This window comes from Mixophyes fleayi, chromosome 4, assembly GCF_038048845.1.
Source record: "Mixophyes fleayi isolate aMixFle1 chromosome 4, aMixFle1.hap1, whole genome shotgun sequence".
Lineage (NCBI taxonomy): Eukaryota > Metazoa > Chordata > Amphibia > Anura > Limnodynastidae > Mixophyes > Mixophyes fleayi.
Window position 1 is genome coordinate 76,799,908 of NC_134405.1, and position 288,358 is coordinate 77,088,265.

General features: G+C 41.6%; 3 protein-coding genes across 4 annotated transcripts; 1 reads left to right on the top strand and 2 right to left on the bottom strand.

The window, feature by feature from the left end:
- The first annotated feature begins 36,827 nt into the window (after positions 1 to 36,827).
- Positions 36,828 to 165,559, top strand: ADGRA2 (adhesion G protein-coupled receptor A2). Of its 2 annotated transcripts, none has more exons than XM_075207482.1 (19): positions 36,828 to 37,364; positions 109,543 to 109,614; positions 130,925 to 130,996; positions 132,062 to 132,133; positions 135,385 to 135,456; positions 135,539 to 135,702; positions 135,897 to 136,110; positions 146,079 to 146,243; positions 151,196 to 151,394; positions 152,233 to 152,382; positions 152,533 to 152,694; positions 153,825 to 154,043; positions 155,254 to 155,443; positions 156,030 to 156,238; positions 157,034 to 157,161; positions 157,606 to 157,729; positions 159,565 to 159,710; positions 160,058 to 160,147; positions 160,245 to 165,559. In XM_075207482.1, exons 1-19 carry the CDS (start codon positions 37,123 to 37,125, stop codon positions 161,464 to 161,466), a joined length of 3,912 nt encoding a protein of 1,303 aa, XP_075063583.1. In that variant the 5' UTR covers positions 36,828 to 37,122; the 3' UTR covers positions 161,467 to 165,559. The 2 variants fall into 2 exon arrangements, with proteins under 2 accessions (XP_075063583.1, XP_075063584.1); XM_075207483.1 differs by lacking the exon at positions 36,828 to 37,364 and adding an exon at positions 106,629 to 106,813.
- BRF2 (BRF2 general transcription factor IIIB subunit) lies at positions 165,556 to 174,589 on the bottom strand. The gene is made up of 4 exons (XM_075207484.1): positions 174,327 to 174,589; positions 171,668 to 171,727; positions 169,825 to 170,146; positions 165,556 to 166,891 (listed from the first exon to the last, which is right to left on the bottom strand). Exons 1-4 carry the CDS (start codon positions 174,478 to 174,480, stop codon positions 166,240 to 166,242), a joined length of 1,188 nt encoding a protein of 395 aa, XP_075063585.1. The 5' UTR covers positions 174,481 to 174,589; the 3' UTR covers positions 165,556 to 166,239.
- Positions 174,590 to 184,598: 10,009 nt separating this feature from the next.
- On the bottom strand, positions 184,599 to 214,326 carry RAB11FIP1 (RAB11 family interacting protein 1). Its single transcript, XM_075207485.1, has 6 exons — positions 213,837 to 214,326; positions 197,253 to 197,692; positions 195,588 to 196,308; positions 191,162 to 192,574; positions 188,516 to 188,618; positions 184,599 to 186,559 (listed from the first exon to the last, which is right to left on the bottom strand). Exons 1-6 carry the CDS (start codon positions 214,184 to 214,186, stop codon positions 186,344 to 186,346), a joined length of 3,243 nt encoding a protein of 1,080 aa, XP_075063586.1. The 5' UTR covers positions 214,187 to 214,326; the 3' UTR covers positions 184,599 to 186,343.
- Between the last annotated feature and the right edge of the window lie 74,032 nt (positions 214,327 to 288,358).

Consider the following 288,358-nt stretch of genomic DNA (forward strand, 5'->3'; position numbering starts at 1 on the left):
TGAATGAGCAGGTGGTACGGTGGCAATCCGAATTTTTTTTTAGCAGACAATGAGGACCTTTTTAAGGAGGATTGAACTTTACTCCAAATTACTTTCAGATCAGCAGCTGTGGAACGAATGTCCGGGATACCAGCAGATTTGAGAGAATATAGAGAATTAGACCTGGGATGAAAACCGAAATTACAGTAGAACGGGGAAGTTTGAGTAGATGAGTGAGATGAGTTATTGAAGGCAAACTCTGCCCAGGGCAGCAAAGAGGACCAGTTGTCATGGAATTCTGAAGTATAACATCGTAGGAACTGTTCAAGAGACTGGTTAACCCTTTCAGTTTGCCCGTTAGACTGAGGGTGGTATGCAGATGACAGACTGATCCTGATTCCGAGAAGGGTGCAGAAGGATTTCCAGAATTGTGCTATGAATTGTGAACCATGATCAGAAACGATATCAGAAGGAAGTCCATGGAGACGGAAAATATGTTGGATGAAGAGAATGGCCAGATCTCGGGCGGTAGGAAACCTGGTTAGAGGAATGAAATGTGCCATTTTACTGAAGCGGTCTACCACGACCCAAATAGTATTGTGTCCTGCAGAAGGTGGCAAATCAACAATAAAGTCCATGGACAAATGTGTCCAAGGTTTTGCAGGAATGGCCAATGGAACCAACTGACCTACCGGGCGAGTCCTGGGAATTTTGTTCCTGGCACAATTCTCACAAGAGAGGACATGACTCTTGACGTCAGCAGACATAGATGGCCACCATACAGTGCGGGAAAGGATTTCCAATGTTTTGAAAACTCCAGGATGTCCAGCAGTCTGATTATCGTGTGCTTCAGCAAGGACCGCCTTCCTTAGATGAACTGGGACAAACAAGCATCCCACTGGAGTATTATCAGGAGCTAACCTCTGAAACCTTTGTAGTGTACAGCTCAGGTCTTGAGTTAACCCAGCATGAATCATAGACAAGGGAACAATAGGCTCTGGACTAGTAACCGGAGCATGGTGTGCCAGGAAGCTTCTGGACAGGGCGTCTGGCCGGACATTTTTAGAACCTGGACGGTAGGTGATTACAAAATTAAAACGGGTGAAAAACAGCGACCAACGAACCTGCCGGGGGTTCAGTCGTTTGGCCGACTGTATATACTGCAGATTCTTATAATCCGTTATAACAGAGATCTGGTGTGCAGCGCCTTCTAACCAATGTCGCCATTCCTCAAAGGCCCATTTGATTGCCAACAGCTCCCGGTTTCCCACATCATAGTTGGTTTCAGCTGAGGAGAACTGACGGGAAAATTAGGCACATGGATGTAAGCGGTGAGTATGGAAATCTTTCTGTGACAAGATGGCACCAGCACCGACGTCAGAGGCATCAACTTCAAGAATAAACGGTACCTTAGGATCCGGATGTCTAAGGACCTGAGCAGACACGAAGGCTTTCTTCAGGGTTTCAAATGCAGTTATTGCCTGAGGTGACCAATTAGCTGGGTCGCTTCCCTTGCGAGTCAAGGTGACAATAGGAGCCACAATATCAGCAAAGCCACCAATAAATCTTCTATAATAATTGGCGAATTTCAAGAATCTCTGGACCGCCTTGAGGTTATTTGGTTGTACCTAGTCCAGGATTGCTTGGACCTTGGTTTGGTCCATGGAGAATCCTTCCAAGGAGATTATATAACCTAGAAAGGATACCTTCTGAACCTCAAATTCGCATTTTTCGAGTTTAGCATAGAGATGGTGTTCTCGCAATTTTTGTTAGACTTGTCTGACATGACCTTGGTGTACTTATAATGACTCCGAATATATGAGGATGTCGTCCAAGTAGACAACAACGAAATGTCCCAGGAACTCACGTAGCACCTCATTAATCAAGTCCTGAATACTGCAGAAGTGACGTCCCGGTCGTCATGTTGACGGCCAGGACGCTGGAGCGGACAGGAAGCGAGCCGCGGCGGCTGTGAGTACCGCTGCGGCTCGTGACAGCAGGGCATGATTAGTATCATGATTAGTGTGGTCGTCCTCCATCCTGAGGGTCTGCGCATGCGCAGCCCTTTCAAACCCTTCAGTACCTGTTCCTTTAACTTAATTGGCAGATCAGGCAACACTCCCTATATTAAGCACCTGTGGTCAATACCACGTTGCTTGATCTTGGATTCTCATTCCCATGAGCCTCTGAAGGTGTTTCCTCGTGTATTCAGCGCTGCTGATTCCTGTGGTTTCCAAACCACTTCTACCCCTGTGGTTTCCAGACCACTTCCACTCCTGTGGTTTCCTAACCACTTCAACCCTCCTGTGTATCATCGTGACTGTTAGCTGATTCCTATCCGCTGCCTCTGTGCACTACAGTCTTCAAGCCACTTCAACTCTGCTATGTATCATCGTGACTGTTAGCTGATTCCTATCCGCTGCCTCCGTGCACTACAGTCTTCAAGCCACTTCAACTCTGCTATGTATCATCGTGACTGTTAGCTGATTCCTATCCGCTGCCTCCGTGCACTACAGTCTTCAATCTACTTCAACTCACCTGTGTGCCATCATGACTGTTAGCTGATTCCTATCCGCTGCCTCCGTGCACTACAGTCTTCAATCTACTTCAACTCGCCTGTGTTTCATCGTGACTGTTTGGCTGATTCCTATCCGCTGCCTCCGTGCGCTTCAGTCTTCAGCTCATCTCATCTCTCCCGTGTTTCCTCGAGACTGCTACAACTGATTCCTATCCGCTACTCTCCGTGCTCAACAGTTCCAGCTCAGCTCTGCTCTCCCGTGTTTCATCGTTGCTGCACCTGCTGGTTGCCATCCGCTACCTCCGAGTATCTGCAGAGTCCTGCTGCTGCTACTTCTCAGTTCTACTCGTCCTACAACAGCTGACCCGCTCTCCGTGCTTCTCCGTGTTCCCGCTGGTCTCTACTCGCCAGTCTGCATCAGATCTGCGCCTCACTGTTTTCATCTCATCTAGATCATCGCTACTCTTCAGGGTCCTCCAGGAGTCCAGTCCTACATACTACTGCTTCCTGAGTATTTGTTCCCCTGCTGGTCTACCTACCTGTGCGCTGCACCTACTTGATTACCGCTTCACCCCTCCAGGCTCTTCGCATCCTGCCGGCCTCCAGCCGTTCAGGTATCTCTGCACTCCTGTCTGACAGCCTGCTTCTGAACCACGGTATGCATACTTCTCATTGACTGTGCTGGTGTATTGCATATCTTGCTGGACTGAGTTTGTTCTCCTCTGGAGTTTACTATCCGCTGAGACTATTGCCATCATTGACTGTGTTATCTTGTGCCGGATTACCTCAAGTGACTTTCTATTATTGCAGTGCTGTTCAGTCATTAATATATTGTGCATGTTATTGTGGATCAAGTTTAAGGTGCCCGTGTATCCCCTGTATTGCAGTCTCTCCCCGTGCTCCTCCTCACATATATATTCAGTGGTACAACTTGCTAGAGGCAGACCACTGATCCCTGTTTCCTGTGTCACCTGTTCCAGTATCCTCTCACATAGCAGTGGTACAACTTGCTAACGCAGACCACTGACTCCCCGGATCCCTCCACGTGGATTCCATTCCTTCACTCAGACAGCGGTACAACTTGCTATCCGCAGACCGCTGACTCTCATCACCTCCTCGTTTCTGTTGGACATTCCTCCTCACTATAGCAGTGGTACAACTTGCTACCGCAGACCACTGACTACCTTCACGTGTCCTTTGTCCATACAGTTCCTCGTGTATTTCTACATCCATATTACCAGTGCTGCTAGTCATAGACTTTCCTGAGCATCTCCATCATCTGCTATTTCCTGTTCCGTGATCACCCTGCTACCAGAGTACCATATTACCATCTATACTGCTCTGGTAAGCCTATCACCTGGTGATCCCTGGGTAAAGACTCCTAGTGCCCGTGACAATTAGTATGTATTCCAAAGCTTGCCATCTCCTACAAGAGGTAGATAGATCCGATAATAGGGTCTAAAAAATAAATCTAGATCAAAACTGCGGGACGTGAGAATGGAGACCTCTAGAACACGTGTGTAGCCTCTATAAACATGTCTGAGAAGAAGCGGAAGGCATTTAGAACAACAATGAATTCTCTTAATCTATAGGGAAGTGACTATTTTTGGCTCAGAGAAATCTACAGTTATGCAGTTCCTTCGGCTGTGGATTTGAAGCAGGAAGTTTGCGCCTATAGAACAGTGATTAGCATCCTGATACACTGACGGTGCGGCCCTCTGGCCTTCAAAAGGGCCACGCATCACTCGTACTTTCAGTAATAAGTAAAACAATACATTTAATCAAAGAGACACCAATGTGTAAGAACATATCAGTAGGCATTGTAAACAAGTGTTACAAGCTATAACAAATCGTTGTGACAACAAAACATGAAGGAGGTGGGGGCTGTTGCCCATCACTGCTATACAGTGAAGGTGGATGCTTCTGCTCCTACAGATGTTTTAGTTTAGTGACCTATACTGTACTTGCACCGCTGCACAGTTGCAGTTAGGCAGAAGTCTGTGACGGATGTGTGACCAAGGTGATTACATAAGAGATATGTGAGTAGGGGGATGGGGGGGTTAAATCAGCCATGTTTAGAATACAAGACAGCATCAATTAAATCACAGTCTGTACAGCCAATCTGAGTGATTACTTTCAGTGCCAGCCTGTCAATGGTGTAGACCAAAGTAATTAACGTCTCACAATAACAAACGGTATAAGAACTTCCTGGGACACAGAAAGTGTGTCTTTTCAGAATATTTAGATTTTTACCAAAATGTCAAGCTTCTGACTTATCATTTGCCTGTAATTAAATATATTCATTTTAACATGTTGTATATATTGCACCATATATTCTGGCTGAGAATCTAAAATTAGCTGTGGATTCTGTGGGGGAACCTGTCAACATGACAGCCCAATTCCACAGTCAGCAGTGTGCCAGTGGAAAGTGTATTAGGCCTCATTTAGTTTCACGTGTGTTCATTTTTGTGCAGTAAATATACACATTTCTGTACTGCGCACTAATACCAATGTGTCTGTATTTAGATGTGTGCATATTTTAGACTTGCTGTCCCTTAGGGCTGGAGAGATGGAATGCAGGCGGCTAAGCTTTATTTGAGTACAGTGAGGGCGTGTAAACAAACATCTAGAATGCTCCCCTGGACATGTGACCTAATTTGAATGCTCATCTGGACATGTGATCTCATTAGAATGCTCCCCTGGACATGTGACCTCATTAGATGCATATCCTTCTTTTGCAGGCCCTGGAGGGAGTGCAGAGATTTGTGCTGATGATGCTAGTAGCTACCGCTGGCATAATGACCTTTCCAGCTGATTGTACTTTATTCATTACATCACAGTTATATTTGTGTACATGACGCTTCATTACATTATTGTGTATGAATATGGCAACGTAACTTTCACAGTTACTGCTAACACTGTCAAGCCGCATCACTATGCTATAGTTGGTTACAAGTATATAGCATTTGTGTGCCTAACACAGATATACTGCCGTGTTTTAAGTTGGATTCACGCTGAGATACGTGTGACTTAACATACACTTTTAAGTCCTCAATTTTCAGAAAATAGTTTTTCGGTGTACTCCAGGGTGCAAAATGCGGCAAATAAATTTTTCTTTCTATGTACAGTGTAAACACTGCCGATATGTTCATACTCACAACCATCATCTTAAACTATCAGTAGTCACATTAGGCCTGATTCATTAAGGGAAATAAGGCAAAAAAAATGAGTACGTTTTCCCCAGGACAAAACCATGTTACAATGCAAGAGGTGTAAATTAGTTTATTATTTTGCACATAAGATAAATACTGGCTGTTTTTTTCAGATAGCACACAAATATTTGATAGCATTATTTGTACTCTGAAATTTAAAGTTGATCTTGTAAATGCTCCTATCCCAACTATACATCTGTCCCCGTATTTTAAATTTACCTCCCCCTCCATTGCAGCACGATTTTGTCAAAATGCAAAGTTACTCATTTTTTTTGCTTTACTTTCCTTAATAAAACAGGCCCATAGAATGTAATTAACCTCATTAGTACTTATCATCATCATCATCATCTCCTTTTGTCTCTATGCTTTTTCCTGTGCTTGCCTGTATGTGTATAAGTGTGAGCCTACCCAACAGAAAATGATTTTACAATTTGCACTGTTTAAAGATCATTGACTGTAGAATTGACTTTGCTATGACTAATCCACTCAGCCAATAACTGCTATAACAAACAAAAAGGAGAGTAAAAATAGTCAGATCACAATCTGCAACCACAAATCCTGGTCCTGTAGCCTATCGCTAAACCCTCTAATACTTCAAAGCCTTAGGCATATGTAAATAATCTGGATTTAATTCATGAAACCAGCAACCGCAAAATGTGAATTAACTATAATGTCCTTAATAGGTGAGTAATCATTTTAATGTGAACATATAACCTTTTATTAAACAACACCCTTGCACGTAGAATTTTGCAGGCATGTGAAGTTGCAGTAATACAATCTTCAAGTTCTACTTTTGCTTCACCACATTTGTTGAGAGCAGCTTAAATAAAAATAATGCTTGTGTTTGTATCCTTGCTTATTCTGTTTGAAAAGCTGATGGCAACCAAGTGGCTACGAGAGGTATTGCAGTTACATCCAACTTAGCTTGCACCTTAATAACAAGGGGCCTGATTCATTAAGGAAAGTAAAGGCAAATAAATGAGTAAGTTATCTCCTGGACAAACCATGTTATAATACAAGGGGTGCAAATTAGTTTATTATTCTGCACATAAGTTAAATATTGGCTGTTTTTTAATGTAGCACACAAATACATTATAGCTTTAGTTTTACACTGAAATTTAAAGTTGATCTAGGACATGTCCTATCCCAACTTTAAATCTGCCATCACATTTTAAAATTACATCCCCCTCCAATGCAAAATGGTTTTGCCCAGGTGCAAAGTTATTCTTTTTTTTTTTTTTTTTGCTTTCCTATTCTTAATGAATCGATCGGGCCCAGGGTTATTTACCTTTTTGTGGTATTGTATAACATAAGCCACTCAGTAACTCTAGCCATTATACTTTTGCAATGTGTCAAGTTATTGGGTTTAATATATGAACATTTGGCACTGGAGGACAGATGCTCCCTTATATACATAATTCTTGCTGGGGATTATAATACCTTTACTCTTAAAAAAATACAATGTGGTCCTAAATTCACTGCTGTTGCATTTATGGGTTTGCCTTTGAATCTCACAGATCCTAAAGGTCTCATTCTCTGCAAGAAGTGGAGAAATAAATTAATAAATTACATATCTAGATATTAACAAAAGTGATTTGTCCTCTGTCACGCTAGCATAGATTATACTGCATGAGCCAATGCTGTGCGTGTGCAGGGAATTGCCGTAAGAAGAGTGTGTCATTCATTGTTTGGTTTGCAGTGTCATTACCTATCAGCTGTTGTCAAAGTACATCATTTCCACTCAGGAGGGTTTGCTGCACATAAAATCTACAAAACACCTGTATAGGGTTCTCCTATGTCCCATTATTTACATGCAGAGGCCATTTTTTATAGCAGTTTTCAAAATGGAATGTCAGAGATGTATAACTGAATTCCAGACTTGGGTACTTGGCTTCATGGAACGCCAGAGCCTAACATGGAATATTAGACCTTGGTAGTATATAGCATGGAATAGAAGACCAGGGTATTTTGTAGCAAACCAGAACTTATTAGTGTATAACATAGAATAGTACAGCTTAGTACTTTGTATCATGCAATGCCAGAGCCTGATAGTGTGTGTCATGGAAGTCAATAGCTTAGAAGAGTATAACATGGACTGCTAGACCTTTGTAGTATATAGTGTGAAATGCCAGACCAAGGTAGTTTGTATCATAGAATGCCAGATCTTATAAGTCTATAGCATGGAATGCCAGACCTCTGTTACTTATTAAAATTAGATGCTAGGCCTTGATAGTATATAACATGGAATACCAGAACAGCATAGTCTGTATCATGGAATTCCATAGCTTAGAAGTGTATAGCATGGAATGGCAGACGACCTTGGTAGTATATAACATGGAATACCAGACCAGGGTAGTTTGGCTCATGGAATCATGGAATGCCAGAGCTTATAAGTGTATAACATGGAATACTAGAGCTTAGTAGTGTGTATCATGGAATACCAGTTCTGCATAACTCAGTGATGTCATCTCCAGAGTTGACATCAGTAGAGTTGTCTGATCACTTTATGCTGTCAATATTTTTAAAGTGACATAAACCCCTTAGAGAGATATGTGGGTATTATGGTGTAAATTTGGACCTCCTTCAAGAATATACCATAAGACACACTTTTAGGAATGTATTTCAGGATTCGGTGTTCTTAATGGAAATTTGCAGCAGTGAGTTGCAAAGGTGGGAGCACAGTAAAAATTGGATGCTCAAGTTCTTCCAAGACCTTCAGTTCTTCTGAAAAAGGAAACAGGACCTACCAATCTCTTAGATGGAGAAATGTGGGGTATTGTGTCAAAATCTCTAGTATAAAGAGCCTACTGACATAATATCAGTGCAGTAGGAGTTCTCCTTGGGTTCTAAAGAGGGATGGTGGATCTACTACTCCCCTGATCCCTTTCAGAACTGTTAGAAGTCTGTGGCCTGCAAGTTGATACCTGGGCTTGTTAAATGAATGTAAACTGTAAAGATCTTTTTGTTGTCCTCCTGTCAGCAGTGAATGGTGTTTCCTCCACACTCTTAAACATCCAGGAAGTCCTGGAACAATGGAGATGGGTAAGTATTTTTTGTATTGGTTCAGTTCAAAGCTTTTAATAGGGTTAACCATGAGACTATCTGGGCTATCCTTGGAAGATATGGCCTCCCAGAGCAATTTGTTGACTGGTTTAAAGTTTTTCAGAGAGGTTGGATGGGATCTGGAGTAGACTCAGGAATGAGTTGCCTCTTGAACCCTTGCTGTATGGGTTTGCCTCTGATGTTTTAATAAGTGGGTTAGATGGCAGATTCGCAGCGGTGACTCTGGGCCCCGAGAAAAGCCCTGAAGGTGGTTGTCTATATAGATATTTTTTTTCTTAAGTACAATTTAGTAAAAACTTCCTGTCTTTGTTGGGTATTTATTTATACTTTTTTTTTTATTTGATATTGTGTATGTTTTACTTTGTAACACATATAATACATCTGCTAATCAGCAAATCCCATCCCCTTTGCTTATCTTAAGAAATAGACATCTGCTTTCTTTGTGAAATCCATAAATTGTAATACCCAATCTACTACTGATCTCAAGTACTTGGTAGCCGGATGTTTTAAGTCCTTTCCAGTCTTGCAACAAAACTAAGCACCTAACACTTGATGTTTAAAATAATTCATAGTGTAAAAATACTAGGGATGTGCACCGGCGACTTTTGAGGTCTCGTGTTTTGTGTTTTGGATCCGGATTTTCGTTATTTTTGGGGTTCGGATTTGTCTCGCAAAACACTTGACGAAAGGTCTCGGTTCGGATTTAAGGTTTTGGATTCGGATTTTTTTTGAAAAAAACATAAAAAGTTTAAAAATCAAGTTTTTGGGCTTATTTTCACTCCTAGGCTATTATTAACCTCAATAACATTCAATAACAAGCATTTCCACTAATTTACAGTGTATTCTGAACACCTCACAATATAGTTATTAGTCCAAAACGTTGCAACAAGGTATCTTTCTGGACTGCGTAGAGGAGTGGGTCACCACAATATATATTAAAAACCCTGAACTTTTATGATTCGCACCAATAAATGTACCTGGACTGCGTAGAGGAGTGGGTCACCACAATATATATTAAAAACCCTGAACTTTTATGAATCGCACCAATAAATGTACCTGGACTGCGTAGAGGAGTGGGTCACCACAATATATATAATAAGAAAACCATCAACTTGTTTGATTCGCACCAATAAATGTACCTGGACTGCGTAGAGGAGTGGGTCACCACAATATATTAAAAACCCTGAACTTTTATGAATCGCACCAATAAATGTACCTGGACTGCGTAGAGGAGTTGGTCACCACAATATATTAAAAACCCTGAACTTTTATGAATCGCACCAATAAATGTACCTGGACTGCGTAGAGGAGTGGGTCACCACAATATATATAATAAGAAAACCATCAACTTGTTTGATTTGCACCAATAAATGTACCTGGACTGCGTAGAGGAGTGGGTCACCACAATATATTAAAAACCCTGAACTTTTATGAATCGCACCAATAAATGTACCTGGACTGCGTAGAGGAGTGGGTCACCACAATATATTAAAAACCCTGAACTTTTATGAATCGCACCAATAAATGTACCTGGACTGCGTAGAGGAGTGGGTCACCACAATATATATAATAAGAAAACCATCAACTTGTTTGATTCGCACCAATAAATGTACCTGGACTGCGTAGAGGAGTGGGTCACCACAATGTATTAAAAACCCTGAACTTTTATGAATCGCACCAATAAATGTACCTGGACTGCGTAGAGGAGTGGGTCACCACAATATATTAAAAACCCTGAACTTTTATGAATCGCACCAATAAATGTACCTGGACTGCGTAGAGGAGTGGGTCACCACAATATATATAATAAGAAAACCATCAACTTGTTTGATTCGCACCAATAAATGTACCTGGACTGCGTAGAGGAGTGGGTCACCACAATATATTAAAAACCCTGAACTTTTATGAATCGCACCAATAAATGTACCTGGACTGCGTAGAGGAGTGGGTCACCACAATATATATAATAAGAAAACCATCAACTTGTTTGATTCGCACCAATAAATGTACCTGGCCTGCGTAGAGGAGTGGGTCACCACAATATATTAAAAACCCTGAACTTTTATGAATCGCACCAATAAATGTACCTGGACTGCGTAGAGGAGTGGGTCACCACAATATATTAAAAACCCTGAACTTTTATGAATCGCACCAATAAATGTACCTGGACTGCGTAGAGGAGTGGGTCACCACAATATATTAAAAACCCTGAACTTTTATGAATCGCACCAATAAATGTACCTGGACTGCGTAGAGGAGTGGGTCACCACAATATATATAATAAGAAAACCATCAACTTGTTTGATTCGCACCAATAAATGTACCTGGACTGCGTAGAGGAGTGGGTCACCACAATATATTAAAAACCCTGAACTTTTATGAATCGCACCAATAAATGTACCTGGACTGCGTAGAGGAGTGGGTCACCACAATATATTAAAAACCCTGAACTTTTATGAATCGCACCAATAAATGTACCTGGACTGCGTAGAGGAGTGGGTCACCACAATATATATAATAACAAAACCATCAACTTGTTTGATTCGCACCAATAAATGTACCTGGACTGCGTAGAGGAGTGGGTCACCACAATATATTAAAAACCCTGAACTTTTATGAATCGCACCAATAAATGTACCTGGACTGCGTAGAGGAGTGGGTCACCACAATATATATAATAAGAAAACCATCAACTTGTTTGATTCGCACCAATAAATGTACCTGGCCTGCGTAGAGGAGTGGGTCACCACAATATATTAAAAACCCTGAACTTTTATGAATCGCACCAATAAATGTACCTGGACTGCGTAGAGGAGTGGGTCACCACAATATATTAAAAACCCTGAACTTTTATGAATCGCACCAATAAATGTACCTGGACTGCGTAGAGGAGTGGGTCACCACAATATATTAAAAACCCTGAACTTTTATGAATCGCACCAATAAATGTACCTGGACTGCGTAGAGGAGTGGGTCACCACAATATATTAAAAACCCTGAACTTTTATGAATCGCACCAATAAATGTACCTGGACTGCGTAGAGGAGTGGGTCACCACAATATATTAAAAACCCTGAACTTTTATGAATCGCACCAATAAATGTACCTGGACTGCCTAGAGGAGTGGGCACTGGGCACCACAATAAAATATATAAAAAACCTTCAACAGGTCTGCATTACACTACACATACGGCTGCTCCTCCATCCTCTCCATCATATACATGTTGGAGTTTTAGCGTGTGACAACCTCTTGTTTTTGATAATGTCAGTGCATTTTGAATATTTTTCAATTTGCCCCACACCACTGAATGTACTTTATCTATGATACGCATCTATCTATCTTGACTGCGTAGTGTGGTGGCCCCGGTACACAATTTGGTACCGAGGCCACAATATAATTAAAAAACCCTCCACGTGTCAGAATTCCACCAAACAAGTATCTGGACTGCGTAGTGGGGTGGCCCCGGTACCCAATTTGATACCGGGGCCACAATAAAATAAATACACCCTCCACGTGTCAGAATTCCACCAAACAAGTATCTGGACTGCGTAGTGGGGTGGCCCCGGTACCCAATTTGATACCGGGGCCACAATACCTCCTCCAAACATGGTACAGACAATTCGTCATTGAGATCCCATCAAGTATGTTAAAGACAGACAGGGTCGAAGTGTTATTGGTTGACTTTGTAAACGAAAAAACTGTCCCTGTTGCACATAGTCGTGCAATGAAGACTGACTTTTTCATTTAAAGGCACCATCTTTCAAGTGTAGTGTTTGTAAGTCTAAGTCATATTATACTTTTGGTAAAATTGGTTTATTTTGTTCCTCTTTATGGTAACTACTAATAGAATTAAAGTATTAAATAGAAGCGGCAGTTCCTCTTTATGGTAATTAGTAATAGAATTAAAGTATTAAATAGAATTAAAGTATGAAATAGAATTAAAGTATTAAATAGAATTAAAGTATGAAATAGAATTAAAGTATTAAATAGAATTAAAGTATTAAATAGAGTGGTATAGAGTTGTAGTGTGGTATAGATAGAGTGGTCCCCACAATATAATAATAAAACCCTCAACTGGTCTGAATTCCACCAAACAAGTATCTGGACTGCGTAGTGTGGTGGCCCCGGTACACAATTTGGTACCGAGGCCACAATATAATTAAAAAATTGGGCATCAACTGTCACCGTTGTTTAATATCTGATACACCTAAATATGGACTGCACAGTGGAGTGGCCCCGGTAGTAAATTTGGTGCCGGGGCCACAATACCTCCTCCAACTTCCAAGTGTAGTGTTTATAAAGACAGACAGCGTCGAAGTGTTATTAGTTGACTTTCTTAACCCTAAAATTGTCCCTGTTGCAAATATTCGTGCAATGGACAGCTACTTTTTTATTGAAAGACTCAAGCTTTCAAGTGTAGTGTTTATAAAATATAAACAACAATACAGTAGTTTTAGAGCATGTCAATACTTCTTGTTTTAAATTATGACACGGCATTTTACTTTTGGTTTAATTTCTTGAATTTTTTTAAATTTGGTTTTACTTTTTGAACATGGCAAACGACTGTTGATTGGTCATATAATGCAAAAAAAAAAGTTCCAAGATGGAATTGTCCTTGGGCCCTCACACCCACCCTTATGTTGTTGAAATAGGACATGCACACTTTAACAAACCAATCATTTCAGCGACAGGGCCTACCAAACAACTTTGGCTGAAATGATTGGTTTGTTTGGGCCCCCACACCAAAAAAGCTATTCATCTCTCCCTGTACAGACTAAACAGGCTCTACTGAGGCAAGATGTCGTCCTCATCCTCAACCTCTGATTCCTCTCCCCCTACAGTGTGTACTTCCTCCTCATCACACATTATCAATTCGTCCCCGCTGGACTCCACAACCACAGGTCCCTCTGTAGTATCTGGAGGGCAGTGCTGTACTTCATTGAGGAATTGATTATTCATTTTTATAAACATCATTTTTTCAACGTTGTGAGGAAGCAACCTCCTTCGCCGCTCACTGACCAGGTTCCCCGCTGCACTAAAAACTCTTTCCGAGTACACACTGGAGGGGGGACAACTCAGGTAAAATAGAGCCAGTTTGTACAGGGGCTTCCAAACTGCCTTTTTTTCCTGCCAGTAACAATATGGACTGTCTGACATGTCTACTTGGATGGTGTCAGCAAAGTAATCATCCACAATTTTTTCTATTGTGACAGCATCCAATGCAGCGAGAGTAGACATGTCTGCAATGGTTGGCAGGTCCTTCAGTCCGGACCAGATGTTATCAGCATCCCCGCCAGTGCCTCTTTTGGGAAAACTGAGCTTTTTCCTCGCAGCCATAGATGTGGAAGAAAATGAGGGTGGAGCTGTTGGCATGTCACGGTCCTCTTCAGAGGACAATCTCCTGACCAGCAGGTCTTTGCACCGCTGTAGACTTGTGTCTGCCGGAAACAGAGACACAACATACGCTTTAAACCGAGGATCGAGCACGGTGGCCAGAATGTATTCCTCTGACTTTAAAAGAGTGACCACCCTCGGATCCTGGCAAAGCGTACGAAGGGCTACATCCACAAGAGCTACATGCTTGGTGTAATCGCAATGGCTTACCAGCTCCTCCCTCACTTTCTCCAGCTGCTTCTGCAACAGCCTGATCAGGGGAATGACCTGACTCAAGCTGGCAGTGTCGGAACTGACTTCTCGTGTGGCAAGTTCAAATGGCTGCAGAACCTTGCACAACACGGAAATCAGTCTCCACTGCGCTTGACTGAGGCGCATCCCCACTCCTTTGCCTATGTCGTAGGTGGCTGTGTAGGCCTGAATGGCCTTTTGCTGCTCCTCCATCCTCTGCAGCATATAGAGGGTGGAGTTCCAGCGCGTCACAACCTCTTGTTTGAGGTGATGGCAGGGCAGGTTCATGCTTTTTTTATGTGCCTCTAGTCTGCGGTAGGCACTGGCTGAATGCCGAAAGTGTCCAGCAATTTTGCGCGCCACCGCAAGCATCTCCTGCACACCCCTGTCACTCTTGAGGTAATGCTGCACCACCAAATTAATGGTGTGGGCAAAACATGGGACGTGCTGGAAATTGCCCATATTTAATGCCCGCACAATGTTACTAGCATTGTCTGACACCACAAATCCCCATGAGAGTCTAAGTGGGGTAAGCCACTGGGAGATAATTTCCCTCATTTTCTCTAATATGTTGTCAGCGTTGTGCCTCTTATTAAAGCCTGTAATACACAATGTTGCCTGCCTTTGCACGAGCCGCAATTTTGTAGTTGCTGCTACTGATGCAGCTGTTGCTGCGGAAGGGGATGCATCTACCCAGTGGGCTGTCACAGTCATATAGTCCTTCGTTTGCCCAGAACCACTTGTCCACATGTCCGTGGTTAAGTGGACAGTGGGTACAACCGCATTTTTAAGAGCACTGAGGACACTTGATCGTACTTCTCTGTACATTTTTGGTATCGCCTGCCTAGTGAAGTGGAATCTCGAGGGGATTTGGTACCGGGGACACAATACCTCCATCAACCCTCTAAATCCCACTCCACTGATGGCGGACACCGGGCGCACGTCTAACACCAACATTGCAGTTACAGCCGCAGTTATACGCTTTGCAATAGGGTGACTACTATCGTATTTTGTGGTCATGGCAAACGACTGTTGGACGGTCAATTGTTTTGTGAAAGACTTAGCGGTCTTACGACTTCCCCTCTGGGAAGATGAACCGACTAACAGCAGCAACAGCAGCAGTGGCAGTAGTAGGCGTACCGCTGCAGGATTCCTCGGATGAATCCCGTATTGAGGAGGACTCAGTCTGGCTGCTGACTTGGGCTGCAGGACTGAATCTGATGGAGATTGTGGAGGAAGTTGACGAGGAGGGTGTTGCTGGTGTGTATCCAACTGGACCACGGGATTTAGGTGTCCCTGTACCGATGAGGGTCCTAGCCCCAGTTCCTGAACTAACCACTGAACTATGAAGGTTATTCAGGTGACGTATAAGGGAGGATGTTCCTAGGTGGGCAAGATCCTTACCCCTGCTTATTTGAGCTTTACATAAGCTACATATGGCCATACATTGGTTGTCTGGATTTGGATAAAAATAACTCCAGACCGAAGAGGTGCATTTTTTGGTCTTCTGACCAGGCATGACGATGGGCTTTTTCATCCCATGGACATCAGCTGTTTCCCCCCCTGGTGCCTCATTTACAATAACCACATCACCATCCTCATCATCAAGTTCCTCCACAGCGCCAGCTACATCATCAATAGCCTCCTCCCGAGCCACCTCTTCCCGTACAGTGATGGGAAGGTCAGGCTTGACAACCACCAACATCCTTGGACTCGCCTTGTGGATTTGTGATAATTTCTCTTTAGAAGGCAGAGTTGTTTGCTGTTTTGTTGCTGACAGCATAACTCTTTTCAATTTTTTGTAGGGGGGGGGAGGAGGAGGAGGGCTAAGATCCGTGGGTGAAGCTGAACCACTAGTCATGAACACGGGCCAGGGCCTAAGCCGTTCCTTGCCACTCCGTGTCGTAAATGGCATATTGGCAACTTTACGTTTCTCCTCAGATGATTTTAAGTTTCTCTTTTTGCTACTTTTTCTTAACTTGGGCTTTTTGGATTTTACATGCCCGGTACTACGAGATTGGGCATCGGGCTTGGAAGACGACGTTGATGGCATTTCATCGTCTATGTCATGACTAGTGGCAGCAGCTTCAGCATTAGGAGGAAGTGGGTCTTGATCTTTCCCTACTTTATCCTCCAAATTTTTGGTCTCCATTATATGTAGCACAAGATACTGCAGAATGTGTGAACTTGGTAATATTGCAGTACCAATGGACTTATACTGCTGGATTGGTTTTGCAAATTTGGTTATAATTATTATATTTTTTTTCTTTTTTTAAATTTTTTATTTTTTTTTACTTTTTTTTTATTTTAAAAAAACTTGGGAATAATGGGGAAATAACTATGCCCTTAGAAGCACAGAGCACAGGACACAGCACCACTGGACTGAACAGGACACGGCACAGGACCCAGCAGCACTACGGAACTCAGCAGGACAGAGCACAGGACACAGCACCACTGGACTGATACTGCAGAATGTGTGAACTTTGTAATATTGCAGTACCAATGGACTTATACTGCTGGATTGGTTTTGCAAATTTGGTTATAATTATTATATATTTTTTATTTTTTTTAAATTTTTTATTTTTTTTTACTTTTTTTTTATTTTTTAAAAACTTGGGAATAATGGGGAAATAACTATGCCCTTAGAAGCACAGAGCACAGGACACAGCACCACTGGACTGAACAGGACACGGCACAGGACCCAGCAGCACTACGGAACTCAGCAGGACAGAGCACAGGACACAGCAGTACCACTGGACTGATACTGCAGAATGTGTGAACTTTGTAATATTGCAGTACCAATGGACTTATACTGCTGGATTGGTTTTGCAAATTTGGTTATAATTATATATATTTTTTTTTTAATTTTTAATTGTAATTTTTTTTTTACTTTTTTTTTATTTTTTAAAAACTTGGGAATAATGGGGAAATAACTATGCCCTTAGAAGCACAGAGCACAGGACACAGCACCACTGGACTGAACAGGACACGGCACAGGACCCAGCAGCACTACGGAACTCAGCAGGACAGAGCACAGGACACAGCACCACTGGACTGATACTGCAGAATGTGTAAACTTTGTAATATTGCAGTACCACTGGACTTTTACTGCTGAATGTGTGAACTTGGTAATATTGCAGTACCAATGGGCTTATACTGCAGGATTGGTTGTGCAAATTTTGTGGTAATTAAAAAAAATTAAAGTAGTTTTTGTTATTTTTTTAAAAAACTTTTTTTTATTTTTTTAAACACAGGGGAATATTGGGGAAATAACTATGCCCTTAGAAGCACAGAGCACAGGACACAGCACCACTGGACTGAACAGGACACAGCACAGGACCAGCAGCACCACTGACCTCAGAAGGACAGAGCACAGCACACAGCACCACTGGACTGATACTGCAGAACACAGCACAGCACAGCACAGCACAGCACAGAACTAAACAGCACAGCACAGAACTAAACAGCACAGCACGAGATCTTCCAGGACAGAGGACCACCTAACACACCCTCCCTCTACCCTGATCAATGCCCGAGTGAAGATGGCGGCGACTAGCGGGGAATTTATAGGATCCGAGTATCGCGAGATCCGACAACGGGATTATGAGTCAGAGCCTCAGTTTCAGATTTGAATTTGGCGCCAATACCCGGATCTGTCTCGGATCCGACTCGGATCCGCAACGTTCGGGTGGGCTCGGATTTCATAAATCCGAGTGCGCTCATCCCTAAAAAATACTGCACTATAAATTATACTTATTTTCTATCACTGCAGAAAATGTATATTCATTATGAACCACTAATGCCATGTAAGCAATCTTTGTGTTTTTGTTTCCTGTTAAACCTTAATCTGTGCATTTGTGTTTCCTGCTGATTTTAACATTTCCTCTGTTCAAGCTGTACTTGTGTCTTGTTACAAATAATAAATTGTTAGTTTTCTGAGTTGCTGTGTGATATATTTATATATTTACTAAACTGTGGGTTTGAAAAAGTGGAGATGTTGCCTATAGCAACAGATTTTAGCTGTCATTTTGTAGATTGTACTAAATAAATAACTTATTATTATTATTATTATTATTATTAATTTTTATTTATAGGGCGCCACTAGGTGTCCGTAGCGCTGTACAGGGACAAACAAAATTACAATACGAGGTGAGACAGCACAGTACAGTAAACAATAAGCACAGTAACTCAGTGAGCTCAAAGCACAGCTAGGGTAGGGGGAGGGGAGAGGGGAGGGTCCGCATACGACGGCGACCAAGAGGGAGGGCACGGATGACAGGGAAACTCCCAGAGGGGAGAGGAGGGAGCGAGAAGGGACGGGGGGAAGAGGGTCCTCGAGGAGGAGGGCTAGGTAGCTAGAGAGCAGAGTTAAAAGTGGTGAAGACAGGAGGAGAGATGACCCTGCTCAAAGGAGCGTACAATCTAAGGGCTGGGGTAGACAGACAGAGAGACACAGGGGAGAGAGGGAGAGAAGGAGGAACGGAGGATAACGGGAAGGGAAGGGGAATGAAGGGGAAGAGGCAGAAGAAAAGGTAGGAAGTTAAGTGGGAGACTGAAAGGCTTTAAGAAAATGGTGGGTTTTTAAAGCCCCTTTGAAACTGGACAGATTAGGTCAAGTTCTGATGGAGGGGGGGAGCTTGTTCCAGTGGAGGGGGCAGCATGGGCGAAGTCTTGGATACGCGCATGGGAGGAGGTGATCAGGGGGGAAGAGAGGCGACGGTCATTGGCAGATCGGAGGGGATGGGATGGAGCATGAATAGAGAGGAGGGTGGAGATGTAGGGTGCAGTGAAGTTGGCGAGGGCCTCTTATGTAAGAGTGAGGAGCTTGAAGAGGATTCTGTAGGGGAAGGGGAGCCAGTGAAGTAATTGGTAGAGGGGGGAGACAGACGAGGAGTGGCGAGAAAGGAAGATAAGCCTAGCGGCTGCGTTAAGTACAGAACGAAGGGGAGCGAGATGAGATTGGGGGAGGCCAGTGAGGAGGAGGTTACAGTAGTCCAAGCGGGAGATGATCAGAGAGTGAATAAGACATTTGGTGGCATCTTGGGAGAGGAAGGGCCGGATGCGAGCGATGTTACGCAGCTGGAAGCGGCAGGATTTAGCAAGAGAGAGAATGTGGGGGCCAAAGGAGAGAGAGGAGTCGAGGATAACATAGAAGCAGCGAAGTTGGGGGACAGGGGAGATAAAGGTGTTGTCAACAGTGATAGAGAGGTCAGAAGGGGGCAAGGTGTGAGGGGGAGGAAAGACTATGAGTTCAGTTTTGGCGAGGTTAAGTTTGAGGAATTGAGAGGACATCCAGGAGGAGATGGCAGAGAGGCAGGCAGACACTCTAGAGAGGAGGGAGGGAGAGAGATCAGGAGAGGAGAGGTATAGTTGAGTGTCGTCGGCGTAGAGGTGGTAGTTGAGGCCGTAGGAGCTGATGAGTTCACCCAGGGAAGTGGTGTATAGAGAGAAGAGTAAGGGTCCCAGAACAGAGCCCTGAGGGACCCCAACTGGAAGGGTGGACGGGAAGGAGAGAGACCCAGAGGTGGTGACGGAGAAGGAACGGTCAGCAAGGTAAGAGGTGAACCAGGACAAGACTGGACCGGAGAGGCCTGGAGGGTGTGGAGGAGGAGGGGGTGGTCGACGGTGTCGAAGGTGGCAGAGAGATCAAGGAGGATGAGAAGGGAGAAGTGGCCCCTGGCTTTAGCAGAGAGGAGGTCATTGGTGACTTTAGCCAGGGCAGTTTCAGTGGAGGGAAGGGGGCGGAAACCAGACTGGAGAGGATCAAGGAGGGAATGTTCAGAAAGGTAGGAGGAGAGACGGCTGCAGATGAGCCTTTCGAGAATTTTGGAGGCAAAGGGGAGGAGAGATATGGGGCGATAGTTGGAGGGAGAAGTGGGGTCAAGATTAGGTTTCTTAAGAATGGGGGATACGAGAGCATGTTTGAAGGTGGACGGAGTGGGCAGGGGCAACCGCATCCAGAGCAGAGGTGAGGGTGAGGTTGTAGAGGGAGACCGCCTGGTTGGGGCAGGCCAGGGAGGAAAAGGGAGAACGGAGGGTATCGAGAGAGGAGGACAGAGAGACCGGGTTAAGAGCGTCGAGGTTGCGTATGGACAGAGTTGGTTTGGGCAGGGGGAGGGGAGCAGGAGAAGAGGAGAGGGAGAAGGAGAAGAGATGATGATCAGATAGAGGAAATGGAGAGATGGAGAAGTCAGAGAGACTACATAGGTAGGAGAAGACAAGATCAAGGGAGTGACCAAGGCAGTGGGTAGAGGAGGAGGTCCATTGGGTAAGACCAAGGGAGGAAGAAAGGGTGGGCAGTTTGCTGGAAGCAGGGTCAGTTGGATTGTCCATGGGGAAGTTAAAGTCGCAGAGGATGATGGAGGGGAGGTCGGAGGAGAGGTGGTGAGGAAGCCAGGCAGCAAAGTTTTCAAGGAAGCGGGAGGTAGGGCCAGGGGGCGGTAGACTACAGTGACACGGAGATGGATGGGGTAGAAGAGGCGGATGGAGTGGGCTTCAAAGGAGGAGAAGGAGAGGGAGGGTTCAGGGGGAATGACACGAAAATTACAGGTGGAGGATAGGAGGAAGCCCACCCCCCCACCTGGACAGGCACCAGGTCTGGCGGAGTGGGTGAAGGAGAAGCCACCATAGGAGAGGGCAGCGGAGGAGGCGGTGTCAGAATCGGAGAGCCAGGTTTCAGTAATGGCAAGAAGGTTAAGGGAGTTGGATAAAAAGAGGTCGTGGTTAGCAGTCAGTTTGTTGCGGACTGATCTAGCATACCAGAGGGCACATGAGAAAGGGGGAGAGGAGAGGGGGGAGATGGGGATGAGGTTAGCAAGACGGGGGCGGGGAGGAGTGGGAGAGGTAAGGCGGGGGGCGAGTATGGGTATGGAACGAGAGCGGGGAGGCATAGTAGGGAGAGAGAGGGGGGTGACAGAAGGGAGGAGGGAGGGCAGAAAAAGAGGGTGGAGGGAGGAGGAGGGGAGACCAAGTGCGAAAGCAGGGCCGGACTGGGACTAAAAATCAGCCCTGGCATTTAAAGCACACAGGCCCACGTGTTGTGGGCTCCATGCACTATATTGTTGCACACTGATGCTGGCGCAGTACAACATGATGTAGTATGAGTGTGTGTGGTGTGTGTGGGGAAGGGGGGTATTTATTTCTCCTAATGACCCTCAACATTACATTATTAGCACCCCAATTACATCAATAAATACCATGACAATACATTATTAGTACCCAAATTACAGCAATAAATAACTCCTCAAACACACTCATACTACATCAATCACCCCCACATTACAGCAACCGGCATTACCCCCCACATTACAGCGTCCAGCATCACTCCCCACATTACAGCGTCCAGCATCACTCCCCACATTACAGCGTCCAGCATCACCCCCCCATTACAGCGTCCAGCATCACCCCCCACATTACAGCAATACCCTCTCCTACTTATTAGCAATACTAAGCACCAAACACACTACAACATTGCCACCACCACGCCACCCCATACTACAGCAATACCACCAATTATACAGACGCCACTGTAGGAAACAATGTTTTGCTTTTTTCAAATCTCCCACAAAATAGCAACAACGAACAGAGTACTTACACACACATAGAGGTAACAGGTACCCTTTTCCCTCAATTAAATAGTAATGGCAGAATTTTCATGAATCATTCCACATGAAATAAAACTAACATATATCTAAAAAAACATAACTATTGAATGATCAGTTGAACCCACACGGCCGCATTAAAAGTATTTCCATCTACAGCAAAAGAGAAAAATATTTTTGATTTACTACAGTAATTGGATATGCGTCTTTTCTATTCATTTTAAATAACATAGTATGTAAATTAAGGGGGATAGAGGAGGTGGGTGAGAAATAATTGGATGTGATCCATAGGTTTGATTAGATAGGAAACATTTAGATTATTTACCTGGAGACGTCTACCCCCTTGACTCACAGGCAGGGCTGACAAGAGGAATTTTGGGCCCCGATATAGCAACTTCTTTGGGCTCCCATCATATTCAACAATGAAAGACTTGCCTTTGGCAGAAGTTCATATGATGCCACACCGTAGTGTGCCCAGTTCATATTATGCCACATCGTAGTGCCCCAAGGTCATAATATGCCACATAGTATTACCCTCAATTCATATTTGGTCATGCAGAAGTGCCCACAAATCATATTATGGCATAGTAGTGCCCCCAAAACATATACCATACAGTAGTGCCCACAACTCATATTATGTCACAACAGTGCCTCCAAATCATATTATGCCACAATAGTGACCCCAAATAACATTATGATATAGTAGTTCCCCAAATCATTAGTAGAGCTCATTCACAAATAAAAATTGGTACAACATATCAGATACTGAGTGTGAGTCCCAAGAGCAGCTTAATACATCATTTACAATGCAAACAAAAATAGATATATTGACACAATTACAGATAAAATTTATGACAAGCAATGTTTTTTCCTCTTAATTAAAAATCTCTGTACAGATAAATATGCAAAAAACATTACAGCGCAATAATGAGCAATACATAGTGTTAAACATTATTGGATACGCTGTAGTGTCCCCAGTTCAAGAAAGGATGGTTAAAAACATATTGCACACGAGAAAATATATGAACTTACCTGATTATGGCATCCTGTGTTCTGTTCTCCTACTGGGCGCGCTGGGCGAGGAGGGATCAGCAGCTGTGAGCTCACACAGGCAGTCGGGAGCAGGAATAGAGGGCAGTGGTCGAAGCAGAAATTTAGGAGTGGGGGTATAGAAAATATAAGTGAATGGAGTATGAAGGCTTGATTTTTTATTTTTTTTAACACTTGTCCCCTCTGTGCATTTCCATTCTTCATTACTACTTGTGTTTTAAGATAGCTGAATCCCTGACATTCGAATTCTTAAGATGTCTCTCCCTTTACACTTTCTTTTACCTATGCACCTGCACCATCTTCTCCTTTGTCCCTCTCACTTAACCCCCTGCACCACCTTCTCCGCTGGCTCTCACACATCTTCCTGTACCACCTACTCCCCTGGCTCTCTCACACGTCTTCCTGCACCCTCTAACCCCCGGCTCTCTCACTCCTCCTCTTCCTGCACCCCCTACCACCCTGGCTCTCTCACCTCCTCTCCCAGCGCCCCCTTCCCCCTGGCTCTCTCACCCCTCTCCCAGCGCCCCCTTCCCCTTTGGCTCTCTCACCCCTTCTCCCAGCACCCCCTTCCCCTTTGGCTCTCTCACCCCCTCTCCCAGCGCCCCCTTTCCCTTTGTCTCTCTCACCCCCTCTCCCAGCGCCCCTTCACCTTTGGCTCTCTCACCCCCTCTCCCAGCACCCCCTTCCACTTTGGCTCTCTCACCCCCTCTCCCAGCACCCCCTTCGGCTCTCTCACCCCCTCTCCCAGCACCCCCTTCGGCTCTCTCACCCCCTTTCCCAGCACCCCCTTTGGCTCTTTCACCCCCTCTCCCAGCACCCCCTGGCTCTCACCCCCTCTCCCAGCACCCCCTGGCTCTCTCACCCCTCTCACAGCACCTCTTCCCCTTTGGCTCTCTCACCCTCTTTCCCAGCACCCCCTTCGGCTCTCTCACCCCCTTTCCCAGCACCCTTTTCGGCTCTCTCACCCCCTCTCCCAGCACCCCCTGGCTCTCTCACCCCCTCTCCCAGCACCCCCTGGCTCTTCCACACTCTGGACCCCCCCCTGTGCGAGAATGAGGGCACCCACGTGACCCCCCCCCCCCGAAAATCGCGGCACCCCCGTGACCCCCCCCAAAAAAAAATCGCGGCACCCCCCCCCCCCCCTCTTCAGTAAAAAAAAAAAAAAAGAGGAAACTCACCAGTGCACAGCATAACGGGGGAGGTAGCTGAGGGGCTCGCAGCAGAGGTGGCTGGTTCCTGGGGAGGAACCAGCCACCAAGAAGACGGGAGGAGTCGGGCCGGCCCATCCAGCCATCGGCCCTTCTGGCATTTGCCAGAAGAGCCAGATGGCCAGTCCGGCCCTGAGCGAAAGGGATGAGGTCGGCTCGAGAGGCCAGGTATGACAGAGCTGAAGATAAGGCAAGGAGGGCTAGGAAGACAAAAAGAGAAAATGAGGCAGAATCTGATTGGTTGCTATAGGCAACATCTCCACTTTTTCAAATTCACAGTTTAGTAAATATACCCTTTGGTATCATTTCCTCAACTCTCCAATCCCAGGCATGTCTTAGTAGTATGAGGATATCTCTTCACCATGTTCGTTGTACCCCTTGTCCCTCCCCTCTGTCCCCCATTGCAGTAAAATAGGGAGATTAAGAGAGTGGTAGAGGAATACTATAAGCTTGTCTGAAGAGGTGGGTTTTCAGAGAACACTTGAAGGTTTTAAGACTAGAGAAAAGTTGTGGTGCGAGGGAGTGAATTCCATAAAGTGGGTGCAGCTCGAAAAAAGTCCTGTAACCGAGAATGGGATGAAGTGATGAGAGTAGAAGAGAGACGCAGATCATGTGCAGAACGGAGGTGTCTAGTTGGGAGATATTTTGAGACAAGTGAGGAGAAGTATGTTGGTGCAATTTCGTTGATGGCCTTGTATGTTAGTAGAAGAATTTTATATTGGATTCGTTGAAAAACAGGCAACCAATGTAGAGACTGATAGAGTGACTCAGCAGATGTAAAATGATTTGCAAGGAAAATCAATCTAGCTGTTGTGTGCGAAATAGATTGTAGGGATTCAAGTCTGATTTTGGGAAGACCAGTAAGGAGGGAATTACAATAGTCAATGCGGGAGATGCTGAGTGCATGAATTTAAGTTTTTGCAGTGTCTTTTGTGAGATATGTACGTATTCTGGAAATGTTATTTTAGATGTATGCAGCATGATGTAAATATAGAGTTGATGTGGGGAACAAAGGATAGTTGCGAGTCAAGGATTACATCTAGGCAGTGAGCTTGCGGGGTGGGATTTATGGCCATGTTGTCAACAGAAATACAAATGTCAGGCAGTAAGCTTCTATTGCTGGGTGGGGATATTATTAATTCTGGTTTTGAAAGACTGAGTTTGAGTTGGCGAGAGGACATCCAAGATAAAATGGCAAAAAGAGAGTCAGTAGTGCGAGACAACACAGATGGTGAGAGATCAGGAGAGATGATACTGAAATCCAAAGGAGCTTATTAGTTTTCCAAGAGAAGTGGTGTAGATAGAGAATAGCAGAGGACCTAGGACAGAGCCTTGTGTTACTCCAACTGACAAAGGAAGCGGAGTGGAGGTTGTTCCAGAGACATTAACACTGAAAAAGCGATTAGATAGGTAGGATGAGAACCAGGATAGAATAGTGCCTTCAAGACCTAGGGATTGTAGCGTTTGTATGAGGAGAGAGTGGTCAACAGTGTCAAATGCAGCAGAGAGATCCAGGAGAATTAGAAGAGAGTAATGGTTATTATTTTTTGCTGTGATCAAATCATTGACAACCTTGGTCAGTGCAGTCTCTGGAGTGTTGAGAGCAAAAACCTGACTGAAGAGGATCCAACAGGTTATTTGCTGTAAGAAAGTGTGTGAGGCGAGTGTAGGCAATTCTCTCGAGAAGCTAGGAGGGGCATGGGAGATGGGGCGGTAATTTATGAGAGAGTTAGGGTCAGAATTCTGTTTTTTTAAAATGGGAGTAATCACTGCATGCTTGAATAGTGATGGAAAAATACCAGTAGAAAGAGAGAGATTAGAGTCAGGATCAGCAGGAAGCACCTCTAGATAAAGGCCACCATTCTACACCAGCCTGGCTTTAGTTCCAGCACTGCCCTTAGCACATTCCCGCGTGTGACTCAGAAGAGGAATATGAAGCCATACATGGAGGACTGAGGGAGACTCGAGTAGATGCTCATTGGGAATTACTCTTCCTGCTGGTCGTTCACTAGTGCAGAGAAGGAAGGAAAATGGGACTCATCTACGTGTGCTCAGAAGAGCCTGTTGGCTTTTGTGTTGGTATGTACTTGCTGAAAGTGTAGTGACGCCTGGGCAGGACTGCTTTCAATGGAGCAGGAAGGAGTAGAAGTACCAGAGAAATAGTAGATCATCAATGATAGCTCAACAGGTGTTCCCGGGGATGGCTTTCTGCGGTTGATTTGTGTTCTCTCTCCTTTATTGTATGTAGTGCACCGCACAGTATGGTTTGGTTGTTTTATTGCTTAAACTAATCATAGCTTTCTTGTGGTGATTTTGTTAGCACTAAAGCTTTATTCTTTACTACAGTTATATGCCTAGGTGTGAAATACCCATGTAAGTACAGCGGCCAAGGGAATAAGGCTGTAGCTTAGCCCAGTAAAACTGGTTTAGAGTAGTACTTGGTAGTAACTGGGGGCACTTGCCAGTCAGCAAGGGTAATTACTCAAGGTTTCCCCAGTATTGTGACTCAGCAAAATGGGATTTCAGCCATACTCAGAAAGCAGCATGAGAATGTTTGTGACTTCCTTATCTGAATCGCCTCTTAAGGCAACAAAAACAAACATAAACTTGGAGGATATTCTATAGAATATACTATTCAATGCATGGTTAACCCAGTTCCTGGTTATCCAAGAGCCTCATAGGTTTAAATAAGCAATACACATGGGTGAGTATTTTCTGGATAAGCAAGTAAAGGCCTGTCAACCAGTGGTAGCAGAATAATCAATTTTCTTACCGGTATATTGTCCAGGTCAAAGAAACTCAAACAGCAAAGCTGGCCTTATGAGCAGGTCATCTCCTGATGGGGCGGTATTCTCAGACAAGTGACGGTACCAGGGACTTACTTCACCTGTATCTTTATAGAAGGGTCTGCATCAGGCAGGTAGATGACCAATCCTGGCTTGAGAGAGAGTTGAAATGACAAACACGCTTTGGAGGTCTGAATGGGATTTCACAGACGATTTAACTTCAGATCTGTGCTCTGTCATAACCATCAGCTGAACAGATCATGACTGCACACACTTTAGATATCTGCCTACACTGCTGGTCGTGAGTGTAACCATTTTCCCGAAATCGTTCCTTCATTGATGGTGATTTTTAGGAAGTTTAAAAAGCCAAATCAACAGATGCGCTGTGTTTTGGTACGATAAAACATGATCATGGGAGTGTGCACACTGTTGCTGTATCTGAACAAATGGTCACAAATCCTGTGATCTGCACGATAATTCCATAGATGTGTACCCAGCTTTACTTAGTACCAGTTACCGTGAGGAGTATACAGATATGTACATTCAGTTTGATAGGTTAAGAGTTTAATGGGCAAAACAACTTTTCTTGGTGATCTATGTTTACTGTAGTTAAACACTAGCAGTAATTCTAAACATTAGTAAAGAGAATATGGCTCCTGAAGACTGCTCTGAACAAATATGTTATATGCTTGTCTCTTTCACCTGTCTGCCCGTCCCTAAGTCACTATCAGATTACTGTGTTCCTAAGCAGAATGTCTAAATTATTTAGCAAAGATGATGATGAGCTAAACAAGCAAATGTGATGTTTGCTTTTACATAGAAAAATATGTGTTTGTAGATATTCTCTTTTGCGACCACTGTGTTTGTTTTCTGTGTCTATTGTTTGTTTATTTTTGCACCTCACCATGTTTTCCAGTGGATTGTATATGCTGTATGTCAGTTTATCTGGGTGGGAAATTGATGTTTTTATAGCTTTGTTGTGTAACTTGTATTCCATACTATTCCCCGGCACAATGTAATCGCGACTTTGATGTGAATATTTCCCCACATGTATACACATGTAAAGGGCCCATGGTTTTAATGCACATGGCTGATATTTACAGAAAATACCACATGTTTAACTGACAATATAACTGTAAATACAATGATGTCACGAGCCGCGGCAGTACTCACAGCCGCCGCGGCTCGCTTCCTGTCGGTCCCAACGTCCTGGCCGTCACCATGACGACCGGGACGTCATTTCCTTCCAACTCCGGACCGTTGCCAAGGCAACGGTCGGACACTTCCTCAGCGCCGTGTCCTGGCAGCCAGGCGCGCATGCGCTCTAGGGACAATCAGGCAGATTTAGCCTGTGGCTGAATTAGCAGGCATTAGCCTGCAGGTGTGGATTTCAGGGCTAAGCCCTGATTGGTCTTGCTAGGTGCTGGCAATTAGCCTACAAGTGTGGCCATGTCTAGGGGCAGGTTCTGATTGGTTGTGGGTTGTATTTAAGGCAATGAGGTCTGCTGCCTCATTGCCGGTTATAGCTTCTGTGCTCCAGTCTGCTGACCTGCTTGTTCCAGTTCCTGTTTCCTGTATCTACGTTTTGATTTCCCGTGTATGACCCTTGGCTTCGTATTTGACTTCGCTTGTGTTTCCTGTGACCCTGATCCTTGGCTCATTTACCCGTTCTGCTACTTTGCCTGTGACCTCTGACCTCAGCTTGTTCATTGTTACTGTTACCTGCTGCCGACCTTTGACCTCTGCATAGACCTGACTCTTCTTGCCTGGGTTCTCCCCAGCCGGTACACAATTCACGACCCTCTGTCAGTCTGCAGCCCAGTCTGTCCCCACCATCAGGGGCTCCAGTGAACACCTGACTGGCAGAGTAGACTCCGGGTTGTGTTGTGCCGGCTGGAGGGGTTCCTAACATTATAACCGGCCCACTCACGGAGACGAGGTTGGAATGGATGCAAGTGGATCCTCACCGTCTCCGGCACAAGCCCTAGCAGCCCATGTTGAGTCCTTATATCAGATGATCCAGGGATTGGCTGAGCGTCTGTCTGTTCAAGAAGAAGCCGCAAAAGTGTCACAACCCACTCCAAGTTCCGTCTGTGAACCTAAGATGAACTTGCCGGATCGCTTCTCTGGAAATAGGTCCCTGTTTCGGAATTTCAGGGAGAGCTGCAAGCTCTATTTCCGATTGAGACCCCGCTCCTCTGGGTCAGAGCATCAAAGAGTCGGGATTATCATTTCCCTACAGGGTGACCCCCAGTCCTGGGCGTTTTCCCTGCCGCAGACCAGTCCTGCCATGCAGTCAGTAGACGCTTTCTTCGAGGCGTTAGGTCTATTATATGACGACCCGGACCGTATTGCCTCCGCTGAAGCTCATCTACGGGCCTTAAAACAAGGCCGGCGCTCGGCAGAGGAATACTGCGCTGAATTCCGTAGATGGTCACCTGATAGTGGATGGAATGATCCTGCCTTGCGGAGTCAGTTCCGTCTTGGCCTGTCGGAACAGGTCAAAGACTCTTTGGTGCAGTACCCATCTCCTACCTCTCTGGAGGATCTGATGCACCTCTCCATTAAAATCGACAGGAGATTTAAAGAACGGAAAACCGAAAAGGAGACATCATCACATCTATCCGGCTTCATTCCTGTTCCCACGGATGGTGAGGAACCCATGCAATTGGGAGCGTATCGTCTCTCCCCTGAGGAAGGAGACAAGAGAAGATCACAGGGCTTATGTCTCTATTGCGGCACAAAAGGCCACTTCTCCCGTTCCTGCCCGAATAAGCCGGGAAAAGAGCATGCCTAGGGAACGAGGGGAAAGTTCACCTAGGTCTACAGATTGTCACCCCGAAAAACGCCTTATTGATCCCTGCACAACTCACGTTTAGTGCTCGTTCAATGGACCTGTCCGCCTTCGTTGATAGTGGAGCTGCAGGCAACTTCCTGGACATCGGGTTCGCCCGCGCTGCTAAAATTCCGATGGTAGAACTCAAGTCCGCTATTACTGTCTGTGGCTTAGATGGAGGTCCGTTGCCTGGTGGCAAGATTTCCTGGGAGACCTCGCCACTACAATTAAAAATCGGAGCTCTCCATTCAGAGTCAATAACCTTCCTCCTTATCGATTGTTCATCAGTTCCCTTGATCTTGGGCCACCCATGGCTTTCCCGTCATAACCCTGTCATGGACTGGGTAAAAGGAGAAATTGTCCAGTGGAGCTCTTACTGTACACAGTCCTGCTTGTCACTGCCCCTGCGGGTGATTCAGTCTATTCCGGAGCAGCTTCCCTCACAATATCATGAGTTCTGGGATGTGTTCTCCAAGAAAGCTGCTGACACCTTACCACCTCACCGTGACTTCGACTGTGCCATCGAGCTTATTCCTGGTTCCAAGTTGCCTAAGGGTCGCCTGTACTCTCTCTCTGTTCCCGAGACCAAATCCATGCAGGAATACATCGATGAAAATCTGGAGAAAGGCTTTATCAGGCCATCTAAATCTCCCGTAGGAGCAGGATGCTTCTTTGTATCCAAAAAGGATGGAGGGCTAAGACCCTGTATAGATTACCGGGGATTGAATCTTATCACAATTAAGAACACCTATCCTCTCCCGCTCATTTCCGTACTTTTTGATCAATTGAGAGGGGCTACGGTCTTCACAAAAATCGACCTTCGTGGAGCGTATAATCTCATCCGTATCAAGGAAGGAGATGAGTGGAAGACGGCATTCAATTCGCACTCTGGCCACTACGAGTATCTGGTCATGCCGTTTGGCCTTAGCAATGCACCTGCAGTGTTCCAGGACTTGATCAATGAAGTTCTTCGGGAATTCCTTGGTTATTTCGTGGTCGTCTATTTAGATGATATCCTCATCTATTCCAGATCTTTGCCCGCCCATCAGACTCACATCAAACAAGTTCTACAGAAATTACGAGAGAACCACCTGTACGCTAAGCTGGAAAAGTGTGAGTTCGAGGTGCAGAGGGTATCCTTTTTAGGCTATGTAATCTCTTCTGAGGGATTCTCCATGGATCCAGCTAAGGTCCAGGCTATTTTGGATTGGGTGCAACCCAACAATCTTAAGGCGGTGCAGAGGTTCCTGGGCTTCTCCAATTATTATAGGAGATTCATTCACAACTTTGCTGACATTGTGGCTCCCATTGTCGCTCTGACCCGTGAAGGAATGGATCCAACTAATTGGTTGTCCCAAGCAGTAGCCTCATTCGAAAGCCTGAAAAAGGCCTTTGTCTCCGCTCAGGTCCTTAGACATCCGGATCCAGCTAGGACATTTGTTCTTGAGGTCGACGCCTCTGACATCGGTGCCGGTGCCATCCTATCGCAGAAGGATCCTCATACTAATCGTCTGCACCCATGTGCTTATTTCTCCCGTCAGTTCTCTTCAGCGGAGGCCAACTATGATGTCGGTAATAGAGAACTATTGGCAATCAAATGGGCCTTCGAGGAGTGGCGGCATTGGTTGGAGGGTGCTTCACATCAGATCTCTGTCATTACCGATCACAAGAATTTACAATATATACAGTCAGCCAAACGTTTAAATCCCAGACAGGCCCGGTGGGCATTATTCTTTACCCGGTTTAACTTCCTGATCACCTACCGACCAGGCTCCAAAAATGTCCGGGCAGATGCCCTTTCCAGAAGTTTCTCGGCACACCACATTCCAGTCACTATCCCAGAGCCGATTATTCCTCCTTCTGTAATCCATGCCGGGTTGACCCAAGATCTGAGTATCACACTTCAGAGATTCCAGAAATTAGCCTCTGATACTACTCCGGAGCGACGTCTCTTTGTTCCAGTCCATCTAAGGAAGGCGGTTATTGCAGAGGCGCATAACAGTAGGGTTGCGGGGCATCCTGGAATTTTCAAGACGTTAGAAATCCTTTCCCGTACAGTCTGGTGGCCATCTATGTCTGCTGACGTCAAGAGTCATGTCCTCTCATGTGAGGTTTGTGCCAGAAACAAAGTTCCTAGGATCCGCCCAATAGGCCAGTTAGTTCCTTTGGCACCACCTGCAAAACCATGGACCCACTTGTCCATGGATTTTATAGTGGATCTACCACCTTCTGCAGGTCACAATACCATTTGGGTCGTGGTAGACCGGTTCAGCAAGATGTCACATTTCGTTCCCTTACCCAGACTGCCTACAGCTCGGGATTTGGCCGTCTTATTCATTCAACATATTTTCCGGCTCCATGGACTCCCTACTGACATAGTTTCCGATCGGGGTTCTCAGTTCATAGCGCAATTCTGGAGATCTTTCTGTACCCTTCTCGGAATCAAGGTTAGTTTATCATCCGCATATCACCCTCAGTCAAATGGGCAAACCGAAAGAGTTAACCAGTCCTTAGAAAAGTTTTTACGATGCTACACATCAGAGTTCCATGATAATTCCTTGTTACCCTGGGCGGAATTTGCCTGTAACAATTCCTGTCATTCATCTACTAAAACTTCTCCGTTTTTCTGCAATTATGGTTTTCACCCCAGATCTAGCTCCTTGTATTCGCTTAACCCAGTTGGTGTCCAGGAGATCCGTTCCACTGCAAGAGATCTCAGAGTTATCTGGAGGAAAGTACAGGCATCTCTGAAACAAGCTTCATTTGTCGCAAAAAAAAAATCGGATCGCCACCGTACCATCTGCTCCTTCAAGGTGGGCCAGAGAGTGTGGCTGTCTACAAAAAACATTAAACTCAGACAGCCTTGCAAAAAGTTGGGCCCCAAGTTCATCGGCCCGTTCCTTATCATCAAGCAGGTGAATTCTGTCGCATTTAGGTTAAGAATTCCGGGCTCGTTGAGAATTCCCAACACATTTCACTGTTCTCTATTGAAGCCGGTATTATATCCTACTCAAATCCAGTCTTCAAATTTGCCTGAGAGAAAATCAAACAGATCACCAAGATACGTTGTTCAGAAGATCTTGGATTCCAAAAAAGTGCAAGGTCAGGTGCACTTCCTAGTGTAGTGGAGAAATCGTGGGTTAGAAGAACGGTCTTGGATCCCACGGAGACAACTCGATGCTCCTAAACAGTTGGAGTTCTTCAGAAAATTTCCAAGGAAACCGGGATGTAGGGGTTCCTTAACCCCTCCTCAAGGGGGGGTACTGTCACGAGCCGCGGCGGTACTCACAGCCGCCGCGGCTCGCTTTCTGTCGGTCCCAACGTCCCGGCCGTCACCATGACGACCGGGACGTCATTTCCTTCCAACTCCCGACGGACGCTTTCTCAGCGCCGTGTCCTGGCAGCCAGGCGCGCATGCGCTCTAGGGACAATCAGGCAGATTTAGCCTGTGGCTGAATTAGCAGGCATTAGCCTGCAGGTGTGGATTTCAGGGCTAAGCCCTGATTGGTCTTGCTAGGTGCTGGCAATTAGCCTACAAGTGTGGCCATGTCTAGGGGCAGGTTCTGATTGGTTGTGGGTTGTATTTAAGGCAATGAGGTCTGCTGCCTCATTGCCGGTTATAGCTTCTGTGTTCCAGTCTGCTGACCTGCTTGTTCCAGTTCCGGTTTCCTGTATCTACGTTTTGATTTCCCGTGTATGACCCTTGGCTTCGTATTTGACTTCGCTTGTGTTTCCTGTGACCCTGATCCTTGGCTCGTTTACCCGTTCTGCTACTTTGCCTGTGACCTCTGACCTCAGCTTGTTCATTGTTACTGTTACCTGCTGCCGACCTTTGACCTCTGCATAGACCTGACTCTTCTTGCCTGGGTTCTCCCCAGCCGGTACACACTTCACGACCCTCTGTCAGTCTGCAGCCCAGTCTGTCCCCACCATCAGGGGCTCCAGTGAACACCTGACTGGCAGAGTAGACTCCGGGTTGTGTTGTGCCGGCTGGAGGGGTTCCTAACAAATGAGAAATATAATAATAGTAACAACAATAAAATTGGTATAGTGCCACAGAGCATATGTGTGCTATACATGATAAATACAATATATCATATATATATATATATATATATATATATATATATATATATATCATTATGGTAGAATGGTGTTCTTGTAGTCTATTGAATATGTATTGAATATGTCAACCTGTACACTTGTGCCATTGGGAGCCACGTCATTCCTTCCTTGCTTAGTATTTTTCTCAGTCCATACACTAATACTTTAGAGTTGGTTACTTCTGATTACTAATTTAATAGAAACTCTCCCGGTGGACTGCCATTTCTTCTCTTACCCCCATGGTGGGTCTCAATTGAAAAATTAACCTGTTTCCCTGAATTCAAAATGTATTACTATGGTTGCACTATCAAGATAGGCAATAATGTGCCCAATCCTCTTACATTTGATATTGGGATAGGATTATAGGTAAATTTGCCTCCCCCTTGTTTTTCTATACTCCAGCTGCCCTGACCTTTTGACCCCAGATGTTCCTCCAAAGAGGGTGGCCTTGACGTTACACTGGTAGGGGCTTGTACAAATTTGGCGACAAACTGACCAGTATTTCAGAGATTTATTTTAAAGTGACACCTGCAATATGGATATTTCCGCCTCATCCAAATGCTCCACCTCATATCTTCTCTTCTACCAAAAACAATAGAACCACTACAACTTTTTTCCGCATCGAGAACACATTAGGCAAAGGGATAATCTCCACATTCTACAATAACTCTTTCTTACCTTCACGTAAACTTCCATATGTGATCGGAGAGGAACAAGATATGGGTGGGGAGAGAAAGATGAGAGGAGAAATATTTGGATATCTATAGCCAAGTCAGGACTATCTTGCTGGAGACAGGATGTAAACTACACTTGGGGCCTGATTTTGAGTTAGGAGCAAAGCAAAGAAAAGGAGCAACTTTGCACCTGGACAAACCATGTTACAATGCAAGGGGTAGAAATTGATTTATTTTTTGCACGCAAGGAAAATACTGGCTATTTTTTCATGTAGCACACAAATACTTGCTAACTTTATTTTTACACTGAAATTAAAATTGATTTATGACATGCCGTATCCCAACTATAAATCTGTCCCTACATTTTAAATTTACTTCCCCCTCTAATGCAACATGGTTTTGGCCAGGTGCAAAGTTACTCATTTTCTATGCTTGGCTCCTATCTCAAAATCAGGCTCTTGATGTGCTTCAGTCTTCTCTCCAGAATGGCAGGATGTTTTTGCCTCAGTCTCACACCTATATCTAAGAGTATATGGAAATGAGGGAGATATATACCATATATAATAGAGAAGCCTAAAAGTCAAGAGATTTTGGTTACCCTGGTCTAAACATCCTGGGAAACATTACTCAACAGAAAGATCCTTTGGGATTATGGCCCAACTTGCAAGCTGTTTCAATTTATATTCTTGCCAGTTAGAGTGGTAATTGCCACATCCTCTACCTTTGAAATTCACCTAGTTAAATGCAAATTCAATTGGATCATGATAGATGAGAAAATGTCCAGCATATTCTTAGACAATTATAGTCTTTTGACAAGATTTGGGCCTTATCTGTGTGGAGTTTGTATGTTCTCCCTGTTTTTGCATGGGTTTCCTCTAGGTACTTCGGTTTCGTCCCACACTCCAAAAACATACTGGTAGGTTTATTGGCTGCTATCAAAATTGACCCTAGGCTCTTCCTCTCTGTCTGTCTGTTTCCCTCTCTGTCTGTCTGTGTGAGTGTGTGTCTATATTAGGGAATTTAGACTGTAAGCTCCAAGGCGGCAGGGACTAATGTGAATGAATTCCCTGTACAGCGCTACGGCATTAGTGGCGCTATATAAATAAATGATGATGATGATTTGGGAGCCTAGGTACTCCTGAAGTCCACTGACCTTCATATGATCTGTTTATACCAGTGTTGGCAAACCTGTGACTCTCCAAGTGTTGTAAAACTACAAGTCCCAGCATGCTTTGCCAATATATATCAGATTATTGCTGAAAAGGTATGCTGGGACTTGTAGTTTCACAACACCTGAAGTGTCACAGGTTACCCAACGCCAGTTTATACCGACACTCTGCTAGTGGGGCTAAGCACCATCCTTTAACTACAGTAACTTCTTAACCCTTCTCCTCTTATCCCCTCTCCTTTTCCTGCTTGTTTCTGTGTCCTTACCCAGAACTGAATCTGGCACTATTCACTATTTATTTTAATTTTCAAGACTTGGCTTGGTGTTTTAAATATTTACCATAAGTCAAGTTTTGTTTGTTTTTCTTGTGATATTTTAACGCAAGTGTGTCATGAAATAATATAAAATATTTTAAGGTAGAACAACTGCATTACTGTGGGTGAGGTTGACTAAGAGGAAGGAAAAAGCCCTCTGCTCTGCATACATGCCAGTAATAGACTTCTTAAAATTGCATTGCCTGCTCCCAAAAAAAGTTATTAATCCTCACATAAGGAATTTGGTGGAGACATGAAAATAACTCCTTTGAAGAATAACAATGTAAGAGATTTCAGCTCACTGTTACAAAGGTTTATTAAAGATGGTTTTTTTTTAAGTTCCCACCCACCTAAAAACACCCCAAAAAAATCGGGAGAGTTTTGTGCAATTACTTCCTGGACATCTGCACATTTTCATATACTCTGTTCCTACACATGATATTTTTACAAGAACACAGTTCCGTCCGTTTCCTTGATTTCCACTGCTGTACTGTGCATCCTTCCTAGTTGTTCTGGTGTTGTGCATTGTATGCCTGGCTGTGTATCTGTGTAGTATTATAGGCTGTGTGAGTAGGGTCACCTCCTAGACCTCAGTGAGGGTGTAGCTGCAGGCTCTAGGACCAGGCGGAGGGTGTGTGCGGTGGGAGGAGGTGCAGGGGCTCCAGTAATAGGAGAGAACTTCTAGTATTTGGAGGCTGGATACAATCCGTTATATCCCATCATATAGGCAGGGTGCGCTTATCTAGTACTACCTCTCTCTATGGGATCACCGGGAAACACTTCATATGACCAGCCTCCTATCACAGCATGCAGCCTGACTGTATTAGGAGTGGAGTTTACTGAAGAATCCTGAATAAGGAGACAGGCTGCTTATTACCTGGATCTTGGTGCTTTGCAGGACCCTCGGTGTTGGCCACTACTTGTGGCATGTGTATTGGAACTGGCACTACACTTACAGCTGTATAGGATGGGCTGATTAGGACATGTTACCAATGATGCTTGGCTTAAGGGCACCTAGCTGCCCCTTGGTTATGTTATTCCTCCTCTCCCTCATACCATGGACTCAGAGTTGTCCTGTACTGATCCACAGCTGCAAATGTGTAGTGGAGCGCTCCAAACCCGGAGTGGGTTCTGCCAGTACCCCAAGGAAGAAAGTGGTCTGTACCAACGAGGATCTTCTCGAGGTTCCTGACCCTGCTCTGCTGCCCAACAAGACCATGACCCTGTAAGTAATGGATGTGGTATAGAAATGGATGGACGTGTAGGATTGTGGGGAGACAGCTCCTCTTCTTAATATGACTTATTTAATGCCAGAGTTGAGCGGTTTAAGTCATCATTTAAAGGGGTTACAATTTCACTGACACAAAATATGTGTTTGTGTTCCAGAAGTGTGCTAATAATGTATATATACAAAACTTAACCCCAGTCAGTGGAAATACAGCTCTCTGGTTACTAATGCAAATACTTAAGTATGTAACATTCAGGTGTTTGTATGACTGTTACACTGTAATAACACACAGTAGTTTATGAAAAATGCTAATACTGAATGTTTGTACTTTAATGGCAAATGCAGGTACAGTGATGTCTGGAAAGCAGATGATCAGTAATATGTAAGTGGCAATGTTGTTGAATGCAATATTTAAATAATTATGGAGTACCACCCTAGGGCTGCTGTATAAATATATATATATATATATATATATATATATATATATATATATATATATATATATAATATACCTTGAGCTACAGTATTAGTCAACCAACATTTCTGTCTACATTAGATCTCCATAAGAATATAGCTAGTGGGCTTATTATGGTTTGCGGATATCAGTATTTAACTGAGCCTGGTACTGGATACCCAATGCATTTGTGTGTATATACCTGACATTTTTATTTACGCTTGTTTTAGTGCTGCTAAGATACTGATGGTGACTATTCAATATACATTTTTTGAGCAATGCCCACCGCAGGATATTGGACTTAGTTTAAAGTTTTAGTTGTAAAATTTTAGGTAAAGAATCACCCCACACCCCATTCCAGCATCTTACATTGATGTGTTATCTGGGAACAGGTATTGGACATTGCATATGTTTGTGAGATTCTGTAGAAGATTCCTTGACAAGTTACCACTTTTTTCTTTTTATTATATGGGATATTATTCAATATACATTGACATATGTTCCATTGAATCCAAAAACATACTAGTAGGTTAATTGGCTGCTCTTAATATTGACCCTAGTCTCTGTCTGTGTGTGTGTATATTAGGGAATTTAGACTGTAAGCTCCAATGGGGCAGGGACTGATGTGAGTGAGTTTTCTGTACAGCACTGCAGAATTAGTGGTGCTGTATAAATAGCTGATGATGATGATATGTTCTGTGCCTCTATCTCAGAGTGTGGAGTGAAAGCGGTACACTGCTCAATGACCACAATGCATTGCGCTGGAATTGGTCATTCTTGTAGGCTTGTCATATTGTCATACCAATTGAAATATTGGCTCTGACAAATTGTTATTAAATTATTTAATATTAAATCTGGTGAATTGTTTTGAAGTTGAATTGTGATAATAAGGATGTATCTTCTGTTTGGATGTTGTTGTGTTGAGAGTTAATCATAATAGAGGAGTAATAGTCATTGTTGTGACTGTGCACTTTGTTACTGGAAGAGCTATGAACCTAATCTAGGCTCTGAGTGCTTCATTGAGAATATGCTGTTTAGTATAACCCCACACAATGGATTTTTCCTAACAAGTTATAGTTTCATGCTACGTACTGTTATCTATCGGATGGATAAGAGATACTGAGAGCAACAAAGCTATTTTTTGCACTATGATTTAAATTTTTAATGTTGCAGAATTGTTTGGCTATTTAAAAACCAAACACATGTCTACGTTAAATGCTGTGTACCTGTCAGACTAGCAATTTTGTGGCTCACCCGTAGAGTAAAGTATTGCTATAAAAAGTATGTGTTCTGCTCCATAATTGCTGCTATTACCTTTCATATATGATCACAGCTATTTCTGTCACACTCAGCCCGAAAAAAAAGCTGAATTGCAGTGATTTTAAGGAAGAGGAACTTGTGATGTGATGTAGAGTAATTTCCTCCTTACAATACATAAATTAGAAGATAATAATCAATGTTTAAAACATACTATTAATTTATTATCTATAAACCACTTTCAGAATTTTGTGGCGCAGGTAACATGCATTGTGACATTTCCCTAAGTGTTAAAGTGGTACAGATGAAACCACTTAAGTTCTGTGATATGTACATGATTGGCTACATTTACTAAACTGCGGGTTTGAAAAAGTGGAGATGTTGCCTATAGCAACCAATCAGATTCTAGCTGTCATTTTGTAGAATGCACTAAATAAATGACAGCTAGAATCTGATTGGTTGCTATAGGCAACATCTCCACTTTTCCAAACCTGCAGTTTAGTAAATATATCCCCATGTATGTAAAGCAGGCTGCGACAATGTCTGCTCCATCAGAATGTGTGGGAGCTGCTGTTCTGCAATAGATCAGAAGCTTAAAGGGTAGGTTATAGATACAGCTAGGTACAAAACTAGGGCTAGTGCTTTCTATAGGACGGGATGTGTTGACATTTTGAAATATTAATGCTCTTATTTAAGACTAAACAAGTGTAGGGAAATATAGAAACAAAGTTTCCAAAATGTTAATGTCTTGTCAGGGGCATTTAAACTATTCCCATGCGTTGCTGTCTAAGCAGGTCTTGGTGCACTACAATACCCATCATGTCATGCTTGCTAAACAAAGTCATAATTATTCAATATGAGCGGTCAATACATACTAGGTTATAAAGTCCAGTGAGTGAGAACAGATAGTAACATTCGATACCCATAAAATAAAAATTGTACTGTAGAGCTGCTCAGTATTAAAAAAAATAGGGACATTTTCAGACACAACTTCCAGGGATAATCTATAAAACCTATTTCTATTCCTTCAAATGAAACAGCTGATAACTATGTATAAATATTTTGCTCAATTTACATAATTATCATTTTGTTTCTTTAGTAATGCAGCATTATATCCATCTGACATGTGTTTATGCTGATATAGCTAACACTTTTAATTCAATAGTGGTTTTAAGAAGCCACACGTGGATTTTTACTAGCAACTATACTTGCTAAATAAAGCGTTATATCCAAAGACACAAGAGCTGCAAACTTACTCCGGGCTTGTTTCCAGTTCATAGGATCCTGCACCAAGAATTTTTGGGTAGTGACAAGCAAATGTCACTTCTTCACTTGTGCTACTGTAATAACTCTATGTAGATACACTAACCTTGTCAATCATAGAAGCATAGATACAAGTAAAGGTGCCGAGCCGTAATTATAGTCCACTGCTTTCATCTTGCTAAATGTTTTTGTTAATTTTATGCTAATGCTAATTAGTTAAAGCATAATAATATAATCCACTGATGCCTGATCGGCCATGGCTCAAATAATTATTTTCTTACCTGGGTCACTGGTGCTTAAAGTCAGCAGTTACTGCAGTATCTCCAACGAATAATATAAAGGGACTCTAAAGATCAGTTATGAAAGTGCCAAAGGTTTGCCTACGAATTTGTGTGCCCAGGTGGCAGAATCTGAGGGGCTGTCCCTTGCTGAGTGTGGGCCACATGCCTGACTGTCCCCTATTCCTGCACCCACACACAAAAAATAGTTGTCCTTTTTTTGGTAGACATGATTATTTATGTGATTTGTGAGGGGCGTTCCCTGTTTATGGAGAGTCGCAGAGCCCTGTTCTCCCTGCAAATAAACCTGTCCTGGGGTGCTGAAAATCAGACCTCAGCCTATACTTTCAACGGGAAGCCTTATGCATATTCCAGTTGTGACAAAGGACTATCCCAATGTCCCTTCACTCTCGTGATTAATTTAATACACAAATGAGGCTGAACCAAGAGGAATTTTAGGAGAAAAAAATGAAAATAGAGGAGGCGGTGGCCCTAGGGTGACAGTAGATGGACATTACAGTGACATTTGATACGCATCTCCAGTCAGACCAGCAGTCGTAGACGCAGACTGATTTTCTCTTCCTAACATTGGGATGGGGGCGTGCGGCTATGAATGGGCTAAGTGGAAAAATAGCCTGATCTGAGTACATAGAACAGCTCTGCATGCCCCCATGTTTTGTATGTTTGTAAATAAATGTTTCCCACGTTACCGTACACTTATATCGCTTGCAGATTAAAGAAAACACTCACTGTTTTCATATTTCATTAAATACAATTACTCAGGCTTAAGACTTGGGGTAAAATGTAAGGTAGAAACTCCTCTTAGCTTAACAATGTTACAAGTTACGTGAATGAAGAAGAATAAAGTCTGTGAAGCCATCATCATCATCATTTATATATTTATATTTATAAAACGCCACCAATCCTATTTATGATATATAACAGGATGAACATTTAATCAAGATATGGCCTGACCCCCCCCCCCCTCCCCCCCACACACACTTTTCTCTCCCCCCTTTCTCCCTCTTCTTTCTATCCTCTATCCAATATAGTAATTAAACCATCACACCAAGCACACCAGGGTTCATTCGCTAATATTCCATACAGTTCAGCTTGCCGGACTTTCCTCCCAATCTTCCCAGTTTGATGAATGAACCACTTCGATGGTGGAGCAAAATGCTTGAATGTTGTTATTTTACATACAGCCTACCACACTATTCTATTGTGTTTATCCTGCTATATGTATACGCTGTTGTATTTTCAATAAAGAAAGATAAGAAAATTAATAAATATAAATAATCAAGATATGACTCTACTGCACCGAGGGGCCCATTGATTAATCAATGGGATTTTGCTCCATTGTTATCTGTCATCACAATAATGAGAGATGATTTTTGGTAAGCATCCATTAAAAAATCATCCCGGGACAGCACATCCGGTAGGATGCTTTCCTGGAGATGACGTCACTTACCTTAAAACTCCAGTTGTCTGTCATTCCTCTCCAGTCTCTATCGCAAAGGTCACGCAGGAACAGAGATATCTTGCAATAGTAACTGGAGGGTGAGGTGTCTGAAGATTCCTCTACCGCAATGCTCTCCTCATAGGATTCAATGGCTAACATGGTTAAGGGCTTCATAAATAGCCCCCCTAGTACCTGCAATGTGCATAGTTCCCAGGTTACCATTACATCAAGGAAGCCTCATGTTTCAGTAAAGTTTGCAGGATGCTGTCCTGGGTATAATTATACTATAGCGCTGGGGTTCTGAGCTTGTAGGTTGGCCCATAAACATGGACCACCTTGCCATTTAGGGTGAGTACTCTTTGCAAACCTATTGTGTACTAACTACCCACTAACTACTAATTATTAGTCATGTCTTATATTTATATAGTACTATATATTGTAAATGTATTGTTGTATTTTTTTTAGCTACTATAATTTTACTTAATTTAAACTACTTAACGCTTACATAACAAAAAAGTACATTATTAGTTCAGTAGAAATCTTGGATTGCAAAGCTAATTCATACTTATAACTTGCTCCCTGGATAGAAAAAAATTAAGAACCCCTGTGTCTTCTGTATGTTTCTCGTTATATATTGTTGCTCTTTGTATATTTTAAAGCACATTTTTATTTTAATAAGTATTATTCTGAAAAAATGCATGCTGCCCGGCTGCACTGGCCGTCACTAAGGTCTTTACAATGAATTTTGTAACTGGGGGAAAAACTTGGACTAATGTAGTCACATACGTACCAATCTATAATCATTGGCTAAATATATCTTTATCTGGTCTTTGCGAAAAGCCAGGAATATAGTCTGGATTGTTGTGCAATAGCAATGTTGTGTTTCTTTATCATACTCTTCCTTTCCATGATAACGATGGAGCTATTTCTTCATTGTTATCTGTTGGGACTTTCATGCTGTTCTTACTCTTGTCAACATTCATTAGAACATTTGTGAGTTCCGTTTAGAGAATATAACTCCTTTATCTTTTTCCACATGATGATTATCACGTAAATTGGCAATACATAGATTTAACCATTCACATAGATACACATGCGTGACCAAATATAAAAATTGCAGCCATTTGTCCTCCTGAAAGGGCACCATTACAGTGGTCATCGTATGACTGGATTTACCATTCATCCTGATGGACATCTGATAAGTCCCAATCAGATGTTGATTATTATTTGCAGTCTTTTTGAACCCATTAATTCTGAAATTTGTGGCCAATTAGGTCTAAAACTGTCTAATTGGCCTCATACTACATATGGAATCTGTACTACACCTCTCCAAATTATGGTTGCCCAAACAGTTCAACTACTGTATTGTGAGTGGGGCGATTAACTATTGCAATACCCAATCAAATCCGATTATATTAGATTGAATTTAATCAGATATGGGTTGAATATTGAAAGACTGCTTTAAATGTAATTTAATGTATTAAACAAATGCATTATGAATCCAAGGTGATGGGTTAAGGAACGGTTCAACCTAAATACAAGTTGACTCATATAAATAAGATGCTAGTAAAAAATCTCAAATATAAATAAAAAAGTTCTATGAACATTTCGGACCTTAAGGCATTGATATAAAGCTGTGATTGGGAGGGAGGAGGCGGGGGGGCATTTTTCTCTATACAATGCAAACTCTCTGGTTTTACAACTTTTGGAAGACGTAGACAGTGGGCCTCTCATTCTGAAATAATATAAATGTCAAACATCTTAAGTCTCTTCATGGTATGGGACCTTTTACGTATGTACGTTTGTTTTCATATGGTATCAACTAGTAAGTTAACATTAGTGTCTTGCTAGCGCAATATCTGCTTCCGCCAGTCACATGACCATCTGCTCATCCATGTGTATTTAATATAAGTGCTTGTCCCTGTGCATGACATAATTCACTGTGGAAATCTGTTTTGTATAGAATGCATATGTGAAGACCATTAGATAGAATTTGTCCAAAATACATGTGAATATATGTGTACATCTTGAAGATCATACTTGATGAGGTAACTTTACTATAACTTTACTGCTGTATATTATTTGCATCTGACTTTACACGTAAATCAGTACAGATTAAATCTGTACCTGTCACACAGATCTGAATAATATAATTTTAATAGTAAAGCCTGATTGAAGTATACAGTTTTTTTAGACACATATACCCATCTAGAGAAATTCTGCAGCAAAACTGTGCATTTCTGCTCTATTGGAGGCCTTCATCCATATTGTGTTAGGCATATTGTAAGTAGATGTTGGTGGTGGCTGTCCTTTGGGCTAAAGGACCAATGACAAATTTAAACGTGAACAAGGAATGTACAGTACAGACACGGGAGCCTGGGTGGGTACATTTTCATTACCAGATAGTATGTTCCTATTATATCAGTATAATGAATTACTTCAGTTAATGGAACATCCTGAAAGGGGAGGGGGGGGCAGCCTATAAGATAGACACTAAAAGCACTAATAGCCAGGATGAGAAAACTGTATATGTCAATCTGTCAATCCATGAAGGATGTAATGTATTGTCTTACGATGCATTGTACATTATACTACAGGCAGATATATGTTCCTACAGTTATACCTTTCAGCGCATTGTGGGATATGTATACAGGTTGTGGAAGAAAGGAATACACATTTCTATTGATTAATGATACCTAGAGCCACTTGCAATATCGATGTGTATTTCGGTAATGTGTATATTTTACATAAGTGCAGATGTAAGCAAGTTATGCACCAGACTACAGTTGTTACTATTATTAATATTATTATTATCCTACACCAGCTGGCCAGTACCATTGTAATGGATGGCCCCCAATCAAACTGCTATAAAAACAGCTATAGAAATTCATATTTCCCCAATGATGTTACTTTACACTTTTAACCAATCAGATTTGAGGATATTCCCAAATGTAAATCCTTAGTATCCCCACCGGTTAGTCTGTTGGATCTGAATTCCATGTAGTGCAGATATAGAGATTTGTGCATTTTATTAGCGTTTTTGATGAAATTTGTGCTTTAAACTTCAACCTCCTCTGACTACACAGCTTCTCTTTTAGCTGGGTTGAGCTCAGCAGATAGGTGCAGTTAGACTTTGTGTGACATAGACTCACAAGAACTCAAGTGATTCCAGATGTTGGAGAACAGTCCTCCAATGTGCCTTGTGTGAGCCCAGTGAAATTCTATACCATGGGGGGAGAATGTCTCATTATAGAAATATAAACTTTGTATCAGTCTTTCTTCATGCTGTAGACATGTACAGAGTCACATTTGTAACAGAAATATCAAAACCGACTTCCCTGACGTGATCCAGTGTTTCGGTTACAGGTATTGTGGAGCCGCATGTGTGTAAATAGTCTGACCAAGCTTATAAATGTCCAGAACTGCCTGAGAGTTTCATAGAGACTGAAGCACAGTGGTTACAAGATAATAGAACACTGATAACAGAGAACAGTATAATATAACAGAGTGGTGTGTGCACTGCAAGTCAGCTTTCAAGAGACATCTATGACCCAGAGTAGTCAAATATAAAACAAACAGAAATTCGATGCTTGCTCGTATAAGAGTCTAACGAAAAATATTCATTCTATATTTCCTCACCCATTATTCTTTCGCTATTTATTTATATTTCTTTCTTAAATATTTTACATTTTGCTGCACCCTTGAGTTATGTTAGCATGATGTGTAGACTTTGGAAGCAGAAGAATAGGGGGGGATGGAGGGGTGAGGGATCAGTAAGAGAGAACACAAACAAAGCTTTAATGTAAGAAACATATAGGGGGGTATTCAATTGTTAGCGAGTTCGCTGAAATACTCGCGCTCCCAAAAATATTACCGTTAATACAGTAATATCTCGCTGAATTTCAGCTCGCAGCTCCCTGAGAAATCCAGCGAGTAAATTACCGCATTAACGGTATTTACGCGCAGGATTACCGTATTAACGGTAATATTTTTGGAGCGCGAGTATTTCAGCGATCTCGCTAACAATTGAATACCCCCCATAGACTGTTTCTGATAGCATGCTCTAGAGATCTGCCTACATTGCTGGTCCTGAGTGCATACACACTGCTTCATTACATCGTTTATAAAGATTTTTGGTCTGGTTATAAAATCAAATGAAATGATACAATGTGCTTTGGTATAATAACACATGATCGTAGGAGTGTACACACTAATGCAATATCTGACCTAACAGTCGTTTATCGTGTGATTGGCACAATAATCGGGTGAAAAACCTGTACTGTGTACCCAGCTTTAGATTGTGTGGAGTTGTGCTGTATGGTTCAGTTTCTGTTGTCAAACATTTGGCCATATTAAAAGATATAGTCTGGATGTAAAACTAATAGTTTACCATCCATTTACTGCATATATACCTACCTCCAACTGTGCTGATTTGTGGGACACTTGTAAGGTATGTGTATAACACATAGTCAGTGGGAATAAACATTAGAGACACCAAGAGTAACCTGCAATAATGCACATCATTCATCACACCAGAGACCTTCCAACGGTCCCGATTTAGGTGGGACATTCCCGATTAGAGGGGTCTGTCCTGTTTATCAGCACATTTGTCCCGATTTGGAGACAGTTGGGCGATATGTCCCCAAATGATGCCCCCTCAAGGTGGTATCAGCGCCAAGTGCACAAGTCATTGAGGGTATGTTATTATGGTAGGGGCTGGGGGCAGCCCAGTATTTCAGTAGCACTGGACATGCCCCCAGGGGGGACATAACACCCCACCTCCAATGTGACATGGCATGTCCCTGTTAAGTGTGGCCATGCCCCTTCTTATGCGGTGGTGTAAGCACTCTGTCCCGACTTCAAATTCATACATGTTGGGAGACATGCTGATATACAGTGGAGGCAGCCATTTGTGGTCTGAACAAATATTCATGAGAATGCAGCCTATCAAAAACTACCTTGCGATTTCAATGGTTCCCAGTGAATTATTAGGCTTCATTTACATATATAGATATTTAGAATGTTGGGGGCACTTCATAATTAAATGTGTTGACTGACATACTCTGTGTAAGGACATGCTGATGTTAGGTACCAGACAATATGCAGCTTTCTTGTTCTTTTCTGATGTAGAAATCCAGCATGTACCCATTAGCTTATTTGTATTGAATCCTCGGTCATCACAGCTGCTCTTGCCTCCAAAACACACTAGTTTTGTGTCCCAGTGTTTTGGAATAATGAGTTTTCCTTATGACGCTCTACAAACTAACTTGAATATTTTTCTAAACAACTCAAGCCAAATAAAAGTATAGAATTAAGAAGATTGGGATCTTAATGCGCTTTACAAATAGTTTATTGCTTCCGGGTCAAGGGTTAGGTCTGAGTGGTTGAAACAGTAAAGCATGTGCAGCTGTTGTAATGGAATCCCAGGAGTGAAAATGTCTGAGGGTTAGAAGCAGCAATACATCATTACATGAAAGTGACCAGCAGGAGGGAACATGTACTCTCCAAGGTGGACATAAGGTGATTTCTTCATCCACCATGCAGTATTTTCCGCTGGGGAGCTTTGACTGCATGCTATTTGCCCTGTCTCTCTTCCTCCCTTCAGACTGGCGGAAGAGCAGACTGTTTTCACCTTGTTATTGTATGTTTGTTTTCTCCTGAGCCCTAAGAAGGACCCTGGGATTGTGGACTGTGGAAATGACTTTTCCAGTCCTCATCTCCAAGATGTTTTCTCCAACAGGACATAAAATATAGACTTAAGGATACCTAAGAATAAAAGAGCAGAAAATGTAATTCTATATATGCATATATACATATAGTACAGACATCACATGTGTATGGGGTGCTGCGGTTCTGTAACATGATTGACAGGGTGGGAACACTGAATTTAACCAATAATGTATTTTCAGTGACTAGACAGATTCTAAAGGCTAAAAATGTCAGTGATACCTAGCTGTGCCTGCAGCAATTCTTCCAGCACTTAACTACATGAACATATATGTGGTTAGCACTTCTGCCTCACAGCGCTGGGGTCATGAGTTCAAATCCCGACCATGGCCTTATCTGTGTGGAGTTTGTATGTTTTCCCTGTGCCTGCGTGGGTTTCCTCCGAGTGCTCTGGCTTCCTCCCACACTCCAAAAAACATACCAGTAGGTTAATTGGCTGCTATCAAAAAGTGACCCTAGATTCTCCCTCTCTCTCTGTATCTCTGTCTGTCTGTGTGTGTGTGTGTGTGTGTGTGTGTGTGTGTGTGTGTGTGTGTGTGTGTGTGTGTGTGTGTGTGTGTGTGTGTGTGTGTGTGTGTGTGTGTTAGGCAATTTAGACTGTAAGCTCCACTGGGGCAGGGACTTATGTGAGTGAGTTCTCTGTACAGCGCTGAGAAATCAGTGGCGCTATATAAATAAATGATGATGATGATATGTGTCATTCACCGATAGCGTGTGTAAATTAACCCACATGCCCATTATGTAGCAGTCAATGTAAAACTTTCGTTTCAAACAATCCTGCTCCATGCTAACTCAGATTACTGCTGTCAATCTAGTGGTCCTTTCTGAAGACCCCCATTTTAAAAACATACAAGTTGATGCAGAAGGACTCTGTGCATCTTGCAACCCTGTTGTCTATTGGACCCATTTTAAGAAATGGGCTATAAAATATTAATCTCTAATTTGTACCATGCAAAAGTACATTTTTGTATTTGTTATGAAATATGTGTATAATCTAGTTTTGGCATACAGTTGTAAGTTTTCCTCCAGTGTCACACCAATATTTGTCAAAGGTTCATTAACTGACCCTATTATGATTGCTGTTATCATTACCTAACAAATTAAGATTGCTAAATTGTATCCTTATGATCTAATTCTGAATTAAGTTGCATTTAGCAAGCTCACAGGGCTGCCTGCTTCTAGACACACTTGTAGAAGTAGAACGATTTTATTACTTTGGTGTTTTTTTCTCTTCTCTGTGCTAAAAATCATACAATGGGCCTGAGCAGTTCCATCATGGAATATTTAACACGGAATGCAATGTATCAATGATTACCTTTCTGCTATATTAATATACCTACCAGAAGGATCAAATTAGGTATTTTTATAAAAATGAGTACGGTAAGTTTTCTCCTGGACAAAACCATGTTACACTGCAAGGGGTGCAAATTAGTTTTTTATTTTGCACATAAGTTAAATACTGGCTGTTTTGTCATGTAGCACACAAATACTTGTTAGCTTTATTTTTACACTGAAATTTAAAGTTGATCTAGGACATGCCCTACCCCAACTATTAATCTGTCCCCACATTTTAAATTTACATCCCCTCTGCAATGCAATATGGTTTTTCCAAGGTGCAAAGCAACTCATTGTATTTGCTTTACTATCCTTAATGAATCAGACACATTTTGTTCAATATGAAATCTATTACACTATTTAAATCAAGTCAGAATTGCAAAAATCACAGACATTTGTAGTCTCTCAGGTTGTTTGATACCCAGCCCTTCACAATGACCCCTGATTAATGCATGACCTAAGGATCCTAAAATATCATATTTGGGCACCATCAATGATATGAGCTTTTTTCCAACAGTTTACAATTAACAAATTACCGCATTTGCAGCAGCACCACCTGCAATCAATGTGGCTGTCGCCAGGAGCTTTATTTGTTTATTTATTTAGTTTAAGACAACTTTTTGTAAAAGAAACAATAAGGAGGTTGAGGGTACAAAAACTATAAGAAGGTACAGGAGGGAGCTGGGGGGGTTAACAGTGCACATAAGCTAAATACAAGACAGGAGTGTTAACAGCATATGATCCCCTAAACAAATTGAAACCTTAAGACAAAAAGAGAGCACAATTGTGATACTTAGGGGGTCTACCAATTAACAGAGTGCGGTGAATCAATATTCATCAATTCTCTGTTTTCTCTGGCGTTAACCCTTTGTAAATAGCAGATAGCGTTGAACAAGCCAATTTTCTGGCATTTAATTAGACCCCAAAATTCCCTCCCTATTAATGAAAAAGCTAGAGCACATACTAGAGGGGAGAGGACAGGGTCAGTGTGTCCTCCCGGTCTCCAGAAGCCAGTGCTGAGCCAGAGGTAGGCCAGGGGACAGTGAGAGGAAGGCCTAACATAACTGAGTCAGGGAGACCAAACTGCAGACAATTTAGCGCTCTCAGTTATGACAGAGAGTGATGGGGGGTCATCTTTTTCCCAGCTACAAGCTGTCTGGCATTTCGTAGCATTTAGAATATTAGCCATTGTGTGTTTTTGGGAACATCAGAATACGTCTGATCAAGATGGAATATGATAACGACTTTGCATTTGAACCTGTGTGATTTTATAAATAAGAAGATGACCCTCGCTCTATATAAGAGTAAACCTCGGACGTCCCGCCATATGTGGGACATGGGGTTCTCCTCTCCACACTGTCACCAACAAAGATTAATCACATCTGAGAATATAGAGCCATCTTTTTTTGGGGCAGCACGGTGGCTAAGTGGTTAGCACTTCTGCCTCACAGCACTGGGGTCTTGAGTTCAATTCCCGACAATGGTCTTATCTGTGAGGAGTTTGTATGTTCTCCCCGTGTTTGCGTGGGTTTCCTCCGGGTGCTCCAGTTTCCTCCCACACTCCAAAAACATACCTGTAAGTTAATTGGCTGCTATCAAATTGACCCTAGTCTGTGTGTCTGTCTGTGTGTGTGTGTTAGGGAATTTAGACTGTAAGTCCCAATGGGGCAAGGACTGATGTGAGTGAGTTCTCTGTACAGCACTGCGGAATTAGTGGCGCTATATAAATAAATGGTAATCATAATAATAATGGTAATACTTTAAGTGACTTTATTTAAAACACGTGTAACCATAACTTCTATTCCCATATCACAGACAATAATATCTGCTCACAGCACAGTATACCATTATTTTTTTGTCTGTTGTCTTCTCTCTTCCCTTATAGACAATTTCCTCTCTTAGTATTTTGCTTCCCTTGTCCAGCATTATTCTCCATCTCTTGTTATCTGTCCTCCCCACTTATCCAGCTCACTAACTCTTTCCTCTAATTGTATTGTTTGTGCTCTTTTTGTTTCTTTCAAATAATCTGGTCCTGGACCCTTCTGGCATTGAAATGGTTTATTAAATATCTGCGTGGGGGAGTGAGAGATCCACAGGCTGTGTGAAATGATCTCCGTAAAAACAACAGACGCTTAGACGCTCCCGGAAAGGTACAGAACGGAAAATGTCTTTAAATGAGAGCTGTTTATTTTCATTTCTCTGTGCCTGGGCATAGTTTGCTATTCCAGGCTGTAACAGGAGCCCCTGCTTCCTACAGCCTGCAAAAAATGTAGAAATGTTTTGATTTTTTTTTGGTGAGAATGTTCAATGCAATAAGGAAAACATTGTTCATATTTTTGCACAAAACTTTTTTCATATTTTTTATAAAGATTGCAGTAGTGTAGCTGCTGGTAGTGTTGTTGGATAGTCAAAATAACGGAATGTGATAATGGTCGTGTGCAACCCAGCAGAGGGTAAATGTCTATATATAGTTACTCTTTTAATCAAAATCTGCTCCACTCACCAATCACATTATAACAGAATCCCAGGCAGTATAGTATACTTAAAAAAGGAACCTTAAGACTAATTGGATTACTCATTTTTACATAGCACCTGTACAACACACCAATGAGTGCTTCAATTGGGACCTTCCCCAGACTTCCCATTGTCAACTGACTGCAGACACTGGTTGGCTGGGGAGCTTTGATCTTGCTCCAGCTAATCAGTCTGCAAGGATTGGAGGTGTGTTGTGGAAGTGACACCTGATTGGATTGGCTACATCTCCTGTTCAATCAGATGCTGCATTGGCGATCCTACTCCAGCCAGGCAGGCGTAAACTACTACATGCTGGTGGTCACACCAGGGGTGGATCTAGACGTTCTCTTTTGGGGCGTCTTCACTGTGATTTATGTGCCCCGCTCCCTCCTTCCCTCCAGCAGGGGCCACTATGTACATGCGCTTGGCGGCCGAGAGGCAAACAGAGGTTGCTGTCCTGCCGCATCTATTGTGTTTAAAACACAGTCGGAGCTGACAGGCAGGATTCTCTGCCTTCCTCTCGGCCACCAGGCACATGTACATAGTCTGCAGCCACAAGCAGCCCACCACCTCTGGATCCGCCACTGGGTCACACTCCTCCTTGTATGTCTGCCATATATTGGCATTATATAAATAATGCATAATAATAATAATAATAATAATAATAATAATAATAAAAAAGCCTTTCATGTAAAAAATAACATTGGTTTCAGGTAAATATGCTACAAAACTCCCAATACATAGAGGATTGTATTATAATGTATCTACTATTCACAAAAAATAGACAAAAAGTTCCACAAAATAAATTGTCCTTCTGAAAAGGGACAATTCCTCTTGGAGGGTGTTTATATGTCATTTAGGTTAATAGATTACCCTCAGGATGATTTTCTCCTTCCATCTCAAAACAATATACCAATCATCAACTCAAGATTTATATAAAGTAACATTTTTTTAGACTTTCAGAGTATAAAAATTATGCACTTCTTTATATAGGTTAAATTAACTTCTTATCTTTGAAAGAAATTGAAGCGTTAACTTCAATTGTAATAAATAAAAAGATTTTTCAAGATTATTTTTTTAAAACATTTTGTTAGGGGTGTGAGCGTGTGTTGCATTTGTCTATTGAAGCAATTGTGAAGTTGGGTTGCTATTTGGGCACCAAATCAGCCATTGGGCATGACATACATACCATTGTCCTGATGAGTACAATGCTTTCTTTTGCTGCTTTGCTTTTTGTTTATTTTATTTTCTCTATTTATTTTCCTTAATGTTTATTTAGTTTCTAATTCCCTTTACAATGTCTCTGTTCCACATATGTGATCATTTCTGGGTTAATGTTGGAATATGCAGAAAATATGTTAGGCTATTTATTCCCATTTCATTGATCAGTGGTTACTCCGTGAGTACTGATCAGACAAGAGAGAACCTCAAAACCAGACAGGTTACCAGGAAACATTACAGATGGCCAACCTGGGCTTTTAGGTGTGATAAGAAGAAAAAATTCATATCAGGCACAAGAAATCCAATTTGTTTTGCAGATCCACTACAAGTGGAAGTGTCTGCAGATGTGTTGTTGATAGTAATTATGTGTATCCCACATATTTATTACTGCTTTTTGTTATTTCATTGTAATGTCATTATAGTTTTAGTCTCCTCCATATTTTGTTGATCCGTTCCTCCACCTTTCCTTTCAACTGCAGGGAGAAGTGAGCAGGGCAGGAGAGCTGTTTAATCCAGGCAGGGGTCAAGCTCATTTGGTGTGCAGGGAGCAATATCTGGAGAGAACAAGGCAAGGCTTACACACTTCACCCCAACGCAGGGGTTCAAAAGGGGATTAGTGTGAAATGACATTTCTATTTGCCCTTGAAAGAGGGAGCCTCCCTCAATCCAAACAACATGAATGGAAACTGAATAGGATTACGGCCATGATTAAGAGACCATTACAGGCTCAGACGCAAGGAATTTACAATGTAGGCTGCACGCTGATATTAACCCCTGTACTGGCACAGGGCCGGTAACACAATTACAAAGTTGGGTTGCCATCCACTAATTTGTTAAGATGCCTTGAATGTCTTCCAACATTGCAGTTGGCCAAGGTTTAAAGTGACACATTTTTGCTTTGTTAATAGGCACAAGTATTCTTTTTCCTGACTTTTGGATAGAAATGAACTTCTTTTTTTTTTTTACAATGAACATAGTTGACTTTATAAAGTGACAAACACAGCAAAGCAATACAACATGAAATAATGCACAGCGTGTGTAATATACAAAGCATGAAACAGGTGCTGCACAGTGAAGAACCAGGTCTGGGCTGTTAAATAGCTGCCCATTTGTGGCAGATTCAAAACAAGTAATCCGCCGGCAGTTTAGTCAAAATCATCAGCAAAACTTGACTTGAATGAATTATAGTGGCACATATAGGGGGTCATGTTGAGTTGTAAGCAAATTGCGTTTTCAGTGTATTATATGTGTTTTTATTTCTACTTTACTTTTTTTTTACTAATTTTGGTACTTTTGTAAAAAAAAAAAAAAAAAGCGTATTTTATGCCAAAAATGCAATTTGCCTACATTTTGTATTAATTTTGACTCGGCAATGGACCTCTATTGCTAGTGGGCAGTTGATGCTCCATTTGTATAGAATTTGTCTCCTTTGTTTCTATCTCAACCATTTTCAGATTGTGGAATTAAGAACCAATGACTGCTATTTTAAATCCTTATTTCAAGTTCTATTCCCGGGAGTAAACTCTTTTTTAACCTCCCAATCCACCCTCTTGTTTTATTGTTGTCCCCAGATATCTCCTCTCTGGCAGATGATGGTTATTTATCACCTGTAACAGTAACCTTTGACCTCCCAAGTAACTAATCTGTGGTTTGACCAAACTCTGGTAATGTGTTAAGCAGATGCACTCAGATTGTGCTTGACTGAGAGAAGAGATAAACTGTTCAGGGAGAGGCCTACAGGAGACCAGTCAGAGAACACAGAGAAGGAATTTGATGACTAGAAGTAGGGAACATTTTTTAAACAAATATAATATAAACTTTATGTTCTGAGCCAGTGTTCACCACAATGCCAATGCAATTAATTTAGAATGCTGGGCATAGCATGCTGCACTATGCCATAAGAAGATATACTGCATGCAAATGGAAAATGGACATACGTACTGCATTATGCATAGAGCAGCACACACAACTGCACACATATTGTTAGGTGTAAACCCAGCTACAAGGTGTAAATGTGCACGCATAGTTGGGAGGAGGGGAAGTGTCCTATCTCAACTCTAAATCGCAGTGTAAAAGTAAAACTGGACAGTATTGTTCCAAAATGCAAAAAAAAATTGCCCCATGGGATTGCAACATGGTTTGTACGGGTGAAAATTTGCACAATTTAGATGGATTTGGTCCTAACGCTGAATAAAGTCTTCAGTGTTCTCAGTAAAAAAAAAAAAAAAAGTAAATATTATGCATGAGAACCAGTCCATTCTAATCACATACAACCATAATGCTCATCATATACAGCTCAATATCCAGCAATTGTAGACCCATTCCAACCATTTATAGTACTTATGCCCATCATATACAGCTCATTGTCCAGCACATGCATGCCAATTCCAATTATATAGAATCCCAACGCCCATCATATACAGCTCAATGTCCAGCACATTCATACTAATTCCAATTATAACCACTAACTTATTGGCAAAATGAGATTCCAGTTATTTAAACTAGGGGTCTCATCTTTTGGGTTTAATGGGATAAGCACAGGGGCGGATTGGGAACTTAAAGTGGCCCTGGAAAAAAGTCTGAAAGTGGCCTCATGTGGGCGAGGCCAAATAAATGGTAGGCGGGGCCCAGTATGCGTGTGTACCCACTGTGTCTGTCCCCGTATGTGTGTGCGCTCACTGTGTCTGTGCGCCTACTGTATGTACCAGAGTATGTGTGTCCTGTTCTTGTCGCTTTCCCTACCTGTGGCTGCTGGTGTCTTTAGCTTAGTTGTTGCTCGTCTGGATCCTGGAATGTTGAGAGTAATATCTGGAAAAAAAATGGGTACATTAAATTAAGAAAACTCCAATGAGCTCCGGCGTTAAATCAATAGCACACACGTTTAATAATTACTGGTAGGCCTCCCTCTAGCTCCATTAAAATAAAAGCATTCACATTTGATCAATAGATCTATTTCCCTTCAACCAACCCAAACATTAAATTAATAGTATCCGCATTTAATAAATTAACCTATTTCCCTACGTCCAAACAGGACCAGCAATAAATAGCATTTACGTTTAATAAATATAACCATTTCCCAAAATCATCCCTTGCCTTAATTTATTCACATTTAATAAATGACCCTCCTCCCCAAAATGAGCCCCACATTGAATTAATAGCCCCAAACTAGCATTAAATTAAAAGTCCTGCCTCCTCATCTTAAATTGTTAGGCCCCCCCACTATTAAACTAAATTGCCCCACCATCACCCATTAGTCACCACCTAACTCACACCCCCATTTCATTGCCATAAGCCCCCCTGCCCTCACCCCCATTGCATTGTCATATGCCCTCATGCCCTCACCCCATTTCATTGTCATAAGAACCCCTGCCCACACACTTCACTGACATAAGCCCCCCGCCCTCACCCCCATTACAGTGACATAAATCCCCCTGCACACACACTATAGTGACATAAGCCCTCCTGCCTACACACACTATATTGACATTAGCCCCCCTGCCCAAACACACTATACTGACATTAGCCCCCCTGCCCACACACACTATACTGACATTAGCCCCCTGCCCACACACAATATACTGACATTAGCCCCCCTGCCCACACACAATATACTGACATTAGCCCCCCTGCCCACACACAATATACTGACATTAGCCCCCCTGCGCACACACAATATACTGACATTAGCCCCCTGCCCACACACAATATACTGACATTAGCCCCCTGCCCACACACAATATACTGACATTAGCCCCCTGCCCACACACAATATACTGACATTAGCCCCCCTGCCCACACACAATATACTGACATTAGCCCCCCTGCCCACACACGATATACTGACATTAGCCCCCCTGCCCACACACAATATACTGACATTAGCCCCCCTGCCCACACACAATATACTGACATTAGCCCTCTGCCCACACACAATATACTGACATTAGCCCCCTGCCCACACACACTACATTAACACACACTACATTGACATAACATTTCCATAACACTAGCACACGCTACATTGACATAAAACACCCTCACACATACCTTGGTGCGCGTCCCATGTGACCTTTGTTTATTACTGGATAGGACAAGGACGCGGCCACGCATGGGGGCGGGGTTTATGATGAGTTCCGCGGCCACAACAATGCTCCCCTGCTGGCACCTCTGATTCAGGGGGCCTCCGCTGCCCCCTCTCTCCCCCCCAATCCGTCCCCATATTAGGCTGGAATTGATTGTCGGCCGGCATCCATGATAAAAATAAAAAAAAAAAAGATTAAAAAATAACATGTAATAAAACAAGCAGCCGACCGTCGGCCTCATCAGATCCCCGGCCTACCGGTAAAATTCCCGGTAAGCCCAATGGCCAATCCGCCCCTGGATAAGCACCTTTTAGATTCAGTCTCGATTCATTTTACATTACTTGAAACTGCAGCCACTGTCCTTGTGGTTCCTGGACAAATGCCCATTTCACCCATTTGTAAACATGTAACCCCCATATGGGTCAGTTATAGCCTGGGCCCACTTGATGCCTACCACTGCTTTGTAGGGTGGTTTTTGGTGAAGATTTAGGTGTTGTTACGACGTGTATATTGTGTACAGGATTTTTACTATAGTGACCACACAAGTTAGGTTGTGTTTTGTTTTGTACAATTAAGGTAATTTGAGGTGTTCTCAGCATATCTGATACAAAGATCTTGTTTTACTGACTGCATATACTCAGTGTAAGGTCATCTTCTGTTGTTTTTGTGCACTATATACAAAGTCATTCTACACATCATATGCATCCTGTTAATTTACTACACCATATATAAGGTAACTTCTGTGATGACCATGCACACTCTATAGAAGGTAATTGCTCTGCTGACAGTGCACATTTTTAAAGGTCATTGCTCTGTGAATTGTGAATACTCTATTCAAGGTCATCGCTGCACAGTCTATATAAGGTCATTTGTTTGTTAACAAATTTATGATCATCATTGTAATCACCTTAATTAAGGTCACACTGTAGTTACATGGTCTATTCTACAAATGGTCATTGGTGCAATGAATAAGCACACTCTATACAAGGTCATCACTGTGCCTGCCCAGGACACTTTATACAAGAGCCTTGCTGTGCTGATTTATAAGGTCACTGCTGCTCTGACTTTGCACACTCTACATAAGGTTATTGCTGTGCTGCCTCTACAATCGCTGTACAAGGTCACCTCTGTGCTGACTCTGCACTCTCGGTTGGGTCATTACAGCTCTCAGCTCTCCTGGGGTGACTCGGAATCTGAGTCACATTCCACAGCAGACCCGCATGCGTGTTTGAAACAGGTCCAGGATTTTTTTTCACATAACTCTTCAACTGATTTCTTCTCCTTCTGCACAGAGCAAAACACAAACATCTCTGAAATCTAACAGAATAACATATAATATATAATACATAGCTGTTATTATAATTGACGGACCTTACACCTTATGTCTCTGAAAGATGGATATGGTTAATGGATAATTGTGAGTTGGCGATTATATACTTTGTCCATTTGATATTTAAGTTCCAACTCCTAGGAAGCTATTTTCTTCCTGTCATCTAGAGTGTGTTTTTAGTTGAAAATAAATGTCTCTTTTTACAAACTGGTATACATTTGGATTTACTTTTTGTTCTACAATGTTTATGCAACATCTGTCTTTCTCTATAATATTGTGGAAGAATGTATACATTCTTGGATTCTTCTTCTGACTTGAAACACACAAATGAGCTAGAACCAGTCCGGTGTCATGCGCTGGAGTCCGGCGTGCATACCATTCTCCTCCTTGTGGTGTCTCCAGGACATCTTCTCCACCATTCCAGGGCTCCATGTTGGACATTCCTTTGCTTCGGCTCCATACTCCTATAGACTCAGTCACATAATACCTCGCACCTCCTCCCTGCCCTCTGCAGGTTATGGCGCACTGTTTAAACTTGATCTGTGCCCCTCTAGAATTCCAGAAAGTGTATCTCTGGCTGTGTATTCTACAGTGATGCCTGGCTCCCGTGCTACATATTCCTGGTGCTGCGTAATCCTACTGCCACATATTCATAACATCACTGGCGGATCCAGAGGGGGGCATTTGGGGCAATCCCCCCAGAAGCAATCTTCATACCTTAAAATTGCTGCTGATAGGTTCGATCATCGGGAAGGAAGGGGGTGGGACCAATCAATCAGCGTGAATAAGGGGCATGACAATGCGAAATCTCCCCCCCTCCCCAAAAAAAGTCTAGGTCTGCCCCTGCGATGCATATCATAGTGCTGCAAATTCCTGTTGCTGCATAATCTTGGTGCTGTATATTCCACTGTGCCTGCATTGCTGGTTGGATTGTCTGCAGTGTATTCTGCACTCCATTGCATTCTATATATTCAGTGCTGATTTCCATACTGATCACTATGCTTAAGATCATCTAGGGCCCACGACCTGCGCAGCTAAGCACATACCTCCTTGCCGAGGTCCGTGGTGAACACCAATGCCACGTTGGACTCCACACCCTGGGCGTGGTTAGCGCAAATTTGAACTACTTTAGGATCTCTCTCTTTCTTGGTGTGCTCCTGATACCACCTATTTTATTAGCTGTAAAGTTAATTGAGCCCCGCGGGTACTGGTCTCCACACCGCTTCCTTTCCTCTGCAGGGCACACTGAGGAATGTGTATATACACCGTGCTAAGGTCTCTGTTCATCCCAGGTTAGTCACATTTGCCATTGGAGGTAATACAACATTGTTTACCCAAGTGACCTGATCGTGTGGATGGCCATCGTTTGACTGCACAAATTAGATATACTGTACATTACTTTGTATCCAAAGAACAAAAGGGTCACAGCAGAAAGGATCTGTTAATCCTGTAGACCACAGTTCAAACACATTCTATTCTCCCTGACAGAGATATTAGCGATTCTCTACATTATAATTCTGCCTGAAGGTAAACTAAAGGTTTGGAGTTGCGCACACTAATTTATACAAAGAGGATAATAAAAAAAATATTATAATTAAAATGTATCCTTTCTGCTGTGACTGTTTTGTTCTTTGTATACAAAGTAATCTACAGTATATCTAATTGTCAGGCTATTTAATACACACTTATACTTTGTAGCTGACAAGGAACTGATACAACACACTAACCAGTAAGGGAGGCACTTATTCAGAGATAAAGACACATACTCAGCAATTTTTACTTCAATTTATTTATTTTTTTATCACTTTTCACATAATCACTTTTCTGCACATATTTTGCTGGGTTTTAAATTATATTGCAATTTTAAATTGATTATAATAAAGGTTAAATTTTAACATATAGACAGGGAATTTTCATACAACATGGATAATGATAATTCTGGGACTTAGTGTGCCCCACTGAGACTAGCACTTACTTTCTTTCTGGATGATATTTGTACTTCAGCTGGGTGGCAGCACCTTAAATAATTTGGTGATGGAGATAGGTATTAGTGTCTGAAAATAGGGGTCTGATTCATTAAGGATCTTAACTTAAGAAACTTCTTATCTAAGTCTCCAGGACAAAACCATGTTACAATGCAAGGGGTGCAAATTAGTATTCTGTTTTGCACATAAGTTAAATACTGACTGTTTTTTCATGTAGCACACAAATATCAACTTAAAATTTCAGTGTACAAATAAGCTATCAAGTATTTGTGTGCTACATGAAAAAACAGTCAGTATTTAACTTATGTGCAAAACAGAAAACTAATTTGCACCCCTTGCATTGTAACATGGTTTTGTGCAGGAGACTTAAATAAGAAGTTTCTTAAGTTAAGATCTTTAATGAATCAGACCCAAGATCTATCAATAATCAAGTCCCACAATTTATACTAGTGCGACAATAATATTTCTGTAATATCTATGGGCACCATCAGTTAAGACTGAAGGGTATATTTATGAAAGGATGGAATCCTTCTGTAACCCTGCCTGCAATGAGTATATATGGCCTTAACTGGTACCGACTTATCTGTGCCTTCACATGGGGAAGCCTATTTATCAAACGTTGTAGCTGTGCTTGTACCCGTTTTGTTACTACTATCTCAAGATGGTCTTAGCAAAAAGAGAAAACTGAAAAAATTTTGATGAAATAAATGATTGATCTATATAATCGAGCTTCCAGTTCCGTGCATGCGCTTACCTGCCACAGCCATAAAAGAATGTTAAATTGCAGCAATGACTTATTTTGTTATCGCCAAAAGAAGTATTACTATGATAAATAGACTCTATAAATCTTAATCTTACAGTTTGTAACTCTTTTCATGACAGTTTTACACTGGGCAGTGGCTTGGCGACTAATGTTAGGATTCTGTATATTCAATGGAAGATTGTATCAAATTATTCATCTAGATGTATGTAATATCCTTTAATATTGGCTTTTTGTTTTACTTAGTATGCAGTGTTTATTCTACTTTAAGTGTGTGTAATATTTTCTGCTTAACATCTGTTAGTGATTTCAGAGAAAAAAAAGTAAATATTAATTCATACATGTAGACTATAAAATGAAAACATTAAATATTCTTTCTACAGTTTTATTAGCAGTGCTCACTTCAATAAATGTATCCATTGTAAATCTTATCAGGCATTATACAAAGCAGAGTCAACGCCTCTCATATACTGCTTTGCATGCAACATCTTAATTCGGCAGACACATTGATGATGCTTTTGCATTTTTAACAATAGTAAAAATGCTAAAGAACATATATAATAAACGCCAATGGGTATGAACTCTAAGCTATTTAATTATACCAACATTGTGTTATGGAACTGTGGGTGAATATTTTACTCTTGATATATATATTTTTTTCTTTTACTTTGCTGAATTTTTAGATATGATTTTTTGTATAGTGATCTATTATGATAATGACAATCATTTTATGTGCAAACCTGTCCATTGTATCTGGAATGAATGTAAACTATGTTTGGGTACATGTTTTCCTTTTGTGTTCAAGTTGAAAGTCTTTGTATGTATAATCTGCATCAGCAGTTCAAGAGCCCAAGTATGCCCAGATGAAAAAAGGTTGAAATAAAGAGCGAGTCCAGTATTTGATCATCGTCATCATCACCATTTATTTATATAGCGCCACTAATTCCGCAGCGCTGTACAGAGAACTCACTCAGATCAGTCCCTGCCCCATTGGGGCTTACAGTCTAAATTCCCTAACACACACAGACACAGACAGAGAGAGAGACTAGGGTCAATTTGTTAGCAGCCAATTAACCTACCAGTATGTTTTTTGAAGTGTGGGAGGAAACCGGAGCACCTGGAGGAAACCCACGCAAACATGGGGAGAACATACAAACTCCACACATATAAGGCCATGAATTGAACTCATAACCCCAGTGCTGTACGGCAGAAGTGCTAACCACTACGCCACCGTGCTTCCCCCAGTATTTGCAGTAAAACGGGAACTGCCAATTGATTATAAGATGATTTGCAAATTAATTGTTATGAATGTGTCTGCTGCCTCTGTGTAGAGCAAATAGCATATATTAAAGGTGTAGTAAACATTCTACTTATGACCAGGTGAGTTCAGCTGACATGTATAAGTTCTGTTTGAAAATATAGTAGTCTCACAATTTCCACCCTGTCTCTTTTCTCTGCAATTAACACTGGTCCAGCAGCCAAGATTACTGCTATTGAGCTAGGTACACGCTACCGAAAATTTCTCCCAATGCGATATCTTTAATGAATTTACCAATGACCGGTCGTCTGAAAAGATTGTGACTCTGTAAACTCTATGGAGATCTGCCTACACTGCTGGTCGTGAGTGTATATATACTTCAGAATTTGCCCGACATTGTTCCAATGTTTATAGATATTTTTAGTCCAGTTATAAAATCAAATGAAATAATACGATGTGCTTTCGTACGATAAACCATATGGTTTAGTATTGTGGGAACTTACACACTAATGGGATTTCAGACCCAACAGTCGTTTATCGCGTGTTTGGCGGGATAATCGGGTGAAAAACCTGTAGTGTGTACCCAGCTTTAGTCTTTTATGTTGCTTCAACAATGTTAGAGTTCTTTGCAAAACAGTTTATCCTTAATGGAGCATAGAACATGGTCAATTTATTCCATGTATTCTGCTATAAGGCTATATGACTGCTATAGTTAAAATCTTCTTTTAAGATGTGTTTCTAATGCAGGCTAAGCGTATGTAAATGGCTCTAAAAAGAAAAATCATTGTATCAAACAACTTGGTCCATAATTACATGTTTACATGCTTTTAGCTTGTGCTGTGCTGCATTGAGTTTCTATGAACGCTTCGTGCTTCATATCTTGGCGTCTGATGGGCTTCAACACAGTTGAAAACATCTCAATGGGAATGCATTGTAAATGCCTTGCAGGTAACAAGTATTACATACGTGTTTCCACATTGTATGTAGTAATTTACTGCTTTGTCGTGGTCCTGTTAAATAATGCAGATTGAAGGGCTCATGTAGAGTTGGACCCTAATAGCACTTTCAGCGCTCAATACGCTTTTATACCTCTGCTCATGCCCACAAAGCACTAGATACGGTGGCTGCCATAAGTAGACTGAGTGGTATCTTGCGATTATGGCCGCTTGCAGTCCCGTTCGATTGAAGAGCCAGATTGTAAGCTTGTGAGCAGGGCCCTCTTACCTCTCTGTCTGTATGTATTACCCAGTATTGACTTATAAATGTTTGTTCCCAATGGTAAAGCGCTACGGAATTTACTGGCGCTATATAAATAAATGATGATGATGATGATGATGAATAGGGGAATGAGGGGGCGTTTAAGAGCGTTTTGGAGCAAATGCAACTTATGTAGACTGAGACTCAGATGCACATACGCCTGTCAGGTGACAGGAAACTTGTGCATGCTGTATTACTAGTGAAAGATACGAACTGATAGAGATGACATGATCGAGATGACAGTCAGATTATATGTGTCTGGCTCAACATACCTGTGTAAGATGTGTCTTTCTTTTGGATGCAATTTTCAATTTACATTTTAGGCTAAAATTGCATCCAGCACTGCATGGGGTTCTGAATGTGTTTGTAAACGCATTTAAATACACACGTGTCAGTGGTCGAAGTGGAAATTTAGAAGTGGCGGTAAGGACAATGTAATGGGAATGTATGTGAATGGAATGTGATAGTGTTACAATGAAGGCAGTAGGAGAATTTCATACATAAATGCAATGCACTTTATGGGGCATATGCAATTCTTTGAATTCCCCGCCGCGTTAAAACTTCTACCGTTATTACGGTAATAGTTAGCTGGATTTCAGCTCGCGGCTCAGGGAGCTGCGAGCTGAAATCCAGCCAGGAAACTACCGTAATATCGGTTTTTACGCGCACTACTACCGTAACAATGCTAATAGTGCGCGGAGCGCGAGATTTTCGCCGTTTTCGCCGACAATTGAATATACCCCTATATGTGTTCTTACTTGCGTTTTAGCATGCGATAATGGAATCGGTTAAAGAGTTTGCTTCCAAAAACTAAGCAAATATGATTTACTCATGTAACCATGGATTCATCGCCTTCTAGCCTCACGGAGTCACCGAGAGGTAGGGCAAGCGATAGTGAGTTTGAGGGAGAGGTATACTGGAATATACGCTGGACTGCTCAAACTTGCAAAGGAGTATAAACATTGCCTCTTTGATGTATGTCTTTATTCCCTTTGTTTTAATACTACCACGGCTATTTGCGCTCCTTTTCTATTTTATTCTTGCCTTTAATATAGGAGCTGCAGTACTATTAGAGAGAGCACTCACCTGCAACATTGTATATGATTTACTCATGTGCCCCATAATTAGCACACTTCTATTCAGCATGGCTCCATTGCCAATATTGTATGTAGATGAAAATTGTGCATTAAACCTCAGTAACCCATTATACATTTACTTTCATTACCCAGCTGGCACTAGACAGATACAAGCTAATTGCTGATTGGTTGCTGTGGTTTTGGGAAACTTTGCATTTCAGTGCTCGGCTAGTAAATAAACCATGTTGTCTAACAATTGTGGGATGTGTCTTTTTGTAATAGAAAGTCAGAATAAGGATGAGAATTGCATTTTACTATCAAAATCCCTATTCTTTTGTGTTTAATCATCCCTTATGGAAGAAGTGTCTCTGGATGGTTGGTTGTGATGTACGGTTGGTTGTATGTGATTGTGAACATTCCATGTTCTTTATGGCTTCTCATAAGTGACTTGATTTAGGCAGCCAGTCTGCTAACTGCTCCTAATCAGGACTGTCTAAGCTTTTTATGGAAGGAGCCACCTCTATCTTACATCTTACCCCCTGCTGGCCGGAAGCTGTTATAAAAGTTGCATCATATAATAAAGGTTCTAGAGTTTTACAGATGCTTTTAAAAGCCTAATTCCAGCCATACTTTGCTGCTCTACATTTACTGACAAATGATTCCGTGTGTAGCACTTAATAACCGTAGCCAAGCCCTGTAATATACTAGGAGAATTGGCTAATATAATTCATTAGTAAATGTAATTCTATTTATTCATGTAAAGCAAATATTTTAATACCCAGTCTTACTGTAACTGATCCCAAACAAATGATTTGGGGTGGACATATAGCCTATGCTCCAGTATTGGAGCCCTATGAGACAGGAACTGGGACTATTGATACATTTAATCAGCTGTCTAAAAATGAAAAGTGGAGATGTTGCCCATAGCAACCTGTCAGATTGTAGCTATCATTTATCTAGTACATTCTAGAAAATGCTAGCTAGAATCTGATTGGTTGCTATAGGCAACATCTCCACTTTTACTTTTTTAGAGGATTTAGCAGATCTACTCTTATGTGTCCAAAGGTATATGTACCCTTCTCTTTCAGGGTTTGTCATGAAAAAGTGTCTGCTGGTTCTAATATAAAGACTAAAAGGGGAATTCAGTTGGCCACGATGTGCCGCCAATCATCACTGCACTTTTCGGTTGCACGCCTTTCTAAGTGCTATGGTACCCTAGCATTGCAGATTTTCCTGTGCACCTCTGTGGTGTGTGAAGACAACTCTGCATTGTTACATTGCTGTGGATGGCCATTATAACCAATCCGGAGGCACTCCTGTCTGCACACCACCTATAGATCAGGTGTAATAATTGAGCCTGCTTTGCACTTGAACGGTTTTGCAGCCCATTACAAACATAATGGACCACCTCTAAGTTTGCCAGGTTATCTCCATTTCAGTTAATTGTATGCATTTTATTGGGAGCGTAGCATGCATGTAGCTACCTATGTTCATGCCCACAGAGTGCCCCAATTCTTCAATAGTCCAAGAGAATTCCATGCTTACCTACTTCACAAGCATGATTGGATCAGAAAAGCTGATCTCGGGTACAAAAGCAGTTGTAGTGACATCACTAATGTACAAAGCTGACTTGTGATCACTTGTTACAAATGACCCCCACATTTGACTTAAATACTTTAAAATCATATGACACTAACCACATTATATACTGTATATCTTGTTACACTGAAGTCTAGTATAATAGGACATAGATTATTATTATTATTACCATTTATTTATATAGCGCCACTAACTCTGCAGCGCTGTACAGGGAGAACTCATGCCCATCAGTCCCTGCCCCATTTGGGCTTACATTCTAAATTCCCTAACATAGACACACAGACAGACACACACAGACTAGGGTCAATTTGTTAGCAGCCAATTAACCTACCAGTATGATATTGGAGTGTGGGAGGAAACCGGAGCACCCGGAGGAAACCCACGCCAACACGGGCAGAACATACAAACTCCTAACAGATAAGGCCATGGTCGGGAATTGAACTCATGACCCAAGTGCTGTAAGGCAGAAGTGCTAACCACTTAGCCACCGTGCTTAATGTACTGCAGGTGGTAGTGCACACTCCTTTACTTGGAAATGAAACTGGGCTGTCGCTGGTAGTCACTAGTTCCAGAACTGTATCTAGGAACCCTTAGCTGGAAAAAAGTTAAATAAATAAATAAAATAGTGATATTAAATAAAATTAATCATTAACTAATCCAGTAATTGAAAACATTTTAGAAATGATCCCTGTACTCTCCCTTTCCTAGTACAAGATCATGTCACTCATACTGTGTGAATCTGATGGATTGTGTATGGACGTCACACATGATTAAGGTTGCCAACTGATCCCTTTGCTGAGTGTCTCATATAAACTACGCAAGTTCTGTTGCTGGCTGATTGTGAAATGAGGATTTTATCATTGTCTCTCCAATAGCGTTAGAGGGCGTGGCCACGCACGATGTGTGCTAGGCCACACCCCTGGGGTCATGTCTAGCGCTTTTGATGTGCTAGGCTGCCCTGTTATCTTCCCCCCTCCCATCCACACCTGTTAATTACCAAGTGCACGGCACACATTCACTGCTGCTCTGCTATGCACAGCAGTAGTGGATAGATTCTCTCCCAACTTTCCCACCGATCGGGATAAGGCTGTCCCGATCGGCTTGGCGGGACAGAGTCTTCAAATCGGGACTCTCCCACCTAAATCGGGATGTTTGGGAGGTGTACTTTATTTAGGCAACATCTCACAGAAACTATGCAACTCATATATCCCTGTATTGCATACTTGCCAACATTTAATTATTCTCCTCCGCGAGATCCCAGAGCAGAGGTCTGGTGGGGAGGGGGTGTGGTGACACCAGAGCTCTCCGCCCCTGCTGTGCAATGCCGAGATTCTGCAAATCGCACAAAGGGAACAGGGCCATGATGACACAATTGTATCATTAAGTCTCTGGGAGGGTGTTTGGTCTTCCAGGAGTCCGGGAGGACTCCCCGAACATTCCAGGAATTCAGAGAAGTGTGCTGTATTGTCAGATAGACACAGAATTGATAATGCCTTTAGGGAAAATAAACTAATAAAACTTAAGTGTAAATCATTGTTTTGAAAAGTTTAATCTCTTAATGACTATAAATCAGGATAATAGTCGCCTTCTGCACATTAACGGCCTAATTTAGAGTTGGGCACTCCATTTGCACCACGTTAAAATGTGACTTGGGTTAAGTTGTTGCACTGCGCATGCACACAGCTTGCAATCGTATTTTGAGTTGAGTGTATCGTAATACTTGCGCCCACTTGCGCTTGGAGAGGTGGATCAGGGGCAGTAACTTGTAAGTTCAGTACACTCAGGGTTTGGAGACTAAAGTATACAATTTTGACTTACACACATCTTTAGGATTCATCAAAGTGTATCTTTGCGAGTCGCATAGGCCTGGTAAAAGCCTCCAATTTGATCATTATAACAGCCGTAAATGTAAGATGCTATTTTGTGTGTACATAAAGGTCGCAATTTTATATTTCAATGTAAATCAGGTCTTACATTTTCATCCATAGAATGTTCTGTCAGGAAAAATTAATCTGTGATTACTTTTGCTTTGAAGTATGTCCTTTGGGAAGAGTTTTCTAGTGCGTTGGCTAATAAACCAATTCATTTAGATAATATTTACACTTCACATAATGAACACTTATTAGTGGCAGATCCAAGCATAGTAAGATGACTGGCGACAGTGAGAGGATAGCTTGCGGCTACTAAATCCTTAAAATGATTTTTCTCATGTTATGATTGGTTGAACCCTGAATCTTTGTCTCCAGTACGCCATCACCGCTCAGTCACCACATATATGGAGAGGGAGAAAAAAACATTGCTCCCTTCATTTTGGTAGGAGGTGTCTGCTATCGAACATATGGCTCCTTTAACAAGTCTGCACTGTTTTATCAGCAAGCCAAAACCTCTTGGGAAATGAGGAAAAAAAAGATTCCTAACCAAATAAATACAAAAGCTTCTTAACAGGAAACAGGCTGGAAAGAGTCAGAGAGACAGCAGTAAAAGGTTCTCTTTCACACAGGCCTCTTGGCTTCCCATTAGGGCTGATTTGAATAAACATTGGCCTGTTTAGGAGACTGAGTTCTTCTGAAACTCATTTTGCTGTTGAGAAGGGTCGCTTGTCTTCTTTGTGTGTACTGGCTTAGGGACGGAGCCGTCACCCCTGCTCACTTCACCGTTTAGTGGGAAGATGAAGGGATTCTTGTGTCTGAGTGTTTTTTATCCAGGAGTGTAATCCCAAACCGTCATGCACAGCTCCTTGCAAACTCAATTTCCTTTCTGCTTTGGCTGTCTCTTTCCATAATTCATACCATGCCGCTATCTTCCAGACTCTGTATCACACGCAGCCCCCTCTGCACCAATCAGCTGCTCCCTGTACTCAGAGCATATATAACTGCTAGATCAACATATAGTGCTTGTATTTAAGGGTTCAATGATATACCCCTGCCTTTAACCTGTCTCACCAATTACCCTCTTACCCCTCATGTCCACTTGTTCTTTTGTGCAGTGATTTTATGAGTTAAGTTTATTATACAAGGATCAGTGAGCTAGTTTACATACTGGTGGTTATTACGTGTTTAATATCTTCTACTCTAGTCATTACATGCATTTTCCAAATTAAATGTATATATGACTGTCCCACATGCCTTTGGAGAGTACCTCATGTCATCATACATACTAACCTTACATAATACTGACCACTACCACTGCAGGCTCTGTACGCTTACCACAACCTGATTGTTAGCTTATATGCTTTCCGAGATAGCAATATCAGGGGACCCAGGGAAACCAGAATCCAGGTTATAGATTGTAATCATTAAAGCTTGCAGCCATTACCCATGAATATGGCATGCCAAGCATCAACCTTCGTGCACCCTTCTTGCACGCTCCTGAGGCATTCCTACCACTCTAGAGGCAGGCGGTCAACACTCCCAAATATAGCCTCCTGCCATTTTCAGAAAAAACTTTTTAAAATAAAGTAATTAGCATTAAGATCAGGTTGTCCCTGGCACCAAGCCTACCTTAAGCCACAATCCTGAGCAATCCCTCAAAATTCCAAAATCTACGTCTGACCTTTGTCCCAAACCCTGAATGAAACCTTGACCCTAGCCCTCTTGGGTGGTAGAAAGGCATCTTGGGTAAATGGGAAGCCAGGAGAGCTCTCGCAATGGGATGCCCTGAATGCCATCTTACATGTACCACTGGCACAAGCAAGGCCTGTGATGTGCGCCTGCACTAGATTTCGGTTACAACGTAAGTATGGCTGATTTTTATTATTCAAGTAACATACTGTCTAATGAGGGGTGGGGAGTTAAAATATAAGGTGTATAATCCCTTTACATGTTGGTGTAATGATTAAGTAGCTCATGTTAACTTAGCTTTTATGATTGATCAGCCAAAATAATGCAGACAGTTTAGTGTATTCATTGTGATGCGTTCTATACCATCACATGTCCTTAAGACTAGTGTAGAAAGTCAATAATCAAATGTGAAAAATACAAGTATGGAACATATTATACAGAATGCTTAGGACTTATGGCCTACCAGCTGAACTTTTCCCATAATTTTGGAACACCTTGTTTAAAATGTACTAAATAACATTTAAAACTTCGGTTTTTCCAAGCTGTCCCTGGCATTCCCCTTTTATTAAATAGTTAAGTAGTGCTCGCCACAGTCACTATAGAGGAAAACAGTCTGTGGTCATGTCTGTCATTTTTGAGCTTCTGTATTCTTATTCTTAGGAACCGTTTCTGACAGACAGTTTAGGGAATCCTGTCGCACCAAATCATACTTGTCTACTTTACAAACCTCCTCTCTGAGAGAACTCTGAGCTCCAAAGGGGAAGTGCAGGGGGACCTGACGACGTGATTCCTATAATCATGGTCCTACGATCACGTCATTGTGCAGCCGTGATCACGTCAGTGTGCAGGGTCATTGTGGGACCCTCCCAATCAAGCTTGATGACGCAAATCGTGTCAGTAAGGCTCCATCTGTCCTCCTTACCAGAAAGAGAGGTGGGATCTGGGAGGGTGGGCTGCTGTCCCAGAAGTCCATGAGAGTTCCCCAAAATTCGTGAGTCTCCCAGATGCTCTGCGAGAGTAGGCAACTTAATTTTTTTTAACACACTCATAACAGTTCACTGAAGCTTATTTTTTCACGTCTTGCCAGTTTTTTTTAAACTTTCTCTGAACTTTTCCCATAGATGTGGAATGCATATTTCATTGTTTAAACAAGTCTGTTTTTATACTTGTTTGAGTCATTTGTAACTATCCCGAGTGTAATGTAGACAAGTCTTGTTATTGGGGTCAGGATCTGGCTGCTGCTTAAGGGAAGAAGATGTTCCAGGACATTTCTATGTTTACTGTGATACCACCTTTAGGGACCACCATGGGAGTCTGAGTCTGTTATAGTTACATTTTAATTGTTGGAGCTTCCCAACAGTCACCTGTCTCCTTTGTAGGTGTAGACAGTGACACATGGTCATTACCCTATAAACACTGAAATAATGAGGGATAAAATGACATCAAAAGAACGATTGTAAAAGCATTTGTGGCTGATGAGTTTACATTGTGAGCAGATGCATGATGAGTTTACAGTGCGACTAGATAAATAACACAAAGCAGTTAGGTTTACACATTGAGTCTTCAAGAAACAAATATGTAAATGATTATTGGGCGCTGTTTTGTCTACATAATTAGCCATAAACCTGCACTCAATTGGTTGCTGTGCCACAAAATAAATCTCTGCTATCAATTAATCTTATAACACAGGGGTAGGAGGTAGGAAAATAAGTGGTGGGCAGGGCTTGATGTTGCTCGCATCACCAACTGGGGGAATTAATGGAGGACACCTCATTGACCCACTTACTTTAACTTGCAATGAACACAAGTGAGTAGAGCAGGTTTCATCCCCGTACCTATTTACATGCTTTTACCAGCGTTAAAAAACTTTAGTGAAAACTTGCTTTTTGTATTGCTAGCTTGTACCTGGCCTTCGTTTGGTTGGACCGCCTATGCCACCGTTCCCTTTCGTTATCCCAAATGCGCCCTCTAACCGCAGTAGGAGGAGCTTACAAATGCTGCCACCACTGAACTCCTTACCGGCGTCCAGTACCGGGTTTCTTCTGACACTGCTGGTGTACCCCATTACTGGTGTACCTGGGCTGGTACCCCTGACCTCTTCCTATGGATCAGGGTTGCTGTGGATGGATCTCCCCCTGGTCTATAACACTGGCCAGAGCTGCTAGGTAGCGGGTAGAGTGGTGGTGCTGGATAGCTGGGTCCAAACCTCAGACAGCCGGAAATGGATTAGATTTTGAGTCTAATCTGTAGGTCACAGGATTTTCAGCATGAAAGATGTTTTCAAGCAAGTCTTTGAAGCAAGTGATGTTTATTTGCAGTCACACTGATTGAAGGTACCAGTGATCAGGTCAGATGGAACAAGAATGATGATACCTTTCAGTGTACAACAGTGGCGCACGCAGGGGGGGTTTCTGGGTCTCCAGAACCCCCCCCTCCGCTAACTAAGTGCCTACCATAGCGGCACTGTACTATACAGCAGCCGCGGCGCTGTAAAAAAAGCGTCCGCTTCTTTGACAGCGCCGCGGCTGCTTTATAGTACAGTGCTGCCGAAACGGAGCTGTGTTTTGGTTTTTTGGGGTTTTTTTTGGTCAGGGGGGAACCCCCCCCTGACAATCCTGCGTGCGCCCCTGTACAAGGTATCTCTTTTTATACAGTTTGGACACATTCTCACAGGGTAAGCCAGTCCCCTGAGGTCTGAGATATTTTTAGTATCAGGATACGATATATGTTTCCCAAACATGGATTTACATGCAATGCAAAACTAACAATATTTACACTACTCTGTTATGTACTAAAACTTGATACTTGCATTATCTGAGATGCAGCCACGCCAGACAGCCAGGCAGAGGCCCCCTGCTGGTTATACAGGCTAAACAGGTGTTTGTCACTTCACATAAAGACTTACTTAGCATTTCCTGCTATCATCAAACAGACTTCCTCTAGCAAAGTTATAAACCCAAATAATGACACTTCCATACGAAACACATCCCAGTGTAACACGATAAGTGAATTTCAAATTATACATTGGTGCCTGCACCTCTTATTGAAATACATTTCTACAATAAATTATTTCTACATGATCCAGCCACAAATAAGTTATTTATAAGTGATCCAGTCACAGATTGATTGACATATCATTTGCGCAAAACCTATTTTGAGGAATATTCTAGCTATTCTGTAGACTAAATCCATTATGTAATATTCTATAATAATTTGATGTACAAAAATATTTTTGGGATGGTGTATGGCATAAACTATCAACAAATATTGATTTCATATGCCACTAATCCACAAGTAGCAAACAACTTTTTTTGGGGATAAAACTTCATTTGTAGACACAAAGTATTTTATTATATTGCCAAATCAATTTTGTATTGCAAAACAATTCTTAATGTTTGAATGTTAAGTGGGAAACAGCTGCTGAGATGTGTGACTTTATAACATACTTGCCAACTCTCCCGGATTGTCCGGGAGACTCCCGCATTTTGCGAGAGTCTCCCGGACGAGTGTGGCAATCTCCCTGATAGGAAGGGGGAAAAATTTAGTTTAAACGCCGCGATTCACCCGGAATCGTGGCGTTTAGCCCCGCCCCCACTGTAAAATGACGCGATTTGCGTCATTCCGTCACGGGGGCGGGGCCAAAATGACGCGATTTCGCAGCCCCGCCCCCTGCACGCCCACGTCCCAGCCAGCATCTCCCGGAAACAGAAAAAAAAATGTTGGCAAGTATGCTTTATAAGTAGGAAGCAGAGACACTTCTAGCGGGGGCCTTCAGACTGGAACCTCATACTTTGTGCACATATGTGGAAGTTTCAGAGCAAGTTCACGAAACCGCTGAGATGACGGTCACTGGCTGCCATTTCCTATTTAAAGCAAGAAGGGTGACTTTGCAATAAGAAAGACCAAGGGCTAGATTTACTAAGCTGCGGGTCTGAAAAAGTGGGGATGTTGCCTATAGCAACCAATCAGATTCTAGCTCTCATTTTGTAGAAAGTACTAAATAAATGAAAGCTAGAATCTGATTGGTTGCTATAGGCAACATCTCCACTTTTCAAACCCGCAGCTTAGTAAATCCAGCCCCAAGTGTAATGAGGCTTTGGTGGTATATGTGGGTCTGTGCAATAGGGCGGCATCTATGCAGCTTTGTGAGACTCAACACAAGTAAAAAAAACAAACAAAGAAGCCCACATTTGGTATCAAAACCAGAGTATAACTGAGTTAAACAATGTATGTAAAAATAACATAAGTGTTTTTACTTGGCTATATCTATTCCATATGTAATGTGTCCCATTATCTTGACATATCTAAACAGTTGTGTAATGGGGTGTTGATTATAATAGTCCAACTCTTGCATCAGGATAATAAGTTTGTTTTAATCCATTAGCATCGTTCTGTAATATTTACACCAGGGGTTGTCCTACTTTGGCTAATTTATACTGACCTTTGGGATCTTGTATGACACAGAGTGGTTTTTGTATTTGTAGGAGATAGGATCGCTTTTGTTCTTGTGTGAGACAGAATGGTTTCTGTACCCATGTGAGACACAATGGTTTCTGTACCCGTATGAGACACAATGGTTTCTGTACCCGTATGAGACACAATGGTTTCTGTACCTGTGTGAGACACAATGATTTCTGTATCTGTATGAGACACAATGGTTTCTGTACCTGTGTGAGACACAATGATTTCTGTACCTGTATAAGACACAATGATTTCTGTACCTGTATGAGACACAATGGTTTCTGTACCTGTGTGAGACACAATGATTTCTGCACCTGTATAAGACACAATGATTTCTGTACCTGTATGAGACACAATGGTTTCTGTACCTGTGTGAGACACAATGGTTTCTGTACCTGTATGAGACACAATGGTTTCTGTACCTGTATGAGACACAATGGTTTCTGTACCTTTATGAGACACAATGGTTTCTGTAGCTGTATGAGACACAATGGTTTCTGTACCTGTATGAGACACAATGGTTTCTGTACCTGTATGAGACACAATGGTTTCTGTACCTCAATTTTATCAAACTGTTAAAGCAATAGTATGTGTGGGGGTAAAAACAAATCAATACAATCGAAGCTATATGATCAAATTGCCCAGCAATTAATTTGGTCACTTACATAGGTCAATTTAATTGGAAACAAAATAATTCATGTATATGGCCAGGACTACTGTACACTGACATTACACTGGCTACATTGTGTTCTAATAAGCATAGTCCATATATACCATTTACTTTCCAGATACACTCATATTAGTTTAATAAATTATATATAGAGTAATAAGCTAATGTTTTCTGGATGAGTTGGGAATTATAGTAGTGTTTTTGCAAGTTGGATGGGTTGCCTCATAACTGCTAAATTTATACTTTAAGTAATATGTAATTTAGACTTTAACTTTACATATGGACCAGTGTATATGTGCACTTTGGTGGGAGTGTTAGATGGAAGCAAGCTATACATGACATCACTAAGTAGAAATGCTCAATGTCAGCTACTTGTTTTTGTATATGTGATCAATCTGTGGGCACCTGTCCATACTATACACTATAGGGATTATCAGAGTCAGTGCATTTTATGTCAAATTATGTGTACACCAAACGTGATGGGTCATCTCACAAATACCGAGAGACTCCAGCTGTTGTCTGAGAGCCGGAAACTGGACATCCTCTCCCCCAGGCCAAGACTCATTACCACCTCACCCCCTCTGTCTCTGCATCTGTCCCTACTTCCCTTAGTACTGACAGATCTGTCCTTCTGTACAAATACACTCCTTAGTGGGATGAGTGTGTTATATTGGAAACTTAATGGGCCTGATTCATTAAGGAAAAGAAAGCAAAAAAAATGAGTAACTTTGAACCTTGGCAAAACCATGTTGCAATGCAAGGGTTCCAAGTTAGTTTATTATTTTGCACATAAGATAAATTCTGGCTGTTTTTTCATGTAGGACGCACATACTTGATAGCTTTATTTTTACACTGACATTAAATGTTGATCTAGGACATGACTTACCCCAATTATAAATCTGTCCTCATGTTTTACATTTACATCTCCTTCCAATGCAACATGGTTTTGCCAAGGTTCAAAGTTACTCATTTTTTTTTTTGCTTTACTTCCCTTAATGAATCAGGCCCAATGTGTACAGATTTATATACCCACACTTAATTAATAGAGCGCATCAGACATTCAATAGGTGCACAGTACCGATGCTCTTGTTCTGTATGCTAGATGCAAATGTTATCATCTGATTATATTCCTTAGAATTGAAGTAACATCATGTCCAATAGTTATGTTGTATATTGTGTGTGTAGGGTCCTATTTCCACTGAAATGAGTTTCCTGCCATCATATGACTTTAATTTACTGGTGACTTCCTGCAACTTTTACCGAAAAAAGTACATATATGTCCGTATGCAGATTTTGGCGCACCTTACACTTACGACTTCTTACACTTGGAGAGGCGGAACAGGGGAGCGAAGGGGCGGCCAAGAGTTGGACGAGTACACTAAGGGCATGTTCATTTAATTTTGACTCAAGTAGACCTGGATGCAGATACAGGCATTTCTCAGGCCGGTTGGTGATAATTGCCATTGCAAAAGCATAGATGACTGAAACTCACGCAAGAGAGCTAAGAGGAAAAAGCAATATATATAGTACAAGTAGCAGGAAGGTGTGTAGAAGCCAATAAATGAATGTATTCCAAGAAGGATAACCCCTTTAAAGTGTACTTATTAGACTTCACTTAAATACTCCTGTCCAACTCTATTTTTTTTGTCAAATGAAATTGTAATACTGCATTTGTTATAAAAATGTCAGGAGTGTGCTATTATCTATAGAAGCCACCATCATTCATGTCCACCCATCTATCGGTAGCAGAGGTACATAGTTCTGCTCGTGCAATCTTTGACTTCTGATTTGTGCAGAACAGAATTTCGTGTTGTATTTGTATATATGCATTTTTCTGGTCTATAAATAGGACCGGGTTGAAGATGGATTACTCAGTCTGATGTGTAGTGCGGTTGGCTCAGGAATGGGAAAACTTAAGGCCATTTTCTGCCAGCGAAACATGTGAACTTTTACGGCAAAATGCCAGTTGAGGCGAATATTCGGCAGAACGGTTTTAAGCATTTCGCTCAACTTGGGGCGTTTTGTATACTTAGTCAAGATATCTGGATCAGCTTCCCACGATCCCTACAGACAGAGCTAACTCTTTTTCTCCTCTAACCACTCCGCAGAAACTCCTTCTTGGGTTTCCACTGATGTGTGTGTCTTATAAGGCTCTGCGGGTCTTTTTAGTCAGTGAAACAGACTAGCAATTAAAGGGGCGACTCACTTGTACCACTGTTCTTCAATGTTTAAGTAATCAGGACCCTAACAAAGACCAGATGGATTCATATAAACTGTTGCTTAACCTCTTGTTGGCTAGAGGTGAGCTGTGCGTTCATAGAATAAGCACCTCCCGTAGGGGCCCAGACGGCCATTTCCTTGTCTAGGCATCAGTGAGTTGAATTTAGCTGTGATTACATACCGCTACAGTATTAAAGAGACAGTAACAGCAAAAACAATAGACTTATTGATAACTTATAATAGTTGAGGGCTCTTGTTATTCTGGTTGTTAGATCGGTGTTGCATTACTTTAAATCTTCCAGCAAACAGGTTTGAAGTGCTGCATGTAGGCCGAGTGTGCTGAACGCACAACTTAATAAATAATTAACAAATAAATAATGAATTGAACTTAATAAAAGATATAATTGCACATAGAGAACAATGTGGAAAAGCTCTACCGTGTGGGAAATATAAGTTACAAGAACCGTTGCTAGCTATGCTGTTATTAGTAATGTAAAGACAATGGCTAGTTAAGGTGGACCTATCACTTCCATATTAGGTACAAATTACGTATCCAAACAGCATATAAACATTCCGGGCAGATGTGTGGCAGTGGGTATATTTAATGTCCATGCTATAATGAGGTATATTATACATTGTTCCAGGACTCCCTGGTGTGTACATTTTGCCCTTCTGGCGAACCTGCCATGCAGCGTGGAGCTACGCATTATGAAAGATATAGACATTGCGTTTTTGTCCGGTCAACTACAATTTATTATATAAAGGAGTTTCACGGTAGAAAAGGAGATACATAAGAGTGTATCTGGACAGCACTTCAATGCTCGTCATCACAGTGAACCATACACAGCACCCGCAGGACTGTAGTGGGAGTGATTTTCCCAAAGAGCAGTGGTGGGGCAGAAACACCCCAAGCCGATGAGCTGGTGGTAATATTTATAAGAAATTTCTATTTTGACTTATATGCGGGTATAATGGATTTGCTTTACAATATAATAACATATATTATAGTTGCCTACTCTCCTGGAATGTCAGGGAGACTCCCGAATGTCTGAGAGTCCTCCCAGACTTCCGGGAGAGCGAGGCAACCTCCTGGATTCTTTTTGCCATAATAGTAAAGTGGTAGCGGGGGGGGGCTTAGGACGCAAATAGCCCTACCCCCAAAACGCCCACCTTCCCCTGATCTGAGGAGTCCTTGAGAATGTAGGCAAGTATGACGTATATACTGCTGCTGAATGAACAGGATTAAACATCATAAAATGCATAGTGTTGACTACCCTTCAATGCATACCCCTTTTGTTTAAACAAACCCACATATACAACCATAAAATAAAGACACGGACACCGACTTAAGTTTGGAATAAAAAAGGTCCTTTTATTACATTATTATTTGTTTTTAAATTATTTTTATTTTATTTTATTTATCTTTATTTTATTTTATCTATCAATACTATCAAAAGCTATAAACAATTTGGACCTTTTTCTTTATAGAGGTGGCGAAGAGCAAGGGCAGCCAGCTAAAAAACCAACACAAGCCAATACGGTGGAAGATCGCCTCCTTTCCACCAACCCAGGTTAACACCTTATCTATTGGCCGGTACTATACACTATAGATTAACTCAATACCCCCTGAACTCAAACTGGTCAAGCCCTTTCTAGGCAAAACCTGATACTCCTTACTAGAGTATCAACGAGTCTAATAACATTGAGGGAACCAAGGCTATATCGCCAACACATTAAGTACCGTATGTTTAACAACCTTATGACTGCCATGCTCTCCTGCCAATCAAAAACCTCACTCCTCATGACGAGGAAATATAACCATATAAACTGAAACCAGGGAGGGTGGGTGGGTCTCCGGATCCAGGAAACAGGAAGCTCTCTCCTTCTCACACTGCTTGATGTATTCTTTCCACGACACTCCCACATCCTTCCTATTGGCTGATTCCAGCACTGACTTAAAACCCCCACCCAGTGGTAAGTAACATTATTAGTTTCACACCACATGATTTTAAACTCCCTCGGCTAATGGCCTCTCTCATAATAAAATGCATAGTGTTGACTACCCTTCAATGTAAACCCCTTTTGTTTAAACAAACCCACATATACAACCATAAAATAAAGACACGGACACCGACTTAAGTTTGGAATAAAAAAGGTCCTTTTATTACATTATTATTTGTTTTTAAATTATTTTTATTTTATTTTATTTTATTTATCTTTATTTTATTTTATCTATCAATACTATCAAAAGCTATAAACAATTTGGACCTTTTTCTTTATAGAGGTGGCGAAGAGCAAGGGCAGCCAGCTAAAAAACCAACACAAGCCAATACGGTGGAAGATCGCCTCCTTTCCACCAACCCATGTTAACACCTTATCTATTGGCTGGTACTATACACTATAGATTAACTCAATACCCTCTGAACTCAAACTGGTCAAGCCCTTTCTAGGCAAAACCTGATACTCCTTACTAGAGTATCAACAAGTCTAATAACATTGAGGGAACCAAGGCTATATCGCCAACACATTAAGTACCGTATGTTTAACAACCTTATGACTGCCATGCTCTCCTGCCAAAGCCGAGTGCCCTACGGACCACACGGCCCGCCACCTAAAGAAAGAACTAAACCCTTGAGCTCTGAAAAAATCCTCTCTATGAACAAAACCGTTCCTTCTGGCGACAAATGAACCCCATCTGCTCTAAAAAGATGCCTCTTGTCCACTGTTAACCCAGGATGACTAATGACAACCCCCTTTAAGCCCCTAATGTTCTGCCTTGCGTATCCGTTTACCTTTTTAACCACCTTTATCAATGTGGCCGGGGGAATAGATGACCTCCAGGACAACCTAGGTATTATGTTAGACCAACAAATCTTCATTGAAGGCCAACGGGCATGTATTTGTGCAAGATCTTCCCGAATGTTAATGATTAAATCAAGGGATTTGCCCTTTCCTACATCATTACCTCCCAAATGAACGACCACTATATCCGGGGTACCGTGCTCTTTTATTTCTTCCCCTAACATGGGAATCAAAGCCGCCCATACCATGCCCCTTTTACCCAACCAGCGGATGTCAACTGGGTGTGTGAAACCGGACCACCTCTCCGCTATCCTGTGTTTCGCAGCCCAAAAGATAAATGAATGACCCACGACCCATATCCTTGTCTTCTTCACCGAAAAACCTAAAACAAAATGAATAGTCTCATCAATCATAACCGTATCTGAGAAATGATCCACCAAACAACCGTGTTAAAAAACAGAACTATATTATTATTTTATTTTTATTTTTATTTCAATTTTAACACTTCGCTGAGGTATCCCCTCCCTACCAGAGGGGCCACCCCAACTAAATTCGAATATTGGAAAGGGAAAAAAGATCCTATCTTTAGCTCTAAAAGCAATTGATTTTATCTATTTTGTCTCGTTATTGACTGATTTATTTATTTATTTTTCATCTATTTTGTCTCGCTAAGCTGAAATTATCTTTATTCTTTAATTCTTAACAAAATGAAATGGAAAATTGGTAACCCATATGAAGGTAAAAACCCCTTGTAAACCCCGGGAGGCACACACACTAATCAGGCCTTGCCAAGGAAAACAAGAGGAAAAATCCCTCCATGCCCCCGTTTAACACAGCGAGCAGCATAACCCTGGGTCACCAAGTGATAGATGAGAAAAGAAGAGATGAAAGCGATAAAGAACCATGAGAGACATAAGGAGAGAACATGACCATATATATATAAGAGCCCTTACAAGGCTCATTTATCCGGCCGGATATATTTCTTATAGGCCTGTGACTTCCATCTCCCTAGCGCTTGAATCTCATTGACAGATGCCCCTCTGGCTGCAGCGGCGGTGGCCGCCCCTATTCTGAAAGAATGCGTGCCATATTCAACAGGGTTAAGGCCAACCTCCCCAAGGGCCCGTTTTAACAAAGCGCTAAACTGAAATTTAGTTACTGGCGTATTGTCCGAATGACTTAACCACAAACCTTCCCCTGGGGGGCGAATTTTAGCGAATTGATTGGCCAGCTTGACCGGGCATATGAATGTTTCCTGCTGCTCCGTAATCGCTAACCAATGACCTCTGCCTAACTGATCCGTTTTGGACTTGACTATCTTACAACGTATCACATTAGTTTGTAAAATAACATTTCTAAACAACAAAGCTCCCCCTATGTCGTTCTTAGATCTGGATACCAACTCACTAACCCTAAAGGCTCCGTGATACGCCCTTGAAAAAGCCAGCCCGAATAGCAAAGCCTCATAGTCATCTGTAGCTAAATTACGCAACACCGCAATCAATCTGGCTAAAATTTGCCCGTCAATCGGCCGGCGTGTGTCACTAGTTATAGGCTGAATCCTGGACCAACCCTTCAGTGCTTTAGTTATGATAAATGACTTTGTGGGATCCTGCGCGCTGTTCAACTTAGCCGTGAATGAAATACCAGCCAAAAGGGACCCCATCTTTGCTCTAGAAACCCCTTCGTTATAACACTTCCACATAAAACCCGTAATGGAGGGAATCTGACCTGAAGTGTCGCTGTTGCAAGATGCGCAGTAACTCAACCAACGTTCCCATGCCCCTTGATAACATTTTCTAGTTGCCGGAGCCAAGGACGCTTCTGCTAGCCACCTTATCCCTAAAGGACCATCTGCCAAACATAAGGAGGACACTGTAAGCCGGTTAAATTTGCATGTGGAGCCAGAGATCTGAAACGCTGCCATTCAAAACGAGAAAGGGCATCAGCTATTTGGTTATCCACGCCAGGAACATGACGTGCCCGAAAGGTAATGTCAGACTCTAAACACCTCAACACCAGGACACAGAGCAAATTAATCGCCGTGCGTGAGGAGGCGCTTTGCTTGTTAATAGCCTGCACCACACCTAAGTTGTCGCACCAAAAAACCACGCTCCTGCCGCGCAACCGGACAGCCCACAGCTCCAAAGCCACAACGATGGGAAACAACTCTAACGTTAAAAGATTTCCCACCAGGCCTTCGGATCTCCATGACTGCGGCCAGGGTGCCGCGCACCATTCCCCTTGGAAAAAGGCACCAAAACCTTTCGAGCCTGATGCGTCTGTATGCAAATCCAACGATGTACTAGCTACTGCGGGTGCTGGCCATACTCTTACACCGTTAAAAACCACTAGAAAACGACTCCATATGCCTAGATCCTCCCTAATCTCTGTCGACAAACGCACCTGGGAATGGGGACTACGCAAGCCTGACGTTGCTAGCTGAAGCTTCCTACAAAATACTCGGCCCATGGGTATTACTCGGCAGGCAAAGTTGAAAGAGCCTAGCAACGATTGAACTTTACGCAACGTGCAAGATGGAACAGCCAAGACCTCTCGTATCAGGGATTGTAACTTAGCCACTTTATCAGATGGTAAACGACAACAACCTTCCAATGTGTCAATTTCGATACCTAAAAACCTCAGGCATGTGGCCGGGCCCTCCGTTTTGTCTGCAGCTACTGGCACCCCCATCACATGAAATAACGCTTGCGCAGCATATAGTGTTTCATTACAACTAGGGGAATTAGCCGGACCTATAAACAGGAAGTCATCCAGATAATGCGCAATGCCGCGATGTCCCGTCCCTGCCCTGATACACCAATGGAGGAATGAACTAAACGCCTCAAAATATGCGCATGATACTGAACAGCCCATTGGCAGGCACCGATCCACATAGTAATGGTTCTGAATTCTAAAACCCATAAATTTAAAGGACTCTGGATGCAACGGGAGGAGGCGAAAAGCCGATTCTATGTCCAACTTAGCCATAAGCGCACCATTGCCAAATTCTCTCACTAGTGCTAACGCATCATCAAAGGACTGGTACACCACTGAGCTAATTTGGGGGTCAATTGCATCATTAGCTGACTTACCCGCCGGGTAAGATAAATGCTGGATTAACCTAAATTTTCCTGGGGCCTTCTTAGGTACTATTCCCACCGGGGAAATGACTAAGTCTTGAATGGGAGGGGATGAAAAAGGACCCACCATGCGACCAAGGCCTATCTCTTTACCTACTTTTTCCGCTAGGATGTTGGGGTGTACATACGCTGAGCGAAGGTTTCTGGCGGCAGTACCCGCCACCCCACTATTTATGGGAAGACGAAAACCAAGGCGAAAACCCTCCCTAAGAAAAGAGGCCTGCGCCGCATCTGGGTAAAGGGACAGCCATTTGCAGAGGATAGGGAATATAATGGGGGAGTCCGCTTTAGACAGTACCCCCCGCCCCTCCCCGTCCCCTACCGACTCCGACGGAGCCCCTAGGGCATTCTTTAAGGGGATGACTTCCTCTACAATTGGTGCAGACGTGTCTATACCGGCACGAATCCCCCCTCCCGCATGAGGAATTGTTAAAGGCGAAGCAACGGTTTTTGGAAGACTGGGGAGCACCTCGTCTCCCCCCATACGGAAACCTGGCTAACTGAGGGGGACCGTACCCCATGCTCACCTCCCACACCTGGGCTCTATTTAATCTTAACCAGATCTCAACATCCTTAAAAGCCAGGGGCATATAAAGCTGACCGTGCACCTTCTCGCGGAACAGCTTATCGTACAACCTCCAGGTACCTGGGCGTTCACAACTATGCATCTCATTAATAAGGTGAAGGTATTTCCATACGTCTATAAGTGCATCAGGTCTAGTTTCCAAATAACAAGCTGAGAAAACGCAATACCCTGTCAGCCAGTTCGAAAAGTTTCTGTAAGCATCCTCCCCGACTCCCCCTCGCATGCACGCAGCCGCCAACTCCTTTTGAGCGACCTTCGTCAGTTCAAATATATCCACATAATGACCTTTCTTGATCTTGTGCCTCATGCTGCGCCTAACTCCTATCAACAATGCCGTGTTTTCACATCTAACCAGGGGACCTCCAGCCGGAGTGGGAGACGCTGCCTCCCGCCGATCTACGCTCTTCCTCTTAGTTCCCCCGAAGTGGGTGTTAAGAATTTTAATGAGCTTGCGCTGACCCTGCCTAGGAGAAGATGGGGCTGACTCATCACTGGTGGTAGCTATGCTTGAACTGGACATGTAGGTGTTGCTTACAGTAGAACCATCATACTCACCGACCGCTCCCTGCGCCTCCTGCAGATCCAATCTCGCTCCGCCCTCGCCTTCAGAAACGACTTGGTGCGACCCCTGCTGCCCTGTCGAAGTCCCCGCTGCCTCTTCCTGGTGCAGCTGCGACCCTGCTCCGTCCATGCCCGTCCGCCCTGCCACTGAAGATGGCTGCATCTGTGAAACTGGATAAGAAGACATGTTAGCACGTGGGGGAGACAGGTTGTGCAACTGTTGAGTAGGAACCCCATCCGGGGTAGACACCGGGGGGGAACCATGAGATGACCTAGGAAACCCGCTTGAGGGGGAACCCCTTGATCCCTACTTCCTTGTTGTCTAACCAGAGAAAACGAATCCGTACCAGAAACGCTAGGCCTATTAAACAAGGAGGGTTGAGGATAAGAATGCACGTACTGACCCGCTAAGGCTGGATAAAGGGCAGACCACAAATTCCCCGCTTCCACTACAGACCCATAACCTCTAGGGGGGTACAGCAGTGACCAAGAGGGGGCGGGTCCCTCCACCCTGTGTTGTTGGCCGACATGTTGCTGCAACGGCCACATCACGGCTGTGTCAGAGGCCAGTGATTGATTAGCAGCCGAACAAACAGAAGGGGACTGCTGATGGGCCGAAACCCCGATCCCTGGGGGGAAACCAACCGGGGCTGGGCCCAGCAAACCAGGGGCCCTGTTGGATGATATCCCCACCCCAGCCTGATACAAGGAGTCCATGGAAAAAAGGAGGGGGGAGGAGGAGGGAGGAGGGGGGGGGGGGGCCTGTTGAGACGAATTATAAAGGGTATGGGGCTGAAGCCCAGGGAACTGTTGCCCGAAAGGAGACAAGGGTGGGGGCCCCTAAAACAACCGCCCCCAGCCCTCGTGACCCAGGAGAACCAACAGGATCAACAATAACGGGCCCCAGGCCTCTATAAGGGGACCCCTGGCCCTGCTCCACCGCAGGCTGGCCCAGGACCCCAATACCAGCGCCATGACCAGGAGGAATAGCGGGGGAGTCAGGAGACCCGCCAGAGAAGGGGGGGGACTAAAGATGGCAGGGACACAGAGGGAGCCCCAGGCGCGGGGGAAGGAGATCCCCTGCCTCGGGTTCTGGCAGCCTGCCTAATGCGGTAAACGGCTCCGGACACGAGCGGCCTCACCGCCCGCTCCGGAGCCCTGGACCTACGTGAGCGACCCGGCCCCGCCCTGCGAGAAACACTCGCGGCGGCCGAGTCACGTGGGCGGCGGGCGGCTGCCCTTACCGACAGACTAATGCCTCCGCCGGGAGGACCCGGGGGGCATACAGGTAACTGGGCAGTGCGAGGGGGGGAAACAGAGGGAACAGCTTGGGATAAAGTTGCAGACAGCGACGACGGGGGGGAGGGGACCCCGCAAACCTGGCGGGAATGGACCGGGACCTTCTAGGGCGGGATGATGCCATACCAGGGAAGGGTGGACAAAATTAAGAAAAAGGGGAGAAAAATAGACAGGAGAAGCAGACAAAAGGCAGAGGAGAGAACAGAGAGAGAGAGGTAGAGAAAGGAAAACAAACCACAATAGATCAAAACTACAAATACAGGGGAGCCAGATACTAAGCCTGATGCTGCAGCTTCTCCGGATCCAGGAAACAGGAAGCTCTCTCCTTCTCACACTGCTTGATGTATTCTTTCCACGACACTCCCACATCCTTCCTATTGGCTGATTCCAGCACTGACTTAAAACCCCCACCCAGTGGTAAGTAACATTATCAGTTTCACACCACATGATTTTAAACTCCCTCGGCTAATGGCCTCTCTCATAATAGTTTGTATGTTCTCCCCGTGTTTCCGTGGATTTCCTTCAGGTGCTCCGCTTTCCTCCCGCACTTCAAAAACATACTAGTAGTATTAATTGGCTGCTATTAAATTGACCTTAGTCTCTCTCGGTCTGTGTGTGTATGTTAGGGAATTTAGACTGTAAGCTCCAATGGGGCAGGGCCTGATGTGAATGAGGTCTCTGTACATCGCTGCGGAATTAGTGGCGCTACATAAATAACTGATGATGATGATGATTGTGTATCACATAGCATAACATTGCTAATCAACGGATGGATACAGCATATTTTGTGGAGACTCGTATTATTTATACTATGGGCCTGATGCTGAGATTGCATAGAGTAAATTGTGCAAATTCACACTGCACATGCCAACAAAGAGAATGGATATGTATGCACCAATGCAGACTTGTATCTGACACTAGCGCATTACTATGATTAGAGAGACGGAACGGGGAGGCAAGGGGTGTTCTAAGGCAGGCCGAGTACAGTAAGGGTGTGTTCATAAATATGTGACTCAGGAGACCTACAGAAACACATATATACCTGTTAGGAGGAGTATCTTTTGCATCTGCTACAGAGCAGGTGCAAATACACGCGTATGATAATGACTGTATGCAGAGCCTGATTAAGGTTTCTGGCAGCCCTAGGCTAATACACTCCTAGAGACCCCAATGTATATATGCTCCTGAATATGGATATTCCGGGGTACTCTCCAACATTCAAATTTATAAAGATTGTGCCGTTGTCTCTGTTCTTGCTCTTCTCTCTTCACAATATGTGATGATTGTTTAGGGGTTGGGGCCAAATGACGTGATCAGATTAATAATTATATACTGCAACTAAGCTTTACTCAGGATGTACTATTAAGATTAATTCTGTCCTCATATGTCCCACTCTGATTAGCCCCTATATGTATAAAATATTTCCTATAAGCTTTGTGTGGTGTTAAAACACTAAAACAGACATTTTGTCCAAAATAGGTTCAGCATTATAAAAGGGTTTTTTTATACACAGATTGGGGGCATAACAAACACCTGGAGATGATTTTGTTGTCTTTGCCAATGGCTTAGCGACTGGGGATTGTTGGTACAGCCCACTGCAGGGCAGGGAGCGGACGGCTGTGTTACAACAATCCCCCTTTATTTTGGATGTAAAAGTGAGTGCACCTTTAATGGATCTACGATGAAGGGTGCAATTAAGGCCGGTTTGCATTTTCTTTTCCAAGCATTCCCTTTAATTAGGAGCTATAAATCAGGCTGTCAGATAATTAGAGCACTGCATAACTGGGCTGGTCAGTTAGTTGAATGTTTTTCTTTGGCGTTTAGTCTACAGGCAGTTTTAAATATATATGAGCCAGGGGTGAACTCCAGTGGGACACAGTCTCAGCTTACCCCAAGTGCTATAGGGAGATAGAGACATAGCTACAGTGCCCACTGCCCCTAGATTACGGAGACCGTCTCGGCTTTTAATGATTTTTACATTTAAATGTTTGTCCCTGGACACTAACCGGTTTCAGTGTTGACCAGCAGCACAATAAAACGTATATTATAGTGTAGTATAAAAGTGAAGTAATAGGATAGGAAATAACGCTACAAATCAGCATTGCATGTGGCGTGCTTAGACCATACATGCCAACTTTTAAAATTTCTCCCCTGGGATGTCACAAGGGAGTAGGAGGGTGCGTGGTGTCGCGTCACCATAACCCCGCCCCCACTATAAAATGCTGAAATTCACGCCATTGAATAGCGAGGGCCGGGCTTAATGACGCTATTAATCCCCACCCCCGCCATTCATTGCTGTGAATTTCGGTGAAAAGGGAGGTATGTCTACTCTTCTGGGAGTCCAGGGGGACTCCCCAAAATTTGGGAGCCTCCCGGAAATTCTTGGAGAGCGAGCAATTATGGCTTAGACTCCTGGAAATGGAGATCAAAGAGTTGGGAACTATAATTACCTTTTGTCCTGACACACACATAGACATTATATTAAAGGTGTCTTGACATAATGCAGTATGATATGTTACATACATGTGATGTCTGAATGTGATCACATTAGTTAATACCATACTTGCTCCAACTCCCAAATTACAGGTAAGTCAGGCAATTCTCCCTCAGTTTCTCGGGGAATCGCGTCATTTTGGCCCCACCCTGCGGAAATGACGTGATTCACGGCGCTTCATCCCCCCTCCAGGAGTTTAGAAAGTTGACAAGTATTGTTAATACTCCAATGCTGTACAGTACAACACACAGCAGGAATCATCATCATATTGTATGTTATAACATGATAATATAGTAGCATGTAACTTAGTGCTGCTAAAGAGGATATACTCAGTATGGCATATATTATGATAAAAATAAATTATTAGTGTATGTGTTATGGAAGAAAGTAAATGATAATAGTAATAACAATTGTCCAGCAATCTAATGCCCGGAGCTGAAAGACAGTCTAATGCCCATCTCATACAGCCCCATGTACAGCATAACAACGTTATACACACCGTAATCACATACAGTCCCAATCTCAGCTGTAACTTAAAATTTTAGCGTCTCAGGCGAGAAGGAAAACTGCCACCCCCTAGCCCTCAATTTTAACCAAATTAACCTAAAATATTCATAAACTGTGCCCCCCATTCGTTGTGGCACCCTGAGTGGTCGGCCCTCTCACACAACCCTAGTTATGGCCCTGCCCAATCCCCATCATATACAGTTCCTTGTCTATTATGATGGCCCCTTACACACAGACAGACTTGCCAACATTCACGGGGATCCCGGAGGTTTGATGAAGTGCAACTAAGAAGGGGGGACAGGGTGCCACAAATTTTTGGGGTGGGGCCACATTGATGTCATTTGTGACTAATCACGTCTTGGAGGTCCCCATTTCGCCCACTTCAGTAGAAAGTGGTCTGGATACGGGAGAATGACCCCTCTGCCAGGAGTCTTACCCAGAATTCAGGAGTCAGGAAAGTGCCCACAATGAACAGCCTCTCATAGCCACAACAGAACCATTATATCAGTATATAATACCTGAAACTAACACACCTCCCCCATGCCACAGCTAGCAAATACAGACACATGTCATCAGTCCCATGTCCATGCCCTTCTTTATTAAGTTTCTTCCAGCTCATAAATAGCCAAAACTAAAAAGTATGGTGCTTGGATAGTTTATTATGTATATGTAGCAAGTAAATGCAATCTGTGCTAAAGGAGCTGTATCACTGTTTTGAAAAATATGTATTTTGAAAGGCTATTGACATAGATTAAAATAAGGGAGCAAACGCTGTAATGCATCATTTCACAGTTATCAACACTTATATAAATAATGTACTTTAAAATGTGCAGTGATTGGATAAATTATATAGTATAAGATGTGCAGTGATTGGATAAATTATATAGTGTAAGATGTGCAGTGATAGGATAAATTATATAGTGTAAGATGTGCAGTGATAGGATAAATTATATAGTGTAAGATGTGCAGTGATAGGATAAATTATATAGTGTAAGATGCACAGTAGAAGGATAAATTATATAGTGTAAGATGTGCAGTGATAGGATAAATTATATAGTGTAAGATGTGCAGTGATAGGATAAATTATATAGTGTAAGATGTGCAGTGATAGGATAAATTATATAGTGTATGATGTGCAGTGATAGGATAAATTATATAGTGTAAGATGTGCAGTGATAGGATAAATTATATAGTGTAAGATGTGCAGTGATAGGATAAATTATATAGTGTAAGATGTGCAGTGATAGGTTAAATTATATAGTGTAAGATGTGCAATAGTAGGATAAATTATATAGTATAAGATGTGCAGTGATAGGATAAATTATATAGTGTAAGATGTGCAGTAGTAGGATAAATTATATAGTGTAAGATGTGCAGTAGTAGGATAAATTATATAGTGTAAGATGTGCAGTAGTAGGATAAATTATATAGTGTAAGATGTGCAGTGATAGGATAAATTATATAGTGTAAGATGTGCAGTGATAGGATAAATTATATAGTGTAAGATGTGCAGTAGTAGGATAAATTATAAAGTGTAAGATGTGCAGTGATAGGATAAATTATATAGTGTAAGATGTGCAGTGATAGGATAAATTATATAGTGTAAGATGTGCAGTAGTAGGATCAATTATATAGTGTAAGATGTGCAGTGATAGGATAAATTATATAGTGTAAGATGTGCAGTGATAGGATAAATTATATAGTGTAAGATGTGCAATGATAGGATAAATTATATAGTGTAAGAGCTACAGTAAAAGTATAAATGATGCAGTATAAAATGTGCAGCAAGTAAGATAACTTATGCAATGTAAGATGTGCAGTAGTAGGATAATGCATACTTACCTACTTTCTGTACTCTGATTCCGGGAGATGGGCGTGACTGGAGGGCGGGAGGGGGCAGGGTAAGACAAATTGCGTCATTTTAGCCCCGCCCCCGCGACGGAAATGACGTTTTGTCACGGGGGCGGGGCCAAAATGCCGCGATTCTGACTGAATCGTGTCATTTAGCGGTGGCTGCAGCGGGAGGCGGGAGATTTGCCAGCTCTCCCGGGAGCCTGGGAGATTGACTCGAATTTCGGGAGTCTCCCGGACATTCCGGGAGAGTTGGCAAGTATGGGATAATGATACAGTGAATGTTGTAGTAGTAGGATAGAAAATGCAGTGTGGTGGAGATACAATGTTGACTGCAATCTAGTTGCACATTATATCCGCTGCTATGAATTGTTCAAGTATTGACATGTGCTGAAGAGGAACTGACCTATTCGGCAGAGTTAATGGGGCGTATGCTGAAGAGTGGTGGGGGGGAACCTCTTACACCACACTCCACTCACTGTCACCCCTACCTCTGTACTTTCATTTTCCTCTGGGCACCATAGAAGACCCCGTGGGAATGAGGTTATTAAGGTGTGAATTTTGAATTAGTCTTCATAACTACAGATTGTATGCACATAGATCATACTTGCCAACATTTGTTTTTGGGCTTCCGGGAGATGCCGGCTGGGAGGTGGGCGTGCAGGGGGCAGGGCGCCGAAACTGCGTCATTTTGGGTGAATCGCGGCGTTTGAACCGAATTCTGCCAACTTCACTAGGATGTGGGCAGATCAGGGAGATATTTTTTTATTACAATAGTATAAATGTCACGTTTTCAGATACTTTGTTTGTGCAAAGTATATGTGAGCAACTCCCCTAGTGAGGGCAAAGCCCCCAAACTGGAGGAAGGACCATAAAAAGTAAGAAAGAAAACATGTAAATATCAGCCTTCCTTCTAATGTATTCAATCACCTCACTTATACCTTCTCGCGTTGAATCATTTTATCGCCCTCTAAAGTTTCCATGTAAATGTATGTTGCAACCAATCACTAATTAATATACTGTAGTTCAGGCCTGGCCAACCTGTGGCTCTCCAGGTTTTGTGAAACTACAGGTCCTAGCATGCTTTTCAGTAGATAGCCAGTTGATAGCTGGCAGGGCATGCTGGGACTTGTAGTTTCACAACAGCTGTAGAGCCACAGGTTGGCCAGGCTTGCTGTAGTTCATTGAATTTTCTCCAGGCTAACACCACCCATAGCCAGTGATTTCCATACATCTATCATCTTTCTTCAGTCATTACTCATGCTATCCCAGATCTCTCATAACCTCCATCTAACATGACAGTTCTGTCATCTTTTACATTTTGCACATGTTCGTTTTTTATTCACTTTAACCAATCCATCATACCACATTACACATCTTAAGCTGGTCCCTTGCTGCCATATCAGCAGTGTTAGGATGCAGGTGGCAGAATATTACATTGTGTTTGGTTCCGAAATGTGTGAGATACATGACAATAATGCTATTGAAATCGGTAGTCTGAATATTACTGATATCAGCCTGCATGCGCTGTCATTGGTCGCTGAACGGCAAGATCTTTGACAAATTGGACAATTGTTTGAACCATTCTTCCAGCAGTAAAGCCAATTATTTTATTAGACAGTGTCCAGTTATTATACACTTGAAAAGAGTATGGCGTCCTGGGCCAAAAAGGTTGGCATATATAAGGATAGATGAGTATGACGGTCATTCATGTACTGTTCACTCAAACATACCCAACTTCTTTCAAATGTCTGAGATCATTTTTATCTCTGGGAACTGGTCCAATGCCTTCAGTACATTTTGTTATGCTACATGTTGTATTGCTCATACTTGCCAACTTTTGGCAAGTGTATTCCGGGAGAGGGGCGTTACTCGAGGGCGGGTGGGGACGAGGCGTGGAAAATCCGTCATTTTGGCCACGCCCTCGTGCCGGAAATGCCGTTTTGTTGCGCGTGGGGACGGGGCCAAAATGATACAATTCACCACGAATCGCGTCATTTAGGCTAGGCAGTTGCCGGATGCGGGAGACTTGCCTGCTCTCCCGGGAGTCCGTGAGACCGACCCGAATTTCGGGAGTCTCCTGGACATTCCGGGAGAGTTGGAAAGTATGGTTGCTGTTGTTATTAATGTTGAAGACTTTTCACTGTCCTGTAAAATTACAGTCTCTAGGACAGGGTTTTCCAACCCGCGGCCCGCGGGCCGCATGCGGCCCAGCACGTCTGTAAATGTGGCCCAGAAGGAGTTTTGGTTGTGGCAAGGGGGCAGCACTGTTAATGGAAAAAAAAAGAAAAGAAAATACTTACCTTGCGGTCACGGCGGTACTCCGGCTCCCTCCCTTGTCTCCTCCTCCGTGCGGTGCTCACAGTGAATGTCGGGCGTGATGTCATCACGCCCAACATCCATTGCGGAGCGCAGCACAGAGGAGTCACCCGCGCGAGAAGAACAATCAGCAGCACAGAATTGGAGAAAAGAAGAGAAGAGGACAGGAGAACAAGCCGATTAAAAGGTAAGTTAAGGGGGATTTTTTTTATTATTTCAAGGGACGCTGACCAGTGAATAAAAGTCACCTGGTCCTGGAGCATCATGGACCTTATCTCCCTGCTACATACTTCTACTTGTAATACTAATGGGGCATTATATATTATTCTCTTTGGCCCATTATAAGTTGTTATCCCTTAACTAACATAGTGGTGTAATTAGCAAAACAGGTCACAATTTGGGGTCACAGTGGTGTATATGTCAGGTACCGCAGGCCTGGTCAGGGCACCCTGATATACAATGCCTGGCTTAAATGCACTTTATTGATATTGCATCGAAACAATACAAAAAGTGATTATAGTATAATAACTAGAGAGGATTTTTTGAACAGGGCGATTGAAAGGTAAGTATAGGGGGATTTGAAAAAAAAGTGATATATATATATATATATATATATCACTTTTTTTCTCATATATATATGTTAACTATGTTTTCTATGGTTTTTTGGATGATCAGCTATTGTTACTGTTCGTGTATCTTATGTGCGGCCCAAACCAACTCGTCGTCTTGCAATGTGGCCCAGGGAAGCTAAAAGGTTGGACACCCCTGCTCTAGGAGGTTAGATATCATCATTCAATTGTGCACTGAGGACAACACTAGGCCATTTTAGTACTAAGCTGCTCGCAGACTTTAGGGAAATTTAGGATAGTTCATTGTAGAACTGTTATCCAATGATTCATTAATACAGTATTCATTTTAATATCTCCTAGATATGTATATTAAAAAATAATTTTTTGTTCATAGGTAATATAACAATTTTGGGTAATTTCCAACGTAGACACATGAAGGCCCACATACGTTCTTGGCAGGTGGCTCTTTATACAGTCGCTCAGTGTCGTAGTTCCTGGTCTCTCTAACAGTGCTCTGACTGGTAAAATAGAAAAATGTGTGGTGCAGCTGTAGGACGGGCCACGTGTTAGTCCCACGCACCCAAATTACTTTATTCAGCCTATTTGTCATCGCTGTTCAGGCCAGAATTTATATGCATTCTGTAATTAAAATCTGCTTTATTGCCAGGGAGGTTTGTACACATGGAGTATAGTGACAGTGCATCCAGATTTATCTAGGGGGCACGTATTCAAGACCTTATTTATTTCATCAGACAATACAACTTTTTAAACATTTTTTAGATTTGTAAATACTTTGCTAGAATAAATATTAATTTATAAGGCCTAGAGAACGTATAGTAAGAATGGCATCTAACATACAGGAAAAGAGTAATGATATTGTGCAGTTGGTTATTATTGAATAATAGGGACATTTACAGGCACAAATCATTAAAACATGGGAGGGACTTTCCTGGAAATTAGGGACACTGGGCATGACTATGTTAAAATATGCAACGGGGAACATATTTACCTATATTGAATGTCTAAATATTCACCCTGTTCATTCTGATATCTTGTTCCTATTAGTTGTGTGGACTACTCAAGCTTTGTTTCAATTTTGGAATCTTACTAATCTTGTCTTTTCCCTAATATATAGTTTGCCCCTTTATAAGTACAACCGTTACTTGGCTGCCAGACAAGTGTCTGATTTCAGTTTAATTATCTCCGTATTATAGGTTTTATATGTTTGTGACTTTGAAGAGTAAGCTGAGTTTATGTTAATTTGTGTCTTAAAGTCGTACTTTTTCAAACCGTAGGATCTCCCTCCGATAGATCCCAGAGGGGAGATCTGTTGCCGAGTGCGTGGTGTGTGGCCAAGTGGATCACATCATTAGGCCCGGCCCCCGATGCTCGAATGCTGCGATTTGCGGGAGAATCCGGGAGCAGGGCTAGGAGGACGCAATTCGCTGTGAATCACGTCATTAGACCCCAACCCTACCCACTTCACAAGAGAAGTGGGCAGATGCGGGAGGGAGGTAGCAGTGCTCTCCCGGGAGACGGGAGAACTGGGGGCAGATTTTGCACCCAGTAGGTGGATTTGCTTCAGACTGTATACCAGCCCTATTATCTTTTCACTGCCTTGTGGCTTCTCTGTCATTTGGTTAATACATGACATTAAGCCATATGAAGACATGAAGGACCAGCAATGTTCCAATTAATCACAGATCACAATTACTTGCATTTACTGATACTACTTTTATTTGTCATTGAAAAAAAGTGTTTTTTTTAACTATTACTCCATACTTGTCTACTTTTGAAGGCAGCTGTCGGGGAGGGGGTCCGTCGAGGGGGGGCGTGGACACGCGTGGTGCACGGTTAGGCTCCGCCCCTGTCAATCTTAGGGACTTTTAGACAATCGCAGCAGGGGGCATGGCCACGATGGCACGTTTAGCCCCGCCCCCACCATCTTCAACAACAGCGACAGCTGGATCCGGGATTTCTGCCTGCTCTCTCGGGAGTCCGGGAGAACTCCCAAAAATTAGGGAGTCTCCCGGAGTAGGCAACTATGTATTACACATTGCACAACTTAAGGGGATGCAATCAAGTTCAGTCATAAGTTAGGAATTGATTTAAAATATCCCTGCAACTTAGCAGTTAGAGAAAGAAGTGATTGTGTATCTATATAGTAAAAGATATGCCTTGGTGTGCATTATAATGCATATCGTATACTATATATTAGGGGGTAGATTTACTAAAATGAAAAAAGTGTAGGTGTTGCCCATAGCAACCAATCAGATTGTAGCTATCATATATCTAGTATAAATAAGCGCCACAGTTCTGGCAAATAAAAGTTAAAAGTGACATAAACTGTTCCGACTGGCTGGTACAGCTCAAGTTAATTCTTCTATCAGCTTTATCATCCTTTTTGTGGGCCTCTTATCTGCCGCTGACGGCCAGAATACTGCACAGATGAACTTCCCCCATCCACATCTCTCCTGGCTGCTCAGACATATGGCTGTGCACAGCGGGCTCATGCTGGAATTCTCCTTATCTCCTCTGTCTGCAGCTGCTCAATACAAAGCAGATGTGCATTGCCCGTCGCATACGGTTCTAATCCAGTCGCAATATGGCCGCTGAAAATCTTCTCTGAGGCAAACTGGGACAACCTAAGTCCTGTTGGAGTCGCAGCCAATCATCAGCCATCTGGGGACAAATGCAATTTAGAACACTGTGGTGTATTGAAAGTGGCATATTTTCCCTCAATGCAATGCTTTGGTCTACATTTTATACATGTTTGAGAGCTGCGTTATCAGTCTGCCCATATCCTCTACAAAGTTTTTCTGTTACTCAGTCTCTGTGTTGCACATATGTATGGTCATTTTATTTTGTTCAGTATAATATAACTCTTATTTGAAGTTAAAGTATAACTTCACTATTTACAACCTTTTAATAAAGTATTCCCTAACTCACACATCTAATGGACCCTTCCCCCAAGCCCTCACTCTACTCATAGTTAACTGCCATTGAGTTTCAGGGACATTATAGAATATAAAGAGTTGTATTATGGCAATATCCAGTGGTCAGGTCATGTTAGGTTGGGAGAGGGAAGGGGTAGGGTCCAATATCTGTGTAGAGTGTAATAGAATTTTGTTATGATCACGTCCAGTGGTCAGGTCATATTGGGTGGGTGTAGTGTTCTATGTCTATATACAGTGTCCTAGAATTATATTATGATCATGTCCAGCGGTCAGGTCCTGTTGGGTGGGTGTAGTGTTCTATGTCTATATACAGTGTCCTAGAATTATATTATGATCATGTCCAGTGGTCAGGTCATGTTGGTTGGTGTGTTCTATGTCTATGTTAACAACATATCCAGTAGTGAGGTTGGGGTGGTGGTATAGAGTCCTGTCTCTGTGTAGAGTGTACTAGGATTGTGTTATTATCATGTCATGTAATCAGGTCTTGTTAGATATGTATAGTGATCTATGCCTGTTTAGGGTACAATATATGAGTGTTCTGAATACAGCTATAAACAGATGTGAAAAACATTCTTATCTTTTCCAACCTTTGACGTCACTATTCACTAAGTCACTAAAATGGTCATGTAAGTGTAATAACATAATAGCATATACATTAAACAATAAAATCACTAGAAAAAGAATATAGGAGGGGATCACTGACCTGAAGAGCTAACAAACTCCTGGCTTATTTATGGAGAGTAGTAAGTAGCAAGTTATAATTTAATGTACAACATATATTGCTTGAGGGTTATTTGGACGCTTTAATGTATCATTTTACATCAGCTGGAAGAGTGAAATTAGAGAACTGTTATTAAATCTAACATTAGTAATTTTGTAAAGTCAATCTCAAATTATAATGATACATTTTAAGATTCTTCTTATTTAAAATCACTTAATTGGACTGACTCTTCATCATGCCATATTGCCACCCATGCACTAACAAAAAAAGAGATTGTGAAACTGTCTGAAGAGTCCAGTGTAAATCTGAAGGTGCTATATTTACAGCTGCCACAAGAAACTGTCTTCCTGTCCTGCAAGCTGGGCAGATGTGTTTATCTTGTGTAATGTACCCCGGCCACTTTATAGCAGAGAGACCACTGTAGAGTTGCGCAGATGGACAGACTGTTGACAGTTACACTAACTGAGAGCTATTTATAACATGTTTAGGTCCACTCCAAGCAGCCTATTCCCGCTTGTCACAGGTTTCTATTGTTTTTGACACAGAACATATGTCCCTTCTACTCTCTAGCCCATAGAACTCTGCTTTTTGGTTCATTCTTTTATTTATCTTTAAGTTTTTACCAGGTACGTTAAGATAAATATATCGTTTGCAAGCTTGCCCTGGGCTGCAGGAGACATTAAACAGATTTGTCTAGGGTTCTTTTACAGGCAATGTGGTAAGACATACATATAATTTTTACATAACTGCCTTCACGTGCATTTATAGTAGTGCAGTAAAAACAGACACATAGATCTAGGGGTCTAATTATTTTAAAAACCTAAAAATCTCTGACTTCTCCGGCGTTAACCCCCTGTTAAATAAGAAACAATGGTTAAAGAGCCATTTACCAGTGTTTACGCTAGCATTTTGGATTTTAAATAGATAACTTAACCTATTTACTGGTACTTACCGCGGTCCCCATGGACCTCTATGACGACAGTGGTATTAGCTCATTTATTAAGCTGCGAAAAGCGCTAATAATGTCATTTCAGATGGCGTTACTTGATTTTACATGAGATCCAGCTGAATCCCTCAAGGATCAGATAGCTATGCGCATGTGCCGATGTTAGGAAATAATTATCATGGAGGAGGGGTCCCCGGCATGGTAAATAGTGGCGGTACTTCATTGGCCCAATGATGAATCGACCCCTAAGTATGCTGTTCCTGTGAATAATTTATGACCTGAGTGGCTTCTTTCTGCTTACCCGTATGTAGACTAAGCTAGATATTTGCAACGTAGTAGATGCCCAATTTCATTGTCTGTCTCTGCCGTTTTACAACTAATGACACAAAGGCTCCAGCACTTTTTGACATCACCAAATGTTGGTTTAGTAAACCGCCATGTTTAATTAGCCTGGTCTTATTTCTATATCATGTATTTATAGGTTTAACCTGTACATCAGACTGTAAAAGAATGATTTGGCTGGACTAGTGTCTACACACTGTCTTTATTATTTGCTGGATGTCAGCCACGGTTTCAGCCACGGCCTTCCTGTTGGCTGTGAACCCCGTTTATGTGTCAGTATCACGTGTGTCTCTGATTATATGCCTTTGTTCTTCCATGGATAGAAAAATACACTTGATGGGTATTGTCTAAAACACTGTCTGATTATACAGTCTATCACCCATGATATTATCAGTGACATGAAATGAATGATGAAGTCCAGAGGTTCACAGCCTGTGGTTGGGGAACTTCCAAATGTCTGACATACAATACATTGTAATGAGAGATCCACCTTTTGGATCTCAGGACCAGGGTACACTGACAATTGGGCTTTTAGCTGAACAGAGGTTGAGCACCAATACTGTACACTAGTGCTCTACCCGAATATTGGAGGTATATCTACATATGACAGGCTCGCTCCCCCCTCCCTACTACCTGCCCCCTTCTCTTTTATTTCTGTCTAGACACAATCTGGAACCACTTCAGAGGCTAGCCTATGTGCTTGAATCTGCTATTATAGAGATCCATAATGTGTTCTATTCACAAGCAGTGTTAGAATCTGGCTTTTCCAGGCCATACATATGAGCCGGCGAGCGGAGGTGTCACTCTAAATCAGTCAGTATTGCAGGTCAGATCCTCAGATCAGATGGAATTCATTTCCTCTACGCTGGACACTCGTTTAATGCCAGCTATTAGGTAAAGACCGGGGCTCGGCTTGTAATAGTTCTGCAATGACGCAGAACTATGTTATGTATTGATAATAATATAATGGCTACCATCTGTAATACATATGGCTACAAACAAAGTCTTATAAAACTTAAGTGGTATACAACTTCTCCAGAGCTAATGAGCATCATTTTCTGTGTGATATCAATGCAGATGTCCCTTGTATAGGAAACAATGATATTTTATTATATTTTGTAAAAACTTTGCAGTTATTATGAAATTGTAGGTCAAGGGTTTTCTCCAATCGCGCACCATAAGATGTCCACGCAACCACACCTCTGGACCGCCAGCCACGCCTACCGTTTACAGAGGTCACGCCCCTAATTTTCTAAGTCCCACATGTTTTCGGTACCGCAAATCTTGACTATTAGACTCTTCCTAGAGCAGTGTTGGCTAACCTGTGACACTCCAGGTGTTGTGAAACTACAACTCCCAGCATACCCTTCCAGCAATAAGCTGCTATATATTGGCAAAGCATGCTGGGACTTGTAGATTCACAACATCTGGGGGTAAATGTATCAATCTCCGGTTTTGACAACACCGGAGATTGATACATTTACCCCCTGGAGTGTCACAGGTTAGCCAACAGTGTCCTAGAGTGTAATTATACGTAGCCCAATCCAACATGAAGGAAATGTAGTCAGTCACAGCGCACCGAACATATTTTTGAAAAATCTGTGCTAGAGCTCAACTGAAAAGGAACATGCAGTGTTTCATATGACCGGAACTTTTTATTTTTTCCCGTTTCATTTAAAATGTACTTGTCATTATTGGCAGTGTTCTAATTCAACACAATTCAATGCAACTAAAAAGAAGGGCAGAGATTCAGCTGGTATTCTAGTAGTTTTAAAAAGATGTCTAGTTATTTAGCTAGACGGAAGAACAAAAATTAATATCTAGTTCCTGCTGTATAAGTGTAGCTCTTATACTTCCATTAAGTTATATAATATGGAAAAACATGTATTTTCTGTAATACATTTCTGCAGGCTTGGGACAGCAAGCCATAGAACGTCGCAAACTCCTAAAGCTGCTTTTGGAGAAATGTTTTCTTTCTTCATGTACAAATATACTGTGCTTCAACATTTTATACTTTTGGCGGTGAGCAATATTGGGGTTCTGTCCTGTGTTGTTGCCCACAGGAGTATCTCTGTACCTTGGTTATGGCTGTATCTATCCATTCAGCTCCCTTGACAAATGACAACTCTCCATTGAATCCAGTTTAAATGACATTGTCTCCTAGCTGTCATCTAGAAATCGTTAGAGGCGCTGACGGACAGAGTAACTGGTAAACTCCTCCGATCCCCCAACATGTGCCAAGTGGGGGGAGATGAGGGCTGACAAAAGTGTTTCATGTGGATGGAATTTTTTTTTTAAATAAAGCCCTGCATAGTTATTAGTATAAAGATGTGTAATTAGTACATAATATATTATGACAATTTATTTTGGTGTAAGTTCAACTGAACTAGACAAATCAAAACTTGCAAACTTACAAGTCCGTGTAACAAATTGCCGATAACAGGATATTTATTCACTTATAGCCTGTAGATTGTATACTCTTGTGAACAGGAAATGTGAATATATTTGTTAATCATTGTGGGCCTGATTTACGTCTGAACGCAACTTGCAAACAAGTTGCGTTTTAAAAATGAGCGCAGAAGCGTAGTTCCCACCGTAATCAAGTCATAGCTGTTCTCAAGATGCATTTCAGTATGAATCTAGGTGTACATATGTTCTACCTAAATGTAACGTGTCTTATGTAGACAGAAGAAGAGATTGTAGTACACACGCATGCATATGTGCAATATAAGGCATACTTGCCAACTCTCCTAGAATGTCTAGGAGACTTTCGAATTCTGGGTAGGACTCCTGCAGAGCTGTAACTTAAAATTTTAGCGCCTGGGTCGAGAAGGAAAACTGCCTCCCCCTTAGCCCTCAATTTTAACAAAATGAACCTAAAATCTTCATAAACTGTGTCCCCCTTCAGCATTGTTCCCTGGGACCCTCTCGCACAGCCCTAGTTATGGCACTGGTCTCCTGGACTGCCGGAAGAGCAGGCAAGTCTCCCGCATCCTGCCCACAGGGAGCCAAAATTACGCAATTCGCACCGCCCCACCCTCTTCTGCCCTTCCACCACACCCCTCCCTGGGATCTCCTAGATGCCAACAACACAAAGTACACAAGTATGTTTTAAGGTCACATCAGAACGCATAAAAATCTGTATATACTATAAAATACATGAACAGCTCTTAATAGTATAATCATTAATAAAAATATGGATTTAAAATAAAATTATGTATTTTTTTTTTTACATTAGATACATAAAGATTATTTTAATGTGTACTGTACATACAATACTTTTTCTGGTCTATCTTACTTGCATTCACATGTTCTGTGTTATTTAGTGACACGCATATTTGTAATTTTTAAAGCCAAGCTGATGCCCTGTCAGTCACCACTACTAGTTGTCACTTACACCTGCCCTGTAGCTTGTGGCTGAAACCAAGCACATTTATGAGAAACCCACCACTTGAGTCGACTGCATATGCACCGTTACTGTACATTACCATCCCAACATGCATCAGGCCCTATATGTCCAGTTTTTTGCTATCCCAGTTGTAGAACAAAAATAGCACAATTCACCTTCCTCTACAACATATCCAATAGTTGTTGCTGTGTTTTTCCAAATTAATGTATTTTAAACCAAATATTTATATAAATTGTATTTTTTCTTTTAATGCCATTGCCAGCATTGCAGGTCAATGTAGCTGACAATGGTGTGGAAGTAAGAAAAATGTCATTTATACCTTGAACAGTTTCTGTTCCTTAACGTCACAAACCTCATTGTGGCCAAATCTCCTGGCTAAATTACTTTTATGTTTATAGCTTAAAATTGCTGTCAAAAGAAATATTGTATTTTCCTATGGAATAGGTAATGGCATTTCCTAAGTGTTTACAGCATAAACGTTCTTAGACTAATTAAAAAAATATGTGCTGAAGTCATACATTATGTAAAGAATGGCTAATGCCCAATTGAAAGCATATTTTGGTTATACAAATGTGTTTCTGGAGTAAGGGGAACGAAAGGAATTGTCCACTTTTGGACAACTCCCCTCCTTAATTTAACCCCCCCCCCCCCCCTCTAGTCCAGATGCTGGATCGTTCTTTAAGGCACTTACTTCACTATGTATAATAATCCATCCATATAGCTCTAATAAAGAATAATGGACAGATTCAGTATCTTTCAGCCTTGTAAGAGGAGTGTTCTCCAGCATCCTAGTTTCAGGTAAAGGGGATCCTGGGGTGGAATCCCCTCTTTGAAATTGAAGTAAAGGCAGCACAGTGGCTTAGTGGTTAGCACTTCTGCCTCACAGCACTGGGGTCATGAGTTAAATTTCTGACCATGGCCTTATCTGTGTGGAGTTTTTATATCCTCCCTGTGTTGTGAGTGGGTTTACTCCAGGTGCTCTGGTTTCCTCCCACACTCCAAAAACATACTACAGTAGTAGGTTAATTGGCTGCTATCAAATTGACCCTAGTCTGTATGTGTGTATGTTAGGGAATTTAGACTGGAGAGGGACTGATGTGAGGGAGTTCTCTGTACAGCGCTGCTGAATTAGTGGCACTATATAAATAAATAAACAATGAAGATGATGAAGGGAATATTTTTGTTCCACATCTTTAATAACCTGTAAAAGTCACAAAATTATGTTACTTCAGAGATGCAAGATCTCTGTGAGGCTGTTGACTTGAATGAATTACACCACATTCACCTCTCTATTCTAGTGGCGAAAGACAGAGAAACACCCTCCTTTCCTAATGAACATGTCAGCTTTTTATAAGGGGATGGGACAGATAGAATTCTGGACAGGTGCTTTTCCTTGGCAGACATTGACACAGCCGGTCCTATTGTGTGACGTCAGTGCACGTTGAGCATCCAGTCTGAATGCTCGTGTGTAGTTTCGGTGTGTTCTACATTTTATTAAACCCTATGTACAGAGTTGGTTGAGCTGCGTTCACCAAGCAGTAAAGCACAGCCCAGGTTGAATATACCATGGGCACAGGGGAAGTGTCCTCTTATAAACATTCCAGTTACTTTAGGTGCATTATTTAGCTCATTAATGCGCAACCTGTGATTTCAATTGGTGTCATATTCATTTCCTAACAAATTTACAGATTTCATGAATTGGGTTTCCATGGCTGAGCACACATAAGCTTTATATCAACATGCGCAATGCCAAATGCCGACTGGAGTGGCATTCTCCAGAGTGACAACTTCCGCTTCACCATTTGGTAGTCTGACGAATGAATCTAAATGTGATGGAAGCCAGAACGATTCCTACAGCATACAATGACATTCTACAGTATAGTGAGCTCCCAAACCTGTGACAACAGTCTATAACTTTCCTGCTACAGCATGACAATGCCCCTATTCATAAACCCTGGTCCATCAAGAAGTGGGGTCCTAAGTTTGGTGTGAAAGAACTTGACTGGCCTGCCCAGAGCCCTGACATCAACGCCCACGGAACACCTTTGGGATGAATTGGCACAACGAATTATAGCCAGGTCTCATCACCCAACATAACCGACCTCACTAATGCTCTTGTGGCTGAATAAATGCGAATCCTGGAGGGCATGTACCAATACCTAGTGGAAAACTTTCCCAGAAGAGTGGAGGCTGTTATAGCAGCAACTCCATATTAATGCCCATGGTTTAGAAGGAAGCAAATATGGATGTTATGTTCAGGTGCCCACATACTTTTGGCCATGTAGTGTACATTTTCATACCCATTATAACCATATATAGTCATAAATTGCCCATTATGTGCAGTTCCATTCCTACTATACGAACCCAAAGCACACAAGGAAAACCTTAGCTAGCACCAACATTAGCATATCTATGAACACGAAGGGTATATTCTTAATAGTCCTTCTAAAACCAAACTGCAAAGTGTGAAGTAGTAATGATTTATATTCATGTTCACTGTCGTGCTAATGAAGTACCACCGCTTTGTTAATTTCAATATATTCAATTAAGTTAATTCAACCATACTGGACAACTTTGGCAAGTTGCAATGCGGGAGATCGGGGCGAGGTGGGCGTGTGGGGGAGGGGTTCGATGATTTGCGTCATCATGGCCCAATCCCTTAACTTGTTATAATCTTTCTAAGCCTATAACAGCAGGAGGCGGGGCCACGATTATGCAAAATTCGCGTCATAAGGCCCACCCCCCGCCACTTATTTAAAGACATGGCCAGTAACTGGGAGGTTCGCCTGCACTCCCGGGAGTCCGGGAGAACTCCCAGGAATTCGGGAGTCTCCCGGACATTCCGGGAGAGAAGGCAATTATGAATTTAACTTGTACTGATGGAAAATAAATCATAACATGACTTTAATACCATTATTAACCTCTACTCATATAATAAATATTATTAGTGTTATATACTATCAGATAATTTTACACAAGCAAATCAGGCTCTGCCTCAGTAAAACTCACAGTCTAATTTCCCTACCAGGCACATAACACATACTCATAAGGTGCAATTTAGTAAAAAGTCAATATATCATAATATATTTTTAGAGTTTTCCTCTATTATTTCCTGTGCTCCGTGGAGGAAAAAAATAAAATGTAGTTGCTGATACAGGACAGAATTTCAGTATCCTGCATCTTGTGACACGCGTGTTCCGTGTAGATGTGTTTTCTGCTGCGGAGAACCTCGCACCTCTGTTATCTTGCTCCCCTGAACCACATCACGTCTGCTGCCCAAACTTTCCACACACAAAAAAAATAATAAAATCAAAAACAGAACTGTGATCCTGATGAAACAAAGTTGTTTTTTTTTCTCCTCTTGGCCAAACTGTTAGAAAATTGGTCCATTATTTTTATAAAACCAGATGTTTGGATGTTTTGTGTTGAGATTGCTTCGTTAACCCCTCCTGGGGGAAAATGTAGCTCTGGGCAAAGCATTGTCCTGTGACAAAAGAGTTTCCTGCAAAGAGTTAACCTGTGTTCTGATAGTCAGATATTCAAGGAGCTTCCTGTGAAGATGTTAGGTCAAGAACACTCAGACATAGCTGCTGCACACTGATTCACTAATATTATCCTAACACGCCTGCCTCGTTTTCTACATATATTGCTAAGAAATATTTCCACTTACTTTATAAAGAAAAATAACATGGAACTTCTATGACTACCAGGCTTTGTGGGCATAGATATGATTAACAATCTGCATCGCAATCTGTGCCCTAGCTAGCATATCAGAGGTTAAAAAAAGGAATGCGCCCAGGCCCGGAGCAGTCAGGGAACCAACACATAAAGACAGAGAAGTAGATGGGCGTCTTGACCCCATTAGCTTGTGTCCCCATCCGCAAGCACTAATTGCTCATTAAAAAAGCTTTAATGAACTTGTGCATGAATGCCTGGGCCCTTGAACCTGTTGCTGGCTTCTGCCTCCCCTTGTGTTGCAGAGAGATGGTTTGTTAGACTGGAGATAGAAAAGAGGACTCAAGTACACAGGATACACAGATGATCTGCTCATTGAAGTATGGTCATTAATGTGAATTTAGCTGCTAAAACTTTGACGTGTAGTCCACAGTTCTGTGTAGGGGGCGCTGTAGGAAAGAATAACTTTGTGTTTTGCCTATTCTGTTGTGTAATTATAAACTGCAGCTAGACTGTGTGTATAGATATATATACGAGATATATTGTTGTGGGTAGGGCGACCGACGCCAGCCAGTGGCCGGTGACAATTGAGAGGACTGTGTGTCTAGCTAGCAGCAGGGCCGCATGTAATTGTAGATACTTTTGTTTGAATTGCTGGAGCAACAAGAGTCGCTCTCTGTACCATCCTGATACCTCTGAATAAAACTACAGCAAAGTGGTTCAGCGAACCCGTAACAGCAGCATTTGTTTGGTGTGCCTTTTACAATAAATAAAATATATATATACATACACACACACACACATACAGTGGTTGAAGTGGAAATTTAAAGTTAAAAATATGATGAGAATGTAAGTGAATCGAATATTTTTTCAATGAAAGCAGTAGGGGAATGGCATATCACAGTATATATACACCTCCAGTTTGACCACTGTGTGTGTATGTATGTATATATATATATATATATATATATATATATATATATATATATATATATATATATATGTAAATATATATAACAGAATTTATTATCGCACACTGTCTTAATTTAAAGTCTGATATGGTCCCCATACAGTTTGGATTCAATCCCTTTTTCTGTGCCATGCATTGTTTTTTCCTTTCCACTTTTCCACTGTTATTTTAAAAGGCTGCTGCCCTCCTGAATTCCATCTGAATGTTCCGGGACCCCTGACCCAGCATTGTGATTCTCTGTAATGACAGGAAGTGGGATAAGTGCCGACACTTGTAAAACTCCACCCACCTTGAGTGCAACTTCCTGTAATAAAGGGCCATTGATTGTATGTCTGGACAAACTCTGTACTGAACTTGAGAGAGAATTCTTCCACTTTAATAATGATGTCTTTCACCACCAACTGTTATGCATAAGGGCTGAAAGAATAGCTGAGTGATAATGTCAGTCACTGGTGGTGGGTGAGGCAGTTTGAAACTCGGTTGCATTCTTTATGAACGGAAATGTAATTGTCAGCTCTGCTGGGAGGTGAATACTGTGCCAGTAAAGCTTTCTCTCTCTCTATCTCTCTCTCTATCCCTCTCTTCTTCTCTCCCTCCAGGACGATTGGCACCACAATACTGATATAAATAATTAACAAGTGCTATGATGTATGTAGAGATGTGCCAACTTGTTCAGGAATGTTCGGAGTTTGTACGAATATTGTTGATTTGCAGTCTCATAGTAGATCGGACAATGTGAGCAACAATGCTCATTGCGTTTCGTTGGCATAACTCTCTGAGCTCTGTCTGCACTGTGACAGCCTCCTTCTCCCTCCCTTTCCCCTCTGTGTCACAAGACTTGCTGAGAGCTGTAAGCCTGTGTCTGTGTATCAGACTGTGTCTGTGTCTGGCAGCCATTTTTTGCTCCAAAAAATCTTCTGTCTGGAATTGCCTCTTTAAATTGACCTGAACTCTGCCTTTTCCAACCGCTTGCGTTTACCGCAAGTGAGCACATTGGGAAAGTCACAGATTTGTAGTACTAAGTTGTAATAACATGTAGAAATGTGGTATAGTTTCCATTTCTGTTTGCTGATTAGGCGGTGTATCTATTCATGACTAAATTGCAGCACCTAGGGCTATGTTCAAGCGCACCCTCAATAAATTCAATGAAAATACATAACATCTAGAGAATAAAGACTTCATACCACTCATTTACCGTGCATTTTCAATAAACCACAAATTGATTAATAATGACATTCAACAAATATTAAAACCATCACCTTAAAAGTTCTTAAAATTCCCAACAACTCACTTTAATCAAACACCATCAATTTGAAGCAGGCCACCCAAATGTAATTGGGTGACACGCTCCTGAAACAAACTCCAACAACAAATAGAAAGGGTGGGAATCTGAGGGGGAGGACTACACTGAAGAGCTGAGCGGGAATGGAGCTCAGCGATATAAATAAGATGCCGTATGTGCTGCGCTGCTGAATGTACCAATTAGCTGTCTGCGCTGCACTTCTAGCAATCTCGCCAGCAACACGAGCTGCTCTCGCCAGCAGCACGAGCTGCCTATTTTAGGACCTCTATATGAACCTGTATTTAAACAAAAAAAGTAAGAAAAGGTTATTTAAACAGATGGGAATTTACAATGAGTTCCATGGGGCCCCTCTTCTCTTCTTGTGACTCTGACAATATACAATGTATAACTGCATATAAGGCATAAAAGAACTCTGTCCACAAGACAAAGTCAAACATAAGAAAAATACATACAGTGACAACATACAGAAATGATTGCTAGTGTTTGCTTTGTGTGATTCGGGGGTTAATAATGCTGCTCTATGTGTCTCATAAAACAAATGAGAAATTTGGCTGCTCAGAGATAGTGTGAGTTCAGTCCTTTAAAATGTGATTGCAAATCATGAGCCAAGCGCTCAATAGCTCTGTTTCCAGCCAACTCTAAGCATTAAACATGTTCAGAAAGTCTATTTCTCATGTCTGTGAATTTTGAAGTTTGTAAATTGATTATACATTACTCAGTAGGTTTTCTGTCATTGGTGGATCTGGAATGCAGCAAGTGTGTTATTAACCAGTGAAACCAGATCAGCTGGTACTATGGCTGGCTGTTTGGTCTCTGCCATGTATGATTTGGCCATTTGCTATACTGTGCCTTCTGGTTAAAATGCACATTCCCATTATATGATACGAGCTGTGCAACCTTTGTGTTAGGACTCTAATTGGGGTACCTAATTGGGGTAAAAACCCACCTTTTCCTTAAAGCCCTCCAGTCCCCCACCTAATTGTCCTCCTCCCAGTCTCCGCCTACCCCCCTCCCACTCCTGCCCTCCCTCCTGTCCCCCTCTTACCTCCCTCCTTTTCTTTCTCCTCTCCCCCCCTCTCCGTCTCAGCCTCCGTTCTCCCCATTCCATCCTCCTACCTTTGCGTCTATGTCCGTCCTACCCTCCCCTTAGATTGTACGCTCCTTCGAGCAGGGCCTCCTTTCCCTCTGTTCTCCACCACCTTAACTCTGCTCTCCAGCTCCTTGTCTCTTCCGTGAGGTCCTCCTGCCCTTCTACTCCACTGGGGGCTCTCACTCTCATCTAAATGTACATTGAGCTTCTGAGTTACTGTGCTTTTTGTTAACTGTACCGTGCTGTCTCACCCTGTATCGTGTTTCTGTCTGTCCCTGTACGGCGCTACGGATACCTAGTGGCGCCCTATAAATAAAAATTAATAATAATAATAATAATAATAATAATAAGTACCAGAACATTTGATTGTAGTATATTCTATTGGGAGCTTTCTCTTTTTGGGGACCCAGACAATGGAGTTCTAATACTGGGGGTCTAGGATAATAGTACACTTGTAATACCAGCTAAAATAAATCTCTGCATCACCTGGTTATACTGTATAGTGTATGTAATATTATATAATACTAATATATATCATTATATCATTATATTATGTTGTATCCACTGTAATATTATAGCCAATGTCAATAGTGTGCTCACTGGTTATAATGTATTCTTTATTAGAATCCAGAAAAGACGTCTATCCTTATGCTTAGTTAGAGTAAACAACTACATCAAACCCACAATCACGTGCCACAAGGATGTGTAGTGCAAATTCACAGATAGTTTCTAAAGTGTGGAAAGGACAATAATGGGAACATAGACCTTGTAAACACGGGCAATTGTGACCTTTCCACAAACCTAGGACAGTTGTTTCTAAAATATTTTACAGTGAACTAATAGGTGTCATTTCTTTTCACAGGATTCTCAGCAATAACAAGATAACTGTATTGAAGAATGGCTCGTTTTATGGACTTCAGGAACTGGAGAAGTTGTAAGTAGCAGGTTTACTAATTTTTAAGGACAGTTAATGTCTCTGGAGGAGATGCTGGCATAATACTGTTTTATGATGCCATGTGCCTATCGTTGTTTAAGTGCCCTCTATTTTACAGGAAAGCACATAAACTGGAGGACTAACATGGTGCTTCTCAGGGGTGCAAAATTGTGAATATTCTGATGGCCAGTGTTTGGAAGAACCTTGCTAATGTGTGTCAGGCATACTCATGCTCTTCATAACATTTAGAGAAGGGGGAGTTTTTTACTTTTATGTATTTTCTGGGTAATGGATATATATATATATATCGCGTCGTTTGGCCCCGCCCTCCGCTGTCAAATGACGCGTTTGCGTCATTACGTCACAGGGGCGGGTTGCACATTTTGGAGCCTCCCGCCCCCATCACGCCCACCTCCCCCGGCAGGCTCCCGGAAACCAACTTTCTAAAGTTGCTAAGTATGATATATATATATATATATATATATCACAGTCAAAGCTGTTAATCTTAAATATAAACCTACCGACTCTGTATACCCTAACCATTTAATTTGTAACTCAAGTTTTTACAGTTGACCCCAGTTATTCAGGGAATTATAACTCGTGGCCATTAACAGTGCTTTGCCTGCGGGAAACCAGATCCAGGTCTGTAAGCAAACATTATAAATGATGGAAAGATCAAGAAGGACATTTGGGTCTTGAGAAAGGGCTGTACTACGCTTGACATGTTGCCAATATTTATTCCATTTTCTGCACGACAGAGACACTGTTCCAAAAAAGCTATGAAACTGGACTACATAAATCTCCCTCCATCCATAAACACCATGATGGGGTCTTGTTTAAAATACCCTTATTTTTCCTGAAACCTTTGAGAAAGTTTAAGAAAGTAGACAGGCTTTTATGAACATTGGTCTAGGCTGATGCTGATTGCAGTTCTATAATGTGGATTATTCACAACAGTGTTCTTTTAACTCTTCCTCTGAGGGGAAGCGGTTGGTAACACTGAACTATTCATTCAGCCTGTAAATGTGGCTTCTTATAGGGAAGCTGAGAACATGTTGGAGGATCTGCATGATGGTGCACAGCGTTCTGGAATCTCCACACACGGAGTTAATTGTTTGTATCATCACTGAGTGCCCTCTGCTGCATGCTGAGGTTCCAGAACAGAGCTCTCTTATCTGCCAGCAATAGGAATCTTTATAGCCCGGTCAGCTTGTAATGAGCCTGAGATTTATTGCAGAGCTGCGGGTTAGATGTAGGTATGCAGAAATTGGGGAAAGCAGAAGGCTTATTTTGTCCCTCAGACCCAGAGGGAGCCTGGTTACAGCTTCCAGCTGTGAAATCAGGGGGGGTGAGAGGGTAATTTCGTTTGATGTATGAAGTGAAGTGTCTATGGGGTAACATGCCAACAGTCATACACAGGCGTAAGCACACAGAGCTACAAACTTTCCTGCAATGGTTTTAAAAATATATATACTTTTTCACATTGACAAAAAGAGCGTGGGCCTGATTCATTAGGGATCTTAAATTAAGAAGTTTCTTATTTCAGTCTCCTGGACAAAACCATGTTACAATGCAAGGGGTGAAAATTAGCTTTCTGTTTTCCACATAAGTTGAATACTGACTGTTTTTTATGTAGCACACAAATATCAACTTTAAATTTCAGTGTACAAATAAGCTATCAAGTATTTGTGTGCTACATGAAAAAAGACAGTCAGTATTTAACTTATGTGCAAAACACAAAACTAGTTTGCACCCCTTGCATTGTGACATGGTTTTGTCCAGGAGACTGAAATAAGATACCTCTTCATTTAAGATCCTTAATAAATCAGGCCCCTTGTGTCTTTCTACCAAATACATGAGGTAGAAAACAGTGGGTCTGATTTATGTTACACAGAAATTATCATATATATGTGGAGTTTGTATGTTCTCCCCTTGTTTGCGTGGGTTTCCTCCAGGTGCTCTGGTTTTCTCCCACACTCCAAAAACATACTGGTAGGTTAACTGGCTGCTGACAAAATTAACACTAGTGTGTATTAGGGAATTTAGACTGTAAGCTCCAGTGGGGCAGGGACTGATGTAAATGAAAAATATTCTCTGTACAGCGCTGCGTAATTGGTGGCGCTATATAACTAAATAGTGATGATGATGATATATGTATGAAATTCTGGTAGGAACAGATAGAGATAATCTGTACAGAGACTGGGATGTTTCTTTTACAGAAACAAAACACAAGGAACATAATTACGCTATGCTCATAAAGCCTAAATTAAATGCAAGGCTTTGCTGAGAATTAGTCACTTTGCTGTAGTAGTTATACGTTTCCCAAGTGTGTTGACTCAGACATAAGAAACAATTATTGTTCTCAACTGGTCCATGTGTTGTCTGCGTTATAAACATACTTGCGAACTTTGTATAGTTGGCCTCCGGGAGATCCCAAGGAGGGGGTGTGGTGGGAGGGGCCCGGGCATGACGAATTGCATCTTTTTGGCTCCGCCCCCACGATACAATTGTCATTTTCTCATGGGGGGGCAAAATGACACAATTCACCATGAATGGCATAATTTTGGACCCCGATGAGCAGGATGCAGGAGTCTTGCCTGCTCTCCCGGGAGTCCAGGAGACCTACCCGGAACTCGGGAGTCTTCTGGACATTCCAGGAAAAGTGGGCAAGTTTGAATATAAATGGGCCTCATCTACTTGTTACTTCTGCCATTTTGAAAATACCGTAGGTGTCTCATGATGCAGTGTGTGTTATTACCATTATTATTTTATATAGTGGCAGTATATTACTCAGTGCTATACGGTCACAGAATGTGGCCACTTCCTATTGAAGTGGGCAGATTCGAAGCCTCCATGTTGCGATTCTCCGGGAATCGCCATCATTTTGGCTCCCCGTGTTAAAATGATGCGTTTGCTTCATTACGTCACAGGGGCGGGGCCAAAAGTATGCAATTTGCGGAGCCCCGCCCCCTCACGCCCACCTCTACTCCGAGACTCCCGGAGGCCAGCCCGTAAAGGTTGGCAACTATGACCTAGATATAAGATGTGTAAAAGTTCTGACAATGTGTAAAATTGTGTAATTCACTAAAATATCCGAACACAGATTGTCCATTTAACCAGGGATCCTCCAGAGGGCTACAACGTTCAGTGAGCCCCTTAGTCCTTATGACAAGCAAAATATGGGAAAATGTACTTATGTATTACTCATTCTCATTCAGACATATACATGTAGTAATCCAAATTCAATTATGTGCTTAATTCATTCCGGAATCAATTAAGAACATAATTGATTTTGGATTACTACATGTATATATCTGAATGAGAATGAGTAATAAATAAGGGTACAGGGGAATTCATATACTACATAGGTAGATATTTTTTTTACTTACAGGCTTTGGGATAACATGAGCAGTTGTATCTGTCTGGTATTTGTTTGCGTTTTCCCAGTCTTCTTGACTTACCATACCTTTACTGGCATTATAAGCCACCCTTGTAGCTTGACCATGCCCCTAAACTATTATATTGTGGATTAACAAATATTTATAAAATTAACAAAACGGTTTTTAGGAAAAAATTGCACACAAAACAATTGTAAAGTAGGGTAAACTATGCAAACATAGTAGCACCTTTATAGAATCTAGATACAGACCTGCAACAGGAATATTATTATACATTTATCTCTTAATATTTTCAAATGCAAAGGGAATAGACAAATAGGATTAATGTCCCTTCATGATACAATGCATGTGTTACTTATAATCCACGCAGTGGTAAAATCTGCTTATGTAGCACATATGAACAGCATGCTTTCATTTAGATGTATGTCAGATTATCAGAGCTCTTGACAGATACTTTGCTTTTGTGTTTGTGTGTGCTTGGCAATATATGTATATAGTATGGCCTATTCTAAATGCTTGGCTTCGTTTAGAAACAGAAATTGCTGTGTAGGCATCTTGACTTTCTAAACGGGCATTTTAATTAAAAAATTCTTATCAATAAAGATTTTATCACTGAATCCTGCGAAAACGGCAGATATTTCCAGGGTTCAATGCAAATCCCATCGCTAAGGCCGCACTCATAGGGAATGGCCAAACAAGTTTATTTATCTTGCTACAAGAAGCGTAGAAGGATTAGACTAATATGAAGTGAAGTAACTGGGCATGCACAGACTTTTAGCTGTACATACGCAGTATGTAATTGCAGAGGAGGTACAGACAGACAAGCTTGCTGCATGGGAGGACACCTCTTCGCCGGGACAGCCCCTTTTTCCGTCAGCGCTGTCCTGGATGAAAGAATTGGTAAATAACACTGAATAGAGGGAGCTATCAGCAGCAAATAGATTTGATAAGTGCTAGAGGAAATATGCTAACTATAATAAACAATGATAGTGTGTATATTTCAGAAAAATCATTTCTGTAGCATAGTTGAGCATGCATCAAAATATGGGGTCTGTTTATTAAAGTGCAACCAGCCATTGAAACAGAAATGGACATCACACAATTTATGAAGGGTTCATTTCTCCTGCCATAACCCACCATCATCATCATCACCATTTATTTATATAGCGTCACTAATTCTGCAGCACTCTACAGAGAACTCATTCACATCAGTCCCTGCCCCATTGGGGCTTACAGTCTAAATTCCCTAACACACACACACACACACACACACAGACTAGGGTCAATTTTTTAGCAGCCAATTAACCTACCAGTATGTTTTTGGAGTGTGGGAAGAAACCGGAGCACCCGGAGGAAACCGACGCAAACACGGGGAGAACATACAAACTCCTCACAGATAAGGCCATGGTCGAGAATTGAACTCATGACCCCAGTGCTGCGAGACAGAAGTGCTAACCACTAAGCCACCGTGCTGCCCCATTAAACCCATTTAACGTTTCTTAACACAGTCCCCATATATCAATATGGGGGAATGCAGAGTTTTTCAGTTCATTGCAGAACTTGGATGGCGTTACCTGTCATTTTCAATGGGGTCCAGCTGAAGCCTCTCCGGCTTTGCTGGATCGTTCACCTGTGGAAGTGCTATGCGCATGCACTTAGCGCTTCTTCCATTCGCTGCTGATAAATAGTAAGAACAGTTGGTGAAGGAGGTGGAACTTCAGCTGGGGCTCCCAGAGCGAGTTGCTGTGATGCATAATGATTGTCACTGCACATTTTTAATAAATAGACCCCTATATCAGATTGTTCAATCTGCATAAAGAAACAATAATTATGCCATTCATGCTAGTGGCCAACACGGTGACTTAGTGGTTAGCATTTCTGCTCACAGCGCTGGGGTCATAAGTTTGATTCCAAACCATGACCTTATACATGTGGAGTTTGTATGTGTTCCCCGTGTTTGTGTGGGTTTCCTCCGGGTGCTCCGGTTTCCTCCCACACTCCAAAAACATACGAGTAGGTTAATTGGCTGCTATCAAATTGACCCTAGTTTCTCTTGTTCTGTTTGTGTTAGGGGAATTTAGACTGTAAGCTCCAATGGGGCAGGGACTGATGTGAGTGAGTTCTCTGTACAGCGCTGCGGAATTAGTGGCGCTATATAAATAAATGGTAATAATGATGATGATGATGATGATGCTACAGCCTCCTGTAACTTTAATGTGGGGTCTGAAGCTGGCCCCATCTAGTCCTCCTCTTCGTCTCTTCGACAATTTTAGAGATGTGGTAGTGGTAAGATGTATCACTAGTTATTATTGTTATAGCTTCAATGGATCACAATGTTTTTTGTTAGTGCACAGTACAATTTGTAATGCAGCGCTCTTCATGACGGAAAGGGTTAACATATTACACCCAGACCAGACTCCTTGTCACCTTCTCAGTAGGGTATTATTATCTCCTAAGTGGCACCAGACTCTGCGGGAATACGACATCAGTGCCAGTGTTAAGGGGAGGGTGTTGGATTTAGTACTGTGAAACCTCAATAATGAAGAGAAGACAAACACGCTACTGGCGCAGCCGGCACCAACCGGAGGCCTGTCGTCGGCTTGCTACCGTATTCTCTAATACACAACATGCCGTCAGCCTGATGGTATGGAAGCTGCCTGGAAGTTGTCCCAGAGACTCGAATATCATTAAAACCACTTGTGAGAGGAGAATCGGCCCTGAGGCTCTAGGAGTAGTGTGTATGTTAGTGTCTCCTTTATTAGGATTTATTGGAATCTGCTCTGTGGTCAAGAACATGTGTGGGGAAAGGGTCAAGGGCAGTCATGTTAAGAGCCCATGCTGACCCTTCCCAGAGAAGGTTCTGCGTATTGGAGCTATATAACATTTGGAATGGAAATGTGCATTGTGTCACTACTACACTGCCAATATAAATTGGTTTCTGGTTAAGCCACTTGTCATCCCAGCACTTAACCCTTTTCAGCTTCTTTTATTAGACCAGTTTTTGTTTTTGTTACTCCTAAAAATCTGTTTTACAGATGTATCACTACCAGGACTCACAGAACACTGGGAGAACTTTAGAACAGAGAAGCAAAGGGTTGCACAATTTCCTTATACAACGTTTGTTACAATAATTTTAGCTTGATTTGTACATCTGGTCTGAGGATTGTGCTTATAAGGCAAGAGACATAGTACAGGATAGGAGAGGGGGCTGTGCTTCTTCTCACCTCTTGTCCTTGCTCATATGGTCACATAACATGCTAGTTAGAGATGGCTGCACATTACACTTCCCATATAATCATTTTCTCACACATATGAAACAGATAAAAGTTCATCAAGGCAGTGGGAAATTACAAAGTGGTACCAAGAGGTGTCATCACACTAAGGGCAGGATTGTTTTGAAGATCTATTGGAATACCATTTCAGGCCAGCTGCTGGACCCAGATAGTTTAGTTGTCATTGCTGGTGCCATCTTTGTTCCTTCTTTTGGTTCATTGAAGATAAATGTGGAAGGACAGGTGTGGTTGTCAGCAGCTGACTGCCTTGACGTTCATACAGTGACTGGTTCATCTTTAATGTCTCCTTGTTCCACTGTCTCTCCTTATTCTAACTGTGCCACGCCACCGGTATCTGCAAAGAAATGGCAGTCTCCAGTGGTGGCGTTTATATTAGTGGCAGATAATGCTGCTGACCAATAGTAGTCACACTTTCCCCATCCACCACTACAATTGTTATTCCGTATACCTGATGGGAATCAGCTGTTCTCCACACATCTGAGATTGTAAACTCATTTGAGCAGAACGGTTGTAGAATTTGTTATTTGTATCAGGATCCCTCAATGTATAGCGTTAGATTATATGTTGGTGCTTTATTATTATTATCCTTTATTTATAAGGCGCCACAAGATTTCCACAATGCCGCACAGAGTATAAACAGTTGACCATACAGGGTAAGACAGTACAGAACAATGGACAAGTAAAACCAAGACGCCAACATCTCCAAGTAAAGCTAGTACAGTGAAGTAGGAGGAGAAGAAATGGTACAGACACAGTGCTTTATAAATGTAGGACAATAATTATGATAATACAATGTTTGAATTATTGCAGAGACTGGTGACCACCTCTAGGCTCTGACATGCAACACAGCTCTTTTACCCCCCCCCCCCCCAACAAAATGTTAGTGTTGTTAACGTTCTCTTCAGTTGTTCTGATTGGCTACAGGTTGGTCTATCCCTATGAATGTTCTTATTTTCTCATGTTGGTCTAGCCCTGTAAGTGTTATAGCTGCTAATAACCTGTAGTTTCCAGGGATAATTACAGATGTTAATGATGTGTCCTTGGCATATTTTGTTCCTAGAAATGCCCCCGTATTTTAATTGTCTCTTATTTTGTAATTCAATTCTCACTATTCTGTGTTAATACATATTGAAGTAGAATATTTCAAATGCAAAAATTGCCTAATTACCAGGAAACAAGTCACGATTATGGTAGTAGTGCACCAAGATCTAGAGAGTCTACATGGGAAATGTTTAGATCCACCGATCCAGGAACAAGGTGATCTCTGGAATCAACCGTTTTCTCCTCGATACTGAAATTTGGGTTTGGCGGTTTCTTCCCCCAGTGCTGAGGACTTTGGGTCTCCGATTCCAGGAGCGTCCGCTGCCATGAAACCGGACTACTGTCAAGATTCTGCTTATTTCTTTCACCCGCCCTCTGCCAGCACATCCACCACTCCGTTCATGATGTCCTTCAAACAAAGGTGGGCAGCAGAGTGGTGGGGCACTCCTGGAGCAAGGGTAGGGGCGGCTCGGTCAGCAGCATAAAGCAGTTGAAGATAAGTGGAAGCGGTGCTTAGCAGTTGCAGTGGTGCCCGTAAAAGCTGTGTAGTGTGGTCAATAAACCTGTGTACAAATCTACCGACTGGCTGATGTGATCATTTATTCAATGACTTGAGCCAGGCAGTCAGAGGTTTCAAACAGCAGTTCAAGTGGAAGCAGTGCTGGGGAGTTCTAACAGTGGTACCCATATAATTTACAACTATTTTTTATTTTAAGGTGAATTTATCTTTCGACTATCCCTAACTGTCAGGGACAGTGCCAGGTTTTAAAGATGTGTCCTTGGAATAATACCTGTTTGACAGAATTGGCCAAGTGGCCAGACAGTCTTGTGTTTGACGTGCTCAGCAGCTTTGAGTCACTGGAAATTATTCTAAACGTTGGCAAATATGTATTCAAACTAAAAACATACAATTTACACGGAACATATATGTTTTTTTATCCCAGGGTGTTAAGTGCATATTGAGGAGCGCCAAAGTGTCATTTGTGTGCATGTAAGATCCGACTGAAAAACCGTCACACCACTTTCTAAATATAGGCCCATGTCTGTAAGTGCACAGGACGGAGCATGGATGCAAGGGAAGGAGGTGAAAAGGCGATTTGAGGGCTTAAGGAAACAAAAAGACAAACAGAGGTTAGAGAAATCATTTATCTGGGATGTGAGTCTTCCAGGGACAGAGATCTTTCTATGGTCCTGAAAGGAAGTGACATAATGAAGAATACATCCCGACACTTCACTACACATCCTCCCTCTGCTCCTGGGTCACAGTCTGTTTACACTGTACTGTGTGATCTTACTCTGCTGCTAGGACTGAAATCCGCAGTAAAATGTGGTTTATATATAGCTCTGTCCACTCCAGTACAACCCATTCGGAGGTCCTTTGCTGTACCCAGTATCCCTGTTTGTTATCTTGAGACATTCACTGGGGAGGAATACCCTGGTGCCTTATTCACTATAAGGAAACCTGTCGCCTAAAGAAGATCTCCATGCTTTCACTGTTCTAGCAGAATGGTGGTACTCCCATGATGTCCCATTTGTAGAGATAGTAATTCCTTCCTCACACTTGGAGTCCTACCAATGATCCATACTCCTGAAGAGGTGTTGACAGTTTATGTAGCATTTTAAGAGGAAAATGGCTTTCATCTGGTAGGAAACCACTCAATGCCTACACTTAGGGGGAATTCAGTTGTAAATAAAGACGTGCAAGGTGCCTCTGGAACGGACGCGAGAAACCCTGCCCGGATTTTTCTTTTCAGAAATAATGCTCATTTTTGCCCGTGGCCATAGTGGTGCGAGCAAAAATGAGCGTTATTTTTTACCATACTAACAGTGAAAATACAGGGCCGCGAAGTTCTGAGGAACATCACAGCCAATTGAATCTGTCCCTTAGTCTTCACTATAGGTACAGAACTGCGCTAGATGGGAAAATTGCAGCATTTGGAGACGTTTTTCCGACATCACCCTTAAGCTGGGTACACACTACACTGTTTTCGTCCAATAATCGGCTCAATTAGCCGACATACGACCGATCGTTCAAAAGTCGGGTCAGTGTGTACAGTGACACAATGGTCGAAAGTCTGCCCAAATGGACGATTGTCGCCTCATTTGGTTGGTCGTACCGTTTAATATTTTCGTTCCAATCTCGTTTCCGTTGTGTAGTGTGTATAAACTTCCGACCGATCCACAACAGTGAGTTTGAAATTACAGTCATTGCTCACGACAACATGGCTGTAAAAAATCGCTAACGGGACGTCCGCTCTTCCCTTTATCGTCCTAAACAAGGCTAGTGTGTATGCAGTCCATGGACCGAGCGATCGGTACATCGGTCGGTGCAAAATCGCTCGGCATACAAAGTTGGTCGAAATTTCTGTAGTGTGTACCCAGCTTTACCTTACTCATTATATACCCTGGTTATGCCAGGATGTATCTATATGCTAATACCCAAATCATGTGACACATAAAAGTAAAGAAGTGAGAAGATGTCTTACCGCAGTTTTACTTTATGGTGTTACATGTTAAACAGTCTTTTCACATGCATTAGCGAGTCTTGTTCATTGCATATCTTGAATACTTCACAGTGCTGATCCTATTCCGGACTCACTGAGTGTTTACACTACGTGTCATTTGTGCGGCAGGCGTGCGATTGGTCCTAGTTCATATATTTACCAAATCTGTCCATAAAAGATGGAGAGAGGACATAACTTGGGCCGTGGGGTGATTGTGTAGAAACATTTCACATGATGCTGCTACCAGGAGTCCAGGCCAATGACCATCTGGTAAAGCTGAAGCTCTAAAACAATCTTCAGAACGCCCAGTATCCACATTCCAGTGAGCCATGTGGTCATATACAGCAGAATACAGTTCTGTGTGCTGCATCTGAGCCTCCACTTCACACTTCTCATGGTAGTAAGTGCAGTCACTTGTGTGTGAATATTATCACCAAGGACTTTTATTAGTGGTGTAAACCAGTAGGTGCAATAAACTCCTATTTGTTTATAGTGGCTGAAAAGTACTCAACACATTGCACAAGTGCATTAATGCGTTGTACAGCTTGTATTGTTTGTTGCAGATCCTGGGTCATACACCAACATATTTAGTAAAAGAGGTGATGGGGACAATCTCCTGAGTCTGACCTTTTACATGATATTTATTCCATTGTATAAACGCTTTAGAACTAGGAGCTCCTCAGAGCCTGGAAGACCTGATTGGCCAGTGGGCAGAGGGAGTGATATGCTACAAAGAATGTCTGAGGCAGGTGTTGGGGTTCTTCCACACATCTGGGGGTAAAGGTATCAGTCATTGATTTGCCGACATTTTTTAAAACAGCAATATTAGTAAAACCGAGATCCGATGGGCTTTGCCTTTAATAAAATTGCCAGTTGATACATTTGGGCCCTGGTCTTTGGATCAGTCGCTGAATGAGCAGATCTGTGAGCAGTTTGGCCATTCTCATGCAGGGCCAATAGTGACAGTGAATTTATAAGTCTAATTCAGTTTAAACATATATTCATCAAGGGGATTTTTCCCATAAAAGCGAAGATCAAGTAATCTCACAATGCTCATGCTGAGAGAAAATCAAGCTTTAAATGCCTGTATAGAAACAGTTTCCCCTATATGAGGGGGGTCCTTTGGAGTTTTAAAAGAAAGATATAAAGTAAATACCTTTTTTCTCTGCTGTCAGGTACCTGGAGCTGTCCCTTCAGCACCACCCGCAGCTCACCTGTACTAATCATATCTTACAGCAGCCTTTGTACTATTACTGTTGTCTTATAAAATAAAGATCCAGACAAAAGCAATGGATGAAGTTACATCAGAATAAATATAGTTAAAGTAGTTGAAATATTCTGTAAATCAAAGCCTGGTTCATTTGTGTACTGATGTTACTGGTCCAAGATCCACCAAATATGATGCTTTGCAAATATGTTTAGCTAACATCCATCTTTACTTACACACAAAAGGACCCTGTACCATCATGACCTCTGTACTACTTCTACTGGGCACTATCGTGGCCTCTTTAATATCTGACCTTCCGGGACTCTACCATCTAGGTCCCTGCTCCATCCTGGCATCAGTATCTTGCAGACATGCAAATCATAGTGGGCCCCACTATGACTATTGTACCATTTGCTCCTATTGTCTCTCATTTCCCCCTCCCTATGGAATGTAAGCTCTCACGGCCAGGGTCTTCTACTGTATGTTTACTGTTCTCATGTGGGTCTTTTTTGGATGATGTTATACACTCTATTAACTCATATCTGTTTGTTCATTATGTAATTATGTATTGTGTATTCATTGTTTCAGTTTGTAAATGTTTTATGAGTGTGGATGAATAGAGATTCATCCCCCTATGTACGAATCTACTGACAATTTGAAATGCCTTATAAATAAATAATAATAATAGTAATAAATTGCTCTGTGTTGATATGTACACCCAGGATTCTCCTGTATTAAAAAAATCTGTTAAGAAACACAACTGGGATTCTGTTCTGGGAAAGTAATGTTAATAGTCTATAAGAAATGCTTCATTTGTATAAAATGGCAACATATGAAGGAAGCATGCTTTGTATATAACAGTGCAGGATATTATTAACATTTACTTATATGGCACCAAAATATTTAATAATTAATAAAAGTTAATCTTTCACAACAGTCCCTACACCAGTGGAGTTTATAGTGTAAATTCTCTGCAACACAAACACCCATTGAACTGTGGGAGGAGACAGTGCAGGGTATGAGGATGTGAGCTAGGATCCTCTGTGTATAACAGTGCAGGGTATGTAGGGATTGAGCTTGGATTATTTGTATATAGCAGTGCAGGATATGAGGAGATTGAGCTAGGATTCTTTGTATATAACAGTGCAGGGTATGAGGATGTGAGCTAGGATCCTCTGTGTATAACAGTGCAGGGTATGTAGGGATTGAGTTTGGATTATTTGTATATAGCAGTGCAGGATATGAGGAGATTGAGCTAGGATTCTTTGTATATAACAGTGCAGGGTATGAGGATGTGAGCTAGGATCCTCTGTGTATAACAGTGCAGGGTATGTAGGGATTGAGCTTGGATTATTTGTATATAGCAGTGCAGGATATGAGGAGATTGAGCTAGGATTCTTTGTATATAACAGTGCAGGGTATGAGGATGTGAGCTAGGATACTCTGTGTATAACAGTATAGGGTATGAAGAACTTGAGCTAGGATCCTCTGTGTATAACAGTATAGGGTATGAAGAGCTTGAGCTAGGATCCTCTGTGTATAACAGTGTAGGGTATGAGGATGTGAGCTAGGATCCTCTCTATATAACCGTGCAGGGTATGGAGAGATACAGATAGGATTATCTCTATAGATAAGTACAGTATATGTTTTTATTTTTAGATAACTTCCAATGATCAGCATATATGAGTGTCCCACGCTCCTTATCATCAAAGCCTTTTCCACTTTGATATAAATAGGGCACTAGAGTCTGGACTGTTCATATATCTATGTGTGTATTAATGTATATTTATTTTTAATTAATTACCCACACCTTCCTTAACTATTTATATATTTACAGCTTTGTCATATACCTATATGTATTTTATTTTTATTGGGGAGGGAAGATTCGCACCGAGGTGTCATAAACTCTAGAATGGCTCTTGTTATAACTTACATATTCTTTATATGTGTGTGTAATAAATACCAGATTATTTATATTTAATAAATAACATATTATGTATATATAATAAATAACATATTTCCATAGAAGGGCACAGAGGGAAAATAATATCATACGGTGTCAGCAATGTTCTGTTTTGTACTCGCATGTTACTTAAAGTAATCCACTGGTATAGTCACACTCCTAGAGATCATTTCTAGCCTTGTCCGCTGGAAATTTTAAAAGCGCTGATGTGACAAATTGTGGGAAATGTCTGGCGCCCCAAATAATAACCCCTGCCATAATCTGAAAGCAGGAAGGTTAAAATATGCAGGGGGCTGTGAGCCTGGAGCTGCCAGAGCAATGTAAATTTGAGGCCTATCTCTCATTTCTTGTTCTTCCTGAGTATACTGTTTTCGTTGGAAGAAAAGCCTGTAATTCCTGCCAGATACATCCATTTCATCGACTGCTCTGACCACAGCTAGAGAACAGCGGGATGTGCAGATGTGAGTGAGGAAGAGAGAGGATTGTCCATAAGCCCACCTCTCAGGCTCTATATTAATGTGTCTCATGTTATGGAGGAGGGGCTGCTCTGAACATTGAGGGCTCTTGTTTCATGTCCTTCTCTGCAGTGGTGGGGTCTCATTTAGGACCATAAAGGACCAATAAATTGGATTTTGTTTAAAATGTCCATTTTGCTGTTGAAAAGGACGTGTATCACAATAAGAGGAACTTCTGCTGTTGACCATAAGACGTTGAGGGTAGTTCTCTAAGCAGCCACTAAACCTGCAATTCATTTAATAACATTCCTACGTAGACGCTGACTTACCCTTACAGAGAAGCAACTAAATAAAAACAGTACATAAATCAAAGGTTGAACATGAAAGTGAATAAATGTGATTTCATGCTTACAATAACTGTAAACTTTCAAAGACCTATAAAAAAAACACAGCATTATCCCAAAGAGCTTGCAATGTATTTATATTTGTACATATATTTGCGTATATAAGTAAAATTTCAATAGCTCATCTGAACTTTTGCTTTTTTTTTGTTGGATTGTGGTTCAGGCATCCTCTATATAGTGTCGATTTGTGTCCCCACCTCACTGTGAGGACTTTCTGGGCATACGTTGGACTTTATCTCACATCTTTAGAGAAGAGTCATGTATAGATCTAACTATCCTCTGCAAGGCTTGATGCTGAGAACCATGTGTAGGTAATTTAAGAGGAAGTTTAAGAGGTAATTAGTCAGAGAGGCTATGTGCCAAGTCCAAGTGCCTGAGTAGTTATGGAATATGTACAGCTAGATGGATAATAAGTCCTGAAGAGAGACAACTTATAATTGTGAACCCCTTGGTCGCTGGCTGATCAGCTGCTGAGAGTTTTTGGGGTGGCTCTGTTGCGGCTAGTGACCTCTATGGTCAGAGGTTGCGTAAAGACTTGTCCTGTCCTGAAGTTTCCCTCTCCTAACATGGTCAGAGAGTGGACAACAGGTCAAGCAGGAAAGAGGGAAAGTTCCTGATCGCTTAGGGACATTCCCTGCTGATCCATTGGGATTACCAAGGTCAAAAAATGCGGTGGACTTTTTCCTGGCCAAGGCTGAATTTCCAGCTGTAGAATCCTGAGCATTTTGTTATTGGAAGAGTTCTTTATAAGTCACCATGTAGCCGTAAGTAAAATATATTCAACAGTGGATCCATTCTGTTTTTCTCTCTCTTTAAACACATAACCCTTATAAGCTGTTTGTTTATATTTATATTTTTAAAGCTTTTTATAGTTCTGAAAATAACATAACTAGCTCTAGATATATTATTTAAATTATCTTATCAAACGTAATCATTCTATAGATACAACAATCTAACCAGATGATGTTCTCAACTCAACTGACCAAGAAAATCAGATCCAATACTATACTGTTACCATAGAGGAGAAATAGAAGCTATGTAGAAATGAAGTATATTTTTCCTTTAACTAAGCAAGAATCTAAAATGTGCATCTGGGAAGTTAAGGTCTAGGACATAGGTCCCACCACATTAATGTGCTCTGACCCCTTTCATGCCTGCAGGGAACATTCCCAACAGAAGTACAATAGATGCTTTTAGTGTTGGGGCTCAGGCAAAGGAGATTAAGTAATGTAGTATTTGCTTGCTTGCTGCCATGGGGTCTCCACTCCCCTCACTTTCACCAAGTCCAGGTAATTCTTGTGATGACCCTCAGCATATCCAAATAATTCATTTCTCCATCCCATGTCTTTTAGTAGATATTCATCATGTTATTCCTGCACACTTTCTGCTCTACATTGTGCCATCTGGAATACATATATGTAATCTACTGACACTTTTGTCAAACTTCTGTCGTTTTTTATTGTTAATATGCTCATAAAATATTGTTTAATGGAAAAATAACCAACAACTGTACATCTTACAAAAGAGCCCCTATCAGACCTAATATAGAATCTACAAGGATTTATTATTTAGTGGCCTCCTGCCGAGGACAGAAAACTATATATATAAAGAGTTAAACTAGTCAATAAATGAATACACCAAATCCCTGTATCTAAGTAGGACCTAGCCATTCTGCTGACTGAAATGGAGCTATTGTCATCCCTTATACAAACGTTTGTACAAGAAGCGTGCGCTATAAAATGTTGGCACTTTAAACATCATTAGACCTACCGACAAGATAGAAATCACTCGTTTAGACTAATTGCAGCAAAATTCTTAGTAAAACGTTTGGTAATATGGAGGTACTATATTATCATCAGCAGCTATTTATATAGCGCCACTTACTCCGCAGCGCTGGACGGAGAACTCACTAACATCATTATATAAATAACTATTTATAAATGAATAAGACATTTTGTGTTTTTTTAATAAATCCCCTTTACTTTGTTGTCCTGCAAAACCTACTGTCTGAGACTGCTACCACTGTTTGACTTTTTTTTTTTTTATATAGAAGTCTGTTTTTATTATTTGTTGTCTTTCTGCATTGTATACAATACTACAAGAAATCTCCTTGTGACAATCAGCCTTATTCTTTCTACACTACTTATGTTGCAAGCCATGGACGAACGTAGTGGATTTCCATAATCACTTATTTTCCCCATCCCCCCATCTTACTATAAGGAGTTAAAAAAGTGTGGGGTTTGTGGAATTAATACAGATGGAGCCTCTTTAGTCCAGGTTTAGGAAAGGACTGGGCCTGTTTTGCTTGGACGTCTCTTGGTACAAACCATTCTATGAGGTCAGAGTGACATACAGACAAAAACATTTTCCTATCATGAATCTCTGTCCCCCCCCCCCCCCCCCTATGCTGAGACGTCCCACCCAGTGAGCGCAAATTCTGCTTCTGGCTTCAAGATTTCACCCAGTAGAAGCCAGGAGGTGACATCCTGTGTGTCTTGGATCATTTGTTCATTTTTTATGACTGTAACAACCTCACTGTGTGCCCCGGATATCCAAAAGTTATAGAACGGCCTTCGAAGTGGGTAGCCGTACGTACCATGTATCAGTGTTGTCTGGCAAAGACTTACTTGTTTTATAACAGTTATGGCAATTAATTAAGTTCCATAGTACAATGTTGTTACTGTGTTTAGAAGTGCGTGTCCTGTGCACATATATCAAAAAACAAAAGGCTTTCTACATATAAATGAATGCATTACAAAGTGTGTATCATCATCACCATTTATTTATATAGCGCCACTCATTCCGCAGCGCTGTAAAGAGAACTCACTCACATCAGTCTCTCTGTAATGTGTGGGAATCTCTAGGCATATGTATACAGTATAATATCGCTGGGAAAAATCACACAGTGATAACAGTATTCTCCAAGGACAGTCATTTAATTGTAGCATTTTTACAATGCTTTGGATTACAGAGTATGTCTGTAATCCACAGTCATTCATGTAAACAAATTTAACTCTGAAGTTGTCCAATGCCAATAGCAATCTAGAGCCTTACTGGGGCCAACTTGTGCTAGCAAGCTAAGGCTACATTAGAGGCTCCGAAAGAGATACCTCCTCAGTGCCATGTACTACTGGTCTCCAATGAATAGGACATAACCAGAGCACCTTCTAGCTCCAGCATGGCTGCTTGGGACAATAAGACAGTGATTGGCAACTTGATATACTTTGGGGACTGCATGGATGGCCCTCTAACTTTCAAAAGACCCTTTTGATCACCCTTAATCTCAGTAGTAAGTTAAAAAAACATATATTTAATCAAACAAAGAGGCACTTATCTGTAATAATATATCAGCAGGCATTGTAAACAAGTGTTACAGATTATAACAAACAAATCTGATAATAGAGCAGGAAGGAGCTAGGGGCCACAGGTCTATGTATATATATATATATATATATATATATATATATATATATATATATATATATTATACATGCTATTACCATGAGTTATAAGACTGTATACACAACAATCTGTGGCATGAAGCCAGTCATGTACAATCTTTTTGGTGTTCCCAGTATTTAATATCCTGGAGACCTCAGAGCATTTCTATTAGCTTACTATAATGGGTCTGAAAACAGAGTATAGACTGGGGTTCCTCTCTGTTTCACTGCTCTCTCTTCCAATGGACAATGTCTCTTGTTTCCTAATAACAATCTACAATATGGCAATTGTTGCGCAGACAGCTTGGTGAACAGATCGGATCAATGAAGCCCTGTTTTTGCTGACACCGAGGGCATCTCCCCCTTTGATTTCTGGCTATGCTTTGGCATCCCGGTTGTCATATGTGACCCTCTGAGACTTTTTAGTGCCTGAGAATCCGGTTTTCTTTTGACCCGTTTTACTTAATCAACAAGCCTGTCTACCACAGCAAGATGAATACTCCCTGTACCCATAGTTCCTTTATTCCCAAGCTTTTCTTACTTGCTGTCAGAATAATCAGTGTAACATAATATTCATATTTATTCAAATATTTCTGTTATGCTTCACAATTCAAACAATATCAATTAAACTGCACTGGCAGGTTCCAATATATAACTATAAAAATGTAATTTCAGTGAGCTGTATCTAGGGAACATTACTTGCACATATGCATAGATAGCAATAGTATACAGTAGTGCACGTCTGCTGCTTATCATCATATAATGTACTATATAAATAAAAATATTTCCTTGTTCAATGATTTTGTCATGATTGTAGTGGGATTACTCTCTTAATATATGCAGTGACTGTTTTTATGGTACACGGTTATATATCAGGGTTTGAGGCTTGTTTGTCCTTCAAGCACCTATAGGCATGTTCCTTAAGATTAGCCTAATTACAAATACGGCTTTGGCCGAATGCCCAAACAATGGCGATAGCGGTATAGATGGCAGTCTTTAAATTCTGTTTTAAAATGAACAGGTGTCCAGCAGAGCTGTATTGTACAATATTATATAAGGAAGAAGTTTGTGCTGACGTATTCTCTCCTGCGTCATTATTAATTTTCTCTGTTTATTGGCTCTCCGAATGTATCTTGCCTTTCAAGTACAGCCAGAAATAAAGGAACATCTTTTTTTATTAAATGCAGAAAAATGGGCTCAGCTATTTTGGCAGGAAAGCAGGAAGGGGTCATCATTTAAATTGCTACAAAGAGCAGGGCATGCCTGGTTCATTTTTTTTTATTACATTCAGAACATAAGATTACCTTAACTATCTTCATATTTCTGTCTGGATAATAGAAGCCAAAAAGTACAAAGATATGCAACAATAAAAAAAAGATATTTCTGAAAGATTCAAAGAAGAATGTCAAAACTTTATTACTGGCTGACGCAAAAAAAACACAATGAAAAGCAATTGTTTATCTTGCCTATCAAACTAACAATAACATGCAAAGTTATATATCCAACTGGTGTAATAATTACATTGAGGTGTGATTTAAAAATACAAAGAAAACATAGTATCTCCAATGTATAATTCTTTTTAACCTAACTGCATATTGTCCCTCTTTTGAGTCTAAAGCTGGGTACACACTACACAGTTTTCATCCAATCATCATCATCATCATTTATTTATATAGCGCCACTAATTCCGCAGCGCTGTACAGAGAACTCATTCACATCAGTCCCTGCCTCATTGGAGCTTACAGTCTAAATTCCCTACTATAGACACACACTCACACACAGACAGACAGACAGAGAGGGAGAGACTAGGGTCAATTTTTGATTGCAGCCAATTAACCTACCAGTATGTTTTTGGAGTGTGGGAGGAAACTGGAGCACCCGGAGGAAACCCACGCAAACACAGGGAGAACATACAAACTCCACACAGATAAGGCCATGGTTGGGAATCGAACTCATGACCCCAGTGCTGTGAGGCAGATGTGCTAACCGCTAGGCCACTGTGCTGCCCCAATAATTGGCTAAATCATCCGACATACGACCGCTCATTCAAAAGTCGAGTCAGTGTGTGCAGTGACACGATGGTCGAAAGTCTGCCCAAATGGACGATTGTCACCTCATTTGGTTGGTCGTACCGTTTAATATTTTCGTTCCAATCTCGTTTCCGTTGTGTAGTGTGTATAAACTTCTGACCGATCCACAACAGTGAGTATGAAATTACAGTCATTGCTCACGACAACATGGCTGTAAAAAGTCGCTAAAGGGACGTCCGCTCTTCCCTTTATCGTCCTAAACAAGGCTAGTGTATATGCAGTCCATGGACCGAGTGATCGGACCATCGATCGCATGTAAAATCACTCAGCATAAAAAGTTGGTTGAAATTTCTGTAGTGTGTACCCAGCTTAAGGTAGTGATAGGCATACTTGCCTACTCTCCCGGAATTCCTGGGAGGCTCCCAAATTTCGACTCCCGGCAGAGTAAGCAAACCTCCCGGATTCACCGAAATTCACGGCATTGAATTGCGGGGGTGGGGCTTAAACATGTCATTAAGCCACACGCCCGCTATTCAATGCCATCTATTTCGGTGTTTTCTGTTGGGGGCGGGGCTATGGTGACGCATAGTGGGCATATTTAATGTTCTTCACCTTTAATCATTAGTATATTATATCGGGAATGTTTTTCAGCATAGCAATAAACCATCTTTGATATATATTAATCTCAATGTCAAATAGTGTTTTTTCTTGACCTTATTATTTCAAATGTTGGGTTTTATAATTGAGTGATACAATGCATTTGTGTACCTCCCAACATCACCAATTAAAAAATAAGGTCATATACTTGATCAACCCTGTCCACTTTTAGGGGCTGATGTAGAGATGAACGTAAGTCCAACTTCTAAGTGTAAAATGTGCTTTCCATTGCTGCACATGCGCAGTAAACTAGCGTACATATTAGTCTACACTTAAAGATGGGGAACGGGAGCGCGGCTTGCACAGTTCTATGTAGAGGTGGAAGTAGCTACTACAGATACTCCTGTCAGGAGATGTTTCTGAGGTGGCTGCTTCATCCCTGGTGCAAGATCTGTGCTGCAGCTGATTATCATCAACACAGACCGTACGATCCTGTGGATAAATAATAAATACTTTTTTAAAAATAGGTGTCACTTCCTCCCAAAAGTACTCCCAGCACTAGTGCTGCCAGTCTAGACTAGTATCAGCAAAAACTGTGAGGTACCCCCAAATATTCCGATATCAGCACTAGGCTATGCCAACCAGGGCTGGTGGCACTAGAACAGTACACCGGGTAGTATAATAGTGACAGCCACCCAAGGTCGGTCGGCCCAGGGCTGAATTCCCTAGAAGAATTGGCTTGCAAAAAAAAAAAAGCAAACCCACCCCCCAGGAAAATCCAGTACTGTGCTGAAAGCACTAGAGGTCATCCCACATCCCTTTCAGGAAAGCCCTGGACTTCATGGACGTCAGGCATATGCTGTCAAGTGACAGCCTGAGTGCAAATTGTTGGTAACGCTTGTCGGAGCGCATATATGGTGTAAGATACCTTAAACAGAGCTACAAATATTTATTCTTCTGTCTCTTTGTTTCCATCAGGGATTTGAAGAACAACCTGATCAGTAGAATGGAACCCGGATCTTTCCTGGGACTGTCAGAGCTAAAACGCCTGTAAGTATGATCGAGAAATGAAAGAGATAGATCACATGCAGCAACTTTACCAGCTTATTCTGCATTTATTGAACATGTGCACTGAAATTATCCATTCATGCAAATTAAGTTTTGTAAAATCAACCTCCGTCACACTAAACTTCATCAGACCTCTCTTTACTTATACTACTTAATGTATGAGTCTGTAAGGCTCATTTACTAACTGCAGAATATGCGAAGATGTATCTCATTTAATGTTGCGCTCCTGTTTGTCTGCCTCATGCATTACAGGGTGCACTCTTTAGAAAGTGCTCCCATGCTAATGGATCGTAATCTTGTTGTGCAACTGGGAGCAATATGAGGCTTAGTCCTCAATTTGTCCTACACCTCCTTCTGTTTTCAATCTAGACCACCTGCCTTGGTAAACTGATAAACCCCTATGGCTTTCAGTACTATTTCTAGGCCGATGATACTCATCTCTCTAGTCAACATCTCAGGACTTCCTTACCAGCTTGTATTCAGATTATTTATCTGCTATTTCAGCTTGGATGCCCCATCACCATTTTAAACTCAACTTATCCAAAACAGAATTAGTAATATTTACCCCTTGTCATGCTCCTCATCTTCCTGAGTTTCCATCATGGCCAACAAGCTCCCTCTAACCCTAGAATTTGGACCCAGTTTTTCGACTTTTATGCAGTCACTGAAAACTCATCCTTTCAGAGAAGTGTACCTTGACTCTTAGACCATTCTCCTCACACTTCCCATTCACCACAGCTTAATCCTGCATGTCCACATTCTGTGTCCCTTTAGTTATCCTTTCATAATGTCTAAGTACTTCTGAGAAACTGTACAGGGCTGGTAAAATTGTTGGAGCCCAGATTCTTCTTTCAGAAGAGGCTTAATGTTACACTCTGACAATTGCTGCCATCTTGACCCGCTAAGTCATGAAAGATCCTGTATAAACATTCACACAAAATAGGAGCCTATAGCCATTTACACAGCAGAGATTTGTAAATGATCCATTATGTGCAGGGTATGGTGTATGTGACTTGTCTTAATGAGTCTTGCGTCTTATTTTCCTAGGGACATCTCCAACAACAGAATTGGCTGTGTGATTCCTGATGTCTTTCAGGGCCTGAGCAGTCTAACCCGCCTGTATGTATATATTTACCATGAATAGTACCTGACTTGTGTGCTGATATACCACATATAGTATCTTTACTCTGTACTCATGTGCCATAAATACTGCCATACTGTGTGCTCATGTATTACCAGTGTGCTGATATACCACATATAGTACCTCTGCTCTGTTCTCAACTACAGCAAATACTGCCATACTGTGTGCTCATGTATCACCAGTGTTACCTCAACAGGATGCTGATATACCACATGTAGGGCCTGAGTCATTAAGGAAAGTAAGGCAAAAAAGGAGTAAATGTTCTACGGGAAAAACCATGTTACAATGCACGGGGTGCAAATTAGTTTATCATTTTGCACATAACTTAAATACTGGTTCTTTTTTCATCTAACACACAAATACTTGATAGCTTTATGTTTACACTAAAATTGAAAGTTGATCTAGGACAAGCCCTACCCCAACTATAAATCTGTCCTCACATTTTAAATTTACCTCCCCTCCAATGCAACATGGTTTTGCCCAGGTGTAAAGTTACTCATTTTTCATGTTTTGCTCTCCTTAATGACTCTGGCCCATAGTACCTATCCTGTGTACTCATATACCAAAAATTACTACCATACTGTGTAGTCATTAGATATGTTCACTGACCCCCGTGTTTTGGTTTTGGATCCCTACATTATTATCAACCTCAATAACATTAATTTCCAGTCAGTTTTTGTCAAGTGACAAGAACACTGCTACCCCTCCTGTTTCTGTGTGAGCAATGGCACTGGAGACTGGAGAGTGACAAGAACACTGCTACCCCTGTTTCTGTGTGAGCAATGGTGCTGGATCTCCTGGGAAGGGAGGTACTTATGGAATCCAAAACTCACAAGATCCAACAATCCAACAATGACGTTTGCCTCGATTCAGATCCGAGGCCACGCGAAAGTTCCGAGCCAGCTCGCGAGCCTACTGGGATCCTCTAAGTTCGGGTGGGCTCGGTTTTTAGAAAACCGAGCCCGAGCATCTCTAGTAGTCATGTATCACCAGTGTTACCTCACCAGTATGCTGATATACCACAAGTAGTACCTGACTTGTGTACTGATATACCACATATAGTACCTATCCTCACATATAGTACCTATCCTGTGTACTCATATACCACAAATACTGCCATACTGTGTGCTTATGTATCACCAGTGTTACCTCACCAATGTGCTGATATACCACATATAGTACCTATCCTGTGTACAGTCATTTCCACAAGTTTTGAGAATGACACAAATATTGGTTTTCACAAAGTTTGCTGCTTCAGTGTTTTTAGATCTTTTTATCAGATGTTGCTATGGTATACTGAAGTAAAATTACAAGCATTTCATAAATGACAAAGGCTTTTATTGACATTCACATTAAGTTTATGCAAAGAGTTAATATTTGCAGTGCTGACCCTTCTTTTTGAAGACCTCTGCAATTCGCTCTGGCATGCTGTCAATCAACTTCTGGGCCACATATTGACTGATGACCCCCCCATTCCTGCCTAATCAATGCTTGGAGTTTGTCAGAATTTGTGGGTTTTTGTTTGTTCACCCGCCTCTTGAGGATTGACCACAAGTTCCCAATGAGATTAAGGTCTGGGGAGGTTCCTGTCCATGGACCCAAAATTTCAATATTTTGATCCCTGAGCCACTTATATATCACTTTTGCCTTATGGCAAGGTGCTCCATCATGCTGGAAAACACACAGTGTTTAACATTTCTCTTCCCTGCCCAGGAGTTCTACACATTCTCATTTTGATGACTATGGCAGAAAAATGTAAATATATGTTTTGTGTTCGTGTATCTCACAGAGCAGAAGATCTAGGAACTTTCTAAGTAAAAAAAAATATTTATTTTGGCAATGGATTCCTGCAGAGCTTAGAATAGACCCTCTTATTTCTGTAACCACAAGGCAGAGAAAGAAGTACCCATTGCTTAAAATATACCACTGTTAAAATGCCAACACTCATCTGACACTTCTATGGCTATAAAATGCTCTGACTAAGCATTTGCTGGACCATATTTTATTTTGGGACAATAAAACCTATATCCCTGTAGATTTCTTCACCTCAGAGCACTTATGCTATTTGTAGGCAGGGCGTAGGACGGACTGTCCCTGGCAGACACTGTCACATGACCATACTACATCTTTAGACATCTACACCGTTCCCGGTTGAAATGAAGTCTGTAATTCTAGTATTCCTAGGATTGTACCCTCAGCGCCGTCCCTGGGGAGCTGTGTTGTTACTACCTTGTGCTGTTGTCAGCTACATCTCTGCCAGAAACCATCTCAGTCTCTAATTATTAAAACGTTCCCAGAAACTTTCTTCTTGTTGCATTCCCAAATAAGCTCACATCATCAGAATGCTAAATGTAGACAGAAACACATTTTTAAAGGCCAAACTGTCTCTGAAGGTGTGTTCTGTCTTCTCTCAATTATTTTACAAGTTTTACCAGAAAACATAATTTTTTAAAATGAATGATACAGGCATCCCACCAGGATTGCCAGCCACTTGTTAACAAAATATATTATGGTCTATAACAGTGTTGGCTAACCTGTGACACTCCAGGTGTTGTGAAACTACAAGTCCCAGCATACCCTTCCAGCAATAAGCTGCTATATATTGGCAAAGCATGCTGGGACTTGTAGTTTCATAAGACCTGGAGTGTCACAGGTTAGCCAACACTGGTCTATAAGTTTAGTAATGTCATTATCATGTGGTATTTATGCTGATCTATCTCTATTTTTTAAGCCATGATCTCCACATTCCCCCATTTCTATGTGGTGAGAAAGGTCTTTCTCTATCTTGGCCCATTTATTTTCCATTCACAATTATTTGTCGAAGTTGTTTTAAAATCAGTGATCTAATTCAGCCCAAGTTATTGCACACAGAATAATTGAAAAGAACCATTATTACACTAGGGCAATAGGCCTTGTTGCCAGTCTGATAATGACACATAAGGGGCAGGGATAAAACAGATCTGAGCACTGTGTAGTACTAATGTTTTTTATCATTAGTACTACACATACTTGAGACAGGAAGATCATTTTGTTTTTAAATGTAAAAATACATTTCTCCTAAACTCACAACACTTTAGAGTGCTCCCATGGCAGGTTTAGGCTTAATAAATGTGATTTTATGTATCCCTTTCCATAGAGCGTCATGCTAGCTTGTGCACATATGTTATAGGAATGCAGCTCTGTAACTTTAAGATACTGAAATAATGACATTGTGTTTTACTGTTCCTAGCACCATGTCTGGAAACATTTTCTCTAGTCTCAGTCCCGGGGTTTTTGATGAACTCCCTTCCCTGAAACTTGTGTGAGTATTCAGACTGCACCCAGCACATGTAGAGTGTCTAGGTGAGCTCATACTGATGGACTCTTGGTTTGCGTTCATTTAGGGACTTCTCTACAGAGTTCCTGACCTGTGACTGTGACCTGCGGTGGGTGGCTGCGTGGACCAAGAACGGCTCTGCTCAGATCTCTGACAGGACATTGTGTGCATTCCCCAGTGCCCTCAGAGACCGACCTCTGCGGAACCTGAGGGAAAGCCAGCTGACTTGTGGTAAGGAATCTCTCAGAATGACATGCCGAGAAAGCGGATAACAGTCATTCCAATATTTCAGTTATGCATCGATAGTCTATGGTGTTGCAAGACAAATGGGATATTTCTATTTTTCCAAGTAGATGGGTGGTAGAAATTTAATATGTACCAGTATATGTTTCCTTATCTAGTATTGACCTGTATTATGATTACAGAGGGGACCCCAGAACTTCACACACACCAGCTCATCCCATCCTTGCGGCAAGTTGTGTTTCAGGGCGACCGAATACCTATCCAGTGTACAGCAAGTTACTTGGGCAATAGCAGCCAGATCATCTGGTACCATAATGGAAAGCAGGTGGAGGAGGATGAAGAACAGGGCATTATACTGGAGGAGACAATCATTCACGACTGCACCTTCATTACCAGGTATCTGATTCAGTGTTTATTATATGTATGACCATAACTCTCACAATTTATCGAGCCCTTGGGTACTCTCCCTCAGCCCATTATATAACTGCAGATCTGGCTTTACTGCCGTTTCCAAACTAAAACCTTGATAGCAGTTACAACGTGCTAGGAGCTGTCATTTTACAACAGCTGGGGGGCACCATATACCTTAGCTAAGTGTTTCCCACCTCCAATCCTCAATACCCACCGTGTCCAACACTCCAGGTTTCAATTCTATCCATGTTTGAGCATAGGTGGTTGAATTAAAAAGTACAAGGCACTAATTAAGTCACCTGTGCTCAAGCACGGTGTAAAAGGATTTCTAGGGTGATTATGGGGTTTTAATCTCCTTAATAATCTGGCAAATGTATGGATGACCATTTAATACCGTTATTTATGCAACTAACTCCTCGCAAAGGTACTTCTGATATAACCTAAGAAATATCATTCTTATTTTTGCTTAAATCCACAGGAACAATATTCATATAATAGCTTATGCTCTTATCTTCAAGAAAAGCTACGCACAAAATATAGTTTCATTTAAAATGTGTTGTATTATTAACATTCTAATTGTAAAACTTATGAATATATTATAAAACAGTAAACAGCGTAACAATATTTTACACAAAGTATAGATTTTGGTGCAATACATTTCATTTATTGCCTGTTATATAAATATACAAGTCATTGTATCTGTGTAAGTGTATGTGTGTGAGTCAAGCTTTACCTATTGTTCCAGGTGTGTGAATGCATTGTGTGTGTGTGTGTGTGTGTGTAGGGGGAGGAGGGGGGAGACCTGTGGGGGAGGGAGAACACACAGACAATCACACATTTTAACCTTCCAAATATTGTCACATTATCTCAAAACTTCTACCATTTATCCATCTATCATTTCACTTATCTCAATGTCCAACAGCCATTATTCACTATCCACTTGCCAGCTTCTAGATCTATTTTCTCTATTGTCTGAATCAGCCTGCTCTGAACACATGGTATTTCACCTTGCTGCCATATTAACTACATCAACATTTCCAGCAATAAACCACATTATTTCAGAGATTCAGAGTTACAAACTACCCTTTAAACCAACAGTCTAACAAAACGTTATATTTAACAATCTGACCACTTCCTGAACAATCCAATCACTTGCTATGCATCTAAATCCTAATTTCAGCCACACTTATCAACAGCAGCATAGCAGACTTTCCAATACCGCCTACACGGTTTCTTCATTTTCCCATGAAATACTTTTCCAACATCACCATTCTAATTGAACAAACTATGCACAACCATTTCTATACACTTCTATTACACAGCATTTGCAATACTATTACAAAGCATTTATGTAACACTATTCATACCAAACAAAAGTCTTCACTAACTCCATTTTATCTGAACTCAGACAATTCCATTCAAATAAGCTAACAAAACACCATTACAACATTAAACCAACACAGAACCACACAGAACTATGTATATATCCATTCAAAACTCCATTTACAAACCATAACTATGTTTCCAGACTCACTCACCTTTCATTCATTCTATTCAAAAACTCAATTTTAACATTTATCCTGGTAGCCGGGGTCTTGGAAGGCCCTCAAGCAACTTATGTTCCTGCATGTCCAGCTAGAAGCTCTTTCTGCATGACTTATCAGGCTGGGAGCAGGGCACAAAATGACCTTTGTGCTCTTTGCTACATAACATGTTACCTTTCTTCCAGATGGAGTTTATGTTTCCAGAGGAGGGGGGGGGGGTTGTTTGGTTCAGACCCACTTCTGCTACAATTATAATATAAAATAATAGATTATTTATATACTCTTCATCACTTGGTTATCCTTAACATGTACTGTTAGGGAGGCTTGAAGTTGGGAAGCACTGCCTTGGCCTGTTTAATGTTTTGTTAATATAACATTTAGGGATTTCTTTAAAGCAAACTGAAACATGCAAATATATAGCAACCAATCAGTAATTGGCTTAGATTGATCTAGTGCTCCTTAGACAACGAAAGAAAATATCTGATTTGGGATTCGTTCAACATTGCACTTTGCTATTACATAATCCCCATATTGCTTCTTTTCGACTTCACCCATGAAGTGGTCAAAGCAACAATGGGGGTGTCAGGGAGAGAATATTCTCTAGCAAGAGCCCTCCACATGTTTAACATTAAAATAAGTTCTTTAAGTATTATGCTGAACCAACAAACAACGCCATTGGGCCTGCTAGTAGAAACCCGTGACATCATCTCCTGAGGACCAAAGAAAATAAATCCATCGGCAACTGTTGTTTTACCTACATGTGCTGTCTGCATGAGTCATGTGTAATGCATGCATACATCATACAATGGTTTCATATTTATGTATCAGAATCAGGGACTGCAGTTCTAGTGCATGTTAAATTTGAGCCTAGGGAGAGCAGGAATGTCTTGTTTACATTCAGTGTCTGCGTTTAAATTTAGCAAATGGTTCTGGTATTACGGCCGTGCATCCTGCTGACTCCAGCCCTGATAAACTGTTTATTCCTAGCTGGCAAATCAGCCGTTTCCTCTCAGCGTGAAGGCACATCCTGTGCGTTCAGGGACTCCTATCGGATGTACAATTCCCCTGCCAAGGTGCACCAAGAAACTGAGCAATTGACGGCGGATCGGAGTCACTTGACCCACCTAGTCTGTGCATTTTTCATTGTTACAGCACCAGCAAAATAACACTTGAAAATAAACACGTGATACGCACATTCCTGAGCTGAGTCCAGTGACTGCAGTGTGGTGTGTAAACCACTGCAGTACTTTGCTTCGTTCATTTCCAGCACTGACATTTGTTATGTGGGAACCAGCGTCAAAATATATGTATATAATGTTTTATTTCATTTGAAATATCTTCGAGCATTGAAATACTTTTCACTAAGCAATAATATTTTTTAAAGGGGTCAGGGATCATCAAACAACCCCCCCCCCAAAAAAAGCAACAACATATGTAATTGAGTGTAGATACTCCCACCCCCTCCCTGCTCAACTCCCTGCAATCAAGTAAATCAAGCAAATTCTCACATAGAAACATTGGTTGCTATGTGTGAGTCATCATAGCAACCTGGTCAGATCTGCTTCCATTGCAAATGCATTTGTCATAGCCTCTGACTGAGTCGTGAATAATATCATCATCATCATCATTTATTTATATAGCGCCACTAATTCCGCAGCGCTGTACAGAGAACTCATTCACATCAGTCCCTACCCCAGTGGAGCTTACAGTCTAAATTCCCTACTATAGACACACAGTCACACACAGACAGACAGAGAGGGAGACAGACAGACAGAGCCAAGGGTCAATTTTTGATTGCAACCAATCAACCTACCAGTATATCTTTGGAGTGTGGGAGGAAACCGGAGCACCCGGAGGAAACCCACGCAAACACAGGGAGAACATACAAACTCCACACAGATAAGGCCATGGTCGGGAATCAAACTCATGACCCCAGTGCTGTGAGGCAGAAGTGCTAACCACTAGGCCACTGTGCTGCCCATATGATACAATGATACAGTCCAAGCCACATTCCGTAAGATGGGACATCAAACGAAAGTTCAAACTGCAGGTTACGTTGGCGGCTCCCGCAGAGCAGCTACAGCGCAGCATTCTGTCAGGGATGAATCCGGAGCATGCTGAGGTACAGTAGTACACAGTCGCATTATTTCAAGCCGAGAGCCCATTTCTTTACTGTTTTGCTATCTTACCCTTCTTTCCTCATCACCATGTGGTGTAACACAACACTCCAAACTATAGGTGTTGTTGCTGTGTATAAGACAGTTGAGCTAATGACTCTCTCACAGATAGAAACTACATTAGTGACAACAGATGTCCAATATCAGTACAACAGGTCAGCAAATATTTTTTTTACAGATTGGTTCATAACTTATGAATTTAGCATTTGTTAGGAGAGAGATACATTTTAAGGGTATTACCTTACAATATGTCTGAGCTCTTTACTTAGGTATGGTAATTTTTTCACCTATACACAGGACCAACTTGGTATTTTTGTTGGCATAGAGTCATAGACTTGATTTATGTATTTAAACAAAATGGGAGGGGCTCCTAAAGGCCCTCTGCAGATTAGCTAACAGCGCCCCCAAGTGGAGAGTAGACCTATATCATCACAGAGGCAAGTAAGTAGACTCTTCAAGTTTATAATCACATAGTATTGACCTTTGCTTCTCAAAATAACACACTTGATTTTAATCTCTACAAGTCACCGACCATGTAGAATGGAGGGGGTTTGGTATACATAACAGGAAGAGAGGGCTGGCTGTATTCCATTCGTAAAGTTGCTGGTTAGTGTAAACTATACGACAGGTTTCAGCCAGTGTTCCCATATTTCTTCACAGTATTCATGTCTGTCATTTACTTGCCTGGGCAGTGGTTCCAAGACGCATGTTTTGTTTATCCTGTTCCCTCCGGCTTTCCAACAAACCTTTTTTCTCTTCCACTGTGACACAATCCTGGTGCTCAGACAAAACCTATACATCATATTAAGTTTATGTGTAGCAGGCTCAGACAATGCGAGTGAGATTGCCAAGGTCTCTAGTCTATTACACTGAACCATTTGCTTCCCGCTTTATGTACAGCTCACTTGTGCTTAGTGTTGCAGTCTGAGCAGCTGTTTGTATGATAGTGGGTTAGTGGTAGTTGTTTGCCAGTGTTGCACATTCCCTTTAGGTTTGCTCATAGAGACAGTGAAATAAATTGTGTAATTTGTTGTATAACTTCTCTTGACACAATACATGTGTAGACAAAATTCGTCTGTTGATGATAAATTCTTTATTAGATTTCTTTTCACACAGGAAACAGGGACAATCATGTGACACTAATTTTCTCAGTCCATAAATGTCAACGATTGTTTGTGTGTGAATGTGGTAAAACATGTATATAAAGTCATGAATATGTTAGGAGCACCCAGCATCCTACAGAGAAGCATTAGTTCGGGATGTGGAGACTTTTCATTTCCTGAACACAGAATACTGTATAGAGTGCAAATCCCCACTGGCAAATAAAACCGACTACGTGCATCAGAAGTCTGAATTATGGACAGTGGCAAAAAGAGGACACTGCTGGGAGGTGAACACTGTACAGTCTGATCATTAGCCTATGTTCTCCTAAGGGTGGTCCTATGCCAGATGCAGCGTGTTTCCCTTGTTATTCCACCATCATCCGACCTTTATGACACCATGGTGTTGCTGGGTCATTGTGGTTTATACCTGGTTCCAGTGTGTGCCTGGTGTAGCTGTTTGTTCTGGCTGTATCCTGTATCTTGTCCTTTGGCCTCTGTGTCTTCTGCCTGTTGCTTATTTCCTTCCATCATGACCTTGCTCCTTTATTTCTAAAGCTCTGTCAAGCTTTGGCTGCTGTCTTAGCTATCTTGTAGTTATATCTTCCACCTGTAGTTTATTCCTGCACATATCTGGTTGTCCCTAGTCTTTTTGGTGATTACTAGTTACCATCTCGCTGTCCTCTCTCCCACCATTGCTAGTTACGTGGAACAAGTGGTTTCCCCATATCTTACTTTACAGTATGACCTGGGGGCATAAAACTACTGTACATCTCCCAACAGGGAAGAAGATTCCTATAGGAGCAAGACTATACTACTAGTTATGTAGGTGTCAAGAATAAGACTGTGTACAGATCCTGTGTCAGCCCTGCTCCTGACAGTGTTATCTGTTTACACCTTCAGTGCCTGTCTATTATGTCAGGAGCTTCTCCAGTTTTGACCTCTGACTTTGATTATCCTCTCTGGTTCCTTGACCTCTGGCTCTTGTTAACTCTCTGCTCCAGCTCTGTAACTTTGGTGTGTCTGATATTTTTCTTTGATTTACTCCATTCCCTTTTCAGTCTTTCATATATCATTGTTTTGTATGCCATCAGCTCCCACTTTGGGTTTCAGTGCCGCTGACTCTGGGCATCCTTCCTTCCCTGAATGAGTTTATCCCCTCCTCGGTTCTTGTCTGTCCCTAATGTTAGATTATAACCCTTATTTTGCTGAATGTGACAGCAATATTCCATTCCTTCTTGTCTACCCCATTCACTTCCAACCAATTTACTTACATGTAAAATTGGCACCAAGTCCTTAGCTTTTAGCTAGGTTTACAATGCTTGAGGAGAGGGACTTTTCTTTAATAAACACTTTAAATAAAGTCCCTCATCCCTAGACGGTTCCAAGCCATTGCTTCACTCCTGAATCGCTTCATTTCATCTGTGTTGATTATTTAAGTTGAAATTGATATTACCGGTGGATAATGCCCAGTTTTCATACCTCAGAAGTTTATTCCCAGCATCGCTCGGATTATTTTGCAGTAGTGCTGACAATTCTTCCTGCTCTCTGGGAAGTTTTCCTTGCGTCAACTGCCCTACACCTAAGTTTATTTATATTTCTCCTGGTGTCTACTTCCTCCTTACTGTAACCAAAATAGATCATTTCCCTCAAATTATCTTTCCCAGAATAGGGCTTTTCAGTTTTGATTATAAAATATTTGTATCTATGTGTTTTCCATAGGGATCTAGTGATGTTTTCTCCTAGTTACATGGTAGGAGAGTGCAGAGAGGAGGTATTGTCAGCCTGTCACTGTATTCTAGATTAACAGCCTTTTATGAGCTACAGAACAGTTAGAAGAACCTGATGAGCACACTATCAGGCCCAGGACTTGGTATAACTGATTGGCCCACCATTTAACGTGCACCTTTCTTCATGATTTAAAGTCTCCAAAACAGAGCTTATCATCTTCCTTCCTTCACCTCCCGTAGAATTTCCCTCAACAACACCACTATTTCCTCAGTCTCCCAAGTCCCTTGTCTTGGTGCCACCCATGACTCAGTTCTCTTCTTTACTCTCTTCCCTCCTGTGTCCTTACCTACTCTTCTGCTCCGTCTTTTCTGCATTAGCCGGCTTGGAGCTTCTGAACTGTTGGTATTTTTGTTTACTGCTCAGTAATGTTTTACCCTGTACTGTCTATTGTTTGTGCATTGTACTGCGTTGCGGAACTCTTGTGGCGCCTAACAAATAAAGGATAATAATAATAATTTACTCCTCACATCCAGATTCTCTTGCAGTCCTGTCACCTCAACCTTCAAAATGTTGCTGGAATACATCATTTGCTTACCTAAGATGCGACCAAAACTCTTATCCATTTACTTACCATCTCCTGCCTGGACTACTACAGCTACCTTCTGTCTGGCATTACTCTCAACCATCTATCCGAACTTAAATTCTGTCCTAAATGTCCTCTTCCTCTGTTGCCACTCTACATTCACCACACCACCCACAAATCCTTGTATGTCCCGTATTATATATACTCTGTTTTCCCCATTATCTGGTTCTGCAAAGCACTGTGGCACCTTACAAATTGCTGCTTTGCAAAACTAAATCTCATTTTTGTATTAGTCTGTAAATCTAGGTGCATAAAGGCATTCCACACTTAATGAGACTTATCCTATCAAGTGATGTAAAACTTTGTTGCTGCCATCTTGTCACTTTTTTTTTTCCATGTACCTATGCGGTACTGTGCAAATCGATACACACTTGTGACAAAAATAGGTGTGTCACTAAAGACGATTTTGCACCACTCCTCGGCAGTTTTGGCTGTTGTAAATGACCTCCATTTTGTGCCTGAACTAATATTCCTGAGAATGCACACTATCAAATCACTAGGAACTAGTGACATATATGAGACATGGGGTGCTTTGTGCCTCAGTTTTGTCACGAATTCCTAGTGTAATGGATAGGCTGAACATGGGTTCCACCCACAAAATGACTGCCTCCTCTGCCAGTTTGTAGTGGGTGGCCTGTAACAATTTCTGGCTCGGTAGTATGTTAAAACAGAATTACTGGTGTTAGGTTCCTAGAACAATTTTATTGCATTTGGCGCCATAACTGGACTATAGCGTGGCTTTTATAGACTAAGCAAACATGTCACTCGGGTGTTACATATGTCTATTTAAAAAAATTAAAGGAATCCTATCACTGACATTGTACTTTTTCATCTAGATTTTTTTCCCCAACAATGTCAGCTAGACACCTCTTACATTCTGTTTTAAAGACACAAATATACAATTAGTATTGGCATAAAAAGATGATGTTTTATGGGTAATATTAAAGTACACAAGTAACATACAGCAATCACAAAGCCATCTCCAGTCCTCTTGCCTGCTACTGAGAATGTTTCATATATTGCCGGTTAGTTGGGAACTTGCTCTGGTTAAAATTAAAACCCATGGAGTTCCTTTGAAGTCTATGGAAGATATTTAATTATCCAAAGTAATAAGGTACTGTGCACAGCGTTTATGCTCCTCTGTTTTTACGGAAGAAAACAATTATAAAATATGCCTCATTTAAACTGGTCCTGTCACAAAGAGACACTTTTGAGAGCTAAACCAGATGATAGCCTATGAATTTGCTAGGGACCAGTGACATCCTTGGTGCCCTTCCTGATTAATATTCATGAGGCCTGGCTTCCTTTATGAGGTACCAGTTAATAGTGAATGTTTTGTATTAGAGCAGAGATGAGCAACCTGTCACTTCTAGCCGGTGTGGAACTATAAGTTTCAGCATGCCCTGCCAATTAAAATGTTTAGAAATGTTAAATTACAGTACAACACTTTCCAAATGGAAAAGAAGTAACAGCCGTTTAATTAATCCAACAGCTTTCCAAATTCGCTAAACCTTTTACCTTCCACTTGCATGACAAGTCGTTCTAACCCCTGGCGCCTGCTAATGTAAAGTAAATGCTATTTGAGCTGTAATCGCTGATATCCACTTTCCATCTCCATTTCCGTTACACCTCTGTATTTTTTTTTACTTTCTATAACTGCTAATTCTTTGCTGATTTGGCAGCAAACCTGACTTTCATTTCCTTTAATGAATAGTTTTTCTTGTTCAGTCGACAAACGTCTCGGCATTTGTGAGTAACATGACTTTATAATTCCAAAGATGGCATTTGTACACAGCGTCCTCCACAACAATGGACCTCACACTTTTTATCATGGAGCCTCCCACACTCATAACTAGGTTTGTGTACAAGTAAAAGTCTCTGGCTGATAGACAAGTCTTCACCCGTATTTAAAACATAAGTACACATAATAGCGCATATCTACTTTATCTTTAGCTCCCTTTTTGACTCTCTAATGTATCTAACCCAAGGGTGGGCCTTATAACAAAGTCCTTCCGCGGCCCTCGCTTTGAGCATGTTCGGGGGCCGGCACATAAACATGGATGTCCTGCGTAATACTTTGTGCTGATTGGAGGAGATGGTGGGGGCAGTCAGTGACTGTACTTCTGGGAGCCCCCCTCCACACCTGGTAGCCACTGCACCCCCTGAAGTAGCAGTGGTTTCACCCCTATCATCACCATTTATCTATCTGTGCAGATCTGGTTTCTTGTTCCTTTTAGTTTATGTATCTTTATCTATGAGAACGGGGACCACTGGGTCTAGTTGTTACCTGCAGGTACTATACTATACCATACTTGTTTAGGGAAACTGTCCTTTAATTCATTGTTTATGCTACTAGCCTTCATCTATATATCATCCAGACAAAGATGCTTATTCTTGCTGCCCTTGATACAACACAGCTGAGATCTGCTCAGTACAACAAATACAGCTGTATCCACAGAGCTTAACTCAGAATATAAAGGCTTTGATGAGAAACACAGAAAACATCCAGCAAGATAAAGCAGTATATTTAGTAACAGGAGACCACTAAATGACAATCCATACAACAAAGCAATGTTGAAATGATAATTTACCTTTAATCATCAATCTGGATTTCACCATCTTCCGTCTTGTTCTAATGTCTTGACTTCACTCTTTCTATTCAATGTTGTCATCATCTGCAACAATGAGAGTCCCGGCAGTCTGTGTATTTCTCTATCCTTGTTACCCAAACCACTGACCTCTTCTTCTTACCCTACAGTGCTCTCATCCTCTCCAACATCCTGCTGTCTGCCAACGGTGAGTGGGAGTGCAGTATCTCTACCAAACAAGGCACCATCAGCAAGAAAGTGGAACTGGTGGTTCTGGAGACCTCTGCGTCCTACTGTCCTACAGACAGGGTGACCAACAACCGGGGAGACTTCAGGTATCTTCATATGAACTATTTACTTTATCAGAGTTTTATCAGTGGTATCACAGTCATCCTTGTTAGACAACACCTAGCATTTTCAATTGTGTGGCGGTTCATAGTTGATGTATGTTGTTGCCCAATCTGACCGTGCATCATTGGACTAAGAGACTTTCCTGCCGCAGCCAGCAGGGGGCGTATATTTTGGTACAGTGAGACAGTGGTCTCCAGCAGTCAGAGCACAGAAAAATATTGGAAATACATACTGTTGTGATTTCAGCTATTAATTTTGTTTATGTCTATTTTATGCATATGTTTATATCACCAGCCAAAGTTGTTGTTTTTTTGAGGTGGGATACAACAGATTTCTGCTGTGTTGAATGCGCTATACACATTTGTGTTCAATGCACAGAACACAGCAGAACTGTGTCCTGTCTCAGGGCAACACATGTAAACAGCTTTGCCTGATGATGTAAACACATAATTGAGAATCACAAAAGAAAGTCAGAATAATAAAATAGTGTACCAGGTAAAATTTTCAGGAGTGTATTTACAACCTAATACATTAAAGTTATCTGAAGGTAGAAACCCCTTTAAAGTGATATATGTCTTTTAAGCTGTATACCATTTGTGCCTAACCAAGTCTGGCAGTCTACATCTCCCTAGCTGTTGTGGAACCACAAGTCCAAGCCTGCCATACTAGTCAGAGGCAAGCTGAGTCCTGTAGAGGCTGGCAGGTCAGTCTGGGACTTGTAGTTCCACAAATAGTTAGTCACAGGTTGCTTAGCATGGATTAAGGTATCAGAAAGGAACTATTTATATTGTTGCCTCTTGATACTCTTTGCTACAGTGTATTATTAGATGGTTTGTGTCACAGTACTAGGCAGAATACAATCATCAGAAATAAACAGCTGAGTTAAGCTGACAATACACCGATCAATATTACCGCCTGGCTCTCAACAGGATACACATCCCATTTGGCCCTATTGAATAAGGCTTGGACAAGAATTGACAGTCCAGTCCTTTCGGCTTCTGGCTTCACAGCAGCCTGTTAATTCACCACCATGCTCCACAATGGTCAGATTGGTTTCGACTGCATTATTATCAGGTATTGAGGTCATTTTCAAACTATACAATGTCATCTTGGGCTAATTATCCAACATCAGATGAGATATCTAATCATATGCAGCCAAAATGTCAGCCTGAAGAGGGAGCTGTTCTTGGTGATTATGGCATAAATGTTCAATTAGGTCCGGCACTCGGGATTACGCATGGTTGCATGTGTAAAGTGACAATACCGTACCGCGACATTGCGGATTTCCCTTCGCAACCCTATGGGGTGCACACAGAGATCCGCTGTGTTGCAGTAACAGGACTTGTGCAGCCGCACGTTATCGCAAATGCAGGACCTAATTGAATATGCCCCTAAATGTACATAAATGCTGACCAGATTCTATTCCTTTTCCTAACTTGCTCGAACCTGTCCAGTATATTGCATTGTTTATTAAACCACCGAGGCGACCATGTTTTTACCCAACCAAAAGGAAGATTATGTGGATTATAACAGATTAGCGACTGTTCAGGAATGTATTTTTTCCAGTTTGTATTTAAAGAGGTAGTAACAACTTAATTTATAGTAGCCCCATGGTGCAACACAGTTATGTAAAAACAGCTAATATCAGATGATAGTTATCCCTGCGACAAAAGACAGGCGGTAATCTGCTGACAAGGTTGGAGCGGGGTCAGCGGCGCATTTACAGTGAATGTAATTTTATTGCAAAATGAATAGTTTGAGCCTGGGGGAAATAATAAAATAGGTCTGAAAATGGGCAAAATGTTACCTGCAGTACTGGCATATAAAGACTGTGAAATGTCACTTACAGTCTTCCTTTCTAAGGAATGCTTACGACTAGTGGTTCTGCCCCAGGGATCTCACTCTCCCCAACAAAAACGAAAACAAATGAACAGGACCTTTAATGTGACACCTGCGAGTTAATAGGAGTTCCAGATTACAAATGGCTTTGGCACTGAAGGTGTTAAATTGGGCAGGTCCAGGCCCATCTGTTAGCTATTAACAAGAATCATAGTGAAGGCTCCTTTCACATGCTCTGTGCTGGCAGAACGTGCAGGGCGTAAAATTCAAGGTGTTGGAATTTCGCTTGGCTGCAGAATAAAGAGCTATATGCCGTGCAGTGCAAGCCGTCTCTGTTCCTTTATGGAATATAAATTATTGGTACAGCCAATGTGGCTTCAATTAGATTGGCCCCCATCTCCTCCCACCGCTCTCCTTTCTTGTGCCTGAATCACAGAAGGATGTAGGAGAAGGTACCCAGGGAAATGAGAGATTTGCAGAGTTATATCCAGGCAGAAGCCATTACCAGATGTTACACTGAATCCTGCTTTATCTTCTTTCGGCACTGTTGGACAAGCGGCAGGGTTCATACACCAGGTGCTGACATTCCAAGGGGCTCACTGTGCATTGGTAATGGGGGCATCTTTGCATCTCCATCTAGGGTTGGAGCATGCAGCAGCGACTGTAGGTAGCTCTTTGGTGCCAAGTTGTTTTGTTACAGGGTTCTCTTGTACTTTGCAATATGGACGAAAAACAAATGACTTATCCAACAACTAGGAAAATGCTGAGCTATTGAATATCCTTATTTTGATTTTGTTTTAAAGTCAGTAAAGTTGTACTAACAACGTTCAAGGTAAACCAAACCAAGCAGTTGAGTATACAACCCTTTACATTGCTATAACACTTAATTGAAGTCAACGGAACAGTTTACAGTATCAATGCATTTTTTATATACTGTATTTTTTTGAAAATAAGAAAACCCAAACATAAGGCAAACACACACCTAGGGGTAACTGTATTAAGCTGCGAGTTTCTGGCGGGTTTGAAAAGTGGAGACGTTGCCTATAGCAACCAATCAGATTGTAGTTATCATTTTGTAGAATGTACTAAATAAATAACTAGAATCTGATTGGTTGCTATAGGCCACATCTCCACTTTTCAAACCCGCCAGAAACTCGCAGCTTGATAAATTCTTGTGAGCCTCTTGCCACCAAACACACTGGCTTCTATGTCACTGAAAGCTCCCACCCCTCTTTACATTGTTTCTTCATATATAGTAAGAAAGATCTAACATTACTGCACAAACCATACTAGGAATTGGTGCTGCAGAAAAAGTTTAATTTTGGCTGCCCTATTTCTCCTGATTTTTTAGATGTTAATGTTCCTTTATGAAATTAATATTTTATAGAAGTTTGTCTGCAAAACATTTTCTTGTCCTTTGCTCCAGTCAGGCCCCCTGCTGGTCGTTACCATCTTTACAATTCAGCATAGTTTAGCAAGATTACTTACTTTGATTTATTCCAGACATTCCAATGTATTACTTGCCTGGACTTTGCAGGAAAAATAATCAGTTTGAAATCAGTAACACCCCACGCCAGTACTCTTGATCAGTTTTCCATCTCAGACTTTAAGGTCCTGGCAGATTTTTCTAACAGACAATCAAAGTGTTGCTCATACAGGATAATTTTCATTATAAAAGCATAAGAAATATTTCTAAATGTTTATGTTAACACCAATAACTATGTTCATATTATACATTAAAAATGTACTTATAATGTTTTGTTTTGGACATAAGTTGACTACTGCCTGTTTTTTCATGTAGCACACAAATATCAACTTTAAATTTCAGTGTACACATAAGCTATCAAGTATTTGTGTGCTACATGAAAAAACAGTCAGTATTTAACTTATATGCAAAACAGAATACTAATTTGCACCCCTTGCATTGTAACATGGTTTTGTCCAGGAGACTTAAATAAGAAGTTTCTTAAGTGAATATCCTTAATGAATCAGGCCCCTTGTGTTCATTTTGCAGATGTAACCACCCCTTGTTTAGATATACTCTTTAACAGAGTGCTTGGCCGTCCTGCCACATCGTCATCTTGCCGAAATCAGTGGTTGAGCTATTTGCACTATTACGTTCAAACCCAACGACATTGGATTTGTGATTCGGCAGTGGTGGCTGGGCGTAGACAGAGAACTATATGTGCATATAAGAATATAATAGATGCTTCGTGTCTGATTTGCATAAACAAGCACAAAAACAAGTTTCACAAAGGATGACTTGTCCTTTAAGTAGAACCTGTCACCAGGGGTATTGGCTTTTTTTTAAGCCCTATATCGCAGCAGAGAGCTTGTTAAATAGCATGCTTAGTATGCTAATAGCTCAACTTGGCTTCTGGATGAAGCTTCTTACTGCATATAATTCCAGAATGGTTTCTTACTATATAATATCTGGAGGAGAAGTTGTCCGGTAGAGTACCTAGTGCACTAAACAGCTTGGGGCAGAGGCCCCACTGACAGCAGTGGTTAACGCTACTTCTGGTAATGTGGAGAAGACAACCCTACAAAACGCCTCAGAGCTGCTCTATCACCAATCCTTGTTACTTATGTACATTTCTTATGTACAAAATCTTGTTTTTGCTAATTTGGTGTTTAGTGCAGGTCACAGTTGCGACTAGATCATTATACATATGCTCCGTACATCTGTCCTTTATTCATGAAATGTATAGACCCCACCCAAATGCAGTCTTAGGACTAGATTTACTAAACTGCGGGTTTGAAAAAGTGGAGATGTTGCCTATAGCAACCAATCAAATTCTAGCTGTCATTTATTTAGTGCATTCTACAAAATGACATCTAGAATCTGATTGGTTGCTATAGGCAACATCTCCACTTTTTCAAACCTGCAGTTTCGTAAATATACCCCTTAATGTTCATAATCATGCACAGTGGCTAAAACCTGATGTAAATGCATTTGCGTGATGTCACAATAGAAGAACAGTACAGATTTAATGGTGGTCATTACAATGCTCTACAGTCATTTTTATATTTACATTGAATTATTTTAATGAAGTAGAAGGATTGACCCTCACAATGCAATATGACGTATTTGCAGGTGGCCACGCACATTGGCCGGGATTACCTCTTATCAGCCCTGTTTGCAGTATCCCTTCACCTCTATCTCACTGAATGGTATCGGACAGGAGAAAAAGGCTTCTCGTCGCTGCGATCGATCAGGACACTGGGAGGAAGGCGACTATTCCAACTGCCTGTATACCAATGATATCACCAGGGTGCTGTTCACCTTTGTGCTGGTGAGGACAATCAGTCTGCTTTTCTCTAGACACATAAGAATGGTAATGAATATATTGGGGAATGATATGAACAATGGTTTTACACTTGTAACTTGAGCATTACAGACATCTGACAGTGTGAGGCACTGCCCTAACATTTGTCTGGCTATTTAGTTGTCTGTATGTATAATTGCATAGAGCAGAGATTTAATCCAAGTTCCCCATAAGGCAATCTAGGCAGACGCCTTAAATGGTAAATGTTTGGGCCACATAGAGTTTCAAAACTATGGCCCAATAAAGTCTTGAGATGGTTCTGAGAAAGATGTTGGATTCTATACCAGCTCTGGTTCCTCCAACTTGTCAGGAGTAATAGATAGACAATGTCCGTGATTGTTATTGAAACATTCCATTCTATTTTAGGTCAGCTCTGTGCACATGTTAGAAGTTATTGAAAGCTAGAAGCTTATAAATCTCCACTATCCTGTAATAACAAACGTATGTACAGCAGATTACATAAGGCTGGGCATGCCATCTGCTGGGATCCAAGCACCAGATGTGCCCCTATAGACCTCTCTGCAATCCTCACCTCCTGAGCATGTTCAGGAGAGGAGACTACATAGAAACTCACAAAGAGGAGCGCAACGTAAAACTGTTTGTTTCATTTGATTAGAAACTTATTTTTTCAAGGTTTATGTCCTTTTTTTTATTTATATGCCTACATTTTTTTTCCAGTGTGCTATCTCATACAGTTGAAACTTGCATTTTCAATGGTTTATTGGAAAACGTTGCTATTGCCCCAGTAAGTAATATGTTCTCTGTGGCTTGTACATTGTCTTTATTATCTTACTTTGCTCTTCAGATGCCCATCAATGCATCTAATGCGCTAACGCTGGCGCACCAGCTGCGGATGTACACTGCGGAGGCAGCCAACTTCTCAGACATGATGGATGTCATCTACGTGGCACAGATGATGGAGAAGTTTGTTGCTTTGGATGACCACGTCAAAGACGTAAGTTTGGCCTTGTCCGGATTTGTCACCTGATTTAAAGGACACACTACTAAATTAAAGGACTTGCCTGGATAAGATAGTCCCCAAGTTCATGCTGTATTATAGCATGTGCATAAGCACATTGTACTGAGGATGCTATTGTTCTTTCAGCTGGCAGACATAATGTTGGAGATGGCCAGTAACATGATGTTGGTTGACGACCATATCTTGTGGATGGCCCAGGTGGAAGACAAAGCCTGCAGCAGCATTGTGCAAACAGTGGAGAAGATTGCAGGCATGACGCTCAGCAGCAACTCTCAAGACCTGTCTGTGGTACGAGCTCTTTGTGCAATATTTACTATCGTTTGGATGTTGTCATCATTAACATAACTAATGCTAACTGGGTCTAGTGATGGTACAATGAATTGTGCGGGTCCAGACTCTTTTCAATTCATTGTACGTTTTTCATCATTTTTTAAAAATAAAAAAAGAGAGGGAGGGGAGATGGATGAGAGGTAGGGGGAAAAATGAGGGAGGGGAGGCGGAAGAAACGAGGTGGGAACCTGAAGGTGGACCAAAGCTGAGAATGTGCAAACCAAAATATTGTCTAACAAACACTATGATTGTTAACTATATCTCAGTGAAGGCGACCCTAAGTGGTTTATTCATAGAGGGAGAGCTGAGGAATAGGGGGCGAGGTTCATCACAGAGCTGGTTTGTTTCTGGTATCCGCTACCTTGAATTTCACACTAGACCAGAGGATCCATATTATAAATATTTTGTTAGGGAATTGGGGTCCATAATAGGAGCTATGTTTTCTTCATTCATTATAGCATGACATAGGGCCTCACTTACAGTTAGGAGTAAATCTCTAAAAAGCTAGTTGTTCAATACATTGATAGCACCAATAATAAAGAACAATGATCGCCGCTAGTTTCGGCTTAGGGACACTCATATATATATATATATATATATATATATATATATATGGGCAGCACAGTGGTTAGCACTTCTGCCTCACAGCACTGGGGTCATGAGTTCGATTCCCGGCCATGTGTGGAGCTTGTATGTTCTCCCTGTGTTTGCGTGGGTTTCCTCCGGGTGCTCCGGTTTCCTCCCACACTCCAAAAACATACTAGTAGGTTACTTGGCTGAAATCAAAATTGACCCTAGTCTCTCTCTGTGTGTCTGTGTGTGAGTGTGTGTCTATAGTAGGGAATTTAGACTGTAAGCTCCAATGGGGCAGGGACTGATGTGAATGAGTTCTCTGTACAGCGCTGCGGAATTAGTGGCGCTATATAAATGATGATGATGATTATATATATATATATATATATATATATATAATATACGCATCTGATATCTGGTATAACATTTAGATCATCACAATTACTACTTTTGATTTGATTTTTGATTTTTCATTCTTGTCCCTCATTATTTTCATTATTATCTTCTTGTGGCAGAGCACACGGAACATTGCACTGGAGGCTTTTCTCATCAAGCCCAATAGCTTTGTAGGTCTGGGTTGTACGGCCTTCCAGAGAAGAGACGGGGGACGAGGTGGCCACAAGCAAGACAGAGACAGGAAAGAGCAAGAGATCAGCGCACCTACTGATCAGCGGCTGAAGTTCCGCTGCACCACAGGACATACCAACGTTTCCCTGCCTAACTTTCATGTCAAGGTACCTACTACAAGTGGTTAAACAAGTGATTGCAATAATGTAGTAATGTATATTTTGCAGGGTCTCCTTGCAATAAAAAAACAAGATTTCTCATTTTAATAAACACTAAGTTCAAAGGTTTAAAATAATTTATTAAAGTAGCGTAAGAACATCAATGTACACATACCTGCATATTCATGGTTTTGTCTCCGTCAGTTTCCTAGATTGTCATTATTGTGCTGAGGATGCCTGTGGTTACGGCCATGCGAAGGAACAGACTTCCAATATAATATAGCGAATGTGCACCCCTTATATTTCAGTTATCAAGTTCTACTCTTGTGCAGAATATATTTCCATTCCATGTTTGATCAGGCATACTTATGTGAGATAGCAGGCCACTGCCGTGGGCAAACTATACAACTATATTACCTTGCTCTGCCCTCAGTAATAACCCTTATTGTTTGTAAATGTTTGGTCATTGGATGCACCATTGTATTGGTATATATGGATGATCACCCAGCACAAAAATCAATATAGTAGCTCACAGTTATTATTCATTCATCTTATTTAAGGGCCATTTGTATAAATGCAGACTTACAAACTCTCACGTGTCTCCTTTTGCGCACATGCCAAACATGTGCACCGTCTGATGGGACAATTTGGGCATAGCTACTGGTAGATGACAGAAGTGACGCATGCAGTAAACCTATGCGGATGATTAATTCAAACATAAAGGAAGCTAAACATTATTTTAGGAGAAAAACAGAAACATTTTAAATGAATAAAGGTGCTGACTGTAACATTTTTGTAGATACTTCAGGTGACAATTCACTGATCCTGCTGTTACTACAATGCACATTTACAAGTGGATCCACTAACCCACAAAGCTATGACCCTATTGTATTTCCAGGGCCTATTCCAGGAAGTTTTCATGCATCTATGAATGCGTTAGGCAGACATGTAGGGGCATTTGGAAACATAAAGCAGTGCTGTACTTTTTTTGGTTTGTAAATGACCCTTAAAGAATGAAAATCCCTCCAGGTTCAGGGGCAGTTAGCACTCTATCACTGTGTAATATGATGCTATCCAGCTGCTGCTCTGGAATCTCTAAATGGTGTTAAATGACAAAGTAATGTGCTGCACAGAATATTGGTAACAAGCTCAATTTCTGTCATTCATTTTGAGATTTTTTTTTTTTTAACTCATTTTTTTTTGTTTTGCCCCCTTCCAGAACAGCCTCGCCTTGGCCTCTGTCCACCTTCCTCAGAGCCTCTTTGCTGCCTCCTCTTCTCAAACCTGCAAACTACAGGTCCTGGCCTTCAGGAATGGGAAGCTGTTCAGGAGTGTAGGAAACTCCTCCAGACTGGCAGAAGACGGAAAAAGGCGGAGTGTTTCCACTCCTGTCATATACGTTGGAACACGTAAGGAAGCAGAACTTTAAAATGCTAATAAAAGATTTCAGTGTTCTTGCTCGTCAATGTGGTAACCATTCTCGGAATTCAAGAGGAAGCTAAAAATCCAGTCAAGTGTATTTTTAAGTTATTTCTTTTTAATAGGGTGTGCTATTAAATGCTGCTCCTCCATTTTATAGTTCTTCATTTAGGCCTAGCTAAAAAGAGTTGTATATGTGTTTAGCTCCTAAATACAAGGCTCTGTAACTTATAGGGCACATAGTAGTAAAGTGTATTTGTTAAAACTCTGCAAATTAAAGTGCACATGTTGCCCACACATAATGGAGGCAGCCAGTTTGTGACCTCAACCAATATTCATGAGACTGCCGCCAGGTGTCCATGAGTTTACTGCTTCCAGGGCAAAGTGCAGGCTGCATTGTCATGATTTCTGGTTCAACCATCATTTCACCTGGAGCAACAACAACAATACTGAAGCACTTCATGACTGACATTCATGAGTCACTGGTTCTTAGTAATTCAAAATGCTACATTCTAATGAAGAATAACAAAGCAGAAAATGGCCTGTCTGATTCCAGTTTTTTTTATCGTTTGCCAGGGGGTTGTGGCATTAGTAACCTCACTGATCCAATCACGGTTACTTTCCGTCACCTGGTGAAGGGATCCAACCCTCTCCCTGCACAGTGGAACTTCAAATCCCTGGAGGGGTATGGAGGCTGGAGCTCAGAGGGATGCCAGCTTCTATCAGAGGAGCCTAATATAACCAGCATGCAATGCTTACAGCTCAGCAACTTCGCCATCCTGACGGTGAGTGGGGTCATACAATCCACATAGCTCTTTGTATTTTTTCTGTATGGCTTTCCTTGTATACATTTTCTAGCATATTCTTTTGTTATAAAAGAAAAAGGTTATGAATTAATCCTTTTAGTTTATTGCTAGGTCTCTTCATTGCCCTAGGTCTTCTTTTAATAGTATCCCACTTCTGTAGATTTTATGTTACTTTGATATATAGTGTCAATAATGGACAGTTTTCTACCTATTCTCACACTCCTAGACCACTTTACCTACTATCTGATAATAATCTCAATAAAGGGTCCATATTTTCACTAGAACCTTATTTATGAAGTCCCACATATGTTTCCAGCTGAAAATCTTCATCACATATTTTGTTACTCTGCTTTTCTCCCTTTATGTATAACTGTAATTGGACAGAACGTAGAGATATTATTCCTTGGTAGTAGATCAAAACATTTTCCATACAACAGTGTAGCTGGCAGCCAAATGCTTTCTGCAGGCCGCACAACCTAGCATTTAGCTGCCAGCTACATGTATAGAGCAAATGAAATACTGACTCTGGCAGGGTAAAAAAAAAACAAAAAAAAACTAAAAACGATCTATGTAGTTTACAAAGTTGTGGAGAACTGCTAGATGATACTATTATTTCTACAAAATATACATTCACTTAGTTACTAAACCTAACATAAAGTCTCTCTAAATCTGCCCGCCGTTGCTGACCTTTGGATATTTTTCTTACCACACTTGAGCTGGTACCATGTAACGTTTACTTGCTCCGTTTGAGAACAGTTGTATTTTTCCTGGCAGGAGTTGAACACTTTCCCACAGAGCACTCAGAATGGCACTGAGGTCCTCCACCCGGTCATCTACTCGTGTACGGCCATCCTGCTACTGTGTCTCTTCACCACCATCATCACCTACATCGTCAATCACAGGTAGGTGTAAGGGCAGGGTAGCTGGGCGGAGAGGATTTGTGGCCAGAGAGAAAGTGGAACATCTCACTGACAATAGGGTGAGATTCAGTTTGGTGCGAGGTGTCTCAGAAACGTCTGCGGAAGACACCTTGTGCCGATGTTGTGGCTGGAATCTCCTCCGCTCATGGGGTGCGAGGAAAAACGAGCAGAGATTCCTACATTTATTGCCGGCAATGTGCAAAGTGTGATGCCCGCGCACCACATTGCCGGCAATTGAATCTCCCCCATAGAGAGTATGTAGATATCTCTATTTTTAATTATTTAAGGTATTTTATGTTCTGTGCATGTATTGTGCTGAAAATGCCTATTGTAGCATGTATAATGCGATAGCTGGAGTTATAATGAATTACTGCTCAGAGGGTTAGGAGACTGTCTCAATCTTTACTATTCATGTTCCTCACCCAGTTCCATTCAGATCTCCAGGAAGGGTTGGCACATGCTGCTTAATCTCTGTTTCCACATTGCAATGACATCAGCCGTGTTTGCTGGAGGAATTACTCTGACTGGATACCTCATTGTGTGCCAAGCTGTAAGTGTGTTACTGTCTCATAGGAATATAACATTATACTGCACTAAATGTTACATTTAAACACCAAGTAAAGCCATTATTTGACATAAATATACGTCCAAGGCAGTTCATTACTAAACTAAATATTATACATGGTCCACCATTCTCTCTGACACTGCACTGCAGCAGGCTGCCATGTTAGCAGGCAGGTGCTTCTCTAAATAGACAGAGAGTGACTGACAGCTTATCAGACGTGCTCTGCAGAAATGCACAGAGTGGATTGGTTTATTCATACACAGGGGCAGGTGAGTGATATCACAGCAGCTCACTTTCAGCTGTCTATAATGGAGCTGCAGTTTAATGTTGGGTTAATACTGAGCACATTTTACAAACCACTTATCCAAGTGCATCAATCATCCCTCTCAAGTCTACAATTGTGATCCCAATTTTTTACACCTGACTGGTATACAAACTGTGCTATTTACTAATACTGGCTCACACAGGTGTGATGGCTCAAACTGTATGGGAAACAATAAAAAAATAATTAAAGTAAAGAAAAAAATATAGCCTCCCTTCCAATTTGTTAAGTCCAGGCTTCCTTGTCAAAACCATGTTGCATTGGAGGGGGATCTAAATTTAAAATGTGATGGCAGATTTATAGTTGGGGTAGGTCATGTCCTAGATCAACTTTAAATTTCAGTGTACAAATAAACTATCAAGTATTTGTGTACTACAAGAAAAAACAGCCAGTATTTATCTTATATGCAAAATAATACACTAATTTGCAGGAGAAAACGTTCTCATTATTTTGCCTTGCTTTCCTTTATGAATTAAGCCCTTAGGGCCGGCCTTTTTTTCATGTAGCACACAATACTCAATAGCTTATTTGCACACTGAAATTTAAAGTTCATCTAGGACACACCCTACTGCAACTACAAATCTGTCCTCACATTTTAAATTTACCTCCCCCTCCAATACAACATGGTTTTGCCAAGATTCAAAGTTACTCATTTTTTTTTGCTTTACTTTCCTTAATGAATCAGGTCCTAAATATATATAATAATGCCCCCCATTAGAAAATAAATATATAGTACTCTGCTCATTATTAAATGAGTAATAAAAGAAATACATGCAAAGACGTCAGTAGTAAAAATATGAGGCCTTAATGTCCCCTAAAAAATGAGAATGGCAATTTACGCAGAGCACATCTTCCCACAGATACTGTGAGGAGCACTGCTAGTCAATATAATGGACAGAGGCATTCCATGCATAGTACGAGGGGAGATAAGTCATTATAAATGCAGTTTAGTATATTTTCATTGTGGCACTTCAAATTCTGGATAAAAATTAGTTGTCCAGAAAACCCACAGTTCCAAGTATTCTAGATAATAGATCCTATACCGTATATCTCACAATTCTATACTTAAATCTTATACTGAGCTACTTGTTCTGCAACTATAATCTATTTGTCTACTATGCACTAAATACAAGCCCGCTAATAGAGTTTGGGCCCTGGTACAGCAATATCTTGGGCACCCCAAAATGAAAATTAAACTAAACTAAAGTCTGCCCTATGATTCCTTGATGCAGCGGCATACATAACTGAGTGTAAAACGTAATTCGCGTGGCCCGCACAATATATGCTCACAGCTTCCCTGGACCACGTCCTGCACTTTGCTGAAATACTGGGCAGTCTGGTCAATCTGCACCCCCCAGCTCACACACACATAACAAGATAACACGATAGTCCCGGGCTATCACCCTTACCAATGCCCCTGACTAAATACTTTAGAGTCTTTCTAATTGTTACTGTGTAAACAGAATTTCTCTCACCCGATTCATGTGTTACTTCTTAGGTTAGCATCATTCTGCATTATTCTTCCTTGTCCACCCTTCTTTGGATGGGTCTGAAGGCCAGAGTTATCTACAAGGAGTTGACCCACAAACCTCTACCACAGCAGGAAGGAGAAGTTGTCCAACCTCCCCATAGACCTATGCTCAGGTAATCTGGGGGGGCTTGACATCCTACTAAACAATCCTTTATTTATATAGGTTCATTTACTTTGCATTACTTTATAAATGGTCTTCCCTAATTGGTGCATTTATTGGGAAAACAATGACATATCAGGTTACAGATGACATCCTACCTGTTTCCTCCGTGTCTAGTGTTGGAAATTCTATTATCTTTCCATTTCCTGGTGATTGAAATCAGTTTACAAGACTAAATAGTTGTATCTGAGCTGCTAAAAGGTAGGGTAGTAGTTACCCAAAAGTAGAAAAACAGCAATAAATAAAAGAAAATAAGAGCACATCCAAATGCACTGAGAAAAATACGTTTGTGTTTCACAGGTTTTATTTGATAGCCGGAGGAATTCCTCTGATCATTTGTGGGATCACTGCTGCTGTGAATATCAACAACTACAGGGACAACAGCCCCTAGTAAGTGTCGGTTAGTTGACGGAGGAGTGATTAATGATCCCCTCAGTGTCAGTCATTGTTTTCCGATATATATTAAATGTATGTCTTTTTCCCACAGCTGCTGTTTGGTATGGAGGCCGAGTCTTGGGGCGTTCTATGTTCCGGCGGGTCTTATCCTTCTTGTCACTTGGATTTACCTCCTATGCGCTGGGATAAATTTGAAGCGTCAGCCTACTGAGCAAAAGGAGCTTCCTGCAGAGACTAATGATGCTCAGCAGCCACACGGTGGAATAAGTCATCTCCTGAGTGATTCCACTTCCATATCAGTCACAATTAACTCCGCAGCCCCGGCAGATGTGGACATGGTCTACTCCCTGGAGGTGCAGTTCTGGTCTCTAGTGATTGTCCATGTTTTGTATATTGTCCTCTGGATATTTGGAGCCTTTGCTGTGTCCCAAGGATGGTATTTAAATGTGATCTTCAGTTGCCTTTACGGGGTAACAGCAGTGGCCCTAGGGCTGTTCATTTTCATTCACCACTGTGTACGACGACAAGATGTTCAACGCTCTTGGTTTGCTTGTTGCCCGTCGTACACGGAGACTCTGCCAGTTCAAGCATATGTGCACACCAGTTCTCCTGTAGATGACTCGCCTCAGGTCTACATTGGGTGTAACCCTGAGGTGGAAAACTCCGTAAAGTCTTCATCATCACCAAGTAGCAGCAATAACTCAAATACTGGACCTTGCAAAATCACTAATCTGCAGGTGGCCCAGAATCAGGCAGAGAGCTGCCCACCTAAGCCACCTAGCTGTGAAGATAGTGAACCTACCAACAACAAATATGTGAGTGTCCCAAGCCGGTATATGAACAACCTGCATGGTCGTAGAAACCATAAAAGCAGAACTAAGCAGTACCGGGAAGGGAAGCACCATAGGTTAAAGGTGCTGCGTGGGCCGTCTTCTGACCTGCCATCCAGTGAAAGTGGCAGCGTCCACAACAGCCACTCTGAAAGCTATCATAGCAAGAATAGCCCTTTGAACAATGGCAGGACAGGGGTGGCAGCTAGGGAAGCGGAGGGGGCACTGACTCATTCTGATGGGAGTGACAGCAGCGGGCACCAGGCTCAGGACTTTGCCAGAGCGCAGAGGAAAAGTGCCAGTCGGGACAATCTTAAACAAGCCAACAGCATGGAGAGAGAGACCAAGCGTAGGTCCTATCCTCTTAACACGGGCAACCAGAATGGTGTGATAAAGGGTAGCAAATATGACATCAACCTTGCAACAGCAGAGAGTGCCACTGCTATGAAGACAGGCCTCTGGAAGAGCGAAACTACTGTGTAGTTTTGTGGTTACCTAAAAACGGCATGTGACTTAACCGTCATAGATCAAAATGACCAAGATAACAGCACATGCCAGGAGAAAGTGCTGTCCCCACCCAGATTTTCTTATCACAGATTGGTTGGTGGACATGGTTGGAACCCAGATAAACTCCAGGAATATATGTGCCAAAGTGTGTTATGTGTTTGTGTAATGTCAAAGAACACAACGGCTCGTGGTGATGAATACACATCTGTTTGAAGCGTAAGGATTGCAGGATCGCGCAAATGTTTTGTACCGAGGATTAGTGTTGTGAAAATTGTGTCTCTTTAGATATAAAGCCTATGCTATTCGAGAAAGGTTAAAAGTCTAAAGACGCTCCTTGGATTGAGTTGTCATGTGATTCATAACTTGGACAATACCTCCAGGCTATATAGCATGGTGTACAGAAGTCCCTGTCTCATATATAGGACATGTGAGACAAGTCTAATTCCTGTAGTATTCCCGATGACCTAAACCAAATTCCTGATGAACACTTCTAGTACCAGATATAACTCTGCTCTAAGGGCCGGCTAAAATTCACAAAGTGACCAAAAAACGTCTTTGAAGGTCTTGTTTTGTCTAATGTGACAGACACGTGCCTTTTAAGCTTCTGTTTAATCCTCATTAAGCACTTTTTAAAGGAATTTCTGTTCCAAGGCATCCTTGGGATGGTGCACTTATATATAGCACCTGCCATTATACTCCCTTATCATCGCACCTTTCACCAGCCACACAGTACAAATGTTATACATGCTGTGTTTCAGTCCTGACTGTGATCAGTGGATTCATAGTTCTGCTACGTCCTGATTCAGCCTTCTGAAGGATTCTAAAAGTACTGAACAAGTGACTAAATTAATCAGCTATAAAGACTCAAGGCAGACAATCAAAATATGGAACTTGGTATTGTCTGTTGCAATTGCCAAAAAAAAAAAAAAAAAGACTTTGTGACCCAAGTTGTGTTTAGAAAGCATTTGGGTAATTATTACTTGTTTTTTTTTTAATTTTATATAATGACAATCGCAGCAGACCATGAAAATCACTTCTGCATGTTACTTGTGTCAATAGTTATTTTTAAATGTGTTTTTATCAGAGGGAAATGTTTATTTTTCAAATACAGAATTATATTATATATTGTATAGACAGATCAGGGCCGCTTTTGAAGACCTGTGTAAATTTCGATGTCAGCATCAATCTGTATGTCAGTGCATGAAAGTACAAGCTTTAGTAACCCTTATAAGACAAGTTAGTTATACAAAGTATTTCAGTAAGAGTTGATCACAAGAAGACATTTGATCAGGTAATGTGAATAGTTGTAACATTCCTAGTAAATATAGTAGACGGGAGGAGGGGGATGGGGATGAAAGTGCCTTTTCATTTCTATATTCAAGACCAAGCTACACCAAAGATATGGACTTTTATAGGGAAATAACCTATATAGTCTAAATGTGCCAAGATGCTTTTACCTAAATGTTTTATATGTTGAGACATGAAACTCCTAAACCAGATTTGAAGCCATAGGTTATATCTAGTGTTGTAAATGTCTGTTCAATGGAAGCGAGGTGCTTGTTCTCAAAATGTATATTTTTGTATTGATAAGTTTATACTGTTGCTGGGTTCAGACAATCATAAATCTAATTCGCTAGTAGCTCAAGTTTTTCCCACTAATAGTATGGAACAGGGGACATTATATAAAAACAACTTCTCACACTTCTTGTCACATAGTACAAGAATATGAATGATTTAATGGATTGCAAATGACAAAACAGAGGCAGCAACATCAAGTTTCTCTGGGCAGCATTTGTAGCACAAAGGAACCCGTAGAAATAATATTGTATTCATTAACATCTACAAAATAAATTGCCTGTTATATATTATGTGTATGGCTTCCAATGTAAACATCAGGTAAGCAAACCCTAGAATGGACATCAGTTTGCTAAGTGATACAGGGGGCATATTTACTAAGCTGCAGGTTTGAAAAAGTGGAGATGTTGCCTATAGCAACCAATCAGATTCTAGCATGTACTAAATAACTAGAATCTGATTGGTTGCTATAGGCAACATCTCCACTTTTTCAAACTCGCAGTTTAGTAAATATACCCCACAATCTTCAAATACAGTAGTTAGGGTGCTAAATGTCAGACAATTTGGCATCTGCAATGGAAGTAGATATGTGATGTACAATCCAGCATCTTCCGGACTGTTATTATAAAGTTGTTTTTTTCCATGTACTGAATATGCCTAGTTTCTTATTGCACTTCCCAATAGACTGCCTTTGGCTGTTCTCTGCCCCACTAACAAGCCTGACTGGAAGGTGTTGCCAGGGCCATAGTAAGGAGGAATACCAGGCCTGGTACGCTGCTTCTTAGGCTCCCCTTCCCCACTAGGATACGTGAACAGCCTAGGGGGGGTTATTACTGTGTACCAATATTAAGCTATTGAACCCCTCCTTCACTTAGTAAAGGCAACAGTCTGTTACAGATGGGGTCATGGATGGACAGATCTGCCCCCCGACTCTCCTTAGCACTCCTGGGTGTTGGATGAGCTAACAGAAAATAAGTGTTAGGTATTATGAGGTGCTAGTAATTTAGACAACAGACAAATACTGGATTCAGTTTGTAATAATGCATTCACTCCATTATTATGCCATGTATTTCCATTTGTTCAAGACAGTGAGATGACCAGTATCTCCCAAAACATTTTCTTTTATTGTAACATTGAAGAACACACATGACTACCTGTATTAAACTATTCAGTGTGCAGCGATTTAAAACTTTATGCTTATTTGCACTTGTGTAACATACTTATCATGTTTTGCTCTCCACGCAGTATGTCCAATGTGTAGCTAAAAACTTGCAATAGAGCCCACCTGTACCTGCACCTAACGTTTACTGTGCACCAGGAATAAATCCATTGAATGTCAACCTTATTTCTGGTAGGGTTTCCAGACCCAAACGTTATGTATATATAGTTTATTCTGGCAACAGGCTGTGCAGTGGATAGTTGAATAGAGGCAGTCTTGTGTTGTATATGACTATGTTACAAGTGTTAATTGTGATGTTTGCCAGTTTTAGAGTCCTTAAAATACACTGTGCACTGTTACTGCTTGATTTCTATAGTTTCAGGCCTAGAGAGGAGGGAGAGAACAAAAACTCAGATGACAGGGGCAGGCTAACTGGGAGCTCATCAGCTGGTAAACTACATCTCCAAAATGCTGTGCCAGTACTCTGACAAGTGAGGCTTGCCACTCACTCTATAATCCAGCCAATTCAGACCGATAGTCAAATCTGCAAGCAATGTGGTCACTTGTGGGTGGTCATCATAGATTCTGCCACAGGGTGGCAACATTGCGCAACTGGCCCCCTTGAGCTTTGTTTTCTGGTGAGCTGAGGATCTTCCAAATGTTATTAGATGACTTGAATTATTATAGATCAATTCCAATGTGACTCAGTCAGATTTTGAACTGTAATAATTGTCCTTCACACAATGGGAAAAAATTAAGATAATCCACCAGCACAAACTAAATTGGTCAGCCAAATCTGTATGTGTGGCCAGCTTGAGGTTACAAATAACAAAAGCCCAATCTCTAAGCACAATGTTAGAAGTATTTATATAACCATCATTCAGCCTGATGCATGAATTACAGGTAGTCATCCTACAGTATTACTATGTATGTCTCACTCATCTACTATATTGCTTTTTGATTTTTTTCCCCTAGTGTACCAAAGAAATTATGTCCAAAGTATGTTCTTGTTGTATTTTGTAAATTCAGCACCTCATTTTAAAATATATATTAAAGATGATAAAATCCAATAATGTATGTCTTCTATAAACATGGGATTTGGCAATTCTCTGTACTTCAGCTTATGCGTATGGATTCAGAGTGACATGTCCGTCACTTGAAGTGGATAGTACTGCTCATGTACTGAAGAACACATTGCCACTGGATTTCAGAGTGGAGTAAATCAGTTTAATGGAGTCTTGTCTAATTGACCTTTACACATTTGCACCATGTTAATGTTTTGTATGTAAACAAAGAACTATCACATCTATTTTGCAATAAATGTAATTGCCTCTGTCTTAAAGAATTTATTTTGGATTTGTTTAAATGCCATGTAAAATGCAACCAGGGAAAGGGTTTGTTTGGACTACCAAATGTAGACTCTCCCATAAAGCTACACTATCACTTCCACAAAGGCTGCTACATGCAGGAGTTTTTCCTGGGACCCTGCCGGTTCTCTAATATAGAACCTCCAAATAAATCTAGGTCACCAACTGAAAACGGCGAGAGGGGTGCGAGAGCTTGAGGACCAAGCACAAGCCGCAGTCTCTAGCTAGCAGCTTGTGATTGGTCCATCGGCTCCCATCCCCCACAGTTTTCGTCCAGGGCTGTAAAACGTCTGAGGGCGGGGTAAGAGCTGCTCTACCACCTTTATTACATAATAGGGCGATTATTATATATAAATCTACCTTCCATAAAACAAAGCTGTCCAACTAATGGTCCGTGAGCCAAATGCACATAAAAACAAATGCACTCCAGAAGACTTTTCTGATTACTTCCATAATATAGGCCCATTACTTTGTTCAGGTGCTAGAGATGACCTTAAAGGTGACCTTTCAGCTTTACAACATCTATACTAAAGAGTCCACACATATATTATCTTTAAAAACAATCTATTGTATTAACTGGGTGATCCAATAAAACCGCATCCATATGCTACATAGTGTAAAATACCACTTCCATGTTCCAGCATGGACTCAGTGACGCAGCACCTCTTCCTGGGCCTTCTGAAACTGCTGTATCTCAAGTGGTGTCCTCAAGTACTGCTCTATCTCACTGTCTGAGATGTCCTCATCTCCAGTAACGTCCTTCTGATTGGTGGGGAATGCATTAGTGTAGTTTCTTTTCCTGGGATTGGTCAGGCACGGGGGAAGGAAGGGTGTATTCGGACATGGTTGGTCAGGGGAGGCAAGGTCATTTACCTCTGTGGAGGACACCTCTGCATCTGCCAGACACTTTCTGAGAAGATACGCCCGATGCTTTAAGATGTCACCCAAGTGCTGTACCACATTTTTTTTATTTGGAGACAGTCGCTTCAGCCAGGGCAGCTGAGGAGCCAGTTTAAGAAAGATCTCTAGAAGTTCCTTCAGTCTTTTAGCTGCTACCAGGGGCAAGTCTGTTTCCGATAATTTGCAAAACCGAGTGAAAGTGCATGAGAGCCTTTGGGCAGGTTTGAGGGACTGCCATGAAAGATAGGTAGCTGCTGTGATTATGGGAATAGGGTGACGGCCAGTGACAAGCCATGTCTCGCTGGCTAACTCCACTATCTGCAAAGTCCGCTCTAATACTTTGTCCAGATCCTCTGCATACTCATGCGGGGCAGGTGGAGAATCCTGTAACAGCCTGAAACTGCAAACAAATGTTAGTTATAGGCTTACATGAAAATAGTACCTGTTCTATACTAAGGTTAAGAGTATTTAAGTTTAGCATTTGCTAAAATGTGAACAGGGAGGAAATCGTGTCATAGGGAACAATGTTCACTGTGGCTGCTCTACTTTGCGTCTGGTTTCATTGTGGTTTACATACAATGGATGCAAATATATATAAATGTACAATCACAGCAAAAACACCTCTAATTACATCTGGCAAAATAGTCTCTCCACTTTAAACAGAATGGAAACCACATGTGCTAAGCAACTAAATAAAGATTCTATAGAATACAATACTTTTGTTTAAGGACTATAGGATATTCTAAAGAAAAATCGTATTGGACTATAGGATATTCTAAAGAAAAATCGTATTGCAATTCTACTGATCACAAGTCTGCTACCAAGACAATTATTTAGGGATCAGGCTGCTCTGGGTCATTGCTCTTTCATATGCCCTAAACAAAAGTGATTACGTTTCTCACATGCTCACACTGCAATGCAGGAAACCCTCTGTTTTGGTTTTGAAGGATGATATCTGCCAGATGATTAAACAGGGATGGTCAGAGAAAAGTCATGTTAAATTCTTCTTCTTTAATATTACAAACAATTTCTTAGTTCAGGTCAATGAATGGAGCCCCAGTCCACACATCAAATATATATAAAAAGAGCTTTTGATGCACTTTTTATATGGAACCTCGTTTAATTGAACGGCATCCTACTAAACCCATCAAGAGCTGCACATCAAGTGTGCAGAGTCCCCCAAATTGTGTTTTTTTTATCTACTGAGCAGGACTATATGCATTGAACTGAATGGGGTGCAGCAAGTGCTATTCTCCCTCTGTACTCCTCTACATGTGTAACCTGCCCTTTATATGGAACAAAGTTCATACATCCAATCTGGTAGGACTTAGCTGAAGACTGAATCGCATTATAGGTCAATGTAACACAGGAATAGATATAGAAGAACTGTGCCAGGATAGAAGCATTTGGCTGGGGTAGCTATCACAGACCCAACACTTCTGGCCAAGCCGCTTAGTCCTGAGAGGAGTGGTAGTGAGGTACAAGCTGAAGTCAAGGGATTGGAGAAAGGAGAATAGTGATGGGACGAAGCCGAGCTTGAAGGATTGGAGAAGGAAGCAAAAGTCTTCAAAGGTGAGAAATCCAAAACAAAAATTTGCTCCTGCGAAGGTTTGGTAAAACTGAGGGACATAGAAAGGCGAGATAAATGTTGTGATTGACTTGACCTTTTCACTTGCAGAGTAAGGAGAGCTGTGCAGTAGTCCAGGTGAGGTGACCAGCTAGATTGCTGTTCTTAGCAGAGTGCCGATTACAGGAATTGAGAGATGGTGTCTGTAGCGGTCAACTGGAGCTAGTCATGCGCTGTTTGGCAGAACTTTTGACGGAAATACCCCACACCGCTCTTCTCTCACAAATCGGATGCCAATCGGGTGCTACTGCACCAACCCCATGAACTTTCCATTTGCATGAAGGGGCATTAACATCTGCACAGCCTGTTTGAAAACGTAAGAGGCATAGGGGAGAGGATAACGGCAGTCCACTGTAGCCGCTGGCGAATCCGGCAAACAGCTCAACTCTGGTTAGAAGGGCTTTGTTTTTTAACTCAATTCCTTGAACTCAACCCAAAACTGTTTGTATTTAGTTTTTATGTTGAGTCATCCTCTTAAAGTAATTTCCTCTACACATGTGCTATTACACAAATCATTTCTAACTGTACCTGAATGTTAAAAACAGAGCGTCTTCTCAGGATGGGTATATAGTATGGAGACATACATACACACTGGCTCTAGTGCCGCATCAGTGGGTATGAATTTCACACGATAGTTTTTCTTGATGCAGAATTCAAACCTGGATTTGCTTGGTAACGTGGCGGTGGAAGCCGCAACATATGTGCAGTGGTCTTTAAAGACTTTCTGCCTAAAACACCTGAATGCGTGCGATACATGCAGCCTTGCAATGTAACATATGGGGGAAGAAATCACTATCCTTGAGAATCACATACTGTTTTCAAGAAGAAATACAGTAAAATATCTGTTTCATTCGTATGTCATTCTCATTATATTATGAAGAGCATTACACTAGGACAGTGACGGGCAACCTACTTCGAGTCGCCCTCTGACCTTCAAAAGGTTACCCTTAATTTCTGTAAGAAGTTAACAATATATTTAATCAAAGAAAGAGACACCTATGTGCAATAACACATCAGCAGGAATTGTAAACAAGTGTTACTACTATAACAGACCTGACAATAAAGCAGGAAGGAGCTGGGGGCCACAGGGGCAGGCTCAGAGAGCCGGCTGTTGTTCAGCACTGCTCTAGGGTGTCATCATATTGCATTTGATCTGAAGTTAGAGATGTCCTGACTTGTTACCTGTGCGTGAGCTGGGACTATACAGTGTTGATGCTTTCAGCAGTACTCATTCAGTTCAACACACGGAGCCCCACTTGCAGGGGCGGGCTGGCAACATGCAGCCCGGTGGGGCGCACAGGCATCATTGATGACGCGGCCGCATCGCGGGTCATGTGATGCGGCCGCCCTAACAGGGGTTAGACTGAGCAGCCCGGGGGGGCTAATGCCCCCGGCCCAGCCCGCCCCTGCCCACTTGACATCAAAAACATGAAAAGTGCATCAAAAGCGCTCTTCATATAAATTTATCAGGACTCAATTCAACAGAATGGATCCCTGGTGAACACGCTAACAGCATGTCAAATGCACACATACACTTCAATTAAACTTTCCATTTCCATCTGTAAGGCAAAATATTAGGCAGTGAATGGAGTCCTGAATTGCATTTTAGGAGAAGGTAAGACAGGAATACAGTCATGAGACTACTAAGTACTGTCTGCATTACGTGCTCCTCTGCGTGTCTACACCGCCTGTCCTAGTAAGATTACCTCTTGCAGTGAGTCTTGACCATGTCCTGTAGGCTCAGAGATGGTACATCCAGCTTCAGTGTTTGTACTAGTTCCAGATAGATGCTGGAGAAGAGTTCTTGTTTGGAGTACAGCATGGAGGCGATAGTGGCCATAGTGAGAGGCCAGCGATGCTGTCTGCATGTGATGTACACACAGCAGCCCATGACGGCCTCCTTCTTCTCCAGGCTGACAGAGTGGTACACTGGATGGTCGAAAGCCCTTTCGTAGTAGGACACTGCAGTGTCTGCAAAGCTGTCCGGAAATCTCAAAACTCTGCAAAGGTTCCTGACACGTATGATACCTGCGGACAGAAGACAGAACCTATGACCCTGGTGTAGAATGTGTTACTACCATAGAATACATAGTGACTGATTACTAATGTGTTCACTAAATGTCTACTTAACGCAGATGTCCACCTAAACTCTTAAATAGTGCATTTACTCTAATAAGCATTTTGTACATATACTTACCCTGCTGATTACCCTGTTCCTTTTTCTCAGAATAGGTCCCCTCACTGTTATGGTGTTCTGCCCTGGTAATATTATCCCGGGATGCCAGGTGCCACCATGATCAGCGAGCCAAGTAGTTGTATAAGGTTCTCCTCCCCACTATATCATACCACTTTGTCACACGGATTGTCAGTCCTTTTACCTGTAATGTATGAGTATCTGTTATATCACCGGGACTGTCAATCCAAATGACGCAAAAATATGAAACTGTAGAGTGGAGTTGTACGTTACTCAAACAACCAGGTTCACTGAATATGGTAATTCCTGGCGACCAGAGAAGCCATAACCACAGCAGATGTGCTATGTGTGACCAAATTTATATATTCATTTTACATTTTGTGTTTCCCCCCCTAACTTTAAAGGCGTATTCACTCACGCTATTAACTCCAAACTATGCGACATTCTGAATCCACTGTTAATAATTAAAACATAAGAAAACAATTTTATAGCCAGAATACAGGAGAAGCGGTTACAGATAGGGCTGTCTAGCTGCATGCACCTGGATTAAATAAAGCACTTCAAGACATGTCTGTTTTATCCGAGAACCGATATAGACACGCCCTTATTTTTTCAATGGGATCTCAAAAAATAGTTTCTTGGACACGATTAGACTATATTGATGTATTTTGCAGTCACTTAATGTTTTGTGTTCCATTATGGAACACTTTCAAAATGAAACATTTGCGTTTAAGGGGCGGGGCCTCTATACTTGGCTACCATGATTGACAGGTGAGGACATAATCTATGGTCTTGGGGCTATTTAGTGCACAAGAAGCCTGAGCTACACAGAAGTTCTAGAGCAGTCTTGGCTAACATGTGACACTCCAGGTGTTGTGAAACTACAAGTCCCAGCATGCTTTGCTAATATACAGCAGCTTATTGCTGGAAGGGTATGCTGGAACTTGTAGTTTCACAACACCTGGAGTGTCACAGTTTAGCCAACCCTGTTTTAGGGCTTAGGTAGAAGTTTAGTTGTTGCTTGCCAGTCAACAATCCCAATTGTTATATCGATTACAGCACAGTACATTACATAGAGACATAAGGTAAACTATACGAACACCTCACTAATTGTAAACTCAACTCTCCCAGATTCACACTCTCCATGCAGAACTCCCTGTACATGACAAGATGAAAGCTGTGCTGGGTGAAATAGTTGCTGACAGCAGGCTTCCATCCACCGGTTTGCTCACCTATAGCTTACATGAAAGCACTTTCACCCAAAATGATGTGAAAAGATTACAGACTCCCTTTAAACCTACATAAAATGATCACTCCATGACATGTTTTTATAAAGGTGTACCGTACATGCTTACCTTGGAGTTTAGCCCTGGTAATTGTATCATTCTGTCCAGTGCTCTCTGAAAATCTTACCGCTGTGTGCAAAACAGATACAGAAAATTACAAATCCATCTTGTGTTTATACCTGAGTAACGAGTGCTGGGCTACTCATTTCTATACATGCTCAGTACAGAGCTTATACTGGTTTTGATTAAAAGCCAAATCAATTTGAACATTCAAAAGAAAACAGAAAATTACTCTTCAGGTACTTTTACAAATAACATTTAGTTTTAACTGTGAAAGGTTATAGTGACACCATTTATTAACAAACAATATAAGAGTGTGCCTGTAATTTAGATCAGCTTATCGGGATCCGAAATCTTTTCATTGCTTCTTATTGTAACCAGTCTACTTAAGTATTTTACAATGTATATACACATTATATATCTATATCTCTCTCTAGGAGCAGACGGACATTTGCAAGCCAGAGGAAAATGTATATTCTAACATATAGTGTACAATAAATTAACTGTTGCACATTATTTTAGTTTATTCAAAACAAAACACAAGGGGGGGTGGTAGCCCTCCTGATAATGGGCTTAGACAGAGAAAGACCTGAGATGCCCCCAGATTGTTTGAAAGTGCCCATGGAACCCACCATACAACAGTAGCACACAGGACTTTTACATGCATACTGCAAATGCCTTTACTCGCCCCAGCATTCTGGCTCAAGGTCAGGGAACATGGGGTCTGTCTCCTTTCGGAGAGGGCCTTAAGACTGCATCCTTGTCACACTATATTTTGCACAAGGTGTTTGATTACATGATACAATAGCTTTCCAAAGAAAAAAACAGTGTGCGGCAAAATGGAAAATAATTTTGATCACTCTTTTTTATTATTGAAAAGCCAGGATCGGTGCTTTCATGCTCAAATGCAAAACATATATTGGTTCAAAAGCCAAAAATTGCACAAGGGTGTGGATCTTCAGGCCCTTCTCCAAAGAGAAAGGGACCCTCTACCCCCAACCCCCCGGAACCAAATGGCCTCACAGAGGGCTTCACCCAGGGCTCGACAACCCGTTCATCTCTCGGAAGGAAGGACATCGGAGGGATTCAGGGGGATAGGAGCCTCACACTAACCCCCCCTTAGATCTTCAGGGACACAGAGTCCATAAAGACCTACCGCACCCCCCTAAAAATCTGTGAAGCGAAAAACATAAAAGTGAAAGTGACAAACAGAAAGTGAAATAAATGAGTTCTGCGTGGTCACCGTCCCAGCCTAATGGCCAGGCTAGTAAAAATAATTTTACGTCCAGCCAAAAGACCAGGGAAAAGTAAGGCCTTAAAATCACATGTCAAGTATAGCATAGTGATTTATGGCACCCCTGTGTCGCCAGAGGCACGTCTAGTCGCAGACCTTCCAACACCACTTCTCGGCCCCTCGGCCAGAGTGCAAAGTGCAGCACATCCTTACAAGAACAGACACTACATTTGATCTAAGCGCCAAAAGCCCGAGAAGCAATATTTTTGATCACTCAGAAGTGAGTATCTGTATATAGATCACATTTTTTATTTTTACTACGTAATTTTAAGTACTTTTATGGGTGCAATACATCACAATCGTGTTGTTACTTGCAGACAAGAGTATGTGCCAGGGAAAAGTGATTGTACTTCCTAATTTATGTGGATGAGCAGCACATCAGCAAACGTCCTATTTATCTGCCTAGTGCATAAGTCTTAAATTGTTTTTTTATCTGTACACAAATCATATCCTTTCCCATATACTGTTGGAATGGTGCAAAAGGCCTTATTGAATCTTTTTACATCATAGACTACACTACCTTTAAGGACATGTAAAAATCACATTGCTATGTAATGGGGAGGGCGGTAAGTGGCTCTTAAGTAAAAAATTTTACTAAGGTAGTAGTGCAGATTTAAGGCCATTTAAATATCCAATCTCCACCCTTTGAAGATCATTTAAAATGTATCATACAGCAACACAAGATCTTCTTTTCTTGCAAGTGCACACTGCATGACCGTACAGATCTGATACTTTTCGTATCCTTCCGTTTAACGTCACTGTATGTTATTTATTTGAATTATGATCCCCTTAGTCTACCGCACTGCATAATATGCCACTTTACATATAATGGACAAAGAGGCAAAACTGGATTGCCTGTAAACAAAACGTTGCCATACGCATATATCAAAAGCTGCTTGTTGACAAAATCAAACATGCCAAAGATATGCTGGGAGCAGGGAGGCAAAGTTAGATATCCTTTTTGCTAATCCTATTTAGATAGGATTAGCAAAAAAATCCAAATAACATTTATTTCAAAATATGATTTCCACCATCAGTTCACATCGACTTGTACATACTGCCACTTTAGCTATAAACATTCCTTAATCTCCCCCTTTTTTTTTTTTTTTTTTTTTTTTTGTTATTTTTAGCCACCAATAAGATTTTCATTGGCCAAAGATGCGAGCACCACATCCCAGAGCAACGAACTGAATCTCTGGAAGATGATATGGTGACATGACTGAAAAGCACAGGAGTCACCAAGAGTAGGCCATACATTTAGTAAGTTGCAGGAGGACATATACAGGGCAATAGGTGGAAGCTGTATTACAGGAGCCCCTTCCTGATCTATATATAACCCCCCAGCTAGCCATGATCAGGGTGCAGTGAGCCCACCTTGCAGGAAGCCCTCCTCTGCCTGGGTGGTAGTGAGCACTCCCTCTGTCAGGACGTATCCACAGTCTGCACATACTAACTGCTCCTGAGAGTAGTGAGCGTCCTCCACAATGTCACAGGAGCCGCAGTCAGGGCACCGCTTAGTGCCGGCCATCCTACAGCCCGGGGACACCGTGCACTCCTAGAGAAGATGAGAAGGTCGGTACCGGGACCACCAGACCGACCAATCACCAAGGTAACGCCATCGGTCCCTGCTATTAACACTTCCGCCAGAGAGGAAGTCTATCAATAAATTGTCTTCGCTCCCAGGCGCCATTTTGCCGAGTATAATCGCGTATGCCTTAGCAAAATTGGTCTTCGGAAAAATGGTCACCGAACGTCTACTGAGTCTATGAATTCGAAGACCATTTTTTTTTTTTTAGAATCCTGTGTTTCACATAACACAAAGTCACATCCCCTATCTTTCTCTACCTTCTTAAGTTTTGTATTGTGCACCAGAAAGACGTTTTTGTAATAACACAGAGTGCAGGGAGCTCTTTTTAGCTGTTGTGGTCAATCAGGGTTAAAGTGCTACAAAAGTTGCAGAGCTACAGTTTGGCTAAGTTGATACTTAAGCGGTATTTTAATAGTGAAAAAATGTATTGGCTGGAAACAATGATGCTTTAAGTCCATCTCGTGGCTAAAAGTAAATTATCAGACACTAGGTGGCGCTGCTGTTGAACATTTGTTGCTGCAAGTTTTTATTCCTGAAAATGTCCCTAGTTTTTAAGAAGGGTTCACACAGCTTCAGACAACTTTAATATATTGATTTGTACATCATACTTACTATCATTGTTTATTTGTAAGGCTTCACAAGAGAGGTGCATACTTTAGACGGGGTAGGAAGGGCTCTGCTCAGGAGAACTTACATTGTAGAGGGAGAGGACGCGTAGATAATAGGAGCTAGTGGGTCTCAGAGTAGAGTTTAGACTATACCTGGTAGTAAGTAGGATCAGGCGATGATAGGCTTTGAGAGAGTGCCTGAAAGGTTGGGGGAGAGTTTGCTCAGGTGTGATAAGGAGTTTCAAAAGTGGGGAGCAGCATGGAACAAATCTTGGAAGCTGGAGTAAGGTGGCTATCAGGAGGCAAGGTGCAGGTTGGAGGCAGATCTGAGAGTTTGTAATGTATGAATGGCAGGTGATGGGGAATATATTGATTTATACATCTGTTCTTGAAACTTGTATTAAATACAATGCTTTATATCTGCTTTATGCATTTTTCTTTTTATCATCTAGACAAGATTCATTTTTTTTCCCCTTGGATATCACACAGCTCTGATCTGCTTTATGCCATGGATACAATTGTATCATCAGAATAGTTAAAAGTTCTGTTCAAGAACAAGACACAAAAAAAAAAACCCTGTGCCTGGTTGATATAAAAGCTTTGGTCAGTAAAAAGACATTGCACGTCTCAGGGTGTTCTTGGGGCAGCAGAGATGATGTTCTCACTTTGCCTCCCTGCTCCCAGCATATCTTTTCTCTACCCCGCAGCAGTCACTTATCTCCTCATTCAGTGTCTGCAGTCATTTTGTAAGGAGCAATGAGAAAAGGGTATGCAGTGCAGGGTGGATACATTCTCTGCCTCCCCTGTATCTCCATTGCAAGATCTTTCCTCAGGTAGCATATGGGGCAGGAACACCTCTGAGTATTTTGTCAAAGTTGCAGAAATTCATGCACAAACCAACAAATTAAATTTGTCTGAAGACGAAAAACCTCTCTAATATTATTAACTTTTTCATTGCTGTTTATTGCTGAATTTGTCTTCAATACAATTTCTTATATTGTATTTGGATAGGATACATTTTATTTTAGTAAAGTAAATATTTAAAAAGTTATAGCATTGTATTAAGATTATGTCCAGTGGTCAGGTCATGTTGGTTGGGTGTAGTGTCCTATGTCTATATACAATGTACAATGTACTAGAATTATATTATGATCATTTTCAATGGTCAGGTCATGGTGGTTGGGTGTAGTGTCCTATGTCTGTACAGAGTGTAACAGAATTCTGTAATGATCATGTGTAGTGTTCGAGGTCTATATAGGAATTGTAATGGAATGATATTATGCTCATGTGCAAAAGTCATGTTAGGAAGGTGTAGTTTTCTGTCTGCAGCTGTCACTGTAAAATATCTGTGTAAATTGTTTTCTAACCTTGGAAGGTATGAGAGACATGCAAATTGCACTTGACCTTTGTCCATGCGACTAACTGTGCAAATTAAACCACTTCATTATCAGATATGAAAGCTGTACCTTAAAGAAGAAGTCCTGCTATGACATAATTGACAGTACCGAGGTTCTGCAGCAAAGGGGTGTAGATTAGTGAATTAGGGGCTAAAGTGGGTAACTAAAGGGCTTCATAGATTAGATTGTTGCATAAAGCGTCCTGAATTTCCAGTTTGGAGTGTTGGGACGTATGGCTCCCAACATTCCCTGCCTGGGTAGTGTACCTCCACCGGAGCCACGGCAGATGCCTGGAGGATTGAAGGTGCAAAGGTAAATTCCTAATGTTTCAGAGGGAGGTGAACATGTAAGAACAGCCCCTGTTCAGATGCCCACCTTGTCTGTCAAACCAGGAAGCGTAATGTTTCTATGTAAGAATGTAAATGTTGTAGGGCTTACTAGGTCTTTTGCAGACTTTCATGGTTATGGTGAGTATATAGGTGGAGATTTTACCATTATCTCGGATAAGATATCTGACATTTTTTGGACTTGAAAAACAGAATTCAGGACTCTGTCCTATAGGATAATACCATTAATGGGTTTAATATATTTATAACTTATGGATCCAAAAAGGTCACTTTTCCAATGAATAAAGATCTCCATCCAGTAGTAACACAATACTATAATAATCCCCTGCAGCTGGCAGTACTGCAGGGACCACCTGACTAATAGTCAGCTCTCCCCCAGAAGCAGGAGAGATTGATATCCAAGCTTGTCAGCAATTTATATTTGATCAAAACTCTTGACACAGGTGTTCATCAAACACCTGTCTTGCTAGATGGGGGAAGGAGGGTAATTTTCAATCTGGGTGGAGTTTTAGTTTTAAACACCCTACTTGGTTCCTTTAAGATACATCCTCAGAGTGTTTCCAACATTTGTCTTGTTTTCAATGTTTATACAAGCTCCATTTCCAGTTTTGTATTTTCCACAAATGTATTCCCATAGCCGTATTATTTTCCTGGCGTTACGGTGTGAATTTTTTTCCACAGTACTTCATTATGCAGTGACTGCGTATACTGTAATATTGTGGAAACGTTCTGGTGTCTACTCTCGTGCTATGGTTCTCCCATTTGAAAGCAAAACAGCTGTTGTTGTGTTTAGTACATACAAATTACAAACTTCAATTAGATTTCATTGTACACAACTTACCCCAATGGTGTTTTAATGAGGTTTCACTTTAAAGTAGTTTCTCAAAATTAGACCCAGTTCTATTTCACCTTTCTGTTTTGTTTCTGAAAGTCATTTTGATATGATCACCCTGTTCTCCCCCCTCCCTTATAAAAAGGCATTGTGTTTTGCATTGCATAATTAACTTTCATTTTGGCAGTTAAAGAAGCATTCCCATCATCATCATCATCATCATCATTTATTTATATAGCGCCAACATATTCCGTAGCGCTTTACAATTGGGGACAAACGTAATAAACTAATAAACAAACTGGGTAAAACAGACAAAGAGGTGAGAAGGCCCTGCTCGCAAGCTTACAATCTATGGGACAATGGGAGATTGACACATGAGGTTAAGTATACATTTTGCATCTTGGCCCAGCCAGACTGCAAAGGTAAGGTGACTCATAAGCTAAATGATCCTGTCACACAACAATGTTGGTCCGGGGGTAGTTGTCTTCTGTGAAATTGTGTAACAGGCTAAAGGTAGTGAGGTTAAGATGGTGGTTGAGGAATATTATAAGCTTGTCTGAATAGGTAGGTTTTCAGAGAACGCTTGAAAGTTTGTAGAACAGAGGAGAGTCTTATTGTGCGAGGGAGAGAGTTCCATAGAGTGGGTGCAGCCCGAAAAAAGTCCTGTAACCGGGAATGGGAGGATGTAATGAGGGTGGATGAGAGACGCAGATCTTTTGCAGAACGGAGTTGCCGAGTTGGGAGATATTTTGAGACAAGAGAGGAGATGTATGTTGGTGCAGTTTGTTGATGGCCTTGTAGGTTAGTAAAAGTATTTTATATTGGATTCGGTAGAAGACAGGCAGCCAGTGTAGAGACATACAGAGTGATTCAACAGAGGAATAGCTATTTGCAAGGAAAATCAGTCTTGCCGAAGCATGCAAAATAGATTTTAGGGGTTTGAGTCTGTTTTTGGGAAGACCAGTAAGGAGGGAATTGCAATAGTCAATGCGGGAGATGATTAGTGCATGAATTAAGGTTTTAGCAGTGTCTTGTGTGAGATATGTGCGGATTCTGGAAATGTTCTTTAGATGTATGTAACATGATTTAGATATAGAGTCAATGTGGGGAACAAAGGATAGGCGTGAATCAAGGATTACACCTAGGCAGCGAGCTTGTGGGGTGGGATTTATGGTCATGTTATCAACAGAGATAGAAATGTCAAGTATGCTCTTGTTGGCGGGTGGGAATATTATTAACTCTGTTTTAGAAAGATTAAGTTTGAGTTGACGAGAGGACATCCAAGATGAAATGGCAGAAAGACAGTCAGTTACACGGGACAACACAGATGTCGAGATATCAGGAGAGGATAGATAGATTTGGGTATCATCCGCATAGAGATGATACTGAAAGCCAAAGGAACTTATTAGATTTCCAAGAGAAGCGGTATAGATAGAGAACAGCAGAGGACCTAGCACCGAGCCTTGTGGTACTCCAACTGATAGGGGAAGCGGAGCAGAGGTGGCTCCAGAGAAATTAACAGTGAAAGAGCGATTAGAGAGGTAAGATGAGAACCAGGATAGAACTGTGTCTTGAAGACCTAGGGATTGCAGCGTTTGTATGAGAAGAGAGTGGTCAACGGTGTCAAATGCAGCCGAGAGATCAAGGAGAATTAGGAGAGAGTAATGGCGTTCAGTCTTAGCAGTGATCAGATCATTAACAACCTTGGTCAGCGCAGTCTCTGTGGAGTGTTGAGAACGAAAGCCAGACTGAAGAGGATCCAACAGGTTGTTTGTGGAAAGAAAGCGTGTGAGGCGAGTGTAGGCAAGTCTCTCTAGAAGCTTGGAGGGGCAAGGGAGCTGAGAGATGGGACGGTAATTTGAGAGAGAGTTTGGGTCGGAGTTTTGTTTTTTTAGAATAGGAGTAATCACTGCATGCTTGTATAGTGATGGAAAGATGCCAGTAGAGAGTGAGAGATTACAGATTTGAGTTAGAGGTGAAATGAGCACAGAAGACAGGGATCTACCAATTTGCGAGGGAATAGGATCAAGAGGACAGGAGGTAGAGTAGGAAGATAAGAAGAGCGTAGAAATTTCCTCTTCATTTGTGGGGTCAAATGAAGAAAGGGTGTCAGAGGGTAGTGGGAAGGAAATGAGCTGATGGCTTGTTGAGGAAGAGGATACCATTTCTAGTCTGATCTTGTCAATCTTGTCCTTGAAGTAGGAAGCAAGATCCTGAGCACTGATAGTAGATTGAGGGTTCGGGGTGGGAGGATTGAGAAGATGATTAAATGTATTGAAAAGGCGTTTGGGGTTAGAAGCCTGAGCATAGATAAGAGATTGAAAGTATGTTTGTTTTGCAGTGTCCAGAGCATTTCGATAGGAGTGGTAGACAGAAGTATATGTGAAGAAGTCATTAGAGCTTCGAGATTTACGCCAGTGACGTTCTGCTTTACGGGACAGTTTTTGAAGATTTCGTGTTGCTTTGGTGTGCCATGGTTGACATCGAAGTCGACGTGTAGTATAAAGTGTCGCTGGAGCCACTTGATCAAGGGCCATTGCTAAGGTTAGGTGAAAATGAGGTACTGCCATCTCAGGGGATGAGAATGTAGAGATAGGGGAGAGAAGGTGTTGGAGAGAGGTGGAAAATTGTTGAAGATTAATAGAATTAAGATTTCTACGAGTATGAGGAGGCTTGGTTGAGTTAGACAGTAGAGAGGTTAGAGCAGTGGGGGTGAGAGTGTAGCTGATAAGGTGATGATCTGAGAGGGGGAAGGGTGTATTAATAAAATTAGAAACTGAGCATAGTCTAGAGAAAACAAGATCAAGGCAGTGGCCATCCTTATGAGTAGATGATTCAATCCACTGGGAGAGGTCAAGTGAGGATGTTATAGAGAGTAGTTTGGAAGCAGCTTTGGAAGGTGGGTTATCAATGGGGATGTTGAAGTCACCCATGATGATGGTGGGGATGTCTGAAGATAAGAAGTGAGGGAGCCATGCAGAGAAATCCTCAATAAATTGTTGGTGTGCTCCAGGGGGACGATAGATCACCGCAACACGTAGGGAGAATGGATTAAAAATGCGAATAGCATGTAATTAATTGTTTTTTTTCTACATTAATCACTATGGCAGGCTATAAAAAGGAGGTTGGCAATCCTTGGTTTGCTTCTTCAGGCTGCTATCAATGATTAATGCTGCAGTTCCCAGTGTTCTGTGACTACCATGGCAACCAGTCACATGGCAAACTGAGCAGAAGCACAGCTTTGGGACACACCTCTGACTGCACTGCAACATCCTCCCCTCACCTTAAAATGACATGCCAAGAGTCAGAGTCTGTGACTGGCAGCCATGCTGGTGTGTCTTTCTGTGGAGGTGGGTTTATTTTTTTTAAAGGCCATTGACACTACCCTCTCTTCTGTTCCACAAGTTTGGGGCCTGGGCGTCATCCTCCCGCCCCTCTTGTTCATTTCCCACATTCAGTTCCTCTTCCAATTATGCCACTCCCACTTGCAAAACATCTCTAGTATCAGGCCCTTTCTCACTCTGGACATTACCAAAACTTATCCACATATCTCACAAGACAAGACACTGCATAAACTTTAATTCATGCACTCATCTCCCACATTCCCTCCTTACTGGTCTTCCCAAAATCAGACTTAAGCCCCAACAATCTTTTCCTTGCAAATAGTTTTTCATCTGCCGAGTCACTCCGTTAAGCTGGGTACACACTGAAGAATTGTTCAGACCAACCTGCTATCTCAAACGATTATACCTACGACTGAAGGTCCGATCAGTCTGATGATTCATGCATACACACTGACACGGTTTACCTTCAGAACTGTGCTCTTCATCTGGTCCTCTAGTCCGGAGCATGACAGCACAATATTAATTCATTCACTACTGTCACACGTATTAAAACCGCCTTGTTATAGCTATCCACATGTCCCAACAAATTTCATTAGCTTCTGTGACTCAAACAAAATATTCTGTCTCAGAACAAACAAATGAATTATTTCTTCTACAGCACTCTCTACATTTATTCACTCTGACATTCATCGCTAGCATCGTCTGAAAAGAGACAGACTCTAAACTCTATGGAGATCGTCAGCATGAGTGCATACACACTACATGATCGTTAGCTGATTGATCGGAAAAAAATTGAACAGTACGACCAACCAAATGAGGCGATAATCGTCTATTTGGGCAGACTTTCGACCATCGTGTCACTACACACACTGACCCAACTTTCGAAAGAGCGGTCGTATGTCAGCTGGTTGAGCCGATTATTGGACAAAAACCCTGTAGTGTGTACCCAGCTTTAGTCTCTACATTGGTTGCCTGTTTTTCCAATATAAAATTCTTCTACCAACAGCAAAGGCCATCAACAAAATTGCATCTCCTCACTTATCTCAAAATATCTCCCAACTCGACAACTCCGTTCTGCATCTCTCTTCCACTTTTCCTCCCATTCCCGGTTACAGGACTTTTTTCGGACTGCACCCACTTTATGGATTTTCCTCTAGTCTTCATTCTCTGAAAACCCCCCTCTTCAGACAAGCTTATAATATTCCTCAACCATCCTCTTAATCTTCCTCGGTTACCCTATTACCACCCTCTACACAGCTAACACAAGACAACAACCATAGTTATGTGACTGAGCGTACAGCCCACTAAATACTTTGTAACCTTTGCATTCTAGCAGGACAAATATTCAATATGATGCAGCCCTTACCCTTGTGTATGAAACCATTGTCCCATAGATTGTAAGCTTGCGATCAGGGCCCACTTACTTCTCTGTACGTATTACCCAGTATTGTTTTATTACGGTTTGTTCCCAATTGCAAAGCGCTACGGAATCTGCTGGCGTTATATAAAATGATGATGCTATTGCAACCTCCTCTGCCGCCTCCCTCTCACTTTAATAGACCCTCAACACCACTTCTATCTTACTCTATCGTCCCTCTGCATAACCCTATCCTCTCTGATAGTCGCTACACTGGCTCCCTTATCCCCTGCAAAATCCAGTTCAAACTCCTCACCTATAATGTATCAAAACTACTCTCCCTTACATCTATCACCTCATTTCCCATCCACTCTGCCAATGACTGCTGCTTCACCTCCCCACCGATTACAGACGGTCACTCCAACCTTCAAGACTTCTCTTGTGCTGCTCCTCCTCTGTGTAACTCACTCCCACACTGGCTGTTCTGTAACAGTTATATGCTTGGACTATATACCTGCTGTTTATTCCTTGTTCTACTGGATGTTGTTTGATCTCCTACATTGTATGGCACTGCAGAGCCTTATCAATAAATAATAGTAAGATAAGAGGAATATGCACTACTATTTTCACTTCTCTATGTGAAGCTACATCGTAGGTGCCATCATAGTCTTCACTAAAAACAATAGCTGGTAAGTAATTTCTCATTCTAAACAAATGAGGACATGGAAATTCAAAGGATAAGACAAAATAGTATATAAAAATGACCAAATGGTTTACACCAATGGTATTGTCGCCATTTCAGCCATATAAAACAAGGAATACACAGACTACACAGCAATGTGCTCCAATGCATTCTACATGGTTTCAGTTGATAATTTAATATGCATCTGAATTAACTGCAATAGAGCAATGCAGCCTTTGTATTTCACAAGGCTCCAGTGTTCTATGGCTTATCTGGGAATTATAGAAGCCTGCTAGTTTTTACTAAGTTAATAGATGCTAATTTATGTTGATTTAAACAGTTTAAAAATAAGGGAAGGGTCATCATGGTTAGTTTAGAGGCTTTGGTAATTAAGGTATTGTAAGTAGTTCTGGTATGTTTAACACAATCACAATAGGTAATACACATTATATGTGCAATGTAAGACTTGACAAAATGCCAGCCAGTATTTGCACAGTGGAATAATCAAACATGCAGTTTCACTTCCTGTAATCACTCATTCAAGTCACATGTAAAGGTCACTTAATCATCACACATGCTTGGTAACACTATCGCCGTCTATTATTATAACACAGCTACAGGTACACCCACATATGTGGGTTTCAATACCCTTTTCTAACAGTATATAAATAAAATATGCTGTTGACAGGCAATATTTAGCTCCGACAGCCTGTAACGTGAACATGATTCATTGGAGGATTTGAATTAAGACGTCTCTCAAGGAAATTGCACACTGACTTCAAAGGCTAGCGTTTGTCTACACTGGAGACTTGTGCAGTAGGCCATACATACTGTAGTTTGTACCACATCCACTGTTACCACATCACTGGCTGAAATGCAGAAACAGATGGTTATAGAGGGGGTGAAGGAAACACCAGTTTTTAAGTACTGGTTTCTATGCAGTTGGAAAGTCATCATCATCATCATTTATTTATATAGCGCCAACATATTCCGTAGCGCTTTACAATTGGGGACAAACATAATAAACAAACTGGGTAAAACAGACAAAGAGGTGAGAAGGCCCTGTTCGCAAGCTTACAATCTATGGGACAATGGGAGATTGACACATGAGGTTAAGTCTACATTTTGCATCGTGGCCCAGCCAGACTGCAGAGATAAAAGTGACTCATAAGCTAAATGAACACGTCACATAACAATGTTGGTCAGGGGGTAGTTGTCTTGTGTGAAATTGTGTAACAGGCTAAAGGTAGCGAGGTTAAGAGGGTGGCTGAGGAATATTATAAGCTTGTCTGAAGAGGTAGGTTTTCAGAGAACGCTTGAAAGCTTGTAGACCAGAAGAGAGTCTTACTGTGCGAGGGAGAGAATTCCATACAGTGGGTGCAGCCCGAAAAAAAAAGTCCTGTAACCGGGAATAGGAGGATGTAATGAGGGTGCAAGAACTCACACTTGGAATAAACAGACACAGAACTACGGTGAATACAAATTCATCTCTCAGATTTAAAATAAGTATTTATTCTTTTTATAAATATATCATCACTACAAAAAAGAAAAACATCCAGTTTACATAAGATCAGTTTGTACTTTATAAAGTGCTGCTAGACTAACCAGCAAGTGCTGGCTCTTATGGAAGCCACTCAAAACCAGCAATTGAGCCACATTGTTCTGTATTAAACATGTCTTATTATCCATCAGCTAAAGGCACAAAGGTTCTCTCTTCAACATGATGAAGTTATTCCGTTGTCTTCCAGGATCATCGAAGTGCAAAGATTTAAGGCAGCAGCACTGGGTTAAGAAGATCTATTAAGGGATCATAGCTGATTTGTGCTGATAGGCTTAAACTAATTAACACCCAGAAGGCACTTCCATAATAAAAAGAAAGACCATAACAAGCGTGAAGGCCGGAACACAGTAGCTTTACCCAATAGCATTGCAGTCAGGCTGTATACACATAATTCTATGGGGGGGATGCAGTTCAGCACGGTGTATCTCTGGAAGATCCACAGAGACACATTGTACAGATGTTATGGTGGGAATCTTCGCTCAGTTGTTCCCTCGCACCCCATAGCGGTGCACGGAAAAGTCAGCTGAGATTCTGTAATAGCCGACAGTGTGCGCAGCTGGACATCGTGGTAATGTGCCCTCCCCACATCGCCAGCAACTGGATCTCCCCCCATGAGTGAAGTGCAGATGTGGTATATATAGAACATCCTGGGTATTAATGACCACATATGCTATACTGCTTTTAGTATTTGATATGTCATGAACTATCAAGGCAACGTGTGGTCAGACTAGCACGTGCATCAGCCATCACAGTGAGCAGATATAAACTGCATTAGTGGTACATTGCATTAGATATAAAATATATGACTATCCAAGTTTAAAAATCATTCTGATTTTAAAGTAGGTGAAAGTGGCTTATTTCATGTAGGTAATGTAGGAATAATGCCCAGGGACAGAAAGGAAAAATTAAAATTTTCATGCACAGCCATAAAACCAGCTTCTATCATCTAATATAATCCAGTACAGATTGTCTGTGCAGTATGTACCCTCATTTTATTTGTGCTCATGTCAGTATAAAAGTGTGTTCACTGCAAAAAAAAAATATTAATTTAAGATAAAATATTGATCAACGTGAATAGAAATATAGATCTCCTTATACATTTCCCTGCAATAAAGGCACAGGTTATGACCTAGTTACAGCAATAAATGATAGGTTCATATTTACAAGGCACATAAATATACACATATAGAATATGCTCATATTAACTTACACTTCTTAAAATAAGGGTCACTTATTATAGTATGATGCACTCTCTTCACAATGTCCGCCTGATAGGCTAGAGAAAGCTACTGGAATGTTGTATGTTTCCAGAAGGAAAGAGATGAGTTATAAAAGAAGGTTACCATAAATACCAGATGCATCAGTGACCATAAGTTTGATGCCCATGACCGACCCCTGCAGGACACTCACCTTTATCTCCCTAACCTCTACGTAGTATTTATGCCAAATTCATATCCAAGTTTTACAAAAATGGATATTACCATAAAATTCTACACCGCTTATCACTTACCCTACCATTTCTATTAACATACAGGATTATAACAATCTCACGTCAACCAATCATCTTTCTAGACTACACCCAGCTCTGGCTCACAATAAGGAGCAAGTTTTGGAGTCCGATAATGTTTCCTAACTTGGTGTATGAGAAGTTTAGTGCATCAGTCTTTAATGGAGTTTAGATCTTTCCAGCCTTAAGGAACTGTGGTCCGTTCCGCAGAATATTGGGTGTTTCCTCCATCACCCGCACCAGTAGATTGTCAATGTACTCCTCCAGCTCTCGTGCATGAGCTTCCTTCTTGCTGATGGTGTCTTTCTGCTTTAATACCAGTTGGATAAGCTCATCGTGCGTCAGCTGGGCATATGCAGAGGCAGGATCTGACTGCTCATATTTCTGGCAATGAAAAGAAGGTAACACGCCGATTAAGCAAGTGAACTGGAAGAACAGAAACAGGACAAAGGCACATATTGTGCTGTAACCCATAGCAACCAGTCAAATTAACCTGTACTTTTCTATGAAACCAAGTGTGACTGGTGGCTACAGGTTACACCATATTAAATACACCCCAAACATTTAATCATTGTTTACTGAATAAATCTACTATACAAAATATAAAATGAATATATTTCTATAAAGTTTAATAACTTACAGGCAGAACCTCTCAATGTAACAATTATCCAACCCTTTATTTGAAAAATTTGACACTTTTGGAAATATAAAAGGCTCCATATCATTTGATGCCATCTATTTCTCTTTGTATATTGATCACTCACTATCTGATATTTTTCACACACACCAATAAAATTATTGTGGAGTACCATGGATAAACTTCATATTAATCAGCTTACATCATTTTTTGTGTAGACCGACAAATACAATTGTGTTACTCATAAAATTATTTGGGGCGATGTGTAAGAAGAGTTGGCGTTGGAGAAGACCCGTTGTCACAGTAAGAGGGGTCTCCGGCTACTAATTAATAGGGATGGGATGGGATGGATGCGTGTTTTACAGTCAGGGAGAATTCTATTTGAGAGCACTGTAGCAGCACAATAGATTTTACACAAAAACCCACTTCCTGGTTTAATGAAAAGCACATTGCCTCGGTCAGTAATGTGAAAGGATGCCTATTTCATTAATGTTTCCTCTACAAAACGTTATTAAGAGCAGAAGCTAGTTAATTAATTGCCTTCTGTTTGTACAATTTGTTTTTCTTTACAAGAGAATTAAAAACATTAATGTAATTATCAATTAGGTCAAATTATTCAGTTGTTAATGACTGCCAGGCGCCAACAAATATAGAGACACAGAAAAAAGGAAATCACACTGGCTGGGAATAGGCTGCATTCTATGGTGATCTGATAAAAGCAGAGAGACCGTTGTAATGCAACAAGTCAGGTTCTGAACCTTCTTCTTAAGTACACCACAACAGGCCTGGATATCCTTAAAATATGCAGTCAACATTGTGGGAGGGAAGCTCCAATACGACACCTGATGTGTTGTTAGGCCCAGGGTACTAAAATAACCCCTCAAGCTTTTGGTCTCTTCCCTGTCTCACCTGGTGTGAAAGTGTGTGTGTATTTTCCTAGCCTGCCTGGTGCTGTATATCGTGGGGGCGGCTTAATAAACGATTGGTGCGGTGTGAGGCATACCACTATGCCCTGGGTAATGGGTTTGTTCACAGCGTATCTGCCCAGAAGTACTATATTTTACTAGTCTGCTGCTGGAATAAAATGTCCCTGCATTTGTAATCACAATAAACTTTTAGCCTTTCCATTTGAATAGCTTGTAGCCTTTCAGTGTGCTGCAAACAATAGGTAGCTGCAATATCACTAGTTAGCTAGTAATGTTGGAGATACATAGGTAAAAGATACAAAAGATAGTTGGAGATACCACCAATTAAAGCTTCCCCATATATAGAGACCTAGGTGGTGTGGCCTCAGCACCTTGCTGAATTGGACAGATCCGACTGTTCAGTGCTTAGGTGGAACAACCAGATCCTAAATCTGATTAGTGTGGTTGGCTGATACAGACAAGCAGATTATGACTGGTCACCAGTCCTGATAAAAATAGATGATATATCCAGTCACCCAAAAGTGACTTTGCAAATGTACATTTATGACCATCTTAAGACCAGGTTGTGGTGCAAGGTTCTTGGTATACAGAGTTTTCTAAATCAGTAAAATGGAGAACAATGATTAACATGTTTATTATATATAGTCTATGTTTAGGCTGAATCAGCAGGTGTGTTTACCTGTGATCTGCTTTATATTAGGGATCATACACAGGAGAGGTCAGGGTGCCGGCTCTGCCTCATACAGCCCAGTGATGTAGGTGCTGCCATGACCTTACCTTAGTGTTGGAGTTCAGTGCATTCTCGTGACTTTTGATTGGCTGAGGGAAGTTGGAAACTGGCTTGTTCTGGTTTGTATTCAGTGGCTTCACTGGGTTAGTTCTGCAGAGACACCAAACATGGCACGGATAAGTGATATAGACACGTACATGAAGTACATGAACCTGTTAATTGCATTTACATTGGAAATGTGAGTTAAAAAGAACATTCAAATAGTGTGTTAAGGTGCAAATGCTGCATTTTATAAAACAAGCAAAAAACAAAATCTTTTTAGGTTTCATTTTAAGGCATAGTGAGTACAGCAAAATGATTCCATCTATAAAACAAATCAAAAATGCCCAAATTTAGACTGGCCATCAAATACAGGCACCATCAATATTAGATGTGTGTGGATTATGATGTTCTCTTCTATCTGGATGAGTATGGAGTATTCAGGAAATAGACTTCTAAGATAGTAACACATCATTCTCAATGTATAACCTGTACAAGAAGGTGATTCACCAGCACTTGTATCAGACAGGTAAAGGGAATGCGAATAACGGGTTTACCTTCACGAGATGAACACAAGTGTAGACACCTGCAATCCTCAGAGGACAACCATCAATCTAATAAAGGTGGTAGTATTGTTTTGGTTTTATTATGATGTCCTTAGTTAGTACAGGCTTTTCAGATGAGGGCTAACGGAATATATTCGTGAAGATGCGTCTTATCAGTTGACTATGACCTAGTATCCTAACTGAGCAATAAATTTATTCCGATACCTCAGGTGAGGTCAAAGAGAAACCATTGTCTGTATTCACATAAATATCGGTTCAGAAGGCAAAATGGCTGCCTCCGCAGTGATTCATCAATGGGTGCACTTTAAAACTCACCATAATAAGGTATTATTGCAATGCGTTTGTCATTCAAACTAAAACTGAAACATTGACATTCTGCATGGCACATTAAGCATCGTGCAACATCTGACTGAATTGTTGAGAACATGCCGTTTATCTGGTTACCCAGAGTTCCCTTTCCCAGCTTGATACAGATTGGAACTTATATATGTGATTAGAGATGTACTGAATATATCTGTGGAACGCAGCATTAAATCTTCCTTCAGTACAGGTGACAATGAGCACAAAGACTTAAAGGACTAAGTGAGCTCCATTTAACAATCAGTAGAAAAAGGTTGGACGGAAAAATGTAAACCATATGAGAAATCATATTTCTACAACACCAGCACTTCTAGTACAGACATTTGTACGATAAGCGTCTGGGTGTTGCCAAATCCCACAGAGCAGACATACAATACTGCTGTACCAGTTTATAGTGGAGAGAAACATGTCAATTTTACAGATATTCAGAAAACTGGACCCAAAGCCTGCCAGTACCAGTGCTTGGTAGATAAACAGAGGTTTGTTTTTCCCCAATCACTGTGCTCCATAAGACAATGAAATGCAATTTAAAGACAAGAGCTACAAACTGCAAGAAGTTTCGGCAACTAGATAAAACTCCTTATAAATCATAGTGGCAACTAACTGTGTGGATCGGTTCCTGATAGTATTATAGAAAAATAAGAAGTTTGCAGAGGGAATAAATAAACCCAGAAGTATCTATAATGGACAGGAAAAAAGTCTATGCAACTAGTACATAGTGTAGTTTTCATCAGTTTTATTTGGACTATAGATGACGTACCCTGAAAACAACTACTGCTAATGGAGGGCCTATATTATAGGAAACACATTAAACACATCTACAAGTAATAAAGCATGGAATTTGGCATGGGCAAGGAAGTGGGCAGGAAGCCTATACGTGTGCTAGTTAATGAGATTATCTTGATTAAAAAAAAAAAAAAAAAAAAACACAACTCAAACAAACAAAGAGTAAACTAAACACCACAGTATTAAAGTACTAGAAAACCACACATCAATCTCTAAAAAATACACTGTCCCCAAGGACTCACTGGCTATTGAGTTATGATGCCCATGTTATTGCTGAAGATATCCAATGTAATGGTGGCACTCTTGCTATCCCTATTTATACTATACCTTTTCAAAGTCTAACATTCACCGAGCTACATGAATGAGAACATGAATGTATCATGAACCAGTGAGGCATTAGGCAAAGTGAATGCCATAAGAAAAACAAACTACTATTGAAATGAAATCTACAAGTTCTGCTTCTGCATGAATAGACTTTGGATGGAAAGGTCAGACGGAAGATGGTGCAAAACATAATTTTCAGTTTTAAAGATTCTCATATCTGCAAAATGGATTTTGAATGATGTAAATGGAGAAATGGGATAAATTTGCATTTCTGGCCACAAGTCTGATGCAGTTTAAAATAAGTTTTCACATGGTGTTATTACTGCAATTTAGGAAATACTAATTTCCTTCAAAGACTAAATGTTGGCAGCATCTAACAAGACACGTAAACATACAGCAGACGTTTACAGAACCAGCAGCCTCACACATGCAGTAAAGAATAAAGTCCAGTGTCGTAACTGGAATCTGCCTTTATACTCAGTTATTTACCACTTTTATATGGCTCCGTTTATTAGTGCAAACTATTATATACTCTGCGTCTATACTCTACAATATGGAGAAATAAAGATAAAAGACACCATAAAGAAGAAGATAGGTGTGTGTCATCAGTTTTCTCACCTTTGTCTGGCAGACACTGTTCCACCGCTCTGCACTGTAGGGATTGGATGTGTCTCAGAGGGTGAAACCCATGCCCGCAGCAGCTTCTTCTTGCCAGAGCTTTCCGCTTTATCAGAACCATCAATGGTTGGGAATGTCGGGGATTCTGCTCTAGAAGGGTTAGGTTTATCAGTTGGAAGAGAAACAGAGCTGAGTGGGGAAGAGGAAGGAAAGGTGTGTGCAGAGGAAAGCATTTCAGGTGGATGTTGCTGGGTTGAAGAACTCATCTCATTTTTTACTTCGTTATCAGAAATGTCAGCTTTGTCAGAGCTTTGTCCCTCAATATTGTCTGAAGTTAGAGAAGACTTTTCAGATAAGTCTACGTTGACCTGACTTTTTACAAAGTCAACCTCGTCTTCATATGCTGTTGAATCACAGTCTGTTTTTACTGTAGAATCTATATGGGATTTGTTCTTTTTATCATCAAGCTGCTCATCATCAGAAGTTCCTTCTGGATTTTCAGGGATGACAGGAAGTTCATCTAATCTGTAACTGAAGTCTTCAATCAATGGGCTCGCCATTCTGATGTTGGTCCCAACTTGTCCTGACTGAACCGGGCTATCAATCGGGGAAGAACCAACACCAGAAACATTGTCCACGATATATTCAGATAAGGATATCTCTGTAGGCTGAAGAGGTTGTATGAATGTGCCATCAGTCACAGAATCCAGTGTTTTATTTGATTTTGCACTTCTGGGGGCTGGCTTGGGTGGTACTGGTTGCACATCTTCAGGTTCTTTTACTTTGGGTACAGACTGCACTCTTGGAGTTGGCTTTGGTAGTGCGCTCTCTTTTATTTCAGATGCAGCATGTTCTTTGTTGTCAATGTGTGGGTTAAACACCTTGTCTTGCTGATTTCTATCAAAGTCACTCTCCAAAATAGATGGAGGTTCCTCAAAGATGTGTGAGGTATCTTGGAGTGTTGGTAATATCCCTCTCACTAAATCTGCATCTACTACATTTTCTTCTTCTTTGTTTGAGGACTTGCCTTTGAGCTGGTCAAGGAGGGACTTCACGTAAGTCTTTTTTGCTTTGTTTTTTTCAGTAAAGGGGGCAACAATGTTGACCTCTTTAGGCTCAGAGGGTTTGTTTGGTGCTGCACCTGATCTCCAAAACAGAGGCTGAGAGGGTATTTCATAGTCTGTAGATGATTCTGTTGCTCCTTCAATTATTGTGGGGCTTTCTGGAAGGGAAGGGCACTTATCAAGTGAGTGGAAGGAGTAAGTGTTAGGAGGTGAGATACTGGACTCCTGTAAATCAGTTTTAGGAGTATCTTCCTGTCCACCAGAGAAAGAAGCGGAAAGAGAAGAAGAGTTAGACAGAGATGAAGAAGAAAGCCTGGCTTTGGTTTCAGCCTCTGAAGACACGTCCAGTCTGTAAAAAGGACAGAATAAATAAAGCCTGCAGGTCAGTTGACTCGCAGATATAATAGTACATTTCTATAGAACATAAAAATAGTAATAGTCACATTAGCTCCCAAACTGCAGTAACGGTTTGTGCACGATCTACTACATGTACTGTGTCTTCAATAGCTTTTTACTTTAATAATAAAATAAAAATAAGATTGGCCAGCACAACCTTAAAACATGCAGGACAGCTAATATGACCTTAGTCTAAGAGCAATATACACAAAATTATAGCTAGCCTAAGCTTTCAAAACATTAAAATGTTTCTTCTATAAAACTGCACTTTCATAATAAGCCCAACACCAAACTCAAGACTGTCAGCTCATAGGAACCCAGCATGACAGCTTTCTCCTGCTTCTCGGTAGAATAGACCGTGACCATGGATTATTTATATATTAGGTATTTTTGTTTTGTTTGTTATCTTCAGAGGTCCTAATCAAACCCACTTTAGACATGTACTCTCCCCTCCCTCATCCAACAAATTCAGGTGCTTGTGAGGAAACAATATAAAAGTCCTTAAAATCATTGGTAATCTCTGCTAGCGGATAGGAACCCAATAAGAATTCATATTGAACATGGTGTTTGGTTTATTATGAATTTGTTACTTTATATAACTAATATATTCAATTGTTTTTGGGACAAAACTAGGTACAGAATATGTCAGCACAGCCAGAATCATTACAGGGTTGAGGATAGCTGAAATAATTGCCTTTTATTTGTCATGGTTCACATTTATATTCTTATTCTGCAATGTAGTAAGATAGGAATAATTAAACAGACAAGAATCACTCATCTTTATTTAGTATAAAAATGACAGGAATAGGACACTTCAGAGCTGTAAGTAATGTGTTACAAAGCTTAGAGAAGGTATAGAAAGGCAAGTTAATTGGTCAGCACAGTCACTAAGCTAAGTGTACATCACCAGAGACAATAATGATGTTGTTGCCGTAACGGGGCCAGAATTTCTTCTCGGTGTCCATAGCCTACATAAGTGGATAACAAAACCGTGCATTGCCTATGCAAAGCACTGGAAAAGCAGCAATTTTGCTTAGAGTAAAACGCGCAAAAAACGGATGACTTTAAAATAAAATCAGTGTTTACTAGATTGGATTATTTATTTATGGCAATGCTTAATGTGCTTGGGGGAAATTAAGATTTTATTAAATTACAGACCCTTTAATTAGTGATATGGTTTACAAAGCCCTCAAAGTGCACAACGCAGCCTGAATTGCCAATGAAGAATGATAGGGGAAACAAAGTAACAAACATCAGCGGACAATCAAGAGGACAAGCAACGGAATGCCTGGAGCATTTGCCAATGAATGGTGAGGGGAATGGGGGCCAGAAGCTGGTGAATGAAGGACCGGAAGTAGAATTACAGAGCAGAGATAGGAAACATTCTTTATTGAAGGACAATTAATAGAAGAACTTCAGTAAGTAGTGACAGGATCTAAGGTACCAACAACACAGGAGATGAGAAGTTTCCTAATCAGGAAAGAGAACTTAAGATTTCATATTTTGAATCATTGAAGCAAGGACATTAAATCGGTCAATTTCAGCTAATTACATTTTCAGCCAATTACAAGGCTGCACACATACTTGGCATACTGGTAAATCTCATTATCAGTGGTGTGCAATAACATCAGGCGAATGACACATTACACCTACGTGCTCACAGGCTGAATACTTGCGATGTCATACAAATGGATTGATGGAAGTTATTATGGATAGTGAGGGCCACATAACCAGCTAGACAGCCCAGTACAAATGTTTTATTTTGTCTCATTTCTGACTAAAGTTACAAATGTTAATTTAATCCAAAATATGACACTGGAAAAAAAAAAATTATCTGTCCACCAATGAATGGAGAGAAAGTAGACGGTAGGTTCTGGGTAGTAGTTAAAAGAATTGACGTTAGTAGAGGAAGGAGCAGGTCTCCTTCCTGACTGCACACAAAACACTGGCTAGGTGTGTTTGCTGGTCTGATTCCCAGTGACTTCATACCATGGTCAATGATTAACTGCAAATGCCAAACACCTGAGTGCAGAGCACTGTTCACCCAGCATAGTGAAAAACAACATTAGTAGTTCACTGTATGCTAGAGACCTTGGTTTTATCAGCTTTTAAAAGTCTATATTAGTCACAGTAATGCTAGCTTACACCCAATCAATTGCTATGGGCTCTTGGCACTATTGTGTTAAGTGACCTTTCTCAAAACAGCTGTTGCTGCAATCCAGTTTGCCCCATCCTCCACTACAGCGCAAAGCCAGATAAACTCTACATTAAAAGGGTTGCACCACATTAGGTTAGCCAACTGTCTCCACTCCCACCCACAAGCATATCGGAGGTGGTCTCAACCAGGGTACAAGCTATGGTTTGGCCCACTGAGAAAGATCTAACTGGAATGAGTGGAGGTTTACTGGGTATTCCAGCTTCTGCTATCAGGGGGTGGGAAACAAATATGAAAGTATATCACTCCCCAAACTGGGGGGCGGCAGCAGTATGAGAAGGTTTGTTTCTTAACACCAGTCTGGTAATAGTCAAGAATTGAAACAGGCAGTATAAAAACACAATAAATCATTGAATAGTGTACGAACAAGAACACTTAAGTGCTTCTAAAAAGTCAATGACCTAAGAAAAATATGTACAAAAGGCAGCAAGTTATTTTACTACTTGCGATACAGTATGCCAAGTTTTGTGGTAAAAACGTATCATAATTATCATCATCATTGTTCTATACCTAACTTGAGTGCAATCTAGTACTTGCAGTTTTCACAACAAAGAGCTTATTTGATGATGGCCTTCATGCATTCCTGTAGAAAGTGAGGTCACAGCCTTCGGCAACAACGCAGAAGAGGGGCCGAATGGCAGGAGTGTGCGCTTTGGGTCGACCATTCCACAACCTTATTCCTTACATGAGACAAGAGCTTATTCTGTTAAGGCCAAGAACCTGTAAACAGAAATAGAAAGATGCTACTAACCTGGGTTTTACAGCAGAGGTCTTTGTATTCCTCTCTGATGGTAGAGGCTCGGGCTTCTTGTCCTCAACCCTTTCTTCTTCAAACGGGTTCAATGAGCTCTTCTTGGTTTGCATATCTAGAGGTTGCTGACTGCCGATTGCCTTAGGTTCTTCTTTCTTCAAAGGCACATCAGTAACGTGTTCTGTTTTAGGGGTGTCCTTCCTCCCAGTGACCAAAGAAAGCAAGGAGGACATCTTGTTATCCTGCTTTTTACTCTCCTTGGCTTCTTTTGGGGTGTCTGATGCCAAAGGAGGACTTCTCGATCTGGGCACTTCAGGATGTGGACTTTGTGTTGTATTTGATTCAAGGGACTTCAGAGAAGAACTAGAGGTGGAAGATGTTGTCCCTTTTTCGGGAAGGTTATCAGATGCAGTTTCTTTGGAAGCTTTGTAGGACAAGTTTTCAGCAGATCCATAAAGGGGAGTTTTCCGAGAGATCTGTGGGGAGTTGGTCAGAGAGCTGTCCTTGGGACTGTCGCTTCTTGGCTCAGAATCTTCCATGTACACATGATTTCCATTGATACACAAGTTGGATCGAGTGATTGGATCATTCTTTGGCCTCATTCCAGTGAAGAAAGACAGTCCCTCTTTTTTGTTTCCTGTAGTGATTTGATTCCACTGCTTGGTGTCTGCACTTGCTGTTCTTTTGTGCGTCATAATTACGGGAATGTGAGGAAACCGTCCTGAAAACAAGAATCACAAAGTTTCAAAGGGTTTTCTAAGGGGTTTATAAACCTTATTGTGAATGGAAAAATAAAATGTTAAGGTTGGATGTGTCGTTACACTATTATTGCTTTAATCTTGTACTGGCACACACTAGTATATTGTGCCAGGTCACAACTATGACGAGAAAGCAAAAATAAGTTACTGTGATTAATTCACTATATATTTAAGTGCATTTAAAATAACACTGTGCTCAGTCAGCTTAGTCATAAACTAAAACATCTTCATGAACTGCTATCGCAACATCTCTATATTCGGTACAACACAACATGCTAAACAAAACGTACATCATGATTATCAATCATCATTGCAAAAACTAAATGTTCTCCAAGTACATTAAGTTTACCTAGTTCAATCATTTATTTCATGCCATGAACCACTGAAACAATATACAGCCTGTCAACCCCATAAACTAGCGCTATCACCAAGTCATTTGTGGAAGTTAAAGTGTCCTGAAAATGGTGGTAAAAAGTGATGACACTGCTCTTCATTTTATCACTGCAATGTGGTGCCAAGCTGAAGTCACTGCTCGTAGATAAAGGCCCTGCCCCTGCACTTGTGGTAAACATAGTCTGAAAGCACTCGTTTGTATGAACAATTAAAGTTGTAGGATTTAAAAAAAAATTAAAATAAATAAAACAAATGACTGATAGATATGAGACAAGTCGCTAGATCCCCATCCACTTAGTGGAATCACTGGTTCTTAGATTTTGGCATGCTTATAAATAAATATTGGTTCAGGGCACAAAACAGCCAACTCCATTTTCTGTAGTGAACTGGTGCACTTTCATTTTACACAATATACTGTATGATTATTAATACTTTCAGGACAGCTCTCCATCTATAAACTAAATATAAATAAAAATTACAAATCAATGAAGTAAGAGCAAATGGCAACACTCACTCTCTGACACGGGAGATCCTTGAGCTGGGCTAAAATCAGTAGAAAAGTCAGTAGGTTTCAGCACGGTTCTTTGGGAGGGGGATGGTGGAAGTGTGGGCAAAACGGACATGGACTGAGAAATGGAGTTCTTCTTCAGCCCTGGCTTAGAAAAGAGGTTTTTCAGCTTAGATTTCTTCTTTCCTCCCTCAGACCTTTCTTCATCACTGTCATCACCATATTGATTCATGCTGGGGACAATGGCTGAGGCGGTGTCAGGAAACCCATCCTGTCGCTTTCCCTTAATCTTGTCTTTGAACTTCCCGAACGGAGAGCGGGACTTCTCTTTCATGGACAGGTCAAACATGCTGGCGGTCATGTTGTTCCTCATGAACTTGACCTCCACCTCGATCTGACCACGCTCCTTTCCCTTCTTCCCAGGCTTTGAGGTCAATGGATACCACCTAGATAAAGATAAAGACAATCTCATAAGCAGAGTAATAAAGGGAAAGAGAAATATATAGGGAAACAAGGTTTGTGCACCATAACAACGTCACACTGGGCATTTAAAGAAGATGTCCAAGGACAAACCTCCCCTCTTTACATAGACGTCTACAGCATAGCAAGTTGGTGCTACAAGCTTAAAGGCTCTTTCACAATATGCACTGGAAACAATAGATAAAAAAAAATTAAAGACTGATTGCACTTTAGACATGTATTAATGAACAGATTTAATGCACTTTCCATGTTTTACATGTTTCACAATATAACCTATTGTACTGGTATTGCAGGTTAACACACAAGTAATGGGATGTGCAGCATTCTAAAATTTTAGACGCTGTGTTAACATCTTACACAATAGTGGAAACTGAGCCATTGACTCTTATTGGTCCTATATTTAGTTCACTTGCATGTGTTTATTAATATAAAACCCCAGATAGGTGCGAACAAGGCATTAAGCGTTATACAAGGCCAATTGGACTTGCATAGAAGTTTAGAAATGACGTGTAGGTGGCTAGATAAAACAAAAGAAATGATGTGCAGAGCATAGAAAGTGTACCACATTTAGGAACGATGGCACATGCTAGACACGTTACCCATTTTAAAAGACAATACACTTTTTGTGATGCAAAAACGTGCTTAGCCGTATGTCTGAACCACAATATTCAAAACAGATTACCTTACAAAACCATTAAAGTCCATAATTTCTGACCTCAACTACTACCTTAGAATCTGTGCCACACAGAACCGCTTGGAAAACAGGAGTGAAGCACTGTAGGTCTATGCCTTATGTGACAGTCACCGCTATGAATATGGAACTAGAGATTAGAGCTTTGTATCTTTCATAGTGTCCTCCAAGGTTACAATTTCTCTCACCTGCTATGCTTATAGAGTGGTTAGGTGTTGGTTCTCAGATAACAGTGTTTCCAAGAGTTGTAACCCCACCAAATTTGCTGCATAGGCAGTAGGAAGCACCAAGTAAAGTAGGAGGGCTAAGCCAGAGTGGATCTTCCCTTTAACTATTAAAAAGGATTTTAAATTGTAAGGCTCAAAAGAAGAAGAGCACATAAACCCATTGACCAGAAAGAGAAAGAAATGTAACTTTTCACATGTGACTTTGACAAGCATTATCCTATACTCAAAAGGGACAAAATGCAAACCGCCCTCTCTTAATTATAGCATCTATTTAAACAATTTTAGTGGTGTAACCAATTGAGAGGGTACTGGAACTCCTTGTTTTATAAAGCAGTCCACCAAAACCTAATCAGTGTGACTGGATCATGCAACTTTACATTAGCACATTCCAAAGCCTAGAAGACCCATAATTACCATTACTAATTCAGGTCATCTCTAAAACATTTGCACTGTAAGGTCAACAAAACAAAACAAAAACCCATGTCAACATCATTGATTGCAAAAACAGAGACCAGACTGGTCACTTTGCAGAAACCGGCTAAGCCACCCTCAGCCCTGTCCTGGTGGCCAGTGTACAAAGACAAGTTAATAGTCCTGCTGCGGCTCAACTTTACCAATTTGCTCCTCTTGCGGTGATCCACCATTGTGTGCCAGAATTTGTGGAGGAGAAGCAACAAAGCACCATCACCAGTAATCGTGCCAATTGTTCCTGCGTGCAGCATGGGGCGACTATTTGGAGAACAGTGACTTAAGGTACTCCCCTCACTTGGCACCCTAAGCCCAGGCCTATATGGCTGGTTCACAAATCTGGGGCTGGTGTTGGTAAAGAATGAAAGGGATGTTCTAGTTTCAATCTGCCACTTAATGTACAAATACTACATTATTCTTTCACTCAACCCAATGACCAGCTTAGTCTATACAGTCCTTATGAGTTGCTACCTTTTCTGAAATAGGACATCGGCCTTCGTATCCGTTCTATTCCTGTCATAATTACACTATCCTCAAGGCCTAACAGCACCGTACAAATTAATCACGAGCAGAGTAGACAACCCTTAGTGGAACTGCAGTCGGTGTTGGCAGGAAAGTCTTACCTAGTTTTAGAAGAAAGGTTAACAATGACACTGTAGGAAGTGAGAAATATCAAGGATCACTAAAGTTTAAGATGCTATGTGGCGAGTGAGACGGTGCAGAGAGTAGTATGTGGACAATGTTTAGGAATGACCGCACATTACAGATATAGATTTTAAAAGCTAATAATATGGTAGATTTTCTGAAGCAAAACTAGCAGAGTCTCAGGTCTTATAAATGCTGTTCAAAACGCTAGAAAAACCAATACAGACTGTACCACTTCCATGATGAGATACTGCTCCATTGTGTCCATCCATTAATTAATGTAAATATACAGCAATAAGGCTCTACCACATTTCTAAGTAGTGAAGTTCATTTACATTTCCACAGTGTGTCTTCTATCTGCCCATTAATTCCCTGACTTTTGTCAGACACGGCCTTGCATGCATGCAGAGTAGACTTTTTGAAATGCAGGTATGGCAGAAAGAACAGTTTGTTAAATTAAAGAACAGAAACATGATGGGCAGACACAAGAAGCTAACTAAACAAAGAATAAAAGCCCACACACAAAAGGAAATAAAGTTAGTTATGACAAAACACTGCCTTCAAATTTCCTCAACCAAATAAGACCACTTAAGATAAAATTGCTACTCTTGTCACCAGCAACAAATAAAATACACTGCCCGCACACATTGCTGATGAGTGTCCTGGGATAGTGTTGGAGACTTGCTGCAGTAACCACAAATTACTGATAATTATCCTCAATATACATAAACACCAATATACAAAATACACCTAGTTATACTGGAACTCAACAAAGAATTCTATACATAGAGAAAAAAAATGGGGACTGCGCTGTTTGTGGAAATCTCTGCTTTTAAGGCTGCTATTAAAAGGCTACATATGCACTTCTCAACCCTGTAGCTTAATAAATTTACCCCTAAGTGTCTATCATAGTAACATAGTTGATGAGGTTGAAAAAAAAAAAAAAAAAGACACCAGTCTATCAAGTTCAACCCATTTTGGATCTCCTGCGATCCTGCACTTATATTTGAAATTAATCCAGAGTAAGCAACCGCCAATCTGTTTCAATTGTGAAAATCCCCCCAGACTCAATATTGCAGTCCTATTTTTACCCTATATCCACTACTATCCTTCATTTTAAATTAACGGTCGTATCCCTGGATACACCTTTCCGCTAAAAATTTGTCTAACCCTTTCTTAAAAATATCTATTGAATCTGCCATCACAACCTTCCCTGGCAATGAATTCCATATCTTGACTGCCCTTACTGTAAAGAACCCCTTCCTTTGCTGGTTGTGAAATTTCCTCTCCTCTAACCTTAGGGGGTGACCACGTGTCCTGTGTATGGTCCTTGGGGTAAAAAGTTCCCATGAAAGCTCTCTGTATTGATCCCTAATGTATCCGATCATGCACGGATCTGTTCTAATTACTAGTGCGATTGTACACACAAATTTGGGAATGTCTCCTTATACTGGGACTGTAAAAGGATCGCCATATGATGAAAACCCTGTTCATTACTATTGTACACGCAGCTACCGATGTGGTAATTAAGGGACTCCCACTGATCTAACGTGGTTGTGAATTATTTTGACATTGGCGAATCTGCTTTTCTCCATTGTTATACATTTTGAATTGGAGCTGGTGATGCAGTAAATAAGAGATGCAGGTACTTTAATAAAAACCATAGAGACCTTTGCAACAGGTGAAATATTACACTTTCCTGCTCTTTATTCCAACAAAGCTATCTTTACAGTAATAAGTATATACTATTTTTTCCATTATCAATCTATTTCTGTTCAAAGGATCCTTTATAAGTATTGTACAATCTGGGTAGAACAGGACACTGAATGTATCTAATATTACAGCTACAGCCCATTCAGAAAATGTTATTTTATGTATGTTACATCTTTGTACACTGTTTTAATAAATGTTTAAACTTATGAAAGAAAAGTTGAAACACTATATATTTAGTATTTTCTTCAGTAGCGATTTAATAGAATAGCAGTGCCCATACCCCCCTTGTATATAACTCTTTGTGGGGTTTGCACTATCCCTGGTGGACAGCAGATTATTCGTTGAGAGTTAGTTACATCCATCAATAGTACAGAACAGCGCCTAAGGGAACATTCCACCACTTATCTGCTGGTCTGCTTGACGGACATCAGTGGAAAAATTTATTTTTTTGGAACTCAACATAGCTATGTGTAGAGACACCAGCCAGTATCACCTGTAACACGTGTTGTGGGTTATGTAGATTTAATAGGAAGATATCCTGATCTAATTAGATTAGATGTTCACAGCTCAGTGATTTACATTTCCTTATAGATGTAGGTACACATGTGCATACTGTATTTGTTCTGTTAATTATGCATATTTTGTATAATGATTATGGTAAATCTACATCAGACAATTCAAGGCATTGGGTTTTGTTTTTCATTTAACTTATTTATTTATGATTTCTGTAAATGCCCACTTGGCTTTAGATATGCTCCTAGTCCCCATTTGTGATGGCTAAAGACCAGGCTCTCTGACCAGCTCGCTCGGCTCTTCCCTGCTGCATGCAGTTGCATTGTGGGCATTCCCCTCCTACACCAGCCGGCATTCAGAACCATACACAGAGGTAGCAGGCTTCAGGAAAGAATTCATTATCTTCCAAAATAGCTGATAGACTAAAAACTGTTCCAAGGAGTGTCAGTGTGAGATGCCTTCCTACTGAGAAGGGGGCTGTAATACGTAACCATATTACTATTACATTATTGTGCAACAGCTCCTACTGCTGCATACTGCTTTTCTACAATGCAACCTTATCAGGGGCGGATCCAGACTTTTGCTATACCCCGGGCGATTTTAGGGGGGGGGGAGGGACGATTTAGGCCCCACCCCCTTTCTAATTTCTAAGGCTACCGGCGGCTGCACAGTATGTGCAGGTCCGCTCGGCAGTGACAGTGTGCAGCCCTGCTGCCGGCAGCAAGCCACTGATCCTTATATGTATATATTGTGGAGACATCATACTATACAATTGTGACCAGCTATCATTTTAAACAGCATCTAAAATATTCCCAATGGGAACGCATGTTCATGTGAGTGCAGTATCAATGTAAATAATCTATATACTTAAAATTACCATTTTCAGAAACTTAAAGATTTTACAACGACCAGGAGTCCCTCATACAACACCCCATCTATATCTCACCATAAGTGATCATTAGCGTGTGTAGCTAGAAAGAACTGGAGGCTGTTTTCTTTTTCTTTGTTTTTAAGCACAATATTACCACAGGGCTCCATTGTCCAATATGGTATGTGTTTTCCTACCTCACACGGAGGCGTACAATCCCCTTGTATATATTGAGGTTAAACTTCCTCCATGTAACACACACACACCAATTATTGTGGAACAGATTCACGTGTAACTTGCCCAATGTATTCATGGTATATAAAAGTAAACATCTTGCGTGGTTGAATATAAATAGAGCTGCATTTAATGAGTTATGTGGTGCGTAATAACCATGCTAGTACGGTTTTCATGTTTACTGAACTGTGGTGCTTAAAATGTCACACCCTTACTGACAATGCAACAAGTAAATATATATGTCTTATTCCCACTGACATCACTGTGGGACAGGTATGTGCTAATGAAATACTATTACAAGCATTTTACAGCTGACACACTGCAGTTTGAGAGGAAACCAAAGGAGTGCAAATATTTCCATATGTAAATACTGTTCTTGTTTATTTCTATAGCCCCACCATTTTATACAGTGCTTTACAGAGGATAGTATTTTAAGTATTTACATCAGTCCCCACTGTAGTTTATGGCTTAAATTATCTACCACACACACGGGTCCATTCTATCTAATTAACTTACCAGTAGCTTTATGAACTATGGAAGGAAACCCAAGCAAACAAGGGGAGAACCTACAAAATCCACACAGATAGGGCCTTGGATGGCATAGAGTGTGAGGCAACAATGCTAACCATGCAGCCCAAAAAAAAAATATTCCTTCTAGGTCGGGGGGGACGTCTAATACAGTAAACTAATGACTGAATAAGAGTTTAAATCACTGAAAACAATGTTTCCAATAAGGAAAGCAATGTGAGATTTTATGAACTATTTATTAAATAATCTACCAACAACAAACAGAAGTCAATGGGGTGCATAATGCAACAGGATGGCCGTAACTCCTATGGATCTCAATCACAGAGAACCTGTTGCTTACACAAAGCTGGAAGCAGTCATTTCATAGGCTGAACCAGGAGAATGCAGCCAATCAGTTAGCAAGGAACCAGTGAGAGACAAACAGACCTCAACTACCTGTTCATTCTAAAAAATGGCTTCCTCCACATGCAGAGGGCAGGTGCACTTTAAGAATCTTTCCTTGTGGATTCCTTAAGGGGTTTAAATGAACTTTGTCTAATCGCCTACTGGAAGTGGAGGATAAGCACTGTGGATAATGACAGCATTGAGAACGGGATTAAGATTAATCTGGCTGAATGACAGTCCCCAGGATGCCAATACATCCTGAAAGGGTTAATGCTAATAATCTGTTTAACCATATAAGTGAGGTTGGAATAACCTGTAGCCGCAGTAACACCGTGAGTCTAGGACTAAATGTAGCATTAATGTTAGAGTTGACCAGAGATGTAGAATATTTGGCATTGCATAAATGTTTAAACATAATTTAGGATCTCCTTAACCATAAAGTAATCTGGACATAAACAAGTGGTTCATATTCCATAGATACCCAGACTAAATTAAATAAATACAGCCGGCTCTGTTATGTTACTTTGTGTGTCTACTGCCAACACCTAGATTAAGGAGTGATCAGAACATGCACATGGCACTGCCCTCAGGCCAGGATACACGGGTTACCTTGGTAAACATCACAGGAACATTTCCCAGAACTGTCAAACTGTTCAGTCAGTTTCATAAGGCATGAAAACAAAAATACAGATGATAACTCTGTGCAGGACATCATTCACACGAGATTGTTATTATCACAAACAGAGCTTGTTGTTCCCAAGCTGTGCTTCAGTCGTAACCCCTTCACTACCTAGAAGTATAAACAGGAACGATCTTTTAGGACACTCTCCTTAGATGGTAATAGCAGTTTTAAAACAATTTTACTAAATTTGTTTATAAACTTCACTGGGCAGGGACTCTTCCAAAACCACAGGTAACAGACATGTGTATTATAACTGGAGTCTCCGACAATTCCCAGTGACCGTCTTCGTCACCATTTCATTTGTTGTAATCTATATTACCTGTTTAACATTGTAGTGGCAATAGCATTTATTTCACAAAACTGTCTAAACATCTTCCAGAATGTAATTTCAATAATAAAACTTTCCAATTCTTTAGGGAGATATATGAATTGTACACATTGCTTTAAACACCCTAATATGAGGACCTTTGCTACCACCATACACTATTTAATAAAGTAATTTTTCTACCTGCAGCAAAACAGCTTAACGGCCATTTGTTATATACTTTTATTTTTATGAACGGCCTTTAATTATAACTTTGTGGCCAAGATCTAAAACAATACAATCTTGAAAGCTAATTAATTGAATCTTCCTATATATTGGTCCTCTTTAGAGGGCTTTTTGTATGCAAATGTAACTTATTTTTTTTATTAATGCATTAGACATAAGTTACCAAATTAAAATATTACCCACAAGGGTATGGGAGCTTTTGTCCAGAAACTTATTATCTAGAGTGTTTCAAAATGCAGGAAAAAAAAAAACCACACATTTTTGCTGAATTTCAAAGATTATGTCATAAAACACAAACATGATTATCAAGTTCTCGTACAGTCGCTATGAGGAAATTTGTGGCAATTTAATGAGGGGAATACCAGACCAGTAAGGGGAAATGTAACCTGTTTTATAAATATAGCAGAAAGTGTTAGATAGTCAACAATGTACCCTAGTGTTTAATCAGCAGGACTGTTGGACATATTTATTAGAATGTGAACCCATTACCAAGCTGCATAAGGCCAGTCCAATACAAAAGTGCTACAGCTTGAAATCAGCTGACTTGCTGAACAGACAGTGCAGAGAGAAATATCCAGAAGAGGAATGAGGGAAAGGACAGGATTTATATGTGAATCTTTGTTTAACTGGAGCAGGTGTAAAACCACAATAAAATATACGTGCAATTGTTTTTTTAAAAGGTAATTTGTCTGCTACAGTAATCAAACTGGAGTACTTCAGATTTTGTCCCCTCCTATAAAAAGGCCATCATTTCTATCCACTGAAATAATGTTAATAACAGCCATTTGGCCAAGTAATGCTCAGATACAAAGCGCAGTGCCACAGATTTTTTATTTTAAAAAACATCTAGTTATTGGCGGCGGTGCCATTTGTTGTTGAACCGTGTACAGAGGGGGAGAGAGAGGGAGGCTGGATGGATGGAATTTCTAGGGGAGGGATTCATAGCTGAACATAGTTCAATAAGTCAAAGGCATGATAAGCCTTTCAGCATTACTGGAAACAGCTCAGTACACCCTACTCAAAACTATGCAAGCAGGTCAAAGGGTGCAAGAGAAGAAAAACAAAACTTAATTAAAAAAGGGGGAAGTATGAACTGGAGAATGGTTTTCAAGTGTGGTACTTAGAAATACAAAGGTGGCATTATATATACTCGATGAAAAAGATATGATATCATACATACACATCTACATCTCATCTCCTGATCCAAACTGCACAATGCCAGTATTTCTTTACATCTTATTGCCATCATGGCTTGTAGCCCAGTTATGAACAGCCACCGATGCCACCTATGACATACGCATTATAATCTGGTCATACAGCCCATACAAGACGTTCCCCCTAGTGATGTCACCTTGACTTTAATCCACAGTCAGTACAGTGTAGATAAGACTGAGGATACCAGCAGTTAGGCCAGGGAAAATTTGGTGGCGACATTGCTGGGGCAAAGACAGACCTTTCTATCTATTGGCCAAGCCTGGGCAGATAAACAGCACAATTCAAGCCTCGCTAACCATTTGTTTGTGCCTCCTAAGGGTGAGCAGACTCTATAGATGTGATAGGCAACTAGCTATTGCGCCAATGCTCCCATGTGACCTATGCCATAAACAGGGAGGGCTGCCAAATTTTAGCCTAGGGGGATAGTACTCGACTCAGCAACCCATTAGAAAAAAAATATATATGTGGCCCTGTGACCCAGCCCAACGTAGCCCACTATGGGACCGGCCCAGTTGCCCCCCTGCCCATGTACTAAAGAACCGGTAGAGGAGAAGAAAGTAACAGGTAGTGTTAAGAGTTTGAGGACTTGTATAAAACAATATTAAAACACTTATTTGTTATAACCTATTTACTGTTGTCTACAAGTAAAGGTAAAATGAAATTAAAACCTGAACGATAGGTCACAAAGCTGATTATGGATATAGGTAAACAAATCTAAAATCATTACTTTTAAAATCAGCTTATTGCTAAAAGGGTGGGGCTTCTACAGTGTTAATGGTTACAGCTTAAGTCTATGTATGGGGTATGTTCCGTGAAGTTTAGTTTGACCTTTCTAGCTAATGTAAAGGAAGGGCACTGAAATGACGCCTCAGTAGAAACAGAACAGGCAGCTCATAAAACAGAGCACAGAGACGTGAAGTGTTATGATGTAAAGGTAATAGGAATGTGGACAGACCTGCTGCCTACATAATATGGGACTGTCCGTTGTGTAACTGGTATCGGCAGCTTGTAGATACCAGGAACTGGCTCCCCGCCTGCTGTCGTAGGAGGTGCTGATTACAGCTCACTAAATAAGACAAACGCAAACATAGATCCTTTCAATGTACAGTCTATTTATACACCACACACACCTAGAAGCAGAATGGATATAATTATGTAATACCTAGTTTTAAATGGACATAAAAGGTATTATGCACAGAAAATTACTTAATTGCATACTATACTTACACCAGTTATAAATATAATGTACAGAAGAATGGTAAGTAGCAGCTGTACCTGGACACCCTGTGTCTGCTACAGCAGGTCTTAGACCGGGAGGGGGCCCTCAGGTTTAGGTGTATCTGCCAAACTCTTCCATTAGGTGTGGGCAGGAGTGGGGGGGGGGGGATTGTCAGAAGAGTGGTTTACCTACATTTTATTTCTGAGACAACAATTGACCATTAAATCAAAGTAAAGCTTTACCATTTGCAATAGGAAAGTGAGAGAAGGTGCTTTCCCTGTAGGTCTCCATAAACTGTTTTTACATCTAGCTTGAGAAAAAGCCTTACTTTGGAGATATTCTGACAAATACCAAATGACTAACAGTCATCATGTTTCCCTTCTGTGGTAGGCACACAGGGTGTGACTGAAAGTCATTACACAGGGCAGAATGACCGCACAAAGCTATGAGGTCTCGTTACCAGCAGTACACAGCTATGGTACCAATGCACTATAAGCCTGCAATATTCTGGAGGGATAGATCTTCAAAACAATCTCCTCCAATATTAATTTCTCATTTTATAATTTAACAGATTTTGTTTTTAGCAACACATCAACATATTCACTCTAAAAAACAGCCGGTGGATGTATGAAACATTGATTCCAATGAGGAATCTCTATGTTTGTGTATATAGTATTACCATTGCAGCTTCATGCTGTAACACTTGGAAGCTGTGCCCACTCTATTAGAAACTGCAAACTAAAAGCCTCACATCCCAGAGACTACAGAGGAATAGTGGAGAGTTCACCAGTCACTGCACGTCTGTGGAAATAGCTGCATGAGGAGTGGCACTTGACGCAGGTTAATGCTTACAGTGTGACTGTACGTTCCTAGTTGTAAACCCTGCCCAGAGATATGTGCTGGGATGTCATTAACAAAACAGGAAACAAATACACGCACACAATAGCTATATAGGGACAGCTAAAAATAACTTTCTTAGCAAATCTCTGAAATGTTTTTAAACATTAAATGTCATGAAAAGCATTGGACGTCAGAGAAAGCAAAAAAACCAAAAACTTGTTATATTGCTCTACTTACCCTTAGGTTTCAAAAATCATGTTTATCCTTTTAGTGCCAATAGTACGCAAACCAGTATGAGCATGGAACCCACTGGTTCCAATGACCCCATACCCACTTGCGGTCTGTGGCACTGCTGCAGCTTTTGGACGCTGTCTGCTCTATTTACTTGCATTATCCTTCTTTAACACCCCCTGTTCCCCGACTGCAAGCACGGTTAACATTGTAACCAGCCTTACACAATGCTCCGATATGCCAATATCGATATCTAGGTTTTAGCTGGATACGTTTAACTTTTTAACAAGTGGTTTTTTTCAGACCAGATTAAGGGCTAGATTTACTAAACTGCGGGTTTGAAAAAGTGGAGATGTTACCTATAGCAACCAATCAGATTCTAGCTATCATTTATTTAGTGCAATCTACAAAATGACAGCTGGAATCTGATTGGTTACTATAGGCAACATCTCCACTTTTTCAAACCCGCAGTTTAGTAAATATACCCCTAATACCGCTTTCATACTGCCGCCCCGGCAATATCCCAGGTTTTTCAAGCCGGGTTTTTGCCGGGGCTCGGAGCGTCCCAGCTCAGAAACTCCATTCATACTGCACCTCGGACCCGGGAATTTCCCGGGTTGACCCCATTCATACTGCACAAGTCTGTGCCCTGGCAATTTGTGGGAGTCATCACCAGAGCAGTTTCCATTGGCTGAAAAATGGTGATGTCATTGAAAGGTAGACAATTGGATTAATAGAATAGACAATAGAGCTCGCCCCGGCAAAGACCCAGGATTTTGGTGCAGTATGAATGGGGTATAAGGGTCTGCTTGCTTTGGAACATTCTGTTTAATGACCCATAAGTGCTTGTCAGGTGTCTGAAGATACAGAACTTATATCTATTTACCGATGTAGTTCACTCAATTAAGAAACAAGTACTGCAGATAAAAGAGCATAACAGAAATTGGGAAAAAGGATAGCTTTTCTATAAAATTCTCTCTCTACATCTCTATACACACATACACACTTTTAAGAACCAGAGATAAGTTTACACTTCACGGTGTGAAAAGGAAATTTCAAGTTGCCTGAATGTTGGACAAAAAAATAATACTACTAAATAAGTACCTTTATTATTTACATTTTTCTTAAAGTATGCATTCATCACCCCTTTTCTAAACCTTCTGAATATTGTTTTGTGCTTCTTAGATTTAAAGTTTAGAGGTCTATTTATGAAGTAAAGATGAGCCAAACGAATGGTGTGTCTTCCTCTGAACATGTGCAGGTACCTGAACATCGTGTATTTGTCCTCACACCTCTATGATGGGTGAAGAGAAATCTGTGATGTTATATTGTCGCAGAGTGCCTTCGCGACCGTTCCAGACGGAAGCACTCCACAGCAATTGAACACAGAATGATATTTCTTACCACCCACGATAAATAGACCCCTTAATTCTAAGGCCAATTACCCACTATCGTTTCACTGAACACAAGCAACAGAAAGGGAGCAACGGAGGTCATTGCAAAAGACCCCAATGTATTCAGTTACGGTAAACAGAAGCAACTCAATGGGATGCAAAAAATATGGCACCGCAAGTGCTAGTGGGTATTGTGTCATTGGAATCAATGAGTGTCATTTACATACTTTTACTAGAGTTAAAAAAACGCTAGTAAAACCATGTTTCCTATCAGTATCAACCTGTACACTGTCCACATTACAGCACAATCTACATCTCCTGACTATAGAATAGGACAATGTAAAAATATAGAAGGGAAAGCTAACGAGACACCATGTCTGCAAGTAAACAATATAGGTCTTTTTTATGAATCTTAAAGATGGGAAAACGCCAAGATATTCTTTAAAGGAGGGAACATCTAGGACAGGCTGGGATCAGCCAGCAGAACATGCTGGAAATTGCAGTGCAAGTATTAATTAGGTTTTCAGCAGAGCAATGTAGTAGAACTCAAATTTATATGATACAAATTAAAAAAATGGCCTATTCCACCCTAGAGCACCTTCAATCCCCCTAACATTAGCGCTATTCTCAATGGCTAAACACAGATTCCAGGTAAGCAGGGTCCATATACTTTCTGCAGTCATCTACGACATGGGTCAAGCACTCCTAAAAGATCACCCAGCAACTACAGTCTTCTGTACTAAAGTTTTACTTAAATCTATGATTAAATTATGGCCTGATCTGATTACCCCTGTGCACCTGTTAGACGACCCATTCAACCTCCAGGTAACTTAAGATACGGATGAGAAGCCACTAAGCTTTTGTGCATGCATAAACATGATGACCAATGTGACTTTGGCCTCTCCTCCACAAGCAGTACTGCATGTTCCCCTGGCAATACATATCCACCTGCTGCCAATATCACAGGAGAAACAAAGAAATTATACATTAACCAGCTTTCCACAGAACTTGAAGCACCATAACACACATATAATCTCTGTAAACTAGTTATTTCACCTTTTTCTCAGTTACTAAATAACATTTTATCCGGTGTATACAGAAACCACAATAAATTATTTTACCTCAGGACAGAGAGAATAAGAGAATATAAAGGTAGCATGTGATGAATAAGTGAACTTATCTTCCCTCCTTCCCAGTACTAGGAAACATCAGTGTAAAAGCAGGGTTGTGGAATGTTTTTAGATTATTTCCTAATTTTACAAAGTTTAAATAAAACAAGGTAAAAAACAAAAGGCAATTTGTGACGGACCACGTGGTTAAATGGTTTCCTTAAGCATTCAGGGTATTTACTATGGGAAAAAACAAACAAACATCTATTCAGTAAACTATTACCATTAGAAAAAATATTTATTAAAAGTAAATATATGCAGTTCTATAGACTGTATGTACAGCAGTGGTCACACTACATTTTCTTCAGCAGAGTAAAAATACTTAACTTCATATTTTAAGAAATACTTCTATCCAAAGAGGAGTATATCCTTTTCGGTATTAAATGCAATATTATACAGGCATATGATGTTAAAAACTCACCATTTAAGAGGGGAGCATTATTATAAGTTATAATAATGGGAGTCTACCCCACCCCCCACAAGGTGCCAGGGAGAGAGGGGCTCATCCCCCCCTCTCCACCACTGGTGCCACCAAGTCTAGTGCAGGAGATTTATCTTTAAATCTCCCACCTAAAAATACTTTCAGGGACCTTGCTGCTGGGTCTGGCTCCCCCTGGAGCCGAATTTGGCTCCACGGAGAAGGCAGCCAGATCCTAGGCTGCTGCACCTGGAGCTCCTGCTTCAAGTCCCCTCCAGCAGCCATGGAGCTGGAGCTGCCAGCGGAATTCACACACCGGGAGCCTCTGGCTCTTACTTCATCCTGCAGCCCCCACTGGACCACCAAGGATCGGGGCAGTGCAGGGACTACAGTGTTCCAGTCCCACGGACAGGGCCCAGAGCGATGGCAGAAACCCCCCTTAGGGGGTATTCAATTGTTTGCGAGTTCGCTAAAATACTCGCGCTCGGAAAATATTACCGTTAATACGGTAATCTGCGCGTAAATACCGTTAATACAGTAATTTACTCGCTGGATTTCAGGGAGCTGCGAGCTGAAATCCAGCAAGTAATTACCGTATTAATGGTAATATTTTTCGAGCGCGAGTATTTTAGCGAACTCGCTAACAATTGAATACCCACCATAGTGTCTAAAGCCATTCACAAGAAAGAAATTCATCTATTAACACTAAAGTACATAAATTAGGCCTTATTAGGGAGACCTAATGCACCAATAGGCATCTTGAATTGTTCGGCTTTTATTTAAAAACTAGGTAATATCCTGTGCTTCAAATGACTGAATGTGTTACTCAGTAGAGTAATACAACATACAAAGTACATAATTTAGATCAAAGGTTCAACAAAATTAGTTAAACATTGATACATGTTATTGCCATACTCAAACGTAAGCGAGTATATTCATTAGATATCATTAGAAAGTTATCTGTCCCACCATATGTTTGCTCCATGGAAATTGTACATTCCACCAATGCATTAAACACATTTACTATGGCGCTCTGTGTTTTTTGTGTGTTTTTTCACTGTTTCCTCTGCTCCCTGAAGAGTTCTCAGTCTGTGTGTGCAACCCATTGGTTTATTTACAGAAACAAGCCTTAATTTTAAATGAACACAGTCTTCCCAAAACTGTGGCATGCAACAGGTACACATCTCTACATAATGGTCTCTGTGCTCCAGTGCATCAGCAGTTTCACCATGATTAAATAATAAAGTGTGTGAGTATCTTATGACTGTAAAAACTAAATACAATGGCTCATCAAAAAGGTTCTCAACAACCTGTTACACCCTACACACCTTAGTACATTGCTATTTACTCACCAGACCATAAACAAAACAGTGGTCTATTGATCACTATGTGGAACACTTTTGCTGCACATTTTTACAAATGCTGGAAAAAAAACCTTGAAAGCTGCTTATTCTACGGTATGTCTGGTCTTTGAAAAAGTATAACAATCGAGATCCTCGTTATGGCAAGATAAATAAACAAATACAAATAAGCATTTTAAAGTCCATTTAACATTTGTTGACCTTTCAGCGAATACTGTGCAGGACAACATATCACAGGCTGCACACAATGTGGAATATGTACCCCAAAGTCTCAAGAGCTTCCAGTCTAATAAAGCTTATTTAGGGGACCAGGGCCGTAACTAGGGCTGTGCGACCGCCCAGGGCGCAACAATGAAGGGGGGGGGGGGGGGGCGCAATTTAGGAATAGTTTAGCCTAATTTGGTTAGAATTGAGGGCTAGGGGGGGCGGCATTTGTCTTTCTCGCACCAGGCACCAGAATTCTAAGTTACGGCTCTGAGGAGACCACATAATACAGCTTAAACGCTACTGATCATCACTAACACTGTAAACCCCACTTCTGCTACTAACCCATTAACTGTAATGACTTCCTTGTTTTACTAAAAATGGAATGGGTGTAATAAATGTCATTTGTTTAGTGTGTAATAAATATGCAAACTCGTTGATTCAGTATGTAAAAAACATCTAAACACTGTGTGGCACTAATACTATAAGAAGTGTAATGAGGAGATAAGAATAACTATGGCTATGTAGCCTGTCCAGACTCCCTGCAGATACTCACTGAACTTCTCTCCTGTTCTTGTTCTGATGCAGCTCCCACAGGTTGAGATCCAGCTGTCCCAGGAACTTGTCCATCCCCACCAGGGCCCGGTGCATCACGATCACCCGCACGGTGCAGCGCTCCTGGTTGTCATTGTGCAGCAGGGGAACCTCGAAGGTGGCTTCTTCCTTCCACACCGGGGCCAGGCTCTTCTCGGCCACGGTGGTGGAGTACTTCTCCTTGCCCAGCTGGATGAAGGCGTAGGCATCATTAGTCCCGGCTTTCCCCTTAGACCTCAGGCCTTTAGCTTGGAACACAGTGACCTGGACGTGTGTGGGGAACCAGGTCTGGGACTGCTGGGCTAGAGACATCGTACCTGCACCTGTCGCCTAGACCGGGGGGTGAATAGGGAGCGGGGCGGTGACCGCAGTTATAGACTATCTAGTAGGTAGGCGGCGCTCCCTAGGGAGTCACCTCCTCTCCACCGCTGCTCCTCCTGGCAACTGGGGACAACCTGCCCAAAGCATCCTGCGCTCGCAGAGGAACGTTACACTTCACGGTCATGTGAGCGGTAGGCTAGCCAATCATAGCGACGATCACCGAGCAGCACAGAACACCTTGTTATCAAACATAACTTTATTGACAGGCGTTACTGCGGCCACATGGCACTTTGTTGTGGATCTCAGTAGCAGACAAACCCACTCATTTCCATTACTCAGTCTATCTATGGGGTATGTTTACTACACTGGGGGTTTGAAAAAGTGGAGATGTTGTTTATAACAACCAATCAGTTTCTAGTTATCATTTATTTAGTACATTTTACAAAATGACAGCTAGAATCTTATTGGTTGCTATAGGCAACATCTCCACTTTTTCAAACCTGCAGTTTAGTAAGTATTCCGCTATGTCTTTTCCCACATGTCTTCCCACTGCTGGCTCCTGGGCTGAGCTGTTTGCAGATGAAGGTTTTTGTTAACATTAGTCAACAAGTTTGAAGATTAGTATTAAAAGTGGAAAAAGTAGTATCTCGCGGTAAAATTGAGTCATGTTGGCAGGTATAGGGACTACTAGTCCCAGCACACACTGCCAGCCTATAGACTGCTGACTCCATTTTACAGCTTTGTGCACTGTACACACGGTGACTGAAAGCATGCTCTTAAGACTTTCAAAAAGCAAATGAAAATGGTCAAATAGTTGTATATATAACTCAGCTTTATAATAGTGATCTATATGGGCTACAGAACAAGGTGGCCATAGGTGGTGTAGTAGGCATGCTAGTATAGCAGTTTAGATGTAATGGGCATGGCATAAGAGAAAGGAGCATGGTCTAAAAATCATTATGGTATATTTATCACATCCTTTCATTTGTGCACGTTTCACAAATTTATATGTACAATGGTAAAAAGACCTAAAGCAGGCATTATGTCACTGGGGGCGGGGCCAAAATGGTGCAATTCGCCAAGCCCCAACCCCTTCCGTCCTCCCCTCAAACCCCTCTTCAGTGATCTCCTGGAGGGAGCCAGGCAAAAGTAGGCAAGTATGGAATACCCATTTATTTTCTCACAATTATATATCCTCTGTCAATTATGCCACTGTATAGTGTGAATAGGGTACATTTGGTTTGCATTCTACTTACACTGTTTTAACATTGAGCAGAAAAAATATCATAAAGGCCTAAATGTTATTCTACTTACGTGGAAGCACCCAACCTCTCCTACCTTTAAAATATTCCATGTGAAGAATGACAATATTGCCACATTTTTCACTTCTACACAGTGGCTCTATGGAAAGTTAGAAGTGGTGGTATGAAAATGTAATGGGAATGTCAGTGAATTGAATTTTATAGTGTTACAATGAAGGCAGCAGGAGAAGTGGGGGTATGGCATGCCACCATATACACCCCCACTTCCACCACTGATTCTACAACAATGGTTTTTCTACCACGTCTTGGATTACTACCTGCATAATGTGTTATGCTCCCACCGTCCATCACATTATTATACAATGTGTTCAGTATTTTATTTTCATAGTATAACATGTACTTTATATCTATTGAATTGTGTGCAGTTATCAAAAACATGGGTAATTATAGAAAATAAATAAGTACTATATTCAAAAAGGTGATGATGTGTGTATTAGTAATAATAAATTCTATTAAATGTAGGGGATATTTGTAAACCGTTAATTTGATTGTGGGGCTGGTGGAGAAATAGACCCTTGTATTAAATGTGAATGATATTATTGTAATGTCATGGTTGGCGAGTGGGGATATGTGTGTTTATTAAATGGGAATGCTATTAATTTAATGTTGGGGCTGATGTGGGATGACATAGGTCTGTTAATTAAATGCAAATGTTATTAATTTAATGTCAGGGCTATATGGGGGTAAAATAGGCATAGTTATTATTATCATTATTATTATTATTGTAGAATTGTAAGGTGCCACAATGCTCCGCATCGCCGTACAGTAGGGAAAACAGGACATACATAAAACAAGGACATACCAGGCAGACAAAATAAATGCATACATGAAAACAAAGGGTATGGAGGTGTATTCATTAAATATGAATGCTATTAATTAAATTATGTAGCTGATTAGGTGGACATAAGCCTGTCTATTGAACGACAAAATCTACTGATGTAATGTCCGGCTGGTTGGGGGGAGGGAGGCCTAGATTGTTCACTCCACTGACCTCCACCAGGAGGTGAATAATAACTTTATCTTTGTCACACAGCCCCCAACATTCCAGGATCCAGCCATGGAGCAACTTAGCTTAATACACCAGCAGCAATATCAGGTAGTCACAGTCAGAGTTACAAGAACAAGTAGGAGAGTGCAAGAGAATGACATTATGCTTGCAAAGGGCTAGGCATGTGCTCTCTGTAGTTTCGGGAGGGGGTGGGGGGGAGGGCGATACTGAGATAGTGAAAACTACATCAAGCATACAGAGCAACATAAGTGATCTTACATCCAAAGATACAATGAGTACTGCATGTAGTACAAGACAAATAGCACTGTGCCATTTGTTATGTATACAAAACAAAAGTAAGAATTACTTGTCAGCATAAATGGTATTGTACAGCTGTACATAGTGCTTTGCAATTGTCCATTCAGGCATACCAAATATGACACAACTTCCTTGAAAAACATTTATCTTTTCAAAATGTCCCACTTAAAGCTACACTATAGGGACAAAAGTATTTGGCCACACCTGTTAAATTATTGAATTGAGGTGTTTCAATTAGACCCGTTGCCAGAGATGTATAAAATCAAGCACCTAGCCTTGCAGTCTCCATTTGCAAACATTTGTGATACAAAATGGGTCATTCTGATGAGCTCAGTAACTTCAAGCTTGTTAATGTGATAGGAGGTCACCTTTCCAATAAGACAGTTCATGAATTTTCATCTCTGCTGGATATTTCATGGTCAGCTGTAAGTGATATTATTAGAAAGTGGAAGCGTTTAGGAACAACAGCATCTCAGCCACGAAGCAGAAGACCACGTAAAAGCACAGAGCAGGGTCAACGACTTCTAAGGCGCATGGTGTGTAAAAGTCGCCAAAGCTCTGCTGAATCCATAGCTGGAGAGTTTTGAACTTCCACTGGCATTAATGTAACCACAAAAACCTTGCAGCAGGAGCTTAATGGAATGGGTTTCCATGGGCGAGCAGCTGTATGCAAGTCTGACATCACCAAGACCAATGCCAAGCATCAGATGGAGTGGTGTAAAGCACACCGATACTGGACTGTGCAGCAGTGGAAACATGTTCTGTGGAGTGACGAATCATGCTTCTCTGTTTGGCAGTCAGAAGGGTGAGTCTGGGTTTGAACGTTACCTGCCTGACTGCATTACGCCAACTGTGAAGTTTGGTGCAGGAGCGATAATAATATGGGGTTGTTTTTCAGGGTTTGGGCTAGGCTCCTTATCTCCAATGAAGGGAAATCTTAATGCTTCAGCATACCAAGTCATTTTGGACAATGCTATGCTTCCAACTTTGTGGCAACAGTTTGGGGAAGGCCCTTCCCTATTCCAAGATGACTGTGCCCCAGTGCACAAAGCAAGGACTACAAAGACATGGTTTGATGAGTTCGGTGTGGAAGAACTTGACTGGCCCACACAGATCCCTGACCTCAATCCCAACAAACACGTTTGGGTTGAACTGGAATAGAGATTGCGAGCCAACCCTTCTGGTCCAACATCAGTGCCTGACATCATAAATGCTTCATATTAAAGTATATGTATTTGAATAAAATGTCATTACAGTCCCTGTTGGTGTAATGGTCAAGCATCCAAATATTTTTGTCCATATAGTGTATTTGTACCCCTGTATTTATGTGTGAGTATATTGACTAGTCTTGCTACCTTTTTCTCATTTAGTTGTGGTTATAGAGCAAATCAATACATGTACCACCCAATACTCAATTTGTCACATTCAAATTTGGAGGGAAAAACTAGTAAACTGATGGAGGGTGTTTACATTTCTCCAAGACTTCATCTTATGTGTTTTAAACTTCAGATAATTGTGGCAGTGCAAAGGTGTATTTCCACAGAATCATTAGGGCAAGTGAACAAGATTGAGTAGGACTCTTTTCATTTAGGTTTGTCCAGGTCTTCGGGTCACCCGTTCAAGTTACATCCTGATTGTAAGGCTGCAGTTCAATGCAGTGCTAAATTAAGACCCCATGGTGCCTTAGGTAAAATACTTGTTTGGACTCCCCCTTCCCATTCCCTGGTACCTTTCCACCATATCACTATTTACAGTACTTACCCTATGCATGCCAATACCTTTCCAACATTTTCCTCCTTTTCCCTCTTCCTATCCAACATAATGACACATATATGCATTTATACATAGCCCACCAAACAGCACTGAGCACATTTGTGTCCCCCAACCTAAGCATAAAACTTCATCCCTCGCTGTTACTCCCATGCTGGAGCTTGTAGTTGTACAACAACTGTAAGGCAACAGTTTGCATAATACTTGTCTGCTTAATCCGACTACAAATTGCCACCCCATCAAGTGTCAGGGCAAAGGAAAGTGTTTCTTACACTAGAGGGTCTGTCGCAATATAGATTTTGCCTTATGGGTTATATGAAGCCCCAGCAGCTTTCCAAAGAATGATGGGCCAAATGTTAAGACTGCACAGACAATATGCTGCTACCTAGCTAGATTATGTGATCATACATAGTACTGACTGACAGTCTCATCCTACTCAGTGTTCCATTTCCATTCATTACTTACTACAGACAGAAAAAAAAAAAAAGAGGGGGGGGGGGCATGAGGCCCCGAAGGGCTATGGGGGAGGGGGTGTTTAGAGAGTGGGGGTGGGAGTAAACAGCACTATCTTATTTAAAGTACAATACAAGTTATAACAATGAGTAATCAGTGAAATATATGCTAAAGGCATATATGTCGGCTGTCGTGCTATCCGTTAGAATCAGACCCACCTACTGTTATTGGCGTAGCTAATCTAGGAGAAGCGGAGTCTAGCGTGCCCCAGGTCTTCGCCAGGGACCCCTGCAAGGAGGCCCTCCTAGGTAGCCACCAGAGAGGTAGATGTAGCAAGATCGGGCAATCCGGGTCAGAACCGAGCAGGAGATAGAAACCAAAGGAGCAGGCAAATGCCTGGAGTAAAGCCAGGAGATCCAATTCAAGCCAAAGGGGATACCAGGAGAAGAGTCAGACAATCTGGTTCAAAAGCCAAAAGTAAGTCAGGATGCAGGATACATAACAAAGGTGCTGGAGCAAAGGTAGACCTTGATACTCTGGCACCAGAATGGTGCCAGAGTCACCTTTAAATAGATACTAAAGCTGGTAGATCGGCGGTCAGAGTCAGCTGAAGCCGAAACAAGTGTCCCGTTGCCTAGCAACGGAGACGTGAGGAGTGCGCATGTGCCGGCGCCCACTGTGCGGTGATCCAGGCGCGACGCGATTACTCAGTATAGGAAGGCGTCCGTCCCCGGAACTTCCTGAATGTGGGGGGACGGCACCTGACATCGGCCTAATGAGGGAGCAAGTTGTGAGGAGTCTGTTGTCTTCGGGGTATTAAAGTAATTCTATCGTTTTAAAATAAGCATTGCCCAATCAATTGTATGTGTTTCCAAAGCACTTTGTTATTTATTTTAGCAGATGTAAATAGTCAACAATTCAATACATTATTATATTATGATAAAGTACAGTACAGCACAGCGAATACCAAAAGATGAATACATACCAATGCAATCGCATGCGCTCGCTGCGCACCCACGGGACCCGGTGGACAGTATATCTGTTAGAATACTGTGTCAGAGTTGACTGAGAGCCAGGGGGTGTGCAGCTATGATTATATACAGTACAGTGTTACACAGTGAACAATAGAGATGACGTAGATTGTTTCTATAGGTCCAGACGTTGGGTGGGTTCAGGGCAGACAGGTAATAGGTTGATTCAATCTAAGGAATCCAAAGGTGGGGGTCGTCTCTCCAGGGGGTCTGCTCCTTTCATAGCCAGCATCATACAAAGGTTTATTCTCTAATATCAATAACTAAAGTATGCAATGTGCGATCTCTTCGCCGACTGCACCGGACAGCTGCTGATGATTAGGGCTTCAATATGATATCAGGCATGACACCTTTCCTATAACCTAAACCTTTAATAACACTAAAATGTACATATAATCATATTATATAAACTAATAATAAACCAAATATTATCTGCTCATAAATTACAGTGTAACGGTACCAATATGAATACGAATTATATAGATAACTAAATGTTGTAATGCGAGTGTGTGCGTGCGTATTTTACAGTGCGATCGCACCACGCCACGTGTTACGTGGCGTACGGATCGCAATTACACGGCAAAACAATATTAAACCAATATACTTTCGTTCATCCAATTATACGACTTCGACAGTCCACCCTTTGATAGTACAATAAACTATCACCTTAAAGATGTTATATGCAGGATCTCAGTACCACGTTTCATTGTTATGTAATACAAATCCCCCTTGGTGTATGACCACGCTGTTTGTAGATCTAAACAAGTTATCATAAGAGAGAGTCTTAATCCTCTAAACGATTTCTTCTTTTACTATAAACCGTACACTTCTGGAGCTTGGAGATAACCTTTTGCATGCCCTTCGAGGGTGCAATAAAACACTTAATACATTATTTGGAAAGGTACAATAGAACATGTATCAGCTATACAGAATTCTCTACTACAGTTCTTCAAGTTTAACAGGTTCTTCTGTCCAACGCATGTCTTGAAGCTCAGAATACATTTAAACACTTCATGTTCATCAATAGCATCATCCTATGTCTATCAATAATGTCATCAGTTCTTTTCATCAACACTTGTGGGCGGGCTATTGTCTGTTCGTTCTTCCCAGTCTCCCAATACTCAGATTTAACAGTGATCGGCTTGCAAAGCATTGGGAGACTTCAGACTAAGGGACCTAGGTGTCGTACTTTTTCCCTTAGTGACCTCCCGCCTATAGTTCGGGTACCTCAAGAATATTTAGTGGAAAGAGAACTAATCCTACTTGATATAATCACTGAGGCACGCGTGAACACGCCCAGCACTTTGTTTGGTCAAAAACCTTACCCTCCCAAGAATGATAATCATTCTCAAGGATGCCTGCTCAAGTCCGAATATTACTGGACTGGCATCGCTGGGTGTATCTCTTTTCTAACCATGGGGTCGCCATACTTACGGACGTAATGCTACTCAGACAATAGCCCCTCGCACTTTCTCCAAGCTCGGAGGTTTCCAAATTTTCCTTTACCCCTGAATTGAATAGGGTAATTGGCTGGACCGATTATGCTACTAACTTCTCCTTCCTCCCCAATACCTCCTTATCATTACCTGAACCAGCCTCTGTCACCTGCTAATAATCAAAAGAATTAACCGTCCTGAGAAGAGAAGGAAATGAGAGAACACAAAACAGGAAAAACTACAACTTAATGCTGGACAACAGTCTTAGCCTTTGGCTCAGGTGCTACTAACTGCATTCGAGGCCTTCCAGTACAGACTCATGAGTGCCCTTGGACCTTTTTCTGAGTGTTGGCCCCTCTGCAGTGGGTGGAATGGGCACCAGTGTGTCTCTGCTACCCTTGAAGCCTTGATGCTGGTAGCCTACACCTGGTACCTGTCTGTCAAATAACCTAAGCTTAAGAAATTTCTGCTCCACAACTTACTCTCCCGATCCAACATCCTGACAGTTAGTGTGACTTTTCAGGAAACAGTGTTTTGGATGTTCTCGGTTGCTGTCTCACTATTTACCTTCTCTCAAGGTCTAACCTAGCCTCCCAGTTACAATCTCATCTCACGAGGGAAGAACATTTCAAAAACTGACAGGTTAGGAGTCTGCCCAGGAGTGATCTTTTGGTAGCGGGATAGGACTAGTGGCCGAAGCTATCAGTCCCTTCAATCAAGTTCCAACTCTTATTCTATTCAATTCGTTCTACTGAGTACCACTACTTTATGTTCACACTGGTTTATGGCTAATTGAAAGTATGTGATTTGTTACCACTACTCATACATTATACATCTATTATTAATAACATGAATACTCCTATCATCTATTATAACTCTAGGACTATCACATTAAATAACAAAAGTTTTGAGTATGACACAGTAATACATTAGACACATTTCAATACACCTCTACCCAGACATATTTCATTGGTACACCAGTGTATACTTGAGGATCCTGCATGGTGGTAATTGGATGACGTGGATTTGTTTTACCTGGAGAAATTCTTCAGGTAACCCAAATCTTCATATATTAACCAATATGTGTATGCGTGCATGTGTGTGTGTGTGTGTGTGTGTGTGTGTGTTCACATTTTAGAACTGAACAATACAACGAAAAAGAAAACAAAACATAGATTTGTTAACTGTCACATAAAACCCTGCTGTCTATTTGACAGCTATGTTCGCCCTGGTGTGACAGCCATGTATGGTCGTGTGTGTAAGTGTGGACCTTACTAGCAGCTACTTCAGTTGGTAACTGTGTCACTGTATAAAGTCCTCTATGTAGTGTCCTAATCATGTGCTGGTATTGCTATAAAACGATTTCTCAGTCACCTCAACATCGCCCCCTAGACTAGAAAAATGCTGAAGACCAATGTATATCAATCGATTTTCCCTCTGCCAACTCACATGTCATTCTCAGTACCTCACATTCAGCTACTTGACTAAGTGGGAGAGGCAAAGGGGTCTATTTCTATAACACTTTCTTCAAATATAACAGTATCCAGTACATGTCTGTCTAGCAGTGAAAAAATATAAAACACGAAAATTCTACATTTTCTAGGGTTTCACATTATGTTGTATCTTGTGGTAAAAATCCTACTCCAATGTTCTATACAGAGATGCATATCTGTATGCCTAACCTCCAGCAATCTCCTATCCACCCTTTGTGCCTCCATATAAAGGCACATTTTTTTACAGGAGGCACGAATCATAACAAAACAGATATGCAATCTATAAAACATGAATCGTATTACAGAACCTTTCTGCTTAAAATCAGCAGTTTCTATACATCTGAAAACAAAACCCCTGACTGTTTCTGTAACTCATGTTAATCTAGTGTTCGTATCTCTGAATTTGTCTTATGTAAAAAAAATAAAAAAAATATGTCTTAGCCCCATTGTTGAGACTGTGTCTGATTTTATCTCTACCAAAGGAGGGGGGGAGGGGGAGAGGGAGGGGGAGAGAGAGAGAGAGAGAGAGTGAGAGAGTATCGTTTGTGTAAAGAATGAGAAATAGGAAAGCAATGAATGATGGGAATATAAAGATTTGAATACAAATATACATGCAGAAAAGGAGATTTTTTTTTCCAACAAAATGACAGCTGGATTGGACTCTGACTCTATGGGGAAATGGCTGTATTCATTTAACTATGATCCCTCCCAAGAATGACTAGGGGGTCTTAACCATGCAATCCAGTGTCGTCCGTCATTTGTTCATTAAGAACTCGGTATCTCATTGACTACATACCTTTTTAACGGACTTTCCTAACTTATAATAGAGAAATGTAAAAATTAACTGTTGATGACTCATCTGAGATACCTAAACAATATTTTGGAGCAAAGTATGTATATACTTCATTGTTGGATAATGATTCTCAGCCAAACAAATTATCATGAGACACTGCAGCCTAAAACAAAGAGTGTTCCATTTGTCTATTGTTAATTAGTCTTTCAAGAGTAATTCTTCTATTTCTCTATCTCCCCCCTTTTAAACACTACGTCTATACTTCTTTTGTCTACCTTTATCTGTGAAGAAAAGACAAGATAGTTATCTTTAAACAATAAACAAACCAAACATTCTCATTCTTTACCATCGGCCAGCGATTTAGGAAAACAAACATTTGACAACATAAAACAAACAAACAAAATCAACAAAGATTACTTTTTAAATAAGTTTCTTTCTACATTTTGCACATTAATACTTACCACAGATTAACTCTAGAGTCGGCTATATTTCTCCCCCAGACTATTAGTTGTTACAGAGTGTGCAATCAATTGTAGGGGAACCTCTGAGAGAAATGTATGCCTCCTTTTGTGGATGTCTATGTGATTTCCAACCCAGGTATCCATTCTTCTTTCTACACAGTTCCTACTCATGTGTCCCTTCTTACAGCAGTAGAAGCACGTCCCTGTCATGTCTGCACAATGTTTTGCTAGATGTCCTATTTTATTGCATTGAAAACACTTCCTCAACTCATGTTGTTTCTTTTCTTTTACCCAGGTGTTATTACACTGTGGTCGTGTGTGCAGTCCCTCTAATGCTGGAATACTCACCATCATTAACCTATCACTCTGTGTTTTTTTCTTTTTACAATCTCTCCTAATGTGTCCTTCTTCTCTGCAATTGTAACATCTCATTATTCTGGGTTTCCTGTTATGTGGGTTGTATGCTGGTGGTCGTGTGTGCAGTCCCTCTAGTGCTGGGATACTTACCATCATTACCCTATCACTTAGTGTCTTTTTCTGTTCATTTATACTTTTATCATGTCCTATAACTGACTCCCTGAGAGCACTTACAGTGATTCCTCTCCAGTTTGGTAATGAAGTTTGCACCCTTCTTTTCAAGTTTTCCCTGAGGCCATCCATTAGAACTTTTACAGCAACCTCTCTGTAATATACATTATCTTTTATGTCTGATACCCCAGTATATTTGACCATCTCTATCAGAGCCCTGCAAAAATAGTCTGTTGCATTTTCACTATCCTCCTGCCTGATAGTAAAAACTTTACTCCAGTCCACTATCACTGGAAAATATATGGCCAACCGTGTGATTATTCGTCTAATATTGTCCTGATTATCATCCTCGGTTAAGGATTCATCCTCCTCCAACATACAATCCTTAATGAACTTTTGTATATCAGTATTGAGAGGAAGACAGGTCTTCAATAATACTCGCCAATCGTTATTAGTTGGCTCATACATATTACCATAATATCTAATAAACTGCTGACATTTGGTCAAATCTTTCCTAGGATCAGGGAAATCAGACAAAATTGAAAATGTTTCAGACCTAGTGCATGTATCATTCTTTGCTACATGTATTAAGGTAACGTCACCATCTCTGTCCGCTTTCCCATTGGGAACTGTTGTAGTGCAGACAGGATGTAAGTCTACCAAATGACTATGTTCTGAACTAGTTGCTGAAATTGCTGCTGTAGTTCAATGGATGTCTCCCCCTGTGTTAACCTTTACATTATTCTCACCACTTTCAGCCGCTGCCCCTGCTGGTGGGACCGTCCCTCTTCTTTGTCCTGAAACATTACTTTTAACATTACTTAAAACAACATACAAGTTACTAGTTACAGTTTGTCACGGGCACTAGGAGTCTTTACCCAGGGATCACCAGGTGATAGGCTTACCAGAGCAATATAGGTGGTATTATGGTACTCTGGTAGCAGGGTGATCACGGAACAGAAAATAGCAGATGATGAGATGCTCAGGAAAGTCTATGACTAGCAGCACTGGTAATATGGAGGTAATAATACACGAGGAACTGTATGGACAAAGGACACGTGAAGGTAGTCAGTGGTCTGCGGTAGCAAGTTGTACCACTGCTTTAGTGAGGAGGAATGTCCAACAGAAACGAGGAGGTGATGAGAGTCAGCGGTCTGCAGATAGCAAGTTGTACCGCTGTCTTTGAGTGAAGGAATGGAATCCAAGTGGAGGTATCCGGGGAGTCAGTGGTCTGCGTTAGCAAGTTGTACCACTGCTATGTGAAAGGACACTGGAACAAGTGACACAGGGAACAGGGATCAGTGGTCTGCCTCTAGCAAGTTGTACCACTGAATATATATGTGGGGAGGAGCACGGGGAGAGACTGCAACACAGGAGATACACGGGCACCTTAAACTTGATCCACAATAATATGCACAATATATAAATGACTGAACAGCACTGTAATAATAGAAAGTCTCTTGAGGTAATCCGGCACAAGATAACACAGTCAATGATGGCAGTAGACTCAGCGGATAGCAAACTCCAGAGAAGAACCAACACAGTCCAGCAAGATATGCAATACACCAGCACAGTCAATGAGAAGCATGCACACCGTGGTTCAGAAGCAGGCTGTCAGACAGGAGTGCAGAGATACCTGAACGGCAGGAGGCCGGCAGGATTGCGAAGTCCCTGGATGGGTGAAGCGGCAGTCAAGTAGGTGCAGCGCACAGGTAGGTAGACCAGCAGGGAAACGAATACACAGGAATCAGTAGAGTGTGGACCTGGACTCCTGGAGGACCCTGAAGAATAGCGATGGTCTAGCTGAGAGGTAAGTAGTGAGACACGAATCCAATGCTGACAGGCGGGTAGAGACCAGCGGGAACACAGGAAAGCATGGAGAGTGGATCAGCAGTTGAAGGACGAGTAGAGCTGAGGAGTAGCGGCAGCAGGACTCTGCGGACACACGGAGGTAGCCAATAGCAACCAGCAGGTGCAGTAACGATGGCACACGGGAGAGCAGAGTTGAGCTGGAACTGATGATAATGGAGGGTAGCGGATAGCAATCGTAGTAGCAGTCTCGAGGAAACACGGGAGAGTTGAGATGAGCTGAAGACTGAAGCGCACAGAGGCAGCGGATAGGAATCAGCCAAACAGTCACGATGAAACACAGACGAGTTGCAGGTTGCAGACTGTAGTGCACGGAGGCAGCGGATAGGAATCAGCTAACAGTCATGATGGAACACAGACGAGTTGCAGGTTGAAGACTGTAGTGCACGGAGGCAGCGGATAGGAATCAGCTAACAGTCACAATGATATATGATAGAGTTGAAGTGGCTTGAAGACTGTAGTGCACGGAGGCAGCGGATAGGAATCAGCTAACAGTCACGATGATACACAGGAGGGTAGAAGTGGTATGGGAACCACAGTAGTAGAAGTGGTTTGGAAACCACAGAGGTAGAAGTGGTTTGGAAACCACAGGAATCAGCAGCGCTGAATACACGAGGAAACACAGGAACACCTTCAGAGACTCATGGGGAATGAGACTCCAAGATCAGGCAACGTGGTATTGACCACAGGTGCTTAATATAGGGAGTGTTGCCTGATCTGCCAATTAAGTTAAAGGAACATACACTGAAGGGTTAGAAAGGGCTGCGCATGCGCAGACCCTCAGGATGGAGGACGGCCACGGTTCCTAAATGTCCGGGAAGAAGCACTCACAGTCCGGTGAGTGACACAGTTTTTACATTTTTGGTATTGGCTGTACTTCCCGCCCCGACCGAATTTGTCGGGGGCGTGTTTGCGCTCAGTTCGCCACGCTTAGCAACGCACACTTCCGGAATGCTTGTTTCCGGTGCGCTTACTTCCGCTGAACACGCGTTTTTCGCTACACTCACTTCCGCTGTGCATTCGCTGCTCTGCCACGTGTTACCTTCCATTTGCCACGATTTTAAACAATGATTATGTGCATTTCTCACTTTCGTTGACTTAATCAACCGTACTTTATCTTTTACGGTATTCAGTACCTCTGCATTAAAACTCCCTATTGTTGGAAAAGGCCCATCACAATCTTTGGTCATTTTGACCCACGTGTCACAATACACAGTTGCGTATGCACCATATTTTTTTACACATGAGAAATCTCGCTGACTCAATAAGGCCTTCTTTAGGCAGTACATTGGCCATCTCTAGCGTATGCTTAGCACCCATGTTGAACAGTTTCTTAGATAGCCCGGCTACCACACCCTTCTATGTTGAACAATACCTTCAGCACGAAACACAGACACACCGCAATGCTCTGTTCTTTCTGGCCAACAGTACTCTTCTATGTGGAACACAGACACACCGCAATGCTCTGTTCCTTCCACCAAATAATACTCTTGTTGTTTGTGGAACACAGATATACCGCAATACTCTGTTCCTTCCAGCAAACAATTTAAACTCTGTTGCTACAGTCACCGCTAGAGATCTCTAATGCCCTTGTGAACGTATTTCCAGATAGCCGCGTCCACTCGCTTTCTCTTTTTCCGAACAAGAATTCCCTAACACAGAAATATCACTGTGGGCCCCAAGGGCTATCAGCTCCTTTATACCCTGGCTCACCACAAAATCTGCTGAGTTTATTATCGCTGGGAGCACAAGTTGATAAAATCAACCTGCCTTTCCAGTATAATTCCTCCTAGCTGCTTCACCAATTCGCACTGATGGTTGTCGTGCGGTTAGATCGCACAGCCTGCCAATACTAATTATTAGCAAACCTTGCGATCTATTGGTAGCGCTTTGCGAAAACCCGGTTTTCGCATTCGGTATACCTGCCCTGTATACCGTCCTTCAGTTGGGCAATCCGCCTCGTCAGACAGCAACTGAGCACAATGAATAATAAACAGTGTATCTACGTTACAAAATCACACACTATACACCTTTTTTTGCGCAGAAAATTAAAAGTTCCCAACAATAGTAATAATGTCTCAGAGGCTTTCACAAGTAATTATACTATGCATATAATAACTATCAAAACGATTGTTCAACCACGTGGCAAATCTACCGGAAGTTCGCGTACGCACAGCAGGAAATACACATACGCTTAGCAATGCAATACACTTTAAAACGTAAAACGACAATAAAAATAAACATTTTTCTTTCTTGTCCCTAGATTCTAATTAGCGTTCCTTCAGTCTATGCAACAACGGACATTCGGTTTCGCAACACACAGTGAACCACAGGTCTTAAACACATTGCGTTCTTTCCTGTTATGCGACGCGTCCGCCAATCCACCCTTTGTTGAGGAACCGAATACCGTGAGCATTGCATACCTGCCGATAACGTAACTCCTAAACTCACGAGCCCCCAATTATTAAAGTAATTTTATTGTTTTAAAATAAGCATTGCCCAATCAATTGTATGTGTTTCCAAAGGACTTTGTTATTTATTTTAGCAGATGTAAATAGTCAACAATTCAATACATTGTTATATTATGATAAAGTACAGTACAGCACAGCGAATACCAAAAGATGAATACATACCAATGCAATCGCATGCGCTCGCTGCGCACCCACGGGACCCAGTGGACAGTATATCTGTTAGAATACTGTGTCAGAGTTGACTGAGAGCCAGGGGGTGTGCAGCTATGATTATATACAGTACAGTGTTACACAGTGAACAATAGAGATGACGTAGATTGTTTCTATAGGTCCAGACGTTGGGTGGGTCCAGGACAGACAGGTAATAGGTTGATTCAATCTAAGGAATCCAAAGGTGGGGGTCGTCTCTCCAGGGGGTCTGCTCCTTTCATAGCCAGCATCATACAAAGGTTTATTCCCTAATATCAATAACTAAAGTATGCAATATGCGATCTCTTCGCCGACTGCACCGGACAGCTGCTGATGATTAGGGCTTCAATATGATATCAGGCATGACACCTTTCCTATAACCTAAACCTAAACCTTTAATAACACTAAAATGTACATATAATCATATTATATAAACTAATAATAAACCAAATATTATTTGCTCATAAATTACAGTGTAACGGTACCAATATGAATACAAATTATAGAGATAACTATATAGATAACTAAATGTTGTAATGCGAGTGTGTGCGTGCGTATTTTACCGTGCGAGCGCACCACGCCACGTGTTACGTGGTGTACGGATCGCAATTACACGGCAAAACAATATTAAACCAATATACTTTTGTTTATCCAATTATACGACTTCGACAGGGGGTTCAAGTCCTTGGTCACATACTTGTGTCAGGGGAACCACTTGATCAGTTGTGAGGAGGCGGCAGTGGAGTATGGCATCCCCACTGTCACCATCTCAAAGCTCATATCTGCCCCTTTAACTGATCACACCACGGGTAGCCAGTCAGTTTTAAATCCATGAAATCCAGAGACATAAACTGTTTGCCAGTCTTTAAAAATAGTCCTGTGTATCCCACAAGTGCTTATTGCATTTGATTTTAAAAATAAGTTCATTGTACAGATAGATGCTTAAAATGGATCTGTGCGAACAAGGAGAAGAACAAATCTGTTACTAGTTGGTTGCTAGAGTTGCAGGACTACAGATTTTCAGTGGAACATAGTCCTGGAACCCAGCTGGGGAATGCAAATGCCCTGATTGTTTAGGGGCTATATATGTTCTGTTCACTAAATCGAAACAGCAGGGTGATGTGCGATTGAAACACTTGGAAACTGTTACTTTGCCCAAGATTTTGTCTTATGTTTTTAGAACTTCTTGGAAATGTTAAATTAGTAATGGAAAGGTGTCTCCACATTATGCAGCATTGGGGGGAACCTAGCGTACAGGATACTTACAGCAAGTGGATGAGTGCGATATGGATTTTTGGCCTGTCCAGGTGTTCTCACAACCAGGGGAGGGATGGCAAATTTTAGCCCGGTGGGCAAGACTCAACTCAGAACCTATTAGGAACATTTTACAGGAAACAAAATGCAGGTGGCCCAATGACCCAGCCCAAAATAACCCACTATGGACTGGCCCGGGGGACAAATGTCCTCCTACCCCCCAGCCCAAGCCTGCCCCTGCTCACAATCCATTCAGTTACTATCTGGATTGTTAAGCTGCAGCTGGGTTCCATGTGTTTGAGGTGGGTCTGCTAGGACTGGCCAATATATATCAGAAAATGTTCAAGAAAAACCCTTTAAACCTAGTGCTAATTCAGGCAGTCATATTGCCCAGCAAGGTGATCTGTACACCACAAGAATAAACATTTCAGTTGAAAGCTCCGTGAGTGAAGAAGTGTATCAAGCAAATACCATTTACCACTTTGTTACTGTCAGGACTTATAAGAGATATACAAGCAGGACCAGACCCCTATGGCTTGTAACTTCTAATCCTTTAAATACTTTTAATAGATATAACGGAAAGTGTAAGTCTTGTACATGGTTCCAGTTAGGGTTGAAATATCATAGGTAAAGATATAAATCTGTAGTTACAAAAATGCCCATAGAAAGAAAGCGCTACAAGCAGTTTTCAAATTCCATCCTAAATGATTCTGTGAGAGGCTCCAACTAGACCCAATGTACATGTTAGATTCACAGTTCCAGTTAAAAGAAGCAGCAATAGCCTTGTCCAAACAATATCACAGTTCTGAGGGTAGTGCATATAGCAATTGATACCCCACATCTGGAAAAGATGAAGAAACTACAGACGAATGAAGGAGAATCCATCGTCAAGAGTTATAAATTCCTAACACATGTTAGGGGCTCTTGTCGCCTGGAGCACTAATCCCACATGTTTCCAGACATGAAAGTCAATGATCCCTGTATTGCTGCTATTTCTCAACTGGAGGACCCAGAGACATGTCCCAATCATAAAGCGCTACGGAATTTGCTGGCGCTATATAAAGAAATGATGATGAAGATACATCTGAACCCAGCAAGAAATATCCTGAGCACAATTTTTAGAGGCAACGGAAGGGTGAACAGTTGATAGTAAAAATGTAACTCCCCCTCTTCCATTGTTATTCGCTCCTCCTGGTGACTGAATGGGGGAGATGTGGCGCCTGTACATCGCACTGCACACATTGCTGGCAATTATGGTAGGAATCTCCACTCATTTTTCCTCACACCCCTATGGGATGTAAGGAAAAACGAACTGTGATTTCAGCCATAACATCGGCATCAGGTTTCTCCGCGGACATTCCGGAGGCACCTCATGCCGAATTGAATAACCCCCAAAATATCGCCCATGCACTAGGACCCATAGGAGACACACCAGGAACAGGTACTTAGCTACATAAGGCTGGTATGAGCTGATCAGAACCTGTGTGGTAAGGGAGTGATAGCCAGGGACTTGGGATGGAGGGGACGGAGGTTCCAGGATCCCCCCGGCAATCTAGGGAGCGGATCCATGGTCTGCTGCCATGAGAGGCTAAAGTACATTAAGACAGAGAAAATACAAGTGAAAAAGAACAGATTTGATGGATAAATTACCTCAGATTGTGACTATATGACACAGAGGAGAGCTCAGTCAGGGGAAATATACCTCAGAATATAACAGTATGATTGAGAGACACAGCATCTGAGTGATGTTAACCCAGAGACATCCTGCTGGTAGCAGAGAGGCAGCATTGTGTACATTACAGAGGCTGAGAGAACACTAGCATGTAAGTGTCAGAGCCCAAAGCATGACAAGTGTCAACCCCACAGAGGAGAGGTGAGCAGGGCTGAGAGCAGGCCCGGCGTTCCCATTAGGCAAGGTTAGGCAATTGCCGGGCTCTGCAGGGCACCTCAAAATAAAAAAAAAACGGAAATCCACGGGGAGGAGAGGAGGGAAGGGGCTATGAATCTTACCTGCATGAAGCTGCTCCTCTCTGCTCTGTCTTCTCCCCTCCGCTCACTGACAGTGACAGGCCGTGATGATGTTATCATCACGGCCCGACAGTGTCTGTGATTGGAGGGGAGAAGACAGAGCAGAGAGGAGCAGCTTCATGCAGGTAAGTTAAAGAAAGACATGGGGAGGGTAGCTGAGGGGAGGGAAGTGCAGCGGCGATTTTTAAAGGGGGGGGGCGGCGATTTTTAAAGGGGGGGGACGGCGATTTTCACACTGTGCCTAGGGCGCCAAGGACCCTAGCACCGGCGCTGGCTGAGAGAGCACAAGAAAGGATAGTGCCGGAGCCAAGTGAGTGATGTAACCATCGCAGAGGAGGGGTGAGTGAAACGCTGCTGAGAGGCAATGCATGGGTGCTGAGTCACCCACATATGATAACGCACAAGAGCTAGCGGGGTCAGAGGAAAGCGCAAGCAAGGAGGTGAATTGCCCATAGACCATACAGCAATGGTGCACACAATATCACAAATGCACAGATAAGCGGCAACCAGGAACCTGAATCAAAAGAGTGCAAAAATCAAGCAGCTAAAATGGACAGCAGGGCCTATATAGTAGGCAATAAACAATGAAGGTCAAACCTACAGCGGTTCAGTACACAGAAAACAGGTACACTGGATGCTGGTAAGGAAGACTATAATGGAATCCTTGCACATAGATACACATAGCGTTACTGATACACATAGTATTAACCCTTCTTCTCTGATGAATATATCAATATTCAGCTGTTGATGGCACTACTTTTAGAGGATCTGAGACTGTTTACACTTGGACAACTGACATAATGTAATTCTACTTAGTCCCCAGTTGGTTTTTATCAATAATAAAATAAATTGATCTAGAATTCAGCGCTCAAACACAATCGTTGCAGAGTCAGATCCTCAATGACATAAGTACACTGTTGTCAAGTAAAGTATAAATATATGAAATAAAATAAAATGAGGATACAACTTAGCACTATTGGTCCCTCAAAAATAGACATTCATCAAGTATACATTGTAGCAGTATTAATCAAACGTGAAAGTTCTTATATTTAATATATTAGCTGAGGATATAAAGCTGTCCAATCTCTTTTCTTATGACAAATTCCTCTACCAAAGTGATATTGAATGAATTCTGTCTATGTTCACGTAGCAGGTACTTGTGATGTACGTCCAGAAAAGAATCTGCACGGCTTGCGATCACTGAGGACATGTAAATAAGAGAAAAACTTCAAGTGCAATATGTTTTCTAAAATCACTCGTATTTATTATACAAAAATAAAATCAATAGAATCGTCACATCAAATAACGGATAGCGGTTTCTCCGGATAGCAGAAGGTAAAGCGCATGTAGAAATGAGATGTAAGTCTAGATTTTCAAAACGATTCCTTTGCAGCAGATATAAACATCCAGAGTAAGCAAACAGTGATCCGATATAATCCACCAACGCGTTTCAACTGAAAGTCTTTTTCAAGGTGCCACCTTGAAAAGGACTCTCAGTTGAAATGCGTCACTGTTTGCAGCTTCACATAAATAGAGAGCTGTACCCCCTTCATCAACGGGTTGTTTCTTGGTCATCAACATAGGGGTTTGAGACTTTCACTCTACCATCTGCCAGCGACTGTGACTTTAAAAGTTGGGATTATATTTTCGGTTCCTAATATCACACGCAGTAGCAGGTCCATATTTGTTTATATATGAGAGAAGAACACCTGCCATTTAAGCAGATATGGATGGGCATAGGGTGTCTTATATTTTTGTGATTTAACCTTTTTATTATGAACACTTAACAAGCTGTTCAGTACTGAATCTCCCTCAGATATTGCACCTCTGAATTAGTTAGATAGTGATCACCTTGATTATCTTGTTGCCTGAATTGACTTTCCCCTAAGTCATGTCCCTGTATTGATTCTCCAACGAGTGAATCAGGACAGCTAATATAAAATGACTTTAATAGGAGTATAGTTACCAGTCTATGTTCTGAAGCAGTTAAACTCTTGTCTGGTTATGCAGCAACCGAGGCCCGAGGTTCGGGGAGACTGTATTCCCCAAATGCTGTCCCTGTAAACGTAACAGTGGAACTATGTTATTTATCTTTGTAATGTACAAATGCTCCTAATTAATTCTGCAATTTTGGTATGAGAAATCATTATTATTAAGCCAATCTACACATATTTTAATGTCAGTGGCATATTGTATTCTTATTCATATAGTGTTTTCAGGTTTCAAAGCAGGTAAACATTTCTTTACATCTACAAATAGGACTACTAACGTAATACGATAACCTCAGCAGACCTGGTTAATCTGGATTTTCAAACACAAGATATTCTTTACGTCACTTTTTAGAACATACGTTTTTTGTTTCTTTTACCCTGTAGGCAATTTCTATGAGCATTGGAATTTAACACCATACTTTATATAACTGCTAAATGTCAGTGATGACAATATATATTTGTGACTGGGTATTGAAGAGCTAAAAAATAGATTGTCAGAGTGGTTGAAAGTGTCATGTAAAAAAAAATAATCAAAGCCCCCTGGCGTGGGGAGGGGGGTGGGGTTCTAGTGTCTGGAAACCCCCACAACCCAGCCTGTGGCACTGTATGCTTGAGGTGGCTGGTCCCAGCTCCCGGGGCCAGACACTTTTTGCAGCTTGTGTGCAGATTGTTGTGGTGGGAAATATTAATTTCATAGTAGGTTGAGAGTAGGGGCTTTTAATTTAATGGTGGGGTGAAGGTTGGGGATATTTAATTTGATAGTGGGGTTATGGCGGACCTATTAAGGGTGGGATGATGGGACTATTCATTTAATGCTGTGGTGGTTTGGGTGCTATTAATTGTATGTGTGGCTGAGTTTGGGGTGAAGGAGAGCTATTTCTTAAAAGTGAATGCTAATTATTTAGTGTTTGGAAGGAAATAGGTTTATTTATTAAATGTAAATACTATTAACTTAATGCTGAGGTTGTTTGGGGAGAAATGGATCTTTTTATCAAAGGTGAATGACATTAATTTACTGTCCGGGTTGGTTTCTGGGAGGCCTAATTATTAAACGTGGGTACTTTTGATTTAATATCGTGCTGCTTTGAGGAGGGAGGCCTACTGTGTTCACTCATTGCTGGGATTTCTATATTATATACCTGTCCTTTTTCCAAACAGGGACCCACCATTCCAGGATCCAGACAAGCAGCAACTGAGCTTAAGACACGAGCACCAGCAACAAGTATTGAAAGCAACAAGTACAGGTAGAAGAGAGCAGGACAGTCTGCCAACTGTTCTGACACACTCACTCAGGATTTTATCCTGACTGTAGGCACAGTTGGGAGGTATGTCCTGCTTAACACTGCTCTGCTCAAAAAGGGAGAGCTGCATGCACCTAACAGTAGTGCACGCAGCATTGCTCGTGTATATGATGGACACAGGAGGAGTTGGAGAGCAGCCATGCACTGTCTAAAATTATAACCATGCCCCCACGCATGCTGGTCACGCCCACTGATGGCGTGGTGTGGAAACCTCTCTCTACAAATCCTGCGTTTGCCCCTTGGTAGTCTGAATAATAATCCGGTCTGTGTCTACATTGCCTATCTTATAGTCCAGACGACATGTATTTCCACTGGTGCTGTCCTTTCTGTGCTATGAGAGTCGCTGATCCCACGTCTGACCCTCATACGATACCCATACCCTCATACCTAGCAATGCTGTGCCTGCATGATGTCTGCATCGCAGGCGGTAGTCGTATTTCCGACTGAAGAAATACCAACACTTATCCTACCGGCATGAAAATACAGACATTGTGATTGCCAACAGTGAGTATGCAGACAGTCACAATGCTGACATTAAATCGCAAATCATTTGTTTATTTTACAATATTTAAAGAAGAAATATTTGCGTTGTCTTACCGTTTTTTGGCCCCAGTCACAGACCTCCTAATAGGAGCTACAGCATTGACTTGCTCTGTAATGTCCTCCCAAATGCGGTGCTTCGCTGGGGTAGATAGCAGACGGCTTGTATTGTGCAGCCTCTCCACCACAACCAGAATCTCCACCTCTCTATAGTTAATGTTGGTCTGCCTCTACTCGGTGGAGGATTGGCTTTGCCCAGCCGTGTCTTCCTCTGCATGAGACATTGTCATATATATAGAACAATATCCAAGAAAATTGGTATCTCAAATCCAAACTGGAGACTGAATCACAATATGGCAAGGCACAATGAAAGCTGCTACAGCTTTATATAGTGTCTGCAGAGACGTGTTCTCCTGCCAATTAGGGGGCCATTGAAGTTAATATGACAGGTACACCATTAGGGACAAGTGAGAGGAAATCCACCATTTTAGATATGGTATAGAATAGAGATGAGCGATCTCGGATTGCGCTAATCCGAGCCCACCCGAACAGTGCGGATCCGACGGGATCCGAGCACTGTTCGGGTATTTTCAGCGGGCAAAAAAAATGAAACAGAGGCTATGACGTCCAAGTCTCGCGTCGGATCTCACGAGACTCGGATTGCATAAATTCGCCGCTTGCGGCCGCCATCTTCATTCGGGCTCAGATCAGGGAAGAGGGAGGTTGTAGTTTGTAGTGGTGCTCATGTGTCCTGTGTCCTGTCACTCTGTCCTGCTTAATCCAGTGGTTAGTTTGTCCTGTGCTCTGTCCTGCTGATCAGTCCAGTGGTGCTTTTGTCCTGTGCTTTGTCCTGCTGAGTCCAGTGGTGCTGTGTCCTCTGCTTTGTTCTGCTAAGTCCATAGTTATTTTCAAATTTTAAAAAATCCTAAAAAAATGTAAAAAAAATAACAAAAAAATTATACAAAAATAATTTAAAAAAAATATAAAAAAATTATTTAAAAAGTATAAAAAAAATTCTAGTGCAATATATTCTTGCAGTCCAGAAATATTAGTACTGCAATATTTACCTACGTTCACTGTTCTTGCAGTCCAGAAATCTTAGTACTGCAAAATTAAAATACGTTCACTGTTCTTGCAGTCCAGAAATATTAGTACTGCAATATTTACCTACGTTCACTGTTCTTGCAGGCCAGAAATATTGTCACGGGCACTAGGAGTCTTTACCCAGGGATCACCAGGTGGTAGGCTTACCAGAGCAGTATAGGTGGTAATATGGTACTCTGGTAGCAGGGTGATCACGGAACAGGAAATAGCAGATGATGAGATGCTCAGGAAAGTCTATGACTAGCAGCACTGGCAATATGGAGGTAGTAATACACGAGGAACTGTATGGACAAAGGACACGTGAAGGTAGTCAGTGGTCTGCGGTAGCAAGTTGTACCACTGCTATAGTGAGGAGAAATGTCCAACAGAAGCGAGGAGGTGATGAGAGTCAGCGGTCTGCGGATAGCAAGTTGTACCGCTGTCTGAGTGAAGGAATGGAATCCAAGTGGAGGTATCCGGGGAGTCAGTGGTCTGCGTTAGCAAGTTGTACCACTGCTATGTGAGAAGATACTGGAACAGGTGAAACTGTAAACAGGGGTCAGTGGTCTGCCACTAGCAAGTTGTACCACTGAATATATATGTGAGGAGGTGCACGGGGAGAGACTGCAACACAATATATACACGGGCACCTTGACTTTGATCCACAGTAATATGCACAATATAAATGTATAAATGACTGAACAACACTGCCAATATAGAAAGTCTCTTGAAGTAATCCAGCATGAGATAACACAGTCAATGATGGCAATAGACTCAGCGGATAGTACACTCCAGAGGAGAATCAACTCAGTCAATGATGGAAATAGACTCAGCGGATAGTACACTCCAGAGGAGAATCAACTCAGTCCAGCAAGGTATGCAATACACAGCACAGTCAATGGGAAGTATGCATACCGTGGTTCAGGAGAAGGCAGTCAGACAGAAGTGCAGAGATACCTGAACGGCAGGAGGCCGGCAGGATGCAAAGTCCCTAGATGGGTGAAGCGGTGGTCTAGCAGGTGCAGCGCACAGGTAGGTAGACCAGCAGGGAACACAGAAAGGCGTGGAGAGCGGATCAGCAGTAGATGGATGAGTAGCGCTGAGAAGTAACAGCAGCAGGTCTCTGCGGGAACACGGAGGTAGCCAATAGCAACCAGCAGGTGCAGTAACGATGGGACACCGGAGCAGAGTTGAACTGGAACAGTTGATCACGGAGAGTAGCGGGTAGCAATAGTGGCAGCAGACTCAAGGAAACACGGGAGAGTTGACAAGGGCTGAAGACTGAAGCGCACAGAGGCAGCGGATAGAAATCAGCTAAACAGTCACGATGAAACACAGACGGGTTGCGGGTTGAAGACTGTAGTGCACGGAGGCAGCGGATAGGAATCAGCTAGCAGTCACGATGATGAAACACAGACGAATTGCAGGTTGAAGACTGTAGTGCACGGAGGCAGCGGATAGGAATCAGCTGGCAGTCACAATCATGAACAGGTGAGTGGATGTGAATGAAAGACTGTAGTGCACGGAGGCAGCGGATAGCAATCAGCTAACAGTCCCAATGATGCGTGGTAGTGTTGAAGTGGTTAGAAGACTGTAGTGCACGGAGGCAGCGGATAGGAATCAGCTCACAGTCACAATGATACAGTAGATGGTAGAAGTGGTATGGGAACCACAGTAGTAGAAGTGGTTTGGAAACCACAGAGGTAGAAGTGGTTTGGAAACCACAGGAATCAGCTGAGCTGAATAAACGAGGAAACACAGGAACACCTTCAGAGACTCATGGGGAATGAGACTCCAAGATCAGGCAACGTGGTGTTGACCACAGGTGCTTAATATAGGGAGGTTGCCTGATCTGCCAATTAAGTTAAAGGAACATACACTGAAGGTATAGAAAGGGCTGCGCATGCGCAGTCCCTCAGGATGGAGGACGGCCACGGTTCCTAAATGTCCGGGAAGAAGCACTCACAGTTCGGTGAGTGACAAATATTAGTACTGCAATATTTACCTACGTTCACTGTTCTTGCAGTCCAGAAATATTAGTACTGCAATATTTACCTACGTTCACTGTTCCTGCAGTCCAGAAATATTAGTACTGCAATATTTACCTACGTTCACTGTTCCTGCAGTCCAGAAATATTAGTACCAGAGATTAAACTATAATGGAGTACAAAAATTTGGAGGATAAAGTAGGGAAAGATCAAGACCCACTTCCTCCTAATGCTGAAGCTGCTGCCACTAGTCATGACATAGACAATGAAATGCCATCAACGTCGTCTGCCAAGGCCGATGCCCAATCTCCTAGTAGAGGGCATGTAAAATCCAAAAACCCAAAGTTCACTAAAATTAGCAAAAAAAGCAAATTAAAAACATCTGAGGAGAAACGTAAACTTGCCAATATGCCATTTACGACACGGAGTGGCAAGGAACGGCTTAGGCCCTGGCCCGTGTTCAGGACTAGTGGTTCAGCTTCACCCAAGGATCTGAACCCTCCTCCTTCCCCCCGCTCCAAAAAAACTAAGAGAGTTAAGCTGTCATCAACAACAAAGCAAACAACTCTGCCTTCTAAAGAGAAATTATCACAAATCCCCAAGGCGAGTCCAAGGGTGTTGGTGGTTGCGAAGCCTGACCTTCCCATCACTGTACGGGAAGAGGTGGCTCCTTCCACCATTTGCAGCACGCCCTCTGCATATGCTGGAAGGATCACCCACAGTGTAGATCCAGATTTGGATAATGAAGGTGTCAATGTTGTACACTGGGAGGAGGATATTGATGTAGCTGGCGCTGAGGAGGAACTTGACGAGGAGGATGCTAATGTGGTTATCTTAAATGAGCCACTAGGGGGGGAAACAGTTGTTGTCCATGGGAAGAAAAAGCCCATTGTCATGCCTGGCCAGAAGACCAAGAAATCCACCCTTTTCGGTCTGGAATTATTTCTATCCCAATCTGGACAACAAATGTATGGCCATATGTACCATATGTAAAGCTCAAATAAGTAGGGGTAAGGATCTTGGCCAGCTAGGGACATCCTCCCTTATACGTCACCTGAATAACCTTCATAATTCAGTGTTTAGTTCAGGAACTGTGGCTAGGACTGTCAGCAGTCCAGGGACACCTAAATCTCTTGGTCCTGATGTATACACACCAGCAACACCCTCCTCGTCAATTTCCGACACAATCTCGATTAGAGATAGTCCTGCAGGCCATGTCACCGGCATGACTGAGTCCTCTTCAATCCGGGATTCTTCCGGAGGATCCTGAAGCGCTACGCCTACTACTGCCGCTGCTGCTGCTGCTGCTGCTGGTAGTTGGTCATCTTCCCAGAGGGGACGTAAGACCGCTACGTCTTTCACAAAGCAATTGACTGTACAACAGTTGTTTGCCATGAGCACGAAGTACGACACTAGCCATCCTGGCAAAGCGGATAACTGCGTCAATAACAGCTATGTTGGTGTTAGACGTGCGTCCGGTGTCCGCCATCAGTGGAGTGGGATTTAGACGGTTGATGGAGGTATTGTGTCCCCGGTACCAAATCCCGTCGAGATTCCACTTCACTAGGCAGGCGATACCAAAGATGTACAGAGAAGTACGAAAAAGTGTCCTCAGTGCTCTGAAAAATGCAGTTGTACCCACTGTCCACTTAACCACGGACATGTGGACAAGTGGTTCAGGGCAAACTAAGGACTATATAACTGTGACAGCCCACTGGGTAGATGCATCGAGTTCCGCAGCAACAGCAGCAGCTGCATCAGTAGCAGCATCTCCCAAACGCCTGCTCGTTCCAAGGCAGGCAACGTTGTGTATCACTGGTTTCAGTAAGAGGCACAAAGCTAACAACCTCTTAGAGAAACTGAGAGAAATCATTTCACAGTGGCTTACCCCACTTACACTCTCCTGGGGATTTGTGGTGTCGATCAACGCCAGTAACATTGTGCGGGCATTACATATGGGCAATTTCCAGCACGTGCCATGTTTTGCCCACACAATAAATTTGGTGGTGCAGCATTACCTGAAGAGTGACAGGGGTGTGCAGGATATGCTTGCGGTGGCCTGCAAAATTTCTGGACAGTTTCGGCATTCTGCCACTGCCTACCGCAAGCTCGAGCAACATCAAAAAAGTCTGAACCTGCCCTGCCATCACCTCAAACAAGAGGTTGTGACCTGCTGGAACTCCACCCTCTATATGCTGCAGAGGATGGAGGAGCAGCAAAAGGCCATTCAAGCCTACACAGCCACCTACGACATAGGCAAAGGAGTGGGGATGCGCCTGAGTCAAGCGCAGTGGAGACTGATTTCCGTGTTGTGCAAGGTCCTCCAGCCGTTTGAACTTGCCACACGAGAAGTCAGTTCCGACACTGCCAGCTTGAGTCAGGTGAATCCCCTGATCAGGCTGTTGCAGAAGCAGCTGGAGAAAGTGAGGGAGGAGCTGTTAAAGCATTGCGATTCCACCAAACATGTAGCTCTTGTGGATCAAGCCCTTCGTACGCTTTGCCAGGATCCGAGGGTGGTCACTCTTTTAAAGTCAGAGGAATACATTCTGGCCACCGTGCTCGATCCTCGGTTTAAAGCATATGTTGTGTCTCTGTTTCCGGCGGACACAAGTCTACAGCGGTGCAAAGACCTGCTGGTCAGGAGATTGTCCTCTGAAGAGGACCGTGACATGCCAACAGCTCCTCCTTCATTTTCTTCCACACCTGTGGCTGTGAGGAAACAGCTGAGATTTCCGAAACGACCCGCTGGCGGGGATGCAGATAACATCTGGTCCGGACTGAAGGACCTGCCAACCATTGCAGACATGTCTACTGTCGCTGCATTGGATGCTGTCACAATTGAAAAAATGGTGGAGGATTACTTTGCTGACACCATCCAAGTAGACATGTCAGACAGTCCATATTCTTACTGGCAGGAAAAAAAGGCAGTTTGGAAGCCCCTGTACAAACTGGCTCAATTTTACCTGAGTTGTCCCCCCTCCAGTGTGTACTCTTAAAGAGTTTTTAGTGCAGCGGGGAACCTGGTCAGTGAGCGGCGAAGACGGTTGCTTCCGCAGAACGTTGAGAAGATGATGTTCATAAAAATGAATTATCAATTCTTGAATCAAGACCAGCACTGGCCTCCAGAGACTACAGAGGGACCTGTGATTGTGGAGTCCAGCGGGGACGAATTAATAATGTGTGAGGATGAGGAAGTACACACTGAAGGGGGCGAGGAATCAGAGGATGAGGATGAGGATGATATCTTGCCTCAGTAGAGCCAGTTTAGTTTGTACAGGGAGAGATGAATCGCTTTTTTTGTGTGGGGGCCCAAACAAACCAATCATTTCAGCCACAGTTGTTTGGTAGGCCCTGTCGTTGAAATGATTGGTTTGTTAAAGTGTGCATGTCCTATTTCAACAACATAAGGGTGGGTGGGAGGGTCAAGGACAATTCCATCTTGCACCTCTTTTTTTTCTTTGCCAGCTCGTTTTGTGGGGGTCCAAACAAACCAATCATTTCAGCCACAGTTTTGTAGGCCCTGTGGCTGAAATGATTTGTTTGTTAAAGTGCGCATGTCCTATTTCAACAACATAAGGGTGGGTGGGAGGGCCCAAGGACAATTCCATCTTGCACCTCTTTTTTTGGCATTATGTGCTCTTTGGGGCCTAGTTTTTCAAACTGCCATCCTGTCTACCACTGCAGTGCCACTACTAGATGGGCCACGTGTGTGTGCCGCCCACTTGTGCCGCTTAGCTTAGACATCCAGCTACCTCGGTGCAACCTTTTGGCCTTAAAACAATATTGTGAGGTGAGGTGTTTAGAATAGACTGGAAATGAGTGGAAATGATTGTTATTGAATGTTATTGAGGTTAATAATAGCGTAGGAGTGAAAAGCAAAAAAAAAAACAGTTTTTTTGCACTTTTTATGCTTTTCTTTTTAAAAAAAAATCAGAACCCAAGACCCTAAATCAGAACCAAAACCTTGAGTCGGTGTTTTGGCAAAACAAATCAGAACCCAAAACCTCAAGCTAATCAGAACCCAAAACACAAAACACAAAACACTAAAAGTGGCCGGTGCACACCCTTAGTATAGAAGGGATCTGTGACTTACACACCTACACAAGGCCTGAGAGCCAATCACTGAGGAGAATGTTGAAAAGTCTCATTCACTTGTAAACATGATGGGAGCAGCTTTTCCAGAGTAGAGCTTTACAAGCACCATGGACCGATGCTTGGGTCCCGCAACCCGTTACGCTATTAACAGGAGAACAACGCAGCATACAGGGCTGTAAAGCTGTACCTGGGGTGCAAGTATGACCGCAGGCGCTCCATAGTGCAGCTCTAATGCTGCTGGAGTGACCTGAGGAGAAGGCAACCACAGCTCCTTAGGGACTTAAAGGGTGAAATTGCAAAGAGTACAATCACAATTAGAAATAAATAATTTGAATAAACTGATATTACAGTTTTATCTGGTCTATGTAGTTATACCCCAGTGTAGTATTGTAGACAGTAATGTGGCTTGTAATAACCTTCATTGCACAAAGTACAAGGCCTGCTATCATAATACTGTTTCTGTATCGGTATGTGATTACATTACTGAAATTGTAATAAACCTCCTAGTCAAGTCCATATAAAAGTGGGGTAGAGATGTTTGTATTTGTCCAACGGTGGAGTAATGCTTCATCTGTGCTATTTAAAAGTTAATATTGAAACTGCAGGTTAGACCTATCTATCTATCTATCTATCTATCTATCTATCTACCTATCTATCTATCTATCTATCTATCTATCTATCTATCTATATCTATCTATCTGAGATAATATGTATAAAACTAATGTTTCATATGTATCACCGCCCCCTACAGGACGCCAGGTAGGAGGAAGACGAAGAGGAATCCTGGGCCTCTAACAATAGAGAGGCCCATGGGGAAAACCCAGCTTGAGGAGACAGGGAGACCAGCAATGGCCCCTGAAGAGGAATGTAAATATGTAAATATCTTGATTAAAAAATCTAGAAGTATATTATTTAATTTTTCAACATAAAATCTGGGCCTCAGAAATAATTTCTTTGGTAAATCTGTATTTGCCTAGGCCTAAACAAATATTGCTATTCTACAGACGTCAGACTTAATGGGCCTAATAAGTGTTTGCCCTTCAGTAAAGCAACACCCACCTCAGTACATCTGGAGGTGCCTCCACAATGCAGTCCTCTGGCTAGTACTGTGTTCACACTAATACCCCTTTCACAAAGAGGCATGGACCCAGGTATGACCCAAGTTGGGTGTCTGTGTGAATGTCCAAGACCCTGGTTGGACCAAAATTATTTCCGAGTAGGTGCCGGATACGCTGCTGTCTGAAAGGTTTTCCCAGGTTATTCGGCCCGGGTTCAGTTAAAAGCAGCTCATAGGAGGGGCTCAACGTGAAAATGCAGGGCAGACACAGGTCTAGTGTGAAAGGTGGTGACCCAGGATACAGCTGGAACTAAAGTGAAGTGTCAGTCAGTGGCGAAACTACCATTGGTGCATCAGGGCCCATGAAGATAATGGGGCCCGCTGCATGGGCGAGCTGTGGGCCCCTGTTCCTTCCTCCCCCCCACAGCTCGCTAGTTCTGCCTCTGGTGTGAATGGTTGCAACACTGGTTGAAACCGTGTTCATTATCCCGTGTCTGACACAGGATTTTGGTGGGAAAGGGCTATAAGATGAATCTTTCAGAGAATTTCTCTTAATCTATCACCTCTTAGCGCTGCAGAGCTAGAATCACGTGGGACCAATTTACACCCATAGAGCAAAGATATGTTTCTAACATGTAATAACATTATGAACTTAAAATGTAGTGTTAATTATTATTATATTTTTTTCAGGTGCAGAAGAAACATTCCCTTGCACATTATTATTATAAAAAAAACCTGTAACCAAATTGGTTTATTTTGTTATACAAAAGTTTGTTGTTTGAGAAAACCTTTGTGTATGTGTGTGGGTTTTCTAAGTAAATGTGTAATAATGAGACCTATTTGAAGGTAGAGTATGTTATAAAGGTTTTATTGTTATCATGGTAAAGGGAAGGCTGATGAGGTAACGCAGTGTAAGGGTTAATATGATGTAATTTTCATGAAACATGATTGTTCAGGAATAATAAAGTCATGTGCGTTCAGATGTGAATTAGGAGTAAACACGTATGTAATACAAAAAGGTCCAATTGCTCCTAAATCGATAGAAGGGCAAATAAAATGTAGTGACACGTACGTATAGGATTATACATCATGTAACTCACTACCATATTATCTCTGAACATATTGCTCAGCTGTACTTGGATTTAAATACGTGCATACAGGTTACGTGCATGTTTTTTAAGTTACGTTCGGAGATGAATCAGGACAAAAAAGCATTATTTCATTGTGCGTGGAAACTTGATTTTTGTAGCTTTTCTTTTGTATCAAAAGGTGACCTTTATATCATCCTTTGTGGGTTTTGTAAATAATAGTTTATAGAGTTGGGTGTTTTCTTGTAAATCTTTATCATCAAAGTAATTCAGCTTGGTAAACTGTAGGGATTTGCTCTATTTCAGTGGTATTTTATGTAAATGTTGTAATTATTGCGCATTGAGCGCCCCCTAGTGATGACAATTTTGTATTACATTTGGCTATTTATACTAGGCAAATAGCAATAACTGGTATTGTGATTTGTTAAGCACTTGAACTTGTGCATATTATAATGCAGAATTGGAGTTAATGATCAGCATCAGAAGGATAGGAGCCTCATACCACTAGTCTGCACTTTTGGGGGATCCCACATCTTCGGTGGTAGTCAGCATATTGATGCTGACTACCCTGTCAAGAGTTACCCCGACGTCTTCTGTTATCGGTGCTGTTAAGGGGGTAATGTAAGTATGGACAATGTACAACGCTTTGCAAAGTACATTGTCCATGCCCGCATACTTACATTACCCCCTTAACAGCACAGATAACAGCATCGCCAGTGACGTCATCAAGTCTCGCCGGCTTTTTCATTTGTCGCAATGCCTTGCAGTCGGTTGTCACATCAGTCGTCCTTGAACCTGGTCAGGAAGGAGCTGTTGGGTGTGAAGACGTCGGGGTAAGTCTTGTCGGAATAATCACCATCATTATTCCGTACCCCACCCCTGCATCTTACCCTATCTAACTCTGTGGCTTCCTGCTGCCTCTACTCCTACACAAATCTTTACATTGCCCCTGTCAAGTTTAACTCTGTGCTCACAAATATAATCACACAAATGGACAGGTCACTGCTTTCCACAAGATCAACACTCGTCTACTGCTGCTGTGAACGTTCCAATGTTCTGATTGGCTAACGAACTTGTCAGTAACAGGGGTGCAGATGATGCAGATCGATCACAACCAAGTGCTCAGGAGACAGGTACAACATATTATTATTATTAATCATTTTGTCCATTGCCAGAAAAAGTATTCTGCAGATGGGGTTTCAGTTTAACCTGCTGACCCTGACCATTTTTAGAATCATGTTTTGTCTTCAGAATGAATTACGTTGGAATGAATCTTCCATGTTTAAGGAAAATCAAATCAAAGACTTTTTTTCAATTTTATTGACTCAATGCCTAGGACAGTGGTTCCCAAACTTTTGCAGTTCGCGGCACCCTTAGAGTCTCCAAATTTTTTCAAGGCACCCCTCCAAAATAATTATTGAGCAGTCCTGTTTTAGAAGTAGTTGGGTCAAAAAAATGTAATAAGTATTTAGGTCAGGACAGAAATACTTATTTAGTTGTATGCAAAACTGCCCCCTCTGCATCCAGACACACTGCCCCCTCTGCATCCAGACACACTGCCCCCTCTGCATCCAGACACACTGCCCTCTCTCCCACTGCCCCCTCTGCCCTCTGTCACGCTGTCCCCCCTCCTCTGTTCTCTGTCACGCTGTCCCCCCTCCTCCTCTGCCCTCTCTCACGATGTCCCCCTCCTCTGCCCTCTCTCACGATGTCCCCCCTCCTCTGCCCTCTCTCACGATGTCCCCCCCTCCTCTGCCCTTTGTCACGCTGTCCCCTCCTCTGCCCTCTGTGTCCCCCTCCACTGCCCCTCTTACCCTGTGTCCCCCTCCACTGCCCCTCTCACGCTGTGTCCCCCTCCACTGTCCCTCTCACGCTGTGTCCCCCTCCACTGCCCCTCTCACGATGTCCCCCCTCCACTGCCCCTCTCACGATGTCCCCCTCCTCTGCCCCGTTGTCACCCTCCTCTGCCCCTCTGTCTGCCCCTCTGTCTGCCCCGCTGTCTGCCCCTCTGTCACACTTCTCTGCCCCGCTGTCTGCCCCTCTGTCACACTCCTCTGCCCCTCTGTCTGCCCCGCTGTCTGCCCCTCTGTCACACTCCTCTGCCCCTCTGTCTGCCCCGCTGTCACACTTCTCTGCCCCACTGTCTGCCCCTCTGTCATACTCATCTGCCCCTCTGTCTGCCCCGCTTTCACACTTCTCTACCCCTCTGTCTGCCCCGCTGTGCCCCTCTGTCTGCCCGCTGTCTGCCCCGCTGTGCCCCTCTGTCTGCCTGCCATCTGCCCCGCTGTGCCCCTCTGTCTGCCCCACTGTGCCCCTCTGTCTGCCCGCTGTGCCCCTCTGTCTGCCCCACTGTGCCCCTCTGTCTGCCCCGCTGTGCCCCTCTGCCTGCCCCGCTGTGCCCCTCTGTCTGCCCGCTGTGCCCCTCTGCCTGCCCGCTGTCTGCCCCACTGTGCCCCTCTGTCTGCCCCGCTGTGCCCCTCTGTCTGCCCGCTGTCTGCCCCGCTGTGTCCCTCTGTCTGCCCGCTGTCTGCCCCGCTGTGCCCCTCTGTCTGCCCTGCTGTGCCCCTCTGTCTGCCCGCTGTCTGTCTGCCTCGCTGTCACACTCCTCTGCCCCTCTGCCTGCCCCGCTGTCACGCTCCCTCTCACTCCTCTGCCGCGAGCCAGCCATAGGAAAAAACAAAGAGCACATAAACTTACCAAACCGCGCGGCGCCGGGACCCAGCAGACTCCTCTCTCCCGCAGCAGTCACTGAATATCGACGTCAGCTGCGGGAGAGAGGAGTCTGCTGGGTCCCGGCGCCGCGCGGATTGGTAAGTTTATGTGCTCTTTGTTTTCTCCTATGGCTGGCTCGCGGCACCCCAGTGACAGCGCCGCGGCACCCCTGGGAGCCGCGGCGCACACTTTGGGAACCGCCGGCCTAGGACAATAAAATCTAAAATTCATTTTTGCTTCATTAATAATTTATGGAGTGAAACAAGAATTCTTGTGGGAGATCCTCTGGTCAATCTTGAAGGTGGCGCACACTTAGCTAAAACAAACATATGTCATCCATATGCAAATTAAGATACTTTGAGAGAACCTCTAAGAGGTTAATATATAATATCACATATAGCAACACAGTGGTTACATTGCGCTCTCTGGCGCTAATGAGAATGTTGGGAGTATAATAAATATAAATTAAATAAATAACCAATTAATACATGTACATTCCAATTGAATTATTCATATTAAAAAAATGAAAATATCAGTATGACCTCATGGTCAGTATGCTTTCAGATACTGGACCATGAGGATTCTTCTATTTAGGGCCTAACATCTCCTTTCTATTTTCTCAGTGGGATCTGTGTGAGCGCAATATCACTTTATATGGGATCTATTATTTTTCCCCTAATACTAGTGCCTTTAGGATTCCTTAGGAGAATGTCTACATACAGAGGTCTATAAGGACTGTGTTGAATATACTTTTGGATCATATTGCTGGAAATTTGACCTGGAATTTATATATCTATTTTTTTATTATTATGTTTTTTTGTTTTTATGTGTCTTGTTATTGATTGGAATGTTCTTTATTCATGTAGCGATTAAACTTTAATTGTATAGAGACCCTTTCATGTCATGTTTGATGTATATTAACATACTCTGATATTTATTATTGCAGTGTTCAATCTGCACAGCGCAGTTCTGTTTTTCCTTTTTCTCTTTCTATGATTGCACTGAGAAGTCCTGTTTTGCCAATACTATATAGGTATAAATCATTATATACTTGTGCACACCCTGAAATGGATAAGAGAATGTAAGGAAAATGACACATGTGCATAATGCTGTCAGATAATACACTAATGATCTTAATCACTATGGTACCTTTGGTGCATTTAAGATAGTAACCTGGGCATGTATTGAAAAGTAAAGAAGTTATTGGCAATAATGTACACAGTCCCTGGAATACAACTGAGTATCATCCTCTCATATAAAACATGCAACATAGCCAGTGTCTCAAACAGGTCAAAACTGTTATGACTGAAATAGTAGTAGTAGTCCCCATTTAAGTGTGTGGATTGTATAAATATAGACCCCTAGTTTAGACAGACAGGCTGTTACTATTAGTAACCTTGGGCCTGATTAATTAAGGAAATTTAAATCAAAGTAAATAAGTAAGACAAAACCATGTTGCATTGAAGGGGGAGGTAAATTTAAAATGTGACGGCAGATTTATATTTGGGGTAGGGCATGTCCTAGATCAACTTTAAATTTCAGTGTGCAGATAAGCTATGAGGTATTTGTGTGCTACATGAAAATACAGACAGTATTTTCCTTATGTGCAAAATAATAAACTAATGTGCCCCCCTTGCATTGTAACATGGAAAACTTGAGTAAGAAAACTTACTCAATTTTTTAATTTCCTTAATGCATCAGCCCCTGTGAGTAGTAGTATCAATGATGTTTACCACACAATCCTGTTTTTTCTGCCAACTCTGCAGTCTTAAGGGACACTCAAACATGGCCGTAGTCCCTGACTAAAGCATTCCTGTTGCTGAACATGGAGGCTGCTGCTTCTCTCCACAAGGTCAGATGCTCTGAAATATGGTAAGTCTAGGAGCATGGACACAGGACAGGACACCTTCTGGCCTGCTGGACACCGGCTCTCCTGCTCTCAGGATACCTGGACATTTGCAAGCACTCTCTCCAAGATATATCCTAGTCACAGTGCTTTCCTCTGTGACATGCAGGGTAAGGGGTCCGCTGGCGCGGGGGGGGGGGGGAATACGGGAGGGACAGCTCCACAAGGTGAGTGCACCACGGGAACAGCCCTCGCCCGGCTATACTCATAGACTTTAGGTGCCCTTCCAGATGGATGGAGGGACTTTATAAGCCAATCCAGAAACTTCACCACTGAACTATCAAGAGACACAGTGTCCCCTACGCTACTCCGGGAGCTAGCGTCCTGCTAGACCTGGGCCGAACGCCCACTACCAGCTAAAAGGGCCTACTGCTCTACTAACCATCAGGGACCTTATGTGCCTCTAACCGCAAGGACCCAATGTCCTTGTTACACTACAGGGCAGCCGTCCTGCTACTCTGGCAGGAGCCTATCGCTCCCCTCACCCAGAGGCCTGCACCTCTCTACACTGAAAGGCCTGGCGCCCTGCTCCACTCAAGGACCTGCTGCCCTCCTAAAACTCTAGGGCCTTGTGCCCTCCTAACTCTAGGGCCTTGTGCCCTCCTAAAACTCTAGGGCCTTGTGCCCTCCTAAAACTCTAGGGCCTTGTGCCCTCCTAACTCTAGGGCCTTGTACCCTCTTAACTCTAGGGCCTTGTGCCCTCCTGACTAATATGGGGCCTTGTGACCAATGGCACCTACAGTGGCCACCCCTAATTGTGGTACAGGCCTAAAGCCTGAAATGTCCCCCGGGCCTAACGCCCGACCTAAATGAGTATTTTTATACTTACCTGCTCCGCGCAGGAAACTCCGCTTGCCGTGCCATCTTCGGGTCTTCCAGACCCTCCAGCCACCGGCGCCTCTTCTCCCGTTTGGCACTCTGCCTCCCGCAGCCTTCGTGGCGAGGGTGCTCTTAGCCCTTACAAGGGCTCCCCGCCGCTACTCGCAGCGCCGGATGTCCCTCGACGTCTTCTTCTTTCTCCTCCGCCGACGAACTCAGAAGATGGCGGTGGCCAGCGGCTTATAAAGCCGTGGGCGCGCCATCTTCTCTGCTCATCTTGTCACTGTTCCTGCTCTTCTGGGAACGCAGGGGGTGGACTTCTTCACTTCCTTCCTCCAGAGACAGCATGCTGGAGGATGTATTCTCTGTAGTCTGGGGTTTGCCAGTGTACCCTGGAAGACCCAACTCTCCTCCTCTGCTTATCAGTGTTGAGACTGTAGCCCCTTCTGCCAGGTATGTAGTCCAAAGTGCAACTGCAATGACTGTATTTCCTTGTATACTTATATTCCATGATGATATGACAGAAACTGAATTGAGATGTGAAGTGATTTTAACAGCAAAATAAAATAATGCAACAAAGCTGTAATGTCCTGCATGTTTTGTCTGTGGAGAGAGTAAGAAATAGCTGGAATTGTATGCTCTCAGAAAGATCTGTTACCTGAGCGGATTATAGAGGAGCCAGAAAAGAGAGAAAAATGAGGAGAGACAGACACTGACACATAAAAGAAAGAGAGAGATGCATAGAAAAAATAAGGAGAGTGCAGGTTTGAGGGAAAGAGAGAGAATATGAGTAGAATAGTATGAGGAAAAATAGGTAGAGAAAATAGAAATAATAATAGGAGCTGAGGAATTAATGAAAGGAAATAATGTTTAATAAGGAAGAGAACAGAGTAAAAAAAAGCAAAAGACGGTTAGAGACAGAGGGTCTGAGCCATTAAGGAACGCATACTGAGCGCATCGTGCGTTTGGTTTAAACTGCACGTAACTTGGCTCTGCATACTCCTGAGGTCAACAAGAAACGTATTGGTTATAGCACATCATACGATACTGACATCACTAGGACTCAGGATTTAGAGTCGCCGTATAGATGGTGCAAGAGATACAGCAGAAGAACAAGTAACTTTGCGATGCTCAGAGCTTGATTCGGACATGGCTGCGTGCCCTAGAGCTTGGCACGCCCTTACTGCAAATTGACTACGGCCAAATGCCCCTTCCTAGCCCCATTCACTCCCCGATATCGTGGGCTGTAGTAAATGTCCTTTGCATACAAAGACAAGCAGACAAGGCTGTGCTTTCTGGCGCATGGGCCAGTTGTGGGCATACGCAGACTGATTTTGCGTACGATAAGCTCAATATCGGCATTATACGTGCTGTAATGACTCAGAGAGATAGAGAGACTGAAGAAACAGAGACAGTTACTGAGTGCCTGTCAGTAGGCCAGCTGGTTAATGGCTGCCAGTCAGTCATACATCAGTGATATGTTAGCCTGCTGGTTAGTTAACTAATTAATGTTGAGTCCAATTGTCAAGGTATTAATAATTTCTCTCAAATAATCAGTAATTTGCTAAACCCAGTCAGAAAGCCACCTCGTTTGAAGCAACTGGTTAGGCAACATATTTACAGTAAGATTATTAGCAGTCATTAAAGTAAGTACAGCCTGACAGACAGAGAGTAAGAAGGATTACGGGGTAAAAGTATCAAATAGAGGTTTTATTAAACCGCCAATTTGAGGCGTTTTTACTAGAGATGGTCACTGACCCCCGTGTTTTGGTTTTGGATTCGGTTTTGGATCTGGATTACCGTCGTGTTTTGGTTTTGGTTTTGGTTTTGCAAAACCGCCATTGCGTGTTTTGGTTTTGGTTTTGGTTTTGTTTGGTTTTGTTTTGCTATTTTTTGGGAAAATCCATGTTTTTGGGCCTAAATTAACCCAATTTAGTGCTCCAACTGTTTTAGAGACAAGTAATCTAATTGTTGAGGTAATAAATCATCCAAAAAAACAGTTTAATTCTTTGTTGGTAGGCCTATTCTACACACAAAACAGATTGTCTTCCTCTCCATCTATGCATATTGGCAATGCAGCCATCGTCTTTGAATGTATATTACACCCTACACTTATAGTTAAATATGTAAAGAAATGGAAAAAGCCAGTTTGGTTTCTGTCTCTCAAGGCCCCCCTCCACTTGTATAAAATACCAAAAAATTCAGCCATTATAGACTGTACAATATTAATTGACATGGAGAAAGCCAGTTTGGTTTCTGTCTCTCTAGGCCCCCCTCCACTTGTATAAAATACTAAAAAATTCAGCCATTATAGACTGTACAATATTAATTGACATGGAGAAAGACAGTTTGGTTTCTGTCTCTCTAGGCCCCCCTCCACTTGTATAAAATACAAAAAAATCCAGCCGTTATAGACTGTACAATATTAATTGACATGGAGAAAGCCAGTTTGGTTTCTGTCTCTCTAGGCCCCCCTCCACTTGTATAAAATACTAATAAATTCAGCCGTTATATACTGTACAATATAAATTGAAATGGACAAAGGCAGTTTGGTATCTGTCTGCATCAGATCCTCTCTCCACTAGGAGTAAAATAGAAAACTATTCAGCCGTTATATAATCTAGAATATAAATAGAAATTGAGAAAGGCAATTTGGTATCTGTCTGCATCATAATCATCAACATCATCATTAGCGCCCTCGTCGCCTACACAAATCTCCCCCTCATCCTCTTCTAATTCCAAAGTGGCATCCTCAATTTGGGTATCACCGGCTACACTCGGGCTATTAAGGCACACATCAGCAGAATGCTCACGATTAGACATCCCACTGTTGGATGGACTCTCCACAGGGATTGTTGTCATTTGTGAATCAGAGCAAATATTCTCCTGTAATGCCTCACTGGTATCTTGCAGCTCAGCTTTGACGCGTAACAGTAGTTGTGCACCAATTGTAGCCTGGGTAACTTTTTGGGATCTGCCACTAATAGCCAAAGGTGAAGGCCTCATTCTCTCTTTGCCACTGCGTGTGTAGAATGGCATGCTTGCAATTTTTTTTTTATCGTCACTTAACTTTTGCTCAGTTACACTTCTTTTTCGCTTCAATACAGTAAATTTTTTTTTGGTTTTTGTTTTTTGCACTAATTTGAAAACACTCTGTTGTTTGACATCGCCTTGGCCAGATGACGTACTGGGAACACTAACATCAGGACTGGTGACAGAACCTGGTTGCTCATTTAGATCATATGTGGACTGCTTTGAATCCATTCTGAGCGCAAACCACTGAGGAGTGCTAAAAATTATTGAGTAGATACTGCTGACAGATATGACTTTTGACAGCCAGAAATATTAATGCACAATTAGGGAGGACACCCCAAAAACACTGAGGAGTGCTAAAAATTATTGAGTAGATACTGCTGACAGATATGACTTTTGACAGCCAGAAATATTAATGCACAATTAGGGAGGACACCCCAAAAACACTGAGGAGTGCTACAAATTATTGAGTAGATACTGCTGACAGATATGACTTTTGACAGCCAGAAATATTAATGCACAATTAGGGAGGACACCCCAAAAACACTGAGGAGTGCTAAAAATTATTGAGTAGATACTGCTGACAGATATGACTTTTGACAGCCAGAAATATTAATGCACAATTAGGGAGGACACCCCAAAAACACTGAGGAGTGCTAAAAATTATTGAGTAGATACTGCTGACAGATATGACTTTTGACAGCCAGAAATATTAATGCACAATTAGGGAGGACACCCCAAAAACACTGAGGAGTGCTACAAATTATTGAGTAGATACTGCTGACAGATATGACTTTTGACAGCCAGAAATATTAATGCACAATTAGGGAGGACACCCCAAAAACACTGAGGAGTGCTAAAAATTATTGAGTAGATACTGCTGACAGATATGACTTTTGACAGCCAGAAATATTAATGCACAATTAGGGAGGACACCCCAAAAACACTGAGGAGTGCTAAAAATTATTGAGTAGATACTGCTGACAGATATGACTTTTGACAGCCAGAAATATTAATGCACAATTAGGGAGGACACCCCAAAAACACTGAGGAGTGCTACAAATTATTGAGTAGATACTGCTGACAGATATGACTTTTGACAGCCAGAAATATTAATGCACAATTAGGGAGGACACCCCAAAAACACTGAGGAGTGCTAAAAATTATTGAGTAGATACTGCTGACAGATATGACTTTTGACAGCCAGAAATATTAATGCACAATTAGGGAGGACACCCCAAAAACACTGAGGAGTGCTACAAATTATTGAGTAGATACTGCTGACAGATATGACTTTTGACAGCCAGAAATATTAATGCACAATTAGGGAGGACACCCCAAAAACACTGAGGAGTGCTAAAAATTATTGAGTAGATACTGCTGACAGATATGACTTTTGACAGCCAGAAATATTAATGCACAATTAGGGAGGACACCCCAAAAACACTGAGGAGTGCTACAAATTATTGAGTAGATACTGCTGACAGATATGACTTTTGACAGCCAGAAATATTAATGCACAATTAGGGAGGACACCCCAAAAACACTGAGGAGTGCTAAAAATTATTGAGTAGATACTGCTGACAGATATGACTTTTGACAGCCAGAAATATTAATGCACAATTAGGGAGGACACCCCAAAAACACTGAGGAGTGCTAAAAATTATTGAGTAGATACTGCTGACAGATATGACTTTTGACAGCCAGAAATATTAATGCACAATTAGGGAGGACACCCCAAAAACACTGAGGAGTGCTACAAATTATTGAGTAGATACTGCTGACAGATATGACTTTTGACAGCCAGAAATATTAATGCACAATTAGGGAGGACACCCCAAAAACACTGAGGAGTGCTAAAAATTATTGAGTAGATACTGCTGACAGATATGACTTTTGACAGCCAGAAATATTAATGCACAATTAGGGAGGACACCCCAAAAACACTGAGGAGTGCTACAAATTATTGAGTAGATACTGCTGACAGATATGACTTTTGACAGCCAGAAATATTAATGCACAATTAGGGAGGACACCCCAAAAACACTGAGGAGTGCTAAAAATTATTGAGTAGATACTGCTGACAGATATGACTTTTGACAGCCAGAAATATTAATGCACAATTAGGGAGGACACCCCAAAAACACTGAGGAGTGCTACAAATTATTGAGTAGATACTGCTGACAGATATGACTTTTGACAGCCAGAAATATTAATGCACAATTAGGGAGGACACCCCAAAAACACTGAGGAGTGCTAAAAATTATTGAGTAGATACTGCTGACAGATATGACTTTTGACAGCCAGAAATATTAATGCACAATTAGGGAGGACACCCCAAAAACACTGAGGAGTGCTAAAAATTATTGAGTAGATACTGCTGACAGATATGACTTTTGACAGCCAGAAATATTAATGCACAATTAGGGAGGACACCCCAAAAACACTGAGGAGTGCTACAAATTATTGAGTAGATACTGCTGACAGATATGACTTTTGACAGCCAGAAATATTAATGCACAATTATGGGGGACACCCCAAAAGCGCTGGGGAGTGCCAAATATGAAGAAAAAATAATAAACCTCTATCCTCCTCTCTGCACTAGCGATTTTGGTTAGAGCAATTGCAAGAACAATATGGTATTCTCTGTCCCTGCTCTAATTAGCCTATGACTACACCCTGCTCTCTCCCTCTGTCAAATGGCGATGGATTGCTGTGGAGGCGTGTATTTATAAAGTTGAAGTATCGCGAGAACCGAGTCCCGAGATCCGACGACGTCACAATGACGTTCGGCCTCGATTTGGATTCGGAATGGGCGGGAGAGTACCGAGCTGCTCAGCTCGGTACTCGGATACCCAAAGTTCGGGTGGGTTCGGTTCTCGGAGAACCGGACCCGCCCATCTCTAGTTTTTACGGACAAGTTTTAAATTAGCTGTAAAATTAAAGACAAAACCACTGATAAACTGGCCAAAAATTGCAAAGCATTCAAAATGCACAGGTACATGCTGGTACTTGTAGTGCCATATAATAAGTGTTGGCCCTTCAGAAATAATTATTGTTCATGTTAGCAATCACATATTATTGCCCCTTAATATAACTATTTATTCATATTGCCCCATAATATAAAAACACATATTACAATAATAGTGCCCCCCTTAATATAATAAAAATTGCCCAATAAGTTAATTATAGATTAATTTTGTCTCCATAATCATTAAATAATGATTACCACAATAATTCATAAGTCAATGGTTCTTTCTCTTATGTTATACCAGAAGCTTTTATTTTTAAGCCAACACCTTTGAAGCACTAGACTGCCCTCTACCTCCATCCCCTCTCCTATGCACACGCCTGTTTTGCCATGCGCACAACTCCCATTCATATCATCCAACATCTCGGCAGTTGTAACCGAATTTCTGACTGCCACAACAATGGGCCAGTCATTTAGAATCAGGAATATGCCACCTAAGTTCACTATCATCGGTTATCATATGTTTTTCAGCACAAAGAAAGTTATTTATATGAATATTTGCATTTATTACCATGAATGAGAGAAGACATATTGCTCATTCTCCCATGTTTGGATGCAGGAAGAGAAATATACTTACTTGTATTGTGTTCTGAGCTGTAGCTAGTCACCTTTTAACGTGTGTGTACTCATTTTTAATTCAACAAGGACAGCCCTACAAAATTTTTAAATTAATCATTTTTATCTGGATAATATTTGTTTCAAAAATCTATCTATCTATCTATCTATCTATCTATCTATCTATCTATCTATCTATCTATCTATCTTGTATGTATATTACTTCTGAAATTCTAATTATGATTTTTTGTTTACTAGGATCTGTTTGTTTAGTGAATATTATTCCCCATACTCCTTATTAGTAATGCTGTGTGGTTGCCGCTATGGGTAATAGACTTCTGGACCCATGAATTCCATTCTAGCATAGCGCAGCTGGTAAATCCCGACACACTGTGCTTGTTTGTCTGCTTCTAAAGCCCTTATTTGAAAAATTAAAGAAATGGCAGAGAAATAGCTGCAGGATTCCAGACAGAAACTGTTTATCAGTCCGTACAGCTCAGATGACTGCAATGTTCCAAGATGAAACCAAAGCGACTGAAATATTTGTGGAGAATCCATAAACAAGCACAGTAGTCTGGCACACAGCCTAAGCCTCAAGTACAATTTTCATGTGTGACAGTTCTTCTGTTCTGTTTCCGTCTCATCTAGAGTAACCTCTGCTGGCTAACATTTTCCATCGCTCCAATCCAAGTACCTTCCTATCATCCTATTGAGACTTCAGTTCATATCTAAAACTCTTTGATCAGTAAATTTATTGACAGAAAGTAGATTTTTTTTTTATAATTTAGTTTGTCAGTGCCAGATGCTCCATCCTGATCCTTTTTTAATGTTTCTATAGGAATACAGGCTCCTATGTGTAAAAAGTCGCCTTATCTTTCTGTTCCACCGGCGAGTCAAGCGTCACGATCGTCATTAAATTTGTTTACACATGTCTGATTTCATTACTATCTCCGCAGAAGATGACCACATAAATTGTAATATTGGTCTAGTTGCTCAATATCGGCTTCGATATCGCAGCATGTGGATAATTTAGCTGGAACAGAATCCTGTCTTACCTTTGTGGCATGAAGTTTCCCTTGTCTGTACCTGGGTACTAAGTGATTTGCAGAAAAGTAAGCATTCTGGGCTACAATTTTTCAATAGCTAAAACTTGAATTGTCCTGGGAAGAACTTGGAGTGAGATTATTTCTTTTACCAATCCAGTGCTAAGGGTTGTTCTTGAGGCAACTATGATAGTTGTGTTCTGGCGAATTTTAGATCATTCAAGTCTACATAGACATGTACTTTCTCTTGTGAGAGGTGGACATCTATCCCCCCTCCATATGTGAAAAGAGGAGAATGGTGGGGTAACCTAAGTGACAAGGGCAAGGCATATGTAACATATGTAATGCCCATTATCCCCTTGTCATATATGCTTCCACAACAATCTCCTCTTCATACATCTGCCCCAGCCCTCCCCCATAAGTTTAATTTAGTACCACCCCCTTTTTTACACCTACCAGGGAGGGCTGCCTTCATCCACACACTATGTACATGTGCCTGTTTGCAGAGACAGGGAGGCAGAGGATGCTGACTGGACACTCTGATTGTGGGCACTCTAGCAGGGGTAGCCCCACCCTGCCAGGGGGTGATTGCCTTGATCGCCCCCCTCTGGATCTGCCACTGACTGTGGTATCTGTTGGAGTAGAGCTCCCAGTAATGATAGTTTATAGATATAAGAGCATCAGAAAAAGTTTTATATTAAAAATACTAATAGAATTCTTCTATTCATGAAGAAATGTACTCCGCATGATGGTGTTAGGGTGGTCGGCTTTCCTTTATGCAGATATTAAGGATGGAGGAACAGTCCACAGCTGCACCTAATCTCCAGCTGTTTCGTTTTAAATTTTATATCTATATCATGTGGGAGGAAGATTTATGAAAAATTGATGTCACGGACATTTTATTGGACTTGATCAATTAGAAATTGGACTACACAAACTTTGGGACAGTTGTACATTTTGGATATTGCAGATTTGAAGTTTTGCTGTTTTTGTAGTTTCAATATTTTTCACAGAGAGTTTGATTTTAGTCCACATTTATTACACTTTTTTAGTGTATATTCTTTTTGAGTATAAGATTGGTGATCGGCAGCGCCATCTCTGTTTTCATATTTTATGAACATCCTCAACTGATTCAGTATGTTGACATGGTTAAAATGGTGACATTGTGACTGTGCTCCTCCCCCAACAGATTTATCCTAGTGCTGCCAGGTTGGGCTGCTACTAGCTAAATCGGGAGGCGGGGGGGGCAAAAAGGTTGAGGGTTCCCCTGATTTCACTAGTATCAGCACTAGGCCTGGTGGCACTATAGCAGGGGAACCTGCAGCATAGTGCCACCAGCCCCAGCTGGCAAGGCCTAGCGCTGGTAATAGTAAAATCGTAGGGACCCCAAGGTTTTTGTCCCCCCGATTTTGCTAGTATCAGCCTAGGCTGGCAGCACTAGGGTTAATATGTTTTGGGGCAGTGTATTCACATTTTACTTCTTATTTGTTTAGTGAAATATTGACTGTATTGTGCCGGTGACTATATTGAAGTGCCAGTGGATCCAGCACCTGTACTGGTGCTGACATTGCGGTTTCATTGTCGATATTGCAACTGACATTACTTTACATTACATTACCTGTCAACAGTCATCATTTTAACCATGTCAACTCACTGAATCTGTCGACAGTCTACAGTCGTGGCTAAAAATTTTGAGAATGACACAAATATTATTTTTCACAAAGTCTGCTGCCTCAGTTTTTATGATGGCAATTTGCATATACTCCAGAATGTCATGAAGAGTGATCAGATAATTACAATTAATTTCAATGTCTCTCTTTGCCACAACAATGAACTTTTATCCCAACAACAACATTTTCACTGCATTTCAGGCCTGCCACAGAAAGACCAGCTGACATCAGGTCAGTGATTCTCTCGTTAACACAGGTGAGAGTGTTGATGGAGACAAGGCTGAAGATCACTCTGTCATGCTGATTGAGTTAGATTAACAGACTGGAATCTTTAAAAGGAGGGTGGTGCTTGAAATCATTGTTCTTCCTCTGTTAACCATGGTTATCTGCAAGGAAACACGTGCAGTCAAAATTGCTTTGCACAAAAAGGGCTTCACAATTGAGGATATTGCTGCTAGTAAGATTCCATCTAAATCAACCATTTATTGTATCATCAAGAATTTCAAGGAGAGAGGTTCAATAGCTGTGAAGAAGGTTTCAATGTGCACAAGAATGTGCAGCAAGCACCAGGAAAGTCTCCTAAAGTTGATTCAGCTGCGGGATCGGAGCACCACCATTGCAAAACTTTTGGCAATGATTGTAACTGTCAATATTTTCGTGACGATAGTCTCACTACCGACATATTCTGTGTCGCCAGAATAACTACATCCCCTCGGAAGGCTCCCGATACCACGACCTAAAATGACTGCAGTTTCCTGTCCCACCACAGAGACAGGGAGTCCCTGTCTCTGTGGTGATTTATGATGTCCCAGCAATTAGTTAGATTTAGAAGGTCGCTGTTGTTCTGTGCTGTGTGTGTTTGGGAAAGGACAGCCCAGTAACTGTTACAGCAAGCAGTGCGGTATAAACTTATAGAACAGGTGACGAGGTCTTCACCTTTAGCAGACGCCTTTCCCGTAGGGACTGGTTATGCTCACAGGTACTCAGATGCCCCCAGGTCTTTAACTATAAGTAGTATAAGTTTATACTCACACAGCTGCTCACAGGTACACGAAACAGAGGCAGGCCAGCGATCTTGCAGACTGGACGGAGCACCAGAGGGGATGTCAGGTACCAGAAGGGTCGGGGTCACAGGCAAAGGTTCAGTATCCAAGGACAGGGGACAGGTCAAGGTCACAGGCAAAGGTTCAGTATCCAGGGACAGGCCATATGTCAAGGTCACAGGCAAAGGTTCAGTATCCAGGGACAGGCAATAGGTCATACACAGGAAATCCAATTAAAGGTATTCAGGAACAATGGCTCGGGAGCACCTAATGTCGGGAAGCGGCGCTATGTCCAACAGCAAATCACCAAAATATGGGATCGCCCCACCAGAACAGAACAGTTGGCAAACAGTTCCTCTCCTACCTGTTCTTTGAGTGTGACTACCTTCTGCTGCCCATTGTCAAGCTCTGTTGCTACTTGGCTGCTTGGCAAAATATCGGTGCCCTGTTAAGAAAAGGTACTATTTACGTCATGGAAAGCTGAACAATGAGTGCACACTCTAGGCTTCCCTCTCACCAATCAGCCCTGACATTAAATCAATAATACCCACATTTAATAAATAGTTTTCCTCCCCCCAACTAGCTATGTCATTAAGTGATTAGCCCCCACATTTATTACAGAGACCTCACATTACATTATTAGCCCCTACAATATATATTAGTAGCTCCCATCAACCCCACATTAACTAAATGTGGGGGTTATTAATTTAAATAGTTCTCATAATTAAATTAAATGTCACCATCTGCTTCTACATTATATGAATTATACACATTACATTACTAACCTCCCTTAGCCCCACAATTCATAAATATCCCTCCATCTCCACATTACATGAATACCACACTGCATTATATTAATACCCACACTGCATTACATTAATAGCCCCAAACATTGCATTATCAGTTCCACTACATGTTCTTAATATACCCACTACAATACCCCTACTATATTGCATTATTACCTTCCTCCAACATTATATTAATATTCCTTATACTTAACTACTAATAAGTAAGTTTGCAAATAAGTTTGGAAGGCTGACTTCTAGGCTGATAGGGTGTACAGCAAGTCAGGGTAGGGGACTGATCCGCTCCTCCTCCCTGATGGACCACCAAGGGGGAACAGCAGACCATCCCCCTGACCTGACTATCTGTAAGCATCCTGCCCTAGGCTGACAGACAAGGAAATGAGCCAGTAGTCTAATCCACTATGTCAGCAGTAGGTAGTTTAATATGGTGGCTGGCCATTGAGGAGAAGCCAGCCTCTAGGAAGGACCTGAATGCTAGGACTAGCCCTAGTAGCCCAGGCCACCAGGCCAGGGCTCGGGTCAACCACCCAACTCCCACCAAGAAAAAAAAAAAGAAAAGAAAAATGTTCTTTATTTATAATTCTGGGTGATTGATACCTAGCAATAGAAATGTAGCAGAAATGTGGCCACAACAATTGTAAAGTTCCCAATATATGCTCAGCAGTTATTATGGAGCAATAATGTGCCCCTTGTATTTGCCCCACTGTGGTACTGTCTCCTCATTTGTCCTGGTCCCATGCCATCATGTGTCTGATTATAGTGCTTCCCCAGCCGAACTCACTGTCACACCCACATTCAGGTGAGGACAAGCAGCACAGACTTCTAAATGGTTATGTTACAGGACACATAGACACTGTTACAGCAGTACAGATGTATCATACTAACTCTCTGATCTCCCTAAAATTGACAGTTGGTGCAGTCGAGATATAATAAAATAAACAAATTTCCACGTCTGTGTTCGGTTCCCTTCTGTAGCAAAAAATACGTCACCAGTGTTCCATCCAAACTTGTTTAGTCCTGTTGAAAACTGGATGGTTACCAACACTAGCTCTAACAGAGAGCCCAGGGTGGAAAAGTTTCCTATGGGACAGGCACTTAGGATGTACCCAACAAACACTAAACATCATTTACAAAAGTGCAAAATTGCAGGCCTACAGCAAAAATGACAGAAGGTCTGATTCATTAATGGACGTAAACTGCGATTTTGTGTGTATAATCCACAAAATACCTCTGTGCAGGCCCACAACCAAACCATGCACCACAGAGCGCAGCAACATTCTTTGAGTGCAAAGTACACTTACTACAACCTAAGATTTTAGGGAGAGGAACAGGGGGGTGAAAGGACGTATGCCTGTAGTCAGTGTATAGGAAGGTTGTGCCAGTCTTGTGCACATGCAGCAGCATCCGATTCAAGCTCTGGACAGCTCTCAGGTACTTGTTTTTCAGCCGTATCTCTTTCTCTAGCTACATGTGTAGTCTAGGTCTACTAATGATGACGGTTGAGTATGGAAGATAGAACATGTGTATGTATGCTAGAACATGTGTATGTATGCTAGAACATGTGTATGTATGCTAGAACATGTGTATGTATGCTAGAACATGTGTATGTATGCTAGAACATGTGTATGCAATCAGGAGCAACTGTAAAAATGTTTTTTTTTTATGTACAGTAGATTTTTATAACATCCTAATAAATCATCATCATCATCAACATTTATTTATATAGCGCCAGCAAATTCCGTAGCGCTTTACAATTGGGAACAAACATTGATAAAACAATACTGGGTAATACATACAGACAGAGAGGTAAGAGAACCCTGCTTGCAAGCTTACAATCTATAGGACAATGGGAGTTAGAAACACAAGGGCATGTGCTACATCATATTGCACAATGGACCAGCCAGACTGCAAAGGTAAAAGTACTGAGTGGGCTGTGTGTGTGTTGCAATGTTGTTGTGTGTGTGTTGCAATGTTGGTCAGAGGGTTGTTGTCTTGCGTTAGCAGTGTAGAGGGTGGTAATAGGGTAATCTAGGGAAATTAAGATGGTGGTTGAGGAATATCATAACCTTGTCTGAAGAGGTGGGTTTTCAGTGAACACTTGAAGGTTTGAAGACTAGAGGAAAGTCTTACTGTGCGAGGGAGGGAATTCCACAATGTGGGTGCAGCCCGTAAAAAATCCTGCAACCGAGAATGGGAGGATCATCATCATCATCATCATCATCATCATTTATTTATATAGCGCCACTAATTCCTGTGATGAGAGTGGAGGAGAGACGCAGATCTTGTGCAGAACGGAGGTGTCTAGTGGGGAGATATTTCAAGACCAGTGAGGAGATGTATGTCAGTGCAATTTTGTTGATGGCCTTGTATGTTAGTAGAAGAATTTTATATTGGATTTGTTGAAATACAGGCAGCCAATGTAGAGACTGACAGAGTGGCTCAGCAGAGGAAAAACGGTTAGTAAGGAAAATCAATCTAGCCGCTGTATGCAAAATAGATTGTAGGGGTTCAAGTCTGACTTTGGGAAGACCAGTAAGGAGGGAATTGCAATAGTCGATGCGGGAGATGATGAGTGCATGAATTAATGTTTTTGCGGTGTCTTGTGTCAGATATGTGCGTATTCTGGAAATGTTCTTTAGGTGTATGTAACATGATTTAAATATAGAGTTGATGTGGGGGATAAATGACAGTTGTGAATCAAGGATTACACCTAGGCAACGAGCTTGCAGGGTGGGATTTATGGTCATGTTATCAACAGAAATAGAAATGTCAGGCAGGAAGCTTCTGTTTTTGGTTGGGAATATTATTAATTCAGTTTTTGAAAGATTGAGTTTGAGTTGGCGAGAAGACATCCAAAATGAAATGGCAGAAAGACAGTCAGTAACGCGACACAACACAGATGGTGAAAGATCAGGAGAGGATAGATAAATTTGTGTATCATCCGCATAGAGATGATACTGAAATCCAAAGGAGCTTATTAGTTTTCCAAGAGAAGTGGTGTAGATAGAGAATAGCAGAGGACCTAGGACTGAGCCTTGTGGTACTCCAACTGATAAAGGAAGCGGAGCAGAGGTGGATCCAGAGAAATTAACACTGAAAGAGCGATTAGATAGGTAGGATGAGAACCAGGATAGGACAGTGCCTTCAAGACCTAAGGATTGTAGTGTTTGTATGAGGAGAGAGTGGTCAACAGTGTCAAATGCAGCAGAGAGATCCAGGAGAATTAGAAGAGAGTAATGGTTATTATTTTTTGCTGCGATAAAATCATTGACAACCTTGGGCAGCGCAGTCTCTGTGGAATGTTGAGAGCGAAAGCCTGACTGAAGAGGATCCAACAGGTTGTTTGCTGTAAGAAAGCGAGAAGCTTGGAGAGGCACGGGAGCTGGGAGATGGGGCAGTAATTTACGAGAGAGTTAGGGTCAGAATTTTGTTTCTTTAAAATGGGAGTAATCACTGCATGCTTGAATAGGGATGAAAAAATACCAGTAGAAAGAGAGAGATTACAGATTTTAGTTAGAGGGGGAATGAGCACAGGAGACAGGGACATACCAATTTGTGAGGGAATGGGATCAAGAGGACAGGAGGTAGAGTAGGAATATGAGAAGAGAGTAGAAACTTCCTCTTCATTTGTGGGATCAAATGAAGAGAGAGTGTCAGAGGGTGTAATGTGAAATGTATTTCATGGCTAAAAAATGAAAAAAAACCTTTTATTTTTAGTGTTTTATCATTAATGCCTATATATTAACAGGTGAAAAAATAGAATGTTTTATTTTATTTCCTGTGCGTCCTTTTGTGAGTTTAAAATCCACATAGGTATTGGACGTATCCTGCAGTGTCTAGAAGAGCAGAGCAGACATACACCTGTACTCATCACCACACGTATCTTCAGATCCGCTCCTTGTTGAAGTCGAACGTGCCTATACACTATTTCCATGCGTTTTTAAAAAAAACACACATTGCGTTCAGTATACGTCCCTTAATGAATCAGGCCCAGAATGTTTAAATGAGATTCAATGCACAGAGAGTGTGCATTTAAGTGGGCACAAGCTATTTAGTGGGGGAGGAACTGCAAAACAATTTACACTGGGCACACTGCACTGTTTTCATCCAATTGTCGGGCCAATCAAACGATAAACGATCATTCGGCCCAATATCACATTAGTGTGTACACTGCAATGATGAGCAATTATAGTTCAAAAGCACATTGTATCGTTTCACTTGATTCTTAAACCAAACTAAAAATCTCTTTCAATGATGAAACAATGTCCTTCCAATTCTGCAGAGTATACTCATAGATCTCTTTAGAGTGTGCAGAATCACATTATTTTCAGCTGATTGTTATGACAGATGAAGAGCACAAATCTGAAGGTAAATCATGTAAAACCTGTTTAATGTGTACACAGGAATCGGGGCATGCTGATTTTTTTTTATTATTGGTAAAATTGTTAAGGATATTACAGCGGGAGAAATTTTTTGTAGTGTGTACCCAGCCTTACTCTCCAGAACAGGACGTGATTTTATACATATTGTTGGTGGTGGCAGAGATCAAGCCTCTGCCTTTATTGTCAATTGGAAGCATTTTTGCATCTTGTAAATGCCTCTTATACGGGGAGGGGCATTTTTAAGCATGTAACATATTATAATTAGACATAAATAAGGCAGGACTGGCCAGTATTTTAGAAGAAAAAGGAAAACTTTAATGTAAAAAAGGAGATTCTATATAGTCGGCAGGACTTTTCAAAAATGGACTAGAGTTGAGCTCTGCCACCTCAGAGGTAACAGAGGATTCTAACAGAGGGATCGCTGTAACAATAGATGTTTTTTTAAACCACTTCAACAAATTGCTCAAATCTACCTTCAGTGATTGAGGTGGATTTTAAAAATAACTTCAATCAAGTCATCAACAGATAAGCTATAATTCTTTTAAAAAAATGTTTGCTGCCTTTTCTAAAGTTTGTTAATTTGTTTGTCAAATGCTACACCATGAGCTCCCTTTTTCCCAATTTGTTTTTGTTTATGGACCCCAGTGTGTATATTGTTTTCATATATGTATGACAAAGACTGCATTTGTCTCATCATCGCACCCTACAACCTGTCCCTCCCAACTTCTCGGCTCAATATGTCCAAATAAGAACATGTTATCTTCACTCCTCCCAAAGTTACCACCTCCACTTAAATCTCCACCACCATCAGTTTCCTCAGTCTTCCAAGCCTGCTGCCTTGGAGCCACACTTGACTCTGCTCTCTGCTTTATTTCTCACACACAGTTCCTCTCCGAGCACTATTTATTCTACCTTAGAAACATCTTTTCTTACCTTACATGCTACCAAAACGCTTATCCATTCTCTCATCATCACTCGTCTTGACTTCTGCAACCTCCTACTATCTGGCATTTCCCTCACCCATATATTCCTACTTCAATGCATCCTAAATGCTGCTGCAAGAATGATCTTTCTCACAGCTCCACATCTGCTACACCAGTTTGCAAATCCCTACTCTGGATTCCTGTGTCCTCCAGAATCCAATTCAAATTACTCATCCTTATCTTCAAGGCCCTCATCAATACCACCCCTTCATACATCTCAAATCTTATAATAAAATACTCTCCCTCTTGCACATTAAGATACCTACCTCTGACCTATGCCTTGTCTCACCTCTAGTAACCACATCTCACTTCCGCCTATAAGACTTCTCCCATGCTGCTCCTCACTTAAGGAATTCCCTACCACTCTCAATCCGGCTCTCTGAAATCCCATGTCTTTTAGAGTTTACCTTACCCCTGCTGATACTACTCACAGATTACAAATCTACAGTAATAATAATAATAATAATAATAATGATATCGTAACCTGCCCTGCAAAGCTGATTAAAATTGATCAGATTGTTACATATGCAGTAATTTATTCAGAAACAAGAACAATTGATGTACGTGTGGCCAGCTTAAAAATAGTTAATCCATTGTTTTATCAGAGACTGTTCTTATTGTTTCCAGCAACGTTGATGACATTTACCTCAACGCACCCAGATTTAAGAGAAACAGGCACTGCACCAGCACTCCAGACACCTGCATCACCTTTACAGTTCATGATGATCAGGAGAGTCTCTAATTTATCCTAATCTTTTCAGTTGGAAATATTGGAAGGGGTGGTGCACTGCTTTCCCCCAATCACTTACTTCACATGAGCTGTATTTACGTCTCTATTTTGTCTTTTCTTAACCTTCCTGTGTTATTTTGTTTCCTTTGTATCTTTGCTGTATGTTTGCCTTTTTACCCACAAGTTCATTTTGTTTCTCAGTGGTTTATTATTCTGCTCATATGAGTGACATTTGTTCGGAAAACATCTATTATTTCAAAACAAGTAAAAATGATTGAAATTGAAAATATATGTTAATTTAGCATATCATTGTAACAATTTTCTCTGTTGTATTTTCATAAACATGTCATATTTTTATTTATACCTGTTGCCATGGCCACCATGAGTGATGTATGTAAGTTAACATTGTAGAACGGGCTTTTCCACATGGTTTCTGTTTTTCAAAGTAGTATAAGGCATGTTGTTGCTGAACACTCTATTTAACACTATTCAATCTAAATTCTTAATCCCTTAAGAAAGCCTCACACTGGCAATTTCAACCAAATAGACCCAGAACTTGCCACAAAATCAGTCATCTTGAACAAACATAATCTATCCACAAAATTTGTCTACAGGTCCGGTTGATTGGCAGCCACTGAAGAAGCAGATTACCATGTGTAATAAAGAATAGGAGGTGTTGGCATGGGCACTTCACTATACCACTCACAAAGTCCATCAGAATATCAGTCAATCAATACTTCCATGAGGTGCTAACTTTCTCATTCTAAACTTGTGTTGATGTGAACCCCCCGTCCCCTCTCGCTCCCTCCACCCCCCCGTCCCCTCTCGCTCCCTCCTCCCCCCTCTTGGGGGGCTCCTTGTTTTCCGCACCCTCCTCCCTCCCCCCGCCCTCTCTAGCTGTGCATTGAGCTTACTGAGTTACTGTGCTTATGTGTACTGTACTGTGCTGTCTCACCTTGTATTGTTATTTGTTTGTCCCTGTACGGCGCTACGGACACCTTGTGGCGCCCTATAAATAAAAATTAATAATAATAATAATTAATAATGTGAATGTCCAATATAATACTACCTTCATTCTTAGTTGGGTATACATATAAGGAGGAAAGCTTTAAAGAAAAATATAGTGTAATGTTTTGAATATAATTCTAATTGTGATTAGGGTATTATGTACGATCATTACACCAAACAATAAATAAAAAAATTACACAATCACTGTACAATCAAATATCAAATCCAATACTATTGTGCAAATGGTGCTTTTTCTACTCCACCTATAGTGCTATATCCATAATGATGGGACTTAGGATAATCAAATGATGTATATGATCTTCTTATCTTCCCAGGACTTTAGAGATGTTTCTCTTCCAGAATTGCTTTTCCCCTGTGTCATTAGACATTCCTCCTCCACATAATCAAATTGCGTGGATGATCGATTGACAAATCCAAAACAACATGATTTTTTTCCATGATAGTAAGCAAGAATGGGAAGGCGCCAGTGTGAGGCGGTAAGTTAAAGAAAACCTTTACCGTCGATTGAAATAAGTAAAACAACCAAAGTAAGAGGCAATGAGGTGGGATTTGAAGAGAAAAGAGAAGACTGTTCTATTAGCGGAGTAAACATGCATGGAAGGAAGTGGATGTGAGGAAGGAAGAAGATTGAACAGACAATGTGGGATCTATGTCAAACCATATCCGATGGCTGAAGGCCTCCATAGGAGAATGCAGAGTTAGTGTTGAAGGACCAGAAAAGGGAAAGCTGTTAGATAACAGAAAATGGATAGAAGTCAGTTTGTTACACACTGTGTGGGCATATCATCGAACGTACTGTAGGTTAGAGTGTAATGGCAAGAATAATGAGGATAAAGTGATGTTAATAAGGATTGTTAAAAGGGGTTAATCATCCACATCTGATGGTCATGTCGCATTATTACACCCTACTTGGATAAGATTCACACACTCTTAAATAGCCTATTTGAAGCTCCAGTATGAAGGACCAATGGGTGTTTCTTCAAGTTACCCTCCCCAAGATTGTGATGCTTTTTCCAAGGAGCAAGCATATTTTAGCTGTGACATCCCCCTGGCACCACGACGCTTGCCTTCTTCAGCCACTGACAAAACCATTCATTATATCAATTCCTTTATTGTGGTATGTTTGGGACTTGTTCCCTCCTGACTAGTTCCGTACCCTCCCTTCCAAGCCTTCCTTTCCCACCAGTCCTTTCTCCCTGTCTTCTGTTACTTGAAAAGTGGTCATTAGAACTTTAGTGTACTCATATTGTTTCAGGTATATTTTTGCAAGCTTGTTTGTTATATGCTGGTTTGCATACTCAATTTTGGTTTCATTTTCCTGTTTGTTTGCCCATTTAAAATAGAGAATTACAAAAATAATGGGGTTAATCGAAAGCTAGAATTAGACTGCACTCTGGGAATAGTATGATGACTCAGATAATGTTTGGGAGAACATGGGTTACGGAAGATATTTTCAGCAACTAGCAGGAGGAGAAGCGAACAAGAGGGTAGATGTCAGTGAAAGTGTGAAGCAGAGCCGTAACTAGACATTTTAGTGTCCTGGACGAGAGTGTACACTAGAGCCTCTTCCCACCCTTCCCAGATCTTTGGGTGAATAGATGCTGCCTCCCAGCGGCACCTTCTAGCCCTTTAAAAGCGCTAGACCATTCTCCAACCCTGTACTGCTCTCTCCTACCTGTTCTTGCAGCTTTGACTACCTGGGAATTCTGCTGCTGTCTACCCCAAATCAGCCCTAAGATTAAATTAAATTAATAGCATTGACATAGAAATAGTAGAAATACCATACAGATGTGACTTGGCACTGTGTATAGTAAATCACATTACCCTATTTGTACACAACATAGAGCATATACAGTTATTAATGAATGAGAAAATTCACCATATAGACTATATTTAAAAATTTTGATCAAAACTTCTGTTGTTTTCTCTTTTAGAAATCAATTGTGAATCTTCTTTCCTTTTGCTGTGCAAATGGAAATGTTAAGTATGTAATGTGAATAATGTTGTGAATGAGTTCTCTGTACAGCGCTGCGGAATTAGTGGTGCTATATAAATAAATAGATGATGATGAATAGACAGCCATAAATTCATATAATGTGGAAGCCACATTGATGAATTATGTACTATTGGTAGGAAGGATCAACACCATCAACCAATCAGAAGCTGCTAACTAGTGCTGCTCTTTGTCATCATCATCATGTAGTTTTGCACCAGCCCAGAACCACCCACAAGACGTACGCCTCCTGACAGGTGTGTATGCATCTGCATCTAGCTCCACCTGAGTTGCAATTAAGTAAATATGCCCTTTTTTCCATCAACCTATGCTTGTCTGTCCACTCCCTTCCCCCAACATAAACTGCATACAGAGGTATGGGTATGTGTTTTTTTGTGCACAGGACAGAAATGTATATTTTACACACAAAAAAACAGATGTACACCCAACTCTACAAGGGCCCCAGAATGTTCCAGCAGTGGTTTAATGTTAGTCTAATTCTTGTGTTACAACTATTGAGAAATAAACTCAGGCTGACTTAGATTATTTACTTACTAGGGTTGTATGAAGCTCCAGAATTTCTGTTTGCCACCTTCCCAGAAACTGCCATCCCCATGCACTGGGGCTCATCCCAAGCTGTGGGTCTAAGGTAATTATCAAGATTTTCATCAAATTTGTTAATTATATCTAAGTATTTGTTTTAATATATTCCACAGTGCAGTTTTTTCTCCCATTCATACAATTCCAATATTCGCTGTAGATCACTCCAACTCATTTCTTCTTATATAGTTAACACATTTAGCTTAACTAGATTTACTTATGAACAACAATCTCTCACACCACTGTGCTCAGATTCTGCCTCTCTCCCGCTTTCCTTTCCACTCCATCCCTGTTCCTTTCCTCTTTTCTCTCCCCCTTCTTCTCCCTTAATGTCCCTCTCCCTGCCCCCATTACCTCCCTCTCTTTTATCTTCCCTCTCTCCCCACCTCCCTCCACCAACCTACCTTTCCCTAACGCCATCTCTCCTTTCCACACCCTCTACGTCCCTCCTTCTCCCCTCCCTCTTTTTCACCCTCCCTCTCTTTCCACTTCCCTCCCTCTACCTCCCTTTCCCAAACCCCCTCTCTCCCTTTTGCATCCCTCTCCCCTCCCTTCCCCTCCCTCTCTTCCCAACCCCCTCTCACCCTTCCATTCCACTCCTATCATTAGTAATTTTATTTTCATCTTCAACTGAACATTATTTCCCGTTGCCAATGCAATATTGTTCCTGCAGACTTTGGAGCACTTTCATGTCAAATCAGGAATACTGATCTTTAGAATCTGGGACTGTCCCTATAAATAACTGCAGTATAATAAATACTAACATCCCCAATGACCTATGTCAGGATATATAAATGAAAATAGGAGTCTCTGCATCTTAGTGAAGTCATCTTTGGTCTCACATAAAAAATGCATTTTGGAGAGTGCAAGATGTTCTTAGATATAAAGCAAGCACACTGCCTTGAAGTTGGCATTTTGTTCCGCAGGGAAAATGATCTCAGTTGGGAGAAGAAAAGAAAACATTTTAATAAAATATTGTGTTTTTACAGTCACACTTGGTACTTCACATACAAAATATTTTCCAGAAAAATGTTTTATTGTACATAACTTGAACTAGTTGTGAATTATATGATGAGAACTATAGTGGGACTCACTATGATACATGTATATTATATTATAGTTTCCTGAAATATGATTCTGCTTGTTTACCTATAATTGTGAATTGTTTTCCATGTTTAGTGAATATGTATCATTTCTGTACATTACAGTAAAATCAATAATACACCTTTTTCAGATGTTTACGAATGTGTCTGGTTGTTTTGTAATGGTCTTCTTGAAGTGCTATGATTCCGTAGTGCACATAAACCATACCTCCCAACAGAGGTGGAACTAGTGAGCTGTGGGCCTCGGTGCAAGGAAGAGGGGAGGAAGGAACTGGGACCCACAGCTCACTAGTTCCCCATACAGCGAGCCCCATTATCTCCATTGGCCGTGGAGCACCCCACCTGCTGCACCAATGGTAGTTCTGCCATTGCTCCCAACCTCTCATTAGTTTCAATTTTGGTTTCATGGTTGAGCATGGTTTAGGCAAATTGGAGAGTTAAATACTAACTTTTTTTATGTAGCACACAAATATCAACTTTAAATTTCAGTGTACAAATAATCTATCAAGTATTTGTGTGCTACATGAAAAAACAGTCAGTATTTAACTTATGTGCAAAAGAGAATACTAATTTGCACCCCTTGCATTGTAACATGGTTTTGTCCAGGAGACTGAAATGAGAAGTTGCTTAAGTTAAGATCCTTAATGAATCAAGCCTTAAGATCCTTAATGAATCTAAATTTGATATATAACACTTTTGGGCTTAGTTGATGCAAACGAGGATACATTACTTTTACAAAAGCGCATGCAAAAATATTTCCACCTGTATGCAGATCTCGAGATGCATCTGGCTCTGTTTCGTCAGAATATGCACCTGGATTGTGCCAAGTCTTCATCATCTGCGTGTATTTGCACATGCCCTCTAGCAGGTGTAAAACATATGCCTAATAACAGGCGTATATGTGAGTTATTGCAGGTCTGTATGAACCACATTTGCTTAAACACTCCCTTACTGTATTTGGCCTGCGTTTGCACACCCATTCACTATTTCACTCCTCTTTCTACAGTAATAAGGGGGACACAAGTGCCAGATAAACACCAGATAAACACAAGTCTGCATTAGCACATATACATCCATCCTCTTGTGGGTAAGTGCAATGTGAAGTTGCTCTACACAAACTGGTGTAAGTTCACCTCTACATCAGGCCCTTTATGTTTTAAAATTGCTATAAAAAACATCTAGAGGATAACTTTTTAAGATGCTGATATAGGCAGGCATAAATTACAGGGTGAAGATTCCCTCAAAAGTTGCAGCCAGCACCAGTCTATGAAAGGCAGGATCCTGGAATGTTGGGACCCTGTTTAGAAAAGAGGTAGGTACTACACCTAATGCAAAGCAAATTGTGACCCCTCTAGACCTCCCTCTTTCCAACCAGCCATTACATTAAATTAATAGCACTCACATTAAATAATTAGGCTTCTTTCCCGAAATTATATTGATGGTATTCACATTTCATAAATAGGCCTTATTCTTTCCCAATTATGGCACACTTTCAGTTAAAAGTACCCAAACCACACCAGCATTAAATTAATAGTCCCATCAACCTATCTTAACTGAATAGGATCAATCATGACACCATCATGACTTTGCCATTAAATAGTCCCCACCACCACAATCATTCCACCATTATATTAATAGCTCCCTCTAATCAATGAATAGTCCCTATTCCCCATTAAATTAACAGCCCCCACCTCAAAGGTGGTTTAGGTATAGAATACAGGGACTGATATATTAAAGGGCCAAAGGTCATTTTGCTGGAGAAATTGGGCTTGTTGTCTTTTTGCCCTACTAATGAGGTTACTCATATACTACATATAATGCTGTTGATGTGTATTTTACATATTTATTCTTGTAAGAACTTTTTATTGCAATTTTATACATATATTCATGGATACATGAAAGTGCAGAAAGGAAAAGGGAGGGAAGAGAGAAATGAACAAGGTAGTTATTAATGCAAAAATGTAATCATTTGCAAACAATATACATATAAAGTTAAATAATACTTGAAAGGCATTTAATACATTCAATATAATAAACAAATGAAGAGCCAGAGATTATATGGGAAATATGCTCCATCTGTGGAAGGAAAATTGACATTTAACAGCTTTAAGCCCTATAAATTATAACAATAATAGTAATAATAATAATAATAATAATAATAATGATAATCTGAAGCATTTCCTGCAAACACAGCAAGTGAATCAGAAATAGGTTTGGTATCTGTCTGCATTCCTTTACTATTTAAACAATGGTTAAGCAATCAAAATTTACAATTAATAAACATAGATTTAACTCTTTAATTATAAGTCAAGAGGCATGCATTTGGGTAGCACTTCCTAGCCCCACACTTATTTCACAAATTATATATATCTATAAAAATAAAAATGAACAATAAAGTACATTATATAACTACAACAATAAATTTTAAAAAATACAGGTTTTTAAAAAATAAAAGGAAATAGGGATAAAAAAGAGACATCAGATAGAAATCAGATATATCATAACATAATTTAGACATTGCTAAAATCTATGGTTTCATTCAAACCCTCAGGATATGGATCCGGACTCTAAAAATCTAATATGCTTCACATTGACACATTTTTTTTATATCTCTCACCTTCCCAGATGGTTACAGGAACAAATTCAATACTGACAATTTTTATATTTTTTGGGCCACTCTTATGAAACTCTCTTAAATGTACATGTTATATGTGAGCTCACTTTCTGTGTAATACAAAATGTATGCTACATAAACCTAGTTTTTAATTTGCGTATTACTTATTGCAGGCCAAACATTCATTCCAGCAGATAAGTAACATAATTAGATTCACAATATATATATAATTTGTTTATGCAGAATGTTTCTTTAATAACATGAGAGGAGAAGACAATTCTTTTACTACTGACATATTCACACTTTGTACAAACATTCCTGTTACATTTGAAACATCTAATGAGCTTAGATTGTAGTCAAGTGAGAGAAGTTTATGTTATTGAATTAGTATTAGTTTTTCCTTTTTCTTTTGAATACTAGCTGGAGCTATATGTTCTTTTTGATTTCCTTCCTTTCTAAAGACCAGGGTCCTGATTCATTAAGGATCTTAACTTGAGAAACTTCTTATTTTAGTCTCCTGGACAAACCCATGTTACAATGCAAGCAAGGGGTGCAAATTAGTATTTTGTTTTGCACATAAGTTAAATACTGACTGTTTTTTCATGTAGCACACAAATATTTGATAGCTTATTTGTACACTGAAATTTAAAGTTGATATTTGTGTGCTACATGAAAAAACAGTCAGCATTTAACTTATGTGCAAAACAAAATACTAATTTGCCCCCCTTGCATTGTGACATGGTTTTGTCCAGGAGACTGAAATAAGGATTTTATACTATGAAGTTTTTTTCTGTCTCTATTATGATGGAGTGAAACTCTACACCAGAGGGATTATTCAATGAGAGGATTCTAATCTACCTACAGGCTTCCATATCATTTTGTGTTTAGTAAGTAGATACCCTTGAGGGGTTAAGAGGATTATCTTCAACACATGGTGTTTTGATGTTATTACTATCAGTGCACGGACTACTAAGGGCTATCATCCTCCATGTGATTTAATATACGGATCGCACTATGTTTTTTCTCTTTATTTTTTGTTTTTATTCTTCTATGCCTACCTGTGGAGTATATGTGAATTGATCGCTGCCACTGTAGAAGAGTCCACACATCCTTTGGAATTCAGGACATCTTTTGGAGTTCAGGACACCAGATTATCCCTTTATAGACTTCCAGGTGTTTTCTGTTATTTGGGACTATATTTGACACATTATTTACATCATTTATTGTGGAAAAGGTTCCTTATTAAGGTGAATTATTTTATCTCACTGTGTGAGTGATTCCCCTTAGAAATTAATTTTCACTCTTCTATTTCCCATTTTTGGCGCCTGTCAGTAAATTATATATTCTCTATGCCTGTTGTTAGTATGGTTTGGTGTTACCTACTTTAATTTGCTACAAGCTGCCTTGGATTTGATCATTGTTTGCGCCGTGACTTGGTACTATTTTATTTGTTATTTAAAGCTCCAGAGATGTTCTGATCTAATTTTAGTGGCAATTGGCAAGGGACTCTACAGATAATGCAAAAAGGAAAGGTGAAAGGGGGCACTCATGCCTAGTACCATTACGGATTGAGAATGGGAGGGAGGAACAGCCATTAGCTAAGACTATAGCTGAGGAGTTGAAGTATAATAAAGTAATACCGCTAAGAAAAGGGCCTTGGATACCAGTGGACCAAAGAACTTCGTATGAAGGGCCACAACACCTGATCAAAAGCTTTTTCAGCATCGAGGGCCACCACCATGGCAGGGGTCCTAGATATGTTAGCAGAATAAATTAGGTCAATAACTTTTCTGATGTTATCAACAGCTTGTCGGTTAGGGATAAAACCCAGTGAGGGTATAACCTGGGCTAAACGGTTAGCTAATATTTTAGCGAATAATTTAAGATCTACGCTTAACAAGGAAATAGGTCGGTAACTCGCACATTGGTTGGGATCTTTTCCTTCTTTAGGAATTACAACTTGATTTTCCCTGGTGGTGACTCCGTCGAACTTCCTCCATAGGAGTATAGAATTAAATAAATCTAAGAGCAAGGGAGAGAGGGCTGGGAGCATTCTTTTTGTAATATATAGCAGTGAAGCCATAAGGGCAGATATATTTTTAAGAGATTTGATAGTGAGTTTCAGTTCCTTGGATGTTATCTCCCCTTTTAAGAAGGTTGTGAATCAGACAGCGTTCGAAGCTGACATGACTGCAGAAACCGCTTGATTCTACCTCGTCAGTCTTTAGCAGGGGGATTATCAGCTTGCAAATCATAAAGTGAGGAGCAAAATTTGCAAAAATGCTCTATTTTTTGTGGGTCATAGAGTTTGTTAAAGGATGCATCTAGTATTGAGATGATTCTGTTACGTGTTCTCTTAGAGTGCGAACTATGGGCAAGCAAAGAATCTGCTTGTTTCCTTTCTCATAATAGCTTTGGCATAACCACTTCAGGGTAAAGGCAGCTTTGGATGATAAGATTTGTTGCAATTGACTTTGGAGAGCTAGAATGTTTAGGTATATCTTATGTTTTGGGTGACGCTGGTGTCTTTCAGCAAGAGAAGATATCTCCATTTTGAGGTCATGGTTCCAAGGTAATTGGACCTTTTTTGAGGCAGAAGACATACTAATTAAAAGCCCCTGAATAGTGGCTTTATGAGCTTCACAAATTACAGAAGGGGAGATGTCTGGGGAGTTGTTATGTTCTCTGAACTCCAGTGAGGATGAACAATAGGACATATGTCTATAAATAGAGAAACCGCTGAGTGTATCTAATCTAACATTTAATGTAGTGTTAAAGTCTCCACCTAGTATGATTTGACCCATGGCAGACTGAAGAAGTTTAGAAAATAATTCTGTGAAGAAGGTCCCCTGTTCCACGCTTGGAGCATAAAAAGTAGCTATTTTGATAGTGGTCTGGACATGTATCTTCCTTGATCATCTATGACTGTGGAATCCACCATCAGTGGAATTGTACTAAGATGGCAGTGCCGCACGACTTACAAGGGGATGTGGAGTAGAAAGCATAGGGGAAGGTCTTGTTTGAGAGACCTGGGTGCACATGGGTGAAATGTGTTTCTTGCAATAAAACAATATAAGCGTTTATACGCTTAAAAACTTGCAACGTCATTGTGCTCTTCTGGGGGACATTAAGCCCATTCACATTCAGGGAGAGATTCATTTTGATAGTCATGATGGATAGTAGAGAAGCAAGCTACAATTACACTGCTAGAGAACTCGGCTAGGGAGAGGAAAGAATGAGTAGATGAGGAGGATGGATGTCAGTAAGGGGATGGGAGAGTAAAGAGGGAAATTGGAGACTGGGAGTACAACCACCAGTCCGTAGTGGTATCGAGGACACATCCTGTGTGTCAGGGGGGTAGCGGGGGAAGTGACTAACAGCCAAAGCAAAGATTTTAGAGCAAATGGTAGCACAAAACTTTAAATGATGAGAGGGTTGGGGAACCATGGGGGGAAAACCCATCGGGAATCAAAGTGAACAAACAGCGGAGCAAAGGACAAGCGGACAGCTCATGATGTGAAGATATTGAAAGATAAATTGGTAGTAATCTTACCAGAGGTAAGAGACCATGAGTAGTCCTCTCGGTATTCGAAACACTGTTCATCTATTGCCCTTAATGAGTTAAAATTGAGCTATACTTTACAGAATTCCAAGGGCTCTGCTTAAGGAAATATAATCAATGCACGGTGAGGAGATAAGGGGACAACTCGGGAACCAGGAGGGCAGGCCATAGTCTGGTATTATTTGTGTAGTGTTAATTGGTGAAAAACACATTTGGAAATAAGACCATAGAGCACCAGTCCAGGAGCGGAGGCGCCACCCTCATACAATAAACTATTAAGAGATGCAAAACTTTGTGAAATCAAACATTAGTGTAACTTTCTGAGCAGCACATTAGATTAATTAGGAAAAATGAACAACTGTCTAACTAATTAGTAGGGCCCAAGTCAAACAGAGTGTAAAAGTTCTTTTTGTGCCTGAGTGACTATAAAGATTACTAGGAGCATTTACAGGATTAAAACATTGCTGTAAACATTTAACGGTTACTGTGAAAGGGAAACTGTCCATGTCTGAAAGCTCAAAAAGATCCGTGTCAGATTCATCATTACATCAACTGGAACCCTGAAGAGTAGGTGAGCCTGTAATAAAAGATGTAGGAGAGACAAAACAATACACAACAATATATGTGAAAGAAGGCAAAGTCTTGTTCTGGATTACTTGGGGCCAAGGAAGAGGTTTAGGCTTGAGACCAAGATGGAGACGGCACTTTCTGTGCAGAAGAGGCGACAGCCACTGTCGTTGTAGGGGGAATCAGGGGGACTCCCAACTTCTCAAGGACAGATAAACCTTCTTCATGAGATTTTTTTTCTGTTTGAAGCATCATTGTGGGTGATCTGAAGAGAGAATGCAAATCCCCAGCGGTAGATAATGCAACGATTCCTGAGAGCTTTCGGAATGTTAATTAATTATTAATCTTAAAAAACCTGTAGCTTGTGGCCTGCATAAGGGATCACTGGGGCGTTGCGTACAGAAGTGAGGAAGAGCTCCTTGACTTTGTAATATTGAAATCTCACAATTACTTCAGGAGGAGGTTGATCAGTTGGTGGTTTGACACGAAGTGCTCTGTGAGCATGGTCTAGTAAGAAATCAGAAGAGGGAGAGTCTGGAAGATATTGACGGAAGAGGCCCTCCAAATATTTAGGTAGGGTGTCGGAGTCAATTGACTCAGGAATGTTCTTGAACTGGATGTTATTAGGTCTGGAGCGATTTTCAATGTCCACTATGTGATCTTGCATGTCTGCAAGAGTTTGATGTATTTCCGCCAGCTGGTTCTCAACTGATTCTTAATATTTTCAGACTTTATCAACCTTATGTTCCAAAGAGTCTGTTTGAGAGCCTAAGGCAGCAATCTCAGCCTTAATATATTGTATTATTGCCCTCATCTCTCTTTGGATGGTAGTCTGGATCAATTTAATCAGTTCTGGGGTGAAACAAATCAGACCAGTAGGCTGAGATTCCTCTGGATCTGATTCCGGAGGTGGGGAGGGTACAGATGAAGAGGCGTTAGGTGTACCTTTGTCTCTACGGGAAAACATTGCAGGTTGGATAGGTTTTTTGCCTATGCAACACATTGAGAGATTAATAGTTTGGAGAAAATATGGAAGAAGCCTAATCTGAAGCTACCACTTGGCAGAGAAAGAAGGTCCTGGAGATAGAGAGTTGAGAGTAGGATTTCTTCAGCAGGAGATAGCAGCAGGGTGCAATATGAAGATAAGCCACTAGATGTCATAGTAGTGCAATTTAGTTTGAAAGAAATTGGCTAATTGTAAAAATAGCACTTAAGAGTCACAGTGCAGAAGAGGCAAAGCTATGATGTGAAGAACAGAAATACACTGAAGGAGGTTGCATTTACAAGTGACTGCTATAGGCAGTCTTATTTGTACACTGAAATTTAAAGTTGATATTTGTATGCTACATGAAAAAACAGTCAGTATTTAACTTATGTGCAAAACAGAATACTAATTTGCACCCCTTGCATTGTAATATGGTTTTGTCCAGGAGACTGAAATAAGAAGTTTCTTAAGTTAAGATCCTAAATGAATCAGGCCCTAGGACTGTAATGGCGGGAAACAGGGAGTTAGAGCCAAATAACTCTAATTACCCACTGGACCTATGACTCTCCAAAGTGACAGGCAATCAAAAGACAGGACCAAAAAATGATTTAGGAGGAGAATACAGGCTAACGCTGGGCTTTCACACTTTCCCTTGGCAGCTCTTTTTTCGAAGGGACCGATGCAGGGTATAATGTACTCACGTGGACTACTAGACACGGCTGATAATAAAGAAGTTGCAGGGGACTGTTTTTTGTTCATTTCATATATATACCATGTACATCACCCATTAATATTTATGCAACCAGATCTATTTATATATATTTTTCTATATATGTTCAAACATGCTCTTTTTTGTTTTACAACTAGTGCACTATTGTTTTCTTTTGTATTTTTCCATCATGCCTGTTGGATTGTTGTGCAATCACCAGTACTCAGATTTATTCACTAATTACTTAATTACTCCATTGCCTCTTGGCTGATTGGCACATCCGGATCTCTTTAAAAACTGGCTAGGAAGACCAGTTGGACATAACTATCCCTGAGGAAGCTCACTGGCCATTGCCACCGAGCGAAACGCGTTGGAGACTGTCCCTCAACTCAGTTTTATTCAACTTACTAGCATGCTAGCAGCTTACATTACCATATACAGACATCCACATCGGAGACCAGCCTGTAGCGTGTATGCGCTCATCCGCAGCGGCACTACCGCTTCCCCTGTTTAGCCTCAACTTTATGAGAAAGAGAGAGACTACGTTTGGGGATTAGGAGGACTACATCCACATCGGAGACCAGCCTGTAGCGTGTATGCGCTCATCCGCAGCGGCACTACCGCTTCCCCTGTTTAGCCTCAACTTTATGAGAAAGAGAGAGACTACGTTGGGGATTAGGAGGACTACATTTGGATCATCACCACCTATATTCTGCTGGGTACCTGTCCATTATTGGAGGCATTTTGATATCCATACATTTAATCTCAACACGGAGATATCCCGCAGCGTGCACACGCTATTTGAGCGGGATCATTTTTTCTTTTAACAAGAAGAAGAGGATTTCCTTTTAGGAACTAGAAGAACTTTCTTCCTCATTATTGTTTTAATAATTGGCATTCTGCTGGGTGCTTTTTATCATTGAAATCAACGTAATATCTAACCTCATCAGCACAGACTCTGGGACCGCTACTAAGTGCCTGTCTGCATTATAGACAGCCAGACATCCCTGCTTCATGTGAGTAACGGCTACCAATTTCATTTTTGCTTGCATTTTTCATCATCACCAACATTTTTATTTTACAACTCTGGACATTATATTTCCTTACATTTTCTTTTCGCGGTTCATATCAATTGTCATTTCATATTTTAGTAGCTTGCAAGTGCACTCTAACCATATTTGCAATCACACTGAGTTTGTAGTGTTTTTTTACCATTAACATTGTTTTCGGCAGTGTGAATTGATGCATGTTAATTGTTTAACACATCTAAGCTGTCTCGTTCCGGCCGGAGCGTATTGTGGACCTATCCATATTAAATTGATATATCTTTCCTTTACAAGCGCCCAGAACCTGACTATTTTTATACGTATCTAACATTGTTGGGAGTTTAGGGGTCCCCCATACACTCTCAGGTTCGCATTTGGCTGCTTCATATATTTGGAGGAAGCGCAGCCTATCCCTCTTTTTTAACTCTTCTGTGCGTCCAACCACTATGGCTGCCTGGCCGCGCCCCTAGTTACAGGAATTTTAACACATGCCATCCCAGAAATGCTAAATCAGACTGTAGCCTAACATGAATCATGATCTTTTACAGCAGGGTTGTCCAACCCGCGGGCCGCGGGCCGCATGCGGCTCAGCATGCCTGTAAATGTGGCCCAGCAGGAGTTTTGGTTGTGGCAAGGGGGCAGCGCTGTTAATGAAAAAATAAATCCTGCAAAAAAAAAATACTTACCTTGCGGTCACGTCAGCTGGCGCTCCTGCTCCCTCCCTGGTCTCCTCCTCCGTGCGGCGCTCGCAGTGAATGTCGCGGGTGACGTCATCACACCCGACATCCATTGCGTAGCGCAGCACAGAGGAGTCACCCGCGCGAACTATCAGCAGCAGTATCTTATTGTTGTTACTCTGAATTTGGACTTTCTGCACAATGCAATTATGAACTAGCTGTGTTCTCTGTATGTATCTAATATAAATATTAAGAGATGATTGTATTTTTAATATTTTAAACCATTTTAAATGTGCAGTGCTGAGTAGGGTGAAAATATCACCCACTGTTACCCTCATCGGAGGCTGCTCCATGAGCCATTTTCCCACCACCCTATCATTAAATCTCTGTAGATTTCTATTACTCCTCCTGATGCTACCTATATCGGTGACCATTTTGCCAATAAAAATGATTCATGGGTGCAGAAAGAGAGGAAAAAAAAGTTTTTGGCATTTAATTCCCCGAACCCCACTAAGGGGCAGATGTAAGGTAAGTTAAATTGTAGCTGGTAATGGGACTACTGCTTTAATCATGATTCTGCAACAGGTTTCCTAATTTTTACTAACTTCATTTCCAAGTAAGTTTAATATATTAACTATGTTTTCTATGGTTTTTTGGATGATCAGCTATCGTTAGTGTTAGTGTATTTTATGTGCGGCCCAAACCAACTTGTCGTCTTCCAATGTGGCCCAGGGAAGCTAAAAGGTTGGACACCCCTGCTTTACAGCGTATCATTGAGATATTCAAATATGTATTATTCCCTGAAGATGAGGGCCCACTAAGAGGACAATCAAAATCCTAGAAACTGTCCTGGGAATAATATAGATATTTTATGTACAGTAGGCATTTATAATAAATGTATTTTATTGGAGAAAAAAAAACTTTTCCTTTTGTTTTGTGCATAATGACAAAAGAAAAAGGTTTTTCCCCCAATAAAATACATTTATTAGGATGTTATGAATGTCTACTGTACATAAAATCTATTTTTACATTTGCCTCTAATTACAAACACATGTTCTAGTCTGCATACGTGACCATCATGTCTAGTAATCAGCACTTACACCCGACCTGTAATCGGTGCAAGAGATACGACTGAAAAACACCTTAAAGGTGCCCAAGTTTGAATTGGACGTTGCTGCGTGCTCTGGAGCTTGGCACGCCCTTACTATATATTGACTATGTGCATACGCCCATTGCCCTGCCCGTTCCGCCCATGAAATCGTAGGCTGTAGTAAAGGGTAAGGGTTCTTTTGATGAATTGGAAGCTGCTGCATTCTCTAGTGTATGGTTCATTTTTGGGAATGAGCAGTGTAATTTTTTTACACAAAATATAGCATGTATCAGCATTTACGTTCCTTAATAAATCAGACGCTCTATTTGATTGACTTTACTTCCAGGAATGAGTTGAGCTTCCTCGCATTCTTCTTAGACCCCCTGAATATGGAAGAGAGTAGAGCATTTCTGCAATATCTTTTTTAATGACAACTTCAGAGCTTGTGTAGAATTGGACGTATTTGCGCCCCATACATTAGCAGGAAAAGAAGCACACAATAAAGAAAATGCATTCACATCCATATTACAAAAAAGTTTAAAGCGAATCAGCTTAAACAATCATAAGCAGCCCTCTGTGCCTGGACTGCAACCCACACGTGAGTCTAAAAATAATCAGTACTTAATTAGGAACAGAAGTGGTGCTAATGATGATCTTAAATATCGTAATACCTCCCAAAACAAAACAATATTCAATTGAAATGGTATATATACTTTTTTCTATCCTTTTTGCAAGTCCCACAAGTGGATCTCACTAAGAATTCACAATAAGTCACAGTACTTGATATAAATAATGTTCCTGTCACTCACCGGACCGTGAGTGCCTCTTCCCGGACATTTAGGAACCGTGGCCGTCCTCCATCCTGAGGGTCTGCGCATGCGCAGCCCTTTCCTATACTTCTGTGTATGTCCCTTTAACTCAATTGGCAGATCAGGCAACACTCCCTATATTAAGCACCTGTGGTCAACACCACGTTGCCTGATCTTGGAGTCTCATTCCCTATGAGTCTCTGAAGGTGTTCCTGTATTCCTCGTGTTTTCAGCGCTGCTGATTCCTATGGTTTCCAAACCACTTCTACCTCTGTGGTTTCCAAACCACTTATACTACTGTGGTTCCCATACCACTTCTACCATCAACTATATCATCGTGACTGTTAGCTGATTCCTATCCGCTGCCTCCGTGCACTACAGTCTTCCAAACCACTTCAACGCTATTACTTATTATTGTGACTGTTTGCTGATTCCTATCCGCTGCCTCCGTGCACTTCAGTCCTCTGATCCATGCTATTATATTTCACTGTGACTGTTTGCTGGTTCCTACCCGCTGCCTCTGTGCACTCCAACCGTTACTTCACATCCACTCACCTGTTCCTCATCAAGTCAGTGAGCTGATTCCTATCCGCTGCCTCCATGCACTACAAGCCTTCAGCCTGCAACTCGCCTGTGTTCATTATCGTGACTGTTAGCTGTTGTCTATCCGCTGCTTCCGTGCACTACAGCCTCCAGCCTACAACTCGCCTGTGTTCATCATCGGGATTGTTAGCTGATGTCTACCCGCTGCTTCCGTGCACTACAGCCTCCAGCCTACAACTCGCCTGTGTTCATCATCGTGACAAGTTAGCTGATTCCTATCCGCTGCTCCTGTGCACTGCAGTCTCTTCTCAGCTCTTCTGTGTTTCCTCGAGACTGCTGCTCTCATTGCCATTTGCTACTCTCCGTGATCAACAGCTCCTGGTCTGCTCTGCTATCCCGTGTGCCATTGCTATTGACAACTATTGGTTGCTACTGGTTACCTCCGTGTACCGCAGAGTACTGCTGCTGCTGACCGCGCTATCATCCATCTACTGCTGATCCGCTCTCCACGCCTTCACGTGTCCCGCAGGTCTACCCTCCTGTCTGCATTGGATTTATATTTCATCTACTACTCCTCTGCTGGATCATCTCCACTCTCCTGGGTTCTGCGTGAGTCCAGTTCCACGTGTTATTGATTCCTGTGGATTCGTGTCCCTGTTGGTCTACTTATCTGTGCGCTGCACCTACTGACCGCTGCCTCAGGTATCCTGGGACTTCTCATCCAGCCGGCCTCCTGCCGCTCAGGTATCCCTGCACTCCTATTTGACTACCTGCTTCTGAACCACGGTATGCATACTTCTCATTGACTGTGCTGGTGTATTGCATATCTTGCTGGACTGTGTTGGTTCTCCTCTGGAGTCTGCTATACGCTGAGTCTATTGCCATCATTGACTGTGTTAACTTGTGCTGGACTGTTTCAAGAGACTTCCTATATTTGCAGACCTGTTCAGTCATTTATATATATATATTGTGCATGTTACTGTGGATCGTATATAAGGTGCCTGTGTATATCCTGTGTTGCAGTCTCTCCCCGTGCACCTCCTCACATATATATTCAGTGGTACAACTTGCTAGTAGCAGACCACTGATCCCTGTTTCCGGTATCACCTGTTCCAGTATCCTCTCACATAGCAGTGGTACAACTTGCTATCGCAGACCACTGACTCCCCGGATACCTCCACTTGGATTCCATTCCTTCACTCAGACAGCGGTACAACTTGCTATCCGCAGACCGCTGACTCTCATCACCTCCTCGTTTCTGTTGGACATTCCTCCTCACTATAGCAGTGGTACAACTTGCTATCGCAGACCACTGACTACCTACACGTGTCCTTGTCCTACAGTTCCTCGTGTACTATCACCTCCATATTACCAGTGCTGCTAGTCATAGACTTTCCTGAGCATCTCATCATCTGCTGTTTCCTGTTCCGTGATCACCCCGCTACCAGAGTACCCTGTTACCATCTACATTGCTCTGGTAAGCCTACCACCTGGTGATCCCTGGGTAAAGACTCCTAGTGCCCGTGACAGTAAGATCAGGCCATGACAGACCCAGATACGGAACCTACAGCCAAAGAGATGCTGCGGCATCTGGTTACCCGTATTGAGCAACAGGAAGTTCGCCAACGGCATTTACTGCGGTGTTACCAGGCGTTAGCCTCCCAAAGACCGTCTGTGCAAGATGCCACAACAACTGTTGATGCTCCTGTGCCTTCCTCCGTTTCCCCAGTGCCATCCCAGGTGTTTACAGCTTCCACGCTTCACCTGCCTACTCCGTCAAAATTCGATGGAGACCCCAAAACTTGTAGGGGTTTTCTTACTCAATGCTCAGTTCATTTTGAGCTCCAACCTCAAAATTTTTCTTCCCATCGTTCCAGAGTGGCCTATCTTATTTCATTGTTTTCTGGACAAGCTCTTGCATGGGCTTCCCCTCTGTGGGAAAGAAACGATCCATTGTTACAGGATAGTGCCGAGTTTATTTCCACGTTCCGAAGTGTATTCGATGAACCAGGTCGTGTTATTTCCGCTGCATCTAACATTCTCCGTCTTCGCCAAGGATCTCGCACTGTGGCTCAGTACGTCATTCGATTTAGGATCTTAGCCTCTGAACTTCAGTGGAACACTGAAGCACTAGTTGCCGCCTTCTGGCAGGGGCTTTCCGATAAAATTAAAAACGCACTGACTTCACAAGAACTACCCTCCTCTTTAGAAGATTTGATCTCTCTTTGCCATCGGGTAGACCTGAGGTTTCGTGAAAGAGAACCTGAGAAAACAACTTCGGTTAAAACACCTCTTCTCTCAAATCCTCAATTTCACCCAGCTTCATCTCCGGGGATACCCATGGAGATAGGTCGCTCCAAATTAACTTTAGAGGAGAGGGACCGAAGAATAAAGAATAGACTTTGTATCTATTGTGCCGATTCTACGCATATGCTCAATTCTTGTCCCAGGAAATGCCGGGCTCTAACCAATACTGGGGAGATAAGGTTAGGGTTCCTGGAGTCCTCTCCATCTTCTACGAAATTAAAAGCCTGCACTTTTGATGTTACGATTTCCTTTGCTACCAAAGCCTTTGA

Bases quoted from the DNA above. Each gene is read 5' to 3' on its own strand.
- ADGRA2 (XM_075207482.1), top strand. From the start codon at position 37,123: ATGTTACCAATGATGCTTGGCTTAAGGGCACCTAGCTGCCCCTTGGTT. The intron at 130,997-132,061 runs GTAAGTATGATC...TTATTTTCCTAG, and splicing joins CTGTCAGAGCTAAAACGCCT to GGACATCTCCAACAACAGAA. The intron at 159,711-160,057 runs GTAATCTGGGGG...TGTGTTTCACAG, and splicing joins CCCCATAGACCTATGCTCAG to GTTTTATTTGATAGCCGGAG.
- BRF2 (XM_075207484.1), bottom strand. From the start codon at position 174,480: ATGGCCGGCACTAAGCGGTGCCCTGACTGCGGCTCCTGTGACATTGTG. The intron at 170,147-171,667 runs GTAAGCATGTAC...TTCTGTCCGCAG, and splicing joins TACCAGGGCTAAACTCCAAG to GTATCATACGTGTCAGGAAC. The intron at 166,892-169,824 runs GTAATCTTACTA...ATTTGTTTGCAG, and splicing joins GTCAAGACTCACTGCAAGAG to TTTCAGGCTGTTACAGGATT.
- RAB11FIP1 (XM_075207485.1), bottom strand. From the start codon at position 214,186: ATGTCTCTAGCCCAGCAGTCCCAGACCTGGTTCCCCACACACGTCCAG. The intron at 197,693-213,836 runs GTGAGTATCTGC...ATCTTTATCTAG, and splicing joins AAGAACAGGAGAGAAGTTCA to GTGGTATCCATTGACCTCAA. The intron at 192,575-195,587 runs GTTAGTAGCATC...TCCTTTTTACAG, and splicing joins ACCTCTGCTGTAAAACCCAG to ACTGGACGTGTCTTCAGAGG.